Raw genomic sequence first — 288,358 nt, 5'->3', positions numbered from 1 at the left:
TCTAAACCATGAAGTCACTTCAGTGGTAACTATTGGAGATGATGTTGCTTTCAGTGCAGTCATTTTGTGTGCATTTAAGTGCAGTAAAAAGAGAAGAGATGTGACATGAACTGGTGCAGCTAATGTTACAGGTCTTCAGCTATTGAATAATCTTCCATATTTATCTGGCCCTACTACATTAGTGATATCACAACACATGATCTTGTTCACATCAGTACTTTGTATTGGGTCATCAGGAAATGTAGTTTCTCTTAAACGAATGGTTATACGTAGACCTCATACTACTTTCTCACCCATCGCTTGTGTTCCTTGCCATTTATCTAGGACTGCACATTTTTTACCTTGAACAGTATGAGTGACTCTGAGTGCAGGGACCAGCCACAATGATCTCTCACAGGGACTAGCTGCTTGAATGGGGAAAGGTACAGAGTTGAGGACAAAGCCATTTTCCCGCACAGCTCTCTACCAGGTTATCTCAGCGAGCACAGCATGCTGCCTTCCTGCCATGAAGTGTGTGCTGCCTGGTCATATACTTGATTTTCATTTTAAAAAAATGTAAATGGCTGTATCTGCAAAATTAATTGGAGTGGTAAGAAAACAATGAAATAAGTCCTGGACAATTAATCTTAAATGGTCATTTAAATATGACAGCCTTTAAATCTGTCTCCAATTCATTCAGTAAATGGGAATTTTAATATTTCTGGGTATTTAATATTCTTCTTCCACTTAATATAGTAACATTCACTATCAAAACACCAAAGCTGGTCTTACAGTGTTACTTATACTGATCACAAGGTTGGAACCCATGGGAAACTCTGCAAATGGGACAGCAGAACGGGAAGGACATAATTTCAAGAAATCTACTGTCAGAGATTTTCAATACAAGTTCCCTGTGTCATTGTCTCAGTAGGTGAAGGCAGGAGAGAAAGTATTAATTAGCTATACCATATAGTAGTTAATCACAGCGTCTCTTTAACACAGCAATACTAGGGGCCAGATTCTGTACCTCTGAGTACCTTACTCCTGTTTTCTTCCTTCTTGATTTCTTCACTACTTGTGTAGTAAGACTTTACTCAATGTGAGTAAATATGGCAGAATGTGGCCCTAAAACTTTCAGGTAACATTCTGCCATGTTTACTCATGTTGAGTACTGCCTTACTACTTGAGTAGTCCCATTTAAATGAAAGAAACTGCGGAACCACCTGATCAACATCCTCTACAGCAAACAGGGAAAGATTAAGAATGAGCTCACAAAACTGGATACTCTCATAAGGAACCAACCTTCCACACAAACTTCCTCGTGGCTGGACTTTACAAAAACTAGACAAGCCATTTACAAAACACACTTTGCTTCTCTACAAAAGAAAAAGGACACTAAGCTATCTAACCTACTATATGCCACAAGGGGCCACAACAATGGTTCCCGTAACCCACCCAGCAATATTGTTAATCTATCCAACTATACTCTTAGGACAGATTCTTCTGCTGGGCTATCTCAGGGCCTCTCCTTTTGCCCCTCCACCCCCACGAACATGATACAGTTCTGTGGTGACCTAGAATCCTATTTTCGACATCTTAGACTCAAGGAATATTTCCAACACACCTCTGACCAACATATTAACCCACAGAGACCTTCCTACCAACACTACTTAAAGAAGGATTCTGGGTGGACTCCTCCTGAAGGTCAAAACAGCAGCCTGGATTTCTACATAGAGTGCTTCCGCCGACGTGCACGAGCTGAAATTGTGGAAAAGCAGCATCACTTACCCCATAACCTCAGCCATGCAGAACACCGTGCCATCCACAGCCTCAGAAACAACTCTGACATCATAATCAAAAAGGCTGACAAAGGAGGTGCTGTCGTCATCATGAATAGATCGGAGTATGAACAAGAGGCTACTAGGCAGCTCTCCAACACCACTTTCTACAAGCCATTACCCTCTGATCCCACTGAGAGTTACCAAAAGAAACTACAGCATTTGCTCAAGAAACTCCCTGAAAAAGCACAAGAACAAATCCGCACAGACACACCCCTAGAACCCCGACCTGGGGTATTCTGTCTGCTACCCAAGATCCATAAACCTGGAAATCCTGGACGCCCCATCATCTCGGGCATTGGCACCCTGACAGCAGGATTGTCTGGCTATGTAGACTCCCTCCTCAGGCCCTTCGTTACCAGCACTCCCAGCTATCTTCGAGACACCACTGACTTCCTGAGGAAACTACAGTCCATTGGTGATCTTCCTAAAAACACCATCCTAGCCACTATGGATGTAGAAGCCCTCTACACCAACATTCCACACAAAGATGGACTACAAGCTGTCAGGAACAGTATCCCCGATAATGTCATGGCTAACCTGGTGGCTGAACTTTATGACTTTGTCCTCACCCATAACTATTTCACATTTGGGGACAATGTATACCTTCAAATCAGCGGCACTGCAATGGGTACCCGCACGGCCCCACAGTATGCCAACATTTTTATGGCTGACTTAGAACAATGCTTCCTCAGCTCTCGTCCCCTAATGCCCCTACTCTACTTGCGCTACATTGATGACATCTTCATCATCTGGACCCATGGAAAAGAAGCTCTTGAATTCCACCATGATTTCAACAATTTCCATCCCACCATCAACCTCAGCCTGGACCAATCCACACAAGAGATCCACTTCCTGGACACTACGGTGCTAATAAGCGATGGTCACATAAACACCACCCTATATCGGAAACCTACTGACCGCTATTCCTACCTACATGCCTCTAGCTTTCATCCAGATCATACCACTCGATCCATTGTCTACAGCCAAGTGCTACGATATAACCGCATTTGCTCCAACCCCTCAGACAGAGACAAACACCTACAAGATCTCTATCATGCATTCCTACAACTACAATACCCACCTGCTGAAGTGAAGAAACAGATTGACAGAGCCAGAAGAGTACCCAGAAGTCACCTACTACAGGACAGGCCCAACAAAGAAAACAACAGAACGCCACTAGCCATCACCTTCAGCCCCCAACTAAAACCTCTCCAACACATCATCAAGGATCTACAACCTATCTTGAAGGACGACCCATCACTCTCACAGATCTTGGGAGACAGACCAGTCCTTGCTTACAGACAGCCCCCCAATCTGAAGCAAATACTCACCAGCAACCACACACCAGAACCACTAACCCAGGAACCTATCCTTGCAACAAAGCCCGTTGCCAACTCTGTCCACATATCTATTCAGGGGATACCATCATAGGGCCTAATCACATCAGCCACACTATCAGAAGTTCGTTCACCTGCGCATCTACCAATGTGATATATGCCAGCAATGCCCCTCTGCCATGTACATTGGCCAAACTGGACAGTCTCTACGTAAAAGAATGAATGGACACAAATCAGACGTCAAGAATTATAACATTCAAAAACCAGTTGGCGAACACTTCAATCTCTCTGGTCACTCGATCACAGACCTAAGAGTGGCTATCCTTCAACAAAAAAGCTTCAAAAACAGACTCCAACGAGAGACTGCCGAATTGGAATTAATTTGCAAACTGGATACAATTAACTTAGGCTTGAATAGAGACTGGGAATGGATGAGTCATTACACAAAGTAAAACTATTTCCCCATGGTATTTCTCCCTCCCACCCCACCTCCCACTGTTCCTCTGATATTCTTGTTAACTGCTGGAATTAGCCTACCTGCTTGTCACCATGAAAGGTTTTCCTCCTTCCCCCCCCTGCTGTTGGTGATGGCTTATCTTAAGTGATCACTCTCCTTACAGTGTGTATGATAAACCCATTGTTTCATGTTCTCTCTGTGTGTGTGTGTGTGTGTGTGTGTGTGTGTATATAAATCTCTCCTCTGTTTTTTCCACCAAATGCATCCGATGAAGTGAGCTATAGCTCACGAAAGCTTATGCTCTAATAAATTTGTTAGTCTCTAAGGTGCCACAAGTACTCCTTCTCTTTTTGCGAATACAGACTAACACGGCTGCTACTCTGAAACCATTTAAATGAATGTATCTCTTCCCAGAATAAGACCTTACCCAGCAAGAATAAAGGTGCCAGAATCTGACTCTGGGTATATCTTCACTACAGCAAAAGACCCATGGCATGGCTGAAGCAGGTCTAGGTCAGTGACTCAAGCTTTGGGGCTATAAAATATCAGTGTAGATCTTCAGGCTTGGGCTGGAAGGCTCTGAAGCCCCATGAAGGAGGATGGTCTCAGAGCCTGGGCTCCAGCCCAAGCCCAAAGGTCTACACTGCTAGCTTTAGCCCTGAGAGACTGAGTGACGAAGGGGCTATCGCAGTGTAGACATACCATTAGAATAGTACCTTCATGAAGTACTGAGATGCAAGACCAAAAGAAATCCGGTATTTGCCTATTGAGATTCTGTAACACATTCTCTAGCAGTTCCAGCAGTACACTTACCCTTCCTTTCTAAGGAGCTATCCATATGTACAGACATGTATCTACCAAATGTTCTTATTTTTCAAAATCTTTTTTTCATTGACCTACATGATGATGATCCTGAAGTTGTATGAAAGGCCATAGAGAAAGGGAGCAGCGCTTGATCCAATGACCTAGGTATTTTTGTGGATGGCTTAGTGGAAACCTCAGATCAGTGTGCAGTGATAGCCAAGGAAAGTGAACAAAATGTTTGTATATTAAAAAAGACAGATCTTAGGGTGCTATAGAGTATGAGTGACCCTGGCCTCAGTAAGGGGAGGGTGTCAGGGACCAGGGCATCCCTATGCCTTGGTAATTCCTGACATTCACAATAGGCCTCTAAGGCCAAGGATAGCTGGCTGAGAATTAAGCGGCCTCATTCTGCTCTAATACCAGGGACTAGTAAAGGGAGCAGAAAGGTGGCTTAAAGCTGCTTTTGTCCCTGGCCCCAGTCTTGTGACAAGTATAGCTTGGCCTGGCTGGTGAATCTGGCCCTATAAATATAACATTTTTTCTTCACTTATTTTTCTTTATGTAAGGTATAGTCTAAATATATCTGGTAGCACTTAATGTTTCCAAGGATAAAAAGGGAATCCCCAGGAGCATATTTAAAAAGTGTAATTTCTGTGACCCAACTCTTCAGCAGGGAGACTTGCTTACATCATCCATGTGCCTGCACATCACTTTTTCATATCTGACTTGTCCGTTCATATCAAACTACCTTATAACAAGGAGATCCTGATCCATAGTATCTAGGTTTGTTCATACACTTGGATTATGATGTCTGGAACTTGACACCACTTTGTACTGTGATGTTTAGTTCAGGGTCAGTGCAAAACCTAATAAAAACCAATTCCTATTCAGCCTCACTTTAGCCTCCCTGAGGTATCTGTTCTCATTAAACAAACACAATAGAATGTTGCCATCTTATGAAGGTAGATATTAAAATTGTTTCTAAGACTATTCTTGTTAGATTACATTAATTGTGGGCCAGATCCTCAGCTTCTCTTCTGCCCATGGGGTAGATCGATGACCCGTGACAGCTCCATTTCAGCCCTACTAGTTCTATTAATAGGACCACAGAAAAGGCTTGTGTGAAATGCAACAGGTGAAAGAATTCTGTGAGATGTCTCCAGTAAGACAAGAAATATGAATGTATAAATATTGGGTCCAATATACCACTGGCTCCATAGATGTTCTACACTGGTAATGAATTTGGCTCCCCCAAGTTCACCTGGTCAAACATACTGGCAGATTTCTGTATTGCTAATGTTTAATATAACATTTTTAGTACCATGTGAATATCACATTTCTTTATATAATAATTCATACAGTATTTGCTTGAAGGGGAGAGCTTGGATGCATCTGTGTGCTGAGGAATCCATTTGGATGTCTTACATGATCTATAGTCCCTGAATTGATCATGCAAACCATTTCTAGGTGTTTAACAACATTTTATGGATCATCCAGGCTCTTTCTTTTGGCATCAACTCTTGTGCTGTTGGGGCTTGAATATATCTTACAATTTAATTTCACAGTACTCTGAAAATCTATTGCTCCCTCCTTGGCTTCTGGGCTCCTCCAGATCAAAACATTCTCTGGACTTTTAACTGAATTAACAAATGTCCTTCCAATTTAGTTTATACAAACCCAACACACAGTGTATGCTGATGTAACAATTCACTATTCAGGAAGTGTTTTCTACAAATAAAATAATTCTGGCTAAATTATAGCACATAGCCACATCCATTGTAGGGATCAGTACAAGTATGTACCACCAAGAGGGAGCTTTGAGGGCATTGACCCTCCCATAGCTCTCCAGGTACACTGGGTGGAAGGGAGTGTAATTTGATTTAACCCTTTAAAGGGAACACAATACTCCATCCAACAGAGCTGGCCAGCCATGTTGGGGAGTGTGTTGTGATGGGAAAGCCATGGCTCTGCCTATTTTCCATCCTCTTTTCAGTCAGTTCCCTGCAAGTCTGTAACAGTCTCTGCATTCCCAGGGATTATGATTAGGGCTCTGCATCTGTCATGGGGGTCACAGAAGTCATGGATTCTGTGACTTTCTGAGACCTCGGTGACTTCTGCGGGGCCAGTGTGATTGACCCCAGGGCTGCCCAAGCAGCTGGCTCTGAGGCCAGTTTCTCAGGTGGCCCCAGGGACAGCCACACAAGCCACTGCTGCAGGCCCCAGGCAGGGATCCCTGGCTAGCCGGAGCGAGCAGCCGCAGTCCACAGCCCCCAGCAGCTGGAGCCGCTGGCCCCAGATGCCCACTCCCAACAGCGCCCCTCCCTGACCCTCTTCCCCCACCCCCCAACAGCAGCGCGCGCACACACACGATTTAAACACAGGTGTTTTTAGTAAAAGTCATGGACAGGTCACGAGCCATGAATTTTTGTTTATTGCCCGTGACCTGTCCATGACTTTTACTAAAAATACCAGTGACTAAATCATAGCCCTTAATTATGATTTGGCTCATCCATTAAAAGGGGCTTGTGATGTGCTTTACAAACCCAGCACTAGGCAAGAAGGGGTTAAAAACCAACTGTGGGCTCAGGCACCCCAACTTGCCACACCCATGAAACATGCCAGATTTGGAGGAGGAGCTTTAAAAGGGAAAAGTCCAGATCAGAGCATGTCAACCCTGGGAGGTAGGTAGACATCGTCTCCTTTCTCAGAGGTGCAAAGCCCAGAGACAAGTTGCCTTAAGTCTCCTGTGAGCAGTAGTATGGATGGTTGGAGGCTGCCTTGCTGAACAGAAAGTCTGATGCTGCTTTGTTTTTGTTTGGTTTTCATTCCTTTGCCACATGGGGAACTGGGAGCAGGGACCTGGGCTCAGGGCTGACCTCTGCCGACAATGTGAGCCCCCTAAGAAAAAGGCAGGCGACAGATAGGAAGTAGTCCAGGAAGAAGCAAGAGATCTGATGAGATAGTGAGCCTCTAGAGAGAACCCAGTCCCTCCCTCTATCCTGGGTTCCACCCCAGGAATCCTGGAGCAAGTAGTTAAGGTCTGGGAAGGCCCCTGATACAAGGGCCAGAAGGACTACCAGGCCTGCATTCGGGCCAAAGACCTGCTCTGAGGTTGTGGGATTCTTGTTTACCTTAGAAGGGATGGGACTAAATGTGACCATGCTGGAGAGGTAAGTCACAAAAGAAAGTGGATTGCCAGCTGAATGGCCACACAGGTTCAGGGGGTGTAACTGAGAGTATGACTCTGCTGCATCATGCCCAGCCAAAAGGGTGTACATGGGCTGGTGTAGTTTCTGTCACAAGTCCATGCAAGAGAAGGAGAGGAAAAGGCTCCTTACTCTTTCCCACAAGTACATAGCCAAATTCCACAAATGTGGTAGTTAGTTATTTCTTATCATTAGAAGGCAGATCAATATTGAATGAGGTGGTCATTTATGTAGGGCTTGATTCTGCCACCCTTATGCATGTCACCTACCCTAGCTAGCAAGTAGTTTCATTCATTTCAGTAAACCAGAGTTTGCTCCAGTCACTAATAACCCTTCAGAGAGATCTTTATATGGATGTGGAAAGCAGAACGCAAATAGCTTCATCATAGTATACAGAGATTCCAAAAACCCACATAGCATTTGAAAATAATCTCTCAGGGCTGGATTCAAAGTCCACTCAAGTTAATAGACTTCCATTGACTTAAGTAGGCCTTGAATCAGACCCATAATGTGAGGAAAAATAAATGCAGCCAATGAAGTGAGCTGTAGCTCACGAAAGCTTATGCTCAAATAAATTTGTTAATCTCTAAGGTGCCACAAGTACTCCTTTTCTTTTTGCAGATACAGACTAACATGGCTGCTACTCTGAAATGTTTTTGACACTTTAGAAAGAGTGACAGAATCAGTCTCTTATTTCAGACAGAACTGGAATATTTCCTTAGACTTTCACAGTCATGATATATAGCAACACATCAACTTGATCCAGTGAAACTTATCAAACCATTAAAGTTAATTATCCAATCCATTAAGGAATTGAACGAATGAATAAACACCTGGTTTAACTCTTCCCAGAATTCTTTATCTACACCTCAAGCCCCCATCTACATCTACTATCTAGTCAAGAAAAGTCTTCTGTTCGTGCGTTAAATCACATACACAAATCTTCATGTCAGGTACTTGATGATGATGATGATGATGAATTTATCTTGCATAGTCCACTAATGTGGGTACAGAATTTCCTCAAAATCACAGGACTCTATCAATCTTATCTCACTTTGGAAACATGAAAGCACAAGCCTTGTTGAAAATGTATTCTGCATCCATTATCAGCAGTCAGTTAAGTGAGCTGCAGTTGAGCAGCCTTCAGTGCAAGACGTGTAGGCAGGGAAGCACTTATTTTTCTCTGTAATGTCTCCAACAGAGTGTAGAATCCATCGTATCATGTTCCAATCTGCAGCTCATAAACTGACTAGAGATAACGAAGATACAATATTTTGGCAAAGATTCAGTACATCCAAACTTCGAGCAATGAGACCTACTACAGGTATCACTTCTGGAACAGATGTGGCAGCACTAGAAACCAGCATATTCAGGCCTGTATCAATTATTGTCAGAAGAATCTTTGTTTAAGTGGAACAGAGAATATCAAGTAGGAATGCAGTAAGTGCACAAGTATTTTAGAGGCTCCATAGGTATCCCTTTGGTATCAGAGAATAAATATACCTGAACATCTCTAGCAAAAACTAGAAAATAAACAGGTTGGCAGAAAAACAACTATCTTAGCTCTGGAGCAACAGAGGGGGAAAAAAGGGGGTTAAATACTCAAGGGTTTGGGCTATCCTTAAATAATTAATTCTGTCCTTTCAGCAGTTTTCTGATCCATTAAATATTCACTAATGCTTTGAAGGCTGGAATGGGTGTTAGATCTCAAATTAGAAAATTTCCTTTTAATGTCACCATTCCCTTAATTTCTGTCACATTGTTTGTTTCAGTTTATTTGCAGCATATCAAGCTGGAGGATATTAATAGCACAGAGAGGGTGTGCTGTTTGTTAGCATGTTAGCAATCCAACCTGAGTAAAATAAGTAATTCTTCTCTCTGCAATACCAATGATGCAGCCCTGTTGACCCCAAGATTGGGAAATAAGCACAGAGGTTAAATGACTTGTCCAAAGATAGGGAATGGATCAGAGGCAGAACCAAGTTTAGAGGTCAGGAGTCTCTGACACCTGACTTCAACAGAGTTGCACAGGAGCTCAATTTGGTCCATTATTTAATTGGTGGTGATATAGCACATTGGTCTATTTAAAATGCATCCTATTACCCTGGCTGAAGGCAAAAATGAACTCAATTATCTTTGATAATATGAAGAGCAGATGAAAAGTGACAAGTCATAACTCTATATTGTTAGCGGTAAAAAGACCTGAATCCAGTGCTGCCAGCTTTCGAAATTGGATAATTGAACTGGGACATTCCTTCCAGTTTTGGTATGTCATAATATAAGATAATGCTGTGATACGGTCGCCCAGAAGTGCTAAATTTAAACAGATGAAAATAGCTACATGCTCCCAACACAGAAACAAGTGCCTGTGCACAGTTGGGGAATAGGAACTTCATGAGAAGAACAAAGTTCTGCTTGAAGTATGTTACATTCTGCTTCCTCCACAATCCTAAAAGCAATTAAGCATTAGCATCAGACTGGTCACTTAAATCGCCTGGTGTTTCTACTGGAAGAACTAACATTTATAAACAGTAGTAATGTTTTAGTAACTTTGACTTTGGACACTGCATTCAAGATGTAACTGCAGCATATGTATATGTACCCAACATGGCTCTGATCTAGCATTATTCATAGATCTGTGGGTACAGTACACCTTCCACACCCACATTAAAAAGAGACCAAGAGTATAGTGAATGTTTTGTTCCGTTTGTGTGTTCAGTGCAGGGCAGGGTGAGAAGAGAAAAGACAAATTTAGGGAGAGGTGTATGCACACACTGGTCCCCTGTCATGGATAATGCAGTCCAAGTAGACTGAGGCGAGATCCTGGGGGAATTAGTTATATTAGCTCATTGTACTAATGAGGAGAGATATGGTGAGAGTTTGGCTCTAATTCCCCAGCTAGCCACCAATATACTGCATTGTGAGTAATAATGACAGAAGGGGATACAGGGATAAATATTGAGTCTGTTTGTGAGGAAACTACCACGGTGTATCTGGGCATGCTCCTGAAGAAAACTTGAGAACTTAAATTTGTCAGTGAAGGTTTGGAAACAGTGAGTACTGGAGACTCTATTGGTAATACTGGAGTGCAATTATTAGGGCTCAGAAGAGAAGACCACCAAACATCAAGGAGCAATGTGCCAAGAAAACAAACCCAAAATCATAAGCATTAGTAGAAGGAATAAACTGTTACACAGAAGCAGAGGGAGATTTCAGCAAGTAGTAGGATGGTCAATAAGGTCTGGAATCCCCTAACCACATAAAACCATGTGGAGAAAAGGAACATGGTTCTCGAAAGTCACAGAGCTTGAAAAGAGACACAAATTTGTTGCATCATCCCCCTAGCCTCTGGCAGCTGTGTAGAGGAAAAGGAGACATCTCCAGGCTATGAGCAAATGCCTGGCTCTGTGGGAATATACAAGCAAGACCCCATAAGTCTCAGGCCATAGAGAGGTGCCCCTTTGCCTTCAGGCTTCTCACTGTGACCATCAATGGCAGCATATCTTGTGCAAAGATCATATTGCCCCTGACTTAATCCCAAATCCTCACTCTGGAAGTCACAGCGTCATGATTCCTCAGAACACCAGTAACCTGCAATGCATTTTGCAACCTAATTCATGCTGCCAAGAGAAGACTATGGTGCAAAAATCATGTGTTCTCCAGACTCCTCCTACCACAAAGCCCTAATCCTTCATGCAGGACAGATCTCCCCTGTAGCAGTCACATAGGGAAGAGAGGTAACTAAACAAAGGAGCTGAGAGCGGACACTTACTTTCCCATCTTTGAGCTCTGCCCACCAGGCAATAGAACGCTTGTGCTCCCCTTTGTGCTGGGAGAGCCTAAAATGTCAAAGGGATCTTTGAGACTATTCCTCAGTTTAGTTCTGAGTTTCAAATTACTTGAGTTGTAGAGATGGAGGGCAATTTAAGCAGTAATGACCATACCACATATCTCCTGTGCCAGTTACTGGATTTCTGACCAAACAGGTATGGAGATGAGTTAATAACACAATTCCATACTCATGAAGTATCCATCTGCTGTTTCCTAATAGTCAAAGAGAAAGTAAATGACGGAGTCTAATCATTTGCCAAAATTCCAAGAGTGGAACACTCTTTCATGAAGTTGAACACTAATTCAGTTGGGTACCCAGATGCTTAAGCCCCACACTGCTGCTGTGTTCTATACAGAATTACAATAAGGATTAACATTTTTCCCATTAACTCTGCACAAAACAAAGCAAATTTAAATTCAAGGATTGAAGACACTCTATCCAGCACCTATTTAGGCCATCAAGCATTTCCTACCAGTGAGATCGTCCTGCTCCATTACTGTTTTAATTGATGGTGTAAATTATATATATATATATATATACACACAATCTCATCAGGGTGGGGGGGAGAAGGCTTCTATTTACAAGGCTTTTAAATCAAAAGGGTGTCTTAACTGTCATTCAGAAGCTTCACAAACAGCCCCTCTCCTCTATTCCCACCAGCATTGCATCTTGGCTGCTGCTACCAACAAAATGAGAGAGCTGTCTCTGGGGACTCTTAATCATGATGCTGTTAAAAATTCAGTTCTATGCCATGAAAGCCTCTTGAAGAGTAGCCCCAGTCACCTCCCTTTTCATTTCTGTATCTCAGCTTCTATTCTATCATCAGCACCCTAAACCGTGATACCAGTGTCTGATTTTTCAAATTGTGTGCACAACTGAATGCCCAACTTACTAAAAGAAACTGAATTGTGTGCACAACACAATTGTGTGCACTTACTGTGCTTGGGCATTCTGATCAAATGTCTGAACACACAAATGGCCTGTTCAGCCAGCTGAACACTTGTGTGTGCAAATGCCCAGTTTGCATACACACTGTAAACTGGATGTGCAATTGCATTCTCAGTTTTGTATACACAATGCCACAAACAATTCTGAAAGTTAGGTCTTCAATGATCCACTGGTTAGCAACCAGTTACTATCATTTACAATGCCAGTAGGAACTGGGAACCATTATAAAGCTCACCCCCTCCTGCTCCAAGTGGAAGTTGCACTTCTTTGACCTTATCTTCTCGAACATAAACACTTAACAGTATGGGAGGGGGGGTTAAATAAAACCTATCAAAATAAAATACTCCATTGCAAACACAGTTCTCACCAGGGAAGGAGGATGGGAGAGAACAAACTACACATGACATGTCACTTAAAGAACTACTGGAAGGTGCTCAGATACTATGGCAGTGAGGGTGACATACAAACCTAGAATACAATAATACCCACTAACCTCAATTTTCTTGTTTTGGGTTTTAAAACATTGGGTTGATTTTGGAGAAGCCAGCAGAAGACTTTTTTGATTAAGTTATTTGGTCCCTCCAGATTGGAAACAGATACAGTAAAGTCATGATATATTTCACTGATGGTATTTTCAAATCTTTCCTTAAATCTCATTCCCTTTATTGGCTGGCTGTCAACCACTATTCCCTATTGAGTAAATTTTATTCCTGCTCAACCACAGGACCACAAAAAAAAAGAGAACCAAATAAATATGCCCTATTGTGACAAACAAGAAGTACACATAGGAGTTGACAGTAACTGACGCATTCTGCATTCTGTGCAGAATAATCTTCTTCTCCCTAGAGCCAATTCCTTGATTTCTCCCTCTCACGTGCACCTTACCTTCAATGGTCTCTGTCATTTGTTGAGCATAATGTTTTTCTTTGCTTGAGTGGGTATGACCTTTAGGTGGCATCGACACTGAAGCAATGATTCAAAGAGAGAGACTAAGTCACGACATATTTTCCTGGTGCATTGCTGAATGTCTTAAAAATAGCAGAGTAACTCACAGTAAGCATTTCTTTCACTCCTGCACAGATGTAGTTCGCTAATGTAGATTATAAACTCTTCAGGTCAGGTAGCTTGACTCTAATCATACTCAGGATCACAGGTGTAAATCTAGAGAATGTCAATGAATTTGGCGCTTGGGTAAAATTCTTAAAAACATCTGTGACTATCTCCCATTTACAATAGGTGTCTAAATTCCACTGATTTTTTTTTTCCAGTGGGAATTAGGATCTGGACTTTAGGACCCTGGAGCAGGGTGGTCACCTGCTCCTGTCTGGAGGGACTTAAAACAGCCCAGAAGAGGGCTGTGGCTGGGGGGGGGGGCAAGTGCCTCCCAGGCTGATTGGGGGAAGTAGGCACAGCTGGCCATGCCTCAAACAGACCACAGCTGGCCCTTATAAAAGGGCTGTGAACCAGACACTCAGTCTCCTCTAGCTGTGGAAAGAGATGGGCCTGGCTGCTGGGGAACATACCAGGGTACCTGAGGTGAAGCAGGGCTGGGAAGGCTAGAGGAGCTAGGAGGCTGCAGGCCTGGCAGTCAGCATAAGACAGGGTACTGGGGTTGCAACAGGGCAGCTCAAGGGTAGGTGGAGGCAGCCCCTCCCCCCCTTGCCGGTGATGAGTGGTTTGTACACTGCAGTCTGCCCCAGTGAAGGGGGGCTAGGTGGTGACTGGCAGTAGCCATATATTGAAGTGGGGGTTGGAGGTTCCCTGGAGAGTAGAGACCCAGAGACTGTGGGGATACTGCCAGGAAGCAGGACACAAGGGAAAGGGGCACTGGGGTCCAAGAGGGACATGAGACACTGGCTGACAGAGGGTGCTCTGGAGGCTGGCAAGCTAATTCCCTGAATGACAAGCAGGAGACCCTGCAGGGGTGAGTATTGTTTTGCTACTGACCTTCTAAGGTATTTAGATATAACTGATTTCAGTGAGAGTTGGGTACCTAAATATCTTTGAGGATCAGGATCCAAGTCACTTTTTTGAAAATGAGACTTAGGCTCCTAAATCACTTAAGTGCTCTTATCTTTAGGTATTTTTGTTATCTTATTTGTCTACATAGCACCAATCATGCTAGAGAATCTGTACAGAGAGGCTTGATCCTTGGGTATTGCTAAACCCTGAATTGAGACTTTCTGATAGAGGGCAAAAGTGTCTCTTCAGTAGCTTTCTACCACAAAGATACTGAGGCCTGTTTAGTCCCAGTGCAACTTCAGGGCTTTTCCCCTACACTGAAGGATGAGAGATGGTTGTTGTAGATCCCCATTACTGGGGGGATTCCTTCACACCAATGAATCCTCAGATGGCTGACAACACTGAATTGGTACAAAGGAGCAATAGTCAGAGCCATGATATAAATAATAATAAATTGCTTGAAGCCCTCATTAAAGATAATGATCCATCAGCTACAGAGCTGATGTATAAGGCTTTCCAGATAATGTGACTGCAGTTTAATTTTCAGTCAGAGGTTAAATGTTCAATTATTCTACTGCCTGCCATTCTCCTCTTTAAATAAGACTGTGCTAACACATCAAAAGCCTGAGACTCAGCTTTTATTTCCTAAGGATGTTTTATCCTCCCAAATAGAAGTATGTCCTTTAGTTTACCAGAAATTACAAAGCATGCCATAGAGTTTGTGAGGGGAACAGTTACTGACATTCTCATACCAGGGTAAATATCAAACAATGAGCATAAACATTCAGCTGTATTGATTTGGGGGGCAGTGGTGGTAATCTGTACAAGAGCAAAAATGGCTTGATAAGAGGGTTAGTGAGCTACTCAATATGCAGCACATGCTGCCTAAATTTCCATCATGACTTTGTGCTCAATTGACAAGTCAAAAGGAATTTTGCTCCCCTCATCTATGTAGAGTCAATTCCACTTATGAAAATCAAGTCCTTTATGTCCCCTCCTAGCCCAGTAGATAATGCTATAACTGCTTTTTCCACCTGTTAGCAACAATCTATGACTATTTTAAAAAAAAAATCCACATATATAATATGCACACTGGAGTGAGATTTTTTTTTTTTTTCAAAAGCTCTCAACATCACCTATCTCTGCTTCCCCTGAAATCCTGAAGTTGGGCCAGCACCAAGTGTAGATCCCAGGGAAAATTCTTGGGAGATCAGACTACATAATCATAAGGGTCCCTCTAGCCTTAAAATCTACAAAAAAGGAAACTTGAAAAAAACCCACTTTTTTTTTTAATCCATTTAGGGGATTTTGGCAGTAAACATGTGCTGGGATACCCTATCAAAGTGATTGGGAAGAGCAAAAGCATTTATTTGTTTACATGCTAAAGCTGGTCAAAAAAACTTCCATTGTCTTTTCCAGTCTAAATGTTTTTTGTGAACTCAAAACACTTCTAAGAAAATTCAACAAAACTGAAAAAATATTAATTTTCATATGAAATGTTTTCTAACTTCTGACAAGCTCTAATATATGTTTAATTAGAATTTTGGTCAGATCCTCAGCTGGTACACACCTGTATCACTGACTTACATCAGCTGAGGATCTGGCTCTGTTTTCTATTCCCATAAATATGCAATGGAAGGAAGTGAGATCTTGCTAACCAGACACCAAATGGCAAGCAGTGGGAGGAAATGGTGGATTTCATTACCATCTGCTTCTTTTGAAGTAGTGTTCCTAGTTTCAGTGACAAAAGAAGTTGACCAAAGGGCAATATCTGTTTGTTTGCAACCACTAACTAGATTGGGCTGTACCATAATCTCATCAACCAGGGTGGATGAAGTGGTGGTATGGTGCCTAGATACTGCAATGATGGACGCTTTATAAATAGACTGATATTATTTTCTTAAGTGTCAATGGTCTCTAAGATCTCGGCACGGTAAGAGACACACATGAAGATACTCTCTGTCCCCAAGTAGATAAAATAGCTTCATCTGAATATCAAGAGGAATAATCATTCTGGTTAAGCACCTATAAACACAGATGTGGCTCTTGCACAGAACACGCTATGGCCAGTGCTTAATTTGTAACAAAAGAGGTAAAGGACTCAAGTAATTTATTTATATTTATAACTGATGCAACAAGCCCAGAGGTGCTGGGGCTCAACCCTGACAAGCCCTTGCACAAATTGAGCACTGACTATGGCACACACAAACTTGAAAATATATTACACGCTCCTAAATTCTATTCCTATATACAATTCACTGGTGTGTATGTAGCCTTAGGCCCTTCCAAAACGCACTTTCCACTTTTTTACAAAACTAGAGTAGGGCACAAAAAAAAATGAAGAAACTGTTTGTCTTTAGTGCAATTTCCAAGCAAGACCCAGAAAATAATAAACCCTTTTGTTGGAATTCCCTCCAAGACCTTTCCACTTAGCTTTTCCAGAACACCTGTTTTGGAAGAACACTTTATCCAGTTCTCTGAGTATGAAGAGGTATTCACTCCACAGTGGCTGTGAAAGGGTTAATTAACCCAACATGCCACAGGAGAGGAATCGGGTGGCTAAGCAACTCTCCCCCCCTCACTCAGTGATCGAGCCCAGCTGGGGAGGAAGGAGCTGGGAAAGTCTAGTCACTCCTTGGGGGGGAAAAAGGATGAGTGTTTAGAGACTGCAGAGATGGGTAGCTGATAGTTATTCCTTGGGAGTTGAAATGCTGGCAAACCTGGAGAGGGGGAAGTGCCAGCTAGTAAGGAAAGGGCTCAGGGAAAGGCAGTAATGTCTAGACAGGAATAGATCTTGGCTGTTGACCAGAGGGCCCCTGGAGTAGAGGGTGAGCCCAGGTTCTGCTGCCAAACACTGAGGATGTGGCACTATGGGGTAGTGAGTGGGAAGAACAGCTTCAATACCCCAGAAGGGGAAACATGTATAGTGAACTGGCCAGAGGGCCAAGTCACAAAAAGGTAACAGCAACTCCTGGAGTGAGAGGGACCGAGATGGCATGCAACTGTGGGAAGCTAATCCCTAGAATGGCCAGGAGGGGGCACATCCTAGCAGTGAGTAGAACACTGAGTAGAACTCAGTTTGACTCAGCTCATCACTCAGGTTACTTTATTAGTCATGTAACAGCTGTATGCCCATGCAAATTAGGCCCAGATGTAGAGGGTTTAAGTACTGGGTGACATTTTTTTTGTTAGTTGTTTTTGTTTGAGGGTGGGGGAAGTCCCTTCAGATTTCTGTCTGTTCCCCTCTCACTCTCTTTTTGGGGGGGAAAGGGGAGGGCTATTTACACTGTAAGCATTTGGGGGCAGGGACTGTCTCTCAGTATGTGTTTGTCCAATATTTCTACAATTTCAGTTGGGGTTTCTAGGTGCTAGTGTAATACAAATAATAAACATATATGTATAATAAAGATGTATACACAGAGAACATGAGAAAATGGATGTTCTTATACACACTATATTGAGTGATCAATGTTCTGTGTAGATATCATCCTACTGTATTTTCCACTTCATGCATCTGATGAAGTGGGTTTTAGTCCATGAAAGCTTATACTCAAATAAATTTGTTAGTCTCCAAGGTGCCACAAGTACTCCTCCATTCTTTTTGCTGATACAGACTAACATGGCTATCACTCTAAGTAAACAATGTAAATGCAGTTGGAGAGCTAGGCATTGCTGCTTGATCTGTGATGCATGTACTTGCTTTCTGGCAGTAACTGTTGCCTAGGTACTATTATCTCGGGGCTCTGATTCATGAGGGTAACTTTATTCTTTGCAGCACCCCACAATGAAGATGCCCCTTCCCCAAGCCTTTGCTGCCACAATGGTACATTTGGCTAAGGATACAAGTGACAATATTGGGTGAACACTCTTCCATGATTAGTTTTAAATAAAAGCTGTAAAGTATGTGGAAAACAGATAATCCTGCACGCTTAGCATTTATGATGGCTATGTAATTAGTTTCTGAAACACTACTGCAAACAGTTCACACTAGCACTTAAACCACTTTCAGTACCAGTTTGGGGGGGGGAGGAGAACCAGGGCTGAAAATGGATCTTGACAACTGCCCAGTTTCCCAGCATAGACCAGGCTTTAGAGCTTGGTGTTCTATTCCAGCACTTGGAGGGAGACCTGTACATTTTTCTTCATTTGATGATAAAAGACAGTACTGATGCATAATTGCTGGATGGTCTTTGCTTCAGTAATATAGCAAGAACGCCACTAGATGGCACTATACCACTTCTAAAAGGAAATACACTAAGGGTTAGACTATTCCTAGTCCTACTGTTTTTATATTCAAAGGGTATTCAATATTCATTGCAAACCATTCAGAAATAACTGAGATTCAGAAATACTAATGCTAATCCTCACAACCTTTAACACTCTGAAAAACCATGGTGGGAACAAGAAATGCAATTGCAATGAAAAGCTATGCTTCCTTCTCTTTTAAATCAATGAAAATCTTCAGAGAAGGGGAGTGAGGAAAAAGCAGTTCTGATAAACTGTTGTGCTGCCAATGAGTTGTGTATCAGCAGGTTTAGGCTAGCTATGACTTGGGGTTTGTCTTCATTGTAGTGTTAATGTGAGAGAACTCAAGTTTGGCCCCTAACCTAGCTCCTGTAGAGACACAAGTCTCTAGCTCAAGTTAATGCTTTAAACTTGTGCTAGCAGGCGCATTGGGGGTATAGGCTGAAACTTGTCTCACTGATGCTCAGGCTAGTATTGCAGTGTGTACTCAACTCCCCAGTGCTGCTAATACACACACTGTGCTGCTAATCCAATCACTCTGTGCAGCTTTTCAGTGTGGCCACACACACTGGTGCTAAACTAACTCCAGAGGAATTAACTGAAGTGTAAATAACTTGAGCTAACTCTGTAATGAAGACATAGCCCTATGAGATCTCAGAGGCATGTAGCAAATGAGCAGCTCATAGGGCACAGGCACCAAAGCAATAACTTCTCAGGGGCTTTGGCACTAGAGCAATCCAGGATGCAGCCAGGGGCTAAGGCAGTGACCTCAGAAGCCTGTAGCAGCTGCAGAGATTGGGGCAGTGGCTTCACAGAGGCTGTGGCAGGTCATCTGGGCAAGTAGAAACAGGCATCAGGCTATAGATAGGTTCAGTCTGTCTCATGCATTTATCAACTGTCCCCCACAGCTGAAACTAGACAATAGAATTTCAAAGCTGTCCCTTGTTTTTGTGACTTATTTTTTTCTTCATGTATGAAAGTGAGACATCAAATTCAGCTGTGCAGCCTGGATTAAACTGCCAGTAGCAGGCAAACCAGGACCCAATTTAATGCAGTCCAACAAACAGCACCAAAACATACTGGTTAATCCAATCTAACTCCTTCCCAAAGAGCATGTAGGAGATGTCTCAGTGGAAATAGTCACAGGAACTTCTGTTTCTCTTAAAAGATAGGTTTCAGAGTAGCAGCCGTGTTAGTCTATATTCGCAAAAAGAAAAGGAGTACTTGTGGCACCTTAGAGACTAACAAATTTGTTAGTCTCTAAGGTGCCACAAGTACTCCTTTTCTTTTTTCTTAAAAGATAGTTCATTTGAAGCATTTAGGCCTAATCAAAACCCATTGGAGTCAATTGAAAGACTCCTACTGACTTAGTACAACTGGAAGGGACCTTGACAGGTCATCTAGTTCAATCCCCTGCACTTGTGGCAGGACTAATTATCTAGACCATTCCTGACAGGTGTTTGTCTAACTTGCTTTTAAAAATCTCCAATGTGAAGATTCTAGAACCTCCCTAGGCAATTTATTCTAGTGCTTAACCACCCTGACTGTTAGGAAGCTTTTCCTAATGTCAAACCTAAACCTCCCTTGCTGCAATTTAAGCCCATTGCTTCTTGTCCTATCCTCAGAGTTTAAGAAACATTTTTTTTCTTCCTCTTCCTTGTAACAACCTTTTACATACTTGAAGACTGTTCTCATGTCCTGTCTCTTTTTTTTTTTTTTCCAGACTAAACCAACCCAATTTTTTCAATCTTCCCTCATAGGTCATTTTCTAGACCTTCAATCATTTTTGTTGCTCTTCTCTGGACTCTCTCCAATTTGTCCACATCCTTCCTGAAATATGGTGCCCGAACTAGACACAATACTCCAATTGAGGCCTAATCAGAGCTGAGTAGAGCAGAAGAATTACTTCTCGTGTCAATGGGCGTTGGCCCCAAGTGAGCAAGACCTTTGTCCCCTTAAGGCTCTTAGCGGATTAACATGCCCTCTGCTTACTCATCCCATGTGAATGTTTCAACTTTTATGATCCTCAAAGGAGAAAATATGCTTGTATGATCAGAAGCATGACCATTTTAAAGGGAAACTGTTACTACAGGGTTAAATGCATTCACACAACTCAGTCCTTAAGAATCCCAGAACATTTCCATGGTATTTGGGCAGATCCTAATTTCGTGGACTGGCACCACTATGTCACAGATTCCACTTCAGATCCTGGTGGAGGACTCAATCTGTTGGTGCTTGGCTGACTGAGGCCACCACTGCGGCGAAGTGACAACATTCCAAAAAAAAGTACTGAGAATTCTGTGAAAATGCCCAGGCTCTGGGGACTCTTAGAGTTGGGGGGAATTGGAGAGGCAAGAGGGGGAGTCACTAGGTTGGCTGAACTAAGAAGGCAGGATGTCTGATGGGGACATGAGGGAGGGAGGAGAGGAGCTTTTTGGGTGGGAGGCATGGGGGAATCAAGAGGGAACTTGCTAGTTTAGAAGTTTGGATTGGGTGGATTGTGGGAAGGGAGTTGATGGGTTTGTAGGGAAGGCAGGACTCCCCATCCCTGTCAGGAAAATTACTAGTGGCTCAAGGAGGAATGGAAGGGAGGCTTTTTAATTTTTTTTAAAAAAAATCTATCCCAATTTTACAGCTTGGGCACTGTGAGGGAGTTTATACACCCCCACTGGCCAGGAGACAGTTAACAAGCTGCTGTGGGCTCAATAAGCCCCACCTTGCCATAGCTGCATAGATCTCAGGTTTAGGGGGAGGGTTAAGAGGGGAGAGACAGCTCAGCAGGGAGCCATCTGAGCAGGAGAGCAGACACTAGTTCTAACTGGGGGTCTGTGGCCTGGCTGAGGTCAGAAAGACAGCTGCCAGTCAGCTTCCATGAGGGAATGTAGGCCTGAGTCAGAAAACAGTTTTTTGTTGTTTTACTACTGGTGCCTTGTCTGTGGTTGCAGAGGCAGCGGGTGCCCTACCTAAAAGGGATGAAAACCCAATAAAAACCCTTTTTGTTTCTTTACTCCTGACTGAGGACTTAGCAGTGGTTTGTCCTGAGCCCCGGGGTGAGCACAGTCACTGGCCTATTTCTAGTAATAACGCACTAAGCGGTCTGAAGTTGCCCACTCCAGCTTAATTATTCTGCCATCTAAATCCAATTTGAATAGACCATCTTCTCTTCTAAGAACATGGAAATACAATGAAATTAAAATGAATGCATACGGCTGGGTTCATCTTGCAAGTGGTCTTGCCTTTTGTATGAAACACAAGACCCAAGATGAGAGAACTACACAGAATGATTGAGCCGCACAGCTCCATGAAATACTTAGTGAAGTGTGCTATACATTTTGAAGATGTGTAGGATTTCTTATAATTCTGTGTATTAAGGGGAAGACATGAAGACTCTCATTGGTTCAAAGGGCTTTGCATCAGGCCCAAATTCTTAAGGGTAGAGTCTCATCTTAATTCTAGAGGTATGAAACTGGAGTAATTCCACTGTAGTCAGTAGAAGTTATTCTAAATTTACACCTGTGTAACTGGGCTTAGAACTATAGTCCCTTGTGAACTATAAAGACTGATAATGCCATGGAACAAAAAGTCAAAATATGGCAGGGTACATTAAATACAGAAGATGCCCTATCTGTAGCATTTGTCTTTCTATTAACCAGCACAAACAGCCATGAATATTTACTGTGAATGATGATCATAAAGAATCAAATGAAAATTTTAGACTGTGCTTTAGAGCAAAAAGCTGCCAAGATGAAATCATTAGCATCAAGATAACCTTTAAAGGTGCAGTTACAATCAGAAAAGTGACTAGGTAAAATGGCATCTTCCCACTACATTTCCCCATCTGTGTGCCTGTGAACAAAATCTGCTTCAACTGACAAACACCATTTCACTGCTTCAACAGTGCAGAGCCAACAAAGCTATGGGAGGGTGAGCTAGAGTCTTCAACACCTTACACATCAACAAAACTGTTAGGTTTTTTCCTGATTGCAGAATCATGATATGTGATGTCAGAGGTAAAGAACACAGTTGGATTCTCCTCTCCTATGTTGAATTTCCAAATATGACAATTACAGAATTATCTTTTGACTTGTAAACAGTAAATTTGTCTTGAATCACTAAGACAACATCATGGGTTTCTTAATTTGTTTTTTACAAATGTACTCTTCAGAGTAAGGGAAATTTTCATACTACAGCAATCTTAGAACAGCAAATATTTATACAAAATTAAATGTATTGGGACAGTGTTGCCTGTTTCCTTTGAAATTACACATCTGTTTGCACAAGGAATTTTCCCCCCTGCTCCCAAGGGTGCTGGAACAATTTATATAGTGTGGATGCTGAGAGCCATTGGACCAAACTGTAAACTCTGTATATGACAGAAACCACTTCAAGTGAGGGGGGTGCAGCAGCACCCCCAATACCACTAGTTCCAGAACCTATGCCTGCTCCTATCCAACTAGGGGTTCCTGTATGATGAAGCAGACGAGAACATCATTGTCTGCAGTGGAAGCAGGACTAAGTCCATAACCATGTGTTTAACAGTCAGTTGCTCTAGAAATGATTGATATATAAATCCCAGCCTTATAATGAACATACATGATTCCATAGGAGGAGGAAACCCCTCCTTTAAAATAAAAATATTGTAAATCTGTGGCTAACTAAACCCTCATGGGTGTCATTACAATGCACGCTAGGGCCACTCAGAACTTCATAGTGGCAAACCTATTTGAGACACTATGAAAGCCACTTATCTTCTAGAGGCTTTAGAGTTTTAGTCAAATCTGTTTGAAACTTTCTCTTGCTGTAAAGGTTTGTCTTGATTAACATGCAAGCTGAAGAGTCATAATATATTTATTGTAATTTTGAGCATGCGATATCTTCCCTAGAAAAAGGGATATAAAAATGAAACCAATACATCACTTGGACCATGCAAGTGACCATATCTGATAGATCTAGAGCCTGATCCTCCACTGCCTTACACCTCTGTAGAGAGACAAGTTGGGTGAGGTAATATCTTTTATTGGACCAACTTCTGTTGGTGAGAGAAACAAGCTTTTGACCTTACACAGAGCTCTTCAGATCTGAACAGAAGTTGCTGCAATAAAAAATATTATCTTACCCACCTTTTCTCTCTAGTATCCTGGGACCAACATATTACAACAACACTGCTTCCACCTGTGTAGTTATTTACAGTGAGATTGAATGTTAACTAAAAGAATTAAGGGCTTAGTGCAAGAATTACTAGGTGGAATTCTATGGCCTGTGTTATGTAGAAGGTCAGACTAGATGATGATGCCCCTTCTGAACTTACAATCCATGAACATATTTACACATGTGAAAAGAGGATGTAAAATATTCCAATACAACCTGTTTGTTCACTAAGAACCTGCTGACCTCAGTGGCAATCTTTCCACTTGCTTCAACAGCCATTTGGATTGGGCTCTTATGAAACAGATAGTGTTTTACACCCCTTTGCATTTATTTTCCACGGGTGTAAGTGACTATTCAAGGGGCAAGAGAGGGGAGAATCAGGCCCACATTATTATACTCTAGAATGGCTACACAATGTGCTGACATTTCTCTCCATTTAACAACATAAATGAGAGGATATTACTTCTCTCCTGTACTTGACATTAAAATGAGTGATTGGGAACATAATGGGAAGGGTAATTATAAAGGTACGACAACATATAATTAGCAGTGCAAGGCTGGTAAATTTTCCAAAGTATTTTAGCTCTAGCATTCAGGTTGAAAAACCCAACCCGACAAGATTAGTAATTAGTGCTGAAACACTAGATTGCAGAGTCAATCTATCTAATGTCCTGCTTTCAGTTTCTCTCTTTCTCCTACTTTCTAATTTATCTCAGATTTATCTGAATCAAAGTAATTTGCCTATTGAATAAATAGCCACCCTTGGCCTTGGCTGCCCTGAATGTAGCATATCTGTAATTGGCTTCTATATTACAGCATTAACTTGATTCTTTTTTAATCTGCTATATTTGTTTTGCCTTCTTGTTATGAAGACTATTGAAATATTTTTACTACATAAAGGTTGTAATAATCCCAATGATTTTAGCAGTTGTTCATGCTGCAAAATCCAAACTCCTGTCAAAGATATTTAGTCAAAATCGATTAAAGTAAAACATAATAGGTTTATTCAACTTTAAAGTATTTGATTCTGAATTTAAATTCAGATTCGGCTGTCGTGCAGATTGGCTGCTTTTCACCCTAAAAACCAGAACTAGAGGTGGCAGTAAAGATCTAGACAAAACATTTCTTGAATATGCTCAGGATTAGCTAGAAACTAGTAAACAGATTTTTTTTTTCAATTGTAGGCTCAGTATCTGCCTATAAACACACACAAATTTGCACAATTAAACCCTTAATCCTCACAACACCTATCGGAGCTACCGTGGGCTAGTAAGAGTCATCCACATTTTTATAAAGGGGGGGAAATAAGGCAGAGAGGGTATAAGACTTGCACAAGACCATTCGGGAAGTAAGAATCAACATTAGAGTCAAGTTAAGAACTCAGGAATTCCTGACTCCATGTTCTAATAATAAAAAATAAACCCTGCTCACAGACCACCAGGGCCTATACCTCTCAGTGAATGTTTTAACATGGGGAGAGAAGATCTGAGGCAGATGCCAAGGAGGTGTGAGCTCCACATTTGAGGCCTAAATATGGCAAAGGCTTGGCAAAGTGGTGATGTAAAGATAGTGGTGAAGTGCTTGTGGGAATTTTGGCTGGGGCCAGAGCGCACACATTTTTCATGTGTCAAGTGTGGTTGGGGAGATATTGAATTTATTTGTACATTAGATCTCATTTTCAATCTCTTGACAATATATTTCATCATGTGTTAACGCTTATCTAACAACTTCTGTGATTATTTTTAAATAGATATTACCAAGATTATTAGATCTAAACTGACCCATATGGCAGAAAATCAGATAGGCAAACTGTACATAATAGAGAAACCAACAGCTTAGGGATCCTAAACCTCCTTATAAACCCCTAATGTCACATCAAAAACAACTCACAAGAACCTGACATGCTGATCAGTGTTGCAGTACAAACCGGAACTTGTGTGCAGCCACCTCCCATTGCAGTATGGCTACACTGGTTTGTTTTCTGTCAATCACACAGTAAATCTGAAATCTATCATGCAAATACACAGCTCATGCTTACGTTTTTGAGATAGCACATCAAATTTTGGGATGTCACTGACAAGAACTGAGACAAAGAAATGAAGTGCCCACTTCTTAGGACAGAGAAGGAAATTGCTTTCTGTCCTCAATAGACAGCCAAGGTCAAGAATGCTGTTCTGTTTGCTGTATTGTAAACAAAATGACAATTTACAATGGGAAAAGCTGCAATCACCAGGATTGTGGTTTACAAATCCAATTTGTACATAGGCACATAATCAAGATTTGTTGCCCCACATTGTACATGCAGAGGGCCAAGGCCCATGCACTGCCTAAATTTCTCTTTAAGCCCTTTGGTGAGTGGTGCAGACCACTTGTGCTAGTTCTCTGTACAGGGGGGAATTTTATGCTCCCTGCTCAGACATTTAATTTGCTGCTTCTCTTAAAGTTCTTGAAATCTTTTCTGGTCATCCCTTGTACTAAAATTGCACTGACTAGATATGTATGCTGAATAAGAGACCAAGACCCTCGCTACATGTGATCAGTAGTGGACCCATTGCATTTTCTACAAAGTTAGAGGGATTTTACCTAAGTTGATATCAAAAAAGAAATCATTATTCTCTTCCTGACCATTGCATAGGGTTGCTGTGAACTGTTGAAGAGCTGTTCCATTCTACCCCAGAGGAGACATGTCATTGATGGATGAAGTGTTATTGATAAGTATGGTTTGTAAAGCATTTTATAATCCTTCTATATGAAAGCTGCTATTACAACAGACTGTAACGGATATAGTTACAGATGTATTTCAGTTTTCATTTGAACCCCACCTCCACTTTTTCTTGAAAGTCAGTATTCTTCTTGATTAGTCTCAGGACTGAAAGATTGCAAGTTTTGTTCTTGGTTTTGTCTTTGTTCTGTTCTTTGGAGGCAGGTTGGGGAAAATTTACATGTATCTTAACTTTTAGAATTTCCTAGTTTTTGTGTGTTTTGATATTTCAAAATTAACATGGCATGGAATCAATATTTGCATTTATACAAGAAGGCTGTGGAAAGGCTTAATAAAGTCCATGGACTCATCTTTAATCAGAAGGGTGTTTTTTAATGGCCTTTTTATTTGTGGTTATTTTAATGCATTATTTAAGCCCTCATGCTTCAGTGCATAAGCCAAACTGCAAATTATGGGGGTTAGGAAGAATCTTTCCCCATAGACAGGCTAGCCCAAAACTGCCTGCTGCTCATTTTCTTGCTCCCTTTGAAGCAGTACATACTGCCCGCTCTCCAAGAGAAGATACAGGATTCGATGGAATACTGGTCTACTGTGGTATTGTAATTGCTAAATTCCTAGTTATTGGTGTGCACTGTGCTCTGCCAAACATATAGGAAAGCATGGTTGCTGTCCCCAGTGTTAGTTGTGAAATGAATGCCAATGAATGTGAAGTGGATGGGTGCATATTGGACTCTGTGTGTCTGTCTGGCTTCTCAGAGCTCAAACACACAAGTTCCTTGTTATATCTCAACTCCCTCCATTTAAGAAGCCAGAGTCCATTGACTGCTTCTGAATCCATGTTTCCCATTTAGCGCCATATTGTGACAATACCAAGACAAAGGACTGGACCATGAATGATTTGCAGTACTTTACCTAGATTTTTTTTCCTAGATTTTTTTTCCTTTCACTTCTTCCTTTTCCCTTCTTGCCTTTCTCCCCTTCTGTCTCCTCAGCCCTTTACAGCCCTGTCACTTTTCTTTCCCAGCCTTTCCATTGCTTCTCTCAATGCACTCTCTACCCATCCTGACCTCTTAGCTCTCATTCTGTCCCTAATGCTGCTGCTTCAACCCTAGCTTTCTGCTTCTTTTTCTCCACACTCTCGACTCTTTTTTTTTTTTTTTTTTTGTCCTTTGTCATCTATGCCTTTGACTTCCTTTTTGACAAACATTTTTCCCTAACACTGCATCTGTTCTAGCTCCCCGGGGCTATGTAGGCTCTTTGCAGAGCTCAAAGATTTCCTGTAGGACTGATTTGTTTTAATATATCTGTTTTATAGAGCATCAGCCTATTTGTGTGCTTCTGCCAAAAAAAAAATCCATTCAAAGGTTATTAGATACTGAGGCGATTTTTAGACAGGATGTAATCACTGAGCGATAAGTTCAGTGCCATAACATACATGGAGTACATCGCATATACAACTGCACTTTTCTATGCCATTTCTACTTATCAGATGCAGAGCTTGCCAGGCCAATCTGCAGCAGCCTCATCAGTGATGTGCAGAGCCCTCAGACCACCATCAGATCTGGTCAGAGGGCAGTTGGCAGTGATGTGCTCTATGCCACTGACTGTAACATAAGACAGTCTCTCTCCACTGAGGCTGGGCATTACTTTAGGAGCAACGATGGATAGAAAGACAGACAAAAGCCCTAACTCCTCAAAGGTGAAATCACCCCTCCTGCAACCTAATATAAAATTTGTTTCCCAGTCCTATTTTCCTTCTAGTCACCCTTTTGTGATGCTTTCTGTAATCACAAATTCAGTGCTAAGATAGGAAACCAAGCTAAAGACAAACTGTTAAATATAATCCTAACCGATCAAAATCTGACATCCCTACAAAACTAAGTATGTAGCATATCTCTCAATACTTATCCTATCCAAAATATATTACATGGTGACCGCATTTTGTTGCAGGTAAACTGCTGGATAAATCAGTCCTCTCTCCCCATGCTTCCAGCAAACAGCCAACTGAAGAATGAAACATTGTTCCCATGAGGTAACTTGTTTCACATGAACACTCAACAAAGCATACTTGGGCTTCTGTGTATTTCAGTGGCTTATGGTTCTGCACACAGCAAGACTGCCAAATAAAAATACAGCTATTTCCAGGGATCTTTATCTATAAATCTCTGGAAATGTGTGTATCGGAAGATACCCTCCCAAGGGAAAGCAGCATGATGTCATTGCAGGCTCCCAAACTGAGAAACCAGTCATTCAAGATGTATTTCAACCTCAATGCCAGATCCAGACTCCTTAAAACTTTGAAGAAATCTAGATTCAACTCCACATACAAAATGTGCAGCTTTCAATTGTCTCTGATACCACTGGCTATCATGCTGACCAATATTGTCTCATTGTTTCCTTATACTCCCCCATCTGTCTTCCTGTCTATCCACCTGTTGTCACTTGTTTTATACTTGGATTGTAAACTCTTTGGGGCAAGGAGTAACTTTTTGTTCTGTTTGTACAATGCCTAGCACAATGAGGTACTGGTACATGATGATAAATGTTAATAGATACAGGGGTTATTTACAGCAATCTACATTTGCAAAGTTCTATATAAATATTAGTAATGGGACAATCATTTTGGGGAGAAATTCCTTCAACTGAAATATGCACTCTAATTTATTTATTGGATTATCATCAAGGCAGGTTCTCTAAAACCTACTCACTTGCAAACATTGGGATAGTATGTATTTTCAGAAGCCCAAAGAAATTAGGTATGGTATTTAATATCCAAACACTATCTAAATGTTGGCATTACTGTAGCTTGTATTTATATTGTGTTGCATTCCAGTTCTTCCAAAAAATTGAGCTATGATTTCATGTATTAAATTCTAAAGATGTAGGGTGAAATCCTGGCTCTGCTGAAGTCAAATGGCAAAATTCCCATTTCCTTCAATAGAACAAGGATGTAATCTGTATCTCACTTTATCAGAAAGTGAGTCTATTTTTCCATACTATTCTAGGGAGCAGTAATCTAGTTCCATAGTGGACAAATCACAAGGCCAAAAGGAGAAAATGGATTCTGGCATGTTTGTTGCTCTAGATAATTCAAGGTGCTTGCTTTTAAAGAAATGGTTAAAAAATGAATATCAGGGCAAAAATTGTGAAAAGATGTCAACATCAAAGACTGTTCCTCCTCACACATCCTGTAGGGCCACCAGAGAGGCCATTATAATCACCAGAAGGCTGTATAAAATAAATGGGATGTGATTTGGTTTCCAGTTTCTAATGGGTAGGCATCCACATTCCAAAAAATCACTATACCACTCTGCACTAATTGGAACCCTTGTCGGTAGTCTGATCCTACAGGAGACTTTACTATTAGATGTTGTCCCTCCAGAACAGAGTGTGGGGTGAAATCCTTGCCCTCCATTAAAGTCAGTGGATCCAGGAATCCACTTATAGTAAGGTATATTGATGAAATGGGGATGTTTCAAATGCAGAGGCAGTCAGTGTGTGCTATGATTGTTTTAAAGTTAATTGCAGGAATGAGTCCCTAGAAATCATGTAAGCTGGCATTGTTAATCAGAACTAAACTTAATTTTAAAACAAAACTGTAAAATCTAGCTTCATTACCAGTTTCTGTTCGTGAGAGGCTTGCAACCAGAAGAGCAAGGTATGCTGCAAATACCTATAAGTTATGTGGGGAAGAGTGTACACCAGCTTGCCTGCATTATATCTTGGCTCAAGCCATTGGTATTAGTCTTGCATAGACCTGAACAGTACATTCCACCCCTAAATTATAATCTAAAATCATTTAAAAATTAATATGAAGCTATTAAACTTGTAACTCACAGGTGTGAATTTCTAGCTCTGCTAATAATATACTATTGCAGCACAAAAGAATAGATTTTTCTAAAGTAGCCTGGACTTAAGTTCTTTTTGATCTTACAACTGTATTGAATATCTTTCAAAGAGGCAAGTTTCACCGTCAGACCAGGGAATTGCTTCATTGTTAAGATGGATGTTTGAAGTTAGTTATTTACATATATAATGTATGTAAATAACTATCTGAACTAAGTTCTGGGTTAAAAAGTGCCATTCATTTCAGTGAATAATGATCTCGTATGGAAGAAACCAAACTGCTCTTTCAATTTTTTTAAACTGCCACTCACTGGCACTGATAGTTTATCAATCTAGGTCTTTATATGGCCACCACCACCTTAGTATATTATAGCAGACCTCCAGGTTAAACCAGCTTTCTGTTTGAAGCATGATTCTAAGTGCTCTGGCTTCAAGAAAGCACACATAACTAGGCGTGATCTTTTGAAGGAGGCTACAGACCCAGCATAGCCTCTTCCCAGTTTCCACCACAAAACAAGGAAATTCTGGGAGGAATCTTAGGAACTATGGTCTGCAGCAAGGCATTCTGGGAACAAGTGCCAGAGAATATTAGGAGCAGACTTCTCTCAGAATATTGTAAGATCTGGGAAGAGGTTAGATCACATGTGGGTTACTCCCCTAGTGAGAATGAAAAACTAGCAATAGGATTCACAGCAGAAAGAGCACCAGGTTAGGAGGCTGAGAGCTCCATGGAAAGAAGCCTGTTGGAATGGTCCAGGGAGAAGACCTAGAGGCAGGAAAGGTGATAAAAATGTGTTTGGGTAAAGATCCACATGGAATCAGTGTGGTGAGGGTGAGCCCTGTTCTGAGGTATGAAAATTTTTGAACCAATTTGATTAATACAGGTGAAGGAAAGGGCTTCAAGCAAATTAAGCAGTATGAGCTTGAGATGAGAGTAGGCCCTGGCTTGTTGTAGGATGGGGGATTCCACAGAGGGTGGAAAGAAGCCACCACGGCTTTGCTTTGAATCTAGGGGAAAATGTTGTATGTGTGATGGTGGACCTCCAGAGCTGAAAGCTTGAGCCTTGCTACAGATTGAGCTAAAGGGACTCTCCCACTGAGAGTTGTACCAGGCCCATATCTTCTGTGGACTGGGCAATATGGGGATGTGTAACATACACAGATCTACAGATTGCAGATGATGCCTCTGGTCTGGGGAGGGTGAATAATTTGTATTTCTCATTTGAATTATTGCTTGCTCTGGAAGAAGTTTACAGCTTTGCTAGAGGGCTAAACAAATTAGCTTCCTATCTGCAATAGGGAAACTGAAGCATCGCTGGAGCAAGTAAAGCAGTCCGGCAATGGGGAGAAAGATTCATATCTCTGTAACAAATACCAACAGTTCTTTAAGAATTCTCTCTGGGATTTATTTGCCATAAAGAAATGAAAGGAACAAGTCACTACTGGAAATGAATCATTGAGCATGATGCAAAGCAGAAACATCTTGTCCCATCCAAAACAGCTCTTGTGATTTTTTTTTTATCAAAAGTCTTACAATATTCAATGTTTTTTCTTAAAGTTTTAGCTACAGGAGTAAGATAATTACACGAGAATCTTACCTTCATTTTTTTTTTTAAGGTTTCTGTCCTTACAGTTGCAGAAAAAACCCTGTGATTTAAGTTCACCCTAATGGCTCAAACCAAAAGGCAAATAAAGAACCCAACATTATTTTATTTTAAGCCAATTGCAGATGTTTTGAGTCCCGACTCGTGACTTTTGAAGGCTTGGGGTTGGTAGGAGTGTATGTGGTAGCATTTCTTTTCAGTGTAAACACAATATGAGTCTATCCAAAGTCAGAAGTGAACGGGATCCGCAGGAAGTGCTTTCATGGTTATCACTTACATTTTGTGACACTACTCCATATACTCATTTGGTACGTTTAGCATGATACATCAGCCACTGCCTGAGTTTCTCAGAACATGCCTGAAGCACTCCATAGTGAGTGCACAAACCACTTGTAAATGCCTCAGAGGGTATAATGAAACAATATTATAGAATATGGTAATCTATAAGAACAGCTAAATTTCAAGTTTGATTTCCTGAGGCAAACCACACATAGATTTTCCCCCTTGTTACTATTTTTATGCTGATGGGCCAGGTAATGAAAAATAGGGTCTGATTTTTTTAAGACAATCAGTTATGGAAGCATGGGGGGAAAGGACCAGGTCACCAGTCCGGTGTCTATTAAAGGGACAGCGTCAAATTGTATTTAACCAAACTTTGATTTTTTTAATTAGAGAATTACTTACAAAATATGCAGTAACTTTATTGTGTTTTTAAACCTTTAATGTCATGTTAACATCTGACCCAGACAATCTAAATCTGCTTTTACATGTTAAAGACTATTTACCAGTGGCTAGATCAGCTGGCTTTATAACACTGCAGTGTAAGGCAACTGTAATGTGGTGGATAATTTGGCCTTACTTCTTAAGGCTGAACTTTTTTCTTTGCTTTTACTTCTGTTGCTTTATTTCCTGACTTCGGTGTGCTAATGCTTTCAAATACTAAATGTACAGATTATACCGTACTAAGTAAAAGAAGAAAAGCAGACTACCTAGCACAGGAACATAACGTATTGGTTATGGGCCATCAAAACAAATAAAATGTTCCAGTGGAACATTCTTACACTTAAAATGACACACTAGTAAATATTCTCCTTAGAGATGTAAGGAAATTAATGACCTAGGTCATAGCCTCCTAATGCTAGAGGAAGAATCAAGTGGGAGTGGGGAGAGACATGGGGAGGGGGGAAGGAACAAGTGAAGAGAGGAGATAATTGAAATTAGAACTTGTAGCATCCGCTCAGCATAATAGATCTTCCCCATTGTGGATCCAGATTTCATTCCCTAAAGTCACTCTGCCATTCATATTGAATGATCTTTGTAACAAGATGTAACCAAATACTACCCTAATTTGCTATGTCTTGCTTTTGTATGGGATAAGTTCAAAAGCCACCTTTCAGCCTTGCAGGTATCTCAATCTATGATGTATTTTTAAAAAGGCCTGAAAGGATTTCAGGGCTCTTTCCCCCAAAAAAAATTTTTTCTGCTTGCTTTCTAGTCTTTTTTAAATATGAGGAATATCATATGTACAGCTGGGCAGAGTATTGTTTTGTTTTTATTTTTCAGCCAGGAAACCAAAATATCAGAAAAAATAGTTTGGTTCAGAATTTGTCAGCAAAATCCATTTTGGTTCATATGAAAGTGCAAGAGAGAGGGTATGTCCCTCATAACCCTGGAGTAGGAGACTTGCTGGGGTGGGGGGGGTTGGAGACCAACGATCTGAATCCTTACCCTGATTCAAGGACTTGAACTTAGATCTACCTCCTACCAGATGAGTACCCTAACCACTAGGCTATTCTAGGGTGAGTTGCTCTCCATCTCTCCTGGTGAACCTGTTCATCTTAGTTTCAATATTTATTGAGCCATAGAGAGAGAGTGAGAATTACTCTGGGTACATCTATCCTGCATTTAAAATCGTCAGCTAGCCTGAGCCAGCTGACTTGGGCTCACAGGGCACAGGCTAAGAAGCTGTTTAATTTCAGTGCACACATTTGTGCTCAGGCTCTATGACCCTGCAAGCTGGGAAGGTCCCAGAACTCAGGAGCCACGCCACAATTAAGTAGTTCCTGAACCTCAAGAGCCCAACTCATAAAGCTCTCTTTCCCAGCACCTAGGCAGACAATAGGTCAACTGCACTTGGGGTGTGGGGGGTCCTCTTTTTCTCCCAGATGTGTTTGTAGGCATTCAAGTGAAACTGGGGCTAATGAGAACTTGAACAAAGAATCTGAATGATACTCACTCCCCCTCTCAATTAATCATACTTAATTGCCCGATGTCTAGGATGTCATCATCTTTCTTGTTCTCAAGTCACGAAATAAAGCAAAGACAAGGAAGGCAGAGAAAAGTCCAGCTTCATGAAGTTGTAGGCCCAAAATAGCGTAGGAAGATGTGAATTTGTAATTTGAACAAAAGACCTTTCAGCACATGACATAAAGCATAAATGGGCATGAGTCCAACATTTTTTATTGAAGGTCATCTTTAATGAAATTATTTATGAATGACCTTAGATGTATGTGTGTTTGTCATAATGCTATTATTATTTATTTATATAGCACCCAAAATGTCCTTTTCTAAGCATATATATACTTGGATTAAGTTAAATCCATAATCAAAGCTATTCCTGTCACTTATAAAGTACTGTGTGACATTCCTGTGTTAGACTGATTTACTGTAAATTGGCTTGTGCCAGCATAATAAGTAGTAGTTTGGCTTTGACACCCTAAAGTAAATCAATCAAGCAATCTCAGGCTGAAATTTCACACCACGCTTTTTAGGTCTTGTGCAGAACTTAAATTAACAATTACAAACATAATTTATCACAGGTATTGTTGTTTAGCTTTCAAAAGGACAAAGAAAGGCAGAGTGTAAAAATTCAAGGAGAGATTTCTAGATTGAAGGGCTTTTAAATAATGTTACCTGGCATAATGTATAACAGTGTTGTTTTAGCTTTCAAAAGTTAAAAACCACATAAATTTAAAATAAGACTATTCACACTAGTACCCGCTAACATCATTTATAGACAAACGATTGTGCTATTCTCTCTCCAGATACATACTGATGCATGAAATCCAGGGGCAAATGAAGTGTGGTCAGCTCACTCTGATTTGTCACAAAGCTGTAAAACTGCTGGACAATGCAACTGTCTCCTACAGTTAAGACAAAGTCACTCTGTGTTGTGGAAGAGAAGGCATATAAATAAAACCTGATATTAGTAAAGGTTTTTGTGGAACAACTGCCTCATGTTTCTATAAGATTCAGAAGCTACCATGGTGATTCTCACAACTGCAGTTTACTGGTAAGTTTGGTAGGATCATTATTCTATAGTTAATCATGGACTGGAAGGGCAGAGCCCTGTGTACCCTGCAATAACACAGCTGTGGAATTTGGGATAGAACTGAATCCCTACTGCAGAACACCATTGCAAAATCTAAGGTTTCAAATAATTTTTTAAGAAATAAGGGTCAAATTTTCTGATTTGTGCAACTTTGTACAGCTTCCTTGAAATTTGAGCTGTTATTTACTCTATCAGAGAATGTGGATTTAAATTTCTAACCTTTATGATCGCAAATAAAACCTAAATGTGAACCAAGTGCAAACTAATTCAGCAAAAACTGTGTTAATATGCAGAGACTATGAAATTTAGCTCAGAGAGCTGTGAACTCTCTCATTCATACAAATGCAATTGTTAATTCTGAAATCTTGTGCTGGCAATTTCAATGTCAAGAAACATCCAGCTAATGTGCTATTCTCAAACTATCTTCTGCATCTTTCCAGGTGCTAACAGTCCCAAATGTTTCCTTCCTGGCTGTCAAAATCTCCAGAACAGGTCTCTCAGCACATTGACAACCAAGGCCATGTCTATATGCAGTGCTTCTGGTGAAGATGCTCTGTGCTGATGAGAGAGCTCTCCTGTCAGCATAAAAAAACACCTCCGGAAGCGGCATAAACTATGTCAGTGGGAGAAGCTCTCCCGCCAACAGCGCTATGCACGCAAGCGCTTATGTCACTGTAAGTTATGTCACTTGGGTGGTAGAATATTCACACCTCTGAGCGACATAAGCTTTGCCAACTGTCATAAATATAAAGGGAAGGCTAACCACCTTTAAATCCCTCCTGGCCAGAGGAAAAACCCTTTCACCTGTAAAGGGTTAAGAAGCTAAAGATAACCTCACTGGCAAATGACCAATGAGGAGAAAAGATGCTTTCAAAGCTGGGGGGGGGGGGAACAAAGGGTTTGGTCTGTCTGTCGGCTTTTGCTGAGACCAGAACAGGAATACAGGTCAGAACTCCTGTAAAGGGTTAAAAAGCAATCTAGTTAGATATGCATTAGATTCTGTTTTGTTTAAATGGCTGATAAAATAAGTTGTGCTGAATGGAATGTATATTTTTGTAACTTAAGGTTTTGCCTAGAGGGATTCTCTGTTTTGAATCTGATTACCCTCTAAGGTATTTACCATCCTGATTTTACAGAGGTGATTCTTTTATTTTTTCTTCAATTAAAATTCTTCTTTGAAGAACCTGATTGCTTTTTCATTGTTCTTAAGATCCAAGGATTTGGGTCTGTGTTCACCTATGCAAATTGGTGAGCATTATTATCAAGCCTTCCCCAGGAAAGGGGGTATAGGGTTTGGGGGGATTTGGGTGGGGGGAAAGACATTTTCAAGTGGACTCTTTCCCAGTTATATTTGTTAGACGCTTGGTGGTGGCAGCAATAAAGTCCAGGGACAAAAAGAAAAATAGTTTGTACCTTGAGGAAGTTTTAGCCTAAGCTGATAAAAATAAGCTTAGGGGGTTTTCATACAGGTCCCCACATCTTCTACCCTAGAGTTCAGAGTGGGGAAGGAACCTTGACACCAACATAGGCTGTAGTGTAGACATAGATGTATAGGGCCAAATTCTTCCATTCTTAATTACAGAGTAGTACCTTATTCCATTAAAGTCCTTGAGTACAGGTGGCAGAATTGGGCCATTAGGAGCAGTGTAAAATTAATTAAATTGATATTAAATGAAGAAACCAAAGGCCTGTCTCCACAAACATTTGTGGCAAGCTGGTGTGTGAATCTACCCTACACTAGCCTGCAGTGGAGGATTTGTCCCTTTTCACATTGTTGATGCACATTAACAGTTTAATGCACTTTGATCTACTCCTGTTTCAGAAGGCTAGTTCCAAATTCCTTAATGAAGTGTTGATTCTCAATAGCAGCATGCACACACAGTTGGTCTGCAGCAGGTTGGTGAAAGGTAAAGTAACACCCCAGCTTGCTGCAAACTAAGGGCTTGTCTTCACGTACAGTGGCACAGCTGAACTGCTGTAGCACTTGAGTGAAGATGCTACTACACCAACAGGAGAGCTTCTCCCATTAGCGTAGTTAATCCACCTTCCCCAAGAGGCTTACACAAGTATGGGGTAGGTCAATATAACTATGTTGCTTAGGGTGTGGATTTTTCACACTCCAGAGCTGCATAGTTATACTAATATAGGCCTGTAGTGTAGCCCTGGCCTAAATATTTGCTAGAAGAGCCCCAATGACCTATCGAAGTCAATACGTTTTGGATCAGCTGCAAAAAGAATGTTTCCACTGTATTACTCATTTTCATATTGTGACAGCATCAGGCCAGATGGCTACAGGAGAATGATAGAAGTCAGATATATTAGCCCCAGGTTAAGCAGGTCCCTTTTCCCTGGGTAAGGTAACAGGTGTAGTTCCAGAACAATCAGGAACTTGCTGGAACCAATTAAGGCTGACAGGTTAATTAGGACACTGGGAGCCAATTAAGAAGCTGCTAGAATCAATTAAGACAAGCAGGCCAATCAGGGCACCTGGTTTAAAAAGGACCTCACTTCAGTCAGTGAGGAGTGCGCAAGGAGCTGAGAGGGAGAGGGTGTCCTGCTGGAGGATTGAGGAGTACAAACGCCATCTGGCATCAGGAGGAAGTCCTGTGGGAGGAGGCCATGGGGAAATAGCCCAGGGAGTTGTAGCTGTCACCCAGGTGTTAAACAAAACACTGTAGACAGCTGTGATCCACAGGGCCCTGGGCTGGAACCCGGAGTAGAGGGTGGGCCCAGGTTCCCCCCATCCCCCCAACTCCCTATTGGATACAGGAGACGTTGACCTGGACTGTGGGTCCCACCAGAGAAGAAGGTCCCTGGCCTGTCCCCCCCGACCCACTAGGTGGACCAGCAGAGACTGCGGGGATTGTTCTCCTTCCTTTTCCCCATGCGGGCCAGTAATGAGGTTAGCTGAGTGAACGGCAGGTTTGAGCCACTAGCAAAAGTGGCCAAACTATGGGCCACCGTGAATCTCTGAGGTGAGCAAATCCGCCAATAAGCGCAGGACCCACCAAGGCAAAGGCGGAACTTTGTCGCAATATTTAATTCAATAAATCTTTAAAAAGTAGATTTTTATCTGAAGGAACCACAGAATTGTACTCTATTGCACTGGGGTGCTGCAGAAATTAGACCAAGGCTGGCATGGAGTGCACAGGGCTCTGTATAAGATAATAGTATAAGCTGAATTAACATAATGAATAATTCTTGAACAAATAATTCTTGTGCCCAACAGTAAAAATGAAAATGTGTGAAGGAAACAGATTGTGGCACCTCTGATTTCTTGCTAATGAGGAAGTAAAATTCCAGTCATTTGTGTTTTGTTTCCAAAAGGATTTGCTTATATTATGAGTTTTATCAGGGGGCATGTTCCTCGAAGATTGAGTAACCTTCAAAGTACTGTCCTACAAACTGAGATACTCTAAAGGGAGAGAAGCCACCATCAGGGAAGACCAGTATGGCCATTACTCTGGACCCTTGACTGAGTGTCCCACTTCTTCTGCTGCTGTTGCCTGATCTTTGGTGACTGATTTAAATGGTCTGACATCATTCTTATGCTGGCACACCTTGTGTAAAGGACCTATAGGGCAACCATGAATCAGCACCTGAACCAATAAGGTACATATCTCCAGCTCCTATCTGCTAGAAGAACCCTCATCTCAGACCATCTATAGCTACCCACCTAGCGTGATGTATTGAACAGGAAGCTGAGCTCCTTGCTTTAGATTTTCAGTCTATTTTTGATCATTTAAGGGCAGATATTCCCTTCCTCAGATGGGAGACAGCATGGGAAGGGAAATGGGAGGGAAGGAACAGAAGGAAAATAGGCAGATCACTTGGATGTAAATCAGAACAATATTTTTTTGTTTTCCTGGTTTTGTTTGGGGACAAAATAAATTTGCTGGTCTTTGCACCATCTAGCTTTCCTTAATCCAGATTTAGCTGAGATATTCTATGATTAAAGGCCCCATCCTGAATTCCTGGGATACCCCAAACTCGTATTAAAGTAAACGGGCAATATGCATTACTGGAACTATTGACTGTGCAAAGAATGCAGGATCAGAACCTAAATTATTTGGTTCTACTCTAGGAAGACTACAGTCAAAACAGGATTATAAAAAAATAAAAATGAATTCTCATGGTTCCCGTGTCAGAAATATGCAAGATCACTTTAAAGAAGAAGGAGCAGACTAAGTCTGTGGAAAATTGGTGCAAGCTGAGGTGCAGTTGTCAAAGCAAAATGCTATTAGCATTTTATGCTAGAATGAGAAACAGAGCAGGCAGGAAGATGCTGCACAGATTCTACACGTCGATGTTTCAAAGCATGTTCTCTTCAGCCCTGAAGCAAAGAACATCGTATAGCACGAGTATGACGTGCCTGTTCCCACATCATCTCTGAAGCTTCTCAAACAAGACGTGCAAATTTGAAGCAGCAGCCAAATCCTGCTCAGTGCAGAAAGAAGAAAGACATCAGTGAGTAGACAGCATGTTCCAGGTAATAAATTTGTAAAGGATATTAAGAAATCAGGCCAGAAAGGGCAGACAATTCCCATGGCGACTTCTCAAAGTTAGATGCCAGCAAGGCAGATGATTACCACTGAAACTGTTGAAATAGCAACAGAGAGAATCTGTTTAAAAAAGACAGTTACTGTACATTTGACAAACCAGATATTTATGTATTTATCCTAGAAATGGGTCAAAAGATCAAGAGCAGGGAACCTGGTTCAGCCCTGCAGCACAGGAGCCACTGCTGCCAGGTGAATGTGGGGCACTCCCACTCTCCAGCCCCATGTGAAAAGGCACTATGCACAAACCTAAAGCACCTGGGCGTGGGGCTGTCACTCTTCCCCTGAGTCTCCTGTTAGCTCTGACCCTGATCACAAATGCAGAGCACTGAAAATGAAGTGGCAGATTATGCTAAAGAAACTAAGCACATCATGTTGAGGCTTCCTTCATGGTTCTTTTTCTTCATCATCCTTATAGATAAATATCCTCCAATGCACCTCAGGATCCCTCCCTGGAAACCTTTGATCCTAAGTCTAATTAATGTTCAAGTACAGTAGGTGAATACTTGTCAATAAGTATTTACTCAAAGTGGAATATTTTAATTTCCTTATAGACCACAGTACCTTGCTCTGGGCCAATCTGAGGTTATTACATTAATCCAGAGTATATAGAATAAGGTATTGTATAAATCCATACTACAGGGCTCTTGACGTGTTTATGAGAAGTTTCAGAACGCACAATAGGAAACCAACTTTAAAATGTTCTATCTCAGCTGTTTTACCTTTTTCAGAAACAAAGTGGGTTATTTCACTTTTTGGGATCATAGCCTAAAAACTTTAACTTCCAAAAGGAGAATGAGCTATGGAAGTACCAAAACAAAAACTGGTAAATAAACTGGTAACTCTCTTCTTATGGGGTCAGGAAAACTTCTAATTTATCAGTAACCACACACATTGCACTTTAAAGGGATACTATCAACTTGAAAAATATTTTTCTGAAAATGTGTACCTAGGATTAGAAAACTAAAAAGTTGGTGGATACTTTCTTATTTTTTCAATTAATTTACTTTGTGCATTTGACAGTACCTTATGTATAGTCAGTTTCACTGCTCCTCTGCATTGACAGAGGAGGAGGGCTCAAAAGCCCATTGAAATCGATGAGAGCTTTTCCACTGAGTTCAAGGATCATTAGATCAGGCCTTTAGTACCCAAATCTGCATCAGGATCTGATAGTGCCGACTACTGTGCATGTGTAGGGTACAAAATTGATGGATCTTAGTGCAGGAGTTTGGGGCTTTAGACAAGTTCAACCTTGTTGTAAAGACCTTTGTATATATCAACCGGGAACCAAAAAACCCTCGAAATACCACTTATTTAAAGGATTTTTTTTTAATAATCTGAAACATACACGCTTGATGGTGATTTCCCGTTTACATTTTGAAACCATTCATTTATCCAATTTTTAATTTATTTAATGCTAATTTTACTGTTCTAGTTTTTTAATCCAAATGTCATCCAGTACTTAGTCAAATGCCCATACAGAAGTCTACACATATTACATCAGTGCTATTGCCTTATCAACAAAACCTGTAATCTCATCAAAATAGGCATTAATTTATATAACTAATTGCTCTAATTGTTTATTTCTTGAGTCCTGTATCAATTGTTCAATTATTTTGCCTGGGATGGATGCCAGGCTTATAACCTGGTGGTCCAGTTAGCTTTCTCCCAGTCTTCTGGAATATCCCCAGTGTTCCAAGGGTTCCTGAAAATCAACATTAACAAGCTCCTCAGCCAGATATTTTCAAACTCTTGGATAAAAGTGACTTGGACCTACTAATAAAAAAAAGTCTAAATCTTGTAGCTATTGTTGAACATACTCTTGAGTTATAGTTGTAATGGAAGTGATTCGTCATCACCATATGATTACATCAGCTGTTTTTTTCCAAATACAGAACAGAAATATTTATTGAAAACCTCTACCTTTCTTCCATTATTATTTATAGTTCTACCTTTCATCTAGTAATGGATCAATGTCATTATTAAGATCATTGTTTTTTCTTAATATATTTTTTAAAAACCTCCCTATTGCCCAAAACATTGCTGGCCATAGAGTTCTCTTTATGTCCTTTTGCTTCCTTTATCAATTTTCTACAATTCCTAATGATTATAAATCATTACTATCAATTTCCCCTCTTTTTTCAATTTAGTATATATTATTTTTTTAAAGCTGCCTTCACTTCCCTTGTAAACCAGGCTGTGGGGTTTTTTTTTAATATACTATTAATAGCAACTTGAGGCTCTCACAGTGCTTTGCAAGCATTCCTTAAGGGCAAATCTGTCATTGTCTTTTATACTGCATGATCAGGGCCACAGAAAGCTGCAAAAAAGGCAATGACGGTGATAAGCCTTTCTTTACTGAGTGATGTGACCTATGATGAAATGTGTGAAATTAATGAATGAGAATAATTCATGAGGTAAAAAAGTCAGTAGAACAAATGCTTTATTTATTATATCCAATCTTAAAGATGGGGGAAAACTGAAGGATGGACTGGTTAAATGATTTGCTCAATGCCACCAGAAACTAATCAGAATTGAACTCATGTAAACTGACTATCCCATGTTCCCATCACTAGACTAATTTGAAAATACTTTAGGTGCCCACTCATTACTTTGTAGCACCTGCTTTAATACAACAGTTTTAAAGCTTGGACATATAGGAAATATGGCTGTGAATAAACCTGCATTGGGAGAGAAATAGATTGGATGATGTAAGTCGCCATCCTGTACTACTGACAACTGGAATGGGACCTTACGCATCATTCATCTTTAATCTTGATAATCCTTTTACTCTAGAACTGAAGGGTCTTCCTCGCTATGGACCAGATTCTTATTTCATTTACACAAGTGTAAAGCTAGTGTGATCAGCTAAAGCCAATCTAGATTCACTGAAGATGGATTTACTCTGGATTGACAGTGTAAATGAAATCAGGATCTGGCCTGATAGTATCAGCCTTACTGATAGACACTAGCTTTAAAAAAATACCCAGACTTGAGTGCTCTCCCTTGATATTTAATATACACTGATGTCACAACCTGTATCAGGAAAATTTCACCTCATGAATTATTCTCCTTCATTAATTTCACACATTTCATCCCAAGCCTTCCTCCACTGAGTGGTATTGCCTATTACCTTTCTTGACTGATAGCACTTTACAGTTTCTCTGTCAGTCCTGGGAAATGTATGACTTAAGCAATATAAATTGACTTTAGAATGGTTTTCTATTAATAGTTAGATGGGGAAATGGCAAATGTAGTAGTCTAAGTCCAGTATCTGACACATTAAGAGCTATGCAATTTATTTTGGTGCTTTAGAATCCTGTCTGAATATCTTCTGCCATAAGTGTAAATTCCCTTTCTCACCTTTTTTAAAATATTTTATATATTTTTATGTAGAACCATTTAACCCCTTCTACAACACTCTGACAAAGAGTTCAAAGAAAGGGCATCATGACTAAATCCTTACATATTAAAGGGATACAGTCAATGTAAAAATCACATTTGTATGAATTTTTTACCTATTACTATAAGTTATACCAAAGGTTACTGGAAATTACAGATTAGCTGGAAAACATCTTCTGTTTTTTTCAGTTTGTTTACTTTGTGCATTTGACAGCACTTGTGTATAGTCAGCTTTAGTTTTTCCTTTTTGTTTGTGTGGAGAGAAAAATATTAAAAAAAATAGGAAAACATGAATATAAAGACACAAATTTGCTGGAGTGCTCAATTGTAACACCTGAAACTAACTTTTAATTCTGTTTTTAAACTGGCTATATATATATAAACTGTATGCTGTCCGTTAAGGCCAAAATACTCCACTCAGACTTGTAAAGGGGCTCTCTGCTCCAGTAATCTGCTCCAGCTACAAGCTGTCAGGTATGCTTCTGCCAGAACCATGCATGAAAGCTGTTTATAGCACTGTTTTATGTAGCTGGTTCTGCTCCCATTGTTGGCTTGTCCCTAATGATACAAGGAACCAAGACAGGCTTCCATCACAATCTCTTTCATACTCTTCTAACTCATGTCCACATTGAGTCCTCATACCATGATTGCTGATGAAAGTGATGGCATTGTTAATATATGTAGAATGTGAATGAGGTGTCATCTGTTACCATATTATCCACCAGCTGTGTTTTGCCTGAGGTCATAGGCATGATGTTATTCACTACCCTGTTACCAAAATTAGTTTGATTGGGTCACTAAAATGACTTTTTAGGTTCACATTGATGGCTTGCTGTATTTGCTCTGACTAAAATTTACCTTTTTAGAAAGATACTAGTACCTTATAGATACTAAGGTCAGAAGGGACCATTATGATCATCTAGTCTGATCTCCTGCACAACTCAGGCCAGAGAATCTCACCCACCCACTCCTGCGAAAAACCTCACCTACGTCTGAGCTATTGAAGTCCTCAAATCATGGTTTAAAGACTTCAAGGAGCAGAGAATCCTACAGCAAGTGTCCCGTGCCCCATGCTACAGAGGAAGGCAAAAAACCTCCAGGGCCTCTTCCAATCTGCCCTGGAGGAAAATTCCTTCCCGTCCCCAAATATGGCAATCAGCTAAACCCTGAGCATATGGGCAAGATTCACCAGCCAGATACTACAGAAAATTCTTTCCTGGGTAACTCAGAGCCTACCCATCTAATATCCCATCACAGGCCATTAGGCCTATTTACCATGAATATTTAAAGAGCAATTAATTACCAAAATCACGTTATCCCATCATACCATCTCCTCCTGCTTAGAATCTGCTGAAAATAACAGATATTCAGCTACTAAATGCTGGGCAAAATGGGACTGGGAGGCTCTGCAATCACATAGATGTCTTATTTTGTTCATGCTGTTATTGGCTTCCTGTGTACTGTGGGGAACGATTCTGAATTGTCAGGGAAATAATCGTATAAGTCTCTTCCATTTCTTAGGTCTATGATTTTATAAAATGCATAGCGCTGTGCAGCATGATAGCAAAGCAGGTTAAGGGGAACAGGTCATTACAGAACAAGGGCACATGCCACATATAATTATAATCAGTGCTATGTTGATAAGGCCTCAGCTGGAGTATTGTGTCCAGTTCTGGGCACCACATTTCAGGAAAGATATGAACAAATTGGAGAAAATCCCGAGGAGAGCAACAAAAATGATTAAAGGTCTAGAAAACTTGACCTATGAGAGAAGATTGAAAAACTGGGTTTGTTTAGTCTGGGGAAGAGAAGACTGAAGGGGGACATAACAGTTTTCAGGTACATAAAAGGTTATTACAAGGAAGAGGGCAAAAAATTGTCCTCGTTCTTCTCTGAGAATAGGACAAGAAGCAATGGACAAGATAGGTTTAGGTTGGACATTAAGAAAAACTTCCTACCTGTCAGGGAAATTAAGAACTGGAACAAATTGACTAGAGAGTTCGTGGAACCTCCGTCACTGGAAGTTTTTAAGAACAGGTTAGACAAACACCTGTCAGGGATGGTCTAGTTCAGTAGTTCCCAAACTTGTTCCGCCGCTTGTGCAGGGAAAGCCACTGCCCCGTCCACGGGTTTGGCCAATCCCGGTTCCCAGTGGCCGCGGTTTCGCTGCTCCAGGCCAATGGGAGGTGCTGGAAGCGGCGTGGGCTGAGGGACATACTGGCCACCGCTTCCAGCAGCCCCCATTGGTCTGGAGCAGCGAACCGCGGCCACTGGGAGCCACGATCAGCCGAACCTGTGGACGCAGCAGGTAAACAAACCGGCCTGGCCCGCCAAGGGCTTTCCCTGCACGAGCGGTGGAACAAGTTTTGGGAATCCCTAGTCTAGTTATTACATAGTCTTGCTTTGAGTGCAGGGAACCAGACTAGATGACCTCTCAGGGTCCCTTCCAGTCCTATTCTTCTTTAATTAGAAAGCTAGACGTGCATTGCCTCTGACTGGACAGAAATGTCACCAATGGAAAACTATCCATTTCTGCTTAAATATATGGCATTACTATCAAAGGCATCCATTAAAACATGTATGCTGTACTTACTTATTAATTATTATTATATTATTATTGCACCATTGATGTGCATGATGCTTTGCAGACATGTAGGACTACACCATCTGCATAAACATAGCTGGAATTGCATAGCATCTCTCAGGATCAGACCAATGGTCTCTCCCCCAAAGATATTACAATTTTAAAAGACAAACAACAGGCAACAATTAAGACTCACAAAACGTTAGGTGACCTGGAGGTGGTTTCATCACAAATAGTGAAGCATGTAGCAGATTTTCTGGACTTTTTTAGAATAAATAATACTTCAATACGTGGTGGATTACTGCTAGCCTTCAGGGAAGAAATGTGCTTTGAGGAGGTATTTGAAAGAGAACAAATTTAGGCTGCTTGCCTAAAATTGTCCTAGTTTAATAACAGTGAAAGTCTTCATAATTTGAATTATATGGAATCTACAACTCCATTGTTAATTTTTTTAAACAGCAACCTGAATTTCTGAAAAACCTACAAAAAAAGTTTAGCATGCCCTCTTCTGGCTCTATTGCATCACTGCGCCCACAGTTGGTAGCTATAACTGACCATGCTGACACACACAGCTGTGAGAAACTCTGCAGTTTCAGTTCACAGAAGTTCACCTGCACATGAACTTTATTTTTCAGTTATGGTTACTGTGGGTTTGCACAGATTGAGGGTATGTCTACACTTAAACTACAGTAGCACAGCTGCAGCACTGCAGCTGTGCTGCTACAATACTTCAGTATAGACACTCACTAGTGATGGGAGGAGTTCTCCCTTTGCTGTAGTTAATCCACATCCGAGTGGCAATAACTAGATTGACCTAACGCTGCCTACACTGGGGGTTAAATCAGCATAGCGACATCTCTCAGAGGTGTGGATTTTTCATACTTTTGAGAAACGTAGCTACGCTGCTATATGTTCCAAGTGTAGACCAGTCCTGAGTTTCACTTTGGGATTTGGTTTCATTTTAAAATTTTAGCCAATTTTTGTGCACTATGAGCCAAATAGAAACATGGGGCTTCCAGGGCCCTCAGTGCAGTACAGTATGTGTAACTGAGAGTATGTCTACACTACAGTGACACAGCAGCAGCTATGCTGCTGTAGTGTAGACGCTACAAAGATGGAAGAGGTTTTCCGTAGCTATAGTAAATCCATTCCCTCGAGATGCAGTAGCTAGGTCCAGTGATCCAGCAATTTCTACACCCAGTGCTTAGGTCATCTTAACTACATTTTTTTTTTTTTACATGCAGACCAGGCTTCAAAGTGGAATTCACATCACATTTGACCATTTAGCTTTCACAAAAAATCTGTGTATGGCTTTGGATGCAGAAAGGACTAGAAGATCCAGTGAGAAAGACAAGCTTTCAAGCCACACACAGCTCTTCTTCAGGTCTCAGTGGCTTGAAAGCCTATCTCCCTCACCAACAGAAGTTAGTCCAATAAAAGATATTACCTCACCTACCTTGTCTCTCTAGTATCCTGAGACCGACACGACTACTACACTATACATAAAAGATCCCATGTCTGTAAAACCTGTCGTTTTTAATGCATACTGATTGTGATCCTGGCAGGCCAGATGTTAGCTCATGCCAGAGCCCTAGGCTAATTCACTTGTGTATTAGGAAAGATCAAAGTGATTGTTAAATATATGAGAGTGTGTTTGGTGTTTAAACTTCATGAAAACTAGTGGGATGTTACTTGCATTGATTTCACTTATCTGTATCCCATTATAATGTTGTAGCAAACATTTATATTGTGCATACCCCTGTAACTAAATAACTCATCAAACAAGAAAGAAGCCTTGTGGAATGCAAATGAAGAACTTTAAGAAAAAAGTGCTAATTTCAAAGTGAGTGGTCATTGTGTGTGATGATCAGAGGTCAAAGACTCAAAGTGCATTCTTTACTTTCCATCATCAAAGGAAAAGGCCATGTGGGTAGTGACACTGTCATCTTATTTTCTGTAAGAAGCTATAAATATAGATTCAATGAAAGATCCTGCATTCTGGACTGTTTGGACACATACAGGGAAGCATAGCAGATGCAAAGCAGAAATCCCCAGAGACAATCTGAGTACCCTGAAAAGACGTTTGGGAATTGGTAGTTTATTATATCACTGCCACCATTTGGAGTTACAAACTGTGACCTACCTGTGAATATATTTTACCTGCTTTAACCTCTCAAAAACTGTCATTTCCCTTTCTTAGCTAACAGAACTTTTAGTTAGTTTACTATAGACTTGGCTACCAGCATTGTCTTTGGTGTAAGATCTAGAGTACCAATTGAACTGGGGTAAATGACTGGTCTCTTGGGACTGGGAAGAACCTGATGTGATGTCATTTTTGGTGTAAGTGACCATTTTATCACACAGTCCAGTTTGTCTGGATGGCAAGATAGACTGGAGAGTCTAAAGGGGATTGTCTATGACTCCATGGTAAGACTGGTATAATGATCCAGTTCACATTTGTCACTGGCCTAGAGCAATATAATTATAGAACACACTACCAGTTTGCGGTGTCTGCCCTGTTTTCTTACAGTCTGCCCTGAGGTTGGCACTCCAGACAGCATGACACCTATGTACTTAAGTGGGTCTCTGCTCTGTTTTGGGCCAGATGCTTTACTTAAGATTTACATGTGTAAAACTCCCATAGAAGGCAATGGGACAAATCCTGAATCCTTTTTATAATTTGTATTTGGTAATTATTCAGGCAAACCTTCCATTGAAATGAATGGGAGTAAAATGCAGTAAAAACCTGCATAAAGAATTAACGATTGGCCAGGTTATTTTACGTTTTGTATTATAGAGTTAATCATTTTGCCTGAGCTAGTCACAAGTAAGGATGGCAGTATTTTGCTTTTGTGTCTCCCATGTGGTTTGTTCCCACTGATAGGCTAGTACGGGATACCTAATCCTATCTTTATTTGACATGGCACAGATAGACATACAGTTGTAACCATAATAGGAATAAACCCTCTTCAAATTAGCCTCATTTGTTGATGCAAGAGCTTGACTGGCTTAAACTGGAGTGCAATTACTATAAGGTTCCTGATTAAAAATGCATGTTTAGTCCTTTTTTAAAATTTCTTTTGGATACAATTTACCCCTACAAACCTAAAGGTGGAGTTTAAAATTTCACAGGAAGACCCATACATTGACCAATCCCAGTACTACCATCTGATTGTAATTTAAACAAACAGGCTGGTGTCAGCTCCTCAGCTGTTTAACTTGTCACATCATTCAGGACTTAACTGTGCAGAAATAAAAGCTGAGTTTGACCCTAAACCTATCTTGAAAGATTTTCAGACCTCGCCAAATGAAATCAACAGCCACCAACAAAACAGCAACAACTACTTAAAAGATTCTAACGGTCTCTACTGCAACTTCCTATTCCCATAGGACAAAGTTATGGCATTTCAATGTTGTAATGTTTATTTCATGACAGTGTATGAACACATTGCATTGATTCCCCAAAATGTTTCATGGCTGTAATTGTGCCCATGAGCCAACCACCCTACATTCTAGATGACTGAAGGGGAAAAAGGAAAAGCTGACAACTAGAACTGTGCAAAATTGTAAACAAGCAAAACTTGCATGGCTTCATTATAGAGTGGGTCAAAAACTTTCCAATGGAGCATTTTTCCATTGAAAAAAATCTGTGGGAACTGGGAATGTGACTCAGTGTTGCCATTGGAGGAGAGGGGGAATCTGAATAAAGCATTTTGTTTGATAAGGCTAAAACAATCTGGGAAACAGACAATGTACTTGCACCTTATTGTGGAAACAAACAGAGAGACAAGATGGGTAAGGTAACACCAAAACATCACAGTGTCATAAGGTCATGATTTTGTCCTAGGGGACTGCTCCATTTTGAAACACTGTGGAGTGACCTTACTGGAATGGAATGTTTTGTTTCATTTCAAAATGACTCTCCACAAGTTTATTTTTTATATTTTATTCATTTTTATATCCAGTCTAGGGAAAAATTTATATAAATTTTGGACTCTTCAGATTTGGAATCAAACATTTTTCAGAAGGGTGGATTTCTGTAAAACAGAAATATCAACTTTCAACCAGCTCTTTCAACAGAGTATTGGTCAGTGGGGTGGATGCTACCCTGGGGTTTCTGAGCCTCACCCTTACCATTTCCTACCTCTACATCTATTGTTCTCCTTTCACACTGCTGGAGAAGTAAGAAGAGTGGCTCAGTTCGCAGCTCTGGGCTGGGCACTAGTATTTCTGGCGGGCTGTAGGTCCACGCTGCTGCACGGGATGCGCGGGGAAAGCTTCAGGATGCCAGCTAGGCTTGAATGCCCTGGTCTGCCACACGCTTCCTGCACCACCCTGGGCGAGTCCCGACGCCCTCGGTGCAGGCCTGGCACAGCTCTGGGGGCAGGGCCGGATGTGGGTCGCGGGCCGCGCCGGCACAAGAGTTAGGGAGGGCAGACGAGCGCCGCAGCTGTTCGCCGAACTTCTCCAAGCCGCCGGTTCTGCTCTGCTGCGGAATTGCCAATGCAGCCCCGGCCTCCGCCTGGGAACCGGGGCCAGCAGCTGCCCCCCCGTCTCCCGCGCGCCGCGCAGCCACGAGCCCCCGAACGGTCCCTCCAGCCCGGCCCCTCGCGCTGGCTTGGGCGGACAGGGCGGGACTCTCCATCGGAGAGCCGCAGCCCGAGCCCCGCCCCCTGAGTGCCCGCGTGCCCGGCCAGCAAGCAATGCGCATGCGCAGCCTCGCTCGCGCGGCAGGTTGGTCACGAGGGCGTGGCCACCCGCCTCTCTCTGGTCGCGGTGCGGGTCGCGCACCGAAAGGCAGCGGCGCTCTAGCCTTCCCGGCGGCCTCGGCACTCTGTGGTGCGCGGCGAGGTTTAATGGCGGCCACGAGTACCGCGGCTCTGGTGGGGGGCATTCGGGAGTCGGGTTCCGGGGTGGCGGCACAAGGGCGGAAGAAAACCTACGGCAAGGTACGGGGCGGCGGGGGAGGGGTTTGGTGGAGGGAGGGCCTGGCGGCAGCCTCGCGGGAGCGCGGAGTCGGAGCCGAGGGAGGGCCCAGTGCGGCTGCCTCGAGCTGTGTCTACACCCGGGCTAGGCCGGGGTGGCTGGACTCGGGGAGGGGGTAGATTTCTTCATTGCCCTGAGCTCCGTAGCTGGGTCGATCTGAGTTTTCAGGGTAGACCAGGCCTCAGTGTCTGCCCCGCTCCGTTCTGCAGCAGGCTGCGCGCAGGGGTATTTCCTCTTCTTTTTAAATGAGCTTGCTCTTAACCTTGGTCTCTTGGTCTTGTATTATGGAATTGCCTACAATGTATCTCTTTGTCATCAGCAGTGCTTGTGTGAGTTTGTCTCTAATAAACCTTGCTTTGCTCCAAGTTTTGTCTTTGTATACAATTTACTCTAAAACACTGATTGTTCCCCAACCCTGCACCCAAGTGATTAAATAAGAGTCAAATGCAATGTAAAACCTACTTAGAATATCAGGGTTGGAAGGGACCTCAGGAGGTCATCTAGTCCAACCTCCTGCTCAAAGCAGGACCAATCCCCAATTTGTGCCCAGATCCTTAAAGGGCCCCCTCAAACTACTGAGCTATCCCTCCCCCCCCCAGTAGTACAATACTGTGATAGTTTAGGTAGATAGGCTGGAGCTTTCATTTAAGTAGCATTTGCCAAAAGCAGTGGCTGATGCAGTCTCAACAATAAAGCACATAAAGCTTCAAACATCCAAAAAAGCTGGCTCTAACCAGTACCGCTGTTTGGATATATATGAGCAGCATACTCTTCTACTATAAATAAAAAGCCTCAATTTGCTATGCCTGGTCTCTGTCCATTTGGGAATGGAGAGACCTGAAGTTGCAGCTTCTGGCTGTTCTCCTGTTTTCTCCTCATACTACACTGCTATCAATCAGTCTAGTTTTATTTCATTTCTTGCCACCTTTGCTTCAGTTTTCAGCACTTGTTCCCTGCTTTCCCATTGTACTACTCCTTGAAGCGTTCTCAGCTTAGCTTACACAAGTGCTTCATTGTGCCCTGAGCATCTGCGTCACACATCACTTTGATCTGTTTCAGTTTGCACTGTTCAAGCAGTAAGTGCCAATTAGGAAATCCTGGTGAATACAAGTTTTACTAAAAAATAAAATAAAAACACCTCTTCTATTATTGTGTGAAATTTTGTTCTGTTCCATTTTGCACTGAGAGCTATTCTAAATTAAAAAGAACTGTATATACTTCTTTCTTTTTCTAATTTGGAAGTCCATCGGTTTTTATGTGTGTGCCAGCAATTCACATATAAATCAAAGGAACGAGAACTGAACTTATTGTCCTATAAACTTGGTATTATTGTTGAAGGTACAGTTGTGTCCCATTTAAAAGGTGCCTTGTCAAAGCAGAGTACAGTTGGAGCTTCAGGTAGTGCAATCCTCCGTTAGTGTGGAAGCCTGCCAAGAATAGCAATCAGAAAACTGGATTGAAGTTTCATTTTAAGGAAAATAGATGCAGGTGAACAGAAAATACTTTTAGTAATCTACTTTATTATTTCAAATTCAGCTTCCAAGTATTCAACTTTTGAATGTATCTGCAAAATTGGGAACCTGTTTAATTTATATATTGGCTATGTAATATGTGTAGCAGGGGCCAGGAATCATTCAGAAATACACACATAGTGAAGGATCAAACAAACAAAAGCTTTTTTTTTTTCTCCAGCACATAGTGAAACCTAGACTACCAGTATGCAACTTACACCACTGCCAGAATTATTCATTGTCTATTACATATAACCCAAAACACATTTTTGGTAAAGGCCATAGAAGTAAATGTTTTATATTTTATATAAATATTTGATTTTATGGTTGTCTGTTCTGGTTCACTCTAAAATGTAATCCGTAAAGTGTAAGATAAAAATATCCAAAAGAACTGCTAGATAAGTATCCTTTATAAGTGATAAGCTTAAAGCTCAAAAAAGATTGGAAATCTTAACATACTTAAGAAAATGACCAGTGCAGCATGTACCAAAGTAAACCCTGACAAATATCTGAGTTGTTATATTCTCAGCTGATGAGTTCTGAAAACAAAGTCAACAGTTTATGTGCCAGCCATAAGACTTACAGCTTTAAAGGCACACTGTCAAAGATCAGTTCTGTGTGGGGAAGAAATCACTTTCTGTTGCTCAAAGTAAACACTAAAATTCTTTTCAGAGTAGCAGCCGTGTTAGTCTGTATTCGCAAAAAGAAAAGGAGTACTTGTGGCACCTTAGAGACTAACAAATTTATTAGAGCATAAGCTTTTGTGAGTAAAATGCATCCGATGAAGTGAGCTGTAGCTCACGAAAGCTTATGCTTTAATAAATTCGTTAGTCTCTAAGGTGCCACAAGTACTCCTTTTCTTTTTACTAAAATTCTTATCAGTCAAAAATATTGGAGGGGGAAGTATTATCTAGTTTGTTTACTTTGTTCACTTGATAGTTCTTCATTTATAGCCAGTTTTGTTCTTTTGCTTAATGTAGTCAGTCATTTTAGCCAGTTTCTGTGGCTCTCTTAAAAAGCAAGGGCAGGGAGAAAAATATGTTAAATAAAAATAATTAGGAAGTTGTTGCAGTAAAGCCACAAAAATTGATGGGGTCCTGGATCTAACTTTAATTGGCTGGATTTTGGTTTGACAATGAATGAAGCAATAATGAAAAAATACAGATAATCTTCCTATGCCACTAACGGTGAAGACAAGTGTAAGCTAATATGTAGAGCAGCGTTTCCCAAACATTTTTGGCCACAGAACACTTTTTAGCCTATTACGGAACGCTTATTATATTATTTTGTAGTCGTTTGGATTTCAAATAAAATATTGCGTTATTTATGCTCAAATATATTTTATTTTATAAAACAAAGCAAAAATACAAATTTAAAATAACTTGAACTAATAATTTTTAACTGGAAAGTGTGTACAAAGTGGTACAAAAATCAAGTGCAATAGTCAAAATTAAATTCTAGATTCTTTCACGGAACACCTATTCACATCGTGTGGAACACCGTTTGGGAAATGATGATGTAGAGAAATGGGAGTCTCTGGTGTCATGCCTCTACTCCAGCTATATAAATATTTTCAAATAAACATACAGGTTATACTATAAGAGCTTATAAATTCTATGAAAGTGAGCTGCATAAGAATTTCGAATACATTTTTTCAAAGCTCATAAGTCCCCATTGGTTTCTAAATTTTAGGCAATTGTAGAAACCGAGGGTAATTGCATGCATTTCAGTCATGCAGACCTTAGGAGCTCTTCAAGGCCAGAACGTCAATCAGTTCTCACAGAGTTAACTTGATTTTTCAGATAACCAAGAATTTTGGTTAAGCAGAGTTTAGATAATCTATCTTTGACTGTAAATACATTCCTTAAAATACAGGATAAAACCAAACTTGCTGCTTTTAAAATGAAAACCACATATATTTCTCAACCACTTGAGTAGTGTCAGGTTTGTTTGTTTTTTTTACTGTTGCCATAGCATCGAATGCTATTGCTGAGGGTCCTGGTATGTCTCATGAAATTTTTTTAAAAACTCAGAAAATTAACAGAGCACCGCTTAATTGCAAAGCCTGCGATAATACACAAACCAAGGCACAAAAATGTTCAGGAAAAATGAATATAGTAAAAACTGTTATTCTGTAGTATGTTATTACTTCTGTCTTCAAACTACTGTAGAATTGTGCACTGGAAACTGGTTCGATGCTCACTGAAAATAGTGCCCTAGAAAATCATTTGGTTTTGGATTTTTACTTTTAGAAATGACTATCTCATGCAAGACACCTGTGAACTGTGTTTGCAGTGAATAAACGGTAACGTTCTGATGTGTTCCTCATTTATTCGTATTTATATTTTAACTAATTAAATTTTTAATATACATTTTGAACATATAGGTAACATTGATGTTAGGTTTAGGAAAACTCTGAAGCATTACAATCAAGGGGATTTCTGCTGCAAAAATGCTGCATGCAATTGATTTTAATGGTCTCTGTTTTTAAAAGATATATTATCTAGTCATTGTCCTGTGTCAAGAAACCTTTCTAAGCTTTAGACACTTAAAAATTATGCTACCAGCTTCAGTATATTGGTTATGTCTGAAACACTTTTTCATTAAATATTAGTTTTTATTGTTGCTAGAATATTACATTTTGTGTGCTGAGTATCTTGCTTTTATTTTGTTGGCAGCGATAAGTAGTTCTAAAATACCTTTTTCCAGTGTACAGCTGGCTTTTGATATATATCTATAAATACAAGATTGATAGTAGTGTCTTCATATTTAGCAAAATATGTATACTTTATTCTTGTTAATGTTTCCCAATTTATATATTTGCCTAATTCTTTATACCAAAAAAATCATGTGGTTGAATTTATAACTCCAAGTTAAGTTTATGTTCTTAGTTCAAGATTACTTGTGGGTGGCCTTGGCATTTTGAAAAGCAAATTAACTCAATATGAACGCTTCTTAACCTTTTGGCTTCAAGCACATGCAACTTGCACCATTGTGTTGCAAATCTCACAAAGCTTTTATCAGACTCTTCTACACTTTTAAGGGCTAATGTTGGGATGGCAACTAGCTTTGATGTATGTATCATACCAAACGACAGTATATCTAAGATAGTACACTTGGAATTTGTACTTTTCCATAGATGAGTTTAGATATTTAAAGTAGGTCAACATTTACCATAGATTTGAATACAAGCCTCCCCCTCTCCCCTGCAAAAAAGAAATATAAATATATACTATGGCTTAATTTCTGAATAAAATCCAACATATCCTCAGCCTTATCAACTATAATAAAAGGAAATAGTACACTAATATTTCTTAAAACTTAATTTTAGGGTTTTTTAACACTTGAACCTAATCTCTCAAGCTCACAGATAAAGGTTTGCAGCACAAATCTGATTGATTTTAATGCTTTCTCCAGGGTGATCCTCATAGAAACCACTAAAGACTGCAAAGAATTGATTCTAGGCAAAGTAACAGTGAAATAGATTATACTGATCAAGTAAGATGGATCCATGTTCAGTTGGAATTCAGCTCCAAACTGCTAATGAATGTCATAAGATATACTATACCCGTCACGCTGGCTTCAAGACTAAGCAAGATCTATCTTCGTCAGATCTGCTACTACTTCAGCTTAGGACTGGAGTGACTCTTTCTGAGAACAATACAATCTGCTTCCATCATGCAAAAATTTACATTGACAGATTTGAAGATCTGCAAAAATCATGTTGTGACCCATTTAACATACACAGGAAAATATCAAAGAAAAACTTACGTGCAATCGACTTAGATGATGCAGCTTTTCTAAGTGCCAAGTTTGGAAGACAGTTTGTACCTGGTTGGAAGCTTTGTCCAAAGTGTACACAGATAATCAATGGAAGTGTGGATGTTGACCCTGAAGATCGCCAAAGAAGGAAACTTGATTCAGACGTATGTATATGGGTCGATTTTTCACCCCTCTAAACTCTACAAGTTAATGGGGTGGGGCTTGATTTGAGTCCTACATAAAGAAAGCTCATAACTTGTTTCCTTAAAATGTGAAAGTGTTAATTTTTTTAATGTATGAGAGATATTTATAAACCTTCTTTTGGAAAACTCACCAATTTAATGGGTATGTGCTTTAAAGGGAGACCATCAATCTCTTTTATTTTTATACTAACTTTTTTAAAAAAATCTACTTTCTTATAGGACAGTCATTAAATAGTATGTGTCTTGACATTTTAGAAAAAAGAAAGGGGCTTTTCTGCTCCTCTGTAGATGGGTATAAAGGTCTTTTCTTGGGCTATTAGCTAACACATTCTAACATGTTACTAAAATCTAATGTAGAAAAGGCTGAATGTACTTTTGATGTACTAACTGATCCTGTTAAAAGACCACACTTTTCCCTGGGCTTTAATGCAGATAGCTTAGCATGTGTTAAAATGCCTGTCTACAGTAGATATTTAGAACATGTTAGCTAACCTGTGCTAAAATGTTTGTAAGTCCTAGATTAAGGCTATGTGTACACCGGCAAATGAAAGACAAAACTTTTGTCATTCCGAGATGTTAAAAAAAACAAAACACTCTCCCGAAAGAAAAAAGTTTTGTCGACGACAAGTGCCAGTGTGAACAGCACTTTGTTGGGAAGAGAGCCAAAAAAACAGCAGCTACACTGCATGTCTTTTAGCAGCCCGGCTGCGTCACTAAAAGCTGCGTAGTGTAGACATAGCCCAAGTCTTAGTGCTGCTAAATGTACAAAAAAAAATTTACAAACTGAAAAATGCTGGCTTTTTTGTCATAATAAAGTATTGTCTAATCCAGCAGTTCTCAAACTTCATTGCACCATGACCCCCCTTCTGACAACAAAAATTACTACATGAGCCCAGGAGGGGGGACCGAAGACTGAGCTCTGCCACCGCGGGCAGGGGCAGGGCCAAAGCTGAAGCCCAAGAGCTTCTGCTCTGAGCAGGGGGGGGGGTGTAACCGTAGCCCTGGGCAGTGGGGCTTGGGCTTCGGCTTTAGACTTCCTGGGGCCCAGGGCCAACACCAGCCTCGGTGACCCCATTCAAATGGGGGTGCGGCCTACTTTGGGTCTCGACCCACAGTTTGAGAACCCATGATTAATCAAACAAAATCTGAATGACATATTAATTGCAGACTTTTTCTGAAGTATTGCATACTGCACAGAAATAATTCTTACCACAAAAAATTTACTGGAATTGCTTATGGTGGACTGAGTCCATGATGTTGTGGTGTCAGTCCTACAAGGTTACTGTACTAAATTTGGCATATTTGTACTGCCAAACTTGACAAAATGACTTATTGTGTTATTTATCTAGAAGGTAAACAAGACAAACTCATTTTTAGTAGGGATGAATCCTCCCTTTGTGTACATATGTTATTTCAGAAACATGGCACAAAGTTTATTTTTATTAGTTTTACTGTATATCCTCAAATGTCCAATATAATTGGTTTAGGAATCTCTGCATTTTGACTTGTCAATATCTAAGGCACTATCCAGAACACGTCCAATCTCTTTTCATTATAAAAATTCTCATAAAAAGTTTAGTGGCATCATGGGAAAGTTTTTTTTTTTTTTAAATTTTGTTAATCATCTGATGTAAATATTTAACACATTTAAAATTACAAGCCATTTTCCTGTACATATTAACTCTTTTGGAGAGAATTACTTCTTGATCCAGTGATGTGAGGAAATGGAGTTGGAAATTTTTTTGTCTTATGTATGCAGAGGTTATAAGAGAAGAAATAGAAAACAAAGGACTTAATGGGAATAAAATCAATATGTTAATTTACCATTTTGATCATGTTAAATGTTAGCTCGATTTAAAGAAACTAAGTTTAGTGCTATGGGAGGGAAGATTGACTGCTTTAGAAGGATTGTAGGTTAAGCGTCTAAGAGAAGATAGCCTTTGAAATTTAGAAGCAGCTGCCCATGTAGCTGTAGAGCGGAGGTGGGCAAACAATGGCCCACGGGTCACATCCGGCCCGCACAACCCTCCTGCCTGGTCCCTGAGCTCCTGGCCGGGAGGCGAGCTCCTGGCCCCTCCCCTGCTGTTCCTCCTCCCCCGCAGCCATGCCTCCAGTGTAATGCTCTGGGCGGCCGGGCAGCGCAGCTGCAGAGCCATGGCCTGACCCGGTGCTCTGGGCGGCACAGCTGTAGCGCTGCCAGCCACCCGTGCTGCAGGCAACGCGGTAAGGGGGCAGGGAGTTGGGGGGTTGGATAGTGCGGCAGGGGAGTTTGGGGTGGTGGTGAGGGGGCAGGGGTGTGGAGGGGGTGGAGTGGTCAGAGGGCAGGGAACGGGGATGAATGGGGGCAGGGGTACGGGGGAGGTCATGGGACAGGGAGAAGGGGTGTTTGGATGGGACAGGGGTCCTGAGGGGGGGCAGTCTGGAAGGAGAGGGGAGGTTGGATGGGGCAGGAGTTCTGGGGGGGGCAGTCCGGAAGGAGAGGGGAGGTTGGATGGGGCAGGGGTCCCGGGGGGGCCAGTCCGGAAGGAGAGGGGAGGTTGGATGGGGCAGGGGTCCCGGGGGGGCCAGTCCAGAAGGAGAGGGGAGGTTGGATGGGGCAGGGGTCCCGAGTGGGGGGGCGCAGTCAGGAAGGAGAGGGGTGGTTGGATGGGGCGGGGGTCCTGAGTGGGGGGGCGCAGTCAGGAAGGAGAGGGGTGGTTGGATGGGGCGGGGGTCCCGAGCGGGGGGGCGCAGTCAGGAAGGAGAGGGGTGGTTGGATGGGGCGGGGGTCCCGAGCGGGGGGGCGCAGTCAGGAAGGAGAGGGGTGGTTGGATGGGGCGGGGGTCCCGAGCGGGGGGGCGCAGTCAGGAAGGAGAGGGGTGGTTGGATGGGCAGCGGGGAGTCCGGGGGCAGTCAGGGGACAGGGAGCAGGGGGTGGTGGATGGGGCAGGAGTCCCAGGGACAAGAACCATCAAGGAACCGGAGGGGATGGGTTAGATGGGGTAGGAGTCCCGGGGGGCCGTTGCGGGAACATGCCAGCCTCCTCTAACTGGCCCTCCATACAATTTTGGAAACCCGATGTGGCCCTCAGGTCAAAAAGTTTGCCCACCCCAGCTATAGAGCATTCCCCAAAACTATATATTAACAATACATCAGAGCCTTATTAGGAAAGGGTTAGAGGTCAGAGTGAGTGAGAACCAGAAAATAAGAACCCTTACAATTATTAAAGTAAGGCTTATATTACTATTTATTCGTATAACTTGCATCACTAAGTGTGGGACACTAACTTCGTGTAATTGTTTTCTTTTAAGATTCAGATTGTCCTCTGCTGATAGATGCAGCACTTGGCCTCAGCTTTGGGTTTAACAATTTACTTGAGGCTTCACAACATCCCAGCTTGATTGTCAACTCTCCAATATTTGGTTTGGTATTAATATTTAAAATGAAAATTTCTATCTTTGTTCAGGGGCGAACAGCTAAAGCTTTGAAGTCCTTGCAGTTTGCTAATCCAGGACGACAGACTGAATTTGCTCCAGAAAGCAGTAAAAGGGAAAAGAGAAGGCTACAAACAAAAAGCACATCGGTTAATTCTGACAGGTGGGCTGTTTACTATGTTAATTCATATTTAAAATTTGGGATGTTTGGATTCTCTTTTTTTTTTTTTTTTAAAGCTTGGAGGTGTGATGACAAAACTAAGCCTTTATTATTTAGCCCAATCTTATTTTTGAGGTAACCTATTAATTTTGTTCAATGTATATAGAATATTACAATAAAATATTTTTGTCAAACCATGCTTTGAGATTATAATAGAATAAAATATTAGTTAAAACATGGCAGTGCTAACCGACTGAATTTAGACATAGCAACTAATTCCATGTATTATTATGCAAAGTAAAAGCCTGACAGTAGGCAAAACAAACTAAGCCAAATAATGCACGCCTTATGAGAGGGAAATATTCATGCAACTAGTCACCTTTCATTATACTAAATTCAATATAATTCTTGTCACACTGCTAAAGCATAAAAAAATGGATATATAAAAATAAAATCTGCCAAGTTAGAAAAAGGTCACCCATCAATTTGGGCAAGACCCCACAACTTCAACTTTTTTGAATGTGATTTTCCCACAGGCACACTTTAGCTTTTTTTCTTTTCTCCTTTTTCTAAAACCACACTTTTTGGATTGACTAGAATTAACTAGGACATAAGCTCTGAGTAAAGTGTAAAAAGAATATTTCCTCAGCTGTCAAAAGTACTTCATGTATTGTTGTGTACAGTCTCTTGAAATGCAGCTATACCTGTAGCAAAAGATTATTTTACTGTGTATTCGTAAAGTGAATTGCAAGTGGCTTAATATAGAATGATGGTAAGGAAGAGATTGAGAACCTTTTTGTTAACAACATCTGTTCAAAAGAGCTACAAAAAATATGGCTCCAGTTTTCGGAGGTCAAATTTTAATGTACGTGGTTGACAATAAGCAGTGGAGTATGTGTAACTTTTAGAATGGTTTGGTGTTAAACCTTTCAGCACAAGAAAATTGCTGACAAAGTTTAATTTCTCTCTTCATCCATTGCTAACTATTTGTAATCAAGTAAACTGGAAGGTCTTCTGTTATGCATGCTGGAAGTAACAACTGTTTTTCATTATACAGGCAAGTAATCCCAGCAAAGAGTAAAGTCTATGATAGCCAGGGACTTCTGCTTTATAGTGGGATGGACCTCTGTGACTGTCTTGATGAAGATTGCCTGGGATGCTTCTATGCTTGTCCCAAGTGTGGTTCCAACAAATGTGGAGCTGAATGCCGCTGTGATCGCAAGTGGTTATATGAACAAATTGAGATAGAAGGAGGAGAAATTATTCGCAATAAGCATGTGGGTTAATTTATAAGTATTTGTGTTGCATTCCAATACAGAATTTGATGGTCTAATGAAAATCAGTGGAACCTATCATAACGCACATGAACAGTCTGTTCAGACTTACAAATTCATTGTTTGATACGGTTTAGAAAGGTTATTACTCATACTAATTGTGTATTGTCACACTTCATTCCACCTTGTACTCATCCATACAAACCAGCAAAAAGGCTGGAACAATGCAGTGCTTGACTGTTGAGTGAGAGTTTGAAACTGAGTGGCTGGTTAAGTGTTAAAAGAAAGTTGGGATTAGATGCTGCATATGCCCTGCTCTGTAGAGAAGGCTCTTTCTCCATGCATCTCTCCTTTCTCACCTCTTCCCTTAAAGACTTGGTGTTCGTGTTTGTTTTTACTATCTTTTAAAAATAAATGTAATCTCTTTAAGTTTAAAATGTAAGCAGTGGCAATCATGACCAGTATTAGCAGGTGTATAACAAATAGTAAATGCTGTATTTTCTAAAATGAGTTTTGGGACTGTTATAGCACAGTTAAACATCTAACAATATAGGGGCTAAATCAACATGTTCATTGCACTGATTTGCTATAAATATACTTTTAAAAATATAAATAAGCTCTGTCCTAATTATTTTAACAGTATTTACCACTTAGGGGGTGCTCTCTCACAGATGGCAGTTGATAGTTTCTGCTAATTGCACCATTCGAAAAGAACCTATATTTCAGGATGGGGAAAATTCTGATTTTAACGCCAAAGGTATAAAAACTGTCAGCACTGCTTTTACAAACCCATTGCTTTGGAGCTTGATAACTGGGATGTTTGTTTAAAACAAAAAACCCTTTCCTGAATGAAACTTGGCATATACTGTGTCTATTCGGTTTTGGAATAAAACTCAGTAACTATCTGATTCCTAATGACAGGAGCACAGTTATGGAGGCAGGACTCTGCAACACATTGTTTAAACAAATCTTTCCCAGGTAACCTAGATGTGGTTTATCTTCTGTTTGTTTATGTATTTGTTTTGTTCATTGGGGTGGGGGAAGGATGCCTTTCTTTTGAAGATACCTTAGTATTACAGCACATTTGCTGAGAATATTTTTGATAGAAGTTGAGAAGGCTAGATCATCTTCCCTGCTATAGCTAGTCTGTGCATCCAGCTTAAACAGTCACTTGCCGATTCTCCCTAAATAGATGAATCAGAGCGGCTTAGAATCATATAGTGCTCTTATAGCTGCTAACTCCCTGTCCCCAGCCAAGTTACTACGTATGGCCAGTTGCTGATGCTGCCCCTTAAAACTATGGATAGCTGATAAAATGGAGAACAACTTGAAGGCTGCTCACTTACACTGGGGAACTGGATCAGCAGTGGGCAAGAGCAAAGCCATCTTTGCCACCTACTTCCTAAACTGAACTGGTTGAGCAAAAACTGAATCTGGCATACAGTTTACGTTTGTGGTCATATGCATGTGTGGCATCTGGATTGTAGTGGCTTCCATAACATTTGTTATCACAAGCCTATGATAGAATTGCTTCTCACTGTTTCGTTTCTCTCTTCAGCTACTGTAGGGGATCATAGCATAAAGAGACTACTTCATGATATATTTCTGTAACCATCTGCCAGATTAAATATCTAGTTTTACACACAAACTTTTTTTTTCATGTTCTTTGGAATTGTCACTGCATTGACATAATTTGATGTACTGCTTTATTGTAAAGTCTTACTTGGGTTCTAAATAGCATTATTTAAATCATTTAGACTTGCAGTTAATTCTGTAGTAAACAAAAATTCAACATGGCTAATCCACAGTAGACTGAACTGCATACTTTAATGGCTTTTTTAGGTAAAGGTTTACAGTTGCAACTGAAAATAGTCCAGATGTCTTTCCTCTATTGTTTAGACTAAAAATAGCCAAACTGCTGTGCAAACCAATTGAGTTTAAATAATTTCAACCAAAGAGTAAATTTAGTATACGTAGCTTCAGACAGAATTAAGATTTCACATCCGAGTTTTACAAAGCTCCTGGAAATTAAAATTTTATAGTAGAAATGCTGATAAATTCTTAACAAGTTAGACCTAGCAGCTATACAGTTGAACATAGCATTGTGTTTGAATAAGAGAAATATAGGAAAATCTTGAACAATCTTACTGTAGCTTCAGACTTATTTTGTCAAACTTGCATATTTTGATTTTCATATTTGATATTCTGATTTGCATAAATTTTGCTCAAGGATGCTCATTATAACTATTGCCTTTTGAAGGATTTTCTTGGTAAAATTTTGTAATCATGTAATTTTGCTGTTTAGTACAGGGATTCTCAGGACAAATTTTTTGGTGGCCTCAGAGTGTGGCCACTAACTCTTCCTGGTGGCTGCTGTCACACTTTTCCCTAAAATACTTAATTACTTTTAGAAAAAATAAATATACACATATACATGTCCAAATCATTGTAATTTATTACTAGCTAATAAGCATGTTGTGAAAAGTGATCTTAACAAACATACAAGTATCACTTTTCAGAGCAGACATACTCAGCCCCAGCAAGCCTGGGGACAAATTAAGCAATTGATGTGGGAGAAGAGGGCCGAGGGAGGCAGCAGGGGGCTGCAGCCTGAATATCCGTGGCCGGAGGACCGTAGCCCAGGGCTGGAATCTGAAGCCCTGTGGCAGGAGCCTCCCCCTACCACCACCTCAGGCCTGAAGTCCAAACTTGTCTTGGGAAGGTGAGGAACTCACTGGCTGCCTGCTTCTCCAGTGTTGTGTTCCAGGTGTCTCCAGGGGGAGGGCAACCCTGCAGGGGCCCCAGTAACCAACACCAAGGTTGTGCATCCAGGAACACCAGGGAGGGGCTGCTGCTTTGCCCCCCGCCCCCCCCCCCAAACAATCCAGGAGGCTGTGGCCACATTTGAGAAACGCTGGTTTAGTATAGGTATTTTTATTTCCAATAAATGATGTTAAACTCAGGAGGTTTGTAGCTGTAGAACTAAGATTCAGATTTCTGGTTGGTTGGATGTAAAATTACTGTTGCTAACTTCATGGGGTTATGCTGACATCTGCTGGTACTCATGAAATATTAAACTCCAAATCAGACTCCTGCTGCATTTTAATCTGCTTACTTTTAAGATAATGTTGGACGTTCTTTTGTTTTATCATTGGATTTTTGATTCATGCAATACTAACGATGAAATAATTCACTGAAATGGAATGTAAAAAAATCTCTTGGCCTTTCAAGTTCTGGTAAACTTTCTGGAGCATTACAACATTAAAGCACAATCTTACTCCTTACACTATCAACTTTATAAGAAGTCTTGTAATTTTTCTTAATCAAATGCAAATAAATATAAATGACAGTAACTTTTAACTTGGTCAAATGTACTTAACTTGGTCAAATGTACTTAGTCTTTCCACTTCAATAGTAGTGTTATATAAATTTTTAAAGTTAAATGAAGGGTTAAAAATTGTCTTCAATTACCTTGCAACTAAAAATAATATGGCTAGTGTTAGAACAATTCACTAGAAACACTGGGTACTTTGAGTGGTCGCTTTAGACAGGAGGGCCTAACTGAAGGCTGTCCTTAACGCAGATTTCACTGTAACCTTCTAGGAGGTAGCCTCATGGGATTTTGTTTCTCTATTCAGTTTCATTCCTATCCTTATTGAAGTTTAAAGATTATATACTGTCTGATCATGAAGGGTCATTCTCAGATTTCTCCAGCTTCAGAAATCAGAAAATATTTGTGTGGTTACAGCACTGTTTGTGGGATAAAGATTAAATTAAATGCTCAAAGTATAATAATAATTTAAAATGCAAGCCTTAATCATTGATTTGCTGGTCTCAAAAGATTCACAGTGGGTAGTGAGTCTAATTTCTGAAAACCTGCCATTTTGCCACAACATGAAGAAGTGCAGACCAGTTGGAAGAGAAGTGAGGACCCTGTGATCCCCAATCTATGCTGTTCTCTTGGGACTGGGGATTCCATGAGATGCACTTAAATTCACTTTTTTAATTCTTCTATCAGGACTAGGGTTTGTCTTCCTTTCCTTTTTTTTCTTTTCTTTCTTTCCCTTGGACGTTTGGGGGATCTGCTGGAACTAAAGGGTAAACCTATTTGGATTGGAGATGAGGCGTGCATTCATACAGAAGAAATGCTGTCAGGGACTTCCTATTGTGATGTTACAAAGTGCAGAGTGAGAAGGCAGGTAAGCAAATGCTAAAGGGCCATTCTTGCTCTTTGGTCTGCCGTACTCCACGGTTGTGGAGTCAAAATGAATGGTGTCTGCTGTTAATTGAATAATGCTGCTGAGATGACAATTTACATTCCTTCTTTCTGTGAAGAAGAAACCATCCTTCCCCCATTTTTGCCTTAAAACATGTCTGCCCAATAGCTTTTCTTCATCACTCATAACCTTCCAATCAGACATTTAATAAGTAATTTCATCTCTAATTCTGTACCAACCTTCTCTCCTCATAGTGCATTATAAAAATGAGAATCCTTGCTTGTTCCTTTAGTCTTTCATGCTTGTAGTGGGAAGAGCGAAGACCAGTGAGGGTGTAAATAAGGTGGCGTGCAACATCAATCTCCTATCTCTGCAAAGGCAAATGGAAAAATGTAGTCTGTGTTATGTCAGAAGCACTTAGCAATAGTTAATTGTGGGGAAAAAAATTTCAGGCGGGCTCAGTTGTATGAATCTTATAATCTTTTACCTTTATCAGTGATCGTTTAAAAATTTTCAGTCTGCTCCTCTTCTAGTTTATGCAGCAGCGTCACGAGCAGAGCATATTTCTTTAATGAAACTCTGTACAATACCCAGGCTCTATAAGCTTGTTTTGTAACTGCACTTATTATTCTATATCCTTTAACGCACAGTGGTCCAATATCCTGGAAGTAGATGAGCTCTATAACATGAGGTAACAGTTGACTGCTTGCTTAAGCAGCCTGTAAAATAATTTCTTCCCTGCTGCCTATACTGTGTTAGTAGAGCTGAAATCAGATACCTCAATCAATTGTGACTCTTAAAAGATGATTTACCATTGTCCTGAGGCCTTCAGTATGTGCTATGAGAAGTACCAGGCCTGACACTAGTGTCATGTAATGGAATGAACAGCGTGCTAAAGAGAAGTGTCTGAAAGTTTGTACATTATAAAAAGAAAGGGTATGGTTATGGTACAAGGTAGGAAAGCAATGGCTCTCACATCACCTAAAGAAAGTAGCCTGCTGTCTCTAGATTGTGGTAACATACATGCAGGCCATAGTGGAAAGGTGGAGGAAGAGGTTAAGAAAAAGACAACAGGCTAGAGTGAAGCAGTGTTGGCAACAGAAGAAATGGACACAACAGTTTGAAACATGCCCATATGATGACCGGGAAGATGTTGGCATAGGAGGTGATTGTTGCATTCAAGCCCCATCTCCTCCACAATATGCAGTGCTAATGGGAATGGTTCCTTAATACCTGTCTTTCCAAACAGATACCTTCCATGGGGAAGACTACAGTACAAAACGTTTTCCATTGTGGACTTCCCTGTGTCAAACTATATCCAGGGGAAGGCAAACTACAGCCCGTGGGCCAGATAGGGCTTTCAATCCAGCCTGCGGAATTGCCAGCCCTGTGGCGCAGTGGGGCTAAGGCAGGGTCTCTGCCTACCCTTGCCTTGTGCCACTCCCAGAAGCGGCCGGCACCACATCCCTGCGGCCCCTGGGAGAAGGGGGGGCAGGGGGCTCTGCGCTGCCCTCACCTGCAGGTACCACCCCACACAACTCCCATTGGCCGGGAACAGGGAACCATGGCCAATGGGAGCTTCAGGGGTGATACCCACAGGCGAGGGCAGCGTGCAGTGGAGCCGCCTGCTACACCCCACCCCCAGCAGCCACTGCTGGACATGCTGGCCACTTCTGGGAGTGGCGCAGGGCCAAGGCAGGCAGGGAGTCTGCCTTAGCACCAGTGTTTGCCACTGCCACCCCGGAGCCACTCGAGGTAAGCAGCGCTGGGCCAGAGCCCACACCCCAAACCCATCCCGCACCCTGCCCCAAGCCCCCTAACCCCCTGCCTTAAGCTCCCTGCTGCACTCCATGCCCCTCCTACACTCCAACCCCTTGTCCTGAGCCCCTTCCTGCACACTGCACTCCCTCCCACACCCCAGCCCCCTACCCCAGCTCTACATGCATGGCCCTGCATACAGTTTCCCCACCCAGATGTGGCCCTCAGGCCGAAAAGTTTGTCCACCCCTGCTATAATCTGTTTGCACTCCACTGTGCAATTGCATCTACAGAGACAGATATGGAGGATTTAGCTCCACCCCTTGAAAGTCAAAGATGGACTTCGTTTTCTGTAGATATCTCGAACACTGAATCTGTCCAGACAGTCGTAATGTTGTCCCATCAGTGGATGTACCAGCCCCAGCTCTAATCTGCCCTTGCAGTTCACTTGTTGGTGTTGCTAGACCCGAACCTCTTCATTACCTCTATCTTGTAGTCATTTTACCATCTCAGAAGGCTCTGAATACTGTTTTAATTTCTCCCCTCATATGCATCCAGGTTGTCAAACAGCAAACTCCAGAAGCTTTAGGATACAACAGTCTAAACTGATGACAGATGTACATGCTGGGAAATCGTCAGTATGAACACTGAGGCAGTGGATTCTGGGATTTACATAAGAAATCCCATAATCCTATGGAGAAAGGGTGAGAAGCCCTTACAAAAAGAACCCCTATTTTAGGTGATGGCAGCTATGAGGCTCTATGCAATAGCTGCCAAGAATGCACTGAGACAAGCATAAGAAAAAGTGGTTGATGCAAAACACCATTATAACGGCATATCTAGCTGTTGTGTGGATATAAACCAAATTGTGTACTTGTAAATGGTTAATCTGAGGATGCTTCTAAGAAATATCACAGGTGCGTTTGCTACCACAGCTGTATTGCAATGTGGATGAACCTTTTACCTGCATTTCATTGGAAGTCTTGATAGAGCAAGCACTTAGAAAAGACTCCTATGCATTTTTATCCGCTGCCAACATCCTACAGTAACTACAGCCTAAATACCATTTAAAAAGCAGCATTGGCAAATTACCACCATCTGGTGTCTGAGATATCAGTCTTTCCATATGCTTAAAGTACTGGTGAGCTACATGGACATTTTTAGTGCAATTGTTAGTGCTTTTTTCAAAAAATCTGACAACATTGGTCAAACAAATGGTGGTTGGGAAGATTATTTAAAGAGATCTCTAGATTCAAACAGGAGCCTATCCTTGCAACAAAGCCCATTGACAACTCTGTCCACATATCTATTCAGGGGACACCATCATAAAACCTAATCACATCAGCCACACTATCAGAGGCTCGTTCACCTGCACATCTACCAATGTGATATATGCTGTCATGTGTCAGCAATGCCCCTCTACAATGTACATTGGCCAAACCGGACAGTCTCTATGTAAAAGAATAAATGGACACAAATCAGACATCAAGAATTAACATTCAAAAACCAGTCTGAGAACACTTCAGTCTCCCTGGTCACTTGATTACAGACCTAAAAGTCGCAATATTACAACAAAAAAACTTCAAAAACAGACTCCAATGAGAGACTGCTGAATTGGAATTAATTTGCAATCTGGACACCATTAAATTAGGCTTGAATAAAGACTGGGAGTGGATGGGTCATTACACAAAGTAAAACTATTTCCCCATGCTTATTGCCCCCCACTGTTACTCACCTTCTTGTCAACTGTTGGAAATGGGCCATTCTGATTATCACTACAAAAGGTTTTTTTCCCCCATGCAGATAATAGCTCACCTTAATTGATCATTCTCATTATAGTGTGTGTGGCAACACCCATTTTTTCATGTTCTGGGGGGGGTGTTTGTATGTGTGTATATACTCTTCCTACTGTATTTTCCACTGCATGCGGCCAATGAAGTGGGTTTTAGCCCACAAAAGCTTATGTTCAAATAAATGTGTTAGTCTCTAAGGTGCTACAAGTACTCCTGTTCTTTTTACTGATACAGACTAACATGGCTACCACTCTGAAATCTATGCCCTGTGATTCTGTAAATGAATCAATACAACTTATTAAATTGATGAAGTTAACAATATAGAACATACTTCCTTAACTTGGCTAAGTTATACTGCATTATTAAACTGAATAATATGAGCATATAAACTTCCAAATCATCGGCTTTATGTCCTCATTTCAAAAATTCTTCATTTTGTTCCAAGTCAGACTTTATTACTAATCCTGCTAGATTAAAACATGGTTATATCTTAGAATTTCTCAGTCTTGCTTCATCTATAAATCTCTCAAACAACTAACAGCATGCATAAGCTTTCCCCCCCATCATACATTTACAGTAATGAAAGATTATTTCTTCCCATCCTCACTTGAATCTAATTGTGTGTTGTTAAGGTGCAATCCCCAATTTTTCTGATCTACTATATGGCTATGATTTAAAATTATGTCCTTTATAGCATAGTCCAAAACAACCCACTTTTGTTACTCTTATAAAGAACAGAAAATTAAAACTTTTTATAAACCAAGTTTTACAACCTTGAATTCCTCATGCATTAAAAATATAAGGCATAATGACAAATACATGTAAGTTGTGTTTAAAATTTGTCATTAGAAAAAGTTTGCAAAACCAAAATTAGCATAACATTTACACAGGTGCCATCTAGACAGAGTTGATGTACTCAAGGAATTAATCACAATGAAAGAAGAAAAGGAGTACTTGTGGCACCTTAGAGACTAACAAATTTATCAGAGCATAAGCTTTCATGAGCTACAGCTCACTTCAAAGTGCCACAAGTACTTCTTTTTGCGAATACAGACTAACACGGCTGCTACTCTGAAACCTGTCACAATGAAAGAGCAAATCATTTCATGTATGAATAACACATGCAATACACATCAATTGAGCTATGCAATGGTTAGATGGTCCTAATTCATGATACTTTCTCTGAATACAGTAAGTTGCATACTTTTTTTTTTAATCTCTCACCTGTACAATATTCTGAGTTTGTTGACATGAATACTACTTTAGGACTGATCTAACTTCTGAAATCAATGAGTGTCGTCAATTTAAATAAGTTAGATTAGGCCCTGGTAGCTCACATGTGATGTGCCCTATTTTTCCTGGTGGAGTTGATGTTTTTACCTAGTGATAAAACATTTCCTGGAATGCTGTCTGTTTAATTGATTCAGCAACTAATGCCTCTACCATGGGTATAGCAGGTTCAGGTAATTAATTACTGAGAGAAGGGATTCTCTTAATGTCTGCCAACACCTATGCTACTGAAAGGCATAACATAAATAATGCATGAATATATCTCAGGGAAATGAGTTGGGGGTGAAAGTGAATGATACCTCCAGCAACTAAAGAAAAAAAGTTCCCTCTGCATAAATGCTCTTTTTTCCATGAAGGGATTATATGAACTCCTTTTACAAATACAAAATATTAACTGCCACCTGTCAGCTTTTTATAATGTTGCCCCCCCTTCCTTCATAAGATGGTCTTGGTCAAATTTTAAAACATTATGGATGCTTTTTTCATTAATTGACTTTTCAGGCTCATGAAATAAGACTGCATAACACTGTCGAGCTGGGCATTTGAGCTGGGCAAGATGAACAGGCTTCTACCTGTAATGATCTACAAATATGTCACAAGCCTGACCTTGAGCCTCCTTTTTGGCAGGAGAATCCTGAGACTGGAAAAAACATTGACTTAGCGTTGAGCTGAAGTTTGGGCATTAATAATGTGGATAAATACCCCGGTGCAGACTGAAGCTATCAAAATCATTTCCCCTATGGCCTGAGCACACTTTTTGAATCCAAGTTTCCTGATGTGAAAGGTCCTCTGATGCCTTCCCTCATGGAATAAATTGAGAGGTACTTTCTTCAGCAAAAACTAACTCCAGCATGGGCACTGAGTGACGGAAAAACCTTTGAAGAAAATAATTAGGGGAAGACTTAAGGTTGTGCAGGAAACCTTAACTTCAGTATTTCAAACTTCAGTTTGAAACCTGAATTTTTTTTTTTACTTTTTTTTGCTTGGTTGTTTTGGATTGTGTTTATAGACTCCTATAAATATTTTACAGTACAGAACTGAAGCACAGAGATTAAGGGCCAGGTTACAAAAGAACAGAAGAGTTGGGGCACATAAAGCAGCCACAACGGTATGCCTGGATTGGGTACACAGTTATAGTTACACAGATTATGTGGGCAATTGTACATTTTGATTTTGTTTGTGTATGCCATTTTGAAAATCTGTCCCTAAGGGACATGAACACTTTACACATGGATGAAACCAGAATGAGAGAGCATGAATTCCACTCTTAATCCTGTGCTCAAAGCAAAGAGAGAGAGAGAGATGTGCATACACACACACACACACACACACACACACACACACAATCATTTCATTCCTCTCACCTGATTTTGGAGGGTTTTGTTTTTTTTTTTTTTTAAAGGAAGATGTCTTTCCAGGTTCTGGGTTATTTTTCATGTTTTTATAGTTGTCAGGTGTAAGATATTTTCCAGTTGCTTTCTCAGTTGCATTTAATAAATTATAGACATTAGAAATCTCACTCAGGCAAATTTTCTATTGCATTCAGAGGGGACTTAATCCAAGATTTGCCATAATCTAAGTCAGTAACTTTCCCCAATAATTCTTCTTTATGAGATGCTCTAAAAGTTTTGACTCGCCTTCCAAACTGACTGATCATGTTGGGAAATGAAATTGATTAGGATAACATGAATAACTTTATTTCAACACAAGCCTACAATTGGATCAAGGGTTAAAAGCATCTATAATTTTTAAGTATTAACATTAATAGGATAGCCAATTTAAAAGTCACAATTTGCTGAAGTGTGTTTTTTGCCTTTTATTGTTACAAGTGACACGTAAAATTACTGTAATAGAAAAAGAAACTAGTTACAAATGTTTCTCTTATTTAGGTTTATTTACTTCTTGTATTTGATGGCAATTTGTGCCTAGTCAACAACATTGATTCCCAATAGAGAGCTATTCAGCCAGTCAGTCAGTTTAAATGATTACTGATGTAGTTGTTTCACTCACAGCAATAGGGAAGAGAGAAACCATTTTAAAACCAAAAAATATAATAGTAACACCACAAAACTTTGTCGGGAAACTGACACCAAGGGCACTTGAAACTACTTTTACTCATTTCATAAACTGGCTAGATTTCAAGTTGCAGTGTCCTTTCATGCGCAAACTATAGTAGGAATGTAATACAAATAAGTACCCACTATAATGAAGCTTCATGTCACTAATTATTTTTAGTTGTTTTAACCTCACCAATATCCTTTTTAAATGGACTAGTTCTTATGTTTTGCTATAGAGTGGCAGGGCTTCTCTTAAATCCAGCAGAGGGCATTGTTTTACTACAAACATGAATAGTTACATTCCTAGGGTTAGCATAACACTACATGCTTGGAAGCACAGTGTACAATGAGACTCCACATGGGTTCAGGGGTCCACAATAGTGGAGCAATTCAGGATTGAAACCAAAGGCAGGAAATGGGCTTGTCATGTGAATACGGTTGCAGGATCAAGCCCTGCAGATTGGTGCAGTTTTAAGTATGAGGTTAATGTTAAAATCATAGAGAAGTCAAAATGTTTTATGACAGGTTTCAGAGTAGCAGCCGTGTTAGTCTGTATTCGCAAAAAGAAAAGGAGTACTTGTGGCACCTTAGAGACTAACAAATTTATTAGAGCATAAGCTTTCGTGAGCTACAGCTCACTTCATCGGATGCATTTGCAAAATGTTTTATGTTTGCTTTGTGTACTTTGATTTATTGTCTCTGTTTTTCTAACTTGCTGATGGACCTTTAGCCTTTCAAGGCAATATCGATGTAGGTCTCCTTTTAAACACAATAGATTTGCAGTGTCTCTTAACTTCACTGTGAAATAATGGTCATAAACCTTTAATTTAGTCATGCTTCCCTCCCCCCCCCCCCGACCCCCAAGTCACCAGCTTACCTTATATTTCTTCTAGATTGCCTGATGTTCCCTGGCTCAGTCCTGCAGACCTTGCTGCAGCAAAACACTTGTCAATGTCCACACTATTGTAGTGGTGCCATGCATGCTTTTACAGTTAAGAACATTAGTTTTTCCAAGTGCCTCTCTTGTGAGGTGTTTAACTCAGCCATAATATTTGACTGGCAAGCTGAAGGGGCCTTTAAAAAAAACGAAAACCAAAAATAACTTGCAGAGCCACTTGCCATAGACTCTCTGCAGACTGCATGGTGAACATTCTGCAGCAACCTCTCAAGGCTGCAGCAGAGACAACCCCTTTCGGACCCCACAGAAAGACCCAAATACGGTCCATTGTTTGGACTGTACATTGATGTCACTGGTTTATAAATATGATCTGTATGTCTGCTTCTTTTTCTGTCTTACGGTTTTTTATAGTGCCCCTCATTATACATGGTAAGTGCTGGATAGGCACATGAGAGCTACATAACGAGGACTCCACGGAGTATTCTGCTGTTTGCTCTTAAAAGGTTCAAGGGACCTCTGTTTGACATAGCACTTTTCTAACTGATGGATGGACTGTAATGAACTCACATCTCTCCTTTACAGGTGATGGCACTGTCTGCCCATTCTTATGGAAAAATAGCCAAAGGATCACATTGTGACATTTTTCAGAGTGGTATCCGTGTAGTCTGTATCAGCAAAAAGAACGAGGAGTACTTGTGGCACCTTAGAGACTAACACATTTATTTGCGCATATTCTTTCATGGGCTAAAGCCCACTTCATCAAATGCATGCAGTGGCAAATACAGTAGGAAGATTTTATAGATATATACACACACACCCAACGAGAACATGAAAAAATGGGTGTTGTCATACCAACTCTAACGAGACTAATCAATTAAGGTGGGCTATAATCAGCAGGAGAAAAAAAACTTTTGTAGTGATAATCAGGATGGCCCATTTTAAACAGTCGACAAGAAGGTGTGAGTAATAGTAGAGGAAAAATTAGCATGGGGAAATAGTTTTTACTTTGTGTAATGACCCATACACTCCCAGTCTTTGTTCAAGCCTAATTTAATGGTGTCCAGTTTGCAAATTAATTCCAGTTCTGCTGTTAGTTTTTTTTTCTCCTGCTGATAATAGCCCACCGTAATTGATTAGTCTCGTTAGAGTATAGCAACCCCCTATTTTTCATGTTCTCTGTATATAAATCTTCCTATTGTGACATTGCTGCATGTTAAACTGGGAGGGAGGGGAAAAAACTCTTCAATCTTGTCTTCTAGTCTTGCATATGTATTTGTTTTCTTGGGGATTTTGGTTGGTATCTTGAAACCCTTCATTTTTGTCACTGAAGAAGTGAGAGCTGAGAATATGCCACTGTCACCTTATCCCATTTGTTCACCTGCTGAAAAAGAAAATCCCTAGCCAAAAGAGGAAACCAAAATATCAGGCTGTTCAATCAAAAACCATGTTTTATCCAGTTTTTTCCCTGGCAAAACCATGGGCTCTTTTCATGCTGCTGAGTTCTTATCCCTGTAGTCCCACTGACTTCAGTGGAAGTACTCATGTGAATATGGGCCAATGTTTACTGTAACAAAGCTCTGTTCTTGTCTCAGTGGGTCCCGCGTTTCCTGGCAGATTTCACTCACTTCAGAGGCTCACTGTGACCCTCCATGTAACCCTTCTCTCTCTCTACAGACAAGGGTCACATTTTCATCATAAGCCAGCGAGGGCAGTGAGGAGAAGTTATCCTCCCTTGCACAGTCTCTGTTGCCTCAGTGATTAATCGGGGGGTGTGGGTGGGGGAGGAAAAGGATGGAGCCCTACTCCAGGCTCCAGCCCAGGGACCCTAACAGTAACAGCTATGGTAGCTGACCTTTTAGAAACATGACACGTACAATTTCCTGGGCTATTTCCCCACAGCAGTCCTCACTTCATCAGGCTCCACTTCACCTTTATCTCAGGGCCTCCTTCCTTGTGCCTGATATGGTGTGTACTACTCAGTCTCTCCAACAGCGCAACTTCTTCCCACAGCTCCTGACATGCACACCCACCTGACTAACTGGGAGGCTTTTAACTAGTTTCAGCCAGTCCCTGATTGGCTTCAGGTGTCCCAATCAATCTAGCCTTCTCCCTGCCTTCTGGAAAGTTCTTAATTGGCCCCAGGTGTCCTAATTGACCTGGAGCAGCTGCCATTTAACTTATCCTAGTACCAGGGATTTGTTTAGCCTGGAGCTAATATATCTATCTCCCACTACTTTTCTATAGCCATCTGGCCTTGCCCCGTCACATATCCCCCCACTCTGCTCAACACCATAGAGTTGGGCAACTTGGGAAGCCAGGCAATATGCTCGTGACAGACCAACAGCGTTGCCATGGTGGCATCCAGCCCCGTGCCGTACGCGGAACTGGAATGGTTGGAGGGATAAGAACCGTCTGGTGACCCTTGCATTCTTTTCCTTATTCCTCTGCACCCACTGGAGGGGTGCATGGTTGGTCACAAGAATAAATTCCGGCCTAAGAGATAATAATGCAGTGTCTCCATAGCCCATTTGACAGCAAGGCATTCTCTCTTGACTACTGTGTATTTCTGTTCTCTTGGGAGAAGCTTTCTGCTTAGGTAGAGGATCGGGTGTTCCTCTTCTCCCACCATTTGCATCAGAACCACCCGCAACCCCACCTCAGAAGTATCTGTTTGTAAAATAAATTCCTTGTTAAAGACTGGGGCTATGAGTGCGGAGTCATTACAGAGGGCCGTCCGAAGGTCTGTGAAAGCCCCCTCTGCTGCGTTGGTCCACTTCAGTATGTCGGGATCTCGGGCCTTTACCAGTCCGTTAGGGGACTTGCCCTAATGGTGAAGTGGGGAATAAAACGTCGGTAGTAGCCTACCACGCCTAAGAACATGCAGACCTGCTTCTTTCAGGTCAGCCGGGGCCAGTTTTGAATTGCCTCTAGCTTATTCATTTGGGGGCTTCACTATGCCCCTTCCCACAATATATCCCAGGTACCTAGCCTCTGCTAGCCCTATGGCGCATTTAGCGGGATTAGCAGTGTGGCCAGCCCGCCTTAAGGTGCGCAGTAATGCCTCAACTTTCTCTAAGTGGGTCCCCCAGTCTGATGTATGGATGATGACATCATCTAGGTATGCGGCTTCATAACCAGTATGGGGGCACCGGAGCTTATCCATGAGATGCTGGAATGTAGCCAGGACCCCAAGTAGCCCAAAAGAGAGGACAATGTACTGGAATAGCCCATCCAGGGTGGAGAACGCTGTCTTTTCTTTAGCTTCTTTGGTCAGAGGAATCTGCCAGTACCCTTCGTAAGATCCAGTGTAGTCAAGAATCGGGCACTACCCAGTCGGTCAACCAGTTCATTGATGCGTGGTATGGGGTATGAATCAAACTGGGATATTTCATTCAGTCAGCAAAAGTCACTACAGAATCTCATGGTACCATCAGGTTTAGGCACTAGAACAGTTGGACTGGACCACTGACTGTAAGATTCTTCAATAACCCCTAATTCTAACATTTTCTTTACTTTGGCCTTGATTTCTTCTCTTTTGGCTGCTGGGATTCGGTAGGGTCCCAATATTATCTTGGCTCTGGGGATCGTGCGGATATGGTGATAGGTCTCAGTCATCCACCCTGGTTTTGTAGGGAACACATCTTGGTTGCGATTAATCATGTCGGCTGCCTCAATCTTTTGGATCGGCATCAAGTCAGATGATATCCTCACTTGCTCATGTAAGTTATCCTCTTGGGGGACTAAGCAAGCCTCTCGATCGTGCCAAGGTTTTAGAAGATTGATGTGGTAAATTTGCTCCAGTTTCCGGCGGCCTAGCTGCTGCACTTTATAGTTCATCTCTCTCACAGCTTCGATTACGTCGTAGGGTCCCTGCTACTGGGCCAACAGTTTATTTCTACTGTGGGCACCAGTACCATCACCCGATCCCCTGGTTGGAACCGTCGAAGCTTTGCTTGGTGGTTATAATGAGTTCATTGCGTCTCCTGTGCTCTCTCCAAGTGTTCCCGTACAATAGGCGTAACTCGGGCTATCTGATCTCTCATCTGCAGTACATGCTCAACTATGTTCCTTCTGGGATTTGGCTCCTCTTCCCAGGCTTCTCTGGCTATATCCAATATGCCCCGGGATGGCACCCATATAGTAGTTCGAATGGAGAGACACTCCTGGAGGTTTGCGGAACCTCCCGGATGGCGAACATGAGGTAAGGCAATAGGGTATCCCAATCTTTCCCATCCGGGCTCACCACTTTCCTGATCGTGGCCTTGAGGGTCCTATTGAACCTTTCCACAAGGCCATCTGTTTGCGGGTGGTATACAGAGGTCTGTAGGGCTTGTACATGGAGCAACGAACAGAGATCTTTCATCAACTTGGACACTGTCCCTTGATCAGTCAATATCTCCTTGGGTAGCCCAACTTGGGCAAAGATCTGTACTAGCTCCTTAGCTATTGTCTTGGAAGCTGTATTGCGTAGGGAAACAGCTTCCGGGTACCAGGTTGCATAGTCCAGTACAACAAGCACATGTTGGTGGCCCCAAGCTGTCTTCTCTAGGGGCCCTACTAGATCCATGGCTATCCATTTGAAAGGAACCTCTATTATTGGAAGAGATATCAAAGGAGCCCGCAAGTGTGGGCAAGGGCTATGTAACTGACACTCCGGACAAGAGGTGCAGTGTCATCAGACATCTTCATGTACTCCTGGCCAGAACAACCTTCGCAAGATCCCTGCCTCAGTTTTCTCTACCCCTAGGTGTCCTCCAAACAGGTGACTGTGGGCGAGACTCAATATGGCTTTTTGATGTTTTCATGGCACCAGAATTTGTATCTCTTGCTCCTGCATTTGCATCACGTGGTACAAATGCTTTCTTCACTATAAACTAAGGTCCGGGACCCTGGACCTTCAAATCCATGGGTATCCCATCGATCTCTGCCACCTCTTTCCTGGCGTTATCATATCTGGGGTCCTCCGCCTGGTCCCGCCTGAAAATCTCTCTCCCGGGACTAACCTGCCAAAGCTCCCAGGGGCCAGTTTCTGCTTCTTCCAATGGCTCGCCGCCATCATGGCTGGGGGCAGCTTCTGGCTCACCTTCCATGGTGGAAGTTTCTCTATTGTCTGCTCGCATCCATCTGCCTACTAGGGAGGTCTTCTGGCCCTGGGTCAAGATCCAGGTTCCCAAGGCCTTCACGGCCTTCCTCTCTTTTTTTGTCTTCTGGGTCTTTGGGGGCCTGAGAACAGATCCTAAGAAATCTCAGCGAACTATCGGGGTTACATTCCCCCGGTGACAAGTCACTGTCTTCAGGGTCCCCGCCTCCCTCCAGCCTCTCCGGGGGGAGTAAATTATCAAATCCTGCATAGTCCCTCCCAATGTCTACAGGATATGGGAGTTTAGGAACTACGCCCACGGTCACATCAATGGAGGTCCCCTGAACCTCTATCTCCACCGGAATGGTGGGGTAATGGCTCATGGCCCCATGCACGCACGTCACTGCTACACGTTTGGCTTGTAGCAGCTGACTACTTTTTACCAGCTTTCCCCATATGAGGGTGATAGCATTCCCAGAGTCCACAAGCATTGTAGTCGCTGCTCCATTTATCCTCACTGGCCTGGTGTAAGTATGTGGTGCTAATGCAACCCTCGCAAGGTGGATAAGGGAGCATGGGACTTCCCAATCCTCCAAGTTACATTGCATTGGCTCCTCAGTGCTGGGACACTGTGCTGCTATGTGTCCCCACTCCCCACATGCATAACATCTATAATTGCTTTTAATTCTCCCCTATTCCTGGAGTTAGGGGGTTTAGTCCCAGGGTTCTCCCCCCCCCCACTTCCCTCTGGGGCCCCCACTGGTCCAAAACCCCAGTGCACTTTTTTAAACCTCTTTCTTCCACCACTCTGTGAATGAAATCCAACCTGACACCAGTTGTGACAAAGCTCTGTCCTTGTCTCCATGGGTTTCACGTTTCCTAGCAGATTTCACTCAACTCAGAGGCTCATTGTGACCTTCCATGTAACCCTTCTCTCTAGAGACAAGGGTCACAGTCTACTGAGCCATTTTCATCATAAGCCAGCAAGGGCAGTGAGGAGAAGCTATCCTCCCTTACACAGTCTCTGTTGTCTCCCTGTCTCAGTGATTAATCAGAGAAGGGGGCAAAGGGGAGAGCCCACGCCCACCTTCTACTCCAGGCTCCAGCCCAGGGACCCTAATAGTATCAGCTATGGTACCTGACCTTTTAGAAACATGACACATACAATTCCCTGGGCTACTTCCCCACAGTAGTCCCCACTTCCTCAGGCTCCACTTCACCCTTACCTCAGGGCCTCCTTCCTTGTGCCTGATATGGTGTGTACTACTCAGCCTCTCCAACCGCGCAACTTCTTCCCACAGCTCCTGACATGCACACCCACCTGACTGACTGGGAGGCTTTTAACTAAATTCAGCCAGTCCCTGATTGTCTTCAGGTGTCCCAATCAACCTAGCCTTCTCTCTGCCTTCTGGAAAGTTCTTGATTGGCCCCAGGTGTCTTAATTGACCTGGAGCAGCTGCCATTTAACTTATCCTGGTCCTTTTGGGATTTGTTTAGCCTGGAGCTAACATATCTATCTCTCACTACTTTTCTATAGGCAGCTGGCCTTGCCCCGTCACATTACATACTGTGGAGCAGACAGTTCGAACCTGGTAGTTCAGACCTACAAAAGGACAATAGGCAAGTTTAAAGTGTCAGCTAATGATGACAATGGACCAAAAGTCTTTCTCTTGCTATCTCCATGTTACAGCCAGCACAGACACAGTTCACCTTCAGCTGCCATATATGTTTTAGATCAGCAGAGACTATACCTGCAGGTAACCATGATTCTGAGGCCAATAAGCCACTTAGCTTCCCCCTTCCCCCCCAGGTTCAGCTGTAACATTTTATTGCAAGGCCCAGGGAGCAGCCCTAGGGAGTGAGTGGGGGCAGGGCCAGGAATGTCTTCGTTTCAAACCTTCTTCATCAGGACATGTATGAGAACTTTCCCTGGGCAGACCTGAGACACAGCACAGGTGGCTGCTGGCTACAGCAAGGCCTCCTGCAGGCACAGGGTGACGGGGTGTGATGCTTAAGCCAGCCCCATGGGACATGTGCAGGGTGTCTGGGAGCAGAACAAGGTCCTGGGGTGGGTGCTATTCCACCCCCAAGGTGAGATGGCAGCTCCAGCGCAGGAGCCAAAGGCCACAGCAGGAGCTCCATGGTGGGCAGCTACTCAGACATGAGCATAGTTCTGGCATGCTGAAAAAATTAAAACTTTAGGCCAACCTTTGCAGTGATGGTCACTAGCTATCTTGGCTGCTCCTTTCATTAGCTGTTCTAAAAGATTTTTTACTTGTGCAGGGGATATGGGCAGGGATAAAACAAACAAAAAAGCCTTTGGAAATATGGAAACTTAAGAATTTATTTTTAATTTCCTTGGTGTTGGATACAGTCATACTAATACTAACTGGGCAGAAACCCACTGGTAATGCATTGACAGCAATGAAAACTGGTGGGTGACATCTGAAAGCAGGTAGGCAAACCCATTCATATGATTTTTCTGGTGCAGGCGTTCTTTTTTTCTTTCTTTCTGTTTTCTACTGTTTTCTTTTTTGTCTCCACTTATTAAAAAAAAAACAGAAAAAGACAGCTCATCCTGCCTGCTCTGTGCTAGATACCTCTGGTTTATAGCCCCCACTTTCTGAGTGCTGCTGATTTTTTAAGTTACAACACTGAGCCAGATCCACTCCGGATTATATCTGCTTCAGCTGGAGTAAAGCAGAGTCCCTGACCAGGGAAAATTCAGCAAGTGCAATAGTGTGGTAATGGGAGATGGTTGCTATTTCTTCTCCTTGGGGAGGGGAGGCTTGAAACTCTGTTCTCCACCCAAATTGGTTGATTCTGTCCAAGGATGGTGGAATACATTTATTCAGCAAGTTCCTCATGCACCACTAAGGGGTGGGGCTCCTGTCTAGTCCACAGAAGAAAGTTGCCTGTTGTGAGATTATTCAACATCAGTGAGGTTGAATGTAGCCCACTAACTTTGTATTTTTAATAGGTTAAATTAAAAATCCCCAACTTTAAGAGAAGGATTCAGATGTTGGCCCCAATCCTGTAACTTATGCTTCTTTTGAATCTTAATAAAGTTACTAATGTGTAAGTGTTTACATGGCTGGGCCTTATGAGGCTTGTCTGACCCTGATTTCTGAGGATCACCCAAATACAAGACTCAAGTTACATGGTACAAACTGGCAATAATTAGAGTAGGTTTGTTTACTCCTAAGAGACAGGCTCCCTGGATGCCTGGAATTGATAGAGAAGATGCAGAGACATTTTTTTACATATGTACATGTTCTATAAGGTAGGGTATGACAAAAGGGAATCATGTTTAGTTGGTTTTTACTGACCCTAACGATTATTCAAGACCTAACTATTAAGTCAAGATATTTTGCTGTTGGAAAATTATCCTTCTATGTTTTTCCCCCCTTCAATGTTAATCTGAAAGGCTCATTCATCACACAATTACAGCTGGTAGCTTGTTTGATATTTTGATACCACGGTATGAAATGGACATTTATCCCTAAGGAATAGAGCTGCAATTCTTTTCTACCTTGCATCTCTCCCTTTCGTCTGACTATGCCAATTTCAGTTTGATTTTTTTTTTAACTGAACTGAAAGCCTTGCCTACCATCCAGCACCAGTTGGTTATGCTCCCTATGTGTCAGAAATTGCTACTGGCATTTCAATTTTGCTTTATTTTTTCTCTTTCTTTGATAGTATTATAGAGAAAATTTACATTTGAATAAAAAGCAAATAGTGCATGTCAGAATAAGCATGGGGGGATGTCAAATTGTTTTTTTCCAATTACAACTCTATTTTAAATAGGGTAATGCAATTAAAGGATAATTACTAAAAGTGTAAAGCAAGGTTATGATCAGAAATGGTTACCCTTTCACTTAAATCCTGTCTTGCTAAATAAAATATTCCTATGGGGCAAGTTACTGTGCTAGCAAATACAAGACATATATGCAGAAGCAACCAAATGTTTGGCACGGCCAGAAGAAGTGCAGATTTGTAATATAAATGATCATATTTAGAGAAGGTGAAAGACTGTAGGTGAGCTGAGATTTATTGCTCTGATTAATAATATGATAAATTAGCTTTAGGACATAATATTAATTAACAGTATATTAGTTACATTTTATTGCCAGTAACATAACAAGCTTTGATATAGTAGTCCTTCTAAGGTGCTGACATGTTTTTCTATATTCTGAGCTTTAGTTTCATTTTTCCTATGTCCAGATAAGGCATGAGCAACAAAATACTGAGGAAAAACCAATTATTATAGACTCCACAAAGCTACCTACAACAGTTTGTGTATGCTTAGCCAAATGCTATTATTAAACTAGAATCTAGTCAAAAGTAGTAGTAAAAGGAGGTTGTCCTACCTGTGAAAGTGAATTAACATGGCAGCCTGGCTGAAAAACAGAATATGTCACTAACTGGAAAATGCACATCACTTCATGTTTATGTACAGTCAACCTGATTCTGATCTCAGCTACTGCATCACTGGCAATCCAAATAATTCTACTGAAGTCAGAGTTACTCCAGGTTTACATTAATGTGACTGGGATCAGAATCTGGCTCATGGGTCTATCCTGGAAACAAATGGATTTCAGAAAGGGAGGAATTTCTCTCCCCAGCCTCTAGACCTATTAGATAAGAATCACTATTATAAGTCAAGTTTTCAAAGCTTTAGTTTGCCTTTCCCAGGGCTGCTTTAGGATTTGTGGAGAGCAACGTGACGTAGGTATGCACTGTGCATCGTGAGGGGGTTAGTGGCATAGGCGGTCAAGATAGCCATTTTTCACTAAAAGCAGGAAGTTTGGGCAACTGGTGAAGAGGGTTTAGCATGCTTGTCACTTCTGGCAGGGCGTAGGCGGTCCAGAGGGGCCTTTGGCAGTGGGAGTTGAAATGGTTTTCCTTATAGGAGGAGTTGGGGGCAGGGGATGAATATACATCATTAAGTGGGCTAAGCAGTGTTTGGATGCTGTGCAGGCAGAGGCAGAGTTATGAGTACTGTCATTAAAGAAATACTACCATAATCCATGTTAGCATTGTTGTGTTGCCTAGCCCTACTTCGCTCACTGTCTGGCTTCCCTAGCTGCTTCTCCTATCTGCAGATATACCTGTGGCCAGGCTGCTTGTCCGATAGGCCTTAGTCCGCCCCATAATGCTGGTGGTCTTCAGCGATGGACTCTCTAGAATGCTTTTTCTTGTGACCAATTGGCCCTCTGCAACAATTGCATCTTCTGAGGGATAGAGCTCCTCAGGGCAGAGTCCTAAACACCATGGGTGCCTGTGCAACTGCGCATGCATACTGGGTCTAGAATTGTGTTTTTTCCTAATGAAAGATTCTGCAGAAACCATGGCTCCCATAATCCTCCACAAGTATTCCCTGATTGAGTGTTAAAGAAATAAGTCATAATAGTGTGGTTCTTAAAATTCCTCCATCAAGTGTATTAAGCAAATATCACTAAAATTAGGGGTGAGCTGATAGGTGCAGATGCGGAGTTGGATCTGAACTTACCCAGAGAGTGGAGTTATTGAAATTCTGCTTTTTGGTTTGGGCTCATAAAGAGGACTGTAACAGTGTTTGAATGGAGCAAGATTCAAATTCAGAGCTCCCTTTTCTAATCAGTTTTATTGATGTTCATAAAATAAAACAACAGTCCTTACAATTATTATTATTTATTTATTTTTATTGTGATAACACCTAGAAACCGCACTCAGGGATCAGGACCTCACTGTGCTAGGTGCTGTACAAATATACAGTAAAAAGACAGTCCCTGCCCCAATGAATTTACAGTCTAATTAATGATTCAGTTTTCTCCTGCCTCTTCATCTATAGTGGGCTAAATGAGAGGCTGGCAGGAAGTGTGGACCAAATATTAAAAAAGGGGAGCAGGACACATTATAAAATGTAAATCAGAATTTTTTAGTAAACTGAGTAAAATGGGTAGAGATTTTTTTATATATATTTTTAATCTGACTCTGCCGCTTTAAATTAGCATGTTAAACAAAGTTATATGAGGACACAAATATTATCACACACAGACAACATGTATAATAGGATAATGACTAACGTTGGCATCACCCAAAGGCAGCCCCCACTACTTTAAAATAACATCTCACTGCAATTGATAATAGTATATGGGATCTCCATCAATCAAACATAGGCCCCACACCCTAGCACCCTGCCCACCTGTCACCTTAAGACCCGCCTCCTGGGGCTATTACTTCCGGGGTCAAGATGGACACGTGACTGGAAGCAAAGGGTGTCATGTGACCCCTCTAACAACTCCTCCCACAGCCCTCTACCAATCAGGATGGGCTTTGCCCCCATAGAACTTCCCCAAGTGGAGATTTGACCAATCACAGGGTGTTACAGGGTGGGCCGACCCACCCAGAAGAGGGTCGTGTGACCCCTCTAAGAGCTCCCCTACCACCCTCTACCAATAAGACCACCAGCACCACCCCCAGCAGTCCCAGCGCCATGCGGAAGAGGCCATTCCTTCCAAGAACACATGTTTTAGAAATCGTGGGAAACAGAGAGAGGAAGCATAGACTCCTTCACCACCCCTGTAAGAAACTTCGCACTTTGTTTTACCTCCAAGGGCCTTTGTGGAGGAACACTACATCAGCGACACTTCCGAGGAGGAGGAGGAGGGAATAGCCATGGGAAGCTTGGCCTAGCTGTTGATGGATACGCTATAACCTGATCCTGAAACCCAAGCACTCGTGAGGGAGCCCAACGAGCATGATGGCCCCTCATTGTCCACTCCTATGGAGCAAGGTGACCACGGCTCATGGAAGTCACCAGTGGACAAAGTGAACACAAAAGATGTCGCTCAGGTAAATGAACGATTAAGAAGTGACGGTCAAGGATGGGGTGTAATGGGGTTAGGAACTGACTTGAGGTTGCATAAGTTTAAAAACAAGCAGTGGAGGGCTTATACTGTTTCTTTTCTGAAATATCTTGCCAGCTCAACCATGCCTTTCTAGACGCTTTTAAGAACTTACACATAGATTTACTCTCACAGGGCTACGATAATGCATCAGCTGTTTTTGCTTGTGTCTGAGAGACAGATCTCAAGAGGAAAATCCAGAAAAGGACAAATAAAGAATGAACCAGATCAGACTCCCTAATTATAGGGGTCATGGCGTCCATTTTCACAGGTGGCTGTAAAAGGACATGTTAAACCAGGCAATTTAAAAAACTTGTTTAAATTTGTCAATATGAATGTGTTCCCTCCTTGTGTTAGTAAAAGATGGTACAAGTAACAGTCATGTCTACACAGACAGCTCTGTTAAAGAAAATACATTACACCCCTGGGGAAGGTGGGAGCTTTGGCAAGGTGAACCCTCATTTTCAAGCGGCCAAAAAGCATAGTAAATCTTTGAATGGAAAACAGGTAACAGCTTGGCTTTCAGACCAGGATGCTTACACTTTACACAAACTAGCTCAAATATATTTTAAAAGAACCAAGACCATTGTTTCAGATGTGGATGTGCAATGGCAGGCAGATTTGGTGGATATGCACCAGTTTCCAAACACAACAGTGGTTTTAAGTCCATTTTAACAGTGATAGACATTCTATCCAAATATGCCTGGACCTTAGGCCTAAAAGAAACGAGACAGGATTTACAGGATTGAAAAAGTTCTAGTGGAGAAAGGAAAAGGCAGAAAAAAGCAGCTACTGGTGAAATGGTTGGGATGGCCCGAGAAGTTTAACAGCTGGATGGAAGCTTCTCAACTCTGTGAAGTTTAGACATGAACGAAAACGATTTCTCCTGAAAAGAGAGAGAGAGAGAGATGAGCGATGGCGGGTTTTTACATCACTTTGCCCAGTAACGCCAGCTCTGGGGTTTTTCCCCAAAACACCAGCTCGAAATTTTCAATATGGCTAATTAAGCCCTTGGATCTCCCGGGTGCCTGGAAGGTGGGGTTAATGGAAATACAGTACTCGCACAGCTGGAACACTATCAATGAAGACACCCCTTTCAAAATCACCTTTGGAAATGTGGCATGGAATTTCATCCTACGATGAGGTTATTACTCATCCTTACCCAAATTACTGGATCATATGAACACTACTGTAGCTCATCATCCCCAACTGCCTGACGTGGTCATGAACTATGACCCCGTGGGTAGAAAAGTTGTACTTAAATCCACCGATTTTACTTACATATTTTCCATTGGCAGGGAGCTAGTGGACATTCTGGGTTTGGGCCCCAAGCGCAGAGTCCAAAAAATTCGGAGGAATTTTCCGTTCCTCTGTTATGCTGTGTTCCTGTCCGAGGAAGGATCAATGAGTTTGTCACCATCACCTACGATAAACCTCATTATGTCCTTGTCAGTAAATACCACATTGACATCATCACCATTGAAATAAAGACATCAGAAAAGACACCTCTCATTTTGCTTCAGCAAGATGATCGTCAAGCTGCACCTGCGTTTCTGGAGCAAGCGAGGTTTCTAAAAAGCAAAGCGCTATGATGACCGTAAAATATTGTGGTGACCCCACCATCTACAGCAACTAATTACAAAGCCCAGGCTGGATACACCCTTTCTGGATATGATGGGGACCCCGTGATTGACAGGGCTGGCATGGGCAGAATATTCCATAGCCTCTTTCAAAAAACTGTACCGCTTTTGAGGAAGAGGCTAGAGATTATTAAAGCCCACATAAAAACCGCTGTCAAAACATAGCTGTTCTGGAGAAGGTGAGGAATCCAGCTGCCCAGAAGGGATCAGGGCTGATGTACATTAAAAGAAGAAAGAGAAATGTGTCATACCCGGGATGCATGGGTCCCCCGAAACCCTTTAAAATAAGGGCTTTGATGCGCAGGGCCGGCCATAAGCAAAACTCCAAGAAGAAGCCTGGGCAAAAGAGGAGACGTTCTCTACCTGGTTAAAGAGAGATATTTTAATCAATATGATTTTGTTTATTGTGGGTCTGAAGAGTGCACCAAATCCAAACTAGACTTGTTCCAAATAGCCCCTACACAGACCAACATTGAGAAAAGCATCTACATCGAGGTGTTGCCTCTATTGGCCATTATGGAGGCTGCTCCCTTCAATTTTATATAGCAGCGAATGGTATAGATTATATGGATTTAAACAACATGCTGCTATACCTTTGTTACAAGACTGTAAAAGGAGATGGAACTGAACTTACCGAGGACTTTGAGGTGGGCCTGGTGAATTACCCCAGGGCATCTATTTTCTGTCACTTGGATTTCAGGCTGGGAGACTGCCTCGTAAGCCAAAGCAACATCTATAACCCTTACAGGGCCTTTATAGAATCGGTGATCAATTACAGCGACGACACCCTTGCCACACAATATTTTGCCAGCCTGTTATACAAAGACGCTCCTGGACCACACAAAAAAATGGAGCTGGATGGTGGGTTTGTGAGGCGGGCAAAGCTGACAGCCCAGAGCAGGACGATAGAGCTGTTGGGTCATCTACACAGCGACCTGTTTTTTCAAGAAAAACTTTTGTTGAACAGAGTGGATGTGAAAATTAAACTGACATGCAGTAAAGACGCCTTCTGTTTAACGGGCAGTGCGGCCGAAGTCTTTAAACTGTGCATTGTATCAGTATTCCATTTTGTGAAATAAGTACGGGTGGCCCCAGGCGTCCATCTTCAGCATGTGCAGACCCTGCTTATCACTAATGCTAAATATCCCATGGACCATGTGGGAATGAAAGTGTTTAGCACCCCTGCGAGCAGCAGGATCAGTAACCAGGAAAACCTGTTCTTGAGACAGTTATCAAAATGCTTGTCCTAGGGTTTGTGTATAATGATGCCTTTAGCGGAAGTTACACTAAAAATCCTTTTCATTTTAAACATTACAATATTAGTTTTGTGGCCTTGTATGTGGATGGTGAACAGATACCAACCAAGCCTCTGCAACCCAGACTTTGAGGTCGGACGCTGCGTGAGAGAGTACATGAGTCTGGTCCAGACAGCTGGTAAACACATAAAAGATCGTTCTCTGTTAATCAACTGTGAGGAGTTTGCACAGGGTTACACCTTGTTTGCCCTTGACCTGTCTCCCAACCAGGAATGCACCGATCACTATTCCCTGATTAAAACTGGGAACCTAAGAGCAGAAATATGTTTTGGGAAGGCTTTGACAGTCACCATCAATATCGTCATGTATGGGGTTTTTGACAATGTCATAGAGATAAATCAGAGGAGAAACGTTCTACTTGACTACATGTGAATATGGACACCATGCAGCTCTCACGTGACTTATCAGTGGACCCTTACACAAAAAATAATTTCTTAGATGTGTTCCCTTGCGATTGGCTCCCTGGTGGCAAGCTGTCACAGAGATCCCTAGGTTTGGTGGTCAACACGCTTCCGCACAGCCAACCGGGTGAACACTGGCTTGCCTTGTGTCTGGCGGAACATAACCGTGGAGAGTTTTTTGACTCATACAGGCAACCCCGAACAGTGTGTTGTTTCCTAGAAGCATTATGAAATTTTTAAACAAAAATGTCCCCGACATTGCGTTTCACACCAGACAATTACAAAATCCCTGCTCCATTGCCTGCGGCTCTCACTGCGTGTTTTTGTTACATCACCATAGCAAGGGTTTATCTTTTGACCAGATTTTAAAATTGTATTCTAATGACTTAGTTCAAAATGACTGGATGGTGATGAATTTTGTGAAAAAATATAAAATGTAAATTCTCATGGATGCCTAGCCTTGCTCAAAACATGTTTCCACAAACCAGTTGGTTATGCTCCCTATGTGTCCACAAAAAGTACACATGGATATTAATTTTTTTGAAAAGTATAGAAATGTTTTATTTAAAGCAAAACATTACTAGTTTTAAAATTTTTTTTATTTTATTTTAGAATCTTGATCACCCCTGGTGTAGGCGGTTGAGGCCTTCAGGCATTCCAAAAGATCTCTGTTGGTTGCATTGCCAATGACGGAAGATGGTCCATTCAGTTCCGCCATGGCATTCATAAACACATACGATCCTTTAGGTATGTGTCCGCTAGGAACAGCGCACGTCTGAGTGATGGCCCTAAGTCGAGCATGTTAGAACCATTAACCACTGAGCCTTTGTACACAAAAGCCCCTTTATCATTCCACAAAGACAGATTTTTATCCTGGCCCAGGTTATTTAGCAATACTAATGCATTTTTCTTATAACGCTTATTCACATTATCCAACACCTTCTGAGCAACAGAGTCTGAGGTCTTTGGTGTTTCTGGGGGTTTGGCAGTCACACTCTGTTCCTATTCCGGTAGAAACAGACTTATTTTCCCTTTATCCACATCACTCGCTTCACGTATGTTAGGTACCTTTGAAGCATGACGCTGTAAACTTTTCGTATTCGGCTAAGTCAGTCCTTTGAAGAACTGACTTCATTTCAGCATCCAGCATCCAAACAAGTTGCGGTCGTTCTGGTACATTTTTTCTGCATACTCCATTATTAATTACTCAAAAGCCCCGTTATAAGAGGGATAGCAAAACTTAGCAGAGATCCGATAAACTCCCCTGACTGCTTCACCAGATGCTTCTTTCTTTTAAGTGAAACCCTTTTATTACACAAAGTTTTTATAAGCGTGCATCTCTTTTTCAGTATGCGCACTTGATTTTGTTTCAAAGGTACATTTCCTTTTAAGGTATTGAGTGCTATTTCTGAGATGGCTACTAAATTGTCAGAGGCTGAACCCAGTATAACCTTCCTTTGCTGTGGGGACAATTTGCTGAATAATTTTAAAAGGACCAGATTTCTCTTCATGCAGCTAGACATGTTTTTGGTCAGCAACCCTGGCTGTTAAAAAGGGCCTGCCGATAATTCATTTCTTTTTATACATCTCCTGTGTGCATTGAAAATAGTAAAAAATATACTTTTCCGATGATTCGGGCTTTCTAATACTATCCATAAAGCACAGGTGGCTGCCTACATCACCGGTGATCAAACCCTAACACTGCTTGCAACACCTCCCTTTACACCAGTGCCCCTTGTCCACGGAAGACTGACACCGATCACAAAGTTTTAGACAGGCATTTGACTTGTTTTTTTTAATGCACAGTCGATGTTTCTATCTAAACACTCTTTGGAGTGATAATACAGTCTACAGCTAGGACACCTCAGCTGCATAGCCACACTGTCTGAGCATGTCACACTCAAGTAGAGGCAGCAACGATACCTGCAACAGTCGTCATGACTGTACACCATATGGCAAAACTCACAATTTTTCGCACCGAACTTTTTCACATGCAGAACCCCATAATAATGCTCATCATGCAACAGAAGGAAAAAAAGTCTTGGGGTACACTGGGCCTCCTGTTTTAAAAAAACCCCACCCGCCTTTTGCCACATAAAGTACCACCTGTATGTTGACTCTGAAATGCTGGTCAAATGCTCCTACATTGCTGAGCATAATCTTTTTTTGATCTGACCACCTCAGTTTCTCATGCAACTTTCTCACCCTGTCTAACTATTCCGCATCTGTGGGTTTACAGTTGGACATGATAGCCAAGGGCCCACTCGCAAAACACAGATTGATACCGAAGTCAGTCAGGTCTACTAAACTCTGTCTCTTTTTATGGATGATTTAACTACTAAGGATAGAATTTAAAACTCTATGGCCACCCCCGCCCATGTTTTTTTACAACTGTCACAATGAGGTGCAATGTCCCATCGACACGCATCTCTCTATTACTCTGCAACCGCTTTGAGGTCTGATGTAAGAAGTCTTCAGCAGACAGCCCATCCCTAGTTCTTCTTACCAAAAACAAAGGATTGGTTAAATTAAGACTCTCCAAACGTAACTGAACGTAATCATCAGGGGCTTACCCTACTGTTAACATCATCCAGAACTAACTGTATCCCCCTGTGTATGGCTTCAACAACCTGCTGAGCTGAATTTATTCACTCAAGATTGACCAAACAAAATTCTTCACAGTACACCAACCCCCCCCAAATCTAGGTAATTCCCGTTGCCAGCTTCTAATTCGCTCCATATACACATCTGTTTGGAAAAAAGAAAAAGAATACTTGTGGCACCTTAGAGACTAACAAATTTATTTGAGCATAAGCTTTCGTGATCTACAGCTCACTTCATCGGATGCATTAACTTAGGCTAAGTTAATGCATCCGATGAAATGAGCTGTAGCTCACGAAAGTTTATGCTCAAATAAATTTGTTAGTCTCGAAGGTGCCACAAGTACTCCTTTTCTTTTTTGCAAATACAGACTAACACGGCTGCTACTTTGACATCTGTTTGGGGGTCTGAATCTGCATTTTCAGGGTTACTTGGGGGTTCCTCTATGGGACCATCATCTGCGTCTTCTATGTCAGATACTATTTGAGAGTCAGACACAGAGGGACCACCACGAGGATCATCAGGAGTAGACTTGGACCCGCCTAGAGAATCTTCAGTGGATTTTCTAAATCAGACTGTGTGTGGAGGTGTCCCTGTAGCTCTGACTACAGCATTGTCAAGAGAGCTGCCCATGCCTGATTAAGAAAAATAGAGATGTTCCAATTTAGCATCAAATAAACATTTACAAAACTTAACTTTACCACCTTTCTCAGCCACACCTATGTATTTGCATAAAATACAAAACCTCATAAAATAACCAAACCAATAAGCAAAATATATTTACTGGGCTTCATCCATCCATCAGCCATTGATGCTGGTGAATTTTCCTTTTCAGATATCTCTTTCCTTTTTCTTTTGAGCTTGTTTACCCTCTGGTCTAAGGATCTCTCATGTTTTGACCATATTGCGGAGCAGACAACATTATTATTATTATAAAACATATGAAACTGTCTTGTAAATTTAAAAAATAAAGTACTCATTAGGGTATTTTTCTATTTAAAAAGTCATAGCTGTAAAACAATCCATTTTAGACTGTACAACAAACACAGGTTTTGGTTTATTTCTACCACTAGTTTTTCTCTAAAACCTAGACCTTTTTTTTGACAAGCACATGTTTCCACCACGCACCAAAAACAAAGTGTGCAATAAAATAATTTTTAAATCCCCCACCATAACTATGTCTTGCTTAGGCCCCCTAAATCACCAACAACAATTTAAACATTAAAACAACCCATTTTAAAAAACACATCACATTTTGCAGAGTAAAAAAACCCCATTTGAAACACACCAAACAAACAGTTTGCAACCATATACTTTAAAAAAACCAAACACTATGTCTTGCACAAACCCCTAATTCAATTTAAACATTAAAACTAATTTAAAAACATTTTAAAATACATACTTTTAAAAGCCAATTGCAGAAAGTTACCTTCCACCACAGAGTGAAGGGATGCTGGCACATGGTTATTCTGTTTCCCCCATATGTATTTGGGCCTTTGGATTAAACTACAAGCAAAAATTTTTGTTAGTATTGTTCCCCAACTGGATTAAAGTCCCTATGCAATCTGTAAAAAGAAAAGGAGTAGTTGTGGCACCTTAGCGGCTAACAAATTTATTTGAGCATAAGCTTTCGTGTACTACAACATCTGATGAAGTGAGCTGTAGCTCATGAAAGCTTATGCTCAAATAAATTTGTTAGTCTCTAAGGTGCCACAAGTACTCCTTTTCCTTTTGCAGATACAGATTAAACACGGCTGCTACTCTGAAACCTGTGCAATCTGTGTTATACCTGGTGTTTTTTAATTTAACAGTATTAACCACAACTATAGTTAAAAATGGGGTTTTACCTGGCTTTAGGGAAAAGCAGCTTGAAGTTGCTATTTCCATGCTAAAAGATCACACTGCAATAAAGATAGGTACTGTTATTTAGTAAGGACAGCATGGACAAAGAGTGACATTATATAATATATATTTTCAGAGTTAAAAACAAGCAGCATACCTAGTCTTGCAGTCCAACAGCTATTCTGTTCAAGATAGATTCTGTTGAAAGAGAACAATCTCAAAAAACCTGAGTTTTTATACCATCCTAACTCTTTGTTTCAGAGTCTGTAGTTAGCAGGTTGACTCGATCACTTACAACTCTGAATTAATAGATACTTAAGGAAATTAGACATCCCTCCCCAAAGTTCCCTTTTGTGATCTGAGGGGTGTGGGAATTAAGTTGTCTGCACAACTGGGCTGCTTTTGTTTTTTTGTTTTTTTAGTTAAAATACATTTTTCTGTTTCAATGAAAAAAAGAGTATCGTAGGGCCTTCTTACAGTATTAAACAGTAATTCACCATACACAACAATCCTTAATGTTACTGATATCAATGAATGTCTTGGTTTTGTTTTAAACATGTTTCTTTCATGCTTAAAGTTTTGGGTCGTTTTGAAAAAAAATGGATGTATCACAACCATAGTAAACACCCTACAAATACTCATAGCTTTTAAATGTTTTTACAGCATATGCTTGTTCTGTAAAAGTATGGTGGAGGTTTATGAACCCTTGAAACATTTCAGTTTTGGGTATAGATTCTTGTTTAATTTTGTAAATATATTATTTAATGAGTTTGAGTTGCTAGAAAGAGTGGCCAGAAAGAGTTCTACCAACTCCTGAGGTTTTATTTAAACTGTCCAATAGTGTTCTACAAACTCCTGGGGTTATATTTCAGTTACTATTAATCCAAGCTCACCATCCCCACCCACCCATCTCTCTTACAATGGGTGTACACCCATCAAACTTAATTACTGATCACTAATACATTTAACCCTGATGGCAACAAAGGTGGGTAATCACATCTAGACCTACAGACTCAATAGATTCACCCTTGCTATTCGGTGGGGCTGTGTTTAAACCATCAGCTCAACAGGATGAGTGAGTGCTATTGTATTCAAACGTGTCCCTGTTTTCATAGAAGCATATTTTTTTTGCTTTTTTTAAACATATTTTGGGGAAGGGGGTTTCTCCTCAAGATTCTATTACACACATTTCAGCTTTTTGCTGTAAATGGGTCTCTTTTACCCAAAGACACGAGCTAGTTTCTCACAAACTTCTTTTTATTTAAAAGACATACAGCCCCTTGAAAACAAACCAAGATGTTCCATCAAAATTTTTATCTGACTTAAGGGCCACACAGACCTTCTAACGGAAACACAGATTGTCACAAAGCCCTTTTCAATAGATTTTTATTTACAGCTACCAAGTTTTATATATTTCTGTGGACCAGACGGTCAATATAACGTTGTAAGCAGGCATCTTACGGTTTGTAAGATTTTCTTTAAATCTTTCTATCATTTTCTTTAAAACACTATCAGGGTCTCGTCCGAATTGCATAGCGTTTACTAAGGTCATCACTTGTGCTAAATTTTCTTGGGTTAGGCACAGACATTGCAAAGCATAACCAATGGCAATAACAGAGTTTAATAAGCTTTCCAAACACAGGTCAGCGCACAGGTCCTGGAGCCTGCAGTTTATATCCTCCTAAGTCCAGCTCACACAGTCATGGTACCACTGGCTGGCATGTCTATGACAAGGCCCTCACACCTTTTCCCTAAGGCAGTGATTAAGGACAGCATAACCAGCAACATGTACAATAGAACGCATTACTTTTTTACCCTCACAACGTGGCACTGGCTCAGTTAATTCCATGCCAAGCCTCCTCCTTAAATCCATATAGCCGTCATCCTCAGCATCCTCGTCAATGATTTGTTCTGGCATTGAGCAAAAACAAGATGGGCCCGGTTCATCTTCGTTGTCAAATGCAATGCTGTCCAGGACCTCCAGGGCCTCTAGAAAGGCAATGTTGAGTTGTCAAGAGATTTTCAGAAAAGAACTATAAGCCCCCACTGCTTATTTTTAAATGTATGCAACCCTGGGTCAGTTCCGAAACCCACTACATCCCATCCTCAACCGTCACTTCTTAATTGTTCATTTACCTGAGTGATGTCTTTTCTGTTTACCTTGTCCACCGGTGACTCCCACAAGCCACAGTCGCCTTCCTCCTCTAGGGGGGTGGACAACGAGAGGCTGTCTTGCTCATTGGTCTTCCTCACAAGCAGCTGAGTTTCAGGGTTGGGTTCCGGCATATCCATCAACGGCTCCCCTTGGCTGCTCCCTTTTCCTTCTCTGAACTGTTGCTGATGTAGCACTTTCTCCACGGGCGGTCGAAGGCCCTCGGAGCTAAAACAAAGTCTGAAGTTCTCATGGGGGTGGTGAAGGAGTCTATGTTTCCTTTCAGCATTTCCACAGTTTCTAAAACATGCGTTCTTGGAATGAAATCATAGAATCATAGAATCATAGAATATCAGGGTTGGAAGGGACCCCAGAAGGTCATCTAGTCCAACCCCCTGCTCAAAGCAGGACCAAGTCCCAGTTAAATCATCCCAGCCAGGGCTTTGTCAAGCCTGACCTTAAAAACCTCTAAGGAAGGAGATTCTACCACCTCCCTAGGTAACGCATTCCAGTGTTTCACCACCTCTTAGTGAAAAAGTTTTTCCTAATATCCAATCTAAACCTCCCCCATTGCACTTGAGACCATTACTCCTCGTTCTGTCATCTGCTACCATTGAGACAGTCTAGAGCCATCCTCTTTGAAACCCCCTTTCAGGTAGTTGAAAGCAGCTATTCAAATCCCCCCTCATTCTTCTCTTCTGCAGACTAAACAATCCCAGCTCCCTCAGCCTCTCCTCATAAGTCATGTGCTCTAGACCCCTAATCATTTTCGTTGCCCTTCGTTGCACTCTTTCCAATTTATCCACATCCTTCCTGTAGTGTGGGGCCCAAAACTGGACACAGTACTCCAGATGAGGCCTCACCAGTGTCGAATAGAGGGGAACGATCACGTCCCTCGATCTGCTCGCTATGCCCCTACTTATACATCCCAAAATGCCATTGGCCTTCTTGGCAACAAGGGCACACTGCTGACTCATATCCAGCTTCTCGTCCACTGTCACCCCTAGGTCCTTTTCCGCAGAACTGCTGCCGAGCCATTCGGTCCCTAGTCTGTAGCGGTGCATTGGATTCTTCCATCCTAAGTGCAGGACCCTGCATTTATCCTTATTGAACCTCATTAGATTTCTTTTGGCCCAATCCTCCAATTTGTCTAGGTCCTTCTGTATCCTATCCCTCCCCTCCAGCGTATCTACCACTCCTCCCAGTTTAGTATCATCCGCAAATTTGCTGAGAGTGCAATCCACACCATCCTCCAGATCATTTATGAAGATATTGAACAAAACGGGCCCCAGGACCGACCCCTGGGGCACTCCACTTGACACCGGCTGCCAACTAGACATGGAGCCATTGATCACTACCCGTTGAGCCCGACAATCTAGCCAGCTTTCTACCCACCTTATAGTGCATTCATCCAGCCCATACTTCCTTAACTTGCTGACAAGAATGCTGTGGGAGACCGTGTCAAAAGCTTTGCTAAAGTCAAGAAACAATACATCCACTGCTTTCCCTTCATCCACAGAACCAGTAATCTCATCATAAAAGGCGATTAGATTAGTCAGGCATGACCTTCCCTTGGTGAATCCATGTTGACTGTTCCTGATCACTTTCCTCTCCTCTAAGTGCTTCAGGATTGATTCTTTGAGGACCTGCTCCATGATTTTTCCAGGGACTGAGGTGAGGCTGACCGGCCTGTAGTTCCCAGGATCCTCCTTCTTCCCTTTTTAAAGATGGGCACTACATTAGCCTTTTTCCAGTCATCCGGGACTTCCCCCGTTCGCCACGGTGTTTTTCAAAGATAAATAATAATAATAATAATAAATAATAAATAAATATATAAATAATAATAATAATAATAAATAATAATTAATAATAATAATAATAATAAATAAATATATAAATAAATAATAATAATAATAATAAATAAATGACCTCTTCCATGCAGTGCTGGGACTTCCAAGGGCAGTGCTACACTCTGATTGGTAGGGAGAGCTCTTAGAGTGGTCACATTATCCTGTTCTGGGCAGGTCACCCTGCCCTGGAACTCCCTCTGGTTGGTCAGATCTGCTCTCTGGGCAGTTCTCTGTGGCTGAAACCTATCCTGATTTGTAAAGGATGGTGGGATGAGTTCTTAGAGGGACACATGACACCCTTTGCTGTCATGTGCCTGTCTTGACCCCAGAAGTAATGACCCTGGGGGCAGATCTTAGGGTGACAGGGGTGGCAAGACCTGAGGGGTCAGGGGTTGGGGCCTATGTTGATTGATGGTAGGCCCCTTATATTACTGAGGAGCACACAGTGTTCCTGCCTGTTTAAAATGGAAGGACAAAACTCTGCATTTGGGAATAATGATCCCTAAGGAACAATGGAAGGAGAGCTACTCTGTGTTGGAGAACTTCCCTCTCTTTTCTTTGGAAAAAGTCTTTATCCTTCTAATTGGATGAATTACATTTAAAACAAGAAAGTTAAAATATCTCATTGTTGTTAGACTCCTTTGACCATAATGAGTTACAGAAAAGCTTCAGGATTGATCTGGAGTACACAGGACCCATTTTCTATTAAAGTGTATTAATGCCAGGGTCTGTGCAATTAGTGAAAAGTCAATTCCCATTACTAGTTAACACTATTGAATATCTGCTTTCTTTAATAAAAAGCCATGTCCAGTATAAAGAGTGTAAATCAATAAGCAGCTACATTTAAATCTATTCTGCCTTCTCGTAAAATACACAGAGACACACTACACTCTTAAAGCCTAAATGTCTGCCAAAAATGCTGTGTTCTCATGTGCTTCTGAATAATGCTCTGGTTGCTTCTGTGTTTAAGTTCTTCATCAGAAAATAGTTACTCATTTCTAAAAGATTTTTTGTAAAGCTGCCAATTTTGGTAGAATGTTTTTGTTATTTTAGTACCTGTCAAAGTGCTTGAATGGCTGAAATCTTGTATAGAGCTGAATTCTCTACTTATTTAGAAATGGGTACAAACCCAGGCACTGGAAATACAGGCTTGCCTGCATTGTACCACCAATTTGCCTCCACCCTGACCTGAATTGTCCATACCAATTCAGTCCTTGGTGCCTCTGATTAGACTGCTTACATATTTGTTAATTAGTGCTAATTGTAGTTTTTATGATGGAGAAAATTGTCTAGGAACAGGATTAAGGGCCTCATGCAAAACCATTAAATCAAGGGGAATCTTTCCCTTGAGGTCTGTCTTTTGGATCAGAGTCTCATACCACCAATCATTTCGGAGAGGCTACCATAAACACTGGTGTGTGTATGGTAACACACGAGTGTTAGAGTTGAACTAGCTGATCTAGTGGTGACCTTTGTATTTTATTTGATAGATATTCCCCCACCCCATGACTGAATTGGAAAGCTACAATGTATTATATTGAGCTGTAATATAAACTGAATGCAAACCATTATCTTTTGTCATCATGTTCTCAGATTTTCCTGAGATGAATTCCAATGATGAGAAAAATGTATTTGATTTTATAAGTATTTGATCTTTAGCATTAAACAGTAGTGTGCAGATCTCAGTAACTATTCAGCTGGAACCATATGTCATTATCCACTTAACAGAATTTGATGCCCAATTGAAAACACACACTCTGTGTCAGTAACTTCCCCATATGAGGCACTGCTCTGGAGATTTATTTAAGCACTTCAAATTAGGATTATGTCATCTGATCCCCCCAACCATGTGGGCTGGAAAGGAAGCATCATGCTCCTGGAGTCGTAGTTAGATCCCAGGAGCAAAGTCTCATCCCAACCTGTGCCGCAGCATGGGGTACAAGGGAATGAGGCCCACCTGAGACTTCCTCTGGACTGAGACCCATTAGAGGACCCCTCACCTTTGGAGGTCTAGGCCAGCTCCCTGTTCCCAGACACATCTGTTGGAGAGAAATGCAGTAGGCCATTTCCCAGGAGTAGAGGCCACACCTGTTTTTGTTTTCACTGAAATGTTTTCTTTGACAGTTTTATTCCAATAAAAACTGAAAAATATCCAGGAAATGAAAAATGAGGATTTTTGGGAGGGGGAGTTATTTGATAAAAACCAAACATTTAAGCAAAAACAGACTTTTTTTTCCCCATGAAAATCTCCATTACACCAAAAAAGCATTTTTTTTAAATTAAACTGATGAAAATGTTCAGCCAGGTCTAGTCCCATCCCTCCCTCTGGTCACAAGCTTTCCTGTGCTCCCCTTTTCTCATCCTCCCCACTCTTCTCCAAACTTTCTTTCCTTACTACTCCCTTGCTCACTCTTACCCACCCTCTCCTGCTATTTCCCCTTACTCACCTCATCTATATAAAGACAATGAGGTGAAACTGACATTTGCCAACCACTGTTGATCACTCTGCATATCGGATGCATCTTCCCCCCCCCATTTATCATAGGCTTGTCTATTCAGACAGTAAGCATATGTACTCCACAACCTGCATTGCAGCACTTAGCAGTGTAGATAAGTGAAGGAATAGTGGGGTGCATACAAAGATTTTTGTTTTGGGGGCTCTGTACCCCTGCAGTCTTTACTCTTACCAGAGCTGGGTGTGGTAACTCCAGGTGGGTTGGGCTGGGCTAGAGTACCAGTAATAGGGTGTGTTCTGTACCAAGCATGCTCATTAGCTGTTTGAAGCTACTTAGATGACTTCCATTATAGGCAACCAGCCAGGCAGGACACGCCCAGAATCACTCTCTGTGAGTGGAATTAAGGGGTGCTCAACAGGAGGGGGAGGAGTTTATAAATAGGAGAAGTAGGAGCTAGCTCCAAGGACTCCTGGTGGAGTGGTGTAAGGTCCTGAAGGGTCAACCGTGAGGATTGTGTCCAGGGGTTATGCCTGTTTTTTGTTGGATTAGACTACAGGCACCCTCAGCCCACTGGAGAAGAAGAAGAAGAAGAAACTAGAATTTGCTGTGGCCTGTGCAAATTTCAGATTGTTGTTGCAGAAACTTGAGGGAGACTCTGAAACTATAATTGGTTTTCCAGCTTTTAGAACCAAGCATGTGCCCTACAGGGAGTTTAGACACCATTCCACAGAGACTTAGAAGGGTAAGTCCAGAGAGGAATGCTAGGGGAGTGTATGTTTGTTTGTGTGTGTGTCCATAATGATATTTTTGCATTTGAACTTGTGATAATAAGTGCTAAAACTTTGGGGACCTCCCACTCCTCAAGTGTTATCTATAAATGATTTGTCATTGACAATATTCACAGTTGTTTCAAGAATTAAGTAAATTGCGGGTGGGCGTACTAGGTGAATTATTTTCCTGTAGAAATTGTGTTATTCTCCTTCTATCAGAGATTTAACTCTGTATAATAGCTGTCAAAGTCCTGAAAAGGCTAAACTCTGTCTATGGCACAGCTGAGAAGTAAGATGAGATTCAGGAAAGGGGAGGAAACATTACACCTAATATTAGCACAGTGCTTCCCCAAGTCTGTTAAGCAAGGAATATCTTTTGTAAATCAGCTAGCAGGATAGCAACCTGATCCTAATTGGCCTCTGGGTGCTTTTGTAACACAAATAATTAAAATGAATTAAAAGCAAAGTGAAGAGTAATGACAGTTTGCCTATTCATGTTGCCAGAGTCTTTTAATTTCCAGTGATTTTATTGTTTGAATAAATACAGTAAATCAGTGTGAATTATATTATTATGGTAACCACACCAGAGTTTTGTGGGTACTTTTTCCCTATCTATTGGCTGGACTAGATGTTTAAACGGTCTGCTTCAGTTTGCAATCTGAAGGGCTAGTCCTTAGCTCTCCTGACTAAGCTTTTGCTTTAGGCAGTGGAGGTCTCTAGCTCAAGGCTCCTTTTCTGGCTTGTCCCAACTGATATTCTATATTTGGTATAGTAACTCCACATGTGATAAAATTTACTATTCAATTAAACTGTATTTCCTGTTGCTGCTCTCACAGTGCATCTACTGGATCGACAGCTGCCAGTGTGATGTGCATGTACAATTCCTATGTTTAACAGAATAGTTTGCAAATTTTCTACACCGTTTGATCATGTTAAGTGATGACTGCTGTACTAGACAGCTGAAATTCCTACTATCAGAATGTAGGAATGGAAGACAGAGCTCTCTCTCATTTTAAGTAGCCACTTGTAATGCTGTATCCTGCTGAAGCTTTTATCCCTGTACATACCTTTTCTTAACTGATGGTATAGATTTTCAGCTAGAATGTCCAGTGGATAGCTATGAAATTCCTAAATATACTGTGGAGCACTAGCACTATAAGATTTATTCCAATAATTCCGATGTGCCTATCAGGGGCTAACTTGGAGCAGCAGTAGACTTAGCTGGGGCAGCAGTACATTTAGCTCTCTGAGCAAAAGCTTGTCTAGGATCCCAGACAAATAAAGGTTGCTAAGTACATTGATCCAGACAGGGGTTTGACTGACTTTATTTTTTGAAGGAATGGACAATGCCATTCTGGGATTCACTAGATTATTCACAGTGAGAAAGTTTAATTATTTTTTGCAGCTGTATTAAGAGACTGGTTAAGTGTTCTACACATTTAACATTTGTCAAGTCTGTGGCCCTGATTCTTGGGTCCACTCAGTGCAGGCCTGAGGAGCAGGGTAAAGGTGGCTTTTCACCACTTGTGCATTCTTTGAGCCTGGGGCTGATCAGAGGCTGGTTTAGTCCATTGCACAATTAGAACAGGATCAGGACTGCTCTAAATTGCACTCACCTGCCAAGAGGTTGTTCCAGCTGCTTGCCAGAGCTGGAGCTCCCTTTTGTTTGACTCCACTCTTACACAACCCCTGGTGGCCGCGAAAGGTGAATGGTACAAAGATGGTGAAAGAGACTGTAGCAGGGCCAGGAGTTTTGGTATTGTATCCTGAGACAGCAGTAGGTAAGGAATTTTTTCCCTTTGTTACAAATGGATTCTAATTAAACTGTTGGAATGAGGAGGGAAAACAAACTCAACATTTGAGGGGGAAAATTCTGCCTCTCCATTTTATTCTGCTCAGTTAAAGGGCCACTGTCTGATCAAATTTGGCTCACCATTTATGTTGAGAAGCAATGAGCTTCTACTAACCCTGTGACCAATAGAAATATTTGCATGGCATGTCTTTTCCAGTTACAGTGGAAACAGAATTTGCAACCTGAACATTATGGTGGAGGCTTTTGGAAGTGCAAAGGACAGCTAAGCACTCAACTCCCATTGAAAATCAATGGAAACTGGGGAACCTAACTCCTATTTGTGCCTTTAAAAATTGCCACCTACAGTGTTATGTCAATATACAAGAACCTGAAGGTGAAATTAGTTACTAATCAATGGTGTAAAAATGAGAGAGGAAAAGTAGATCTTAAATATTTTTACAATTTTAATCTAAATTTGTTTCTTTCTAGATGATGGCAATGCCACTATTATTTCTGCAAAAAATTGTTCTACATTTGAAAGCAATTTGCTTTGGCTATGCTTACACTCTGTGCAATTTTTTGAGCCAACTGAGTTTTATTAGTATGAATGATCCTAGATACAAAGTTCAAAGTCATGTACATCAGTATTTGTGGAAACTAGATATTAAATTCACATTGGCAAGTATTTCCCATGGAACTGTTTGCATGTTGATCCAGCCATGGGACAGAAACAATATCATTTGATTTAATTAATCATCACAAATTAACTAGCACAGTTTAATTTCAATACTGAGCACTGAATACTTGAAGCAAAGTGCAAACCATACATTAGCCAAACTTTTAAAAATTTAATGATTTCAAATAATGAATAAATCTGAGGAAATTCCAGTGTGTGTGTGGATATCCCACAAGCAGAAAAAGAGAATTAAGCCATCAGGTAAAATGCTAATGATGATTAATTAGCTCAGTGCTAGTAACTTGTAACATAAGAAATGTTTTTTTCCTAAGTGTAATATTTTAAATAATAAGTCTGTAGCCAGCTCAGATCTAAAACGATATGAGACACTGAAGTGTAGATCTCATTTCACAGAAGAATTTTTAACATAACAGTTAAAGCCATATGGCAAAATATTTTGTCTCAGAAGAAAAGGCTTAAACAGTTCCAGAGACACCAAGGACAGTAGATTTTAGACCCTCAGTTTTCTTACTCTGTGATATGTGAGAGAGACTGGGAAGTTGCTCAGTAAGAGGATAAAGAAATGTGCTTTCACCTTTGAGTTCAAGTGCATGGCTGTGATCTTATCTGAAATTAGTTTGATTAGTATCAGCTTGAACTGCATAAACAAAAATAAAAATACATCATGAGCCTTGACACAGCTGGGTACAGCTGACAGTATCTGAGCCTGAAAGAAGAGTTACTGACTGAAAGTTAATATCATTGGTGAGGCACTGTAGGGAAGTCTGTGGTTCAGCATGAATATTACACAAGCTGTTTTCCATTTCCAGCAGTTGCTTTTTGTTCACAAGCCAAAATCTATAAATATCCATTTTTACACTATAAATATGTTCATAGACAGCTAATTTGGGGAACAAACTTATATTAGAAAGGCAACTGAAATTATACCTATATTTTAGAGCTGAGTTTAATTTTGCCTCATCTTTCCCTTAAATCCATATGTATTTAGTGCTCACAAATGGCACCAGATTGATAGCCCTGGGTTCTGAAGCCTTGTATCTATCCACAGAACAGATGCAGAACCAGCAGTAATAGTTCAGGCTTCTCTTCTCTGCCCTACCAATATGCCGCTGCCCAGACCTAGAAGGACAATCTCTGGGAGTGAAAAGATTGTTCAGAGTTTCAAGCTTTTATAAGGATTGATCCAAAGCCAGTTAAAGTTAAAGGGAATCTGTCCATTGAGTTTGAGCTTTGAATGAGGCCCTCCTTCCCAGGGGCCACTGCTGAGATTGTAATGAGTATGCCAGTACCGGTACTGGCGGAGTGGATGTCCGCCCAATAGTTTATTTTGCACAGGCTGCTGAAGAGATATTAGAATATTATTATGTATTTATAATTTGTATTGTGGCAGCATCCAAAGGCCTCAATCAAGAGGTACTTGCTGCTGTACTAACATAAAAAAACCACAGTCCCAGCGCCAAGGGTCTTGGTATTAACTTTCCAAACTGAGTTTGTTTAAAATTTCCAAACTGTGGTGTATGGGACACCAGAGCTCTGAGAAGAGCGAGCAGATCTTGTGATGCTGGCTCTGCGGCCTGCCTCCTTTTTTTCTACATGCCAACTTGCTTCCCGTTCTTTCCTAATAGTAATTTTCTACATAAACAATTAATTGACTGAAGTTGTCACAGGGATAGGAGGGGAGGAAGCAGAGACTTGGCCTGGCAGAGCTGGCCTGATACTGAGAGGAGCACAAGATGCAAATTTTGAAAGGGTAGCAGAGCTGCTACTGCAGGTTTGTTCCTTGGTAGCATCAGGAGCAATTCTGAATGGCTCAGAATTCCTACTGGGTCTATCCCTGCTATAAGTTCCTATGTACACCCCACCACAGAGCTTGTCCCTCTAAGGCTTTAACATCATGGCTTTCTATGTACTTGGAGAGTGTAGCATAAGTGTACTCCTTGTCTTGTGTTAGTTCCTTTTGTAATTGCTTCCTCTCCACCTCTTGAACTAGCGGTTTTTAGCTTTTTTTTTTTTTGTACAACAGTTAGCATGTTGTAAGAACTACAGACAAGTAAGAATTAATACTACAAAATGCTTCTATTTTAAATAAATGTGCACACCCACATTTTGAAAATAAGAAGATTGGGTAAACTACAGTGTGCTGTATATAAACACAACAAAGGTCTAGTCCTGCGAACCCTTCCTACCAGGCATAGAGCTTGCTACTATAAGTAGTGCCATCAGATGCAATGCTGTTACTCCCAGTATTAAGCCTTATTAATGGTTGGTACTAAATGTTTGCAGGTTCGGATCCTACAAGTTTTAACACCACAGACCTGCACGTTCTGTTAACCACTTACAGTGGTATTGTTTTGGGAGTGAAATGTAAAGAATCTGCTTTAAAAATCTGCTCTCGCTCAGTCAGACACATGCAACAGCCATGAGAGTAGAGTTTAATCCTTTTGTCTGTGCCTTACTAAGGGCTGATCCGAGACCCAGTTAAGTCAATAGAAAGACACAGGTCGACTTAGTTCAGTAGGAATGGTACAGGACTGTAAGGCAAAAGTCTGCTCTGACTAACACTCCATGAAATGCCATTGACTTTAATGGGGTTATACCTAGGTGTAACAACCTCTGGATCAGGTTCTAACTCACTGCATTATTTGGTTTGGTGTCTTTCCCGTATACAACTCTGACTTTGTTGTGGATCTCTATTTTCTCACTGTCTCACTAAGATCTTGATCTGGGTTTCTGTTGTTGGATGGCTTTTTTGAACAGAGAGCGGGATTATTCCAGTTTCTTCAAAGATTAGAAAATTTCCCTTCTACCTATCTTCCACTGACTGACTCTCTATTCCCAAGTGGCTCTTTGTGCCTACAGACCATAGCCAAAAATGTTTTAAAACAAAAATAAAATAACATCAAGAAGATACCTATAGTAGTTCTCACTGTATATTCTTAGTGTCCCCTACTGACAGTGTCATGTGGAAGGAAAATTGTTCTATCAGTGACTGTTAGATTCATGACCCCACCACAACCTTGAATTGGCCTTTAGTTGTCGCTGATGGGAACTGAAGAACAGTTCCTGTCGACATGATTGCTGCTCTCCAATGAATCAGAACATGCAGGGCACAGAGCAGCACATTAAACTAGCAACAGAAATATATCACTGTACTTTTATATAGATGTATTGCTTTTGCCCAGCATATAAATGATTGGGCTATCCACTTATTTTTTTCCAAGGATTATAAATTAAAAATAAGCTGAGGGTTTTGAAATTATGGTCCTTTTTAAAAAAAAACTGGGTAGCTATTTTAAGTCTACAGTAAAACATTTAAAGGTAATCTGAAAGTGTGTCTACTTCACCATCCTCTGTAAAGAAATCTGTTTCTGCAGTTCTGACTTGGCTAATTAACATATGCTTTAAGTATTACATTTGATTATATTCTGTTAATTTTATGCTAACCAACAGCTACTAGTTTTCTTTAATAAAAAAAAGCTATTTAATTATAAATAATTTGGGATTTTTCTCTCTCTGTATGTGTGGGGGTAAGTAGTTCTTCTGAGAATCATGCTATATCCCAATGGGGGACTAAAGTTAAGACTCTGGCATTTTTTTAAAAATTGCAGAATCTGTGCTTTACATATGTAACTTTAAGGGTGTAACAATATTTCATAAAATCAGACTGTGTAGTTCCAGTTTACCTTAACCAAAGGTCACTTTGACATAAAAGTTAGTTTGATGTACAGCTACATAATTTAACATGGTGCCTCAGAATTGAAATGTTCCATCATTAAATTGTATTCAGTTTTTACAGCCTTCTCTGATTAAATTATCTGTTTAATTCTGTGATTTCATTCAGTTTAAATGTCTGGAATGAACTACACTATGTGTTGTCAGTTTCATACCCCTTGTATCTTTAAAACAATGTGTAGTGCACATGGTGTGGTATTAGTGTGGTCTGTTTTGTGTGTGTGTGTGTACGTGTACTAAGCCAAGTGGCCTGCTAAGCTAGGCTGAAAGCCTACTGTCCATTGATCTCTAACCCCTTGACCTGATGATCTTTGATCCCTAGCCTGATTGCTTGACAAGGGGGTGGGACTAACTCGGGGAGAAAAGACCTTTAAAAACAGTCTCCCAAGCGACCGGAGGAGCTAGCCAACAGGGAGGGAGTTTAGAGAGGGAGTGTGAGGAAACAGATGCACCTAGCAAGCATATGCTAAACTTAGGCAATAACTCCCCCCTCCCCCAAAACAAACAAAACTCTTCAACAGTAAAAATGATGCAGGCAGAAGTCCAGTTGGAGAGTGGGAGCTATCCAGTTTATTGCACTGAATGCAGCATGTATGATTGCCTGCCTTGTGGACAGGGGACCTGTTGTACAGTGCAAGCAGCCCATGGCCCTCAGAGAGACAGTGTGGGTCCTTGAGATCAGAATGGCTGAACTGGAGGAGCTAAGGGAGACAGAGGTAAATAGTGGAGACTTTCAGGGACACAATAATGCAGTCCCTCCCCCAGTCTGAGAACCCCTTGGCTTCTAAGAGGGATGTAAGTCTTCAGCAAGGAAAGCATCAAACTGGGTAGGAGGGAAACAATCCCATAGCTGGGACCTTCCTTCCAGATGATGTCATGGTATCCTCTCAGGATTTGTGATGACTGGGAGAACCACATGGTAAATTGCCTGCTGTGAGCGAAGGTTGTGGATTTCACAAGACATCTAGACAGACTTATGTGCAGTGCTGGTGTGGAGCTGTGGTCATGTACCATGTAAGTACCAGTGACATAGGGAAAAGTAGGACAGAGGTCCTCAAGGCCAGATTTAGTCTAATAGGTAAGAGATTAAAGCCCAGGACCTCCAAGGTAGCATTCTCTAAAAGCCTTCCAGTTCCATGTGCAGGGGCAGTTAGACAGGCAGAACTTAAGGGTCTCAATGTGTGGATGAAACAATGGTGATGGAAGGAAGGTTTTAGGTTTATTAGGAACTGAGGAACTTTTTGGGAAAGGAGGAGGCTATAGAGGAAGGATGGGCTCCGCCTAAACTGAAACAGAACCAGATTGCTGACATGTAAAATTAAAAAGCATAGAGGATTTTTTTTAAACTAAGGACTGGGGTAAAGCCAACAGGAGCAGAGGAGCACACAGTTGGGGCAGATGCATCTCTTAGGGATGAATTTATTAAAGGGGGAAATCTATATCCTGCTATAGAGTACAGGAAAGAAGTTGGTAAAGTACAGGTAGGAGCTTTTCCAGAACAATCAAATGTAACAGTCCCATTTTAAATATAACATATAAAGACCACCAACTGAATATTGACAAAATGTACACCTGCTTATATATTTTTGCTTGAACTAAAGTGGCATGGAATTAAATGAGGATATTGATATGATAGGCATTGTAGAAACTTGGTGGAATGAGTATAATCAGTGCGACATTGTATACCTGGGTACAAAATATATAGGAATGACACAGTTCATGTTAGAAGGAGAGTGGCACTATGTGTGAAAGAAAATCTTAAATGAATCCAACTACCAAAGAATCTCTATGGATAGAAATTCTGTCCTTCACCAATAAGATTAAGCAGTAGGAATACACTCCTAACCACCTGACCAGGATGATGACTGTGAGTGATGGTGAGATGCTCAGGGAGATTAGAGACACTAGGAAGGCAGAAAATGCAATAATAATGGGTGATTTCAGTTATCTCCATGTTGACTAGGTATTTGTCACCTCAGGAAGGGATGCAGAGAAAATTTCTAGATATCCTAAATGATGGTTTCGTGGAACAGTTTGTGCTGAAACCCCCAAGGAGGGGGGGGGGGGCATTTCTTGATTTAGTCCTCAGTGGAGCACAAGATTTTGTCCAAGAGGTGAACATAGCTGACTAGAGACCATAATGTAACTAAATTTAACATCCTTGTAGGGGGAAAACGCCAAAGAAACCCACCACTGTAGCATTTAACTTGAAGGGGAAAAAAAAGGAAACCACACAAAAATGAGGAAGCTAGTTAATCAGAAATTAAAAGGAACAGTACCAACAGTGAAATACCAGCTAACTGCTGGGAGACTATTTAAAAACACCATAATAAAGGCTCAAAGTAAATGTATAAGCCAGCTCTGTAGCTTGGTGCTCAGGACACTCACACTGGAGATCCAGGTTCCTGATGAGTGCAGGACTTCGTACAAAGGGAAACAACTTCAGCAAGAAAAAGTGAGACCCATCCTAGAATACCCCATAACTCAGTGATGAGGGCACTTATTTAGGATGTGGGAGACCTGGGTTCAAGTCCCTGCTCCAAATTAGGCACAGAATGGGGTTTTCAACTGGGGTCCCACACATCCTGGATGAGTGCCCTAGCTTTTCCTCCTGATCTGCTGTAGGCTTAACTCCAGAAGAGGGTTTGTGACTGTGAATCCAAAGCAGAGGGAGGAACCTAACTCCCTTTGAAGGGTGGGACTTAAAACCCACTCCTCTCCTCAGCACTTCCTACTGGCTAGTGTAGGTGACTCCCTGCTCAGTGTGTTGGCTTTTGTGAATCCCATTCTTAGGCACCTAACTCTCCCCATGCATTGTATCAGGGAGCCTGGGTACCTAACTCAGGATTGTATATCCACTAGGCAGCAGGGTATGTAAAGAATTAGGTATTGCAATACTGAGTCTAATGCCCTCTTTTTGGATCAAGTCCTAAGGGCTCAATCATGAGCTGCCTTACGCAGCTGCATGGGGGACGCAAGTCTGCATTCTACAGAGTGACTGTATGGGTAGAGAGCGCACTTCTCTTCCCAAACAGATAGGCAGGTAGGGATGGGGATTGGGCAGAACTAAGGTTACATCCCCAGAATGCACTAGCTAGCATAGACAGGAAATACTCTGCACCAGGTATAGGGCTGGCATTGGCTCCTTTCCCCTGGAGCAAGAGGGAAGTCGGGACTGAATTGTCAGTTCAATCTCTGGTCTGTTCCTGGGGAAGCGCAGCTATATGCTGCCCATTAGTCAGTGCTCATAGTAACTCCATGATCTCGATCTAAGAGATGAAGGAAAGCTCCTGGGAGGATCCACAGAACTGAAATGAAGTTAGTATCCTGGTTCTTCATGTAATACTTTCAAAGAAAAAATGTCAACAATTTAGGCTCTTGAGATGGGGCAAGCACAGATATTCAAAAAGTCATTGTTACTAATTATTCTGCATTGTGCCTAGAACTATTTATATTGAATCACAACCCAAATAAATCGTACTATTGATCTTAGCATGATCAAATTTATGTGCATCTTGTAACCACATAGACAAATTCACTAAACTTCAACAAAAATCAGTATATCTGAAGTATATTAAGTTTAACTGGTACTTGAAGGACACATGGAAAGTAATTATGGAAAGGTACTAACTTTTCTGATGATAAATTAGTTTCCTCAAACACTGTCAGCCCAGATAGTTGATTGTTTTTATAGTGCAAGTCTGGCATGCTGTTGGCTTACTGATATTATGAATGTCTATGATTTTATTTAGGGTTTAGGTTATCATAAGATGTTGAGATTTTGTGGGGGGGAGGGGAGGAAATCTTGAAATGTCCTAGCCTGATCCACTCAACCATTCATTCAGCAGCTTACATGAAGGGGAAGGTTGAAAAATTTTTGATATCAAACCCAGCTGTCAGAACAACACAGGGTAATAGCTGTCCTTGTCAAATGTACCAATTAATTCACCTGACTGTCAATGTTGGTATAATTGATAGACTCCACAATCTGGCTGAGTAATGAAAGTCAAAAGTATTACTAAGACCATTTCATCTCCTAGCGGATTTCCTAATATAACCTGAGCTGTCAGCGCATCAGAAAAAAAAAACCTAAAAATTTCCACAAAGTTAAATAAAGGTTTTAGGTTGGTATTTTTTTTGGGGTGGAGTGGATTTGAGGGAAAATAACACAGAAACTGAACAATCCTCTAGAGCAGCATTTCTCAAATGTAGCCACAGCCTACTGGACTGTTGGGGGTGGAGGAGAGAGCAAAGCAGCAGCCCCGCCCTGGTGCTCCTGGATTCACCACCTCAGCGTTGGTTACTGGGGCCACCAGCAGGATTCCTGCCCTCCCCCCAAAGACACCTGGGACACAATGCTGGAAAAGCAGGCAGCCAGTGAGGTCCTCACTTTCCCAGAAGAAGTGGGGCTTAGGCTTTGGACTTCAGCCCTGAGGTTGCAGGGCAGGGGAGGCAGGCTCTGGGCACAGGGTTTCAGGTTCCAGCCCTGGGCTCCCGGCTGCACAGCTTTGGGCTACATCCTCCGGCCACGGGGCTTTAGGCTGCAGCCCCCTGCTGCCTCCCTCGGCCCTCCTCTCCCCCCCGTCCCCCCTCATCAGGGGTTTAATTTGTCCCCAGGCTTGTTGGGGCTGAGTAAGTCTGCTATGAAAAGTAATACTTGTATGTTTGTTAATATCACTTTCACAGCTAGTAATAAATAAATTATAATGATTTGGACGTGTATATATGTATATTTATTTTTTCCTAAAGGTAATTAAGTATTTTAGGGAAACGTGTGAGAGCAGCCACCAACAAGAGTTGGTGGCCGTACTCTGAAGCCACCAAAAAAATTGTCCTGAGAACCCCTGCTCTAGAGAGAGAACTTTACACAAATTTCTATTAAAGTGGAATAGAAAATTTAAAAGAAGAATTTAACAAACATATCTTTTGCAATGAAATGTTTAAGGTCCTCATTTTAATGAGGCGAGACATTAGTAGAAGGAAGCATGGCTATAGACCTTGGGCTATAGCTCGTGGATGACAGTCTCAATTAAACACCCCATTAGCATTATCTTTGATCTGATTCAGAAATATATTTGATTGGAACTTGTCTGTTTTTTAACAAGTGCAAAAATTTCTTGAAGCATAGTTTTATTTTGCTACATTTGCCTTGATTGCTGTGCCATCCAATCCATTCTCAACACAGCCCTATTTATGAACAAATATAGTAATCTTTCATGATTCAGAGTTTTGGTTTGTCCTGTTCCTAGGAGGTGACTTAATAAAGGCCCATATAAACAGGAAACCAAGTTGTCTTTTCTATTTCTGTAAAGTGTGGAGCATCTTCTGTGGTTGCAAAGGGGCATGGTCAAGATAGTTAGACATAAAATTAGACCTATATTTGTTTTGGTTCACAGATGTATGTGCATGCTTCCATTCCATCTGCCCTGCCTTTTGGAAAGGCAGTGTTGGCTTGATTTCAGGTTCTTGTAAATTTCAGTAGGCACATTCTTAGCAAATCCACCACCCAGGTAGTTGTAGAAAAAATGAGGTGTAGAAATCTTTCCCCCAAGCTCATGGGGCAGATCTAATGCTTCTCCATGGAAGCTACTTCTGCACCACACCTGAAATAGCCTTGTGCATTCCCAGTGTGGCCCTGCTGGGTGAGGTGGAGGAGGCAATGGGAAGATCTGACCCTATAGTCTTCCCCACTATATAACCAAACGGCACCACTTGGAGTTGCTGTGAATCTAAGCTCTGTATCATGCAGAGGGTTTGCATGCCTGCCTGACTGCCTGGAATTCAGGTCCCTTCATTCCTCAGCAAACTGCTGCTTCTGCAGGACTCTTAGAGCTGGGGGATGCAGATGAACTTGCCTCTCAGTGTATCTTGAATCATCTGTGGCATTTAAACAAATGGATTCGAGATACCTGTTCATTATAAAGACCAGCAGGTAAAATTCAACCCTGCTGTAGTTCCTTTCACTTGAGTAGCGTTTGAGCAAGGCTGCGTATGGCCCAGATGATCTAATTCTAAGCCAGACAGTGTCCTAGCAAGGAATTCTACACATGCTGTATGAAAGGTTCAAAAACAGGGAAACTGAACTTAAAAAAAGATTTAAGCCAGTATTTCACAAAGAGGAGCAATAATAATATTGGTGCCTCACTGAGTTCAAGAGATAATTGGAGGACACTACAACTACTGACAGTGCTGAGTGAGGCAAGTAAAAAGGGCTCTCTATGTAATGCGTAGCTCTGCTTTCCCACTTCTTAGGATTTATGTACTTATGGGTGCTTTTAATACTTTGTGATCAAAAGGGTACAAATAGTGGTTGTATTAATGATTTCAGCATAACCTCTCAATCCCAGGAGAGCACTAGAAATTTTCAACTTGAACTTAATCTTCTAACACTTTTTATTAAGAGCTAAATTAAGTTCTGTTGATTTATGATAAAAAAGTCGACAGGAGTGTGAATTTTAACTCTGATATAAATTTCTGGCGATAATTGTTAGGTCCTCCTATGGTGGTTCTTGGGGTGCGCAGGCCTGAGAGTCACCTTGTTACCCCCTGCCTGCAGCAAGAGGGAGAATTGCTTGTGCTTAATTCGGTGCCAGCTCCCTGATACCTACAGCCTGTTAGCTACCCAAGTACTCTCTCTTCTGGGATATACCAGCCTTTCCTTTGCTTTGCAGGTTAACAAACGTGCACCCCAATCCCTATGCCCCTTTGAAGTGTTATCCACTGAACATGCACAGAAATACCAGGCTTGCTATCCCCCGGGGGACTGTATACCCCCAAGTTTTGATTCAACTAGGGATCAGCTCCTTGTATACCACCATACCACTGAGATATATTTATAGTGAAGACAATCATGTTTATTATCAAAGATCATGCATGATTTGAAGAGATAGCAAGGATAATGGGAACATAAGGATTAAGTACAAAACAAAATCAGTACACGCTTTCTTGAGAGTAAACTTAACTTGACAGGCTAACCTCTGGTCTAGAGCAGTCTTATCTCACCCAAAGCCTTTTGCAGCATTTCCAGCCAAGGCTGGTTGGGATCCCTTTTTCATTAATGTAAATGTTCTGTCCGTTTACTTGCTAAGTGCAGAATAACAGGGTGCTTTCCTAGTTCCCTATTAAAACTTTGAAGTGAAACTGGGAAAAGGTTCTTTTCCCCCTGCTGTTGTATTCTTCCTGTTAAATCTCTCAAGCCTTCATCTGCATCTAGCTCAGATTAATGGCTATGAACAAAACGGTACTCGCGTTACCTTACAACAGGAAGATGGATAAATACCTCTGGTCGGCAGGAAACCAGTTTTTAACCTCTGCTGGCAATTAACACCTTAATATAAATTATAAGAACATATTTCCAGTATATATACATAATGCACATAATAGCAGTACATTTTTGACAATATTCATAACCAGTTACACTGGCTTTCCTTTGATACCTTGCATGACATTCTTTGGTGAATCAGGATGTACATGCCAGAATCAAACGATACCTGTATCTTCTATGCATCCCCTCTGTGCCCTTTGGCCAGCTGGCATTAAGAGGTTCTTGGTGCTCCTGATGCTGAATTTCTAAAGAACTAGTCTCATTTTGACATTCTTGCCTTTTTTAGTTATCTAAGTCTTAATACTATAGTACCTATTACTTTGCATGATGCTTTTCACTTGTAGATTAAAGAGTTTTCGGGGGGGGGGGATGTTTGTTATAGGTGAGGAAACTGAGGCAGAGAGAGGGTCAGTGATAATTGCCTTATATTACACAAGAAGTATACAAGTACTCCTTGGTGGTTGTTGTTGTTGTGTTTTTTTTTTTTTGCTGATACAGACTTAACACAGCTACCACTCTGAAATGTATATTAAACAGCAAATCAATGCCAGAGCTGGGGATTGAACTCTGTTCTCCTAATCTGGTTCACAGGATGCTGGATCACACTGCGTTTCTCAAGGAGCACTATTATCTATCCTCATGCAGTGGTCTGCTACTGGACAATAGACGTTCTGTGTCTGCTAAAGATGTTTTTGAGATTCCAGAGTGAAAAGGGTATTGTGAATTTTGCCAGCTTGAAGCTGTCATCTTCTGGATCTCAGCTGTTTGTCTTGCATGGACATCTATCAACTGACATTTCTCTCTTCTGAGTAAAAGGAAATACCATGTCCAAGTTCATCTTGATGAATTTCTCCTTAGGTTACCCATGCTGAATCAAAAAGTCTTTTCATGTATAGTGGCCAGTCAAATTAAAGTAGTTGTACACATCTTAGTTTTCTGAATGCTCTCATAAATCAGCCATCGTGAGGGCTGGCAGTTAGAAAAAATAACTAATAATTTTTCTTGTAAATTAAGTGGATTTGATCTGGGGTCATAGAGAGGCCATAAATATGGTTCCTCACAATGTCATTGTTGTAAAGTCACTTTTCAAGGTGTAACAAGACTTGAAGACTCAGAACTGGAACTCATGAAATTTGGGTCCCATTCCTAGCTCTGCCGTAGTTGATTTTTGAGATAAGGGAAGTGCAGTAGATCTAACATGCTTGGACTTGGGTAAAGCATTTGACATGGTACCTCTTGGGAAATTATTAGTTAAATTAGGGATCAGCATAAGAACTGTAAGGTGGAGAAGGCAACAGGTTGTGCAGAAAGTTGAATTGAGACTTGAGGGAGATTGATCCTGGAGGAACTCCACTAGTAATCTTACTTAATATTTGTATTAATAGTCTGGGCACAAAAAGTAAGAGTGTGCTAATGTAATTTGCTGATGATACAGAGTTGGTAGTCATCGTGAATACATAGAAGGATCTGAATATTATGCAAGAAGATCTTGGTAACCTTGAAGATTGTAGAGACAGAAATAGGATGAAATTCAGTAGTACAAACTACAAGTTCATGCACCTAGGGTCTAATAATAATTTCTACCTCAAGATGGGGGCTCATGAGTTGGAAAGAACAGAAAAGGAGAGAGACTTGCATGTGTGGGTAGATCACAGGATGACTGTGAGTAAGGCTACATTTTAGTCATGGGTATTTTTAGTAAAAGTCATGGACAGATCACGGGCAGTAAACAAAAATTCACGGCCCATGACCTGTCCATGACTTTTACTTATACCTCTGACTAAAACTTGAGGGGCGGAGGGCGGGCTTGCGAGGGTGGCCCTGGGGGAGCTGGGGAGGGTGGTGTGGCCTGAGGAGGGTGTCACAGGTGCTGGTGGGGAGGGGCAGCCTCCCTACCAAGCTCCTGGGAAGTGGCGACTCCAGCTCCTAGCTCCATGGGCTGCCTCCACTCTACCCCAGCCCTAGTTCTGCAGCTCCCATTGGCTGGGAATCGCAGCCAATGGGAGCTGCGGGGGCGGGGCCTGTGGGCAGAGGCAGCATGTGGAGCTGGGAGCTGAGGGAGGGGAGTTCCTGTCGCCCTTCTGCGGAGCCCCCCAGGTAAGCACTGCCCGCACCCCAGCCCTGAGCGCCCCCCCACACACACCCAAACTCCTACTGCTGGGGAATGTGGGGGGAGGGGGCGAGATTGCCCCAGCAGTGGCCAATGTGCCTGGCCCAGGGGCTGCCTGAGCTGCTCAGGTGGCCCCTGGGTTAGGCGCACTGGCCGCTGCAGGAGTCACAGAGGTCATGGAATCCGTGACAAACATGGAGGCTTAACTATGAGCCACCCATGTACTTTGGCTGTAAAAAAGGCAAATGTGATCCTAGGATGTATCAAGGAAAGAATTTCCAGTAGAGAGAGAGAGAGAGAGAGAAAAGTATTAATGCCATTGTACAAGGCACTTACAAGACCTCATCTGGAATATTGACTACAATTCTGGTCACCCATATTCAAGAAAGATACATTTAAAGTGTAACAGGTGCAGAGAAAAGATATTAGGATGATCAAGGGAATGGAGGGCCTATCTTATGAGAGAAGACTGGAAGATCTTGGCTTGTTTAGTCTAGCAAAGAGAACGCTGGAAGGGGATATGATAAAGGGTAAATACAAGGAAGGGTGAAGAACTAGTTAAGCTAATGAACAGTGCTGGCACAAGAACAAATGGATATAGACTGGCCATGAACAAATTCAGACTGCAATCAGAAAGTGGTTTCTAACCATCAGAGGGGTGAGATTCTGGGACAGCCTCCCAATAGGAGTTGTGGGAGGAAATAATTTAGTTTTAAGGGAGCTGGACAAATCTGACTTCAACCGTAAGATGGAGTTGCTTGCGATCATAGGACTCAGGGCTCATTTCAGTTTGCCTTATATTCCGAAAAAATTCATGTGTCAAGGCTTCACCTGGTCATCTGCAGGGGCCAGGAAGGGAATTTCCCCAAATGTACTCTAGGAGGTTTTTTCTCATTCTTCTGAAGTATTAGGGATGGCCATGGCTGGAGATGGGATGCTGGATGGAGAGGGTCATGGCTCTGAGATTGCACCAAGCATTCTCCCCCTCTCAAGCACAGATGCAGAGTTCCTGGGGGGGGTGCTCAACTCCCGCTCTGCCCCCACTCCATACCATCCCCAAGCTTTTCCACCCCCTGCCGCTTCTGGTCCCCACTCTGCCCCCACCTGACCCCATTCTGCCCCCAACCCTGCCTCCCCCCGAGCACCTCCTGTATGCTCCTGAACAGCTGATCGCAACAGGTGAGAGGTGGTGGGAGAGATGGGGAGGTGCTGATCAGCGGGGCCCGCCAGCGAGTGGGAGGGCTGGGGAGAAGGAGATAATCTGGGGGACTGCCAGTGGGTGCTAAGCACCCACTATTTTTTTTCTCCATTGGGGGTTGGGGGCAGAATGGGGTAAGGTGGGGTCAGGAAGAGGTGCGGAGCAGGGACCAGAAGAGGCAGGGGGCGGGAAGGCTTGGGGATGGTGTGGAGTGGGGGAAGAGCGGGGGTTGAGCACCCCCCAGGAATTCTGCATCTGTGCTTGAGAGGGGGAGAATGGAGTCAGCACCTTTGTTCTCAAGTACTTGGTTGGCTGGTTCCTGTTCACATACTCAGGGTCTAATTGAACACCATATATCGGATCAGGAAGCCATTTCCCCCAAAATTAGGATTGGCAGTGACCTTGTGGGGTGGGGGGTTGCTATTCTCTGCAGCGTGAGTGCAGGTCAGTTGTCAGATAATGTAGGTATATATCATTCAGTCATTTCATTGCAGGAGTCATGAGCACTGGTGTACTTCAGTCCTTCCTGTTCTCCATCATTGGCACATAATAATCTAGTTTCCTGTGGGCTGTATGGTCTAATTTCAGTTGTTGGGTTCAGTGTGCAGGTGCTGAGTGGTGTTGGTGGCCTGTGGTATACAGGAGGTGAGACTAGAAGATAATCTCATGGTCCTTTTGGGCCTAGAACTCTGACTCAATTGGTTTTCCATGTGACCTTGAGCAAGCCACTCGGGCTTAAGCTATGAAAAGTGTCCATTCAAATCCCACATAGAAGGGGAATCCTGTTTCCTTCTTTTTCTTTTTCTTTTTTTTTTTTCCTCCGGTAGGGTGCACAATGTCGTGTATGGTTAGAAAAGGATGTGGGCAAGGTTGTCAGGCCTAAAATTAGACCTACCTTTGTTTCGGTTCATGCACGCAAGGGCACATTGCTATACCTCTGCTCTGCCTTGTGAATAGGCACAGTGCTGGATTCCAGGATTCCTGTAAATGTCTATAGGTAACAGATGCAGCACATGTTTTTTAAAGGGCAAATTCTTAAATTCAGTATGGGGGGCAACGCAAGGATCCCCTAGTCCACCCAACCCTTGCATTCCCAACCCTCTCCTAGTCTTGCATATGGAGGCTCTGAGCTTTCTCCCTGTGCAAAGGCACTAGAATTCAGTCACCTCCCTTCCTCAGCAAATTGAACTGGTTCATCTGCTTGGGGGATCTTCAAGTGGTGAGGATGGAGGTTGATTTTTCCCTTAAGTGCACATGGGATCTGACTTCGAGTTGTTGAACACCACCTTAAATGGGAGTTGAATGCTCAGCACCTCTAGAAAACAGGTCTAAGTGTCTGAACTATGCCACCCCCCCCCCCTCAAATTTGAGATCCTTCTAGGAAAATTTGGGACTTAATTCTGTGCTTCAGTTTTCTTTTCTGTAAAATGATGGTGTTATGAGGCCATATTAATCTATATTTGTTGAGATCTTTCACGCCCTTGGATTGACGATGCTATGGAAATTCAAAGTAGTATTATATGCCCAAAGTACTCTTGTATTGCTACCTGGAAAGCAGAATGTAAACTGATCTTATTTCTTACAACAAATCTAGGGTATTTCATAGATAGAAACATAGATGGGAAATAGATGATATCCTTACACTTCACTGATGTTAGCCAGTTCCCTGTTTATGCTAAGATGTGTGGCTATAATATCTTAATGTGGTGGCCATCAGAGAATACAAGGTTTAAGAGCATCCTGAGGAGAACAGATCCATAAATTCTCATGGTGATGAATCATAGGCAGTTTCATTTGAGTATTTCCTGCTACAGAAATTAAATACCTTTTCAAGGACATACGTCAGAGAAGAAACTGTGAAAGGACTTTATCACATTAGCAGTTACATCTCTACTATTAAACAGACATTCATTGTGGGCAGTTGCAATCAAAGCATTAAATGATGCTCCCAGGTCACAGAAAGGAGGCGTGGAGAGAGACTGGGCTATGTTCTTGGCAGAAGCCTGAGAATAATGTGATGTGCTTTGTTGAGCAAGGGAGAAGAGGTGACTTCCCTGCTGGAGGCTGACTGTAACGATGATATGATACCCCCGGCTGGCAGCCAAGGTCTGCCACTTCTACATGTGGCTCCTTTATACAAAGGGAAGGAGCAGGAATAAAGCAGCTGGTCTATTAGAAGATGAGCGTTATGGCAAATAGCACAAGCACCCAGAATCCCCTTAATCTTAAACTTTATTGCTCTAGATAACAGGTCTTGGTAGCATCAACAGTCAGTTGAAGTACAGAATTGTTTCCACTCAAGTGGCAACTGCCATGTCAGTCACTCAAAGCCATGTCTTCTACCACATAAAATAGTGGCTACTTTAAACATTCACACTAATGCTGGTATTAAGGCAAAAGCAAGTCAGGGTGTCCTCTTTACAGATTTGAGAGTGCTCTCTGAGCTTACTTGTGGAAAGAGGCTGAAATGGCATAAAAAAGTTCTGTAGCTCATAAAATAATGATTCTGTTGTGTGACACCACCAGCTTGAAAGAGTTGAGGCCTGTTACTCCAGTTCTGAAATCATGCTCTTGATCTCCTAATATTAACGCAGTGAAGGGAAAGGGAAATAATTGGTGGTTCTTTTAATATATCCTCCATCTACATGACTTACTGCTTCTCCACCTTAAAATTAGCTTATGATTATCTCAGGCACAGTTCAGCTAAAGGTGGCCAATAGCATCTGATGCATCTGCTACAGGGAAATATTGGCCTGATGTTGCAAGTCTTGCTTGTGTGAGTGATCCTAACACTTGTGAATAGTTAGAGCTGGTGGAGATTTTTCCAAACAAAAAGGAGTTTAGCTGAAAAATGGCCCTTTTTTCAAAAGGAACTTTTTGGTGTGAAAAATTATCAATATTTTTTTAAAAAAGTGAAATTTTTCACAATGTTTATATTACAAATGTTATCAAAATGATTATCAACAATTTATTTACTTGGTTTTGGGGTAAATATTTCAATAACCCAGTCAGTAAAAATATTCTAATAAATAAAGGGTCCATTTTGAACAGAGTAAAACAAAAACATCAACATTTTTAATTTTGGGGTGAAATTTTTCATTTTTTTGACCAGCTTCATTGGTATTCTCAATGCCTACAATAGTGTAAGTTTATAGAGAAAGCTCCATCAGGCAGTCAATGGGACTGTTTGTGTGAATAAGGATTACTCATGCAGGACGAGGGTCTGTATCAATGATCCAATAGAGCTTTTTCATCTTGAACTGTTATGATCCTAAAGTTAAACACATGCACCCACTAAGTGAAATCCTGGCCCCATTGAAATCAATGGGAGTTTGCCATTGACTTCATAAAGGCCAGGATTTCACCCTTTGAAATTAGATCTTCAGTAGTATTGGAGTTTCTTCTTAAAAGAAAAAGCATATTTTGACTTGCAAAGTTATAAGAGTTTTGCTGAGGGGGAAAAAAAGCAGAAGGTGTCGTTAAGTTTCCTTTGTTGTATCTCACTCTAATGATGGAAGAAGTTCAATCTGAAGCTGGAAAGTAGCACTAGTCAAGCTTTTTATGCAGCCGCATAGCTGCTGCACACAGCGAGAAGTGAAAAAGTATCAGGATGGCAGACTAGACGACGACATGCAAAACTAGCCAGATAAAAACAATTAAGAAACAGGAGGAAACCTAAAACAGGAGCTTAATGCAATCACAATAGGACTTGTACTTGAAACAGGGTTTCTTCATGATTTAATCTTGTCTGACTTGCCTCTAAAAATTCTGTTCCTAGTAGTTCCAGAGCTTTTGATTAGAAGGTTTTGTTTTTAACTAGCTTTATCAGCATTTTGTTTCACTGTGACTGATTGTCTCCTTCTCGAGACAGTTCTACTTCCTTTGGTAGACACGACACCTTCTGTTTTTTTTTCCCCCCTCAGCAAAACCTCAGCTTCCTTTGCTATGGCATATTGACTTTTTTTTTTGTGTCTGTTTCCCTAAGGAATCGATTGCACGAGAAATTAAGAACAATCCAAGCTTTTAATAAGCTTCTCCAATACAATGAAGTTTGGTTGTTTTATGTTGAAGTTCATGATCATTATTTACTCTGACAGCACCCTTGCAGGCAATAAAGATTGACCCTTTTCTGAAAGCACCAATCACCATTACAGAACAGATTTGATTCTGATGCCCTTATATCACAGTATACATTTCTTATAATTAAATGTGCAGATTTGTGTGATCGTGTGACCAAATACATTTTGTGCTGTTTTCCAAAATTTGATTTAAAAGCTTTTTGAGAGTTTAACATTCTATTCTTCAGCAAATAAAACAATGCTGTCTGAATAAGATTGGTAGTATGCAGTGGTGGTGGAGCCATGTTGGTTCCAGGGATATTAAAGAGAAAAGATGGGTGACGTAATATCTTTTATTGGACCAACTTCTGTTTGGTGAGAGACACCTCAGAGCTCTGTGTAAACTCAAAACCTTGTCTTGCCAAACAGAAGCTGGTCCAATAAAAAGATATTACCAACTCACTGTGTCTCTCTAGAATTGATAGTATTTCTTTATCTCAGTTAAAAATCTGCTTCTGCTCCTTCAGAAATGAATGGCAAAACTCCCATTGACTTAGATGGATGCAGGATCATGACCTTAATTGTTATATTCTAGGTCCAAGAGTACTCAAACATCTGTAATCTACTCCGTGTCTTTTCAGTGTGTTCTAAGATCGTGCATGGAGAATTACATATTAATTTAATTTCCTTATCACAACATCGTAGTTATGTCGTTTTATAATTAAACTATCCAGCTATTAGAAGACATGTAAATATAAATAAAATTTTGTACCTTCAGGTTTGATGTGGAACATCCTTCTTTGTAGTTTATTGTAAAACGAGGCTTCACAACGAGGCTGAAAAGTCTTCCTAAAACCATGTGGGATTTACATTCTGTGGGTGCCATTGTGTCAATGAGAAAAATATTAGTTTTTTCCAATTTTCTAAAATTTGTTGACCCAGATCCTCAGCTGGTGTAAATCAATGTAGCTCCTTTGACTTACATGTTTTGAGATTCTTGGATGAAAGGTGCTTATGGAAATGCAAAGTATAAATGCAAATACAAAGAAAATAGCATGAATAGACACAGTGACCGCTCCTTAAATGAACCCACTATTTGCCAACAGTTACTACACAGTGGTAAGGAAGTTTTTTTCCTATACTAAGAATAGGAAATTACTGAGGTAACCATGTGCTAGGATATCTGCTGAAAAACGTTGAGGTTGGACTGTTACATTATATGATGCATTTTCAAGACAGCTTAATTTCTCCCGCAGAGGAGCAACCCCATAAGTCTTGTTTTTCTGAAATGCCGTTGTGAGAGCAAAGAACTATTCTGGAAAAGATGTAGCCTAGAATGCTCTTAAATCTGGGTGTGGCTTTGAGAGAGAGTGTCTTTTGGAATGGAAAAGTTGGGGGGCATGTACTACTTACACATCACAGCTGTTTTCCTTAAGAAGAATGTAAGGCTATATTGCTGCACCACACATACAATAATTTAATTCTCAGTCCTTCCTTCATATAAAGTGTCCAGTGAGAAATTCTGCCAGGGCTGACAGGCTTTTTGTTGCCTGCTGCAGGCTACTCTCTATGTAGTAGTTTTCAGACTTTGTGTATTATTGCCTTAAAATGTAGGAACAGCTGCCTTGCATTACCCTCCCTCGGTAATCCTCAATCAGAGATCTGGGAAGAGAAACTAGTTTCCTCACTTGCCTAAAAGAAAAAATGAAAATGAAGTTTCTTAAAATTAAGACTTTGTAAATCCAGTTGGGGAAAATCTGATATTAAAAATAAAACTGTATGCAAACAGTAAAAACTTTCATAATGATGCAACTGCACTTCACAGAGGAGTGACGTGCAATAAAGTAATCTAATTTCATACCTTGATTTGCTAATTTGGTCAGAGAGGAATGGAATTCTTTGACATTGGCAGCTGGTCAAGTGGTGGAAGAGGTTTCTAATGGTTTCAGCATGAGATTGGGGCTCAGTTATTTCTAGGTTTTGCCCAGGCTTGCTATGATTTTGGATGAGCCGTTTAACTTTTCCTTGCCTCAGTTTACCCATCTTTAGGCTTGATATAATAAAACTTGCCTGCCTCAGAGGGGTTCTGTGAGGCTTATATTTTGTTTATAAATACCTCTGAGATCCATGGGGTGAGGGTGGAAGCAGGAGAAATGCCAAGTAGTGCTATTATCTTAGTAATATTTCCTTGCAGTGTGACTTGGCATAATTAACAACAATGAATTAAACCTACTTAAAAAAAATAGAAATATTTGCATATGAAATGCTGTTCTGTCTCTTTAAGACTCTGTCCAGGCTGCAAAGCAGTTCATGCCATTAATACCAAATGCTGTATGTTTCTCAGTCATACTGAACTCTTGGTGACCCTCGCAGACAATAATTGTTTAGCATAGGTTTGACAATAACAGCAAAAAAACCTCTAAAAATAAGCACAAGCTTTAAAAACATTTTAACGTTGGAGACTTACATTATATTCTTCATGTGTGTATCTCCAGTGGTGTTCTTTGATTATTAACACAGTCCCGGGCAGTTGGAAAAATGAGTTTTCAAAAAAAATTTAAATGTCTCGTGCTCCAGTTTCTAAATTGGCAGGGAGACAGCCACCAAAAGTGGCTTGCCCTTAAAGGGACCTAACTTGAAAATGTCTTGGCCAGATCCCACTCTCATTTACACCAGTGTAAATCAAAAATATCTCCATTGAAGTCAGTGGAATAAATCCAGTTTTTGTCTAGTGAGAGGATCAAATTCAACCTACTTTATGGGTTGAGAGCAATTAATTTAATATGCATGAATAGTACAGTAATTCACATTTACAGAGCACAAAAGGATAACAGTGTTTCAAAAAGTGTATTCACACATGCTACAAAAGACAGTCACATCTGGGTTGAAAGAATGAACCACTCATTGCACAGCAATTGGAGGGGGAAACTTTGGCCATGGGTATTGGGGAAATCTCTGCCATTATAAAAAGTGCTATAGATAGGGCCCTGCCAAATTCAGGGTACATTTTGGTCAATTTCATGATTTCATATGTTTAAATCTGAAATTTCACAGTGTTGTAGCTGTGGGGGGGTCCCAACCCAAAAGGGGATTGTGGAGAGATCGCAAAGCTGTTGTAGAGGGCTCACTGGATTGCCACCTTCACTTCTGGGCTGCAGAGCTTCCTGCAGCTGGAGGAGGCTCCTTGAGGTGCTGCTGGGAGCACCCCAGCCAGGGGCTCCTAGCTGCTAGTCCCAGCTGCCTGGGGAGGTACAGGACTTGTTCTTCCCCTGCATGGCCCATCCAGTGGGGAAATCGGACCCAACTCTGGGTACCTCCCCAGCTGCAGGAAGCTCCAGAGTCATGGAGCTTCCTGCAGCTGGAGGAGATTCCTGGAAGTGGGTCCAATCTCCGTGCTGCTGGGAGCGCCCTTGGAAAAACGGGCATTCCTAGCCCCGGCAGAAGCCCTGGCAGGAGCCATTGGATGGAAACCTTGAGCCCCAGCAGGAGCACACCCTCACTTATGCACTGCCTCTGGAGGTGGGTCTGATTTCCCCACTGAGAGTTGCTGTGCAGGGGAAGGGAAGGACAAGTCCTGTCCCTCCCCAGCCTGGATTAGCAGCTAGGAGATTGGATTTCACAGGGAAGGGCTTATATCAGTCAGTGACACGTTTTTCATGGCTGTGAAAATTGGTAGGGTCCTAGCTATAGGATATGTGCAGAGCAGCAGGACCTCAATTTTTCAAGATCTCATCTGGAAGATTCCCGTATATAGTGAATGGTATGGAATGGATGAGGGCTGTTAGGGTTTGAACCTGTGCTGCCAAGACCTCCAGATCTTCACTAATCTTGGTTAAAAGAAACCTCACTATTAATAGAGCAGGGTTAAGTGTTTTACTTTACTCACAGAAAACAGAGCTCAGTTATAGGTTTTCCTACCTCATTCAATGCTGGCATACGAGGCAGTCCTTTACAAATGCCATGTAATCTAATCCTTCAAGCCAAAAACTGTCATTATACAGTTATGCTGTCACTGTACGTTAAATGGAGCATAGGATGAATTTTGAGATGCTGAATAATAGCAATATAGAGCAACCCAAATCATTTTATTTTGCCTATATTCTAATGACTATATATGGGTGGTTGTCAGTGCCCTACTTGAACACCATTCAGCATCAAATCCTTCAAGGAAACTACCTCAGTGTATGAAGTGTATGATCTAAAATTTACTTGGGCCTGTTGCCTACTCTCCTCTTGTCAATGCGCTAACTCCATTTTAGAGAATCTGATGCTTCCAGCACTATCAATCAAAGGAGACCAAGATATTGACTTGCTATTTGAAGGATTTCAGTGAGCAGTCCAGGTCCCAAGTTAACCAACCTGGCATATTTTATTTTAGCATGGCCATTTGTACAGGTTTTTTGAAGTATTACTTTGGTGCCAAAGCATTTGCATTTAAATTCACTTTGCGTTTAAATTTCTGCAGAAAATAAAAATTCTTCTAGTTTTAAACCTTGGCTTCCATAATGTAGTAGTGTGGAACTAGTTTTCCAGAGAGAAGGGGTCACCCCTTACATTCTTTAAACGAAACTCTTTTCCTATTAGTTAAAAACTATTTTGCAAGCTGGGGGCCAGTGCTGTAGTATTCACTTAGCAGCTTATTTAGATGTTATATGAAACTATAATACAGCACTTCCTCTGGCTCCAGATCAGAGATAGCTAAGGGCCAAGAAATGTAAATATCCTGAAGTTTACGTTCTCATATTACTTTTTAATTAAAAAATCTCTGTTCTACCATCCCTGGAGAATTCATCCTTGTCCATTGACCATCTAATGAGTTGGACCCATTTAAAAAAAAAAGGCACACAAACTGTCCAAAAACAGAGCATCTGTTCCTCAGCCTCCATGAATGGATTCCCATTCCCCTCCGAGTATCTTTTAGGTGAGAGTAGAACACGGCTGCAGAAATGCTGTTCCTCAAGTCACTGACACGATAGGCATCCATAGGTTTTCCAGCCACTCCCTCAGAGAATGGAGCCATCTGGGGCATTGTTTTGCTAAAGACCATACACTAAAGGCTGATTTTAACGAAACGGACATCTGGATATCTGGACTTTGACTTTTTAATATTTACAGATCTATTGCAAGCTAATACCATTAAACTCATTGTTCTTACATGTAAATGAGAAGACCTGACTTCAAAGCACACTGAGTTAAAGAGTAATGGTCATGAGCAATCAGTTTTGTTTAGTTCTTCACGGTGCATCCATTTTCCTGGTCTTGCACTAACCATTTCTTGTATCAGCACCAGGACTTCTGAATGAACAAGGTCACAGCTGTGGAACATCTTCAGCAGAGAATTCCTGTTCCCTCACTGGGGGCTGGGACTCTGCTGAAATCCTGTTGTTTTTTTCATATCCTTAAATGTGTATCAAATACAGTAGTTGGTCTTTGCTACACTGGCAGATATTATCCAGAGCAGAATAAAATGTACTGGTCTCAGTGTTACTAAAGTCACTTTTTGTATTAGTCTTCAGTATTCTTCTATCATCATAGGAACAGGTTAACATATTTGCTCATGTGTAAATGGACAATGGTTGAAGATTAGATAGGCTTCATTTGCTATGAAGAACTACTATTCTGTCTCAGGAAAAAAGAACCAATTGACCTAGATGAAGGATTATATACTTACTGTGGATGTACCAAATTATCACCACAGTGTCAGCATACAGATATTATATCTAGTAAAAGTAATGCAACCACCGACTGATTTCTTGGGGTCAGAAAATGCTAGAGGCTGTTTAAATGATCTGGTCTGCAGACTAGGCACATGTAATGTTTCATAGTCTTGCATATAATGTTTTACTTCCATTTCTAAATCATACTAGTGGTCTACCTGCATATGCCCAATTTCCTCCTCTACATGAGACATTCAACCAAATTGTCATTTACTTGTTGTGTAGTGTTGGAGGAGAATGTAAATTTTTCAAAATATTTTTCAGCAACGTTCAGGTCACTTGGGACACTTTCAGTATTTCTGGTCTCAGTGTGGCTGCTGGGTGTCAAGATAGAAGTGTCTTCTTTTTATTATCCATCAGGCTTTGTGATTTATTCACCAAAGCCACGTTTCATTGGTGCTTGTATCACAGGGACCTGTCCTACAACCCTAACTCACATGAGCAGTCTGATTGACTTCTTAATTCGCTAGTTTGTCTGAAATCCCTAGTTTATGCAATCCTAGAAGCCCAGTGGATGGCATTTTCAGTAAATATTACTTTAAAAACTGAAGTTTGCCTTAGTATTATGAAAGCATGACAAATAGCCATTCAGAAACAGAGATTCTAAAATAACCAAGCTCTCATTTGCAAATAACACTGGTATTGTTATAAATACTCATATTTGTAAACACAATATTGCTGAATCAACACCTACAGCTGCGGTTGCCCGCATATTGCTACTATGCATTAGATACATAATCCATTCCTCTGGAAAAGTCTGCTTTGTAACTGTTACTATTAAAACTATTTTAAACTATTTTTTCCACCAAATGCATCCGATGAAGTGAGCTGTAGCTCACGAAAGCTTATGCTCTAATAAATTTGTTAGTCTCTAAGGTGCCACAAGTACTCCTTTTCTTTTTACTATTAAAACAGTCAGAGAAGTGCCACTGTGATGTGCTTTCCCAACACAGACAGATTGTAATGACTGCTTACACCAGTCCAGCTTTCCCCTTGTTCCATATAAAAGCCAGCTAATCCTAAATCATCAGTGCAACCCTACTGCTTTCCTGTCCCTTTCGTTCGAGCATGTCTTTGTTAGGGAACTAAATCCATCAAAACATAGTTTGAGAGAAATTTATTACACTGTGTATCAAAGCCCTATTCACTGATTGAAAAATTAAAAGTTAGGATTGGGCTTTCAACACACAAGAATTTCCATCCCAAAGAAATATGACTATGAATACTCAGCAAAAATGTTTAGAGATGTGAAGCTCTTTATACTCTATCTACACCTGGTATTTCAGCGCACACGCATCCCAAGGCCTTTGTACTCCATCAACAAACCAACACATACCACATCCCCTACCTCATGCAGGTGGATGTTACTCAGATAAAAATGTCAAGAAACAACTGCATCTACCAGCATCCTTAGGGCCTGAACATCGTTAGTGGTTGGTTTGTTTTGTTTTAAATTTCAACTGGCAACCTAGTGATGTGCTTGAAATATTATTGCAACAGAGTTACAATGTATGTACTTGAGCATAGAAATCAAGAGTGCCATTAGAATGCCCTTTCGAATATCTACATAACAGATTTTAAGATTTTTTTGTGTGTATGAGTGTGAGCGAGAAACAATTTAAAAATGTGCAAGTCTGAGACAAGCATTCGAAAGACAGCTAATAGTTTCAGATTCTTAGAAATGAAGAGTTGGGGGAGTTCAAGACAATACTAATAATCAGGAACTATAGTATTTGGAGAGGAAGAACGGTCTTATGGTTACAGCAGAGATTGGGAGGAGAGTTCAGGTCCTGGGTCTGCCACAGACTTCTTCTGTGACCACGGGCATATTGCTTAATTTCTCTGTGCCTCAGTTCCTTCATGCATAAAATTGGGAGCTCTAGTTTTCTTGGGACAGAATAGTTGTATAGCACATATACAAATAATCATTTGGGATATCCTAATGTTACACTAGGAAAGTTAGAGGTAAATTTTAATGTGCAAGTATCCCCAGTATTTTGTAAGTAAACCCATGAATCCCCGAACAGGAGCTCCAAAAAGAACTTAAGTACAGCAGAGAGTGCTAGATGACTTTCTACATAGGACAAATCCATGACAGACCAAGGACTCGAGACAGATTTTTAAAGTATTTAAGTGCCTAAAGATGCAGACAGAAGCCTGGTGGGATTTTCAGAAGTGCCTTGATGCCTAGCCCATGGGAGTTAGGAGTCTAGGCACTTTTGAAAATCCTCTTAGGTGCCTATCTGCATATTTAGGCACCAAAGTACCTTTAAAAATCTGCCCCTAACTAGAAACCTGCCAATGACAAAATGGTAGAAGTTCTTACTACATGAGAGATGCAATGGTTAAACCAGACTGTCCTTGGGCCCTCTCTAAGGCTCTTTCTATGCTGGTGAAAGTTACATCAAGCATTCCCCTTCAGTTGACTGAACAGCACTTTACCTTCACACTCAAAAGTCTATTGATTGTTTGAGGTATCAATCAGTGCAACTTACCTGGGAATTTGTCTGGGTAAACCCCAAGTCCAATGTGCTGACTGGTACAGTGGAACTCATTGAAGCAAGCCCCAGAGGAGGTATCCACCAGGAGGAGTTCTACTATTTACATACATGATGTGTGCTGAGTAATGTGAAGCCAGTAATGACACTGCATTGCTGCAAAAGGGTGATGAAGCTACTACTCTCTCTCTGGCTCCTAGTCAGTAATCTTATGAAAATGCTTGGTACCCACTTCTGATCTTTTAAAGAATCCACCCAAGTGAGTGTCTGCAATGAAGCTGAAGTTAAATCATCTCACATTTGCCTGCTGGAGAAAAATGTGTGGTATATTTGAACACTGAGGTGACTAGTGATGGTCCTGTGCATTTACTAGGCAACATGTCCTGATAAATAAAAGATCCCAGAGTCCTTATTCAAGCAACACTCCCAATGGCTTTATTGTAGCAGGAGTAAGAACTGCAGGATTTGTCAATCTTAGTGTTCAAAATGTGGCCTTCTAGTTAAGACAGTGGACTGGGGCTCGGGAGCTGTGGGTTCAATTCCTAGCTCTGTCACAGGCTTCCTAGGTGATCTTGGGCAAATCACTTAACCTCTCTGTGCCTCAGTTTCCATCTGTGAAATGGGGAGAACAGTATTTTTTCTCCCTTTCCTCTTCTGTCCTGTGTATTTAGATTGTCAGCTCTACAGCGTATGGACTCCCTCTTACTATGTGCATATACAGCTCCCAAAATAACTTTAGGCACTACTGTAATACAAATAGTGAACTAAAAAGGGGGTAAAGAAAGGTCTCTTCACCAGAACTGCAGAGCAGTTGGCTGTATTGGGGGTATCAGGCATATTACTAATTATGAGATTACCTGTACAAGGCATAATGATAAATCTCTGGAGTATTTTTTAAATTGAACCTCTTTTTCTAATGGTAAAGAATGATACAAAATTAAAGACTCATTTTTACAGTCCATCGTAAACATCCATATTTCATCAGTGGGAGCTCTTGTCTATTGACTGACATAAGTTTGACATTGAATTAGTAGCACTTTCTGTTGGCAATAGCTGTATGAGAACTTTGAAATGATGTACATCGTAAGTGCTTGTAAAGAACACCACAATTTTTGTAGTTTACGGAAGGGTCTCCCCTAAGATCTTTCAGTACCCCTTGGAGTTCCCTGCCCACAACTGTGCTAGTTAGCTAATGGAATTTATTAGTACCACTGTGCCACTTACCTAGGTGATACTCACAAGGCCTAAGAAGGGAGAGACGCATACAGAACACACGCAATGACACTTGTCTTCATTGCAACCGTTGGCTTGAATCAGAGCCACACTGCAAAACAGTGCTGGAGTGAGACAGTGACTTGGTTAGCAGCACAGTAATTGGATTAGCTCATAATGAGTTGGCAGCACACTTCAGAGATCCATTGGAACAAAACTGGTTGGCTGACTAGAGGGATGCAAGCTCAAAGTGAGACCTAGCTTGGGGGGAAAAAAACCAAAACAAGCCTCAGATTCAGTGCAATGGAACGCTTTCTGACTTCTCCTGCAGAGAAAACCGCCACCAAAAGGACTAATATGATCTACAGAAACACAATTAAAAGGACTCATCAGGAATGTGCAAGAAAGCAAGTAGACAATGTGCAACGAGGACTCCAAGTGTGTGCTAACATTTTCAGCTGTTTTATCAACCTAAGCAAATAAGTAAACCTACACATACAGGGTGTAAGATAGGGGCTAATGGCTGCAGCAGTTGTCTGAGATTGAATCATAATGGGATGCTTAATAGGATTTTAATTGAGTAGCAGGAGAACGTACATAAGCAGAAGAGATTGTGCACAAAAGAGGGGTTTATTGAAGATGAAGGAGCTGTGTGAATGCTGAGATCTGTACCTCCAAGTAAAAAGACAATCAAATTGCTGCACTCTTTGTTACACAGAGAATTGGGAATGCATGCGTCTTTTTCAGTGCAAAAAGCCAATAATGCCCAGCAGAGGAGAGGAGGGCCCTAGCATATTGGGATGGGGAGGGAGGGACCATTCATAAAATGGTACAAACCTTGGTAAAAAGTAAGCCAGACCTCCTAGGTAGCAGGCTGTGCCATTAGTGGAAGATGCAAAGTTGTTCAACTAGAATGACAGAATCATGAAGAGAAAGCAGAAATGTTAAAAACCCTAATCAGCCAAGTATGGTCGGTCCCAGGAAAAGTTCTCAGGTCTATTTCTATCAATCTGGAAGGGCTGCAAGGCTTGGTGGCGGTCTCCCTGTGACATTAAGTTAACATTCTCTTTGAATACTGGAGCTCTGCTATGGGGAAAATATCTGTCAATAGGGCAAAAAAAAGTCTGAGTCACAGAAAATGAAAAACAAGCAGCTAGAACAGGAGTTAGTCCATCAATCTCCTTCTTAGACACAGTCTTGGCAAAATCCATTCTCCTAGTAGAATTTTCCTGGAGTAGACTAGATTGATTTGAGAATCTCTTAACCTAATACAGGCTTGACCTCAAGGTCTGCTGAATTCACTATTCACTATGCACGGAGAATTGGGAACCAGTCACCTCTGGGGAACATCCTGTTCAGCAGCCCTTCCTTGATAAAGGCCTTGAGTGCTTTCAGCCTTATCAGGATGCCTAGATGAAAGCTTCTCTCAAAAGAGGAAAGGTTAATCGATTTCAGTGCTGTTAATCAATCACTTGGAAAGATTCAGCACTTACAATAGGTAGGTCCCTCTTCCTGCCAAAAGGTTCTTGCATGTTAACCAGGGACTTCTCTTCCAGCTTGAAAGGTGAATAATAGACAGAAACTTGTTCCAGTTAGATGCCTGGTGCCTGATCTGGAGCCATTTGAAGTCAAAGACTCCGCTGAGGTCAGTGGACTTTGGAGCAGGATCCAGAGGAAGAATTTTTACCAGGGGCTTATTCTATATGTTAATATGGAACCCTGTAAGAGTGAGGCACTCTTGAAAAGGAGCACACTTATCACAGATGTTTACCCTCATGAAAGCATAGTTCTTCAACAGAGATGTTATCCCAGATATACACTGCTTGTCAAATATGCCTAACATCTAGCAAAGGAAAATTACCTGTCTGTGACAGAAAACAGTCTCTGCAAAGCACAGAAATAAAAGATGCTAAACTCTGTTTCTACTAATGCTCCTTGTCCTCATGCAGTTTCCATTAGCCAGGTGTTTGGCTTTCACGGGGAAGAGAAAAGAACTAGACTGACTTCTGGAATCTCCTGGAAAAGGAGGAAAAGAACTAGGAAAGTTTCTAAAGGAGAGGAGACAAGCTCAATAAAGCAGATTGCTGAAACTGAAGGTGGTGCCTGTCAAGGAAAGAGAACCATACAAACTACCTGATCATTTTTGGGGAAAATAAAATTCACTAGGGTAATATACAGTCAATTTATATTAATAGGTGGTGAAGGGTCCCAAAGACCCATTAGCTTACATAGGAGTTGAGAGAATCCTCAGTGCCCTACACGAACAAGCCCTCATACTTTTCAATGCAGAAAGAATGATATGATTGTAGGAACTGTACTAGTCTTCTGACCAGTTATGATGTGCCTTAATCTCCTGGTGCTGGTTCTAGTACTTTGAAGTTTTGAGACTGGTACTTGGTCTCACCTATCCTAGTCAAGGCTCAGCTTTGTACTTTGTCTTGGAGCATCAGTAAAGGCTCCTAATCAGCTGGATCTGTGCTTTTAACCCACTGTAGGCTCAAGCTCCCCTAAACCTCAACTTCATCTGCTCTGGGATTTGGAGCAGTGAACTCTTTACCGGAGGGACACAACTGCATTGGAGTTGCAGACTATGCCTAAGCCTTAGGCAATGGGCAAGAGGGCATAAGGAAACATCTCCATTTTGCAGAGCTCACTTAAGGTCCAGCCACTATTGAAGTCCCTCTTCTTTGCCTGCTCCCTTAAATGCACAGCACCCCAAAGGATTCAAGGCTGTGGACCCATGCACAAATTAGCAACAGACAGACCCATGAAGGGGTGTAGCTGGAGGTGCACTGCCTGTTTGTGCCTGGGAGTGCCAAGAAAGATTCTGCTTATGCAAGGAAGAGTGCTTCCCCTGGGGAGGTGGTGTTCAGCACTATCTCCAATGCACAGCTGTCTTACAGGCACGCTTGAACTCTTGGGGCCACTTCTGCCACTTGTTGAATACCACCTTACTCTTTGGTTTCATTGGAGAATTGGATCCTAAAGTATGAAGGGTGGGAGGGGCTGGCTGCAGAAGGAGGAGAGGGACAAGGGTCACTGACTGGTCCAGCTGAGCTGCTGTTGGTCTAATAAATGGGTGCAGTTGCCTAAAACAATTCTGAATCTCTGCATTAGACTTTCCTAAAAGGAAAACCCCTCTAGGAAGGATTATAAATATAAGACAGAAAAGAGGGTTTGATATGAGTGGACACATGTCGATTTAAGGGACCAAATTCAGCCCTGGTGTAAGCAAAGCTGGCAGACAGCTTTTTCTCTAAAGGCAATCAAACTGTGTTCACTTTGTTGAATGTCTGTTCTATAAAGAAAACAAACCATCAGATAAAAAACAAGAGACAGGCTTAATCTGTGGGAGTCTGAAGTAGGAACTTCCTATCAAAGCCACATAAGCCTACGGCTGGAAAAATATTGAGGCTGAGATTTTTCAAATCTGTCTAAGGGGTTTGGATGCATCATTCCCCTTAACTTTAACATACAATATACACCTATGTAAAGTCAAGGCCTCTTAGTTTCTGCAACACTCTGCTGTAGCAGACTGGAGACCTGATGTCAGCTTTAGCTAAATTCAGAAATGGACAGAATTAACTCTGCAAGCAGAATATTATCACAACAGCATCCTGGTTTAGGTTGAAATACATCATTTTAAAGATGCCTCCTGCTTTTTTCAGCATTAGGCATGTCAGATTTATACAATGGAAAGGAAAAGCCGGGAGGAAGAGGTTGGAAACTGGATATGGGACGATTTGGGCTCAGGGAAGTTCTGTGGTACCATTTGAGGCTTGAATAAGCACACTGAAAATCAGTGGGACTGGGGGGAGATTTTTAAAAAGGAACAAAAGCCGTTTGGCACCAGTTATCTAGATGTTTCTACTAAAAATTCTCAGTAGTGAAACAGCTGATGATGTTTCCAGAATCATTGGTAGGTTTAAAGGTTAATCTGCTGAGGTGACCGGGTGCAGTTCATGGCTCTCCTGAGCTATTGTTTTAGGTTGTAGCAGGTTCATGAAGACAGTTCTATACCCATTGCCAGTTGGACATTTATCTTCATAAGAGCTTAAAGTAATTTATAAAATACTTTTGTTTTACCTATACATTGTGGTAGCTCTAGAGACCAAGCAGGGTTGGGCCCCATGGTGCTAGGGCCTTGTACAGCCATACAGTAAATTACAGTCACTGCCTTAAGGCGCTCACACTCTTGTACAATTCTCCTGAAAGGGGTGCGTTCTGCTGAAAATTCTGTGACCCTAGACTTGCAGAATAGGTCAAAACAAAATAAATATGCACTATATTTCATCTAGGACTATTAATTTTTTAACTTATGGTGGATGAACAACATAAAACACCCAGAGCAGTTAAAGTACTTATGAATAACTGAGGAGGTACAAAGGTTATTACATAATCAATTTTTCCATATACTCTCTGAAATACTGTCCTATGAGCCTTAAACTGCACATAAACTCAGTTCACACTGAATTACACCTGAATACAAAATCTCCATGTAAAAGCTGTGGAAAGATGGATGGCAGAGGAACGGAAGGAAAAGTCCACTGAGTGCTTTATCGACCCAACTGCCATCCCATGAACGGTGAGCAATAAAAATTTATGAAAAATGAGAATTTTTTACTTCTTCTAATCAAGGCCCATGGGACTATTAATTCAAAGACTCTTTAATACCAAGTATTTAAAAATCTTGCAATTTTATTTGCATATAAAGGCCGCTAGATATATAATATCACAATAAATTTAAAGAAACTGCTTTTCTAAATTCCATTAACAAGGTAACATAAAACAGAACAAAGCTCAATAGCATTTACAGTGGTAGAACAGAAATAACTATCTGCAACAATATTTTGTGCTAGCAAGATTGCATTTACACACAGTGCAAAATAAAGAAAAAAAGAAATAAAAAGACAATTCAAGAATATTTAAATATAAAGGACAACTAAGCCTTATTTTAGTTAGGCTTGATTGTATCCATTTGATTCTATACATGCCTGAAACTGCACAAAGATTTAACTCAAGCTCTTGAAGGCCTTGAGCACTTGGAAAATGTCACATCCTTCATAATTTTGATGTGCTGTACAGCATAATTTTTCAGATGCTATACTTGCAATATTAAATTCCTTGTTATAATGCACAAAAAATACATATATATATAAATTCATATTTAAAAGGAGTCCGCATTTACATGGTTTTTACTGCATGAAACACCTGCTCTTTGCAGCTTTCGTTCCCATATTTTTAAAGCTAAAATAATTTAAAAAAAAAACCCAAATAATAAAAAGGTAGATAATCACATATAGAATGCAGCTATCTATATTTAAAGTAAGCAGAGACAAACAACTGTAAAGTCTGTTCTCCCCTTGCTGCACATTACTGGTAATAGGAGGGAACTACAGTACATGCACACTCATCAAGGGGCAAACAGACCCCTAAATCATGTTTGTTACTAAAAAAAAAGTTTAATACAACTGCGGGGGGAGATAGGGGAAGGTGACATCTTAACTAGGAAAAAACTACATTTAAAAACTTTCGAACAATAATAGTTGTGCAAATTTGGTGTTTGTTAAATGCTGCCTTTTTAGCTTATAATATAATATTAAAATAAGGTCTCTGACTTGTTAAAAGAAAGCTTGGCTGTCCTTTTGAGAATACTATAACAATTTTACAATGGCAAGTTTGAGAAAACAAAAAAAAGGTCATTTTACAAATTCACAATGCTGTATCAATTTAAAATGGATGCTGCATTTCCAAAAAGCACAACCTCTTTTTCTTTTTTCTTTTTCTTTTTGTACCAGCAATTTACCAAAAAACTCACATAATTTTGGAAATAAACATGTAAGAGAATGTAAGTTTTATAATTAGAAAATGGCAGTTTATAGACCTTCCCCATTTAACTGTGCAGTAGTGCTTCATGATCCTTGAGGGGTTGGAAGGTCAAATATAATTGGAGGATTGGTTGGTTGAAAGCTGACTGTACATGTTGAGGCATTGATGTACGTTGTGTAACCGTCTGTCATAATGCCATAACCTGTAGGGAGAATGTGTCACACACAGTATAATATAAATAAACGAACGATGCTGACCTTATGCGGTGCCTATAGGCAGACACATAAAAACCTGTTATGAAAGCAGGGCTTTGGAATAAAATTCAACAAATCCTGTCAAAATGTTATGAGCTTTTGAAAGTACCACAAAGTTACAGTGCATTGAATTTATTTATTTTTTAATTGTATCTGGAACAAGAACAGGGTGTTTTTAAATTGCAGTTTTCTGACCAGAAAGGCCTTTTATTGTACTGCAACTGAAAAAGGCAAAAAAACCCCACCTTTTCTTTGAGCTAATTGGTTTTCTGTGGTTTGGCATGCTTCTAGTGTCAGGTTGTGAAGGACCAATCAGGAGCAAGAGCTAAAAACTCCTCTCCTTTTAGGCACTTGGTCTGCAGACATCCACTCAATGAGTTCAAACAAACTTGGTTGGCCTATCCTGCATTGACCATATTGTCCAGTTTGTCAGCTCAAGGGTTGTGGGGACAGGTGTTCACACTGGCTTGCTAAACCTCAGAAATCAATTAGAAGGAAAGAATAGGCGTTTTTTGTAGCTTAGCTTCCCAGCCTGGGCAATGGATCTGACCAGAAATTCCAGCCCAAGGCACAGAAAATGAAGGGCTAGCTAGAAGAGCTGAAGTTGCTTGAGGACTGGGCAAAGAGGGAGGGGAAAAATGGCACACTAGCTCCCACAAACCTTAACGCTGTGGCTGAACAATTATTTGGAGAATTCTACTATCTGACCATCACAACTGCTGACAGAGAGAGACTGAATGGTAGCACGAAGTGTAAGTGTGGGTGTAGCTCTAGTGGCTGCTATGCGGTGTCCACAGAGGCTGGACTCTTCCCTCTCTTGACCCAAGAGGGGTCCATCCTAATGAAAGAATGGGCTTTGAGCTAGTTCAAGCAGGGGAGGCTCACTGAGGTATAGGTGAGCCAGATGTAGGAATGCATATAAGGGGGGAGGGCAGTCCAAGAGCCTTTGAGCTCCTTGCAGGGGATCCTCAATGAAGAGGGAAAGGGGCTTTCTGATCTCCTATAGAACCAATAAGACATCACAGGCTTATGGATGTCCAAGGAAAGCTCACAGGATTCCCCACCATCCTTAAGGTTAAGGCAGAAGTGGGATAAAAAGGTGAAGAAAGAAGACGGGTTAGGGATCTGGAACAAATGCGAAACACGATGTTTTCTTAATGAAAAATAAAGAAGGGATGATCACCTGGCCACCTGGAGACCACAAGCTCTTCCTAACCTGTCCAGGAGTGATTATGGACTTCTACCTTTGGTGGACACAGCCTTTAGGAATATAAGGCTAGATTCTCAACCTTGCTCATCCTCAACACCATTCAAAGGATCTGGACACCTTGCTTGGGGTTCTCCTGGCACAGGAGGTGAGGTAAAGCATATGTAGCTAGTTCTATGCTTCTTGTTCCTGGCCCTCTTGTAGGGGCATGAGGGGAAGTGACGAGAGTGCCTTGCACTCCTGTAATGGTGGGCAGGCAGGCTCTGAGTCACATTCCTCCTTCTCTCTCAAAGATGTTTATAGGGTGCTGGGGAGGGGGAATGAAAACTAGTAACAGTCTCCAGAGATTACTGAGGGTAGAGCAGGAAATGGGGGGAACCTTCGAGGAACAGCCTGCTCAGGGAGCTTCTTTTGCGGAGAGCAGAGAGTTATGATAAATTCTGTTGAAATAAATGTTGGCCCCCAAAAATGTGTCTGCTTCTCCCTCAAAAAAAGTGTGCGGGGGGGGGGAGTCTGAATGGACTCCTTTGCTTTAACCTCTTCCTCTCTGCTCTCCTCAGATACCTATTCAGATCTGACTCCCACTGTGGGGGCAGCTGACTTTTCAGGCACACTGGCCCGTTGAAGGACTGGATGGGACGGACAGACGGCACTGTCAGCACTTTTTCTGTGCTGAGGGCAAAAGCAAGCTTCACCTTTTTTGTCTGTCACGATACTGTGTCTGGCCCTGAAAGATGGTGCCCCAGGATGACACTTCCTACTTTCCTCATGGAGAGGCAGGAAAAGACACAGGAGACAAGACAGACTAGGAAGGGCTTGGCACCAAATTTCTTGCTTGTGACGGGTCCTTCAGAGGAGAGGAACTTCCCACTGTTAGTACAAGCAGGCCAAACCTCAGGGAAAATATTTTTCCTTTTGCAATATGATATAGTACAGATCACTGCTGCATGAAAGTTAACACAAAGTGTGTGCTACCAAAATGTCCATCAGAAACTAATCATTTCACAATTGCTGTGTGGTCTGCCTGTATTGTTTTGTTTGTTTAAATTAGCAATTTTGAGTTAGGTCACTTTGCACTGTAAAAATACTGGTTTAAAAAAATTAATCAACTCACTGCAAAATTCTGCCCCAAATACTTGTGTGCAACTCCTATGGACTTCAATAAAATATGGGTGCATGTGGTCTGGGAGCAGAATTTGGTCCTGAATTAATTATGTCTTAATTCTTAAACTCTCAGAAAAATTCAGGAGAAATTTTACTCACTTTACTGTAGTAGGCAGTTCCTTTACCTTCAGCCTTAATCAACTGAGCACGATTTGGATCTTTGTTTAGTGCCCTTGAATGCTCAAATAAGACTCCTTTTATTCTTGTTGAGTGTGCCATCTTACTTCCAAGGTTTAAATGTAAGGTGCACATGATTCCACAGTATTTTTTCATGATGATCTTGCATGCTAAGAGGCCTTTGCTTTCCCTCAGCTTAACATTATTACTGCGGGAAGTTTGATTACTTTCAGCTTACCATGCACCTACAAAAGGCTACAGGCAATTTGCATGTTCTAGTTGGAAGTCTTCTTGTATTCACTTATCATTAATATCTGAGCATTAATATTTATAGAAAACGTCCAATCCTTTCCTGGTTTGCATTAGAGTACTGCTGTTCATACCACTATAGTTAAGGTCATATCAACGTTTCTGTTATAAACTCCTTATTTACAGGACTTTATAACCCAAGCATAAAAATTCATTGTGTAAAGTCATGAGGGCTTCGGAAAATCAACAATAGCAGGCGAGTATGCTGTCTTTTCTTTTATAAAGTTCTCCAACTCTGTGAGCCTATGGAGAGCTTAATTAGTCATTGGCGAAATCTCCGGGGCGGGGGGACTATAAAGCACTTAGTGTGTAACTTTTAGTCCTAGGGTCACACAGTCTCACTATCTCTCCCAGGCTGGACTCCTAGTATTTTTCTCATTGGAACATGAAAGCCACAAAGTGTATTAAATATTTAAAAACCTCCAGATGTATTTATTTAATCTCTCATTCCCTCCCATCCCCACAAAATGAGCTTATTGTTCTGAAGCTTCACACTCAGTCTGCCCGGTGTGAGATTAAAAATGGGGCAATGTATCTTCTGAAAAAGCTTTTCTGAGGTTCACATACCTTGAAAGATTACACCTCATGAAATGTATTGCAGAATGACTTCAGAAGTAGATTTCAAAGGAATTGTGGTGATTACCTTCTCTCCCCTCCTGACAAGCTTCCCTCCTTTCTACTGCACTCTCCCCCATATACCGAGTGAGGTATCTTGATGGAGCAAGCTTTCTCCCTGTCTTTTCTACTTCCTTTGCTGGCTCCTGTACTTGGAGTAACTGGGACTTTCTGGTGGTTTGGTAAGACAAATTTCAATTTGCCTTTATTCTTCTGCATATGAGAGAACTCTTTCTCCCCTCCCCCCCAAAGCTTTGAAAGCAAATAAACTGGCACAGCACAATTATTGCAAGTTGCAGGTATGGATATCATGTATGTGGTCAATATTTTAAAATGAGAGTTCCTCAAGTTGGACTACTAAGTCTTTTTTGGACACTAAGAAGTAAGTTTTCAAAGTGCTGAGCACCCAGCAGATCTGAATGTTTTCCCATTTTATTCTACTGTGGGCTTGTCTACAGTACCACGTGGGTTCGATTTAAGATATGCAACTTCAGCTATGTGAATAGTGTAGCTGAAGTCGACATACTTAGATCTACTTACCCTGGTGTCCTCACTGCGGTCATCGACAGCAGACACTCTCCCATCGACTCCGCTTGCACTTCTCGTTCTGGTGGAGTACTGGAGTCGACGGGAGAGCGCTCAGCGGTCGATTTATCATGGCTATACTGGACGTGATAAATTGACCCCTCTTGGATCAATTAATGCCTGCTGATCCGGCGAGTAGTGTAGACAAGTCCTTAGTCATAATAAAGCCCCACATCTGGAATAAAGTACCAGAGAGATCTACTTGTTTCCCCCATGAGGATTCTCATACAGACCTAGGGAGCCCTACTATTTCTTACCTTCATGAATTCCACCAAAGACATGGAGTTTGGGCCTTACTCGCCTTTGCACAGTGTTCAACAGTTCCACACAGCCAACTCTCTGCAGCTCCTTTGGAACCCAGTCTCGAAAACCTGAGGGCAAAATGCAATCAATACTCTTAATTTTCTCTATTCAGGTAAGGTTTCGTTTAGACTTTCAGGAAGCCATAATTCACTAAAGGTTTATTACATTATCTGTAATCCTAGCCTCTCCATTAAAGCATACAATGGCTTTTAAGAAACTTCTCGCTCTGTCTTCCTTAGGTTCTGAGGTTTTTTCCTTTTTCCTTCCCCCCCACTCCTGCCTAATTAACATTTTCTGTATGTGATTTGATTTATTAAACGAGAGTTTTTAGACTCTTCTTCATGAGTGGAAGCTTTGTGACTCTTATTCCTGGCAGTGCTGCAATTTTTTCCCCTTCTTGATCCCCTCCCTCCCCTACTGCACACCCCCATCTTATTTCCTCCCTTCTGCTGCTGCTGTAGCAGTCTACTTCCCAAGCTAGTCAGGTAAAAAGTGCTGGTCACAGTTATTCCAGAGCCAGGCCACGGGAAGGATCTGTTCTCACACCTGGCACCTCTGCCACTCCAGAAATTTAAAATATATCATCTTCAGCAACTTCCAGAGGCCCAGGGTCTGAGAGTGTTGGATTACTTTGGAGCCCTGGGTCACTGAAAATAGGCAGCACAGAGCAACAGGGAAACAGCTACAAGCAATCTAGTGACTACTTTTAAAGTGAAAACCACTTAGTTCTATAACTAATACGGAAAATCCATAAAATTTGACATCAATTAGTATAAATGTGGGCTGTCTGGACTCTTACAGCCTAGACTAACATTCAAAAGGGTGTGAAGGATTGTGAGAGGCAAAAGATAAACCATAGCTAAAAGAAGGAGCAAACTCACTCTTGGTGTTACTCTACTGACTTCAAAGTAGTTATACCAGAGATAAATTTGGCCCAAGCTGATTAAAAATGGTGGGACATAAACTGGACTATGTTTCAGAGTAGCAGCCGTGTTAGTCTGTATTCGCAAAAAGAAAAGGAGTACTTGTGGCACCTTAGAGACTAACAAATTTATTAGAGCATAAGCTTTCGTGAGCTACAGCTCACTTCATCGGATGCATCTGGACTATATGTACTCTTCAAAACCAATCAAACAGCTAAGGTCGGTAATGACATAATTTTACCTAAATTAATATGTAGCCACTTTAAAAGGCAATATTTGGGGTATATTTTCAGGCATGTTGAGGCCCAATATCACTATTTGCATTTCTAATGCCCTGATCTATGCTCACAATTAAAATCAGTGTAAACTGTATCTACAAAATGGAGGCTATACTTTTGCTTTGATTTTTTTTTTTAAAGGAGTGGAGTAAAATTTCAGAAGGGATGTTTCAAAAAATTCAGCTAAGAAATATTGTGATGCTGCTGAGACTAAAGTACGCTATGGGAAACCAATTTACAATATGCAGATTGGCAGCCCACTGAAATCTAGCAACCAGGAAAAATTATAAACATGCTTGTGCTATTTTTTGTTTCTGGGAAAGAAGTAAATAGATAAAATATAAGAAATTAATCACTACAACAGAAGGGTGGCTTTCAAAGTACAGGGCATTACACTGAAAAGGAGTCCTAGATCATAGCTCTGTTGAAGACGCATATTGGCTCTGGAGGATTTAAAGGTGACCTGCACATTTTTACAATATTCCCTTGGTAGCATTATATGCTGAATGCCCCTAATAACCAGGCTAAAGATAAGCACTGAGTATATTATTAGTGTAAAATTTTCTTCTGTTCTTCTTAAGTCTCACTACGTCCAGCTCTGCTAGGATTGCTGACTCCTAACTCAGGCTTGGTCTATATCTAAAACTTAGGTCAGCCTACCTGTATCATTCACAGGTATAAACAATTCATCCCCTGATAAATGTAGTTAAGACATCCAAGTCCCACTCTAGATGGAAGAATTCTTCGGAGGTGGGGGGAGGGAGGCGTGGATTAACTACAGTGTTGGAAAACCTCCTTCCATCACTGTAGCAAGCAAGGGCTTATACGCAACTGCTATAGCTGTGCTGCTATAGTGTAGACAAGCCCTTAGCTGTGATGCCCTACCGTGCATTAAGTTCCTCACACTCCATCCACCAAGAAACCCTGCTGGACCATTCAGCTGGTCTCTGGCATTTAAATGCCATTTTCAAAACATATCATACACACAGTTTAAAATAGCATTTTGTAATGGCTGGCTCAGATGCTAAGCTGGTGCAAACTTGTATAGCTCTGCTGAAGTCAGTGGAAGTTCTTTAATTTACATAAGATGAGGATCTGGGTAAAACTTAGCAAAACCACATAATCTACTAATTAATGCGTGCATGCACCTGATCTCCTCACCCTTACAGGACATTTTTATACAGGTAGATCCTCAGCTGATGTAAGTTATCACAGCTCTACTGACTTAAACAGAGCTATGACAATTGACACTAGCTAAGGTTGTGACCCTAGATTTATATCTGTGTCTTACAGAGCAGGAACCAGAAATGTGTGACTTGGTGGAAAACAACATGAAAAAGGGTTATGGTAGCATTTTCTGAAAGGCTCAGTGTTGGCCTAACTCTTCTTCTGCTGAAATCAATGGGAATTTTGCCCTTCAATGGGATCAGACTTAGGCCAAAACCAAGTACTTTAGAAAATCCCACCCTCTATTTAAAATCACGTGTGCTGAATACTCCTTTTACCTGCTTTCTGAGGCAATCGGGGGACAACTATATAGATGCCTCTTATCACAGCATAACTCTGGATCAATGGGGTACTCATGTGAGTAAAGGAAAAGGGATTTAGCTCAAGACTCCATTCACGAAAACTCAGATTTTGACTCAGATATGTGTACTCATCTCTCATTGAAATAAATGGGTATAGTTTGAATGAATAGGTGGTGACAGAATTTTGGTCCATCAATGTAATCCAATTTTAATATTTAACCATAATTGTGAACTTTTGGTAAATTGGTTTAACAAAGCAAATTCTTTTTTAAGAGAAAAGAAGAGTAGATAGATAACCACTATATAAGTATAGTATAGAGATAACCACTATATATAATCTTGACCCAATAAAAAGCTTAAATAAACATTATGTTCTAATGCTGGTGGTGGTAGTTGCGAGGGAGGACCAATCTTTCAAAATGTTTTTAGTCAGTCCTGGAGAATCCTAGGCCCTTGTGATTGGGAGCTTTGTTTGTCCGACGAATAGAATACTATCCTTAAAATAAAGAATCCAATTCAAATGGCTGTGCAGCTAGATACGCCTTTGATTTTCCTTGGCTTCACTAAATCAAAAAATTTAATTTAAAAAAATACCTAGAAGCCAAGCATAATTGCTAAGTTTAATTATCGTACTAGGCTTCATTTTAATTTTTTTTTTAAAATTCATAGTTTTGCGTTAGGGTAAAATTATGTCACTTAAAGCATTAATAGTTTTGCTTGCACTAAAAGTGCATTCTATATACAAAACCACACATAGTTTTTCCTTCACTTACCAAGAGGAGGTCCATGTGTCATTAGTATATCAATGCCCTCAGGAATAAGGTTCCACTTGTCCAGCAAAGACTGACCTCTGGGTAGGTTAAAGCCCCATCCATTAAACCATGGTGTCCTTTCGGGGAAAATAAGACAAACTGTCTCAGTCTGATACAGCAATCTCTTCTTTCTTTGGAATTTCTAAATTGAAAATTTTTCTGTACTGTTTTGACCATCTCTCCTGTCTTTTTAAGATCACTCACAGAACAAAGCGCATTCGTCTTTGGAAGGGACTGTTCCCAAAACAAAGGGTTTTTTTTTTTTTTAAACTTAGTGCCCTAGCTGTAAATTTGGATCTAGATCAGGATCCCATCTTTCCTTCAGTTTCAAGGGTATTCGACTCTGGGGCTTGGGTTTACCCATCATAAAGAAAGGACACAGTCAATGTGTTCAGATCTAGATCTTTGGGGGATGTCTATTCCAGGATTTGGGCTTGGGCTCCTCTCTTACTTTAAGGTAAGCACCTACACCGGGGTGGGCAAACTACGGTCCAGGGGCCGTATCCGGCCCTCCAGATGTTTTAATCCAGCCCTTGAGCTCCAGCCAGGGAGCGGGATCCAGGGCTTGCCCCACTCTGCGTGGCTCCTGGAAGCAGCAGCATATCCCCTCTCCAGCTCCTACATGTAGGGGCAGCCAGGGGGCTCCACACGCTGCCCCCTCAGCTCCCATTGACCGGGAACTGTGGCCAATGGGAGTTGCAGGGGCGACGCCTGCGGACAGGGCAGTGTGCAGAACCGCCTGGCCGCGTCTTCGCTGCTTGAGGTAAGTGCCGCCCAGAGCCTGCACCCCAGACCCCCTCCCGTGCCCCAACCCTGATCTCCCTCCTGCCCTCCGAATCCCTCAATCCCAGCTCAGAGCACCCTGAATTCCTCATTTCTGGCCCCACCCCAGAGCCCCCACCCCCCAGCTGGAGTCCTCACCCCCTCCCGTAGGGAGTAGGGAAAAAGAAAACCACCTACAGTGTAGGGTACCCTAATAGAAGATGGGAACACAGAAAAGTTGTACCTTCTTTGTGGCAATGGTCACAGGCCCTGTATAATCTATCATGGCTGTATCATGGTAAATTTCTCATAGGCTAATCGCACCTTAACACCACTGTATCTTACTCGTCATGTTTATTATCTCTAACATTAGAGCACTGTGAAATGATACAACATAACTATAAGTGATAATCTTAAAAAGATATTACACTCTTTAAAATACCTTAATACATATTTAATTCTGGGGATAAATGGGCCCTTGAGTTTTCTCCACCATAACAGTTATGAGGGTCTATTATAGAAGCCATCTGATTGAGAGAGACAGTCTTTTTATGGGGATGAAAGGAACTACAATATTTGACACACATGTTTTTTCCTGGAAAGTTTTGCTATAAAATATGAAAGCAAAATTGAATAGTTCTGATGTTGAAATATAAAAGCTGTTATCAGATGTGAAATGCATATCGTCAAGATAAAAATTATATCCTTACCTCTATTACCAACAACATTTTAAGTTATTACAAGCAAAGGAATTTCAAAATCCTCACTTGCTTTTCACCGTTTGTGCAGTTTTGCATTTCATGTGGCTTGGGCACTTAAACTAGTCAGTTTTACATTCTATTAGAGATGCTCTCAGACTAAAATCTGGGATCCAAGCAGCAAGCAAAGCAGGTCTAGATAGTGGGCCTTCTCTAGATTTTTAGCTCCTCTTCTCTCAAGTTATGTACTACCATAGAGGTGATGTCTTTCTGAATCAGTACTCTGGAAAGGAACATTTTAAATAGATGAAATCTGTTCTCATTAAAAATGTAAAAAACCCTCAAGGAAATATTTATTTAAATGTTCACAGTTTACAGTGAATTCAGCAAGACTTGCATGTCTCCACTTTGTAAATCACCCCTCCCCCCCGACATTTCATATCAGACACACACCTATATTTGGGACTACATTAAACTGGCAATTTCCCTTTGAGATTATAAATCTACTTTTCATTTTCATAATTCAAATGTTTTGTTTTTATCAGAAGTTGATCTGAGGAGGATCAGTATTTAACCAGGGATTGGTATTCTGAACACCTGTTCAATCTACTGTATGTGAAATGGAAGGTTCTTTTATCCTATAAAGATGACTCTGGTATAAGAGTTATGGGAACCTTTGCAGATACCAGATTCATTGAAAGGAACAATTTATAGCATACAATAGACAGACCATCCTTCAAGTAGTCCCATACATAATAATGCATGTACGTCAGGATTACTGGCCTTAGTAAAAGTTTGCAAGATTGCAGCCTCCGAGTTTACATATGGAAAGAAAACTTCTAGTTCCATTTAGGACTTAATCCTGCACTCGTTGAGGTCAATGACAAAACTCCCATTAATTTCAGCAGGGTTCAGTAGGTGAAGGCTGAATTTGGACTGGATTTTGTGTCCCTGGACTCTGCTGTGTCAGAACTTTGTTTTTGCTATTCTTTTCCACTGCAATTACGTTCAGTTTCTTGCTCACAGGTGTCTGAAACGAACAGCTAAATTAGCTAACAATCTTACCTTTATTGTAATACTAACATATGCAGATGATTACATTTCTCAGAGTTCCATTTTAAAATTAAAACATAATTTGGCTATTTTTTCAACTATTTAACAAACCATCGTCAAACTCTACTATGACAAAACACACACACAGTGGAGGGGGTTGAATTTGTCACTATCAGTTAATGATTCTTTACCCATTTCTTATGTTTCTCATGCAAAGAGTACTGTAGTAATGCCCCAGTTAAACCTGAAATGTAAAACCATAGCTGTTATCTTACTGGAGCTCTTTGGAGAATTATATATGCAATAAACCTAGATTGCATGCAGTGTTTTTTGTTCTTTAGCAGTGGGGGGAGAGGAGAAAGGGAATCAGAGTTCCAATGTAGTCTGCATTCACCAAAGACTTAATAATTAGCTGTGACTAACAGACACCACATGGGAACTAACTTGTAAGACAACTTCTCGCAAACCTCCCGAGTAGTGCCATGTGTGCATAGTATAAAGTGTAAAACATTCTCTTGAACACACTAAACATTTTCATAAGCAATTAATAAATATTGTATATGGGTGACAGAAAGAACCCCTGGGATGACAGATTTAAACTGCAAATCCTGGTGGAGCTATTTCAGCTTGAGTTTACTAACGCTTGTGCATATTCAATGAGAATATTGTGCCCTCACTCAGCAGAGTTATTCACTTGCCCTTTAGGCTGCCTCAAGTTTCTAGAGAGACCGAAGCTTGTTAGAAGCACATACAGGAGAACTTGTTCAGAACAATGTTAATAAAAATGGGTTTCCGACACAGATTCAGGTTTAGCCGAGATCACAAGAAAGATCATCCCGTTTTTGTACTGTGCTGTGTTGTGGTTCAGCCAAAACAAAGTTGATGTACTGTGAATCCTTTGAGTGGACCAATGAATAGCTGTTTATCCCCAACAATCTTGAAACGTGTATAGTGAGTAAGAGACAAAGACTGGACTGGGGTAATATAAGTGCCTCTATTCGATTCCCTATTGCAAATAGTTACAGTTTATTGCATGACTTATCTATTGCATGATATATTTTTTGCATGCCTAAACACCAAGATCTAGTCATAACTGTTATACTTTTAAATGATTTCACAAAGAAGAAAATTAACTTGTATCGGTAGTTACCACAATTCCGCACAATTTTCCTGGGCTGATTACTTGTTAAAAGAAACTTCCGTAGCTGGGGGTGGAAGATACTTTTTTGGGGTTTGTTTTTTAAAGATTTCAATCAGTTTTCCTTATACAAGCCTTTGGTATGCTGAAGCACAGGACAAAATTGATTCTCAAGGTTGCTTAGTCAGTAGTACACATGATTAGACTCTTGACAAATTTGCAAGATTGGGGACCAAGTGAAAGTGACTAGTTGGCTCCTGGAAATAATGATGGTATACTTGATTTTTATGACATTTTCAAGAAAAGAAAGTAATTAGACTGCTGAGTAATACCATCCCTGGAGCCCAGAGCCAGAGTAAAACATGGGATTGGTAATCAGACATTACAAGTGATTTTGTCTGTGCATTTGGTGGGCCTGAACAAACCCTAACTTCCTCCTACACAATGCATGGAATGATATTATCCTGCACATCAGACTAAGTCCAAGAGAACCTAATTTAACCACCGCTGGCTAGAATCATAGTGCACTTCACAGCATATTTCATATGCCATGAAACTGTCATGATAATTCCTGATCTCTGGCTCACCTGACAGCTCAACCCTCCTATGACTGCAAAACTTCCTTATCATTTAGAAATAGCAGTTATACTAGCACCAGATGTGTCACATTGAATATCCAGATGAAAGGCAGACACCTGGCCAATTTTTCTCTCCTCAGCTCTTGACTTCTGTGCAGAAGGCCAGCACTCTCCCCACAGATTCCTCTCCACTTGGCAATTTGGAAGCTACTTCTTCTGCAATTAAAAAGATGCTTTGCACGAGGCCACAAAACTTCTTCACACCCTGTACTGCAAGAGACGCACGCATAACTTGAAATAAAAGCCAGAGGGAGGGGAATTTTAATGATGAGACTTGCATCCCCTTGCGGGTGTATGTGAAATCTGCCTAACAAGGAAAACAATTCCTTCTGCTACCAAAGGCAGCGCAGGATATGTTTCTCACCAGATTTCCTTTTCCCAAAATGATTCCACTGGGGGGCTATGAGGAAGTTGGGAGCCTCTGGGCAGTATCAGCATTCCCCAGAGGGAACCTCCAGGCAGCGGCGCAACTGGAAGCCTCTGGGCAACAGGTGGGTGGGAAACCAGCGGACAGCAGCTGGACTGTGGCTGGAGCCCCCTACCTACCCTGGTGACAGCCTGGCTTTCTTGCATGCTGGAGCCGTAAAACTGACAAGAAAGAGAGCTAACAGCCAATGTAAGTAATGCAGTGTCTACACAGACACTGCATCACCCTGACTACACAGCCATAAGCCCTCTCGTGGTGGTGGAGTTATTATGTTTGTGTAGTAGGGCACTTACGTTGGCAGAAGCAAGGCTGTAGTGTGTACACTGACATAATCAGGTTGATGTAAGCGGCCGTACATCGACTTAATTGTGTAGTGTATGCCAAGCCTATGTCTGTTTTCTTTCCACAGGCCAATAGTGGGGGAAATGCCTAAAATCCATCTCTAAAGGAAACAGTTACACACAAGTAGTGATGATGATGATGGGCTCTTTATTTTGGTCAGCACTTAGAGCAAACGCACAAATGTGTGAGATTGCTAGGGAAGAAGATAGTAGTTCCATTTGTAGAACAAAAATGACAGAACAGCGCAGTAATAGGCATTCCCAGAATTGTTCAATTACAGAACTGCCCTATAAACACATCCTGAAAGTATCTATTTCAGTTTTACATTTTGGGTCTAATAGCGGAGAGTGTCCTAAACTGAACAAACTGTAAAGGGAAGATATGACCTTTATGCACAATAAAGAAGAGCCTTTCAATAAAAAACATACAGCTCATAAATGTCTGCTAAGGAGGAAAAGCACATGCGACTTTCTCCATTTAATGAAACAGAGAGTGCCTCGTGGGAAGATAGAAAATTGTCGTAGAGGGGTGTGTATGTAGTGTAAGTAAAAACAAAATAAGTGGAAAAAAAATAGTGTAAAATGGATTAAGTAAGTGCATTTTTAAAAGCCATCTATGAATTACAAGATAAGAGCTGTATTTAAATTTTTATTTAAATTTATTTATTATTATTTAAATTAAATATTTAAATTTAAAGACTTTTAACCCTGGAACTCAACTCCATGGACCCTAATTTTGATTAAGCCCTTTTTTATAGCAAACATTGGGATATTATTTCATAATAGATACTGAAACAGGCAATAAATAAGTGAAAATTTATTTAATGAATGAATATAGTGTATTTCTCGCAGCTGTTTGTCATGAGGATAGTCTTGTGACATAAACACAAGTCTGAGAGTCAGGTGACTGGTTCTAGTCCCAGATCTGCTACAGAGCTCCTGTGTGATCCTGGAGAGTTGCTTAATCTCTGTGCCTCATGTCCCTAAAATGAGGAATTACGTACAATGAGGCTAATAAGGTCTAACCCAACAAAGATTGTGAGGTTTAATTCTTTAGGACTGCAATATTTTTTGTTTGTAAAGCACTTAGAGTACTTCATGTGGACACCGCTATGCTGGTGCACAATATTAGGATTATTTTAGTCATGTTACTTTTGTAGACCTCTAGAATGAGCAGATGCATGAAAATCTCTAATGCAGTCTAAGGCAAAGAGTGATGGCATGTAAAATATAGAGGTACTTTGGCAGTCCTATTCAGCCAGTGTAATACTGCCTTTCAATCAATTGACCCGAATTCTCTCCTCCCTGGCTCTCTCACCCTATAAGGCAGAGTGAAAATGCCCTGGGATCTACACAAGCTATCAGCCTCTAGTTGAACTGTTCTTATTGAAGTAATATGAGAAAGCAGACTCTGAGGTGCCACAAGGACGCCTCGTTGTTTTTGCTGATACAGACTAACACGGCTACCACTCTGCAACCAGTTCAGCCGAGTTACTTTAGTTTTGTTTTTGTGGGGGACAAGGTGAAATGGGGATGGAGTCGGCCATCTTTTTTTGAAGAGATGCTGATAACTCCAGAAAAGCTTTGGCCCACATCCTCTGGCCCAGCTGAGCTGTGCAATTCTAGACAAGGGATGGGAAGCAAAGATGTCAGTAAGTCCCTTTGCAGTTCCTGATCCTGTGGCAGACAGGCACTGGTCCTAGTTCCCAGAGACAGATAATGCAGCCTATTTCGAGCCATGCCCCTTCATCGGGGACAGGGAGGGGAGATTTGTGTAGGAGTCACTATACTGGCCCAATACCACCTGCGGATTCCCTTCTGACAGGAAATCCTCAATTGGCAAACTAAACCAGATTTAATTCTCCTTTGCACTGCCAGAGGGAGACATGGCTGACTTAATGGGGCTGAGGATCTGGGCCAAGATTTTGCAGTGGCTTCTCACAGTTTTTCAATTTTTAGATTGCTGTAACGAGACATGGCTTATTTAATTTTGAAAGCATATAGAGTACATGTGGTAGCTATTTTCTCCAATGCCTGACATCAGCATTTTACACTTTGCTTTATGCCCCATTTTTCAAAACTGGATGCATGCAATGCACACACAAAAATGTGTGTACATAATTTGTGTGCATTTACATGTGGAATCACAGGGAGTTAGATGACCTCCCAATGGAGTGATTTGCTGCACATCAGTGGTTCTCAGACTATGTATGGTCAGTGGAGTCCTTGGTTGTGATCCTAAGAATGAAACATCTAGAGATGCAATCAGTGAGTAACTGTGGTGTCTGAGAGGGAAATAGCCCACAACAGCATCTTTCTCTTACAAAGGAACTTGCGTTTAAAAAAAAATAGCAAATGAGTGCACTACACAATTATATTTGCCACCATTAATCCAAGTATGAACTATGCTTCTTGCTTCAAATTGTTCTTGCTTCCATCCTCAGAACAGTATGAATTATTAAATGGATGTTTCAGGTTAGGTTCATTTCAGGTGGAACTCTATACATGAATTTGCAGCCCCACAGTCGAAAAAGAGAGGGCCAGATCCTCGTCTGCTGTAAATTGGCATAGTTCCATTGAAGCCATTTGCTGATTTACAGCAGCTGAGCATCTGGCCTAGACTGTCTGTGGAGACAGAGCTTGGATTTAAGGATAGACATAGAAATGGATACACCTTTCAGTCCTTCGTATGAAAGGAAAAAGGTTTATTTCATGGGGAACTTCTCACACATCCTCAAACAGGTTCCTTCTCCCTATCTCCCAACAGACTTCTGACTTGCTCCCCTCTTGGAGTCCCATCTTTCACTAACATGCTTCAAAGGGCATTTGCTTCCAGTTCTGAATATCTGTTTCGGGCTATGTTTCCTCTGTGATGGGGCCCCAAACTATTTGCTCTACCATTCTCAGTCCTACTATATATCAGGGATGGGCAATCCGGCCCTTTAGATATTTTAATCAGGCCCGTGAGCTCCTGCCTGGGAACAGGGTCAGGGACTTGCCCCACTCCGCTCCGCACGGCTCCCGCAGCTCCCAACTGCAGCGCTACCTGGCCGCACTTCCGCATAGGAGCTGGAGAGGGACATGCTGCTGCTTCCGGATGCTGCTTGAGGTAAGCGCCGCCTAGAGCCTGCACACTGACCCCTTCCTGTGCTCCAGCCCTGATCCCCATCCCATCCTTCAAAACCCTCAGTCCCACCCCAGAGCCTCTTCCTGCACCCCCAGCTGGAGTCCTCACCCCTCAACCCTCTGCCCCAGCCCAGAGCCCCCTCCCAGACCCTGAACTTCAAATTTCTGGCCCCTCCCAGTACCCAAAACCCCCAGCCAGAGCCCTCACCCCTTCCCACACCCCAACCCCCAATTTCGTGAGCATTCATGGCCCACTGTAAAATTTCCATACCCAGATGTGGCCCTCGGGCCATAAAGTTTGCCCACCCCTGCTATATATGGTATGCATCTCACTGGAGAACCACCACAGGGTAACAAAACTTGCATTTTTTTCACATTACCAGTGCCAGAGGCCAGCAGACAAGTATCTAGATACCACAACTGGACTTCAGTGGTATGGACTAAAAGTGTGCAAGAAGAGAATAGAAGGAGGTTGTGTGGAGGAACATATAGTGGACTATCTGTGTTAGGGAGACTTTGAGGAACAGGGCCAGAAAGGCAGGAGACCAAGATGCTAACAATATCCTGGGGGATTACAGGGGGGAAAAAAAAGTGTAAAGTGGGAAGTAAAGAACACAGGGTCTGTTGAGGGTAGGAATTGTGTAGGAGGGGAATACTGAATGAGATGGGGATATAAGGGGACCCCACTGAGAAGGAGATGGGGGAGGAGAGAGGAGTAGCTTTAATAAGCATCTGAACACTTCATTGCTCATCTGAAAAGAAAATACTCTTGAAACCTTTTGAGGTTCCCTAAACTCTAATTATATTGCAATTTTATTTAGGGCTTTAGATAATGAGCTCTGGGAAGTATTTTAGTATCCCAAAATTATGAACATAATTTCAAATTTGACTCTAGGGCTAATTTTACTCTACTTTAGAAAAGACTGTAGACTTAGAAAGAACGTCCAAATTTTGAATTCTACAACTCTACATTTTCTATGTTGAATACAATTGCAATGCTCAGCAGTGCTACAATATTTGAGGGCCTAAGTGTTACCATTTTAAATACAGATCTTTTCGTGGCCCTTTCTAAAAGATTGGGGCTGGAACCCTACCCCAGAGGTTGAATGCAAAATAAAATGAACATCCATGTTAGGAAGACACATCTGCCCAAACGTACAAGTATGCACATGTGACTGCACACGAATGATCTTCTAGCATCCATGCAAGACCAAACATTTTGTGTGTGACTTATAAAACGGGTCTGAGCTCCCCCAGCTGGATCTGAAGCAGTAGTTTCACCTTGGTAACCTTTTCCTAGCTCTGTAATAACATCACTAAAGTAAAAAACAAAAAAAACCCAACCAACTTTATTTGTTTTGGCTCTGCTGAAAATACAATGGTTTGCACAGATAATATCGTGAGAAGTGCAGTATAAAAATCTTGATTAAACTAAGATAGAGCTCATTATGTAGATAGAAAGACCCTAGGAAAAGGGGTGGAGAAAGAGAAGAATCAATCTTTGACATCTGAAAAGGTCAAAATCTGCAAGGAGATGTATCTAATAAATTCTAAAAGCATAGTACAAACAGAAAACAATAACGTTTATAAAATACATTTAAAAGGCAGCTAACCTTTTAACTTTATTTCACTTTGTTACAAAACAAATTTGGCCAAAATCTGAACTGGTGTAACAGATACAACTCCACTAAAGGAAAGTAAAGGAGTTGTGCCTGTTTGCACCAGTAGTGAATTTGAACCAGTGTTTCCAAGGAGCAGTCTCTGGAAACTTGTGCTTTTCAATGCTGTTTAAAATGTTTCTTTAGCAACGTAGAGTGTCTAATATCCCTGCGTTATTGAGAGCCTGAACTGGCCAGAAAACAATGGGATTGTTTATTCAATATTAAATGCTGAAGGTCACAAACAAGATGAATGCCAGGTGCATATTTTTTATACACTGCTCCAGTTCTTTCACACGTAACTGTACACATATGCATGCACATTCCTACTAATCTATGTAACTTAATACATCAACGTGATGGATTAACATTTTCCCAAAGGAGTAATTTAGGACCTGATCCCTCAGCCCCTCCATACATGTAACACCAGCTGACTTTAATGGAAGTGCTGAATGAGGGCGGGCTTTCATGATCCAGCCAGACCTTATTTACTCTTTGAGTGAAATTCACTCCTGTGCCTAGGGATGAATTTCACCCTCTTGGTGTGGCCCACTGGAAGACTAGACATTGGAGGGAAGTGGGAGGCCCTGGAGGCATTGTATAATTGTGTGAGAAAGGAGGAGACAACTGGGGGGATATTAGGGAGGTATGCTGGTTTCTTCACTCTGAGGATCACTGATGTTCCTTTTATTATATGTAATGGTGCCTAGATAAATTGGTCATTGTGCCTTACGTGCAAATACTGAAAAAAAGAAGCAAAAAAAATTATAAGATGTTCGTGGTGAAGAAATGGGACTATTGATGGGCCAGAGGGAACTGGGGGTGTATTGAAGATATGGAAAGACTACGGAGGTAGCCTCAGATAGCTCTGATAGTTCATAAGAATTAGAAATTGCTATACTGAAGCAGCTCAATGGTCCATGTAGTCCAGTATCCTGTCTCTGATTGAAGCAGCTGGTACAACCTACTAAGAAAGATATAAGAAACTCTGCATGAGGTAGGTGAAGTTTCCAAAAGCTGGAGGTCGGTTTATGCCCTGAAGTATGCATCCAAAACCCTTGTTCATGTTTTAATATGTATTACAACAACTCTGAAGATTCTTATCGTATATACATCCAGTCTTTCTGTGAATCCTTTTATGCTCTTGACTTTAATCACATCTTGTGGCAATGAGTTCCACGGGCTAGAAAGAGTGTTCCTTTCATCCATTTTGAATCTGCCACCTTTTGGTTTCATTGAATGTTTCTGTATTATGAGATGGAATGAACAGAGATCACCAACCAGATCAGCATCAGAAGCCCTGACCATGGGAGGTGTTTTGTAACCGGAGTTGAGCGCACTGTGCACCACACAGGATTTCTGGATTTTTCACTTCTCTGTCAACCTTTTGAGGCAATGCCCAACTCTGTTGCAGAGCAGTCTAGGGTCAAGAGTCTCAAATTCTTTTTCCTATAAGTGACTGCAATGTCAGCAGTATCTCTGCAGATGCAAAAGATAATACATTGCGCTCTCTCTCTCTCTCGCTACACACGCGCACACATCCTCCTGAACACAGTCAGCTCTACAAAGGCAATCATAAATCTGTTTATATCCTCACTAACAAATAAGGAATAGCATTCCTGACAGGAATTTCAGTGATATCACAATATAAGACAGGGTGCAAAGTCAAGTCCAGCATGCTGGCCAGGGAAGAGAGACAATAGCTGGGTTATGAAGAGGGAATAGCACTTTTTTCAATTTGCTGTTACTCTAAAGAAAACCTTCTGAAAAGGGAATGGACTTTCCACTTAGTGTACTTAAAGTCACGACTATTATCTACCTCACATGCAACATGACTCAAGGCACGCTGGCAATAAAACTCAACAGGAATTTTAGTCTCCTAGAGCAGTTTCTCAAATGTTTTGTGCTGGTGACCCCATTTGGACTTAAAAAAAAATTGCCATCCCCAGTAGAAAAAACTGCAACCTCCTACCTTCAGCCCCATAAGGCTCAGGGCAGGGGCTCCAGCACCCTTTGGGGCACAGAGCTCCAGCTCTGCTGACCCCATCGAAACTGAGTCGCAGCCCACAGTTTGAGAACTGCTATCCTAGAATAAAACTGGAGTGAGTGGAGAGAGCAGAAAGTTAAAGTGAAATAACAAAGCTTCTACAATGTAACTTCAGAGCAGGGTTAAAACTTAGTGCTGGGGAAAATCTTTTAATATTTAAAATAAATTAACAATTAAAATATTTGTGTTTTGTTTTAATGAAGACTGTTAGTAACACTCCTCCTTCTCAACTGCTATCTCTAAATACAACAACTTTCAAGATTGTGCCCTAATTTTTCCTATCATGGTACTGATCCTACGCCCACTGACTTCGGTGGAGGACAATGAAGCTCCGTAGCAGTGCAAAATGCAGATGAAATGAGAATAGCTATCCTTCTGCATTTTGTATTTCTGTATTTTAACAAAGTTATATTTAATAAGAGAAAAAGTTTGTGACCTCCCATGCCAAGTTTCAGCTTAGAGTAAGTTTTTACAGACAAGCTATAAACTAGAGCCCTGCATGGGACTTTTAAAATCCTGCTCCCACTATTATGGCAGAGGGTTCTGTGGGATCCCAGGCCTGCTGCAGGGCTCTACTATAAGTCCCCGAATTAGGAGTTCATAATAGAAAGGCAAACTGACATTTAACTAGAGTGGTGCTTATAACAACAGCTTTTACATTCGTGTTTTCTGGGAGGCTGAATGACCATAAAGTTAACATGCTGTATTTTCTGGTAATAAAAACCTGTTGAAAACAAAAGGTCATTTTATTTTATAACATAAAAAGGAATTAGATTTGTATTGTATGGCCACGACAGTATAAGGACAGGATAATTCTTAGAGAAGTTGATATGTCAGGTGCCTGGGATTTTTTGTTTTCAACTCTTTAACCATGTTGTAAAGGTTTGTAGGTCATAACTTGTAGTCACCTATTGCTATACACTATAGATTTTAATACAGGTTCCCAACGTCAAACAATCTGATGTGATAAAAATCTGAAACTTACAGTAGCCCATTATATGGGCAAACTATTCATTTTATATTCACCTCCTTGTTGTGTCAGTGCAGAGGTCGTCTAAAGAGGGGGGGTCTAATTAATCAAGCTGTCAGAGCCAATGAGGAGGAGCATGCTAATAGGACTTTTATTTCACCCAGGAAAGCAGCGGTCTGACAAGAACTAGAAAATATAGCCTTGGGTGTTGCTGTTTATTAGCAATGCTGAGATCAGTGGTAATGGGAACCAAGCAGCTTATGTCTGATAAAGCGCTGGTTGTCAAGAACCAGCAGCAATCAGAAATTAGACTGACAAGGGCAAGACTCGCACAATATTAGTAGTTGATAAATACAAAACGAGGTTTGGCGAGGGACACAAATGAAAACATATTGTGAACTACTCTGGGCACATGCATGTTCAGATAGAAGGAAAATGAGTCAAAAAACTGCCCAAGACTGGTCTCCCCCCACCCCATCGATTACTTACAAAAGTGGATTTCTTCCATAGACTTCAGTGCAGAGGGCTGGACAAAGTGACCTCTTGAGGTTGCTTCCAGCCTGACATTTCTATGATTTTTGACACACACACCTGCACCCACCATAGTAAGGGGCCTGACCCAGGGAAAAGTAGTGTAGGCAGTGCTCTACTGCAATCAATGGTACAAGTCTCATTGACTTCGGGAAGGGGGGGGCAGGATTTCACCCCTTCTCTACTGCCCTCATTTAAAAAAGCTGTTTTTAAAAAAAAACAAAACCTAAATCATATGGCCACATCAAAAAGGAATATTAGCATATCTAAAAGTGCATAGATGTGAGGCACAAGAGATGTTCACAGATATTAGGCGGGCACTGGAGTCAAGTTAGCAGCAGCAGCATTTGCTGTGTGTGTGATATGCAAAGTTTGACATTAATTATTTTAGTAATGCACCCCTATGTGAGTCCTCAATCCGCAGTGTATTTTATACTTCAGGCCAGGGTAGGTTTTTTTTATAATTAACTACTTTCTCAAGACTTTTTAATTAATTTTTTTTTTACAAGACCATTATTTTCAAATGGAGAGAGAGAGCATTAAATAGCCTTCTCAACAGAGAGGCACATGGATTCACAATTGTGTTGGATAATGTAATCAAAATCCTGCCCATAGTAACATCCTTTGGCAAGGTTTAAGCCAAATGCCTAGCACCAGAAAATGATATGTGCTGCAGAGGACAAACATGAGACATTGTTGGGATATAAAACTCGATTGAGAAAGGGAGGCAGACTGAAACTTTTGTGTTGAGGGAATAAGGCTCTAATGTTTATGGCTTCTAGTGTGGATCCAATTATCTTCATCCTGAATTGTCTCTTCCCCCCCTGAGAATACTCTGTTGTCTGGATCTTCCTTTTGGAGCCAGCCATAAATATGTCATCCGAGGTTGCAGAATCAAGTTCTGTAACCTCTAACTGATGTGACCCAGCTGAAGGCAGCTGAGCACAACCTCTGTGAACAAGGGTACAAGTTAGTTCCCACTCTAATAGTGGCTGCTGTGATGTGGACACCTGTCCAGTATTAAATGGATTGAAACAATAAAACTTCTACATAAGCCAAAGCCGTCATCAGATAGTAACAGCTTTTGTGCAGGACTCATCTGGGCTAGATTTGAACTGGTGACCTAGAAATAAAGTATTAAGTCATACTTAAATGAAGCATTTTTAGTAATAAACAAATCTGAAGGATCTTCCACTGTTCATGATGTCCTTTTGGAAATGTTAAAATAAAATTTACCTCTTATACCCTTATCAGTTTTATACTACTTATTTTAACATACATTACACTCATCGCTTTTATCTTATGGCACACTAGCCAATTTGGCTTTCCTGTTTTTACCTCTGATTTTCTTGAATACCACAACTGATGCCAGAGCAATTCTGGGAATGGGTTTTGAAAATTACCACATGCATCTTTTGCAAGCAACCTCTGCAGCGGTTTAAAAAAACAAACAAAAAACACAACCTAAATATTGCTGGGTCAGACATTGAGTGGCTGTGGGGTTCATTTTTACATTGCTCAGTGGCAGAAATGTGGTAAAAAAAATATGTATTTTAACTCCAAACAGTGTTCTTCACTAGATTATTACAACTGTAAAGTAGGTCAAAAATTTGAAACTATTTTAACCAACACTGTCCTTTTAGAGTGCATTTAAGAGTTTTTTCCCTTGTTCTTGAAAGCTTAGTGATCTTATCACTCTGCCGCATCATTCAATGAATATGAACTAACCAGTCTATTATTAAATTATAACTCTAATGGGCCAAATTTTGCCCTTACAAAATCCCTAGGAATATACTGAGCCAGAGCTTCAACTGGTGTAAATTGGTGTAGTGCCGTATAGACTTCACGTATATAGCCTACAATTTGTGACTGGCTAATCAAACTAAGGCATAATTTAACTCTACAAAGTAAAGAACCCATGGCAGTATATGAAAAGAATAGAGGATGTCTTTGCCAACATCCCTACCCCCGAACGAAAGGCTCTGGTGTCCAAGACTATATGTAAATTATTGCGGAGTACATAATGGCTGCCCATTTTGCTGCCCTCTTGCCTGACTAAAGATGCCATGAACCAAAGTAACAGAGAATTCCATCCCTTGAAAAATATTCATTTCCTGCCTGGGTTTTTTATAATGCCACTTTGTTTACTATATTTGTTTAGTCTGAGTGTGACCAAACCAATCGTTTCTTCAAAGGCTTCATAAAAATGCCTTCTTCAGATTGCCTGCTTACCTTTCCAGGGCTATTGTGGTTTTAAAAGGAAAAAGGAATCTTCACCTTAATCCCAATGACATTGCTATAGGAACCTTATTTACAGTATGAGAAAAAAATTCCTTTCTTACAGCCTCATTAAATCTAAGCCTCATTTAACTAGTGGGACATTTTTACAATGGGCTTACTGACATACTGTGATAAATGGGTGTATAACATCCTTCAACAATAGCCATGGCCTTACCCATAACCACAATGTGTATAAACACTGCATCGGTTTTAACAATGCACAGTCCTGAATAGTAGGAAGTAAAGTAAAACAGAACACAAACATTTTTACTAATCCTCCCTCCCCCTCTTTTTGGTGGGAAAAGGAACATCCACCAAAAAATTATGAGAATTAAGAAGTTGAAGTTTCTAAATAGTACAGGAGCCTTTGAAATCCTGACCCAGGCAGGAAGCTTTCCTGAAATTTGATTCTTTTAAGATAAGAGTTGGCAGCAAGATGAAAGCAGCCCTACCCTTCTTCTTCTCCTTCTCTTCCCCCCCCCCCCCCACGTCATAGAAATGAATGGAACTGGCTTATGAATACACGCAACTCACCCACCATTCATGAGCCACACAGGTGCCTATTTGTCCTGAAATATCAGTATTAGGTTACTGTGCAAATCAAAATAACTGTTAGCCAGCATGAACTTGATCCAAGAAAACAATGAGAGCCAGAGTAAGGTTTTTAGAGAGTTTTAGCAAACTTTAGTGTAATGCATGGAATTAGAGGACTTCTCTGTGGAGACTGCGCTTTCAAAACACTGGGCATCTTTGCAATGCATTTATCACTTGCTGTGGAAAGGGAAGGCGGCCAGGGGTGCCATAATTATACTATGAACTAAAGTTTATTTATCCATCTCAATTGCTTTCCTGCTCACAGCTGGCCTCTTATTTAATTTAATATAAAATATCACAATGCTGGACATGGTGAAGCTACAGTGTTTACATGGAAGACTACACTCTGACATTCTGTCTAAATGAAATTTCCCAGTTGTCCCAAACACTTTTTATCTTGCTTCCATGCTAGCAGTTTGAAATGTCACTACATAGTGCCACAATGACAAATGAGCAAAGGACTAGAAAACCATCTTGCTGGTTCCCCCAGTGAAGCCAGCCTGGGAAATGTGAAAACATATTTTGCATGCTGGCTTTTGGTCCACCCCCAAACTTTAAATGTAACTGAGACAAGTATTAGGACTTGGCTTCATTCAAAAATCTGGTTAGGAAAACACCAGAAAATATGAATACACTAAGGGCTCAATCCTGTAAATTATTTCTACCTTACTGCCTTGAGTAGTCTCATTATTGCAGTAAAAACAATGCATCGGTACTTAGAGTTCAAATGATTGATCCATAAGTGACCTTATTAGGTACTGTAAATTACTTAGACTGAGTCTTGGGTAATCAGATATAAATGAAAAATTGAAGAAAGCCCCTTCTACGAAACTTCTGTTTCAGGAACAAATGCACTGTGGCTAGATTCTGCTTCCACTGAAATCCATGGAAGATATGCTGGCAGAGAGGAAGGATGGGGATTTCATGTGACCCATACACAACCTTTATTTTACCCTGGCTATAGCATGGGCTATACTGATTGTGGACTTGAAAGCAACAATATTGAATATTTTATGAGAAGTCTGTCAAGGGCCCTAACAGCAATATAATGGCTGCTTTCTTATAAGCACTGCACAAGTTCAGTAGAAAATAATCTGAAAGGTCTGCAGAATTTCCAGGTATTGATACGTAATTTTGTTTTAGGTGTCAGATTTTATATATATCTACCATACTAGTTACCATTCTGAACTGGGATGAGGTCAGACTGCATCATGAAGATCGGGATCCAAGTTTTCTGACATTCTGAACTAGAATTCTTCAGTAGAAGTTGCGCTACTTTTTAAGAAAACTGTTTCAGAAGGGTTTCTCATGGAGTTAACTATTTCAAGCAGCTATCTCTATTGCTCTTACATTGACAGCATTCAAGTGAAAAAGGTAAATAACTGATTTAGTTTGTCTTTTTGAGATCAAACTTTGTTGGTCTTCATTCCTATTTGGAAGGATTTAATCTTTAGGGGAAAAGAAAAAAAGAAAGACTTTTAAGGTGAAATCCTGGCCCCACGCAGTTAAGGAGAGCTCTGTCCTTGACTTCAGTGGGGTCTGGATTTCACCTCTGGAATGTTTTCCACAATCAACGTGTGAAGTTGAACTCCTATTTTCCCCATGCAAAGGCAATCAGCACTTTAAAAAACAAATCACTGATCCACTGTCATTGGCTTCAGTCCTGCAAACACTTATGCATAACTTTACTCACATGTGCAGTTGCTTTGAAGCCAAAGGGACTATGTGCACGTATAAAGTTAATCATGGGTGTAAGTCCAAGCAGGATTGGGGCCTTAAATAGTGAAACTGGTCTAAACCTTTTATGTATCGCATTCCAGCTGTAGTCAAGAAAATAAATAGCTGAACTTGACTGAAATATCTCAGGACCGAAACCTGCAGCCCTTAATCAGGGCAGAGCTCCAGCTAACTTAATAAACTAGTCCTGTTTTCTTTGAGTTCTGCCTGACTAAGGTTTTTAGGTGAGGGACTAATTCTAAAGCCCACTGACATCAACGGGCTTTGGATCAGGCCCTAGTGGCCAGATATACAAAAGTACTTAGGCAGCTAGCTGCCAAATGGGATTTTCAGGGGTTCTCAAACATCACTGCACAGCAAAAATTACTACATGACCCCGGGGGGGGGGAAGCCGAAGCCCAAGGGCTTCAGCCATGGGCGGGGAGTCTGTAACCTGAGGGCTTTGGCCCTGGGGGCCCAGCAAGTCTAACGCTGCCCTGGCGACCCCATTAAAACAACCCACTTTGGGATCCTGACTCACACTTTAAGAACCACATTCTAACCTGCTTAGGCACTTTTGAAAATCCCAGGAGGCACCTGTCTGCATCTTTAGGTGCCTGTACACCTTAGTAAATCTGGCCCTGGGTCATCAACAAAGACTCTGGACCAGATTCCCAGCTGAGTTATGCCAATTTACACAAGCTGAGAATCACAACCATCTTGGTTATTTTTCAGTCAGCTTAGTTTCCCCCTTTCCTTGACCCTATTTCTGACCCCAAAGCATACCAGCCTGACATTTTGTTAGACACCCTTCATTTTGTCAGGCTTTGGCCCTTTCTTCCCCCCCCCCCCCCCTCTCTCTCTCTCTCTCTCTCTCTCAAACATTTGGGAGTTCTCTACGTAGCAGTGACAGTAGACTAGCAGTAGACATCCATGATAAAACACAGAACACCCCCCCGCCCACCACCTCTACTGATGTTACATGCATGTTTTAATTTTGATGGAACTGAGCTCAAGCTGTAGGAAATGGTGATTCCAAACCGGAGTTGCTACATAATATGACCACAGTAGCATTTCTTTTAAAAACTATAGACAGAAATACTGTTCTTCCTAAAGGGGAATGGACCAAATTATCAGAGGCTTTCACTTACCGTGCTCAACCAATGATACTTTTCTATTGCAAATGATACTCTCAGTGGTATTCATTTAAGAAGGAATTGTTGCTATAGGTTAACTATGACAGATAACGATAACAGATAATATGGTTTATACTAGCACAATATCTTTATAGCAGACTGATGACAGAATTCTTTTTTAAAAAATAGAGTGTTTTTAAGATCTGGTAAAAAGAAAATGTGCACAGATTCTTCTTGACTGACGGAACATTAAAATGGCTATACTGCGTCAGGACAGTGGTCCATCTACTTCAGTATCCTGTCTTACAACAGTGGCCAGTGCCAGATGCTTCAGAGGAAACAAACAGAACATGGTAATTTATTGAGTGATCCATCCCCTGTCATCCAGGAAGATCTCCGTTGATGCTGGCAGGTTAAAAATCATTCTCAACTTCTGGAAGTTTGGTCCTAGAGATGTGTTGTCTTTCATAAAACAATACATCACTATTACTACGCTTACTGAACTTCATCTGAAGCCGATGGGAATCTCTCCACTGACTTCACTCCACTGGGTTTTGGATTAGACCCATCATGTATATTTGTATATAATGTAAATGTAATCTGCTTTTTGTATTCTTTATGGCCTAGCTTTCATTTATTCTTCAAAAATTAAAAATCTTAAATAATATTCATTCCAGTTCAATATCCTATGTTAATTAGGAACTATTAAGCATATAGTTTAAAGTGGGTATCTGTAATAACTCTTACTGGGCCACCATATCAGAACAGTGGGGAGTGATGTCGTATGTTGGGCACAAAGCACCGAGAGTCAAGACTTCCAGGTTCTGGTCCCAGTTCTGACTAATTACTGGGATGAAACCTTGGCCCCACTGAGGTCAATAGGAGTTTTGCTGTTGATTTCAATGGGATTGGATTTCACCCTAGCTGACTACTGGCAAGGCACTTCACATTTTTGTGCTTTTGTTTATACATGTATAAACTAGGCATAACAACACCTACCTGCCTCTGAGTTGTTATGAGGTTTAATTCATTAACCTTGGTAAAATGCTTTGAGTTCCTAAAAGAGGCAATACAAGGGCTACATCCAATGCACATTGAAATCAATGAAAAGATTCCCAAGAACTTCAGTGAACTCTGTACCAGCTCTTGAGTGTAAAGCAGCAGCTTCTATAAACCAGCAAAATTTTACATGACCCCCCTATAATTATGTTAACTGATTATCACTGTAGAACATAATAAAATGAGAAATGGAAATGCATAACAGAGTGCATATACAGAATGCATAACAGAGAAGCAGGGACATGCAAATCCTCTGCTGTTTTAGCAATAAAGTGAACACAACTGGAAAACACAAAATAACTGAGTCCTGGTATTTTGATGTCCTCCCTGGAGAGTCTTGACTCCACTACCACAGGAAACGGGGACACCATCTCCTATACAGCTGGGCTCTGCAAACTCACTGCATGTTGGGCTCCCAAACTGGGAAGACATGGTCCTTGAAATACCAAGTATATGAACTTGTGCAAGTTTAAATAGCAACTCTTTATTCTGAACAGTGAAGAGCTGAGTGTATCCAGCGGGAGCCATGGAATAATAAGATTAGATTTACTGCTCACATCTGAAGGACAATTCTAAGGTTCTCAGCAATCCTAAGGGCTGGTGTTTTGAAGAAGCATCATGTTAACTCAAAAACTCAGACCCTAGAATGCAACATCAAGAATCAACAGTCTCTATAAATTGGAGATTACCCTTTCTAGCCAGTATTTGCAGTTATGTATTAAAATCTAATCTTCTAAAATGTTACCATCTGGAAAAGGACACCCTCAATATATTTACATACAAAAGCTATGTTGTATTACCTGAAAGTTGTGATGTGAAACTGACAAAAGCAAAGAACAATTAAACTTCATCACAACCAGAATAATGTTAACTGTCCAGACTTTTATTACCAGTTGCCACTTAGAGACATAGGCTTTGCCAACAAGGATCAGACTGACTGTCTAATGAGTTGGGTATATGCCTCCATTGGTGATCAATACATCAGCACATCAAAAGATGGTGTGGGGGAAAAAACCAGCATTCATTGCAATGGAACTTATTGCCCCTGGCCAATGGGGCAATCCAAGTGACCCCTGAAGCATGATATTTGGTTAATCTGAATATGAATGATTAAAAGTATTACAGGTCATAAAATCGTCCAGCCTTTTTTTAAAAATCAGCATAATGTCCGTGGCTGAAATCCCACCCTGTTTCGTGAAGGTGCATTGAAAGAGAATGTAAAGCCTCTTCCAGAGAGTACCAAGGTAAAACAGCTATCAAGACGTAGCTACTGTGCTTGCCAGCATTCCACAGCCATATAGGATTGTGTTCTGCCAGCTGAGCGCGTGACCTCCCTCCCCACTCCAGAGCTATTATTCAGTAAATGGCATGAGCTTATTAAAGTGTATGCCCCTGCAGGCCTCAACCCTTCTTGTGCTAAAGTTGGTTTGAAAAGCATCATACCAGCCAGCATTTCTCTTGCCACACCATCAGCAACTTAATTCCAGCAAGGAAAAGCAGGGTGTAGCTTGCTATGGAATTGTCCTTTTTAATCTGTTGCGTTTTCTGTATATTCCTATCATTTCACGATTCATGACTGAAGAATGCTGATGCTTTCACTGCTTTATCAGCCTCAAAAGAATTCCCGGCTTTACCAGCTGGTCACGTGTGCATGCGTGTGTGTGTGTGATTCCATTTATTTTTAAATAATTTTTAATGTGGTAGAATGTTTTTTTAATGTGTAGCTTTAAATAATTAAGAACTAAAATTAAAAAGAAACATAGTGAAATATGGGCCATATGATCTGCAGGCAACCATTAGCATAACAAAGCTTTTTCATGTTTCTCTGATGTAACTAAACCAAACTCTATTTACTCTCTAAGCAGCTCAGAGCACAGGGTTCAGAGAAGGGAGCAGATACAAGAGACACAGATCAGGGGTTTGCAGACTTTTTTTTACTGGTGACCCCTTTCACACTGCAGTGCAATTCCCCCCCCCCCCTCGCCCATACATTAAAAACACATTTTTAAATAGTTAACACCATTATAAATGCTGGAGGCAAAGTGTGGTTTGGGGTGGAGGCTGATAGCTCGCAACCTTACATGTAATAACCTCGTGACCCCCTGAGGGATCCCGACCCCCCCAGTTTTAGAACCCCTGACACAGATGGACAGGGAGGTTGTGTGCATGTTTATTTGTTAGTTGTCCAAACTCATCAGTAAGTTTACCACAAACAGGGCTTCACCAGAAAGTGCTAGAGTTACTGTAATCAAACAATTTTACTGTCAGTGTGTTAATTTGCAAATATTAGTGTATTTCCCCTCTGCTCTCAGTGCTTTTCCATACCAGATTCAGTCCACTTAATCTCTGGTTTCTATAATGCATTTATAGTACCACCCCATGCTCCAAACTGTACTGCATGCTCTCTTTCTACACCTTGCTGCTGCTTATCTACCTTATCCGCTCAGGAAGAAATTTCAGCAAAACTCTTCCTCTGGTCACTGATATCTCTGGGAACCAAATCCATTAAGATATTTCTGACCCCCTACTCGTGCTATTTTAACCGTCTGCTGTACAGGAAGCAACTGATAAAAATAGGATTACAATGCCCTTACAGATGAACTAGCAAGAGGCTTGATTGTGATTGATGCTTGAATAAATATACACTAGCAGACTCTACATTTCAACACAGCTTTTGATAGAAGGTGAAAAGGAGTGTAAGGTTTTCACTGCCTAGACGGCAGTATTCTTTTCTCAAAGAAACCTTTGGAAAGAACCACTATGGAAGCTCCTGGGGTATTTAGTTTGTTTTAGCCTCTTGTTCTTTCATTTTAAAGTACCAGGTTGTTCGTTTTTTTAATTATAAATTATTCTGTAGTGGGTCAGGGTGTGTTTGTGTCTTCTCTAGATTCACTCGAGCATTTGAATGCAGCTCTAAATTCTGTCAACGTTTTGGAATTGTTCCGTTCTGAGGCTTATCAGAGAGAGAAGGAACAGCCAAAGAGTTCAGAACTGGATCCAAACTTTCATGGAGTTTGCGATCTAGAGTTATGGTTCAGGGTTTTTGGCCAGTGTGTGTGTGGTTCATAACTAAATTGCATGGATGAACTCCCTGGGAATGATGGAAGTCACTGAGAGACAATGTATAGACTTCTTTCTGGGCAACCATTTTAAAATAATGTAACTTTTCCCTTTTTTTCAGTAGCCAGCAACTTTGTACCTTACTATCAGTGGGAATGTAATGTGTCCTTCCTTCCTTCCTCCCTCCTAGGACAGAAAATCAGCTGTTTTAAGTTCTGCTCTTTTTTAAAGCAAAAATTCTAGAAGTATTTAAGGTGAAGTAGAAATAAAAATACATCGAGTTTGCTGCTTCCTTTTGATAACAGCAAGAGGGCACAATGTTTCCATCAAAATATTTGGGATATTTTTACTAGCAATGTTCCCTTAAATATTTCAATATAGATTCAAGTTGACGTGCAAGCATTGTTTTAATGAACTAATTATCAAGTAATGTGCTTCTTGCCTCAAATAGCAATTGCAAGAGGTCAACTCAACACAGGGCTCATATTTATATTTCAGTTTTGGAGAGGGTTGTGTGATTTAGGACACTTTCATTATCAATTCCAAATAGCAAAAGCACTCCAACAGTCCCTATAAAATGCCATTTTTTTCATTCTGTAAAAACAGACACCTGTTTAGCTCGCCAGTGCCAGGATGGAGGCAAAGCACTTCAGCAGGTATGTAACTTCAATAACATAAAGAGTCCCATTAACTTCAACGGAACCGTTCACTTGTTCAGAGTTAAGCACACATTAAATCAGGAGTTCTCAAACTGGGAATTGGGACCCCTCAGGGATTCATGAGGTTATTACATCGGGGGGTTGTGAGCTGTCAACCTCCACCCCAAACCCCACTTGCCTCCAGTATTTATAATGGTGTTAAATATATTAAAAAGTGTGTTTAATTTATTTGTAGGGTCACACTCAGAGTTTTGCTGTGTGAAAGGGGTCGCCAGTAAAAAATGTTTGAGACCCACTGCATTAAATGCTTTGTTGAAATGGGATCCAAATCACCTTACTGAAAATAAAGTAATAGTAATTCTTAGCACTTTACCTGTCTTAAGCACTCCACAAGCATTGATTAGTTAATCCATCCCTCACAATACCCCTGTGAAGTAAGCATGTAAGTATTGTTAGCCTGTTTTGCAGACACGGAAACTGAGGCAAAGTTTTTCCGCAAGGCCTGCAAGCCAGTATCAAAACCAGAGATTTGAACTCATGACTTCCTAACCTCTTAACCATGTGCTGAGTCCTCCAGACACCCAAACAGCATTAGACTGGAGCACAGGCGACATATGGCAGATGACTAGTAAGTGGGATTTTTTTTTATACTATTTGCAGCAGTTTTGCAAACAGCAGCAAAAAAAAATTACAATTTCACTGACTACTGCCATCTGGTACTGTTAATTTAGCCCCAATCAAAATAGACAGGCAGATAGATAGGCTAGTTCAGTTTTATCTCACTGTAAAGTCTAGATTATAGTAGGCCCACAAGCAGTATGTCCATACACCTTCTTTTAATGACTCAGCTGTGGACTGCATTGTACTGCCTTCCAACCTACCTCTTCCAAATAAACGCTCCAGTTTTATAATATAAAATAAAATTTTGCATTGTGCACGTAAAAATCAAACTGCAAATATATAAAATTTCCCAGGACATCTTTTATCCATCTGCTGACAATATAGATGGTTATCCAAGTCTGTTCTCTAATCAGATTTTTGCCATATAATGAACGAAGCAAAAGATTTGTGGTGTTGCAATTTAAAATCTGTGAATTTGAATGAAATATAAACTCAAAGCACTAATGGTCAAATTATTTTCTGAGGCCCCAATTTAGAAAAGCACTTAAGCCATGCTAATGTTAAGCATGTGCTTAAATCCTGGAGATTTCAATGAGACTTAAAGGTATGCTTAAAATTAAGGCATGTGCTTAAGTGTTTTGCTAATAAGAATGGATTTAAGCAGATGGTTAAGTGCTTTGCTTAATCAGGGACTCACAATTGCATGCAGTGCTCAGTGACTTCAATGGGAGCTGTGTGCAAATGTCTGAGAACACAATTTGGCTTTTAATCACCTAATTACTACAAGAATTTTAGCCAAGAACTGGTTCATATAGATTGCTTGATAAGTTATGCAGTAAAGGTGAGACTGTCAGAAGTGCCTTTAGCATTTGCCTAACTCTACTCACAATCCACAGAAAACTTTGCATTGACTTCAATGGGAGCAGAAAGAGTATTTTTGAAAATCCCACCCTATCAGGACCTGCATTGAAGTAAAATACAAAACTCTCACTGACCCAGTGCTGCTGGCTCAATCTAAATGAGAAATAAAAGATCAGCACAGATGGCTGAGTTATGGAGCTGCTTCTCCAAATCGGTGAATAAAGACAGTGGGTATGTACAATTAGTAACAAAGCTTGCCATGTTAACGAACAGCTATGGGAATGCTTGGGGAGAGTGAAGATCTCTGGCTTGGTGATATACATCTCAAAATTCTATAAATTTGTTACAAATACACTGTATCAATCAGAGCAGTTGTTCTGAAGTTACAGAGAAATGGAAAACCAGAGGACTGAAAAAAACCAAAACAAATGCAGTACTGATCTCCAAATAAAAATTAAGGAATGAATCTGAAAATTACCAACTAGTTTGTCTAAATTCAGTGCTGAAAAAAAGGTGCAATCATATTCTAAAAGATAATAGAACCATGTGCGTTAAACAGCTTAGGTTTACAAAGGACACATGGATCACAGCTAAATTTATTTTTTTAAATAAATAATGGAATTGGATGAAGACTGGACTTTAGTGAAACATCAGATACAGTACTCTCAAAAAATGAACTCCAAGTGATTTAGATATGAGGACTATCACATGGATTGAACTGTGGCTTTAGGGCCATAAACAAAGGGATTGAAGTGATGTGGGAGAGGTGCTCAGTGATTAATGTGGGGACTGGTATTGGGATCAGTTTTACTTAACATCTTTTTTAATGATCGGGAAGAAGGGATAAACAGCACATTAATTAAATTCACAGATTGTAATACATTAGGAGGTGTTACAAGCACAACAAAGCAGAGAGAAATCATGCAAAAGGACCTAGAGGTTAAAAATATGGGTAGGAAACAACAAAATGGGATTATTCCTGGAGAAAGACAACCTGATACATCTGAGGAAAAACAATCCAAAATATCGAAATTTGGTGGGAGAAACCTGGAAAGCAGTTAAGCCAAAAAAGACTGAGGTGAAATAGATTTCAGAGTAGCAGCAGTGTTAGTCTGTATCCGCAAAAAGAAAAGGAGGACTTGTGGCACCTTAGAGACTAACAAATTTATTTGAGCATAAGATTTCGTCAGCTACAGCTCACTTCATTGGATGCATTTGGTGGAAAATACAGAGGGGAGATTTTAGATACACAGAGAACATGAAACAATAGTGTAACTGTAATGAGTGTGATCAGGTAAGGTGAGCTATTACCAGCAGGAGAGAAAAAAATCCTTTTGTAGTGATAATCAAGGTGGGCCATTTCCAGCAGTTGACAAGAACGTCTGAGGAACGGGGGGGGGGGGCATGGGGAAATAGTTTTACTTTGTGTAATCACACATCCACTCCCAGTCTTTATTCAAGCTAAGTTAATTGTATCCAGTTTTCAAATTAATTCCAATTCAGCAGTCTCTCGTTGGAGTCTGTTTCTGAAGTTTTTTTGTTGAAGAATTGCCACTTTTAGGTCTGTAATCGAGTGACCAAAGAAATTGAAGTGTTCTCCGACTGGTTTTTAAATGTTATAATTCTTGACGTCTGATTTGTGTCCATTTATTCTTTTACGTAGAGACTGTCCAGTTTGGCCAATGTACATGGCAGAGGGGCAGTGCTGACACATGATGGCATATATCACATTGGTAGATGCGCAGGTGAACGAGCCTCTGATAGTGTGGCTGATATGATTAGGCCCTACGATAGTGTCCCCTGAATAGATATGTGGACACAGTTGGCAATGGGCTTTGTTGCAAGGATAGGTTCCTGGGTTAGTATTTTTGGTGTGTGGTTGCTGGTGAGTATTTGTTTCAGGTTAGGGGGCTGTCTGTAAGCAAGGACTGGCCTGTCTCCCAAGATCTGTGAGAGTGATGGGTCGTCCTTCAGGATAGGTTGTAGATCCTTGATGATGTGTTGGAGAGGTTTTAGTTGGGGGCTGAAGGTGATGGCTAGTGGCGTTCTGTTATTTTCTTTGTTGGGCCTGTCCTGTAGTAGGTAACTTCTGGGTACTTTTCTGGCTCTGTCAATCTGTTTCTTCACTTCAGCAGGTGGGTATTTTAGTTGTAAGAATGCTTGATAGAGATCTTGTAGGTGTTTGTCTCTGAGGGGTTGGAGCAAATGCGGTTGTATCGTAGAGCTTGGCTGTAGACAATGGATTGTGTGATGTGGTCTGGATGAAAGAGGAGGCATGTAGGTAAGTATAGAGGTCAGTAGGTTTCCGGTATAAGGTGGTATTTATGTGACCATCGCTTATTAGCACTGTAGTGTCCAGGAAGTGGATCTCTTGTGTGGACTGGTCCAGGCTGAGGTTGATGGTGGGATGGAAATTGTTGAAATCATGGTGAAATTCCTCAAGGGCTTCTTTTCCATGGATCCAGATGATGAAGATGTCATCAATGTAGCGCAAGTAGAGTAGGGGCATTAGGGGACAAGAGCTGAGGAAGCATTGTTCTAAGTCAGCCATAAAAATGTTGGCATACTGTGGGGCCATGCAGGTACCCATAGCATGTTCCCCATGTTTATTTTCTCCCCTCACTGTTCCTCACACGTTCTTGTCAACTGCTGAAAATGGCCCACCTTGATTATCACTACAAAAGGTTTTTTTCCTCTCCTGCTGGTAATAGCTTACCTTACCTGATCATGCTCATTACAGTGTGTATGGTAACATCCATTGTTTCATGTTCTCTGTGTATCTAAAATCTCCCCACTGTATTTTCCACTGCATGCATCCAATGAAGTGAGCTGTAGCTCACGAAAGCTAAAATAAATTTGTGAGTCTCTAAAGTGCCACAAGTACTCCTTTTCTTTTTGAGGTGAAACAGTTGCAGCAAAATATGTATGAGCTTGCACTACGACAAGCTAAAGTGATTTGGAGCTGCAGAGGCATCACAGCAGAGAGTAGCGAGATCCTAGGTTGCTCCTCTCTATAGGAGTACTGAAACATACGCATTGCTACACCACATCAAACCAGCAGTCCATCTAGCTACATATCTCTTTCAACATACTGTATGTTACACTGGCAAAACTGCACCTGGAATACTGTGTTTTGGTTCTGAGCCTCTCAATAAAAGATTATTAAAAATGAGGGAATATACAGAAGAGCAACCGAAACAAAGAGAGGAGGATTTACCCTCTTCAAGTACTTATATATAACCTGTCTATACATATTTAATTCTTGAAAATAACACATGTATAAACGAGGTCTGATAAGTACTTGAAGAGTAAACACACCACAAGGAAAAGGAATTGTTTAGGGGGACCAATGTGGGTATAAAACTTGGAGTAAAAGAATGAAAAGTATGGTTGAATATCAAATACAATTTCCAATCAGTAACATCTAATAAACTGAGGAACAGTCTCCATGAGGAAATGGTTAAAGATCCAGTGCTTGAGTTATTTAAAATGGACACAGCACTCAAGAATAGTCCAGGGAACAATCCTGCACTAGCAGGATGACTTAATAGGGCTCTTCCAGCTATAATTTCTATGATTCCACGATATGAGCACCAAAGACAATAAGCGGAGAGACAAACCTCCGCAAAATTAAATCACTGAGAATCAACTAGAGAATGGAAATTAAATCATGGGAAAGTATTTTCTTCTTTGTAAGCATTAGCATTAATCACATGCAAAAATAAAATATTAGTTAATTTGATTCTCTCTGCCTTCCAGACATGGGTCGAAATGAATCAATGTAGGAAGAGCGATTTCTCTGATAGCTGGGGAAATGATCAAATAAAAACTGCAGATAAAGCTAGTGAAAATGAAATGACCAAAAAGAAAGATACAAAACCATGTTTTGGAGTTTGTTTCTTCTGAATTCCTAATAAGTATAATAAATGAAAATCTGCACATCAGCGGCTTCCTAACAGTTTGATTGGAAGGTGGCTACACTTAGTATTTAATGGCTTGGGTATTTTTCTATTAATAATTTTTTCTTTTTTTGTTGTTAAATTATTATTATTGTTTTGCAAGCCCATAACACTTTACCCAGGCTTCCAGATTTTAAGTATTGCTAATATACTTCTAATTCACACCAGGAAAAAACAACAACAATGTAACTAGTGGAGAAACCCACTAACTGCTCCTTAACCAACAGGACAAAAGTAAATAATGTGAAAGATGTGTTTAAAGAACAGTACACTTTGGAACCCATTCCCCTTAATTGCTATGAAGCAGGCTACTTGGTGCACATAGGCCACTCAACTATTCATCTCAGTAGCAGATCCTGATAAGATATGCACTGAAGGAATTATGTCTGGACTGTGTCAAATAGAGGGTGTTGGTATTTAATAGTGTTCTGTAGGCCATGAAAGGTCAAACCGGACAAAGCAGAGCCTAATGAAGCAGCTAGTATCTGGGGGTGAGGAGACACAAAGCCTTTCAAATTAGCGGTTGAATCATGATGCAAAGTGATGATTGGCCCAATCATGCCCCCTGTTATCATACAGCCAATGGGAGCTCAGCCACTGACTTGAATGGGAACAGGATCGGGTCCATTTTGTGTGAGGAGTGAAAAATTCAAGCTTGTGTACAATGAAAATGGATCAAGAGTTCTGCCTGCAGTCCATGAAAATTAAGGAAAAACTAGATATATACACAGCGAGAGATCAGCAACTCAGCTGATGCAAACCCTGTTGTATCACTTTACAGACAGCAATCCAGCTGTATCAGCCTCATAATTTTGTTCAATGACAGAATTTAAATTAAACAAACAAATACATCATAAAACCAGAAAGGTAAAACTTTAAAAAATCAACAACAAATGGCTGATTAACAGGAGTTCTGGCATGCTCTTTCTGATATGTATTTTAAAACATATTTTCATTTTGCATGGATTAAATCCCGTATTGAATTGGACAAATAATTCCTTAGTTTAAATTGAGAAAGACCTTTCCTGAAATAAAAATTGTTCTTTTAAAAATATCCTTAAATGACATTGTCATGATAAATATCAGATCATACTTATTACATTTTTCGGTACAGTTAGTAATACTTTAGAAACTGAAATTAATCTAAATAGCTAATTTATTTTTCACCATTTATGTTGCTGGTTTATTATTTAAATCCCTTAGGGTTGAACTTACTAAAGGGGAAACTCTATATCCTAATGAAGAGGACAGCGAAGAAGTTGGTCAAGTACAGGTAAGAGCTAATGAGGCACAGTCAATTGTGAATGAGTCCCATTTAAATATAAACACATGAAGGCAAACAACTGAATACTGACAAAATATACAATTCTCATAAATAAATGGTAGAGTCTAAGTACTAAGATGGGTGAACTAGAGTGGCTTGGCATTAAATGAGGATATTGTCATTTGAGGATAACAGGCATTGTCGGAACTTGGTGGTACGATGATAATAAATAGGACACAGTAATACCAAGGATATAAAATATATAGGAATGACAGAGTAGGTCATGCTCGTGAGGGAGTGGCACTGTATGTGAAAGAAAGGAGAGTCAAATATAGTAAAAAATCTTAAATGAATCAAACTATAATAAAGAATCTCTATGGAAAGAAATTCTATGCTTGAATAATAATGGGTGGAATATACTACCAATCACCTCACCAGGATGGTGTCGGTGAAATTCTCAAGGAGATTAGAGCAGCTACAAAGGCACAAAATGCAATAATGGGGGATTTCAACTATCCTCATATTGACTGGGTATTTGTCACCTCAGGTAGGAATGCAGAGATAAAATTTCTAGACACCATAAATGGTTGCTTCTGAGAGCAGCTACTTCCGGAACCCTTTAGGGGAGAAGTAATTCTTGATTTAGTCCTAAGTAGGACCCAGGATCTAGTCCCAGAGATGCCTATAGCTGAACTGCTTGGTAATAGTGACCATAATGTAATTAAGTTCAAACATCCTTGTAGGGCAAAAAATGCCAAAGAAACCCATCACAACCTCTACAAAAAATGAGGAAGCTAGTTGAATGGAAATGAAAAGGAACAGTTACAAGGGCAAAATGGCTGCAAACTATATGAAGACTATTTAAAAAAACCATAATGATACTAAAATTAAATATATACCCCAATTACAAAAGAAACAGTAAGAGGACCAAAACAATGCCACCACAGCTAAACAGCAGAGTAAAAGAGGCAGTTAAAAATGCCTTTTTGCCTCTTAGAAATTGGAAGTCAAACCCTGATGAGGAAAAGAGAAAGGGGCATAAACTCTGGCAATTTAAATGTAAAAGTGTAGTAAGGTAAGCCAAGAAAGAATTTGAAGAGCAACTAGCTAAGGACATGTACACACATGAAATTGTTGCGGATAGTCTTTTAAGTACATCAGAAACAGGAAGCCAAACAGTCAATGGAACAACTGGATAACAGAGGGGGCTAAAAGAACACTCAAGGAAGACAAGGATGTTGTGGAGAAGCTAAATGAATTCTTCCCTGCAGAGGATGCTGGGGATATCCCCACTGGAACCATTCTTTTTAGGTTACAAAGCTGAGGAGCTGTTCCAGATTGAGGAGTTAATAGAGGTGCTTTTGGAATAAAACTGATAAATTAAACAGTAATAAGTCACCAGGACCAGAGTTCTGAAGGAACTCAAATATGAAATTGCAGAACTACTAACTGTGATATGTAATGTCACTTAAATCAGTTTCTGTACCAGGTGACTGGAGATAGGTAATGAAATGCCAATTTTAAAAACAGGCTTCAGAAGTGATCCGGGCAATTACAGGTCGGTAAACCTAACTTCAGTACCAGGCATATTGGCTGAAACTATAGTAAAGAACAGAATTATCAGGTGCATAGATACACATAATACATTGGGGAAGAAATCTTGTGAAGGGAAATCATACCTCACCAATCTATTAGAATTCTTCAAGAATGTCAACATGCACGTGGACAAGGGTGACATAGTCAATACAGCATAATTGGACTTTAAGAAAGCCTTTGATAAGGTCCCTCACCAAAGGCTCTTAAGCAAAGTAAGCAGTCATGGAATAAGAGGAAAGGTCCTCTCATGGATCTGTAGCTGGTTACAAAATGGGAAACAAAGGGTAGGAATAAATAGTTTTCACAATGGAGAGAGGTGAACAGTGGTGCCCCCCTAAGGATCTGTACTGGGACCTGTACTATTCAACATATTCATGAATGACTGGAAAAAGGAGTTAACAGTGAGGTGACAGGTGAAATTCAATGTTGATAAGTGCAAAGTAATGCACCTTGGAAAAAATAATCTCAACTACACATACAAAATGAGGGAGTTTTCATTAGCTGTTACCACTCAAGAAACAGATCTGATAGTCATTGTGGATAGTTCTCTGAAAACATTTGCTGAATATGCAGTGGCAGTCCAGAAAAGCTAACAATGTTAAGAACCATTAGGAAAGGGATAGATAATCAAACAGAAAATATCATAATGCTACTTTCTATATAAATCCACGGTACACCCAGACCTTGAATACTGCATGCAGTTCTAGTGGCCCCATCTCAAAAAAGATATATTAGAATTGGAAAAGGTGCAGAGAAGGGCAACAAAAATGATAAGGAGTATGGAAGTTTCCCTATGAAGAGAGATTAAAAAGATGGACTGTTCTGCTTAGAAAAGAGACAACTAAAGAAGAACATGATAGAGGTCTATAAGATCGTGAATGGTGTGGAGAGTGAATTGGGAAGTATTACTTGCCCTTCACATAACACAAGAACTAAGGGTCACCCAATGAAATTAATAGGCAGCAAGTTAAAAACAAACAAAAGGAAGAACTTCTCCACAAAACACACAGTCAACCTGGGGAATTCATTGTCAGGGGATACTGTGAAGGCCAAAAGTATAACAGTTATTAGCCAAGATGGTCAGGGATGCAACCCTATTCTCTGGGTGTCCCTGAACCTCCAATTGTCAGAAGCTGGAAGTGGATGACAGAGGACAATGGATCACTTGAAATTGCCCTGTTCTGTTCATTCCTTCTGAAGCATCTTGCAGTGGCCACTATCAGACACAGGACAGTGGGTTAGATGGACAATTGGTCTGAAGTAGTATGACCGTTCTTATGTTTGCATTTCACTCACATTTAATAGTGAAATTACTACTGGTCAGTTTTGCTTTTTGTTTATAATCCATTTGACTTCCTTGTTTTTAGATAATAGCAGGAATCTGTTGTTTGGCTTTCCACCAATGTAGGAGAATGTCTGCATTTTTAAACAACCACTAGCCTTTTATGGAAAAAAAAATTAGGTTTTAAAATTTACCTGTTGTGTTTTATAAAAACCTGAATTCTGATCCTTGCATTTTGGAATGTGAGCGCATCCTTTTTACCCAAAATAGATTAACAAATCAATTTGTGGTGACAGGACACTGCTCCAGAAGTTTTCTACTAGCATGTAGTCACTTAAACATTCCTTAAGCAACTTAAAATTCTTCTGACTTTTCAAGTGATTTTTTCCCCACTAGTATTCCACAGCAATAAAAATCAAAATGTAAAAACAAAGAAATTGCAACAGATATCACAGATTTTAGTCCCATTTAACACAACCAATCCCTAGCAGCTCTGTGTACAGACTGATGAAGAGAGCATGTTAAGCACTTACACCAAATCATTCAAGTAGACTTGTTTTGCAGACTGATTAATAGAAACAAGCTCTAAGGACTAATCACAAGTCGAGCCCTGTTTGGTAGATTAATAGAACAAAGGCACAAGAGAATAAGGAAGGTTACAGTACTGGAATCTGAATAAGGAAAGGTGAACACTGTGTAGTTTGATTGTTAGTACTTATCAACCAAAGACAAATCTTCAGGGCCAAATCTCAGTATTTCACTTGTATACATGAATCACTATTCTGTGCTGAAGAGGCTCAGTTCTAATAGGCTGATCAGTCTACATATCTCAGGATGATCAATCTATGCTTTAACTCCAAGATTAAAAACACAAAAACAAAATCTTTCAAGAGAATGATGCATTACTCTAGTTTTACTGTAGGAATATCTCTACTTCATTTGGCATTTGCTGATTTCAACAGAAACTTCCAAACTCCAAACTTTTTTTCAGTTACAACCATAGACAGAAGAGCACATGTGACAGCTCAGACAGTGCATGTGTGTTTGCAGGATGTGTGTGTGTCTCATTGAGCTGTGGTTTGGAATGAATGAATATTACTCAAAATGTTACTGTACTATGGCGACACATGCTAAGATCCTCTGCCAATTCATTTTGACGACAGGTTTGGGAACCCTGCATAAAGATGCAAGATATTTACCACCGTGTCATTTTGGTACATTCATTTTGCTGACTCCAGTCAGGATACAAGAGGAGCTAAGACAGGGAGGGAAGGAAATAGCAACTGGGACAGATAAAGTTCTAAAGGTAAAACCTTATGATACAGCTGAGCGTGGGGAGAAAGCTTAGGCTTTCAGTGTCAGTTTTTTTGTTATATTATTTTCAGATCAAACCAAACTTCAGTTAGGAGGTAAATTTGGCCTATATGCAATGTGTCTACAAATGTAATGGCTATATAACAAATGTATCTCTCTGTTCTATTTAAATTCGTTTGTTGTGTTTTTGTTTGTTTTAACATGAAATTTAGTGGTCCAGGTTAATAAGGAAAATGAAAGTTTGTGGCTGGTTTAGGATGTTGGAGAGTGGGAGCACACTGGAAAATGTTACATTGCACACAACATTAGAGGTGTACAATCTGTGTGTGAAAACCTCATTTCGCTGAAGTCAATGGCAAAACTCCTTTTGACTTGAACAGGGCCAGGACTTCACCCCTTTCTCTTTTATTCATTTAACCACTGAAAGATTAAACAGTTTGTGGTGAATTATATTGTGGAGATTTATATATATGAGTTTTACATTATTTCTTATTTACATTATTTCCAACTCTTTCCACAAGCCTGAACCTTTTCAAAGTTAGGCATATGAAAGGACCAGAAAATGTCTTTCATAAACATGACATAGCTAGCTGAAAAGTGTATTGAACAGGGTGTTTAGCTTGGGAAAAGGGAAAATTTGTTCTCCAGAGTAAATTTGCATTAAAATGAATTATAGGGTTATATCAGCAACCAGCAGAGGAAGACAAAAACTGCTACAAAACTAAAATAAAACTGCAGGCGCACATAATTCTGGTTTACCATATAGTGGGGCAAACCATAGAACTAGAGTTTTCAGGGTTAACGTGCATTTTGCCTATCTACTGCATTCTTCCACAGTTCAGAATATTGGATCCATCCCCAAGCAGCCCCAGATGGAATACCAAGAAAAAAGAAAAAGACGACTGCTTTCTTGTGACTTTTTTCCTTATGTGCCCAATTGTCTTTTGTTGGGTATGGAAACAAGATGTATTAAAAACTGTGCCAGGAGAAGGAGAACGAAAGGCTCACACCGCCTCCTCCTCCCCATATAAATCCTGCATTTGATGAGGTGCACAGCCCAGTGCCATAAACACTTGCCTCAAAATGGTAGCAAGGATAAGTATCTGCTTAAGTGTGTTGCTGGATTGGGGCTTTTGCTTGCAAGTTTTTCTTCTCTGACATTCCTACTACGCAGGCCCTGGCCACCTCCTGATTAGGTATCAAATGAATACTTTCTCCAGATGGTTTCCAGATAGAGCTGATTTTTTTGAAAAAAAAACTAAATGGAATTTTTTTAAAATAGAAAATGCCTTTTTGATTAAATAGCAATTTTCATGAAAGATTCTGTTTTGGTCAAAAAAATTCAGGTCTTAACCAAAGAAGTTTTGTTTGTGAGTTTTGGATTTAAACCCAAAAACTTCCAGAGAAAAATTCAACAAAAATGAATATGTTTTCATTGTGATGGAGATTTTTTGTGGGACGGGAAAAAATTCATTGACCAGTTCTATTTCTAGCTACCTAAGAGGCTTGGAAAACTACTTGCATATCAGTTTCCTCCACTAAATCTGTCTGAAGAACTGCAATTGAAAAAAACCCTTTAATAGCCATCTTTTCATTGAAAGTAGATCTGAAGCAGGTAATTCCATCTCAGAGAAGACTCTTGAAGGGGTCCATCTACAGGGATTCAACTTAGGATATCTGGATCTAAAAGCATGAGCCTTTCCTACCCATAAACCTTAGTAAGTAGTCTAGCAGCCACACTTCATTATCATGGATACAACAACTGGCTTGATTTTGAGAGACTCTCACAAATTCCCAGAAACAATCCCAAGCATCAATTTAATTTCAGATCACACTTTTAAAATCATTTCCTGTTCTACAAGATCTGAAATTATTGGTAGCCTAACTTCTATTCTGTAACTAAAAGAGCATTTTTTTTAAATGACCAATTTTTGACCTAATTGGCTTGTAGGATCTTTCTCTTCTCGTGGCTGAGCTGAAGCACAACAGAAGATTAATTGAAACTTTTGCCTCCATTCGCACTGTACCACACTTTGTCAGCTCTGCAAGCAGCCATAGTTCTGACAGAGCTTTCATGCTTGTCTCGTTCTCCTCCCTTTCAATGGTCAGGGCCTGTTGCTCTTCACACTGACTGTGACCCCAAGCGCTCAGCTGCTCCCTAGCTCTCTCGTGGTATGTCTCCACTGTGATCAAGAACCTGTGGTACCAAGTTTCAGAGCCTGGGTCAGCTGACTTGGGCTCATGGGGCTTGGGCTGTAGTTTAAAAATGTCAGTGTAGACGTTCAGGTTCGGGCTGGAGCCTGACCCCTCTGAGCCCGAGTCAGCTGACATGGCTTACTGCAGTGTAAATATACTCTTAATAACCTCTTTCCTGGGACTGGAAGAGCCACCTAATGTGGCAACTCCTGTTCTGTTCAAGTAAGCCACTCAGACCCACATGCCCCACCTAATTTCCCCTTTCCCTGGATGAGCTGGCGACTGGATTTTTAGGGCTCCTGCCCTAGGTATTATAGTTTCTCAGTACGTCACCAGCACAATCTCTTTTTTCCCCTCTACTCCAGAATGAATGAATGAATGAATGGGTTAATCAACAGGAACTGCCCTAGTAGATAGAAAGAAGATAGGAAAGGAGAAAAATAAGGCTCATGAGTGCTGAAGCTGTATGGAAAGAAATGTTAAACCAAGCGCTGCCCTCCATCATAGAGTTTAATCCTATGAGGAACTGAGTTCCTCTGGATAGGTGCTACGGGCCCTCAGCTCCCATTGAAGTTGATATGCTCCTCTCAGGATCAGATCCTTATAGAGGTGGTGTGGAAATATCAGAATCTGTAGTAATCTAAGCAGTGCTTGCTCCTCTTGAACATCTTGCTAGGTGCAAATGCTCTGAGCTGCTCAATGAGATACTGCTTTGTACCACTGCATACAAATGCCACATGAACCCCTGTGCTGCTGCAGCACTTGGCAAGAGGAAAAGGAACTTTTCTGGACAGCTGCCAAGTGGAAGAAAAGCAAGCGCGCGCGCACACACACAGAGAGCGTGTGGTTTTTGTAAGTAGAATTGAAAGTAGTCATTTTATAATGACTTTGTTCTTGATCAGATCATACACACACTTACGAACAGCAGTCTCCCTTAATCTATTAACCCCTGGAGCACCACAGCTGATGCACATTCTGTCTCCACTAATTGTTGTGGAATACCTACTGTGCTTCATGAAAACGTTTAAGGAATCTGAGACGTACGGCATGTTACCTTTGTTGCTTGGTTGACCACTCACTGACACTCATGGAGCAGTGAAGAGATTAATAATTAGTCCAAACCTGTCCCCACACCAACACAAACGGAGAGGTGTAATGAATATTGTTAATGGTTTTTCATTTCAGCAACATGTCATCTGCAAGCAGACATGGTTTGTAAATTACACTAGTATTGAATTCTCTGCAAGTACTTACTCACTCCTTAGTCTGGCAACATTCCCACTGAAGTAAAGTCCTAGTGTAAACAGAATAAGCACTACAGTATTTGGTCAAATGTTTAGAGGTAGAGCTTTTTGAAAATGGGTAGTTTGCTGCTGGCTGGAATCTTAGTAAAAGCGGTTAGGACACAATGCATTTGAAAATGATCTGCATTACAGTCTTTTTTAATTTGTTGTTGTTGTTGTTAAAAATAAAAATGGAGGCTAAGTTAGAAGTGAATCTGATCTCAGGGAGACTGATCAGAAATCTGTGACATTCCCAAAGAGGCAAAAATATAAACAAACCCCCCTGTAATTCTAGACCTGGGGAAATACATTTCTTTGATCTTATAATGAGAGAGCTGAAGGACAAATGCCAAGAAAAATGAAATAGGAGCCTGTGCCTTTAAACACAACCACGTTATAGCATTGTGTCTATTTGTTTAACACACACACAGAAGACCTTATTCTTTGCCAACACTATTCTCAACTGCTGACTTCTACTGAATAAATGCTGGAATTCCTGAAAGACTGCTGCACCAATATAATTTTCCAATCTCCCTTTCTATTCCCCAGTGCTAATAGCAAGGAGGAACTTTATTGCTGAGCATGGCAATTTCTGTTCCTTTTTCACTTTTTTTTTAGGCCCAAGTTAATTACCAAGACTATGAAAAGAAAAAAATGAGACCCATTCTACCCATCAGTATATCTGAATCCTATCATGTGAGTTGCCAATTGGTTTTCTAATCCTCACACTCAATATCTGCTGTTAATTTGCTCGCTATTTCAAGAACTCGAAGACTGTCAGCAAAATCCACGATGCATTACAAAACTTGTAATTGGAAAAAAATCTGATGCTTTTTTGACAGGGTAAACACAAAGTATTAAAGCACTGATCAGAACAAGGAAGCTGTAACAACCCAATAGCTATTTGTACTAAAATATAATTGTAAATGCAGTGGAGAAATAAACATGTTCCATTTCAACTCTTATTACTGAAATACGTGCAGAATTAGGCCAAATAATGGTGTGAATCCAGCAATTTTACACCAAATTTAAACACACACACGCACAAAAAATATTGTATTTTAAAGGAGCTGACTGAACTGTGTGGTGTTGTTTTTCAACCTCTCTTGGCCTTTTCAAGGTCACATTATCTATGCCAATTAAAATTTTGCTTCTGAAAAAAAAATTAAGGCACTTCCTCCAGAGTTACTAAAAAAAGCAAATGAAAGCCTTTGCATCTCAGAGGTGAGCTATAGTGAGCTGTTTGTTCCTGACCTCTGGATCACCCTATAGATCAAATTCCTGGACATAGGAAAAACCCACTAACATTCATTAAAAGCAACTGGGAGGCCAGCTTTGTGTTTCTGTTCTTGAGACCTGACCAAGCTACAACTTGACAAAGGTGCAGGATATTGCTGAACAATGCAGCTGTTCCTGTTGGGAGTGGAAAGGATTTTCCCAGCTCAGATGCTGGAGATCCACACACAAAAAAACAGATTTACATGCTGCACTCTTTACTGGACACCTCGGTGTCTGTGGCCTATGACTGTGAAATTAAAGAGTTTTGAGAGTGAAATCATTAAATATCAATTATAAACTTCAAAGAGATTTATTTATTTATTTTGTATTGGCTAGCTCAGGGGTTCTCAAACTGGGAGTCAGGGCCCTTCAGGGAGTCACAAGGTTATTACATGGGGGGTAGGGAGGTCACGAGCTGTCAGCCTCCACCCCAAATCCCACCTTGCCTCCAGCATTTATAATGGTGTTAAATATATAAAAAAGTGTTTTTAATGTATAAGGGGGGTTGTACTCAGAGGCTTGCTGTGTGAAAGGGGTCACCAGTACAAAAGTCTGAGAACCCCTGGGCTAGCTATTAAGACCAACTCATACTCCTGAAACAGGTAATATTCCTGTTGAAATCGTTAGGAGTTTTGCCTGCACAAGGAGCTATACAATCAGATATTTCTCCACTAACTAAACCAGGTCCAGAGGGCAAAGACAGTAGGAAGTGAAAGGAGGCAGACTGTAGAAGTAGATTGTTATCTACAAACTAAATGGAAAATCTTCACCCATGTTATTTCTTCAAGGTGCATCAACCAGCCTCCTAGTTAGGGTATGAAAACGGCAGTTATATGCCCAGTCTCTGAAAGTAGGAGTTCAGCGAGCAACTTTAGCATGTCCTACCCTTACTCAGGAGGAGTCTTTCACTTTTCAGGGGCTGGTGCTCCACTTTCAACATCTCTGCAGCTAATGCCATTTAATACTCTCAGACCCATTAGGCTACATTCAGATTTTCTGCACCTCCAAGACTGTTGATATGCTCCACTGTACTCTCCAATTGCAAATACACATGAATGCTCCTGTGTGATGTAAGTTATTTTCTACATACAATTTCTACTAAATTGTAAGTTAGGAGGCACTACTTGAATTCTCTTAGGTCTTTAGAAAGCTTTCAGATGTACCATGAGTAATAACATGTAATGAATATGGATTGATATTCCTTTCCCATAGCTACATTGAGTTGGCAATTTACATTTTCTAAAATAGATAGATGGATTATAGCCAGTTTTCCCAGTCTGATGGCAATTACTTCTTAGAAACCTCTGACGGGCTGAAACCCTCAGAATTGCAGATGTTATTCTTAGTTTGATTTCCTCTTCTTAAATTAAAACCACTAGCTGTATCAGCAAACATGGATTTTTCCCTCTGGAAATATCATCTAAAATGCATATAAATTGAACTTGCCAATTTAGCTCAATTTAGGGTTGGAGTGTCTTTTGGTTTAATGCACTTGTGTTCCACCTCTGAAACAGAATTGTGTATGTGTGTGTATTTTTATATATGTAGATAAAAACCCTAACTGAGGTAAGCAGACATATAAAAAACCCCAGTGGTTTCTTCCTTTTGGGGTAATCTGTATTTGAAGATTATGATAGTAGCTCATGGTAAGTATGGAGGGTGGGGGAAATGCGGTATACAAGAAGAGCACAAAAGCTAAAAAAGGTCTTTTCACCTCGTTATGGAGCAGTCTCCTCTCTGTAAAATTTTGAACAACAGACTTCGTGCATCTGATGCACCTTTTCCCACCTCTGAAGGACCCACGCAAAATGCAGACATCTAATTGGATTTCATGCTTTCCCAGTAGCTGACACAAGAGAAGGGATGAAAGCTGCCATTTCAGCATCAGCAGTCAGCATCCTCCAAACCAAGATAAGTAGACTCCCTAACCTAAAGAGCTACATGAATTTAAAATAGTGGTCTCATCTCAATTTCCCCATTCCCACTTGCTCTACACACATATTTACCACAGTTTGACACAAATTACAGATTTTGTTCAAGAGAGATTAGAGAAGTGTCCTAGGATGGATGGAGCTCAGCTTTCCTTTCTGGCAATGTATCCATTGACATCCATATGTTCTGCACAAGGAAATCCCAGGATCAATAGGCTAAGGAGTTAGGTCATTATGAAATAAAAAGTGAGTGTTCAATGGCTTGTGCTGCACGCAGAATGTCATCTATACCACTCAGAGCCTCTGGTTAAGAGAATCTTTGTTCCTTGATCAGTTGTCCCTTAATATTTCATAATAAACTTCTTACCTTCACACGTATAATATGCAAAATTTAAAGACTTAAAAGTAGGCCTTGGGTCACCGTTATGAGTTCAGGAAACAAAGGCAAAAATCAGTACATCTATTCACATGTGCTGGAAGTGTATCATAGAGTCCTCTATTGTAAAACAGCAAGTCACATACTGACCTAAGTTTTTACAAGTGTAAATGACTACACAACACACAAGGCAGTGGAGACTCAGGTTGTAGGGGCTGAATTCTGCCCTCGCTGGCACCTATGCTAGCCCACTGAATTAATGGGAACTACATGGATACAGAGAAGAGCAGAATTTATCCACAAGTTTCCACTAATCAAACAACAGGCAGAATAGATATAGATCACAGCTCTTCTTTTCTTGCTCTACTCACTCTCTCACTCACACAAACAAATAATTATGTTTATCTTGATGCATAAAATCTTTACCACTACAATTAAAACAACATTGTCTGTGTTTTCATAGCTGTTCACAATGCAAGGTTTACTTAAAGATACAGTACGGTTCTGCACAGCAGCACAACAAAATGGGACTCATTGCATTTTCAGTGGCAGTAACTCTTGCTGTTGTTGAAAAAACAAATATAAACACAGAAAGTTTAAATGGAGACTTACCATGGGGCACCGTATATTCTGAATCCTTTAACTGTTACCTCTGAATCTTGCAAGTAAATACTGTTTGTCAGGAGTGACTGAACATTGTCAAAGTCCTCTGGTTTCAATTTGGACACAGAGGGAAAGCGGTAGTAATCCTGTTTAACAAGGTCTGCCATGAATTCCTTATCAAATGTCAGTTCATGATTCCCAGCAATCACTATTTTATATTCATATGGCAGGCTTCCTGAAATAACAAAAAGAGCACTTAATTAGCACATTTGCTTCCCACACCAGCAGAGCCAGCAAAATAAGTAGACAGCTAACACTGACAGAATGAAATACACAGGATCTATGTGTATCTCCATGGGCAGTGAACATTATTAATGCTGCTGCTTTTTCTTTGAATGAAATTTTGTTAAAATGTAAAGTAATGTCACACAAAGAAATGTCATAACCAAAGGCATGTTCTGCAGAATGAAACAAAACAAGCTGGCAGGCATGCAGACAGATCCTCAGCTGGTGTAAATCAGCTCAGCTCCACAGGCTTGAATGGAGATACAACAGCTCTGAAGATCTGGCATACTGTATGTTAGTACATGGGATGGGCTGGAAGTCAGCAATCCTGGGTTCCAGTCTAGTATGCAGTGAGCATAATGAATGAATGTTTGTAAAGTGCTCAAAGGAAAGGCTCTATACTGTGTATATATTAGGTATGATTACTTATCAAAGGTATACTTTACGAGAGTTTAAGGATGCCGAAATACCCATTAAGCAATTTTATTCCCACACTCTACCCTGTACACAGTACCAGTCCACTTATGATGGACTCTCTCTTATTCCTATTATTTGTGTTATGGTAGCGCCTAATTGAGATCAGGACTCCACCCTGAGATAGATGCTGTATAAGCATATGGTAAGAGACAGTCATTACCCACAAGGGCTTACAAGCTAAATGGACAAGACAGATAAGGAGAAAGGAACTGAGGCACAGAGAGCCTATCTGTAAAATGGGGATAATAGTATTTCCTAAGGGCCTAATCCAAAACTCACTGAAGTCAATGGGACTGGCCTATAGGGACAGATTTTCAAGGTCTCAGTACCCCCAGTTGGTGCTAGATTTTAAACAAACAAACGCAAAAAAAAATGTTGAAAATAGTCATTTATTTCAGTGCCTTAACAAAAGCTGAGTTCTTTTAAAAAAATCTGATCCAAAGTGGCTTGCCAAAAATCATGCAGAAAACTGTCAGAGCTTGGAATTGGCCTTTGATCTCCTCAGTCCAAATGCAGTGCCTTAACCACAAGCCATCTTTCTTCTCTTATAGAAACTCATTTAGTTTAGAGCATGTTCCTAATGATCACTAAATAAGGGAATGATTTCACAAAGGTAATCGGTTCCTTTACAAATACCATGGATTAGGTAGACCAATAGATAGCCACCTCTTCTTACTGTTCTTGGCCCTACTTGGTTGTACAAACTGTGAAGGAAAGACTAATATTCTATACTTATGAATACTATTCTAATAAGGACATTACAGCCCCAATTCTTTAGTCTTTGCACTCCTGAAACTCGCCCTGAAGGACTACAGGATTGGGCTCTATGTTTTCTTGCCAGCATTATCCCCCATAAACACACACAACTTTCCTATTTCAAAATCTGATTTGCAAATAAAATCAAAAAGCTTACTTGAAAAAATAATTAGAGAAATGTTTGTGATAGTCAGACTAACTACCCCACTGGGGCTTATGGGGAAAAAGTGAGAATTCTCTCCTTTTCAATATTTATGGCAAGGAAATGGGAGTTCAGCAGGATTTTATGCGAACATTTCCTGATCAAAATTCATTAACTCTGGGTAGAAAAATAAAATGCCATACCCCCCACCCCAAAACACTAGACATCTTCATAGATTCCTAATGTCTGAACAAAATGCAGATCATACATATTAATAACTCTCTGTAGTGCTGCATTAGACTAAAAGCTGGAAGAAATACTACTGAGCATTTGTCACTCCTCTGCAGTTTATGCCCCATTCCCTCCTCCCTCTTTCCCATCTCTGTCACTTGCTGCTCTGCAATTCATTTTATTTAAAAACTAGGAATGATAGGTACCTACAATTCCTGCTCTCTGTGACTCCTGGCCACAAGACAAAATTACTATTTTCTTCTCTCTCAGGAAACAGAAACGATACCACTGGCATGAAATTTGATAAACTTGTCATAACTATCAATCCCCACAAACAAAGCTAGATTTGGTGAAATTCTTAAGAGAAGCTGGATGGCGAGGTTAAAACCAGGTTTCTGCCAAGTATCAATATTTGCCAACTTCAGTGGCGAAAACTTTCAGCCACATTCTGGATAAATGACCAGGTTTTACCATTTAGTTTAATGAGATACTTCAAAATTAGCATACCACTGAGCTCATGCCCAATGAAAAGCTGTACAATTTATCTCCAGACAATTTTTTCTTGAGCCAAAAGTCCCAAGCTGGAGAGTTCACTTTGGAGTCATGCCGAACACACCAGACAAACTGCAAGTGAGTCACTCTTATTTGAGTTTACAAATGGAATGACATACATGTGCATAAGCCCAAAAGAACGAGGGGAAACTAACAAGGGACTTGATCCTGTAGTTAATGGCCAAATCACAAACTAATGACTAGAAGGGACATGTTCGATCATGGAGTCCTGTCCCCTGCTGCCACAAGTAACCCCCTCATATAATCCCTTTCTTAAATGTATCAAGCTCCAACTTCAATCTAGTTAGGATGTTTGCCCCTGCTACTACTGGGAGATTGTTCCAGAACCTTGCTCCTGTGATGGTTAGAACCTTCTTCTAATTTCCAGCATGAATTTGTTCATGCCCATTGTACCAACACTGTCCTTTAAATAGCACTTCTCCCTCCCCGGTGTTTACCACTTCCTGTCCCCAATGTAGATATAGATAGCAATCATATCCCTGCTCAGTCTTCATTTTTCATACCTATTTTTTATGTAGTGCTTTTCATCAGTAGACCACAAAGTGCTTCACAATCTTTAATGTATTTATCCTCATAACACACCTTTGAGGGAGAGAAGTAGTATTATCCCTATTTTACAGATGGGGAACTGAACCACAGAGAGGCTAAGGTTTGAATCTACAAAGGTACGTAGGTGCCTAGCCCCCTCAGATTCAGGTGCCTAAGTCCCATTTTTAGGCTCCACTGCGATCCACAAAACTCCTGCTCAGATGCCGTCTAACTCGGCACCTAAATTCACTCAGAGCCTACATTTTTGCAGTAGAAGTTCCCTAGGCAACTATGTTTCTGCCTCTGGGCATTTGTGATACATGCACCTCTTGATCCAACTGGCAGAGGGCACAGGTGTACACAGTTTTACAGGGATCCCCTGGGTCAGTTATATGCAAAATAATTCAACAAAGGCATATGAAGTCTCTGCTGAGACCCAGTAACACACTGGTTGGCATAACACGGATGATACTAAACTGGGAGGAGTGGTAGATACGCTAGAGGGGAGGGATAGGATACAGAAGGACCTAGACAAATTGGAAGATTGGGCCAAAAGAAATCTAATGAGGTTCAATAAGGATAAGTGCAGGGTCCTGCACTTAGGATGGAAGAATCCAATGCACCGCTACAGACTAGGGACCGAATGGATCGGCAGCAGTTCTGCGGAAAAGGACCTAGGGGTGACAGTGGACGAGAAGCTGGATATGAGTCAGCAGTGTGCCCTTGTTGCCAAGAAGGCCAATGGCATTTTGGGATGTATAAGTAGGGGCATAGCGAGCAGATCGAGGGACGTGATCGTTCCCCTCTATTCGACACTGGTGAGGCCTCATCTGGAGTACTGTGTCCAGTTTTGGGCCCCACACTACAGGAAGGATGTGGATAAATTGGAAAGAGTACAACGAAGGGCAACGAAAATGATTAGGGGTCTAGAGCACATGACTTATGAGGAGAGGCTGAGGGAGCTGGGATTGTTTAGTCTGCAGAAGAGAAGAATGAGGGGGGATTTGATAGCTGCTTTCAACTACCTGAAAGGGGGTTTCAAAGAGGATGGCTCTAGACTGTTCTCAATGGTAGCAGATGACAGAACGAGGAGTAATGGTCTCAAGTTGCAATGGGGGAGGTTTAGATTGGATATTAGGAAAAACTTTTTCACTAAGAGGGTGGTGAAACACTGGAATGCGTTACCTAGGGAGGTGGTAGAATCTCCTTCCTTAGAGGTTTTTAAGGTCAGGCTTGACAAAGCCCTGGCTAGGATGATTTAACTGGGACTTGGTCCTGCTTTGAGCAGGGGGTTGGACTAGATGACCTTCTGGGGTCCCTTCCAACCCTGATATTCTATGATTCTATGATTCTAACACTGCAACATGAATATAAGGATAATATTAAAGGAGGTACTTGCCTACACTGGAAAATAAGTTCTATAGGTCTGAAAGTTAAAGCAGGTCACCAGAAGGTGAAAAACAAAACATGTTCCTTTCTGATAAGACGTTTATCTGTCTGGTTATATCAAACTGAGTATTGTATACCTCACAATAGATACCTATTTACATACTAAGCCCCCCAGCTAATCACCATTGAGAAATTGACAAGAGATTGCTAAAGTTATAGGAAGGACACAGCAGGACAATGTCTGGTTTATGAATAAAGATCAAAGGACCATTTTGCTATCTCTAGGGTTGCAAAGAGACACCCTGATATCTTTCACTTAGGAAATAAGCTGACAGTGGGCTTGCTTCATGAGTGGAAGATCACAGCCAACCCTGGCTGTAGTAGGCTGGAAGGATTTTGGGTGAGCTTTTGCTCTTCTGACAGAACAGTGTCCTATTAGTTAAGTTTAGGCTCTAGAACACATGTAATGATTTCATTTCATATGTAACCCTTCGTTGCCAGTATTTCAGCTTGCTATCATTTGAATCCCCGTTCTTTGTTAAATAAACTTTCTTTCTCTAAAAACAAATCTTGGTGCTTTGTGTTCAGCAGTACTGTGTTCTGTCCTGTAACTGGTAAGCTGTGGTGTACTGTTCCTTTGTGAACAGAGGACCTAGGAATTTTGTGACCATCCAGTGGATCAGGAACTGGGAGACGTTTAGAGCACTTGGGGATTGAAGTGGGCCTACAGCTAACCTGTAAAGAAAGAATGGGGCCTGTGCTGGCCTAGAGGGGCGTGCTTGTGTTGCCAGAGGCTGGTGGAGTTGGGGAGCTTACCCATAGTAAGCACAGAAAGGCTTCCTCACACTAAGAGCAAGTACAAGTGGGGTGCGTCACAACTCTGAGTATTCCCAGAAAGCATCATAGCATGCATACTGTTACTTTACTTTAGGTGTCTGGACACCTATCTCCTGCCTCAACCCCAGTGCAATCCATGTTCCTCTTCTTAACTTGCCTGTGAAGCCTGATCCAGGAAGCACTTTCAGAGGTTGCCTAACTCCATGCAAAATAGGAGGAGGAGAAGCTCCCTTTAGCTCAGTTTTTAGGATACTCAACCAGGACGTAAGAGACTAGTAGTTCAACTACCCGCTCTCCCTGATGAAAAGGGATCTGAACAGGGATCTGTCAGGTCAGTGCCCTAAGCCCTTAGCTACAGTCTCATTCTCCATAGCCCAATTATTTAATTAAAGAGGAACAACTTCAAGAGGCGAGATTGAGGGGATTGACCGCAGTATACTCCTTACGCCCAGTCTGTTTTGTGCGAAGGTAAGCTTCCTCTGAGAAAGCCTTAAACTGCAGAGTGCCTGTCTTCTCCTGGGTTTATGGATTTCTAGCAGAGATAGGCACCTATCTCCATGAGAGGGGGCAGGGCTTACTTAGTTACTTACTTACTTACACATCCTTCTCATTGGCATCTCCATTGGCTGATTTAGGTGGCTCCTCCCCTCACTGTGCTGGCTTTGTGGATTACATTCTAAGGCACCTATTTCTCCCCAGGCATTGTGTAGGGTGCTTAGGCACCTAACTTAGGCATCGTGTATTGCAGTGTTGTTTCTAGTGTTCAAAAGTCAGGGATTGTGACACTGAACATCCCAATGCCTAAGTGTAGTATACTAAGACAGTATTGTGATAGCATGGACACTGAAATGTTCATCCACATCTGCCAGTGAAGCAAGCATGCCATGATAGATTGTATAGCATACCCTCAAGATGTTAGCTTGATTAGTAATCAGTTATGGGCACGGTTGTATTTGCTTGCAGTCTTTAAATGGCATACACTTCTTTTTTTTAATGCATCAGAATGAATGTGCTTCATTCTATCTTTAATCATTCATGGGATAGTACTTGCGTTAAGTACATTTAAATGCTTAAATACTTTCATTATGTACCACAGACCTGACTTTGCTCCACGGTTTCTTGACTTTAGATTCTGCCAGATTTCTTTTTCCTTTTCTGGGTGGTAGGGGCATAGAAGGAGGCTCAGGACATGAGGGGGGGGTGGGTAATTTTGCTCTAAAAAAAAAAAAAACCTCCTGCCCCCAACATGTATATAACTAAATCTGTCAAAAGCCAGCACAGGCCCGTGAAAAGCAGAGGAGGTCCATGTATTGCTTTCCCCTTCCCCTAGGAAAGTGTATATGGTACTAATCAGAGTAATAAATTACCGCCAATCAGATTATGTATTTGTACATCTCATTCAGGTTATCTCCTCCTGAAAGGGCCCCGATAATGCAAAAGATTCATTCATTCTCTGTGATACAACTTATGAAATGTTTTCTTTCTTTCTTTCTTTCTGGCATGTTTTCTTTTGGCAACGGTGCCCTTCGTGTATAATCTGCTGACCTTTTATGTTTTATATGGAAGCATAAGCACAGTCATACACAAATCTCCTACTCAATGGTATCTCTTGCCTAGATTAATCTTTATGTATCCACATTCAAGTTGTTTGGTAGCTCACTGCAGAGAGGTGCAGGGTAGCACAGTGCAGGCTTTGATTGGCATTTCCCCATTTTTTCTTTATATCACACATACTATCTTAAAAGAGTAGTTCAGGAAAACAGTAATTCTACTTATTCTAAATTATTCCATGAGACTGCTGGGTAGGGAGGGATCCATTCCCAAGCTGGTGAAGATGCCTGATACATTTGTTGGAGTGAGCACTCCAAAAACCACAGTCACAGATCACAAAGTGACATCTGGGGTAGTGGCACACTTTGCTATTTGTTGTTATTTCTTTTGATTGACAATATGGAAATGGGGCTTTACTGCTGTCTATAGCTGTAGTACATAACATTGTAAATGTATTTCAATCACAGATATTTGACTGCTGTCTTCTCATTTTTACAACTCCTTCAGTGCCTTTCATCTAAGGATCTCAACATGTATTACAAGCATTAATTAACTAAACCACCATCACCTCCATGAGGTAGATAAGTATTATCATGCCCACTTTACAGGTGGGCAAACGGCAGCATAGACTGGTTAAGGGAGTTGCCTGTGGTCATATAGCGAGTCTGAGTCTGAGACCCTCAATTCCCTGTTCTAACTACTACCAAATGTACAGGGCTTGCAAATATGTAGAAGCAGCACGGAACATTCTCCTGTAACTACAAAGAAGCTCAGAGATCAGCAGAGAAATCAGCAGATCACAGACAACCTTATAGACAGCCAGTTGTTTCTCCATGCTATTCCTTGCTATCGGAGGCAGAGCTCACACAGCAGAAGGGCTTCCAATTGGTGGCCTAGCTGCGGCTGTACACAATCCCCCTCAACGAGGTGATGGCAACAAATGCTGTGGAAATGGAAGTGGAAATGTTGTTCTGAGCAGCCGTAATTCCTGGTAGATTGTCAGGTGGAAACGCCACTGGTTTTGGAGGTCAGGGTGAACAGCAGCTTCACCTCTAGTTCTTCCCTGCATGTGGCCATCCCTACCTCCCAAACTCACGATGCCCCAACTACACAGTGGGGCCTTCTCTATTTTGAGAGAAGGCGGGACAATGCCTCAAGAGCTCTGCTCCCTCCTTCCACATGGAATGGACAGATCGAACTGGTATCTGTGCCAGTTTTTATAATACATGCTAGATTCCCCACACTGCAGGGAACAATAGTCCTCTGTAAAAATTAGAATCAAAGCAGGATAGAAGGAGCGAACATCTTTCCCTGGATTATATCAGCAATGAAAAAGCTCTGGCTGCTCTCAGAATAAATATCCCTCCCACTATCCCCTGCCCTGCAAAATTAAAAATCCTTTAATCAAATAATTAAAAAAAGAAAATTACAACTATATTGGCCAAACAAGCTAACAGCTTAATACACATTTCTAGCCATTCACACACACATCCTGATGACATAAAAAGAATGAAATAACTCACAACAATAAAATAGTTCAAACAAAACACATATGAAAAACAGAAACACAAGGTTCGGGCATAGCTCCAGGCCACTGAAGACAACCCAAGTCTCAGAACTCTGCAAATCTTCCAGCTGCAAAATATTCCACCAGGTTTTTTAAACCATCAGTTCACAAATGCCTTTTTAAAGGAACACTTCGTTTTGGAAGTGGGTGAAGGGAAAGATAAAAAACACATGGAAAATATATCAAAAGAGTAAAAGTTTAACTGTTTTGCTGTATGCAAAGAAAACATCGGACCACAGTATAGAGAAAAGTGAAGGCGGAGATCCTTCAATCCCTGTGATAAATCTAAAGCTTGTACATAAAAGCTCCCCTTTGTTGAAAAGGTTGTTAGACACCACAGAAAAGAAATGTTATGTAAGTGCAAGCTCTGCCTCTGACCTTTCGCTCTGTAACAGTCAGGCTTCATTCACTTTCACAAGGCCTGACAGCTCTAGCGTTAATACTCACACTTGCTGATCGAGCCACACAGCAGGTTCAGACTGCTACCTTCTCCTCTGAAACTCATGCATTAGGGTTTCTTCCATGCTGGTAATGGAAAACCAAGTCTAAGAAACATTAAACACAAAAAACTACGTTACAATAATGCCAAGGTTGAGCCATAAACCCACAAAAGCAAGGAAATGCGTAGTGAATCTTTGTCTCATCACCCGTAACTCAGTCCTCGACAGCTGAAGCACTGTAGCACATAAGGCCTTCCACTGAGTCCATGCACTAGGAGATGTTACTTGACCTGTGTGGTCCCTGACCAGCAGTCTTATGCTGCAGAACCAGTGGTGCTCAACAGCAAATATTTCTATCCACAGATCTGGCCCATACAGAAGTAAAATATATTGTATGACAGTGACATGTAACATCACCAAGTGGAGTAGGACCCCTGAAACAGGGCCATATACACTGCGGTATCTAGTTACAAAGGGGCTGATTTAAGGATGCAGTGACAACAGTAACTTGGAAATTCCTTGCTTTTATGCATTTATGTCTCAACCGTAACATTATTCTAATGTAACTGTTTGTGATTTATATCTGGGGTTATTTTTGTTCAAAGAAAAAAAATGTTAGTATGACAGTAAGATACAATCTTTTTTTTCACCATTGATGCCACAGCCTATTTACAGCTGCACTGACATCAGTTATTTTTAACTCTCAAGTTAGTTTGGAAGTTTGTTGGGATAATGTTACTGAAACTGTCTCTCTAGTGGAGTCTAGTACGAGAAGGTTTTCACTAGATCTTATTGACTGGTCCACAATATTTATTTGTCCTGAAGTTGGAATAGAAATTAGGCATTCTTTGAAAGCCGCAGCATAATTTTGTAGCTCAAAGTATTGCCAATCCGAGTGTTCAAAAACCATGAGCCAGCCCTACAAAATCATGAGATTGGCTTAAAAATTATTGGATTTTTAAAAATACATTTGGAACTCTTTTTATTGGCCTGTTGGTGAGTGAGCCTTTATGGTTAATGTTTTCAAGCTTTCCTCCAAAATGAGGAGAGCTAGAAAATTACTTTAAAAAAGCCAAGATTCTCATATAATAACACCAGGAGATGGGGCTTTAAGGAAATAACAAATATCATAAAAGTCACATGAAGTGTCAAGAGTTATGTTTCAGAGTAGCAGCCGTGTTAGTCTGTATTCGCAAAAAGAAAAGGAGTACTTGTGGCACCTTAGAGACTAACAAATTTATTTGAGCATAAGCTTTCGTGTGAGCTGTAGCTCACGAAAGCTTATGCTCAAATAAATTTATTTGTCAAGAGTTAGCAACACTGTCCTTAAAGTTGACCTTTATATTTAACAAAGTCTGAAGGGCAATATGGTCATTGCATCATGCAATAGCTTTATTTTGGGGGGGGGGTTCATTCATTTTTAAAATCAATCCTTGTAAAAAAAAATGTAAATGTGCCAATCACTCTAGGACTTCATTATAAACAAAACAGGGCACAAAGAGTAGGCCTAAAATGATTGCTGAGTACTGTATGTTTACTTTTAAAAGGATCCACTGAAATGAAATAGCACTAATTTGGGATAATATAAGGGTTATAGGCCAGATTTAGCCTTCATTTCATCTGGTGAATTGGAGTGGCGGTCCACTGAATTAGGCAGAATCATTCCAGATTTACATCAGTGTAAATAAGATCAGTCTAGCCCCATATAATTTAAATGGAGGAGGGGGAGTTCCTAAAGAACTTAACATTATCCCTTTGAACCATGGACATAAAATACTAAATATATAGGATATAACACATTAGAGCTGATAAATTCCAGACAAATTTTGGCTCAATGTTGTTTCAAATGGCTGAGATACTGAACTTTGGATACAGAGCTGACAGTGGAAACAAAAACTCAGCCTTCATTGTACCAGTGAAGTGAAATGGAAATACTCTTCTAGAACTTGATTAAAGCTAAATTGAAAAAGAACATTTTTGGTTAATATTACATTAGGCTAAAATACAGAAATGAATTATAATACTATCTAAATCTAATAAGAAAAAGCCATCTCAATTTCAAAACTTTCAAAGCATTCTCTATAAATGCATCACAGATCAATTTACATGGTACTTTTGCCAATAAGCAAAACCAAATCACAGGTTCCAATTGGCTTAACTCATATTGGAAAGTGCAAAAGCAAATGCTAGAAAATGCAATTACTGCAAACAAACTCCATTTTCTCCACTCGGGAGGGAATTTCAGGGAACATTTTATTGCCATCAAATAATATTTCTAAAGGCATAAATACACAATTCTATTTTCTTTTTGGAGTCTCCATTCACTATATAACCTAATCCTCTATAAAGAAAACCTCTAGATTTTGAACTAATTCATCAGAATTGGATATTACCTTGTGCACATCGACAGGGTGTCAATTTTAATAATATGCTCTTTGCATCTTAAGAACACCAAAACCAATCATCGGTGCCTGAAACAAATAGCTAACACTTCTAATAACATCCTCTTTCATTTCTGTAATTTACAATTCCAATTAAGCTTTTTTTTTTATGAAAAAAAAAGCGATCAGAAAAGGAGGTCATCTTCAGAAACAATTATACTGACTGTAATTAAACTAATCATCATTATCATGGAGGAAAGCCTTGGTATTTTCCTGTATATATATTTCCACACTTCAAAAGGCCAACAAATGCTACTATTTAGAATTTCACATTAAAAGACAATCTTTGTTTTAAAGAAAGACCTAAGACGACTGGAACCTGATACTTCACCGCTTACTCAGGCTAAAAAAATGCCATGAAATCAATGGAAGATTTTTTTTTAATAAAGATTGCAGTACCCACATCCAGATGTGGGCCAAAAATCTTTACTAGTTTTGTATGATAATTGGATCCAATTCCCACTGATATCAATGGAGAGACTCTCACTGTTGTCAATGGAGGTGAGATCTGGATCTATACCTGAACACCTCTTATTGAGAGTCACATCCAAATACCAAAATTCTCCCTTTTGTCTTTTTTTCCAGCTCATGAATTTGTTCTATTTATTTTGTTTTAAGTTCTAAAACCAGAGACCCACATTCTTCAAGGTCTACAGTTCATATGCAACAGTGTTTACACACATTTATATGTATCACACCTTACTATTATGTCCATTTAGTATTTTTTGAAAAACAAAATCTCTCTATAAAAATCCTAAAAATTGCCTTGATTGTTCTGTATCCTACAAAGACAGTCACAATCACATATACAGAGAAGCCTTGTAAGGAGTTTTTATTATTAAGAATAGTTGCCATCATTTTTGCAAATTTTCAAATTTATATTTAGAAATAATAAATTTTGTTTTTCAAGAAATAAGAAGTTCTTTGGAGCAGCAACTGTCATTGTTTATGTACTGCCTGGAATTATGGGGCCTGGACCTGTCTGGCTACTAGGCAGTGTTGCAATACAAATGTTAAACACAATTGAATAAAGTACTAATGAGAATCATTAATAAGCATAACAATACTAAGGAACAATAAATACAAGTAAAAACACAAACATAAGAAGAAAAAGATACAGGGTAAAATTTGTGAAAGCATCTAAGTGACTTAAGTGCATACATCTCTGACTTTCACTGGAACTTTGGCTCCTAAATCACTTCTGAAAATGGGACTTTGGGCTTGTCTACACAGGAACAGTTAGGAAAGTTCATCCAAATTAATAAAAAGTGTGACTTTAAAGTGGCTTAGTTGTACAGCACTAAACTCCTGTCTGAACACTCTTAAGTTATGTCTACACTAGTACTTTTGTCAGTAAACTTTTGTCGATCAAGCATGTGAAAAAATACACCCCTTACTGACACAAGTTTCACCAACAAAAGCGCTGGTGTGGATAGCGCTACGTTGGCGGGAGACACTCTCTCACTGAGATAGCGACTGCTGCTTGGTGGGGTGGTTTAATTATGCTGATGGGAGAGCTCCAATCAGCATAGAGCAGCTACATAGGAGACCTTACAGCGGCGCAGCTGCAACTGTACAGCTGTGCCGTTGTAAGATCTGTAGTGTAGATGTAGCCTTATTGAGAATTAAGGTGGATTTAATTCAGTTTAATTTACTTCCAAAGTGAATTATGATAAAGTAAACTGAATTAAGGCCACTTTAATTCTGAGTATGAGCATCCACACAGGAGTTTAATGCAGTTTAACTAATCCACTTTAAAAGTTAATTCAGATTAACACCCTTAAACTGTGTCTATACTGCGCTGCAGTGTGGGCTACAAGGATGTGACCTGCAGAGCACAGCAAAGTGTTGCGCGCTAACTGCTCTGTGTGGACTAAAGGGTAACCAGTGCACATAGTCCTCTTTCAAACGCAACTAATATTAACATGAAGTAGGTAGGCACCTTTTAGTTTGTGTCAGCAGCATCCACAGAGAGCAGTTAGCATTCAACACTTCGCTGCGCTCTGCCATTCACAACCCCACAACCCACATTGCAGAACAGTGCAGATAAGCCCTTAATGTCCCCATGTAGACAAGCCCTTAGGCTCCTAAGCCATTTAAGTGCTTTACAAATTTTTACCCCAATATCTTGTGTGTGCGTGTGTTACTTGTTAACATTTGTGCAATACGCACATTTGTAAAAGAAAATATATATTTTTTTAAATCTTTCTTGAATTTAGTTCAGTTTATTGGTTTTTGTTTCTTTGTTCTCTGAAAAGGAGAAAACAAAAAGCTGAATCAACCCCACTTCCAGCAGCTGATCAATACCAACCTGACGGCATTCCCTGATAGCCCTTCTTAATGTATCTGATCTCACAATAAACCTGATGGTTCTTTTCCTGATTTTTCTACAGGGGATGAAAACAAATGACTTGTTGCAGGAAAGATGCTATCAGCGGCTACAGTCAATGTAAAAAATATATTCAGGTGCCAGGTGCCTGTGAGCTATTGTTATCCATCATTTATAGCCTCTTTCTATTGCCCAGGTACAAATTTATTATTTTAAATAAATCTAAACATTCCAGTACAGTCTCTCGTACGGAATTCAGTCTCTCTTGTACGGAAATTCCTTTTAATAATCCAACCCACTGAGAGGTTTTTTAGCTACTAACATAAGACAACCAAATCATTCCAGCTGCTCCTCATTATTTCAAGCAATCAAGTTTGTTTGTTTTTTTATCCTTATTTTTATTTATTTATTTTTCTAGCCATCTACAGATGCCTGTGGAGAGTAACACCTCCCCACAGACATTTTCCATGAAAATATAGGGTCACGTAGCAACCGTAACCCTCTATAAACTCCCCACTTGACATCCACAAGGAGATCTGTACAAAGAGAGGACTGTAGCAGGATGGTCTAAAGGAATAACCATGGTACTGGGATCCAGGGACTCCTGAGCTCCAATCTTCGCACTGTCACTTCATTCTTGTTGCTGCCTCTCCGTGTATGGCATTGAGCAAGCCATTGCACTTATTTATTTAATGGCAGTTTCTAGAGGCACCAACTGAGCTCAGGGCTCCACTGTGCTAGACACTATACATACATATGATTATAGACTGCCCCTGTCTTGAAGAACTTAAAACCTAAAGCCTTGATACTGCTGCAAATGACTCTCTCAGGGCAGGGTCCTATGCCTGCATGGCACCTCAATAAAGTCACTTTCCATACAGAGTCAACCGCAGGATAGGTGCATAGACAGACAAAGGGTGGTAGATAGTAAATATTATAATCTCCATTTTACGATGGTTAACCAAGGCACAGCGAGATTCAGAGATTTGCCCAAGACCTAGAATTACCCAGGAAATATTTGGCAGAGTCAAGATAAAACCTAGATCTCTTCTGTTACAGACTATTACCTTAACTACAAGACCATCTTACCCATCCATTTCTCTCACCTTCCTCATTATTAAAATGGGGATAATACTAGTTACCTCACTCACAGGGCTGTTGTGTTAATTAATGTTCACACAGAACACTGAAGTGGTAAAATGCTACGTACTGTGACTATTTCTGTGCATCTGAATTCACCGTTTATTTTAATGAGGTTCTGAAGTAGTTGAGTTCTGCTGCAAATGCCATTTTCCATCCTGTATGAAGATTTCTTACACATTCAAAGCCTTGCTGAAAAAATATACTCCTGCACCTAAATGCCATTTGTAATCATGTGTTGGGCAGGCAGCATTTTGAATTTCTAACCTACTGTGTCTTATTCAATTATTCTTAACTGACCCTATTCACTTATCCTTTTCAATTCTAGTGTTTTGTTAAATAAAAAATCAACCTCTATTGAAAGGTGTGATTTGCACACCTTTAAACACTACAGAATAGATTAGTACACTTAATCAGAACTAGCAATTAATAATGCAAGCTAATATAATCACTATTCCACCCATTTAAGAAATGGTAACAATTTTTTTCTTATTTATATTCCTTTCCGCCAAGGTTTTCGCCCCTTCACCTAAAAAGTAGCCATCACTGTTTTTACAGCTGGCCTCACGGAAACACTTGTTTATGAATGGCTCTATTGCTTCCATTATAACTTTATGCATGTCCTCCAAAGTCATTTGGTCAAATGCCAGACTCATTTTAACATCCACAGGCAGAGTCAGCCAGTCATGAAAGCACGGTCTCTTCCTTCCACTCAGCCCCAGTGCTACTCCAATGGAGCAGTCCTGGTGACTAGACAGTATTATATCTCCCACACCATCACTGTCTTTTCCTTCTCTTCAGACTCTGGCTATCAGCATAGTACTGTAATATACTTCCAGGTGAACAGCCTTCTCTACAGCAGATAGCACTGAGATTTGAGGAGTTACAGATTTGTGGTTATTAAGGGTTTTGAGGCTGGTAAAAATCATTTAGTTTTAGGGCTAAGAGCATCGCCAAAGCAAATATACTTTATTCCCACCAGCACCAAAAGCTTCACTGGGGACAGGAGAGAGGAGGAAGAAGAATGAATCTCCTTCACTACAATTCCAAGAGAGAACTCAATGGAACTTTCATGTACAAAACTTCATCATTTCCCTGTAGCTCTTCTGCTGTCCCTCAGCTGTAAGCCTTTGAGCTCCAACACCATGTGGTCTTCAAGGATAGTGAGGTTTACTAAGAGGCAGCAAACTCCAGGAACATGATGTAATACATAGGGAGGGAATAGACAGCTCAGATAAATAACCAAGCTGACCCTGTATAGAGGTCTGACAAAATGCGGACAACTTTTGTGGCTATTTTTTCTATTAGAATTTCCATTTTTGCCTGGTTATGAACAGCACCATAAGAGAAAATGCCAAGATGCCAGGAGCTGCTCTAGTCCTATTTCCATTCCAATTTTGAAAATTCAAGAAACTCAGCTATGTTAGAAAGATGTAACTAAACATTTCTGGAGGCTTATCCAAAACAAGTGAGGGTTCACTTGTCACTAGTAATATGCAATTCACAGGGAACAGAGGGTTTCCAAGTCCAAATGAATTTATTAAGATGGATCCAAGCGAGCCTTGGGAAAAGTAGGAACATCTCCCATTTGACTATTTTTGAATCCCGCTGTTGTCTTGTGTGTCTCTCTGTTCTTTGTAGTCTCTCTTCATGCCCTTTCCCAGTCTGATGTTCTCTTGTCATCATTTTGTGTTCACTTTGCATCACCTCACCTCTTTCCTTACATTACTATCTCCTGCTGTGCGGCTTTGTTCCTGCTTTACTCCATGTGCCATCAGTAGTGAGGTTTTAATAACGTTTGCCTCATAGCTAGCATACAGAGTGGGAACAGAAAGCCCAGCACAGCTGAGGACAGCACGATAAGAAGGTTTTGAATAAAGCATTTGAGTGACCTGAGCTTCTGAAAATGGAACATCCTGACTGAGCAACATGAGAAACTTCAAGTTCTTAATTGTTTTGGACATGGGCAACGTGAGTCCCAAGGTCCCTCACAAACCTAAGAAGCCCACTGGGCAGTACAATAGTCACTGTGGATCAAATTCTGCTCAAATTCACTAATTTAATTTCTTCACCTTCAATAGCATTATTTCAGATTTATACAACTGAGAGCAGAAGTTGTCTGTGGGCCTCCAGCCCAGCTCATCTAGAAGTCTTTCAGAACAGCTATCATTATTTACACCATCATTCTCAGAGGGACACTGCAGGATATTAAAAAGCAAATTTCTTCTTTTAAAAAAGTAAACTGTGGCATCTTCTTTCTCACTACAACGAGCACCATGGATAAATGACCAAACTGGTATTACTATACCTTCCCTAGAAACACTGCTGGAAATCAGGCTTTACTTTTCTAGATCTTCCAGTAAAGAATTTCAAATAAATATTCTACATCAGTCTTCTATACACTCTCAACACAACCCCAGAATTAATTACATGGGTTTTCTTTTCTGATCCTTTATTCCTGATATAAAAACACAACGCAAAATTTGTCAGGGCTCAGATCCTGGCCTCTGGCCCACTGTAACAAGAGGGTTAATTAACAAGTCACATAGGCTGGTAATATCCAGTAGGAAGCATGGCTCAGAAAGCTGTCCATTTTTCTTGCAATAAAGCAAATAAAGACAGTAATTCTTGGAACATTAATTAAACCCCCAGTATTGGTAATTACCATAAGATGAGAGTCTGCCAGCCTTGCATTAATATAAGTTGTTGCAAGTTGCTTTTGAATGGTACAGTCATGCCCATGATACTGTGAATAAATGACAGCATTAGAGTTTTAGGACTCAAGCCCTATATCCATCAAATGCTTTTAACAGACCTTCACTATCACTGGTTGCTTGACTGGAAGAAATTCATTCATACAAACAAAAAAGCCAAGAAAGCATTCCATTGAGCAAGCACTTTCTTTACTCATCTTACAAGTAATCTCCTGTATTCACCAACAATTTCCTATATGAGTAGAACTGAAAGGAGAATTAAAAAACCTGAAGAATTAAAAAACACTAAGAGCCCTTGTACTCTTTGCTACCTAAGCTGGAATAACAGAATGGTGATAAAAAAACAACAACAACCCAACTCTGTAATAGATAGGACACTGTCGACCAATTTTAAATTGAATTACACAGACTGCTAATTTTTATGATGAGATAAAATTTCTTTGGACAGTACACATACTAAAATCTACATGGTGCTTTCTCCCCCACAGCCCTAACCCCTCCCTCTGTTCCAAGCAACTCCTCATCCCCTGAAACCATCGTTTTTACGAAGCAGGAATGTAATGCTCTACTAACCGAAAGACTTTTTTTAAAAATTAGGTACTGTTAATATGGTGCAGTGAAAGATTCAGTAGTGAGGTATACATATATGTAGTTTGTAGTTTGTTTATTTTTGAGGCAATGCTTAATTTGGAAGCTATATATAAATCAGTGGTATACAAAGGGTATATGCTCTAGGACTGCTTTTCAGTGAAATCATTCCCAGACTGAGTTTTGTAGCAGTACCAGCAACGCTTGAAAAACCTGACATCAGTGTTTGTGGAACTTATCTTTCTGTTTGAGTGGCTTGGGTTTTTCTTATGGCTGTTTGCTGCAATGCTCTTACGTTGTTATATATTAAAAGGAGTTTTGGGGGATGGGGGAGTGACTTATGATTATTTAGTGTATTTGTTTTGGTTGTAGTTTGATTAACTATCCCAGCTTTAAGTAAAGGCAGCCCTAGCAAACAGATCCAAGAAATGACAGAGCAATTACTGAGATGAAAAGTCACAACCACAAATTGTGGAATACTTTCTAGTGCTCCCCGCTCCTTTCTTTCAATGAAAATTACCAATTTAACTTATTGAAGTGGTTTCTTTATATTAAGTCTCTCTGGAGATCTTGTCCTCTTTGAAAATAAGATTAACCTCAGCCAAGTATTCTAGTGTCTTCAGATATCATCCTAAAATTTACATTGATTTGTTTTAAGATGAATTTCCATACTAATGCTTGGTAGTATATGAGTTGTACAGGTGGCATTACAGTATATTTCCAATAAGTTACTCTGATTGCAGAGGTGACAGACAAAAAGGAACAAGGTTCCTTCAACAGACAATAAAAAAATACATGCAGTTCATTGAGACTTTTTTTTAAGTTGCCAAGGGAAATAAAAAGATCAGATACATATAAAAGTTTAACACACTTACATTTATCCACATGGAGAATTTCCACTGAAGTCAATGGAATTTTTGCATACAAATCAATGGCAGGAAAATGGTCCCTTCTACTGTATCTACGAAGTTATACTTTCAGGGTACGGTTTTCTACATAGCATATAGCAAGAATTTCAGCTCACAAACAAAGTAGTGAAATAAAATATCAGGAAAAAACTAGAATGAATATAGCATGGAGAAAGAGTTCTACATTTGTTCTTTGAATTTCTTTATAAATTGCTAGGAGAGGGGGGAAAATATAGTTCCTTATTTTATGATGCCAGATGTTTACTGTTATATTTACCATATTTTATAAACATATTAAGATGCAACATTCACACTTGTTTTGTATTCTCCTGAGAAAGAAAGAAAGACTTTTATTCCAGAGAAATTGTGTAAATAAAAACTGAACATAGATTAATTTGGGGATTTAAAAAAATTAATGCCACAGTTTAAAAGTGATGTTAAACATATTACAAGTTAGGACACAATTAAAGATGAGATTGGACTCTCCTACAAAGTTACAAATATTTTTACAAAAAGCAAAACAGGATAATCCTTTTAAAAGAAGTTTAATAAATACCCAAGAGAATTTAAAAAAGAATGAATTTAGATTACATTTTGTTAATTGCACTAATGAATTTCACGCTTCTGAAACTGAGCAACTAACAGCAGGTGCTGGTGGGCATGCAGGCAGACACTGTGCAAGTTTGCCTCTACAGCTCTGTCAATGCATCTCAAGCCCCCTACTTACCATCTCACTTCTGAACTATGCTGCAGCAATATGCTAATTTGACTAGATCCTGAAATCCTTGCTTAAGCAAAGGGATCACAGAAAGCCTTCTCTGGCTCCCACTGAGCTCAAGAGAGCAGAACTTGTCCCAATGCGTAAAGGAAGAGCCCTACAGTATTAGAAATCAGTCACTGAAGACATAGCTTTTTCTAAAATGAGACTAACAAACTTTTCTGGAGCTTTCTTCCCTCCTTCCAGAGCTGCAGAGCAGAACTCAAACACCCTTCAGAGGATTTAAACCAGAACAACATTTTCTTTCAATCGCAACTATTGAATGCATTCAAAATTTGTTACAAGAGCTAAGTGCAGCAATATGGTATTTTATAGTTAGTCACTTAATTATTCATTCTGGATGTAATGAATGGAGCAGGTTTAAAACAAGTTCCAGATGGTAAGAGCAGAAAGTAGAAATAAATCAAAATTTATAAAAATAAAAAAGATTTGTTTTCTGTTGCCATAATTTTACTCTATAATATTTTGAAACTGTCTTTAGATTTTAAATTAACTCAGAGCATTTTGCATTAATATCCTTCTGAGTTTTTGGCAATTTGGAGTTTATTGGGTTGTTTTTTGATAAATATTCAAACATGTTTATATTAGTTACATACCAAACACTGACAGAATACTTATTACAATAGATAATATTTAAAAAGGAATATAATGAAACGAAGTCCTGAAAGGTCAAATATTTGATCAGAGTGAATTTATTATCTTAAATGTACCTAAATATGTGAGATTAATGCTCAGCGCTGCACGCCTTTCTCAGAAAAAATTCCCATTTACTATTCCTAAGTAGGTAGAGGATTGGGTTCAGAGAAGAGCCAAGCGTGCAACTATAATGAGAAAAGAATGAAGGAGGAACCTAACCAAAAAAGAATAAAGAGATGGTTGGGAATAAGAGAAAAATTCCCAGATCTCATTATATTGTTTTGTTACATTTGTCTGCTTCAGAATAAGTTTGGTTTTTAAGAAGCTAACCCTATACCAGACATCTAACCTACAACCATAGGATACACCTTTAGATATCGACAAGGGCTCATGTGGACAAGCTAAGGGTGTCATCTGTTCATACTTCCTACAGCAACACCACATTATCATAGCTCTTCCAGCTTTATCATCTATTCTACATTACAGTCAACAGTTTCAATTTGAAGCTGCTACTTTCATTAACTTAATCAAATGTCACATACCAACATGACCACAGTAACTTTTCTGCTCAGCATAAAACAAGCCTTAACAGAACTACCATCAATACACAAATAAGTACAACGTAACCAGCCAACCACCAAATTTAAATATATACGTACTCTGCTTTTATTTCTTTTGCTAACACATTGGACAAACTAAATATACTGCATATAAAGGCAAAATTCTTCTTTCATTTACACCAGTGCGTTTCTACTGAAGTCAACAAAGATCACACTGGTGTAACTAGAAGAATTTGATACTAATCCAAAAATCAGACTTGCCTCACTATGTCACATTATTCACGTTTCCTCATCTTACCTATCACATTCAGCAGTAATAAAGAGAAAACACTAAGGGTACATCTACACTGCACACCCCTTACGTCAACGTGTAGAGTACACTTGCTGCATGCCCCCCAGCATGGGTATAAATAGAAGCATAGATGGTGAGGCTCTTCTTAGGTGAGTAAAGACACACCTGATCTCTGTGGGTATGTACCCTATGCTGCCCTCTACACACCCAAGCCGTGCCTCCCCCATCTACACAGCTAAAAACAACTATGTACGGTCTTACTGTCTCCCCGCTGCCAGAGCCTTTCCCTGTTGCCTCTCTCCTGCCAAATCCTTTCACTGATGCATGTAGCTACATGCCTCAGTGTTGATGCAGTTGCTTTCCATTGCAGCATGTAGCTACACATACCCTACACATTGCCACCAGCAGTGTGCAGTGTAGATGTACCCTAATGTATTGGCAATGTACATAAAAGATGAAAGGAGAGCATGAAAGAATCACTTTGCCCTTCCCAAACATTTCAGAAACAATGAGTCAAATTTTCTATTTTCAGTTATGGTGATGTATTTTTGTGGTAACTCCATCAACTTCACAGGAGCTATTCCAGATTGAAATCACTGGTTGCCACAGAGCATAAAACAGCCCAACTCATCGAATCCTACACTCCCCATGGGGGAGTTTTGCCTAAGTAAGAACAGAACAAGCATTTCAGGCAATAAATAGTAGTAGCAATTTAAAAAAAATGTGGTTGAAGAACTTCAGCTGGTGTAGAAACAGTTCCTGTAAACAGTACCTCAGTCATGAAAAGTACTACTGAAATTGATGCAGACTACTCACGTGAGCAAGGGTTTGCAAGATCAGGTCCTATCTGACACTATAAATATACCTTCAAGTCATTACAGATATATATTATGTAATTCAGCTTTGCTTTCCCTTTGCATTTGTGACTTATTCAGTCACTTCCCAGTACATGGACATACTATATATCGCCAACTATGCTATAATTACATATTCTTCTTTTTAATTTTCCATATATGACTCAGTGTCATGGGAAGGGGAAAATATGCATTGTGATATAATAATACACTAAGTATATTTGGAAAGAAGTATATTAGCCATAGCATAATATCTTAATTCTTCCCCAGCATATAATGCTGTTTACTGCAAGGTTAGTTAAGTTCCTATAAGGGATTTTTAATGAAAACAATTATAAATTTAAAATAACTGTGTTTAAAGCATTTAACAGCCACTAAGGTCAAGTGATTACAGCAGTTACAAGACCCATGGGACATGTTCACACCAAAACAAAGTGAATAAATTACCTCAGTTGGCATGTGTAATCACTAAGTGACCACAGAGGCTATTCAGTGCACAAGCCCAGAAGAGTTTCATGCAAAACCAATAATGAAAATGTATCAGTCAAGGGAAAAAAGCATAAGAATTAGCAAAAGTTATGCTTAAGACCACCTAACTATAGGGAGGAGAAGACATGATGTGGAAGACAGGGTTGGAGGAATGGTGTACCAAGGCTGAAAAACACAACAGGTACAGGAAGAAGAGCTGACATTAATGAAACAAGGTGGAAGAGATCGTATCTTCTATTGCAGTGTTTCTCAACCTTTTTGATACCAGGGACTAGCTTGCTGCCTTCCTAAACTGTGTCAGGGAGATCTCAGGGACCGGCATTGGTCCATGGACCAGTCATTGAGAAACACTGTTATATTGGACCAATTACGGTTGGTGAGAGAACCTGAAGAAGAGCTCTCTGTAGGCTTGAAAGCTTCTCTCACTCTCACCAACAGAAACTGGTCAAATAAAAGATACTACCTCACCCAACTTGTCTCTCTAATATCCTGGGAACAACACAGCAACAACACCACTGCATATATGAATGATGCAGATAGACAGGACCCAAACCTAAATATTTTACGCAGCCAAAACCCCCACTAAGTTCAGCTGGCATTTCAGGTGTACAAAGAATTAAGAGTCATAAGGCAAAATGAAGGACTCAGTCCTGAATACAAAACTCTTAATCAAGAAAAAGAGGGGTAGGATATTAATTTCTTGGCTTTGGCTTTGTCTTTTCTGCCAAAAGGGGGTGTTTTTACAATGGGATAACCAATGTACATTAGCAATCCCTCTAAAATCCTAGTGGAACAAGGCCCTGTAGTTTTACTGCAAGGTAAATTAGACCAGGTCATCCACAGATGGGAGTATAGTATTGACCTGATCTAGCTACCTTGCAGTGAAAACTACAGGTGGCTGGTTTCACACCAGGATTTTACAGCAGAATCACTAACCTGCGTTAGCTATCCTGCTGTACAAAACCCCACCTTTTCTGCGATACACCTATAGCCCTTGTTGGGAATTCTGTGTGCAGAAAGGTTTTGGGAAAAGATCCTAACCAACAGGATGGGATGAACAGCTAAGACAGAATGAGAGAGAAAAGGAATACCAGTGTGCAGAAGTGAGAACAAATCTTAAGAATAGGAAACAGAAGATGATTTGCTCATCTCTAACATATGTAGAAATTTCTATGCCCCCATTACTACACTATCTGAGCATCTCACTATTTTAAATATATTTCTCCTTACGACGCTCTTATGAGATACGGCAGTGTTATTATCCCCATTTTACAGCTAGCGAACTGAGGCTCAGATCAACTAAAGAAGTTAGATGCCTAACTCCCACTAAAGCCATTCAGAGTTAAGTGCTTAAATGCCTTTAAAGTTCTGGCCCCAAGTGACTTGCCTAAAGTCACAAAGATCTAATTTCAGGAGAGGAGAAGAGCAATTAGCAACAGATCCACACAGGCAGGGCATGTAATGGAGGAGTGCCACCTATATGCTATACACCCCTCCTACCCCCATCACCATCTCACGCTATACAAGCACCTTCGTGCATGCTCTCTATAGAGATGGAGAGGGGCAGGCTGGGCAGTGCTCAGAGCATGGCCTTTCTCCATGGTTTCACGGTGATGACATTTTTCACAGTAGCCACAGAGGGGAGAGATGGCTACACACTAGACAGGAGAGATGTGGTCATCATGCAGCAGCAGCTGAGAGAAAGTGCAATGACTGGGGCACAATAGGCAGGAAAATCCATTCTCCTGAGCATAACCTACTTGCTGCAACCTTGCCCCATTCTTGCGGAGCTGCTGTCATCCTCTTAATGACCCACCACTAGGACACATCTGGCAAATTCACCAGTGCAATAGGTGCTTCCATCTGGGAGATTCCAGAGCATAGCAGAAGTCAGCAGTCAAAGGGTTAAAATGCCAGCCCTCCTTTATCTAAAAGGTGCACTCCATTCAGTAACCACAACCACATAATACCCAGTACAACCCCATTGAAGCTGCCCCTCCCAATGGTGGGAAAAGGGGTTTTTTGGTTGCAGACCCAGAGCTACAGAAATGCCAGCTACCAGTGGGACATACTGTGTGCACACATCCGGTCTCACCATAACAGTGTACTCTCAGAGCTCCTGCATAGCTCCTGTACCCTTGCCTTGGAATGACAGAGGTCTCTAACCCAAGATAATGCAGTGATAAAGCAAAATATCTCAATTCATCTTTAATTAACACAATCATATTAGAAGGAGCACATCACACAAGAACAACTGAAGCAGGGGTTGTGGAGGTGGGGTCTCCAAGTGCTTTAATTCAATTAGAAAGCAGTGAGTGACACTTGGACAGAAAAGGTTAATTGGGGTCACCAAAATGCAATAATTCCTTACCTAACCAGTCATTAAACTTCTTAACCTCGGAGGGCAGTCCCAGCTCGGTGAAATCGCCTGTGTGGAGAAGGATGTCCCCATAAGGCATCTGGATGCCATCTGTTCTGGAGTGTGTGTCTGAGACGCAGACAAATCGCGTGTGGCCCGTTGGTTTTGGAGTGTCATATGGGATAGGGTCGACCCTAAAGCAGATACATAACAGAGCCCATAACAGTTACATGGGTTACAACCCTCACATGCATTACTTTAAATACGAACATAAATCTATATACACAAAGTGCTTAGGAAGAAAACTGTGGAATAAATGTCAGAAATGTCCTGTTGTTTAAGACTCCATAATGCAGCAGCATGAACAATCCAAAAGGTAAACACTTTCCTGACAGGAAAACAAGACGGTCAAAAATTATATATGATATGGCAGGCCCAGCTCCAAGTCCTGATATTAATATCAATAAAGAAATCAGAGAACATGGATTCTAGAGATGTATAATCCAATCAGACCTTTTCCACCCAACCAATAGCTACTACCACATATCTTATTAAATGACCAAGTGCATGGGCCATTAAATAACATCCCTGCCAGCTGGGCCAGAATAGTCTCCTACTAGGCTTGATCCTGCAAGAGACTGAGCAACAGGATTTCAGTCAAGCTAAGCACTAAGCTACATGCTTAATGTTAAACACATGAATAGCTCCATTGACCTCAGTGGGACCAGCCACATGCATACAGATAAACACACCTTAAGTGCTTTGCTGATGCTCAGCATCTTGAAGGATGGAACTGAATAAAAGGAAAAAAAGTGAAAAGCCAGCATAAGAATAAAATTGATTTGATTTTAAAAAATGCCTTCAGTTTTAGTAATGTGATGTGTTATCTGTAAGAAAAATAAGACAATTCATAAGAAAACATAAAGTGCAGCAGTGTTCCTTTATTTTTTTTTTAAATAGGCATATAAACCTATTTATGTCCTGAGCTGTGTGGTGGCCTCCACACATAAGTCCAAATTCTTTGCTGGTGTAAATTGGCAGAGCATCATTGAAGTCTATGGGGTGCTGCCAGTTTATGCAGGCTGAGAATTTGGACCACACAATGAAAATGTCACAAGAAGAGCCGACAAACAACAGAACTGTGTAATATAAAACAAGATACATGGAGCAATATCCCAGAAGATCATATCCAGAAATTGTGTAACGGAACATTCTATTGAGTCCCATACTATATGGAGCCAAAGGATCTTGTACAAAACTCTGAAGATTTTTAGATCTTTATTCTCATTACTGCTTCCTAATCCAGACTCAGATGACGTGTGTGTGTAAAGTGTGGGTTTATGTGTTCATTAGCTGTCCCACCCCATCTACAGTGAAATCTAAGATCAGTGTAAACTAGGGAAAGTTGCAGCAGTGTAACTATGCTGCTATAAATCCTTATCTTTGATACTTAAATATTAACAATAACTGAGTGCACTTAGCCTCACAACAACCCTGTGAGTTAGGGAAGTGCTATTACCCTCTTTACAGGTAGGGAACTGATTCACAGTGATTAAGTGACTTTCCTACTGTCACACAGGAAGTCTTTGACAGATTAAGGTTTTGAACGTGTGTCTTTCAAGTCCTGGAGTATTACCCCAACCACTGGACAGACCATATCCTTCCTTTCCTAAGAGCGACAAACCATCTCAGTACAAAACAGGGCACTTACAAGTGTAACTTACCCTGATAACCTATTGGGGTAAACTTCAGTACTGCAAACCTAATTTTAAACTGGTGCAGCCTATCAACACTTGGGGTTTGCACTGGCGTAAATACGTTAGTTCAAAAGACGAACTGCTTGTATAGACAGGGCCTTAATGGAAGAATACTCTAGCTAGTATTTTTTTTTTTTTACTACCAAGAATCTATTTACTTTATCACATATACTACAAAACATTTCCTGAATAGTGCCCCCAAGTGTTACAAGGGTGGGTGTGCTAGGAATGGATAGATCACATTGCTACATACTAGTATCCTATGAAGCACAATCATAAATAACTAGGCCTAAACCACAGTTCACTTGTCAAAGAAATGAATCGAGTTTTTGTTGCATTTGTTCACTGACTTGTTAATTTGTAAAGTTCAGTCATTCATAAAGTACCTCCTAGGTACTGGTGCAAATCAGTGAGGTTCAATTGTATTTAGTTGAGTGTATTTGCCTGGCCTTTATTTTGCAAGTTGGGTGAGGTGGGAAGAAACTGTTTGGTATGTAACTTGCACAGGTTCCTGTATTTTTTTTTAGTACTTGAAAGATTTTTTCCCCAAAAAAATAAAATAATGAGCAGATTGTATGATTATATGGCCCATATAACTGGTTATCACTGTGGGTTTAATTGGAAACCCAAAAAGAAATCCTAACTCCAACACACAATTAATTGGTTTTTCGCCACAAGGGTTAGAAATTAATAAGGCTGTTACCACAGAGAAAATTCACTAATCCCCTGAGATCACACTGACAACGTGGGCAGAACTGTGATTATAAGCAATAGTGCTTTTTTATTTGGCATCTTCCTTCCTATTACTGAGGCTAAATTGAAAACTTTGAGATATATATTTCCAAGTAAATACATGGGTCTCTGCAGCTACGGTCTTATCAACATCTCTTCTTCTAGGAATGTTTCCCCCAGACAATACATTAAAATGAACGTCTGCTTTCATTGCTGTAGCATACTTTGTTCGGGTAGGTCTGCATTAGGGATGAATATCATCATCGGATCTTGTGGCACTCACTTTTGCTTGTAAACATTTTTCCCTGCTCCCTCCAGGTCATTCTCAAACACGCTGGTTGTTTCAAGATCTGCTCTGCTAAAGGTAATCCCATCAAAGCATATGATTGGAGACTGGTTTAGGATTATTTTCTATGCATGCAATAACTAACCTAAAGAACATAACAAAATCCAAATTCATTAACAGCTTTTCTTCTCTTTGTCAGTGCTATGATGTTGCTGCATAGCTTTTCCTCTGGATTCGAGCTTAATTTCCTCTGTCATTAAGCAATGCTAGTTTACTAAATATCTGAAACTAAACTATTGCAGGTTCTTATACCCAGCCCATCAGATCACCTGACAAGCTGAATATTTCAACAACCTTTTCCTCCAACAGAGGCCTAGGAAAGACAGTGTATTGCTAGCCCTAGCAATTTAATGTATTACTGAAAATGAAAATAAATACTGCAATCATTGCAACATCCCCTGTGTAATGATTTTTATATCAAATTTCATTTATTTTGCATTGTTTCCATATTTTCAGTTTGGGATATGTCACAAATATTTTAGTGACAATGCACAACTGCGCTGCAGAAATTATCAAGGGGGAAAGCTAGAGGTTTTGGCAGCTAGGTGAGAGACGATTGGAGCCTTTGGGACATGGGAAGGTATGAGACATTGAACAGTGGGATAAGTACATTAGCTGGATGTTTCTACGCAGTAGTGAAATAGTTAATGTTGACATGTAATCATCTCTCGATTTCAGACTAACATCTCACTGAGATGAATGGGGCAGTACAGATTTCTCACAGCTACTGTTTCAGGCTCTCTGCAGAATGAGGCAGATAGAACTGCATCACTTAACTTTGAAAACAGAACCAAATGTATCTTCACAACCAGGAAGGCTGCCTTTCCTCCCCCTCCCTCCTCTTTTGGTGTGTGGAAAAGCCAAACCCCAAATCCCCTCCCCACCAATTACAGAAGACTTCCAGAGATGCTGAAACTTCTGTCTGGCAGAACTTCCAGTTCCTCACTGGGAATATCCTGCATAGAAAATCATGCAGGTAGGTCAAACATTACACATATTATACCACACACACACAAATTTTATTTGTCCTCAGACATCTTTTAACACAAATTTTAGCAGCAATATTATTGTGTACAGTCAACTGTTCTTAAACCGCCTCTGTTGATTTTGCTACAGGAGATCAACTTTGGGGCCACCATAAAGGATCTTGAAATTTTACTCTTTTCCAGATCTGCTAGCTGTGGGAATGGATATTGGCCAGGCCTTTATTATATGTACTTTGTCACCTAACAATGTTTTTTTTCTAGATGAGTTTCTCCATTGGAGTATGTTTACATTTGCATTTTTAGTTGTGCTTTAATCACGTTAATTAGTGTATGTTAACGAATGCAATTATAAATTCTGGTGTAGACAGTACAAAACCATTTGTTACTAGTCAATCTTAACTGTAGTCTACAGCAACAAAAATTTGTGCCGAGCAATCAGCAACACACATTTGTCTACTGGTACAAACATTTGTGTAGTATCTATACTAGAATTTACAACAGTGTTAGTTAATATATGCTAATCATTTGTTAAAAGACAACTAAAAAATTCAAGTGTCTCCTTCGTTTGCAAAAGTAACGTCCACCCATGTTGTTTCTGTGGGTCATTTAAGGGAACAATAAGTTAAATATCATATATTAAAACACAGCTGTGTTATTAATATTACCTAAAAGTTTTAATCATTTACTTTTCACCATTCATACTTTTCACCACCAGAGGCGATGAATTGGGTTTGGTTTCATACTTTATCACCCTCTTACAGAGCCCCTATTACCCCTATTTCAAATTTTGTAAATTAAACACTCTGCAATAAAATCAGTATGCTCAGAATCTCCCCCCCCCGGGGGGGGGGGAGCAAAGTACAAATAGTTCCAGCAAATGCACTTAAAAGAAGTTTCGTTCTAAGTGCTGATACTTCTCCTCCTCGGCTATGGTTTTAAGAAAACATATTTGTACTTTAAATGGATATAAAAAAAGAATAGATTTCCCAGAACATCACCCCTTTCTCTCTGTGGGTATGAGATTGCACACACATGTGCACATATACGGCGTTTATGGAAAATTAAGGGAGGACATTGCTGTGAAAGTGCCTTCTTAAAATATTGACTACATATCATCAGGGTTTCCAACTCTTCTGATTTTATCATGAGTCTCGTGATATTTGTTAATTTTCTAAAAGCCCCAGCACTGGAGTCACATAATTATGTGAAAATTGCAGCTTGTTTCTAGCTCTCCTGGTGCAGAGAAATACATCAAAATATGACTTGAGTGTTCCCTAAAGGCTCAGAAATCAAAAAGCAAATAAAAAATACCAATGTTTTTAATATATTTTAAATTGCATAATTAAGCCAATTTTGTGATGTGGGGAGGCCTGATTTTGGAATGCTTTGCGTTGGCAATACTGCATTATGGTCAAATGCTGAGTAAATACCTCCTCTGGGTATTTCCTTATTTTGGAAGCAACACTTCAGCATCTGCCTTTAAAAACTGAATCCAAAATATTACAGCCATTTTTCAAATGAATGTAATTGTAAATTGACGTGTTACTAAGAACAGTGTGACGGGTGTACTGAAGGAAACACATCAGTAAATGGCACATATCCAATTTTTAGTTTTGGAGGGAAGGGTATGAACATTTTTTGGTGGTTGTGAATACTGAGGGAAAAACAGCTTAAATGACATAGATTCCAATCCCCCAGTTACCAAATCTGTGGACAGGTAGAAAAGGTTAGCAACATGTACAGCTAGTTCTTATTAAAAAGGAGTTTGATCCAATGGTATGCTCCGAAAACCTTACGTTAATCATACAGGACACCTGCTTCCAAAATTATCTGAATAATACTGCTGAGTAAGACTTTGGGGTCCAGAATTCATTCTGCTGACCTCAGTGATTTTGTCATTTCACCAAGTTAAATAAGAATTTCCTAAGAAACCTTCTGCAGAGATTTTTTTTAAAAAATTATCTTAATATAATAAAAAAATTGGACAATGGATTAACTTTTCAATATTTATAATTGTTGCTCCCAACTTTGCAATGGGAACTACAAGCACTTTGGTAAATGGACAGGCAAGTTGACTGGTAACTTCTCTAAACATATCCATTACTGAAAGGAAGACTAGTTAGTAAGCAACTTCTTACAGCATTAACTTTCAGTGTATCACAACCGATAGATATCCTGACATCTCCAGCAAGAGAATATACTAAGGGCTGACAGTGAAAATATACATATACTATTTTTCTCACCCCATATAAATAGTCATTTATATCACCTGACGTCTTCATCCCACAACACCCCTGTCAAGGTTCCTTCCCCACTCTGAACTCTAGGGTATAGATGTGGGGACCTGCATGAAAAACCCCCTAAGCTAATTTTTACCAGCTTAGGTTAAAACTTTCCCAAGGTACAAACTATCGTTCCTTTTGTCCCTGGACTTTATTGCTGCCACCACCAAGCGTCTAATAAATATAACAGGGAAAAAGTACACTTGGAAACGTCTTTCCTCCCCAAAATCCCCCCAAGCTCTACACCCCCTTTCCTGGGGAAGGCTTGATAAAAATCCTCACTAATTTGCATAGGTGAACACAGACCCAAACCCTTGGATCTTAAGAACAATGAAAAAGCAATCAGGTTCTTCAAAGAAGAATTTTAATTAAAGAAAAGTAAAAGAATCACCTCTGTAAAATCAGGATGGTAAATACCTTACAGGGTAATCAAATTTAAAACATAGAGAATCCCTCTAGGCTAAACCTTAAGTTACAAAAGACACAAAAACAGGAATATACATTCCATTCAGTACAACTTATTTTATCAGCCATTGAAACAAAACAGAATCTAACGCATATCTAACTAGATTGCTTATTAGCCCTTTACAGGAGTTCTGACCTGCATTCCTGCTCTGGTCCCGGCAAAAGCAACAACACAGACAGAGAGAACCGTTTGTTTCCCCCCCCCCGCCTCCAGCTTTGAAAGTATCTTGTCTCCTCATTGGTCATTTTGGTCAGGTGCCAGCGAGGTTATCTTTAGCGTCTTAACCCTTTAGAGGTGAAAGGGTTTTTCCTCTGGCCAGGAGGAATTTAAAGGTGGTTAGCCTTCCCTTTACATTTATGACGCGCCCCCCAAATCACAGATAGGGTGAAACGCTATTTAAGAAACGTGATTTCTTCCTGGAGCTCCAGAGAAAACAGAGTTAATAAGTCACATGCACCTCTAAATATACTACCAAGTATATAAAGACTAACAATATTTTCCACATCTCAAGGACGATTTTAACCAGTTGATTCTGGGAAACTTTCATGGGAGAATGCATCAGCCACTTTATTAGAAGCTTCTGAGATGTGTTGTATGTCGAAATCAAAATCTTGGAGAGCTAAACTCCACCAAATAAGTTTTTTGTTATTTCCCGTGGCGGTATGAAGCCATTGTAGTGCAGCATGGTCGGTTTGAAGGTGGAAACGCCATCCCCAAACGCATGGGCGTAGCTTTTCCAGAGTGTAGACAATGGCGTAACATTCTTTTTCACTGACTGACCAGTTGCTTTCCCTCTCAGACAGCCTTTTGCTGAGAAACAGTACAGGATGGAATTCTTGATCTGGTCCTTCCTGCATTAAAACTGCTCCCACACCACGCTCAGATACATCTGTAGTTTGTAGGAACCGTTTGTCAAAGTCTGGGGCCCTTAGCACAGGGTCAGACATGAGTGTTGCTTTAAGCTGGTTAAAGGCCTTCTGACACTTTTCGGTCCACTGAACAACATTGGGCTGTTTCTTTTTGGTTAGGTCTGTCACTGGGGCAGCGATTTGGCTGTATTGCGGTACAAATCGTCTGTAATATCCGGCCAAGCCTAAGAAGGATTGGACCTATTTCTTTGACTTTGGGACAGGCCACTTTTGGATGGCGTCCACTTTGGCCTGTAGGGGGTTGATAGTTCCTTGACCCACCTGGTCTCCAAAGTAAGTCACTCTGTTTAGGCCTATTTAACAGTTAGTCCGGCCTCCCGTATGCACTCAAAGACTTTTTGTAGATGTTCCAGGTGTTCTGCCCAGGAATCCAAAAATATGGCCACATTGTCAAGGTAGGCGACTGCATATTCTCCTAATCCCGCTAGGAGACCATCTACAAGTCTTTGGAAGGTGGCGGGTGCATTCCGCAGCCCGAAAGGGAGTACATTAAATTCATACAGCCTGACATGGTTGGTGAAGGCTGACCTTTCCTTGGCGGATTCATCTAGCGGTACCTGCCAGTACCCCTTGGTTAAGTCCAAGGTAGAGATGAACTGGGCCCATCCCAGTTTCTCTAATAGTTCATCTGTGTGTGGCACTGGATAGTTGTCTGGGCGAGTTACAGCATTTAGCTAATGGTAGTTCACAAAAAAACTTATCTCCTCCATCTGATTTGGGAACTAGAACCACTGGAGATGCCCATGCACTGCCAGAGGAGCGGATTATCCCCATCTGTAGCATATCCTGGATCTCCCATTCTATAGCAGTTTTAGCTTGAGGAGACACCCAGTAAGGTTGGGCTTTAATTGGGTGAGCATTACCTATGTCAATGGAGTGATATGCCCGTTCAGTCAGTCCTGGGGTGGCTGAGAACGTCGGCGCATAGCTAGTGCATAGCTCCTTGATCTGCTGTCGCTGCATACGCCCAAGGGTCAGGGAGAGGTTCACCTCTTCCACGCCACCAACACTTTTCCCTTTATAGTAGACACCTTCAGGCCACTCAGCGTCATCTCCTCCCTGGGCTGTAAACTCACAAACTTTAATTCTCTGGAATAAAAGGGCTTTAGAGAATTAATATGTACACCTTAGGCTTTCAGTTGGAGGTGGGGAATGCTATGAGATAATTAACAGCTCCCAGGCGCTCCTGGACCATGAATGGCCCTTCCCATGACACTTCCATTTTATGCGCCTGGAGCGCCTTTAAGACCATGATCAGGTCACCTACTTTAAAGGAACGCTCTCTGGCATGTTTATCATACCAGGCTTTTTGCTTTTTCTGAGAATATTTTAGGTTCTTTAGCAAGGGCTAAAGAGGTTCGGAGGGTATTTTGTAGGTTGGTTACAAAGTCCAGAATGTTAGGTCCTGGGGAAGGTGTAAATCCCTCCCATTGCTGCTTCACCAACTGTAATGGCCCCTTAACCTCGCAGCCATATACAAGTTCAAATGGTGAAAACCCTAAACTGGGATGTGGTACAGCTCTGTAGGCAAAAAGCAACTGCTGCAACACTAGGTCCCAATCATTGCAGTGCTCATTTATGAATTTACGTATCATTGCCCCAAAGTCCCATTAAATTTTTGCACCAGGCCATTTGTTTGATGATGGTAAGGGGTGGCAACCAAGTGATTCACCCCATGAGCTTCCCAAAGGCTTTCCATAGTTCCTGCTAGGACCTTAGTTCCTGCATCTGTGAGGATGTCGGAGGGCCAACCTACCCTGGCAAAAATGTCTGCTAGTGCCTGGCACACACTTTTGGCCCTGGTGTTGCTTAGAGCTACTGCTTCCAGCCATCAGGTGGCAAAATCCATGAAAGTCAGTATGTACTGCTTTCCTCTGGGTGTCTTTTTCAGAAAAGGACCCAGAATATCCACAGCTACTCACTGAAATGGAACTTCAATGATGGGGAGTGGCTGGAGAGGGGCTTTGACCTGGTCTTGAGGTTTTCCCACTCTTTGGCACCTCACAAGACCGGACATAGGTAGAAACATCCTTGCCCAGTCCCTCCCAGTGGAATGACTTCCCCAAATGGTCTTTGGTCCTGTTCACCCCAGCATGGCCACTAGGATGATCGTGGGCAAAGCTCAAGAGCTTGACCCGGTACTTAGTTGGAACTACCAACTGTCTCTGAGGATGCCAGTCTTCCGGGTGTCCACCAGAGTTTCCTTGTACAAAATTCCTCTTTCTACAACAAACCTGGATCGATTAGAAGAGCTGAGAGGCGGTGGGTTGCTCCGTGCCGCCGTCCAAGCTCTCTGGAGGCATTCATCTGCTTCCTGTTGGGTCTGGAACTGTTCCCTTGATGCTGGAGACATCAGTTCCTCATTCGATTGTGGACCTATGCTTGGTCCCTCTGGAAGCGATGTAGGGGATGGGGCTGTTTCCATTGACTGTGAACCGCTCTCCGCTGGTGCACGATGTTGGGGTTCAGGCTCCGGCTGAGCCTCTTCTGTAGGGTTATCGGCTGCTGCCCGTTCCGGTTCTGGGACTGGCTCTGTCTGGGTCTCTGGGACTGGATCTACTACTGCTGTTGCAGACTTTGGCATGGGGTCTGGGTCCATCACCTCTGACCAGGTCCTGATAGAAGTTTCCGGAACAGAGCTAGGCGTGACGGCTTGCTTAGCCTGTCTGCGGGTGACCAGTCCCACCCTCTTGGCTAGCTTCACATGATTGGCCAAGTCTTCCCCCCAACAGCATGGGGATGGGATAATCATCATAGACTGCAAAAGTCCTCGTTCCTGACCAGCCCTTGTACTGGACAGGCAACTTGGCTGTAGGCAAATTGAAAGAGTTGGACTTGAAGGGTTGAATTGTCACTTGGATCTCTGGGTCGATTAAATTGGGGTCCACCAAGGAAGCATGGATAGCCGACACTTGCGCTCCGGTGTCCTTCCACACGGTGACCTTCTTCCTGCCCACACTCACAGTTTCCCTCCACTCCAAGGATATCTGGGAGGTACCCGGGCCTTAGGACCTCTGGTGTGATTCTGGTGCAATGAACTGTAATCTGTTGGGGTTCTTGGGGCAGTTGGCCTTCACGTGCCCCGGCTCGTTACATTTAAAACATTGTCCAGCTGACAAGTCACTGGGGCAAGGTGGATTGCTAAAATACATTGTGGTAGGACAATAAGGTGTCTGGAGTATTTCTTGGTGTGTAGTTGGGGCCTTGAGCTGCCCCCGGTAGTAGGGTGTGGTCTGAGAGTGTCCCTTCCGGTATCCACTCCAACTGGGACCAGGGGTGTTCCTTTCTCCTCCCGTTTTGTTCCGGCTTGCCCCGCCTCTTTGGCAGTCTGGGACTGCTCGTATCGATCAGCATAAGAAGCAAGACTTTCTGCTGAGTCCATTTCCTTATCCCATAAACACTGTTTTATTTCCTCCTTGGACATATTCAGGAATTGCTCCTGAGCTATCAAATCACACATTCCGTTAAAGCTAGTGACACCCCTCCCTTGGACCCATTTATCTAACAGATCCTTCATCTGGTTTAGATAAGCCACATTACTTAGTGCAGGCCCTCTCTTAAGGGTTCAAAATTTTACTCTGTATGTTTCAGATGTAATTTGAAATTGCTTTAAAAGCAAATCCTTGAACTTTTTATAGTCAGAAGCCTCATCAATAGGCATCTTATCGAATATGTCCAGAGCTCTTCCAGTCAAATTTGCGACCAATGTGGTCATCTTGTGAGCTTCAGGAGTTTTATGGAGAGTGCATAGTCTCTCAAAGATGAGAAAATATTCAGCAATATCCCTGGATTTACCATTCTGTGGACATAGTCGCTCCCATTTGTGGATTGTTGGGGAAGGATTGTTAGGGTTATCCAGTAGATTCCGCTCAGCCCTTACCTTCTCCATCTCCAGTGCATGCTTCCTCTCTTTTTCCTTCTCCTTCAGTTCTTTTTCCCTTGCCTCCATAGCTCTCCTGTGGGCAGCCTCTAGGGCTGCCTCTTTCACTGCCTCCATTTCTTTGTCCTTTGCCTCCATAGCTCTCCTGTGGACAGCCTCTAGGGCTTTTTCTGCCTCTTTTGCTGCCTCCTGTCTGGTTAACTCCAATTCATGTTGTGCCTTGGTTTCTGTCATGTTAGCCTCTCTGTTTTTAAACTAACTTTACACCCGAGAGTTAGAAAGAAAACAACAAAACAAAAACGAACAAACAAACAAAAAACTTGGCTTGTCAAAAGAAACAGGTTGTGCTGTAACCAGATACCTAGGTTCTCTCATACTGATTGTCAGCCTACAGAAAAATCTTTTTAAAAAAACAAACAAACTAACACCTTCAGGCAAATAGACAGAAAACCCCTCTAGTTGCTCTTAAATTAAAAAAACAACAACAACAACTTCAGGTCTGTGAAGACTTGTGAATTTCTCTGCAGGAGGTTAACTACCCTGCCTTTAGATAGAGAAAACTCCAGCTCACAAAAGACAATTCCCTTTTGTCTCTGCTCTGGCCCCCAATCAGAGACAAAAAAAAACCTCTAACTGCTTTCAGCTTAAAACCTGCTTTCCAGCAGCCCAAAGGAAAAAAAAATTCCTTTTAAAATCTGTGCTTCTGGTTCAAAAAAATCTCAAAATGATTTCAAATTAATCCCACCGCTCTGCCATGTCAAGGTTCCTTCCCCACTCTGAACTCTAGGGTACAGATGTGGGGACCTGCATGAAAATCCCCCTAAGCTAATTTTTACCAGCTTAGGTTAAAACTTCCCCAAGGTACAAACTATCTTTCCTTTTGTCCTGGACTTTATTGCTGCCACCACCAAGCGTCTAATAAATATAACAGGGAAAAAGTACACTTGGAAACATCTTTCCTCCCCAAAATCCCCCCAAGCTCTACACCCCCTTTCCTGGGGAAGGCTTGATAAAAATCCTCACCAATTTGCATAGGTGAACACAGACCCAAACCCTTGGATCTTAAGAACAATGAAAAAGCAATCAGGTTCTTCAAAGAAGAATTTTAATTAAAGAAAAGTAAAAGAATCACCTCTGTAAAATCAGGATGGTAAATACCTTACAGGGTAATCAAATTCAAAACATAGAGAATCCCTCTAGGCTAAACCTTAAGTTACAAAAGACACAAAAACAGGAATATACATTCCATTCAGCACAATTTATTTTATTAGCCATTGAAACAAAACAGAATCTAACGCATATCTAACTAGATTGCTTATTAGCCCTTTACAGGAGTTCTGACCTGCATTCCTGCTCTAGTCCTGGCAAAAGCAACAACACAGACAGAGAGAACCCTTTGTTTCCCCCCCACCTCCAGCTTTGAAAATATCTTGTCTCCTCATTGGTCATTTTGGTCAGGTGCCAGCGAGGTTATCTTTAGCTTCTTAACCCTTTAGAGGTGAAAGGGTTTTTCCTGCTTCTCCACGTGGGCACCAATGATACTGCCAAGAATGACCTTGAGCGGATCACTGCGGACTATGTGGCTCTGGGAAGAAGGATAAAGGAGTTGGAGGCGCAAGTGGTGTTCTCGTCCATCCTCCCCGTGGAAGGAAAAGGCCTGGGTAGGGACCGTCGAATCGTGGAGGTCAACGAATGGCTACGCAGGTGGTGTCGGAGAGAAGGCTTTGGATTCTTTGACCATGGGATGGTGTTCCATGAAGGAGGAGTGCTGGGCAGAGACGGGCTCCATCTTACGAAGAGAGGGAAGAACATCTTTGCCAGCAGGCTGGCTAACCTAGTGAGGAGGGCTTTAAACTAGGTTCACCGGGGGAAGGAGACCAAAGCCCTGAGGTAAGTGGGAAAGCGGGATACCGGGAGGAAGCACAGGCAGGAAGGTCTGTGAGGGGAGGGCTCCTGCCTCATACTGGGAATGAGGGGCGATCAACAGGTTATCTCAAGTGCTTATATACAAATGCACAAAGCCTTGGAAACAAGCAGGGAGAACCGGAGGTCCTGGTGATGTCAAGGAATTATGACGTGATTGGAATAACAGAGACTTGGTGGGATAACTCACATGACTGGAGTACAGTCATGGATGGTTATAAACTGTTCAGGAAGGACAGGCAGGGCAGAAAAGGTGGGGGAGTAGCACTGTATGTAAGGGAGCAGTATGACTGCTCAGAGCTCCGGTACGAAACTGTGGAAAAACCTGAGTGTCTCTGGATTAAGTTTAGAAGTGTGTGCAACAAGAGTGATGTCATGGTGGGAGTCTGCTATAGACCACCGGACCAGGGGGATGAGGTGGATGAGGCTTTCTTCCGGCAACTCACGGAAGCTACTAGATCGCATGCCCTGATTCTCATGGGTGACTTTAATTTTCCTGATATCTGCTGGGAGAGCAATACAGCGGTGCATAGACAATCCAGGAAGTTTTTGGAAAGCGTAGGGGACAATTTCCTGGTGCAAGTGCTAGGGGAGCCAACTAGGGGAGCGCTTTCCTTGACCTGCTGCTCACAAACCGGGTAGAATTAGTGGGGGAAGCAAAAGTGGATGGGAATCTGGGAGGCAGTGACCATGAGTTGGTTGAGTTCAGGATCCTGACGCAGGGAAGAAAGGTAAGCAGCAGGATACGGACCCTGGACTTCAGGAAAGCAGACTTTGACTCCCTCAGGGAACAGATGGCCAGGATCCCCTGGGGGACTAACATGAAAGGGAAGGTAGTCCAGGAGAGCTGGCTGTATTTCAAGGAATCCCTGTTGAGGTTACAGGGACAAACCATCCCGATGAGTCGAAAGAATAGTAAATATGGCAGGCGACCAGCTTGGCTTAATGGTGAAATCCTAGCGGATCTTAAACATAAAAAAGAAGCTTACAAGAAGTGGAAGCTTGGACATATGACCAGGGAAGAGTATAAAAATATTGCTCGGGCATGTAGGAAAGATATCAGGAGGGCCAAATCGCACCTGGAGCTGCAGCTAGCAAGAGATGTCAAGAGTAACAAGAAGGGTTTCTTCAGGTATGTTGGCAACAAGAAGAAAGCCAAGGAAAGTGTGGGCCCCTTACTGAATGAGGGAGGCAAGCTAGTGACAGAGGATGTGGAAAAAGCTAATGTACTCAATGCTTTTTTTGCCTCTGTTTTCACTAACAAGGTCAGCTCCCAGACTGCTGTGCTGGGCAACACAAAATGGGGAAGAGATGGCCAGCCCTCTGTAGAGATAGAGGTGGTTAGGGACTATTTAGAAAAGCTGGACGTGCACAAGTCCATGGGGCCGGACGAATTGCATCCGAGAGTGCTGAAGGAATTGGCGGCTGTGATTGCAGAGCCCTTGGCCATTATCTTTGAAAACTCGTGGCGAACGGGGGAAGTCCCGGATGACTGGAAAAAGGCTAATGTAGTGCCCATCTTTAAAAAAGGGAAGAAGGAGGATCCTGGGAACTACAGGCCGGTCAGCCTCACCTCAGTCCCTGGAAAAATCATGGAGCAGGTCCTCAAAGAATCAATCCTGAAGCACTTAGAGGAGAGGAAAGTGATCAGGAACAGTCAGCATGGATTCACCAAGGGAAGGTCATGCCTGACTAATCTAATCGCCTTTTATGATGAGATTACTGGTTCTGTGGATGAAGGGAAAGCAGTGGATGTATTGTTTCTTGACTTTAGCAAAGCTTTTGACACGGTCTCCCACAGCATTCTTGTCAGCAAGTTAAGGAAGTATGGGCTGGATGAATGCACTATAAGGTGGGTAGAAAGCTGGCTAGATTGTCGGGCTCAACGGGTAGTGATCAATGGCTCCATGTCTAGTTGGCAGCCGGTGTCAAGTGGAGTGCCCCAGGGGTCGGTCCTGGGGCCCGTTTTGTTCAATATCTTCATAAATGATCTGGAGGATGGTGTGGATTGCACTCTCAGCAAATTTGCGGATGATACTAAACTGGGAGGAGTGGTAGATACGCTGGAGGGGAGGGATAGGATACAGAAGGACCTAGACAAATTGGAGGATTGGGCCAAAAGAAATCTAATGAGGTTCAATAAGGATAAATGCAGGGTCCTGCACTTAGGATGGAAGAATCCAATGCACCGCTACAGACTAGGGACCGAATGGCTCGGCAGCAGTTCTGCGGAAAAGGACCTAGGGGTGACAGTGGACGAGAAGCTGGATATGAGTCAGCAGTGTGCCCTTGTTGCCAAGAAGGCCAATGGCATTTTGGGTTGTATAAGTAGGGGCATAGCGAGCAGATCGAGGGACGTGATCGTTCCCCTCTATTCGACACTGGTGAGGCCTCATCTGGAGTACTGTGTCCAGTTTTGGGCCCCACACTACAGGAAGGATGTGGATAAATTGGAAAGAGTACAACGAAGGGCAACGAAAATGATTAGGGGTCTAGAGCACATGACTTATGAGGAGAGGCTGAGGGAGCTGGGATTGTTTAGTCTGCAGAAGAGAAGAATGAGGGGGGATTTGATAGCTGCTTTCAACTACCTGAAAGGGGGTTTCAAAGAGGATGGCTCTAGACTGTTCTCAATGGTAGCAGATGACAGAACGAGGAGTAATGGTCTCAAGTTGCAATGGGGGAGGTTTAGATTGGATATTAGGAAAAACTTTTTCACTAAGAGGGTGGTGAAACACTGGAATGCGTTACCTAGGGAGGTGGTAGAATCTCCTTCCTTAGAGGTTTTTAAGGTCAGGCTTGACAAAGCCCTAGCTGGGATGATTTAACTGGGACTTGGTCCTGCTTTGAGCAGGGGGTTGGACTAGATGACCTTCTGGGGTCCCTTCCAACCCTGATATTCTATGATTCTATGATTCTACGATTCCACTGGCCAGGAGGGATTTAAAGGTGGTTAGCCTTCCCTTTATATTTATGACAAACCCAAATATCACACACTGGCACCTCTGACCATGACCAGACTCTCTGGCAGTCCTCCTCTGTCCTTGTTCCCAGACAGCCACACCAGCCCTTCTTACTGTAACCCTGCTCTTCCCAGCAACTACCCCCACAGCCTGTCTGCTGGGAGATAATCTTTAGCAGGAGAGTATCCCTTACTCTTCCTGGCTCTCTCATGATTCTTTTGGGTCCAGCTCTCTGGTCCTGGAGATCTTTGCAGGTAAGCTCCTCTCCTACTCCCCTACCTTCAGCCTTCTCTGGGCCTCGGCTCTCTCTCTGCCACACCTGACTTCCACTCTTTCCAGCCCTGGCTCTCTGGTTTGAGGACGCCAGTGGCAAACCCCTTTTGCTGTTCTCCTGCCTTCAGTTTTCTCCCAGGTACCAAATATACAGTCTTTGGTAGCTCTCATCTGCCAGTCAGGCAGCTCTGATTCATGAGGTCTCTCCAACTGACTGGGTCCTCTCCCTGTCTCTGATTCTTCCTGGTCCCTTATAGACCTAGGTGCTGCCACACCCTCTTAATTGGCCAAACAGGAATACCTGTTCTGGCACAGGGGCACTGGACCTACTTCCTTCACAAGGGCCAACCTGCACTGTGACATAGCAAAAGCACATTTGCTGGTATAAACGGTGTCTCCACTAGGAGGGTTTGTCAGTATAGCTATACCAGAAAGCCCTTTCTAGGGTAGACACGTCCTTAGTCCCCTGCTATAACCAGTAGGAACACTGCCTCCCTAAATCTATTTTGGTCAGATGTCCTGGAATCCTAAATTCACATCTTTGCAGATCATTCAGATGCCTATTTAAGGGCACTGAAAGTTGAGACAGCCATGTTTTTAACCCTTTAGAAGGAGGATGCCAAATTCATCCCTGGTGTAGCTCTAATTATTTCAGCTGAATGCCTGAGAGTTATACAAGGGATGAATATACTCCCAGAGTAGTTAATACTCCAGCCCAAGCAGAAATGTCTACCCTGCTATTTTTAGACCTGTGGTGAGAGCCCAGGTCAGTTGTTCTGGGCTCTGAGACTCACTGACATGGGTTTGTTTGTTTGTTTTTGCAGTGTAGACATACCCAGTGACTGCTAATTATGTGAATGCATGCTGCTATGCTTTATGACTGAGACTACTTTCATGGGAGATTGAGCTGGAGCCACAAAACCTGTTCAAAGAAAGGGCAAACTTATCCTAGGCAAACCCAGTGATTTCCATTTGTATTAAGGGACATATATTCCCATCAACATGCATGCAGAATTCCAACTGATGCTAGCAGAAGGATCCATGAGCAGACAGAGCAGAGGAGAGTAAACAAAATTTCCTAGTATTGTACTCATACAGCATGTGATATTACTTTAAGGAACTAAATGGGCTTAAACTGTCCATTATCAACAGATTCAATCTGTCTGACTCGGAACCAGTACACAATGCATTAGGAAGCTACGTGTTCAAAACACAACTTATCTTCTTGGTCAGATTTGGTGGTGTAGGATGTGGCATCTAGTGGAACCCTATCTTGACTGGGATACAAGGTTTCTCCTAACCCTACATTCTGATCTGGGATTTTCAAGTAAAAAAAGTGTTTCAGATCCGACCCTGGGCACCGGAAATCTCGCTATGCTTCTGACAAATAAAATATGTTTAAAGTAATGAAGCACTTTTAAAAAACTTGCATCTTCTAAAATTTTGCCACTCTGTTTCATATTTCACATATACTTCAGCCACAGTCATATGGTTTCTGACCCACTCTTCTGAGTGAACAAGAAGTTTTCTGCAGAGAGAGAGAGAGAGAGAGATGTTTAATATACCGTTCTATATAGAGCAACCCAGCTCCTTTTTCACAGATGTGTCCTCTTCTCTTAATATCACGTCTGTTCACCCACACATACTGATTTCTACTAATTTCCATGCTACACTAAAATAAAGCTTTCTATTCAGTGTCCTGATCACCAAACAAGCTGAAATCACTAAAGTTGTTGGCTGACACCATAAAAACTTTTACATGCTCTGCAATAACACAACTGGCCTAACCTTACCTACACTAATTCTATACTACTACTAATTCTATTGGGTCTGTTTCTAATGCCATTTACACCAGCATAACCTTGGAATAACTTCACGATAGCCAATGCAGTTATTCTAGATTTAGACCGGTGTGAGATCAGAATCGGACTCATAATTTCAGTAAAAATATGTATATTGTTCTATATAACATATTTTAAAGTAGGAAGAAAAGGTTAGAGCCAAATTCTGCTCGTTTGTGCCACCCTACAATGACCTCAATAGGGCCACATAAATGCAGTTGTAGAATTTGGCTTTAAGTTTTAACAGGCCTAATTTCGATGCTGCCCTTACCTTTTTAGAGGTCTATTGTAGTGGCCCTCTTAAGGCTCATACCTGGTCTTAGATGTACAAGATTACCACTGAAGCAAATCCTAGGACAGAATTAGTTCCCAAGTACAATAAAATATAATGGCTCGATGACTGGATTTGAGGGGTGTTCTAATGTCCTCTGGATATGCAGAGCAGAATCCTAAAACTAGATTTCCTCACATTTTAAAAAACATCTCCATATTTCTAAAAGATCATGTCAAAAACAGGGAAAGCTATCAATTAAAAAGTGGTTATCAGATATGATCAGATGCATCTCTCTTTCTATGGAACTTAAATAGATTATGGCAAAAAAAACCTACAAGACAATTGCTGTGCAACCTACACACCCCTCAAGAAAGTTACTCATCTTGTGCAGAAGAACGATGGTTCTTCAAGAGCTATTGATACTCCATTGTAGGTACATGTGCATCCCTGTGCTTCTCATCCGAGATCTTTGGTAGCAGTGTCTGTTCGGCCTGCACATGCACTCTCCTGTCCTAGTGCTCTGCCTTGAGGCTAATTACTGCTATGTGGGCAAACCATCCTGAGTTCCTTCTCTACTGCAGAGTCCATATCAAGAACTCAGAAGTAGAAGGGAGGAGGGCAGCTTGTGGAGCACCCATAGAAAAACACTTCTTGAAGAACCATCGTTACTGGACAAGGTGAGTAACTTCCTCTTCTTCCTCAAGTAGAATCCCTATTGGTGCTGCACTGTAGGTGACTCCCAAGCAGTATCCTTAATGGGAGGTTGGGGCTTCAGAGTCAAGACTGTTACGGATGGTAATACTGCGGAGCTGAAGCTAGCGTCGGAAGCAGAGTCCCAGTAATCGCATAGTTTTCTGCAAAGGTCTATAGAGACGCCCAGGTGGCTGTTCTGCAGATTTGCGAGATAGGAACATTCTTGAAGAAGGTGACAGAGGAGGAAACCACCCGCATGGAGTGTGTGAGAATTCCAGATGGAGGTTCTATATTGTGAAAGAGGCTGAGTGAATGGGACCTCTGTACACACATTTACAGGGTCTTTCCACCAATTCAGGGAGTGTTTGATCCTGGAAGGCATCAAGAGAGGTTTGTCTAGCCTGTCTTTCTTTAGCCTGTAAACCAAGCTGAACCACATCTGCAAACACCTCATGTGTGGCCTGGCGTGAGATATGACGAACATACCGGCCACTATGTGCCCCTGAAGCTGATGGCAATGTCTGGCTGAAGTTTGAGAGCTGGTTTGAACATCTCTAGGCATGGATAGGCTGTGAAATCTTTGTTGTGGAAGGAGCACCCTCGCTTATAGTGAGTCCAGGTTGGCTCCTATAAACTCCAAACGTGGTACTGGATTTAAGCTCAATTTTGATGTTGAGTTGCAGGTCTAGGTTCATGAATACATGCATAGTTCTGTGGGTAACCTTCAAAGGAGCAGGCCCTCAGGAGACAGTTGTCTAAGTATGGGCAGATCATGATCCCCCGGGTACATAGGTGAGCCACTACTATGGAAAGGACCTTGGAGAATACTCTGGGAGCCGAAAAGAGGCCAAAGGGGAATACTCTGTACTTGTAATGTCCTGATCCAGAGTAAATATGGGAACTTGTCTGTGGGATGGTAGGATCAATGTGTGGAAATACACATCTTGGAGGTTGAGGGCTGAGAACCAATTTCTCTGTTCCAGAGATGAAATAATCGCTGCTAGTGTGACCATCATGAATTTTCATATTTGTTCAGTGCCCTGAGATCCAGTATGGGTCTCCAACCTCCCTTTTTCTTGGGGATCAGGAAATACTGAGTGTACAAATCTTTGCCGCGGAGATACAGAGGGATGGAGGAGGTGATCTATCTCCTGTCGCAACAATCTCTTGTGACAAGGGTCCCTGAACAGTGATGGAGAAGTGGGGTGGGAAGGAAGGGAAGTGAAATGGATAAAATACCCATTGGCGATAACCTCCAAAGCCCATCTGTCAAATGTTATGTGTTCCCAATTGTGGCAGAATGGAGAAAGTCGGCATCCAAAGGGATGCAATAGGTCGAGAAGTTGCAGCTAATGTCTAAGAGAGTGGTCCCTCAGGACCTTGATCTCTCAGATTGCAATGTTAAAGATTATGGACCTGATGGTTTGAACCTCTGGAATTTAAATTTTGTCTCTGTGGCTCATAGTAGCATTGTGGTGGAAACTGCGGTGTATGCGGTCTGAGAAGACTGAGAACTGAATTTTCTCTCTTGTCCGGGCATACAGATCCCCAGTGACTGAAATGTGGCTCTGGGGTCCTTAAGTATGTGGAGTGATGCAACTGTCTTTTCAGCAAACAACTTAAGAGCCTTTGAAGGAGAGGTCATAGACAGTTGTTTTCACCTCCTTTGGGAAGCCTGAAAGATACAACCACAACACTTGCCGCATCACGACTGCTGTTAAGATGGACCAGGCCACTCTTTCAGCTGCATCACGTGCCTTCTGGAGTGCTATTTTGGCCACTAACTGCCCTTTGTTGATAATGGTGCAAAATTGTTCCTGTTGTGATTCCGGAAGATGGTCAATAAAGATGTTAAATTTGGTATAGTTAATACAATCATGTTTTGCAATTGTAAATTGCAGAGTAGCAGATGCACAGGCCTTTCATCCAATTAGGTCAAGGAGCTTCCAGCCCCTATCATAAGAGGTGGGCTTGGAAGGATGTTCCTGGCCACTGGAGTTCACTGTACTTATCACGACGGAAACAGGCGGATGGTGGGAAAAAAAGAAATTCAGTATTCCTGGAAGGTATGTAATATTTTTTTTATCGGTCCATTTGCATGTCAGTATGGCCATTGCTGGCATTTTCCATATAAGTTTAGCTGGGTCCAAAAGCACCTCTTTGATGGGGAGTGCTATCCTGGAGGAGGACAAGGATGTATGCAGAATATCCAGCAGCTTATGGTGAGTGTCTTTTACCTCCTCAAGAAGTATCTTTAATGTGTCCGACACACTCTTAGTCAGGTCTTGGAAGAGTTTAAAATAATGTGCCATAGATGGTGAAGGAGGCATTATTGCCTCATCTGGAGAGGAAGAGATGTTAGTATGTGGTGTAAACTCCTCCTCTAGTCCAACTTCCTGCTCCTCTAGGATCTCCTAAGGAGGTTCTGAGGCTCTAGACAGAGACAGTGGCTGATGGTGAATGCCTCAAAGTCTCTCTGTGTATAACACTAGATGCCCAGGAGGCATGGTGCCTATAGGCTTCCCAGGGATCCCAATAGGGCCACTGGGGCAGTGAAAAGGCATGGGTTGCTGAGTCCATGGTTGGTCAGATCACGGGGGTTGAGGTCCAGACCTAGGGCATGACTGGGAAGATCCTGGTTGGTAGCAGGAGGAAGTATAGTGAGAGTGACAAAAAGGGCCTCTTCTTGGTCACTATCTGATTCTCCACTGGAAAATGGTGGAGCCAATGCAGAGATGGAAGGTGCATGGCTCAATGCTGGTAGTGACTCTTGGGCTCGAGATGTGCCCGGTACTGGGACCCCGGTATCGAATAGAGGAGGTTCTGGTACCTCAGATATCGTAAAGTCTTTAGAGAATCTAAATTCCTGCAGGGCCGCAGTAACAGGTACCGTCAGTGGTTGCTGGTACTGAGTTGGCAGTACCGAGGCAACCGGTGAGCTTGGCTGCACCGAATGGTCCGGTGAGGGCTGCCTCTCAGTTGTCGGTACCGAGGGCGTCTGTCTTCTTGGAGGCGATATGGTCTCCACTCCTGTCCTGACCAGTGGTACTGCTGCTTCGGTGCCTGTGCCTATGGGGTCCTTAAGCGAGCCAACTGTATCTGTCATTCCAAATCCACGCGATCTATGGTACTGTGCTTAGACACTGTTGGTACCAAGACCAAACATGCCAGGGATCTCCTCTGGCTGGTTCAGGGCTCACTATGAGGGCTCAAAGCTTTCTTTTTGGAGGTCTTACATGGGGAGTCTGAGGATTTCTTCCTTGATTCACTGGCCTTGGAGGCGGAAGGCTGCTGAGAAGACTCATGTTGCCTGGGAAACCTCTGGGTGCAGGTCAGATGCAGGCTGAAGAGCTCCCTATATGAGGAGCTGCTATAGTTTCGGTTCTTTTTTTTTTGGGTGGGGGGTGGGGGAAGGGGTTGGGTCTGGTCTTTTAACTTCTGGCAGAAAGTATACTTCTGTGGAACGCAGCGCTCCCCGAGGCAACGGATAAAGTGGAAACGTCCATCCGTTACTGGAATGGACTTCTTTCAAGAGAGGCATCTCTTAAAACCAGGTGAACCGGGCATACCCCTTACTGGGGTCAGTCCCCAGTATGGGTGGGTTGGGGGGGTGTAAAGCAAAAAAAAAAAAATTTTTTTTAATAGGAAGAGAAAAAACTAAAGGAAATTCTATGAGACTAAGGAAAAAACACAAACTAGCTAAGAATGAATTTCTAAAAAGTAAAAGTATTCATGAACAGACAGCTAATTGCTGCTCCATCTCTGGTTTCAGAGTAGCAGCCGTGTTAGTCTGTATTCGGAAAAAAAAAGGAGTACTTGTGGCACCTTAGAGACTAACAAATTTATTTGAGCATAAGCTTTCGTGAGCTACACGGACATCGGACTTCCTCTTTAATAAAGCACGGCATAGTGCAACTCCAGAAAGAGTAACAGGACCTCCCCACTTTGAAACTGCACACCCCAGACATTTTAACCTTTGTTGCTGTTATTTAAACTTTCCTTCTTCCTTGATGCAGTCATGCATTTTCTCCAATGACTATTTTTTATGCCAGAAGGCACTGAACCCCTTTCATGCCAATAGCACCATAAGAACTATTTTCTGTATTAATTTAAGACAGACACCAATTCATGTTTTTGTTTCATCACTATCATAACTTGTCATCGAGTTTATTTGAAACACACATTGCATTTAGGCAAACCACACTATAAGAAGCACTGCGGTATGCAACATTATGAGGTTTTATCAATAATGTAGTTAATAAGCAGAGGTTTTGTGGGCAACCCCACTATGTTATAGGTTATCTCAGAACATTTAGTTTTGCTTATCTTATTTTCCATCTTAAAAATTAATGAATTAAGAAATCCCCAGAGGGACTATCTGGGAGATCCGCATTTATCACAAATGTTTCTGACTTCTGTTGTCAACAATTATTCTTACTGTGCTAAATAATTTATTTTCAAAAAGAGGTAACAAAAAAAATACATTCTAAAATGAATTATGGTCAAGATAAAGATCTGCCTTAGGAACACTTCTAGAAAACTCAATATGAAAATACATTTACCTTCACTTTTATGCCTGTAACAAAAATTAGAAAAACCACAGACTGGATGATAATGTTTGCAGTTCTATTACACAAGTTAATTCTGCAGTCAAACATGCTGAAAAACCACAATATGTTACGTTTATATGCCCATGAATGTGAATAGTTTTAGGCATTACTACTGTAGTAAGCAGAAGTCATCACTAATGATGCAAACCTGATTAGCAATCACTTGCTATGTGGTAGAATATGAGACCTTGAAAACTTGGAAATCCAAATGCTCTCCAAATCAACCCTTTTTTCCAGAATTGAAATCTTGGTTTGCATAGCAGATGTTGCCACACATTGGAGAACAGCTATTTCCATGCTTAACAAAGAAAGCGGATGCATTCTAGCTTTAAAATGCGGAAAAAGAATGCCACCACAAGAAGCTCTAGGGGGGTAGGGAAACAAGCTGCATCCCATAACATTTTATGATACAAAATGAGATGCAGGCAATGTAATTTCGCTTATGTGATTCAGTTACAAGCAGTGCAAATGGTATCTCGCTGGTTATGCTTTAAAACAAATGACTGAAATCTGCTTGTTTAGCAACCAGTGCAACAGACATATAAAAATCACGACACAACCTACCTGCAGTAGAACAAATAGGCACCACTGGTCTGACCTTTTAGATACATTTTGTAATAATCTCAATGGGTGAAATTCATCCCATTACAGTGGATGCAGGCAAGGAACAAATTAAATCCTACTTAAACCTTTAACCCAGGTTGTAAATGGTGCATTGGAGTGAATTTTACCCAACAGAAATATTACCAACCCCAAGTGTTTAAAACTCATGTGTCAGGCCCCCAAAATCACAAAATTAGCTTAAAAACATGAGACCTTTAAGAAGAAGAATGTTTTGGTTCTTTTTATTTGCTTTCTGGTTTTCTACAGTTGTCAACACAGGGAAGTTATTCTGGAATAAACTGAGGTGTGAATTTAAAGCACTACAGCTATTCCAGAATAGTTTATTCCGTAATAGTCATTCCAGTCCATTTCCCCAGGCAGATAAGCCTGGACACTTGGGTCACATTTTTAAGCTTTTCTTTGCAACCAAGAAAGTTAGAAACTTATTTTTTTTTCTTTTTTTCCCCTCAAAGCTGAAATTCTCATGCAACCAGTTGTCCTTAAAGCCCCAGCTACGAAAGGTAACATCAGTTATTGTGAGACACTTAATAAAATCACAAGATTTGGCAACACTGAGATGCAAACATATGTTAGTGATATTTGGATTCAACCCTATTAGATTGTATCAACATAAGCAAATTTGGGGGTGGAGGGAGTTGCTTTTAACAATAAAATAATTGAAAAATTCTATCCACTCAGTCATACAGGATAATTAAGCTTTTTTGACATGGAAATAAGGTATCAGTTTTTTTCATTATCATCATTGTGGCAAGAGCAGGAAAGCATTTTGTGCATGGGCTGCTAAAGTTTCATAACAGCTTTGCAAGGTTGTGGTATCTTTTTTTTAAATTCTCTATGACCTTCCAGCAAAATGATCATAAAGCATTTTGAAAACACTGAATAACTAAGCTTCCTAATGTCCCTGAGAGGCACGCAGTACTATTTTGCAGATGAGGAGACACAAATTAAGTGACCTGCCCAAGGAGACACAAAGTCCAGTCTGTTAAAGAGCTGGGAACAGCTGTCCTTTAACCACTCTTTCCTTTAAACATGGAACCATTTCTCTCAGGAATTCTATTCTTTTGTAGTGTTCTTTACATTTCTGCAAGCAATTGTAATCTGGCAATGTGACCAATGTTGCTACTAGCACATCATTAAGGCCAGGATCCTACGCTAATTGAAGTCAATGGCAACAATCCCACTGACTTTAATGGTGCAGGATCAGGGCCTAAGTGACAACATTTTGTTCACCTCAATGCACCAGCAGTTGTTTAACTGAAACTGTTGTAACCTTTGTGAGGTAGGGACAATTTTTTTGTTCTGTGTTTCTATAGTTTGGTCCTGGTTCTTGATTAGAATAATACAAATAATAAATAGAATAAGAATAATTGCAAAATGAGTTGAAGTTGAATTTTCAGTTCTGTTCATTATCATTAAAATCGACCAGTTTCTTTCACAAATTTTCACATTCCACATATCTTCAGCACCAAAAACAACACATCTAAACAAAAGCTAGGTGAAGTCTCTAGACCTGGTCAAAAAAACACAAGCAGTGATTCACAAATATTTTCATGTCTAGAAAAAGCAAAGCTGGCTTGCTGTTATTGGTGCTGTTATATTATCCATTATCCATGAGAACATACAGTAAGTACCAGCAGAGATGTTCAACTATTTTAGGTCAAATGATTAGTACTGGAAGTTATTTGTTATCCATTATTCTCCTCTTTGAAAAATTTCAGTCATCTAATCATGGAACAAAACCAGTACCATGTGACTTACGTGTCCAACCACACACCTTGACAAACAACCTCACAAAACAACCAATAGGCTAACATTTTTCACACAAACTATTAAGCAAATACAAACAATAAATAGACCCAAATTGATAGGATGTTTCTGAGCCAACCTTCAGAAGAAAGGGCTAAACTGGCAAGAAATGTTATTTGCAAAGAATAATTCACCCAGCTCTAGAAATTGATTCAGAACTTGATCATTCATTAATTTAAACTAAGGTTCTACTAAAAAAAGAAAAGGATTACTTGTGGCACCTTAGAGACTAACAAATTTATTTGAGCATAAGCTTTCGTGAGCTACAGCTCACTTCATCGGATGCATTTGGTGGAAAGGTTCTACTGTCACTGTTTGCAGCAGACCCTGGGAAGTACTCTCACCATCTGCTGACTTCCCAGCATGTTTAAGGGGCCTACCTCCTCAAAGGACATGTTGAGCAACTTGCAGGATTGGGCCCATTCTCCTTAAACTTCCAGGAACGGTTAGAAGGTTCAAGCAAATCTGCCTCATAATATTGCTATTGTACTAAATTTCTGGTCAAAAATGGAATTTGTCTAAAGGTGCCATTGCAAGGGGAGGGGACATTGCAACTGGCTCTCTGGCAGCTGCTGCAATCACATAAGGACATGAATTTAATGCCTTACACTTTTCAGATGCATTCTCCACAAAGGGGGGGAAGGGTATTACACATTCTCCTGGATCATGAAACCCTTTTTCCATTGTGACAAAGTTTCTCAGATCTCATGCATTCAACAGTCCTTCCTGGTGAAGTGATTAACGTGCAGTTCCTAGTTCTGAGGAACTGCTCCGATTTTCTCTGCAATGTTAGAGCCTCTTTGTACTCCACTTTGTACTAATCATCACCAATCAATGACCACGGTGAATTTCTCAGAGGTACATGTGTCACCGCTGTAATGATTCCATGGCTGTACACCGTTCATGGTTGCCATCCAGGATAGCTCCAAACACAAATTAGCTAAATAAGCATCTGTGTAGCCAGTTTGTACACCAACTAACTAAAGTGTGATATAACAGTTACCAGTAGATCCAATAATCTCTCCTGTAGAGGGCAGTGCTATATAAACAAATCTATATAAAACCATATGAGCCAGTACATTGCTTTGCTCTTGACCTTTGATAAATAACCATGACCATAGCATAGCACGCATGAGTCACAGACTTGACATCTAGTTATTCCTCAGTCTGAGGAGACTTGCCATTTGTATCATCAGTCTTTAGTGAATCTAGGTTTGTGTAGCCACACTCAGCTTCAAGCCAACTGTTTAGATGGCATGTAACCTCATTGGAATTTAACATGTCATCCTACTTGGGGCATGTGCCACTCAATTTTCAGCTCTCAACCTGATGGTAAAAATGTAATTCCAATCCAGGCATGATGGGTACATGCACATCTTTGGGAGGACAACTGTAGTATGATACAAACAAAATTCTGCCTTTGCACGATCTCCCACCAGCTAACCAAATGTTAAAGTTATGCAGTAAGGTGAGTACAAAGTTGTACCATTTTTGCATTTGAAATTAACCACGGTAAATCACTATTCACTGCACAAACAAACAGTCCAGACGGGCAGGGCAAAGGGAAGACTCTTATGATGGCCTGATTGCTACTTCCTGGATTTACCCCAGTGGTTCCCAAACTGTGATTCCATGTACCAACAATGGTTTACAGAGTGCTTGCTGATGATCCATGTAGAGTCAGCTGGTCACATGGTCCTGGCTCTCCCTTGTTTCCAGCTGCTAAATCACATTAAGGGAAGCTAAATATACAATAAATAGTACCCTTAATATTACTCTTCCATGTGAGCAATTGGCCCATTTTTGCCATACAGATGCTATACAGCCACCAATGGTAGGTTAAGTAGTCAGTGTAATCAAGAATAGTAGTGGAGGTACTTACAAGATCAACTCTCTATTAAGATGTGGTCCACACCATAAAAAAGTTGAATACACTCCCTGCTCCCCACTGCAACCTCAGTATTTTTATTTTGCTGTTATGTACAAGGACAAAGCACAAAGTTTACATTGGTTTGTCCAGCTCATTAGGCTAAATTCTCTTTTAATTCCAAAGGTAGTTTGAACTTGCATCACAGCTTTTAACCCTTCAAAGATCCATTTTGTTAGGGATGGAGTTAAGATTTGGGTCTCATAGACTTCCCAACCAAACAGACTCAAAAATATTTTCCCCATAATTTACTTTTATTCTTCCCCTCCCCAGGCTGCTGCCCAACCCCGCAAAAAGGAGAAAATTTAGCACTTGTGAGACTGAGGTAAATAGCCGCATTGATTTGTGCCAGCATTATTTATTGTTCTTGGGCACCAAGTTTTGCAACTTTCCTCACCATCTCTCCCAATGCCTCTCAGTCCTTACCTACTCTGCTTTTCCAATCCTGTGCCTTTTAGAGGACAGACCGAGACTACTACACCACCCAACTCCCCCCCCACACACACACACATTTTTTCTTTAAAATAACTATACAACTACATTGTAAATGAAAACTGAAGTTCGTTTTGCAGCCTTTGTTCACAGGATTTTTCTCACAATCCCTTGATTTTTTCCCCAAGGGACACAGTGATATGAATGCCACTTGAACTGCCAAACCTGGGAAAGGAACATTTCAATCAACGTCTACAACTAAGGCCTTGTCTACACTGCCACTTTATAGCGCTGCAACTTTTGCGCTCAGGGGTGTGAAAAAACTGCTGTAAAGTGCCAGTGTAGACAGCGCACCTGTGCTGGGAGCAGTGCTCCCAGCACTGGGAGCTACTCCCCTCGTGGAGGTGGTTTTTTTCTCTCCCAGCGCTGGTGCCCCAATTCCACAGCCAAGTGTGGACATCCCCTATGAATCAGTCCAATGTCCAAATGTTACTTCATGCCTTGCTAGTAATCCTATAGCATGATTATCACTGTTGCTTCTTATCTTATGGCCAGTTCAAAGGTCATCTGCCATGGTCAGATCAAACTCAGGCTTGAACTATTATGTTAAGTGAACACTTCTTCCCATCTCATTCTCACTAAACTCCAAATGAAACTGATCACTCTAGGTTCAGATAATGCAGAGATTGTTGGGATTCTGTTGAACTAAAAAGAAAGTTACAGCTTAAAAAATGGCATAAAGATGCAGGTTTTCAACAATCACAAAGGCATTTCTGGGTGTAACCATCTTCCGCAGGCAACAGGTAAGTATTACCTATAACACACCCAATAACCTTTTGAAACCTTCTTTTTAGTCACAAAAATAAAGACAACAGACCAAACTATGTGCTCAGTTACACCTGGATAAGTAGGAGGGAGTGATCAGGCAACTGTATTTTAACACCACTGAAGTCATTGGGAGTTTGTCTGAATAAAGAACTCTGGATTTATCTGTTAGGGAGGTAATTTTGAGACTTCAGACAGCATAGCAGTGTTGGTGAGGAGTGTCTTTTTTTTTTTTTTGGCCACATTTTTATACCGCAAAGGCTCTAGCATAGATGCAGTGATACAGGCATAAAAGCACTTTGTTGGTATTGTTTATTTCACTCACCAAACCAGTATAAACAATTTTTGGTATCAACTACGTCTATCCTAGGAAGGTTTCCTGCTATGGTTACACCAGTATAGCTATACCAGCCAACCTTTTCTCGTAGATCTACTTCAGTCTGATCATCCCATCCCACAGGAAAACTGGAGGACACAGCTAAACAGCAGGATATCACTGTATGGTTCTCAAGGGAAACAGAGAGGGAGGTCAGGGCATGTGTTTCAAGGCTCCTTTCCCCCACCATGTTCTGCCAGCACAGCTCCAATGGAACCATGTTGACAGGCATCTGGCAGCTTGCAGCTCAGCTCTGCTATGGACCCTGTGGATCCCCACCTCAGAGGAAGCCCAGTGGAAAGTTATTATAGTCTGGGCTGCCTTATCTCTCCATCCTGATCTCTGCAGAGTGCTTAATGTTTGAAACCTGACATGTAAGTTTGCTTGAGCAGAGGCAGATGATTTAGTCTCCTGGTTCTGAAAAATTCGTAGATGTCCTGGTTTCTCTGACAGTGAGTGACACCACAACTGCCACATGTAAAATGAATGAGAACAGGCATTTAGAATGGGATGTTTCTTTTTAACATTTGTCTCGGATGCTTGTGATTTCACTTACTCTGGCAAAGAAACCAGAGGGTATGAAGCTCAGATCTCTCTCTGCCTTAGGGGCCTGTCCTGTTCCCAGGAAAGTCAGCGTTAAAATGCCCACTCTGATCTCAACAGGTGCAGAATCAGGCCTTCAAGAATGTGGTAATTGTCTTGCATGACAGAGTCCTGATTCCTGCAGCTTTGGACAATAGTGGGAAATCGTTTCCCCTTGTTCTGTAATTTTACTAGCACACTGAATGTTGACCCCTTTGAGCCACCCATCACCATCGCAAACCACATAAACCCATAACCTAGACATAATTTGCAAAAGCATCTTGTTTGATACCTGTAAAGCTAGCTGTAAACTATACACTAGTGAACAACTGACAGTTATGAAATTACCAGTTAAGGGCTCAATCCAGCTCTCAAAGGAAGTGAATGGAAAGGATCCCTCTGACTTTATTGGGAGTTGGATCAGGCCCCAAGTGACCAAACACTATAAAAAGTTACGACACCACATCACAAAATGCACTTCATTCTTTTTAGAAATGTAGTACAATATTCCATGGCGTATTAGTAACTATTATGAGGTGTATTCGAAAGGATAGTGAAGTCTTGGGCCAAATCCTGGTCCCACCAAAGTGAATGGCAAAACTCCATAGTATACAGAGGCTGTTTTACATTTAAATCTCTCCTAATTAGTGGTAAGAGACTGCCCTTTTGGTATTATGTGTATTATGGGGTGTGTGGGTTAGCTACAGTACAAGTTAATGAGGGTCGAATGTATTTTTTATATTCACAAATATTTAGATCAAGTGCCTCAGTGCAGTATCCCAAGAAGCATTTCTAGATTCACTTGAAACACACGGTCACTTAAGCACATTTGCTACCTTCAAAATGACTGTACCCATGATTGGGGAAGCAGTGGAATGAGAAAGCAGGTGAAGCTGTCAATAAAACAGAGTGAGCTGTATGACTTATTCCTTTTAACCTCTGTAGAACCTTATTAGTCCTTTCTAGACATTGTGTCACTATTAACAGCAAATGTATTGGAAATTATAAGTCAAATAATATATTAGCCAAAATAACATCAATAAATTGCTATGCTGCAAGGCTTAGCATATAAATGAAAAACACTAATGGAACATAGTGCAGTTTGTACAAACCATGTGCAGTCTAGAATCATGCATAATGTAACAGTGCAACTGCTAACAGCAGGCTCACACAAGATAATTTACACTTGTTTTTATGGACATGAGGAACTGATCTTTGAAGTTGTCCCTAATGAGATTCTGCGTGGCCCTAACAGCATCCTGAGAGAGTGTGCTGGTTTTCTCTGCTGCATCTGGTGTATATTTATAATGTAGACTACAGACTCATTTAAATTATTTGCAGAATTGTTGTAGCTGTGTTAGTCCCAGGATATTACAGAGACAAGCTGGGTGAGGTAATATCTTTTATTGGATCAACTTCTGTGTAAACTCGAAAGCTTGTCTCTTTCACCAACATAAGGTCTTCTTCACCAACAGGAGTTGGTCCAATCAAAGCTACTACCTCCCCACCTTGTCTCTCATTTAAATGGGACCTGGATATTGGTGTCTTTCTCTTCACCCCATTTTAAAAAGGGATTCTCACACTGGGGGAATCCTCACTAATATATCAAACTTTCTACCTTTCAAGTGTTTTTTTAATATTGCCTCTGCCTCTTTCTCTTATCATCAAAAGATATATTGGGATGGTTAATAAAGTTTCTCTCTCTTACAGCCCATATGAACTTTCAACTTGATTCTGCTGTGATGTCTAAATACTGACTCTGTGACATCCCAGTTATATCTTTAACAAGTGATTCATCTCTAAAACACAACATTGTTTTGTAACTCACAGGATCCAGGAGAGGTGAAGCTGGATAATGAAGCAGAAAACTTTCATTCAAACACAAATAATAAAAGAAGGAACACAAAACTAGTGGAAAAGTCATTTTTTGTAAACTATAAATAATCTTCTTTAAAATTTTCCAGTATTTTGATGGTTCTTAAAATTATGACCTTGCCTGGAGACCATTTAGTGAATGCTATTTACAAAATATCACCTTTGTCAACCCCTGCAGTAACTGCAACACCTTTCACTTCTTAGGGGATATTGTGGTTGGTACCCACAACCACGAAAGAGTGGCAAATGTTGAGTTTTTAATGGCACTTGTAAGCTTTCAAATGTGCAAAGAGCTAAGCTCCTTATACATGTCTTAGACTCTGAACGACACTAGCTCAACCCTAAAGATACTAAAGTGTCCTATTGTATCTGATGATAACATAACTTTCATACGAGAAAGTGGTCACCCATAAACAGCTGCTTCAGTTAACTAAGTAATATTAGCACTGTATTTGCTCTATTTTATGTATTCTCTTAGTAGATTAGGGAACAGTACATATACTATTTATCCATCAATCTAAGGCAAAAGTAGCAAACTTTTAAAGGTGACCACTTTATGTGACAAGTGCCACAATAAGATCTTGTTTGTTTTGGGGAAAAGGGGAAATTAATCACCATATGAGTCATAGTAACTCTTAAACAGGCTATGTTTCATGCTGGAAAATAAACAAATGAAATCCATAAATTAATTGGAAATATCCTGTTGGTCCAGCTGAGATACTCTTATGTCCTAGGGATATAGAGTATATTGCACAGAAGTATATGGCTTGGGGAATCGGTAATGGGTTATGTGGTGGTTCACTTAGATCACCGTTTCTAATCTGACTTTAAACAAACAAACTTTAACTGGCTTAAAAAAAAGAGGAGTACTTGTGGCATCTTGGAGACTAACAAATTTATTGGGGCATAAGCTTTCATGGGCTAAAACCCACTTCATCAGATGCATGCAGTGGAAAATACAGTAGGAAGATATATATCCACAGAGAACATGTCAGTCTACCTCCTCATGGACCAGTGTCTGCTTTGCAAATGCAACCACTACATTAATACATTAATTAACAAATACATTTGTTAGTCTCTACGGTGCCACAAGTACTCCTCGTTTTTTCACTACATTTGGCTTTCTCTGAAGAAATGCCTAGGGCTCAGTGGGCTTGAGGACGAATCTACGCTTTCAATCCTGAAAGAAGTAAGAGATGAGGGTCATTTGTTGGACACTATGAAGGAAGCTTTAATCGCAACTACAATAGCTCTGTAAAGAGTGGGTTTTTCTCCCAGTACAGTCAGCCTGGCACCTTTCACAAGCACACTAAGCTTAATAGAAGAAAAATTGTAAAGAATAAAATAATAATAATAATAATGTGTGTCTTTAAAGTGGTTAGGCTCTGGGAATGGCACTGAAAGGTTAAAATGACCTTGCACGAGTATGTGAACATACAAGCCCTTGTTCAGCACTGAGAAATTCCCTTGTGAGCAACTACAAAACACAAGACTAGAGGCTTAAGAGCTGAAAAAAGCTTTTGTTAAGGAAATAATAAAACACAAACAACTTCAGATTGACTCTGGTATTAAAGCTTCAGTAATAATGTGTGCCATATGCAATCGCTATATTTCATGCTAGAGCAGGAATGCCTTCAAACTCATATGCAGACAGTAAAATCCTAACACACAAAGCACAGCTGCAGGACATGGAAAGAGAGCTATACTTAATTCCAATATTTTTTCCTCTGGTTGCTTGCTGGTTATTTCAAATCATTTGCTCATCTTTCATTTTCCATTTATTCTGTTCCCTGCCTAACATCATTGTGTTTTTCACTTGCTATTTTCCTGCATTCCTTCTGTATTTTATTACACAGGAGGTGTAGTGGCCCTCCATACTGTGCCTAACAAAACTGCATTATTTCTTTATAGTGTGACTCAAGGTAAAATCTTCCCAGCAAATTGTTATTTCTTGCATGAAATCTGCTAATGGTTCCTTGTTCATTTAAGGCCTGACCACAAGCTCATTTATGTCACTTGAAAAACTTCCACTGCCTTTCATTGGATCAAACCATTTAATTCTATATTGGACAAAATAAACACATCATAAAAGATGGGCAGCTAAAGCCTCTTGCCATTCTATACATGTTGTCTTAAGCTTCTAAAGAAAGAGGTGGCTGGAAACAATGTTTCTTCACATACAATTCATAATTACAGCATGAACAGACCATCAGGAAAACAACATAATACAAAGTTCATTTTTCACTTAAATTGGGATTTCTCGTTAATCTAGACCATAGCTGAATTGCAAAGGTTCTTTACAGTAAAATCCTCTCAGTATTAATGAGATCTAGCTGAATCAGACTGAAAAAAACCCAGAGCATTTAATTTACTTGAGAGCAATACCATTAGGACTCCCTTTTCCTTTTTGCCCAGAGAAACTGAATGCTCGACTTACATACACATTTCAAAACACACCCTTTTCTCCAAGGCATTGAATTTACGATATCGGATAATTAACAACAAATGATGAAAACTCCAAGAGTTAAAGGTCTTAGTTTTGTTGCCAAAATGGTGTCTCAGATTCCGAAATAAACAAAGCTTGTGCCTCCTTCCATTAATAGTGGGGGACTGTCAAGATGTGGCAACACAAAAAAGTCTGGCAAAAATACCATCAAAGGTCACAGTGGAAAAAAAAAAGAAAAGAAAAAACCTTATAAATAATACCCTTAGTGGATTATTATTTTCTCTCTTTTTTTTTTTTAATTCTCACAGGGTATCTAAAAACTTGTATTGCTGTATTTGATCTGTACTGCCTCATTATAACGATAACATTCCTAGTAGACAAAATAGTCTAGAAACTTAGCACAAGCAAGTAAAATAATCTTCAAAGGATCCAGGAGGTTGCAATATGGATCAGACCTCAACATGTCAAAATGTTCTTCTTCTCAAGCTATATATAGAGAGAGATCCTCTCACTATATAGGTTCTGCATATAAAATGTCATCCTTTTCAAAACTACAAACAGCTCTTCTTCATATGCAAAGAGGAAGGAGAATCAAGGTAGTATCTAAAGGGACACCATTTATTTGAAATCTAGTCTTTTTTTAAAATGAGTTTAAAAGTAGTTGACACATATCTGTGGGTTTCCCACCGAATTTTTGTGGTTTTACAGTCACATTAATTTTTTAAAATGTATTTTCTCTCCTCTTTGTGCAAGTTTGCCACACAGCAACAGAGGAAACCAAAAACTGGCTGACTACATTGGGGAAAAAACATGGCCCTGTTTACACCCAAAGTTGTACAACTTCAATTATATATATATATGTTAAAGCAGTACACCCCCCTTGTATGGATGCAGTTATATTAGTATAAAGATGCTTATATCAGTATAGTTTAATCCCCTGTGGGAAAGGGAATAAACTATACTAGTATATAACATCTTTATGTTCTTTTAGTTTACTCCATACTAGCTAGGTGTTGTTCAGTAAGAAAAACCACACCCTAAACCAACATAGTTATACTGATACAAAAACTGTGTGCAGTCCAGGTTTGAAACGTCCCATACATTAAAACAGATAAAAAAAATCCCAAAATGTTGATGTTTTCTGCAAAATTTTGAACTCAAAACAAATTGCAAAAATAGTTTCATTTTTTGACCAACTGTGCTATACAATTGCCATCAAATGCACAAAGAAAACAAACTCAAAATGTGGACTCCACTGCATTCCACCCCAAATATTTGCTAGTTATGGCAAACTATAACCTAGTTTCAGAGTAGCAGCCCTGTTAGTCTGTATTCGCAAAAAGAAAAGGAGTACTTGTGGCATCTTAGAGACTAACAAATTTATTAGAGCATAAGCTTTCGTGAGCTACAGCTCACTTCATCGGATGCAAACTGTTCAGGAGGACAGGCAGGGCAGAAAAAGTAGGGGAGTGGCATTGTGTGCAAGAGCACAGTATGACTGCTCAGAGCTCGGTATGAAACTGCAGAAAAACCTGAGAGTCTCTGGATTAAGTTTAGAAGCGTGAGCAACAAGGGTGATGTCGTGGTGGGAGTCTGTTATAGACCACCGGACCAGGGGGATGAGGTGGACGAGGCTTTCTTCCGGCAACTAACAGAAGTTACTAGATCGCAGGCCCTAGTTCTCATGGGAGACTTCAATCACCCTAATATCTGCTGGGAGAGCAATACAGCAATGCACAGACAATCCAGGAAGTTTTTGGAAAATGTAGGGGACAATTTCCTGGTGCAAGTGCTGGAGGAACCAACTAGGGGCAGAGCTCTTCTTGACCGGCTGCTTACAAACCGGGAAGAATTAGTAGGGGAAGCAAAAGTGGATGGGAACCTAGGAGGCAGTGACCATGAGATGGTCGAGTTCAGGATCCTGACACAAGGAAGAAAGGAGAGCAGCAGAATTCGGACCCTGGACTTCAGAAAAGCAGACTCTGACAACCTCAGAGAACTGATGGGCAGGATCCCCGAGAGAATAACATGAGGGGGAAAGGAGTCCAGGAGAGCTGGCTCTATTTTAAAGAATCCTTATTGAGGTTACAGGGACAAACCATCCTGAAGTGTAGAAAGAATAGTAAATATGGCAGGCGACCAGCTTGGCTTCACAGTGAAATCCTTGCTGATCTTAAACACAAAAAAAAGCTTGCAAGAAGTGGAAGATTGGACAAATGACCAGGAAAGAGTATAAAAATATTGCTCGGGCATATAGGAGTGAAATCAGGAAGGCCAAATCACACCTGGAGTTGCAGCTAGCAAGAGATGTTAAGAGTAACAAGAAGGGTTTCTTCAGGTACGTTAGCAACAAGAAGAAAGTCAAGGAAAGTGTGGGCCCCTTACTGAATGAGGGAGGCAACCTAGTGACAGAGGATGTGGAAAAAGCTAATGTACTCAATGCTTTTTTTGCCTCTGTCTTCACGAACAAGGTCAGCTCCCAAACTACTGCACTGGGCAGCACAGCATGGGAAGGAGGTGACCAGCCCTCTGTGGAGAAAGAAGTGGTCCGGGACTATTTAGAAAAGCTGGACGAGCACAAGTCCATGGGGCCGGATGCACTGCATCTGAGAGTGCTAAAGGAGTTGGCGGATGTGATTGCAGAGCCAATGGCCATTATCTTTGAAAACTCATGGCGATAAGGAGAGATCCCGAATGAGCGGAAAAAGGCTATTGTAGTGCCCATCTTTAAAAGAGGGAAGAGGAGGATCCTGGGAACTACAGGCCAGTCAGCCTCACCTCAGTCCCTGGAAAAATCATGGAGCAGGTCCTCAAGGAATCAATTCTGAAACACTTAGAGGAGAGGAAAGTGATCAGGAACAGTCAGCATGGATTCACCAAGGGCAAGTCATGCCTGACTAATCTAACTGCCTTCTATGACGAGATAACTGGCTCTCTGGATGAGGGGAAAGCAGTGGACATGTTGTTCCTTGACTTTAGCAAAGCTTTTGACATGGTCTCCCACAGTATTCTTGCCAGCAAGTTAAAGAAGTATGGGCTGGATGAATGGATGATAAGGTGGATAGAAAGCTGACTAGACTGTCGGGCTCAACGGGTAGTGATCAATGGCTCCATGTCTAGTTGGTAGCTGGCATCAAGTGGAGTGCCCCAAGGGTCGGTCCTCGGGCCGGTTTTGTTCAGTATCTTCATCAATGATCTGGAGGAATTGTGTGGATCGCACCCTCAGCAAGTTTGCAGATGACACTAAACTGGGAGGAGAGGTGGATACACTGGAGGGTAGGGATAGGATACAGAGGGCCCTAGACAAATCAGAGAATTGGGCCAAAAGAAATCTGATGAGGTTCAACAAGGACAAGTGCAGAGTCTTACACTTAGGACGGAAGAATCCCATGCACCGCTACAGACTAGGGACCGAATGGCTAGGCAGCAGTTCTGCAGAAAAGGACCTAGGGGTTACAGTGGACGAGAAGCTGGATATGAATCAACAGTGTGCCATTGTTGCCAAGAAGGCCAATGGCATTTTGGGATGTATAAGTAGGGGCATTGCCAGCAGATCGTTCTCCTCTATTCGACATTGGTTAGGCCTCATCTAGAGTACTGTGTCCAGTTTTGGGCCCCACACTACAAGAAGGATGTGGAAAAATTGGAAAACATCCAGCGGAGGGCAACAAAAATGATTAGGGGACTGGAACACATGACTTATGAGGAGTGACTGAGGGAACTGGGATTGTTTAGTCTGCGGAAGAGAAGAATGAGAGGAGATTTGATAGCTGCTTTCAACTAGAAGGATGTGGATAAATTGGAAAGAGTACAGCGAAGGGCAACAAAAATGATTAGGGGTCTAGAGCACATGACTTATGAGGAGAGGCTGAGGGAGCTGGGATTGTTTAGTCTGCAGAAGAGAAGAATGAGGGGGGATTTGATAGCTGCTTTCAACTACCTGAAAGGGGGTTTCAAAGAGGATGGCTCTAGACTGTTCTCAATGGTAGCAGATGACAGAACGAGGAGTAATGGTCTCAAGTTGCAATGGGGGAGGTTTAGATTGGATATTAGGAAAAACTTTTTCACTAAGAGGGTGGTGAAACACTGGAATGCGTTACCTAGGGAGGTGGTAGAATCTCCTTCCTTAGAGGTTTTTAAGGTCAGGCTTGACAAAGCCCTGGCTAGGATGATTTAACTGGGACTTGGTCCTGCTTTGAGCAGGGGTTTGGACTAGATGACCTTCTGGGGTCCCTTCCAACCCTGATATTCTATGATTCTATGAACTACCTGAAAGGGGGTTCCAAAGAGGATGGATCTAGACTGTTCTCAGTGGTAGCAGATGACAGAACGAGGAGTAATGGTCTCAAGTTGCAGTGGGGGAGGTTTAGGTTGGATATTAGGAAAAACTTTTTCTAAAGGAGGGTGCTGAAACACTGGAATGCGTTACCTAGGCTGGTGGTGGAATCTCCTTCCTTTGAAGTCTTTAAGGTCAGGCTTGACAAAGCCCTGGCTGGGATGATTTAGTTGGGGATTGGTCCTGCTTTGAGCAGGGGGTTGGACTAGATGACCTCCTGAGGTCCCTTCCAACCCTGATATTCTATGATTCTATGATCATAGGTGTTGTTTTTAACAATCACAGGTGAAAGAATTCCACAAAAAAGTGTGACTGATAAGTTGATGAGTCCCTTTAAACTACTAATGTTGCTATAGCCTCTTAGAGGGTGGTTCTGCTCCAGTGAAACCAATGAGAGTGTTACCACTGACTTTAACGGGATGGGAGGAGGACCGAGTCCTGAGTTACAACAAACTCTGAATTACATGAAATTTGAATTTCAAGTACAGTACTGTTTCTCCCAAAATTCACAGCCATTTATTGCCTTGCTGCATTTGGGGATTCAGAGGAGGGTTCTTTGTTTTCCAACTGTTGGTCAAAAGCAAACATGACATTCAAAAGATGTATATTCTAATATAACTGAAATCTGGTGGGTTTTTGCTTTGTGTCCTCTAACATGGGTATCAGGGAAAATGTACAATAGTTGTACCATTGCCTCCCTGCAAACTGATACAGTAGCTAAACATTTAGGAATAATGTACTGACCCTGCTGCTTTCAGGCACTACACTGAATTCCTTATTCCACAGAAACTGTAAATGTGGTATCTAACAAGTTCCTGGCTTATAAATGCATCAGATAAGGTCCCTCTCTCAAACACATTCTCTCCAACACCTCCCCAGCAGCTATCCTCCTAAGAAGGGACAGAACTAGTCTACTAAGATGAGTGGCTGTGTGCTTTTAAATCCAATGTACTGGACATAAGGTAATGCCCAGTACAATAAGTCAGGGCTCTGCTGTGAAGGAGCCTCCAGTACCATCTCTTCTTCTCAACATCTGTTTGGGTCTTTGTAGCTCTAATGTCAAGCAGCATATAGAGAAGAAAGGGATTGGAATAATGACAGGTTTCAGAGTAGCAGCTGTGTTAGTCTGTATCCACAAAAAGAAAAGGAGTACTTGTGGCCCTTTAAAGACTAACAAATTTATCTGAGCATAAGCTTTCGTGAGCTACAGCTCATTTCATCCACGGTTTGGAATAAGAAATCCAAAAATTGAGATAAATAAATCTTACAAGATACCATGGTATAATAGTTCAAAAGGGAAGAATAATCTCTTGGTAAAAACAGGGTAGGGTTTTGGTTTTCTTGTTGTTACTTATTTTGTCTACATACATAATGATACATAATGAGATAGGGTGGTATCATCCTAACTTTAGACATGAGAATAGGAAGAACAGACAGGATGTTTGATACAAGACTATCTATGTGTTAACAGGTAAATGGAAGAACCAGGAAAAGATGGTACGATCCTGATTCTCAGGTCCAGCTGAGCTTCACAAAGCATAAAGAGGGCTACCTATATTCTGGGGCAGGCTAAAGGCTGGTTAGGTCCCCAAGTGACTCAACATTCCAGTGACCAAGAATAGTCAGAACACGTCCACATGCATCTTGCTCAACCCATGCTCCCCTGCCCTAGCAGCTACAAAAGAGATAGATCTACTATGCAAGGATAGTCCCCATTGGACGGATCTGTTGGTTTATGGCCCCTACACTGTTGGACTGCATAAAGGGACTCTTAACACAATGAAAACTCAGGTCCCCAGGACTTTCAGTGTCCTGCTTTAAACATTGGGGAAGTACATCCTGCATGCTGGACCTCTATTGTATTAGATTCTATAATCTTGTTTTGCAATGTCCATTGAAATAAAATCCTAAAAGGTCTAGTTGTGTTTATTACACAGCACTTCCTGTTACAATGTTTTTAACTTATAGGTATTTTCCCTTTTGGTCACTACCTCTCCTGAGGATTAGTACAAAATTCCACAATGCTGCACAATAAATAAGGTTACTGTATTGGGTATGTCTTTGCCTCATAAATAGAAGCAACAAAAACACAGCAGACTATCTCTATACTGTTTATTTGAATCAGACAAACCTTAAGAACTCAGGCCTTGTCTGCTCTGCATCAAAATTAAAAAAATTCTGACAAGAATAGGGTACCCAGTGTCCTTAGCCAAAATGTCCCCTCTTTATCTGTTGAGCAGTGAGCTATGTTCAAGTTGGTTGCTGCGCTCCACCTCACAGGTGGCTGCATTTCAGTGGTGTAATATGTATATAGTTAGTGAAGCATTTTAGGATCTTTTGGAATGAATGCTGCCAAATACATTTAAAATATCCTTAGTCTATGCATTTTGTACAGCTCTGCACATAACAAATGAGAAACAAAAGAAAATCAAAATCACGTATGGTAAAGCAGAAACAACATCTCTGATATAAATGGGATTACCCCTTCTTATATCTCATTTGTATTTGTCCCACAGATTATATATGCCAATGTTTCAAGGATTAGTACATACTGGAATCCTTTCTAGGGACTCGGAAAAAACTGGTCTGAGAATTACAGGTGAATTAATTCACCTTATGACACTCAGGGGATTCTCTGCCTGACTCTGGTGCTGACTTTTTCAGCTAGCACTTGTCATTTGTGACAACACAGGTAGCCCCTAGGCCAAATTTTTTGATGTCTCAGAATAGGTAACTTTGCAGCATTCTGAAAAGGTACATGCTTTGAAGACATTCCACTTCCCTATGATTTTTCTATCATATCTGAGAAGCTCTATTACCTAGGGTCAACGTATGCTGAGAAAGACATTGTACAGAATTCAGAAATAAGCAAAACCATGCAGGCACCATTTGAGGAGAGGGAAAATCTGCTGCCCTGAATTTCGAGGACCCTACAACAGAGTTCCTGCTCCACAGCTGACTCAGCAGTGAGTTGTTTGTTTTAATCTCAGTAAATGTTGGTAGCTCAAGATTTGAAATCCAAACTTGAGGTTCATTGTGTAAAATAGTATTTGAAACTGACATTTGCACTAATGTTTTTATATTTCTGAAACAGTCAGATAGGAAACAAGCATGAAGGCTATGTGCAGTTACATTACAAACACACACTCATTTGCAGGGCTTTCCTTTAGTCTCTCATTTTAGTTTGCTTTTCTAATGGAGAAATTCAAACAAGGACACACAAAATAAGAGGCTAGGAATCACTGCTGAAGTACAGAGCCTCTGCCAAACTTGGAAGATCCAAAGGGTGCAAGAGTCAAACTCCCTTGTCAATATCACAATGAGTGCCATCTCCTCCCTACCCCTCTGAGGAAACAATCAGGCAGTTACTCTAAACATTCAGATAACAAAAAGGTCAGATTGTACCTGCCTGATCCCACTCTTCATGCATGAATGGAGGGGAGGGTCTGCTGCCTCCCCAGCAACATCGCTACCTTCCTTGTATTTCTGGGTTCTATGCTGGGGAGGGGCTTGGAAATGCCACATTCAGTGGGAATGAGAACATACATCATTCCCCTACTAGTCCCATGAGGCAGTCAACTTTTCTGTTGAGCCCTTTCACAATGACAAACCCCTTTTAATGAGCTGTTACTATATTGGGACTACCAACAATCTGGATGGTGACACCAGCTGGTCCATAGCACATATCTGGCTAGCTCTTGTCTCTTAGAGATATTAATGGATCAGCAAAATCTGCGGGTCAGACTAATGGTTCCTTTCATTGGAGTCAAACCAGATGATACAATATACAGGGAATTCCATAATGATTCCTAGGGTCTGATTCTCATTTGCAGTAAGGCCCTTTTACACAGCTATGACAGTCCACAGAGGCCTGAAAGTGGTGTAAAACTGTAACTTACCCCCTATCATAAAGGCCTCTTTATGCTGCTAGAGCATTGTCAAAGGGCCTTAATGTAAATGATAATTACACCCACAGAATTTTCTTCCATCCAATGCCAATTGAAGTGAGTGGAAGTTTTAGCATGGATATCAATAGGTACTGGATGAGGCTCTAACAGCCTGTTCCTGCTAAAGCTGAAGTTAAAGGGAGTTTTGTCATTGGAGTCAATGAAAACACATTCAGACCCTTTAAATTAGAATGTCTTTCGAGATAACACTGGGAAAACATTATTTGTATAAATATGTCCTGTATTTATAACAATAATACATTGGACTTTTATAGCACTTTTCATTCAAGGGCCTCAAAGCACTTCTGAAAAGGTGAGTCAACATCATTCTCACTCTTTTACAGATGACAAAACAGAAGTATAGAGAGGTAAGTGACGTATAGAAGGTCAACTAACTCTGCACTAACTTTTCCAAATGAATGAGAAACTGGATAGCATTTAAAAATTAAATAAAGGAATGTTTATATTAATGTAGAGTTTGTTAGACTCACAGACTTTAAGGTCAGAAGAGACCATTGTGATCATCTTGTCTGACTTCCTGCACATCGCAGGCCAGAGAATCTCACCCACCCACTCCTGAAATAGACCCCTAACCTCTGGCTGAGTTACTGAAGTCCTCAAATCATGGTTTAAAGACTTCAATTTAAAGAAAATCCACCATTTACACTAGTTTAAACCTGCAAGTAACCCAGGCCCTATGCTGCACAGAAAGGCAAAACCCCCGCAGGGTCTCTGCCAATCTGACCTGGGGGAAAATTCCTTTCTGATCCCAAATATGGCGAACAGTTAGATGTTGAGCATGTGGGCAAAACCCACTAGGCAGATACCTGGGAAAGAATTCTCTGAAGAAACTCAGAGCCCTCCCCCCATTTAGTGTCTCATCTCCAGCCGTTGGGGATTTTTGCTACTGACAGTCCCCGATGCACCACATGCCATCGCAGGCAGTCTCTTTATAAAGCTGTAATGTTAAAATTGATGTGAAGTGCCTTACAAACAGAAAGCAGAAGGAATTTTTTTTTTTTAAAGAGAGTTTTGCGCAATATACTAAATGTAACAAAGGGTGCAATCCTGGCCCCACTGAAGTCAATGGCAAAATTCCCACTGATTTCAACGGTGCCAGGATTTCACCCTTAGGCGCCAGTCCTGCAAACACTTATCTCCATGCTTAGCTTTAAGCATCTGAATAGTGTGAATGACTACATATGTTTTTAAACTTCTCCACATGTATAAGTGTTTACAGGACTGGGACCCTAATTTGAACTTTAATAATGAAATTAAAATCTCTGAGCTATAAATAATAATAATATGAATACTTTTCACTTCTATGGCACATCCCATTTAAGGATCTTAAAGTGCTTTACATACAATGAATTAAACATAACAATGTCCTTGTGAGGCAGATAAGCACTGTTATTCTCACTTTACAGATGAAGAATTTTAGGAACAATGAAATTAAAGGAATACTGGCAGGTCCCAAACTTTGATTTTAAAATAAGTAGTAGCAATGCTTCCATGACTTTTTTTAAAAAAAAACCCAGTGGAACAGATCTTTTACAAACAAGTAAAAATTATCATATTTGCAGTTCAAATTCCATTGTTCTACGATATATGAGCACCAGAAAATGAAACTAACACTGACTAAATAAAACTGACTAGCCTGTTTTCACTGCCCTGATTTTGCAAACACGTTCAGGTGTGCAAGGCCTGGTCTACACTACAAACTTACGTCAGTATATCTATGTTGCTCAGGGATGTGAAAAATCTGAACTATACCAAACTAACTCCCGGTGTAGACAGCATTATGTCTACTGCCTCTCAGGGAGGTGGAGTACCTATGCTAACAGAAGCCACAGATCTGTAAATGTAGACAAGCCCTAAGTTTTTGCAGGATTGGGCCCTAAGTGTAGTGTGTTTGCTTTTTTATTACTTTGTATTGTTTGTTCAGCATGAATACTGAAAAGTAAATACTAAAAGGTAAATCCAAGCAACATACATGTTGACTTCAATAGGAGCTCCAAGCACTAGTGATTGTTGGATCAGCTCCCTATAAGAAGAAAAATGTAAAAGATCCTACTTTCCAAGGTTAACACTCTCAAAATGATTGTGGGTTTAACAATGTAGCATCCCTGTGCAAATAAAAATTTTCCACCATAATTACATTGCCACTATTATAACTTTCCATGTGGACACCCTTATTCCAGAATAAAAGTGCCTTTTTTTCAGTTTACCTTGTGTCGCTTTGGAAGGAGTATATGCTAAACTGGAAAAAGGTACTCTTATTCCGGAATAAGAGTGTCCACAAGGGGTGTTATACCAGTATAATGATAGCAATATAATTATACTAGTAAATTTTCCCATGTAGACAAGCCCTTAGGCAAGTTTCCATCGATTGCTGTGTACTGAGATTGCCACCTTCCTTAATCTCAAGTGGTGCATTGTCCTTAAACCATACCATATTTTTAACATAATAATCCTTAATGCTTAATAGCACTAATCATCTTCAAAGCACCTTAAAAACAATGACCCCATTCCTGCAAGCTATTTTGCATTGGTGGACCTTTATATCTGGGTAGATCCCAAAAAATGTAAATGAGGATCGGTCTACATGGACTAGTTTCCATTAAAGTATTTTCCATTAAAAAAAATTAAAATAAAAGAATACATTGACTTTTTCCCCCCAAAAAAAGTTTTCCTGGAAATTTGTGATCTTTTTGTCAAAACTAAACAAAAAAAATGTATTTTTATCAGGCACTAATAGAACACTTTTCAGTTTGGGGTTTTTTTCCCCCTTCCCATTTTCACATTCATTTAGTCTCTTTTCAAGATGAAAATAAAGGAGGAGTGGAGTGGGAGGTCTGAACCCAGAAAATTGAAAAATTTTCAGTTGACTTAAAATAATAACCATTTTTTTTGTTTCAAATCAAAACATTTTTGATTCATTTCAATGAAAAATTTAAAAAATGAACATTTCTGTGAAAGTTTTCATATAGTTGGACAATTATTATTTGTTAATCAAAAAGACCACCCACTTCCTCTATAGCTTCTCTAAAATCCAGCATTTGCTCTCCATTCCTAATGCCAAAATTTGTCTCAACTTCTGCAATCTTTGGCTTTCTGTACTTCGTAACTCACCTCATTCATTCATTCTCTTCCAGCTTAGTCAAGATTTTGGTGCAAAAATCATTTCCTTCTCCCATCACTCCATCTCTTTATCATGTCACACCCTTTTTTTATTCTTAAGTGTTGAAATCAAAGCAGCAACACTGTAGTTAAGAGTCTGTTTTCATTTTCATTATGTTATAAATTATAACCTCAGATTTTTAATTCAGACTAGGGAGTTTTTCAAATCCAATGAAACTATCAGCCCAAACTACTTCTGGTTTAGAGATGCATAAAAATATTGAAATTAGAGATTATCATTATTATTATTGCCTATTTCTAGAACAAATCAGAGATGCATTTTGAAAAGTAAATTTTTTTTAGTCTTTCAGCCATTTTCAGGACCTTCTGAAATCCACAATAATTTCCTGTTGCATTCAATAGGAGTTAGAAGGGGGCCCTTCAAGAACAAAAATTCTCTCCAATCTACAGTCTGGATCTTATGGGTTATTCTGAACTCATTCTGTACATAGAAATTCTACTGATATTGATGTGAGTCAGCAGGGCAGCCTGGATTGCAGAATGTGCAATGGAGATCTGCACTGCTGATAAGAGATCCACACTGCGGAGCAGAGGGGAGAGTTTTGCCCTGAAAGCAGAGTAATATGATCTTTTCAGCTACAATAAAATGTAATTAAGGTAAACACTTCCAAGTTTGGGAAGTGACTACTATTCTGAACTTATCCTTTTAGAAGCTCCACTGATGGTTTATGATTTTATGAATATTGTTACTACAGGAGAAGTCCCAGGAGAAGGTGCTCAACTGTTGGACTGTCAGCCTCTTGACAGGATTCTGCATAGCAAAAATGCTATGAAGTGGCATGCTACTTTAGCACTTTGACTATGCAAAGGACCTATCAAATGCAATAGCGTGACAATGTGCAAAATCCTGGTTAACACAGGGGGCCCCTCTGAGGTCCAAAGCCATCCCTTTTGTTTTATAGTTTAACATACATTTGAGACTATTAAGAAAAAAAGAACTTAAACAGAAATAGCTGATAAGGATCTGACTTAGCCAAACAATGGGAAGGAAATTCAGAGTTAAAGCTAGCACTTAGTTCTTAGCACTCCCCATTGTGCCTAGATACTATACTGTAGAATGATTTTACAAGACATACAATACTAAGGCATAACACCGTGAGGTAAGGAGCCTTAGATCTGAATTTCCCATGCTTTTGTTAGTTTAAGTTCAGGCCATGAACATTATTTTAACTTGGTATTTGTATTTCTTGGGACTAATTGTTCCACAATCTCTGAATCCTTGTTGTGAGTGGAATACAGCATGCGGCACAGGTTCCACTCACAACAAGGAGGACAAAGGATTCAGTGATCAGAGGACAATTAGTCCCAATTAGGCTTATTTCGCAGCTCAGTGTAAAGGGCGGGGGAAGGGTGCTAAAATTTTTAAAAAGAAAAGGGGTACTTGTGGCACCTTAGAGACTAAAAGATTTATTAATAAATTTAATTTATTAACTAATAAATTTGTTAGTCTCTAAGGTGCCACAAGTACTCCTTTTCTTTTTACAGATACAGACTAACACGGCTGCTACTCTGAAACCTAATTTTTTTAAGAAACAGGTCCCTCCGGCAAGTTACAGTGAGATCACTAAAGTTACAAGTGAACTTCAGAACCTGGCACCTCATACACAATACTACATTCTGATGAGTTTCACTAAGGGTATGTCTACAGTAAAAATGCTACAGTGACACAGCTTCGCTGCTGCAGTGCTTCAGTGTAGATGCTACCTACCCCAACAGCAGGGATTCTCTTGTTGGTGTAGGTAATTCACCTCCCCAAGAGGCAGTAGCTAAATTGACGGAAGAATTATTCTGTTGACCTAGCACTGTCTATACTGGGAGTTAAGTCACCTTAACTATGCCACTCAGGGGTGCAGATTGTTCACACCTCTGAGCAAGGTCGTTAACCCAACTTAATTTTCTAGTGTAGACCAGGCCTAAGTCTGTGCCATTGGAGGGCAAAGTCATTAGCATCTAGAGGTGATGGAACACTATTTGTAAAATATGTAATGTAACAAATGTTGGCAGTTTTCGTCAAGTAGTTTATTCGTCAAATCACTTGTTCTAGCTTTCAACCAACTGTCCTATTGACACACCTCATTTTAAATTAGCTTCAAAAATCAAGGTTAAAAATACTTACATATGTACATGTGGAGGCTGGAACCTGCTCTGGTTGATGTTGTAGTGTGTAAATGCCTGGGTTGGATTTGAGCTGTATTCATCCACTGTTATGGTAACTTTGCCTTGTGAAGGAATTCCATGAGCCATCCTTCCTCCTTATAGACATGAGCAATTTACAACTTTCCAGAGCCAAGAATGGCGGTGGGCATTGTGTTCCAGCCAAGTTCTGAACCCAAGGATCTCCTCATCAACACAACAGAGTTCTACAAAAGGAAGAAAAATAACACAGACACAGTGTTTAAAGTCCTGAGATTCCAAAAAGATCAAATTATGGCTGTATTTCAATCTAGTCCTATGCTGATATTCTTTGGAAATTTCTATCTACGTATTTCTAATGTACCCATTTATTTTAGTATCTGGCCACTAAATGTTAAGTATACCTGCATCTTTTTTTTAAAGCTTCTTCACTTTGCACTGTTTTAAGTACCTTTGTAGTATGGATTGTTTAAAATAAGACTTTGTTTACACTACAAAATAATCTGTGTGGAAAGCCCCAGCTAAGTGCCCCATGTTTACTATTCCTCTTAATTTTAAATAAACATCTAGTGCTAATTACAGCTGTGAAAGTTAATAACTGGGCCTAACTTCATGAAGGTCAATTGGCTCGTCAAATGCCTGGACCCTCTTCGAAGCACAGTTAGCTTTACAAAATTGGTTACATTTCGTCAGATCTTTTGCCAGCTGAATATAAGACAGACCATCTTACAAAGCTATAACAAAAGGTAAACTCAAACCAGTTTGGTTCAAAGTATTTATTTCTTTCAGAAGGATAACTGGTATTTGAGCAGCATTACCGATATACTCATTCTACCTGCAACAAAACTAAGCTTTCTACACACTTTACATAATCAAATAGTTGTGATTTATTTGCTACTATTACCAGCCTTCTCTCAGTGCACATATAAAATTCTATTAATGAGAATTCTACATATATATATATATATATACACAAAATAAAAGTAAAACATGCTCCTCTGCCTATACACACACGCCTGAGTTACTCACAATGTGCCAGTCACTAAAGTACCAACACCTTTTCTAGTGCACCAGACATCACCAAATTTCAGTACATGTACACGTACGCGCGCACACACACACACACACACACACACACACACAGAGCCATCATAAAGAATATTAGCATTCAGAGCGGAGAAGCCCGGTGATCTAGCAGTGTGAGCACAGGCCTAAGAGCCAGGAACGCCCAACTTCTAATCTCAGTTCTGACTCCTTCATAAACTCATTCCGCCCCCTCTCATCTGTAAAATGAGGATACCAAGACGACCCTACTTTACAAGGGTATTGTGAAAATTGATCAGTTAATGTCCATAAAGCGGTTTCAAGCTCTGTGTAAGTACTATTTATGGGCCAGATCCTCAGCTGGAGGATCTGGCCTTAAATTACTAGATGCAAGGAGTAGGTTCTTGTATTTATGTGTAAATTACAAGAGTAAATCTCCATTTGCTGAAATGAGAACATACAAAATAGGAGGGAGGAGACTGATCTGAACCTCAGGCATCAAACTATGCAATATTTTTCCTACAGTGATGCTCTTGGACTATTCTTAGCTCCCAAACAGAAGTATGTTTACCACATGCAACATTAAAATTTTGAAATCTTTGCTTTGTAATAAAAATATATTTAGATTACAAGACTAGTTTCCAGTTTGGCATAAAATATTACAAAAACGCCAGGCAAATGGCATTTGGCCTGCCATAGGCCATTTATTTTATTATTTTACAACCTCAGGCCTACCTCCGCTTCCATATGTTAGTTGGGCAAAGAAATTTCACAATCTTCATTCCAGGAATAGGATTCTCTCATCCATTTCCAATATCAGTAAAAAGCAGACAAAATTAAACAAAACCTTAAAATTCTTACCGAGAGAGAGAGAGCTACTTGTGATTTTGTATGTTTCAGTGAAATCACTGTTTGGTCTTTATACTAATTTGCCTTCACAAGAATAGTACTAAGGGTCTGAGGGATAAAATCAACAAGGCAAGATTTACTAAATCAAATCTTTGCCCTGTTAATTGTGATGCAAGATACATGTAATAACTGCTCACGAATCATAATGTGGTGGTTTTCATACCAAGTTTGCAGCTGTTTCCTTAATTTCCCTCACAATTATATTTTACTGTTATTTTGCATAACAGTAAAACACAACACCTGCTTCAAATTGCAGTCCTGTTCTAAGTACTGTAATTCTTTTGAGATACAAACTATTAAGAGTGTGCAGCGTAAAAACTGCATAATTGCACTGCACTCAAAAGTAAATACAAATGAAAACATCTTCCCGTTAGAGAAATGACTACCATTAAAAAGAATGCTAGCCATCAAGGCTTGAAGGAGAAAAAATACACATTTTTATACAAGAACTTTAGGGTTTACATAAATTAGGGAGTAGTGTGGAAATTACATGCCCAATCTTATTTTTTTTGCAATCAAAATCTACTGTGTAAAACAGAGAAAATTAAAAGCAACCACAACCAAATTTTTGCTCAGACTTTTAGAAAGGCTATGTACTTCCACTAACAGTATAAGCAAAAGTCAGAACATTACATTTCCTATTACGAGTAACTCAGAAGAAAATTTAATTTGCTCATTAGAGTGAATTATACACAAAGATAATATTAATCATTTTACAATGTTCATAAAACTATTACAAAAATATAAATTTCAGCTAACTAGCATAAAACAGAAGTACTAAGAGGATATTGGATAGTCATATATAAAATACTTTTAAGTTGTTCCATTGTATTATTTAAAGTAAAAACTTCCCATAATATTTAATTCTAAATATATACCTTTATGCTTAAATAAGACTAAGTTAAACAAAGCATCAAATTAAATTGAAAGGTAACAATGAAAATCCAAAGTGGAAAAAAGTCAAATATATGACGGGGAGGCTGATTTTAATTTCATTTTCCTAATTTCCCTTGAATGTTTTATATACCAATACAGCTCACCTATCAGAGGTGTCAGATTATTATCTTTTTTAATATGGCGTTCTTTGAAGAGAATGTCAAACAGAAGCAGAGTATTTCAGAACTTTCATAAACAATAAGGAAAAAAAGGCTTATTTTTCAGCACTATTGTTCTTCTCACCCCCCTGACAGTAAGCACTCACTGAGATGATGAGCACAAAAGAATAGCTGCATGTTTTTTTCATAGCTGTCAAGTGCAACCTAGTATGCAATATTCTCCACTTCTTACCTGATAATTTTTAAGCAAGAAATCTAACTATAAAAAGGATATGCAATCCACTTTATTATATCATGTTTTACTAATGATATGCCAGAGGTTATTCTGGGAATGCCAATAGTTATCTTTCAGTGTGTATTTATGATTTAAAATGTTATAAAGAAATACCTTAGTGCATGGGTCTGTTTGTTCAGTTTTAAATCTATAAAATGTACAAGGCTGGCACTTTTTAAAACAAAAGGCAGACATTAATTTTATACTACAGCTTACTTTTCTAAGGAGTATTCATGTTGAGCATCTTTTACAGTTTTATTTTAATTCTACCTGTAATTAAAACATTATACATAATAGCTCTTTGGACTTATTAAAAAAAATCCCCCTCAAATTTAAGCACTTGTGTGTCCTCAATTTGATCAATCAATGCTTTTTCTCTTCTGACTGGTATTAGTTGGAGAAAATTTCAGTCTGTCAAGACTGAAAAGGGGTTAAATTAGATGTTAACGTTTTCTTTTCAAGTAGGCTTCCAATATCTGTTATATCAACGTTGATAGAGCAACAACATATTTAAAAAATACTAACGCAAGCCCACCACAACAAATAAGGTAGTTATTTGGTCTCTCATAGGTTACTACAGCATGTGCTTGTGATTATTTAACAATTTGCCCGAAATCGCTGCAATGTGGAACAGTACTATACTTTTCATGCAACTCCAACTTCATCCTATCCATCAAGAGTGGTGCATATATCAGAGTGACACCCCATATAAAGAAAAGGAGTACTTGTGGCACCTTAGAGACTAACAAATTTATTAGTCTCTAAGGTGCCACAAGTCCTCCTTTTCTTTTTGCGAATACAGACTAACACGGCTGCTACTCTGAAACACCCCATATACTAAGTGTAGACGTGCGTTTTAAAATTTCATTCAGGACAACACATTACCCACTCTGCACACACTTCTAGATAAGCGCTCGCAGACTTCAAGAGAGAGCAGGAGGCATGAAAAGTTAAATGACACTAGTGATGCCCACAGAAAGCTTATCCAAAAACCATTCACACACACCTTGAGTCGCACAGAGAAACAAACGCGACGCTGTGCATTCATAAATACCACCACCCTCCCCCCCCTTCACACACACACCGACTTCCTCTCCCTTCATGTGTCTGTGGAATAAAACCTCATGGCAAGCCGATCCCGCGGGATAAATGATCCAGATGCCAAAATGGTTATCTCTGTCGCACTCAGTACTAGGCGGAAAAGGCAGAAGTGGTACCAGTCTCCACACGCTACCTCCTCTATCAGTCAGTCCATGCCCGGCGGCCGCCTCGTACTCTCTGGGCACCCTCCGTGCGGCTGGTGTGAGTCCGCTGGGCGCCTGGCTCACTCCCTCTCACCCCCTTTGCCCCCCAGGCTCGGATCGATTGATCACAATCAGTGGCCAATGGCTCCGACACCGCACCATCCGGCCTTTTGTACAGCATCCCCCTTTCCCAACGTCATTCATCCCATCCGATCTTCCCCTTCCACTAGACGAGCTGGCATTATAGCCCAGATCAAACCCGCACACACCACACAGCCACAGCCCCCAGGAAGCACAAACCCGCCCTGCAAGCTCCTGAATTTGCAATTGCTCTTGTGTTTATTATTTCCTCGAGGAAGGGGGGGGCATTTCTGCTTTTTTTTTTTTAATATATAAAGTTGCCATCCTCCTTTTCCCTGCCCGCTCTCTGAAATTAATGCACGTTATTTTTCCACGCCCACATTTGCACTAAAACTGATTTTTGGGGGGGGGTTACGAGAGACATATTCAACCAACCAGAGAATAAATGCTTTTTATTGCAGCTGTGTCATTTCCACTATCCCCCCCCCCAAAAAAAATATCCTTCCTCTCTAAAGGTTCCCAAGTGCCCTAGGCCTCTGGGATCAGGATTTCAAAGCATGTTGTAAAATGTAGTTCTCTCGCATATAAAATAGACACAGAAACTCCAGCTCTGAATATAAAAGAAACCGGTTTGCAATCGGTACTTTTCTTGGAGTCTCGCTTCCCCCGCCCCTCCGGTTGCCCGCTTTGGTGGGGGTGGGGGGAAGGAGGAGAAAAAGCCCCCTTCAAATGCACAAAAAAATCGGAGCAAACGCTACATTTCAGTTTGAATGTAACTGTACTTTGCATTTCGCCCGCTTGATCTGCGTTTCCTTGGTCTCTCCAGCAAGCAAAATGCTCCCTGGCCTACCCTCCCCCTGTCGTGCTCTAACATTATAACCCCGATCACCCGAGACTTTCTAGTAAACAGCCAGGAAAATTCATCCCATTTCTCTCACTCTCTCTCTCTCCTGCCAAATCACTTCATCACTACCTCCCCCCCCCCCCGACAAGAAATAACGCAGTGGGGGATGGGGGGGGCTTGCATGGGGTGGAGGGAGGGAGACAAGACACTCAGCTCAACAAAATAATTAGCTTTTCAAGCTGCAAAAAATAAGCCCCAAACAAATGAAAACCAAACCATCCAGCTAAATGACCATTCTGGTGAACGGAAATAAGCAGCCAGTTTTATTCTGATTCTTGTTTAAAGCAGCCTGGCTCAGGCGCTGCTGCGCTAGACCCTGCCTGATCCCCTTCTACTTGTACATGACAAGGCACCTCTAACCCGAGCCTTTGTGTTTTCTTATTTTGCCATTTGATTTCTCTCCCCTTCTCTCTAATCGGGGTTGATTACCTTTCTTTTTCTGGCTGCTGCGGTGTGTCCTAGGGATGCCTTCAGTGCTGGGAGAGGAACCGATCCAGGGGGGAGTTGAGAGAGCTGGTTAAGAGAAAGGCTGGAAGGTGGAGGTTGGTGTAAGCAGGGCAAAACCTTCGACCCTGAGGGTCCCCCGGCTGGCTGGAGAGTGGAAATGAGAGACACCGAGAGAAAGAATGAGAGCGGAGCCTCGATCTGGGAGAGAGAGCGAGCGAGAGAGACAGAGGGGAGAGCGAGCGAGAGCAAAGAAGGGGGAGAGCAGAGCCGTGCAGTGAGAAGGGGCTGCCACTGGGGTCAGGGAGCAGAGCACCAGGAAACAGGGCGGCCAAGGAGCTCTGCACACACACATACAGCCAGCCAGCTCCTCCTGCTGCCTGTGACTTCACTGCCCAAGCGGCGCGGGGCGGGGGGGGCAGCTCTTCTGCCAAACTGCTGCAATTCCCCCTCCCGTGGAGCCTGGAAGCGAAAGAAAGGAGAAGCGCTGTGTTAGTTGGGTCAAAGGAGGAAGACAGACTGAGCATCGCGTGTGAAATAAGTAATAATAAAAGGCAGGAAATTCAGGAGACTTTTCTGACAAGGAAGCCCACAAACCAACCTGCACTGTAAGACCTGCCCACTGTAAGAAAGCCCTCAGCTGGGGCTAGGTGAGAACAAAGTAGGCATACTTTAGGACCAGAAGCCCCCAAAACCTTGTCTCCCCCAGATTTCTGCACTTCTGCTTTCCCTTGTGAAAAGCACATTTTCTGTAATGCAGGAGGTACGATGGCTGGTTGAAATGTGTTAATTGTTCTAGAACAAGAATTAACCTCAGTGCCCAGGAGAACGGGTAATAAACATGGTTTTTTAAAAAGAAAGGGAGTACTTGTGGCACCTTAGAGGGTGCCACAAGTACTCCTTTTCTTTTTTGCGGATGCAGACTAACACGGCTGCTACTCTGAAACCCATGGTTTTTTTAGTAGGGTTTGTTGGGATTTTTCTTTTTTTCCCCCCCTTTCCTCCTAAGAAGCCTATAGTAATTGTCTCAACAGTCACACCAGAAGCAAAGTAAACACTGGAACTGTTTGTTCTTTTTCTCTGAAGACAACAAGTGGAAGAAAAGACTTCTAAAACCATATAAGTATGGGCAAAAAGGGGAGAGAAATGTCAAAGAAACCCCAGAAAATCATGTTGATAAAACTGTTTTTATCTGACCTTGAAGAATGATGTCCAGTAGGGTCCTATGCATTTAAAAGTTCTGCTGGCTTTGGCCAGCCTTAGGATATGCATGGCAACTAGACCTAAATTTCTTGTTGAAGACAGCCTCACAGATCTAGACTTTCATCAGATAGAAATCCAGTAGGAGAGCAAAGGCAGCAGCAGACATATGCAACAAATTAACCGTTATCCAGCTAAGCAGCCTAAAATATATTAAGTCACAAGGAGTTTTTTCAAGGCTGGTCATAAGGCTTTTCTGGGCTTATTTTAGGGTGATCATTGTAAGGCCCCAAAGAGATTTCATTTGTTTCGGCTAAAATGGTCCTCAAACAAGTGAGTCTTCCTTCTCACCAAATAAAGGCCACATTTAAAGTACTGAACTGGAGTCTGAACTTCAGAGAAACACATTCCACCACTGGAAAAAATATTGGTCTGAGATACTTGGATAGGGCACAGGACTGAGAATCAGAAGAGACAGGTGCTATCTACTGGCTCTCTCACTGATTTGCTTTACCTTGGGCACTTCTTTGTTCCTCTGTTTCCTCATCTGTAAATTGGGGCATATATTTACTACAACTTGCAGATCACTTTGCTTCCACCCACACATTTCAGTATATAAGTGCTAAATCATTACACAGGCAATGTGTCTGAGAAATGCAACATTTCCAGTGAAATGGGGACCCATTGGACCCCAAATTCTTTGAATAAATTAAATAAGTTCTGACAATTCTGGGCCTCCTAGGCAATTCTCTTATATGCACAGAGGAGTGGCAAGAATTTTTGAGTAATCATTAGTCAAGTTGACAGTGCAAGGAAGGAGGAAGGAATTTGGGCCGAAATGTTCTTAAGTGATCACTGGTTAAAAATGAGGGCACCAGAGACCAGTGGCTACTCTGGAAGGATGTGAAACAGGAATAGATGTGGTCCTGAGGTTGTCCCAGCAGAGCAAATCTTCTTAGATTGATTAAAGTGGTTTTTGGAATACAACTTCCTATTTTGTTTTCCTACCTTTCTTCTTTAATTGATAAATAAGTGTTAAGTTCCTGAAAACATTAAACACAAGAATGCAAGATAAGCAAGAATAGAAAAATTATGGTAAGTCTGTCTTTATTTTGACTGGGGATTTTGATTTATTAATACAAATTTTGATGAGATTATCTAAGGGTATACATTTGGGAATAGAAAAAGTAAACAAGTGGTTTGGTATGAATGCCACAGGTTTGATTTTCTGGTTCAATGAAATTAAAAATGTTCTTCAAGTTCTAACAAACAGCTTTTTTTTTTTTACATAAATGCTTCCTAGTTCTAATGGGAAAAAAGATCTACGTAAACATGTTTTTAGAGCCTAGACAATTTTTTTACACTTATATTAATTCAAAATGAACTACAAGAAATACACGGACTAGGCTGATGTCTACTAAAAGTTTCATTACAGATTTCATTGTTTTGTAAAATAAATAGGTGCTATAGAAGCTCCCCTTGTCATTCCATCGCAGTCCCACTAACTAATACCATTGTATTTTATCTCTGACAAACAGAAGAAAGGAGGGTAGGATTTTCAGAAGTGCACAAGGAAGTTAGGGATACAATCCCCAATGAAAGTCAATGGACTTGTGCACCTACCTCCATCAGCCACTTTGGAAAGTTTCTCCAAATCATCTGTGAAACTGTACAAGAAAAGCATTTTTAAAGTCTTTCTTTAAGGATGGGTTCTCTAAACAAAGAAAAGTTTTGCACATCTTCCAAAGGGAAAGAAAGAAATGAGCTCTCAGACTCTGACTTAAATCATAGTACTGGTATGTGTTTGCAGTACTGGATAGATGTACAAGACTAAACAATTCCTGCCCCAAAGAGCATACAATCTATGGGTCAGATTATGCCATCCTTACTCATGTTGAGTAGTGCCTTACTCCATGAACAGCGCCATTTATTTCAATGGGACTACTTCTGCAGTAAAGTGCTACCCAGTGTGACTGAAAGTTTCTTCTGGTTTGAATACAACACTAAAGAGATACTCCGTACAATCTGTATCGCTTTAGTGTTTACAACGTTCTGACATTTTAAGGTTAGAGAGTTAAGGATTCTTGTTTGAAGAAAGGTATGAACTGGGAATCTGGTTGTCCCCAAGTGATCATTAATTAGTAGCATCATATTCAAGTAAGAACTCTACAAGTAGAACTCTACAACAAAGAACAATGGTCTGATCACATTCACACGGTGGCATTTTGCAATGGATTACAGTGGACGCAGGCCCACACCTGCGGTAAAAAGGATATATTTTTAAGTAACTGGAGAAGAGAAGACAATTAAAGCAAACACTAACACATTGGATCAGTCATCACACCCAAAAGAGAAGATCTAATGTTAGAGCTATGAAGATCTCAACTTGGTTTTGTTTTTTCCGCATTTTATAGCCTGAAAATGTGCATATTCGATAGGCAGTTTGGTTGACTATATTAATACAATTTTAGTACATACAGAATAAGGTCAGAAAGTCAGAAGGGTCAGACTACCAGCTATCCAGACTACCTAGAGCAGGGGTGGGCAAACCTTTTGGCCTGAGGGTCACATCGAGTTTCCGAAATTGTACGGAGGGCCGGTTACGGGAGGCTGTGCCCCCCCAGACAGCCAGGCGTGGCCCAACCCCCATCCAACCCCCCCTGCTTCTCACCCCCTGACTCCCCCGTCAGAGTCCTGCCCCATCCAAACCCCCTGTTTCCTGACAGCCCCCGCTGGGGACTCCTGCCCCATCCACCACCACCCCCGCTCCCTGTCCCTTGACCGCCCCCGGACCCTCCCCACTGCCCCCCGCCACTCCATCCAACCCCTCCTCTCATTCCTGATTGCCCCCCCGGGACCCCTGCCCCATCCAACCACCACATCTCCCTGTCCCTGACCGCCCCCAGAAACCTTGCCCCTGACTGCCCCCTGCCACCCCATCCAACCCCTCCTCTCCTTCCTGACTGCCCCCCCGCCGGGACCCTGCCCCCATTCAACCCCCCTGTTCTCCGCCATCTAATCACCCCGTCCACTATCCACACCCCTGTCCCTTGAACACCACCCCGAACTCCCCTACCCTCTATCCAACACCTGCCCCCTGCTCCCTGCCCCCTTACAGCACTGCCTGGAGCCCCGGTACCTGGCAGCACTACAGCTGCGCCACCCAGAGCACCAGGATAGGCAGCCATGCCACCCAGCTGGAGACATAGGCAGCCATGCCACCCAGCTGGAGACATAGGCAGCCATGCCACCCAGCTGGAGACAGCCACGCCACCACACAGCACAGAGCACCAGGTCAGGCCGCGGCTCTGCAGCTGCACTGCCTGGCAGGAGCTTGCAGCCCCTCCACCCAGAGCATTGTGGCGGCAGCACAGTGAGCTGAGGCTGCGGGAGAGGGGGAACAGCAGGGAAGGGGCCAGAAGCTCAGGGGCCAGGCATGAGGGTCCCGCGGGCTGTAGTTTGCCCATCTCTGAACTAGAGAGTTCTTCTTATAGCTCTTAAAAGTGCTTTCAACTAAGAAAATAAATAGAACAAGAAGAAACAGCAGCTAACTGAACCCTGAAAAAATGAATGCTACCTTGTGTCCAAGGTTTAGGGTTTTGAAATCTCAACCTCTATCGTTTCTTCTGGTTTGCAGTTATATTTTATTCCCCCCACCCTGCAAAAAAACAAAACAAGCTCCAGAAACTAAGCAGTTGAACATTCCAGCAAACACTGCATCTTAGGAAAGGACCCAAGGTCCATCTTCCTCCCTGCCTATTTAAGCAGTCTAGGACTGTGAGAAGGAGACAATTCTCACAGGGATGTCACTCTCATATGTGCTGTCAGCATCCTCAGTCAGGGAGGGATACATCATTGTAATGCTAATAGAGCATCCAGTAAGGCTACTGAAGGAAATATCACCAGTTTCCTCTGGGCATTCTTTTTACATTCAGTGGCCCAGAACTTTGTCACCGGATAGCAGTTACCTGCTGCCTTGCTCCTATTAAATTAAATTAGTTGATTGGAATATTTCCACTTCTTCTCTGTAAAAATAATAAAGCAATGTAAAAATCTGTGGATTAATCACTTACATTTGAATTTTCAGAAGTGTATCTACCTGTAAATTCACCCAGATAAGAAACTATTGCAGCTAATGTTTGTTCTTCTGAACATTCTGCTGAGTACTATTTTTAAAAATACAAAGGAAATCAGAGTGATTTATAACTCCTTGGTAAAATGGGTATATAGTTACTTCAGTTTTATATACACATGTACTGTAAAAATGTTATTGTTGATTCATACATGGTAGTTATTACACAGACATTACATCAGGAGCACTTAGGGTCCACAGACAGTGAAACCTAGTGAAATGTGGGAAAACTGGACATGACTGGAGGAAAGATGTTTGGAGATTGCCTTCTGGTCAACAATCTGTGGCAGTTCACTTTCAGGTCTTGAACACAAAAGGCAAAAGAATCCTGCTTAAAAGTAACGTTGGGTGTCCAAACTTTCTGCTTGTTCTGTATCAGTTATCTGTTAAGTAGATGACAGACGCATACACTGTTCACTAAATCATTTCTTTCAAATGACCACTTATTTACCAATGTAAAGTGGGAGGATTAAGGTTGCTCAAAAGGGTTGACTTTGCTGCGATATAGACAACAGAGCCAATATATCACAACAGTGATTTCAGCTTTTTGTGGCTGCCGCCCAGCCCTCTCATAGCTAACATACATACCTACTGTAGGAAAAGTTCCAGTACTCTACGTTTTGAAATCAAGTACACATTCATACAACATTTTCATGAACATCAATGCGGCTTGACCTTTGATCTATGCAACAGTCCCCTCCCTCGTAATCATGTAGATTATTCAACCCAGAAACAACATTGAACAGGGGGTTCTGAGCCAGTGCGGAGAGGAATACTGTCTAAACCCCTCTAATCACATTACATTTCCACTCAAAAACTATCTGAGTCTTGGGGAGCCACAACCAACTCAGAGAGCTTTTGTCTCATGCGCCTTCTCTGGCTAAGTCTTTCTGATTTTAGTAAGGGAAGTCAAGCATAGATGAAGACAGTTCATATTACGCTATGTGCACTAAGTAAAAAAAAGACTTACTGAACCAACTTTCCTATTGTTTGAGTACAATTCTCCTCTCGGTATGGCTCTCCATTGTACATATTGCACTCATTTCATATATGAAACTTCCCTTGATATCAGTGGGAGTTCCACATATGGAACAACAGCAAAATCTGCCATAGAGATTCACTCACAGTGCTCTTGTTTTGTAACAGTCCTGAAGATTATTTTAAGGGATATCCCCTTTCAGATTTAAGTCCAGGCTACACTAGAAAAACAACCTATTGATGACAATCATTGTCAACCGATAGTCAGATTAACCACTGTTACATTCAGATATGTGGGCATCATTGCTTCATTTTATGCTTTGCATAATTAACTTCATGTTTTTGATGGATGCATGACTAACAGTCTCCAGCATTTTTACATTCAGTTCTAGTTTATGGGACAAATTCTGCTCATGTGCAGGGCTCCCTTTATAGAAAATGAAATTGCAGAGTGAATAGCATGCAAAGTTTTCTAAGGGAGTAAGTATCAGAATGTGAAAATGTCTCCCAATTGATCTCCATACAGTTATTGGTCTTAATTTTAGCCATAAACAAAATGAACAAGCTCTAATGAAGAGAAAAAGAAAAAGAAGTTTTTCCATGGTCATTTTCTACAGTTCCACAATTCTTGGCTCTTGGTGTTCCTGAATTTTGCCAGTAGCACCAATGATCTGAAGTTTCAAATAGCTTAGATCCTGAAGGCAGAAATCATAATCATTATACATATGAGATATCATACTTACTATAATAATACATGCAATAAACATTTCAATTGTTATATAGAAAATATAATGTAGGCTGCTCATGATGCTTCTATCCTGTGGCGAGAGAACTAAAGTTTAATTCACATGAAGTGAACCTTCTGGAAGATAGGCTCCTGTGAAGAATTGGGAAAGGTTCCCACACCATAGGAAGATTAATCTCTGCCTAGTGTTCATTTTTACACTTTGATTTGACACTAAAATGAATATTCTCTAGCAGTTATCTGTGTCTCGATTTTGGGCACACAGAAGCAGAAACTGCCTGCTAAAAGGAAGAATTGTGGAGTTCTAAGCTCTTTGTTTTAAGCATTCTATAAGGAAACTATTCTAATCTAGTTATTGTCTAGCATTTGAGTTTAGTGTTGGCAAACTGGTCCCTACATGTCTTTGAGGCATATGGAAATTGATGATGAAAGTGTCTAGTGTAACTAGAAGTATAATTTGATGAAAACTGAAGCAGTGAACTGTGAGAAACTGCTAAATCAGTGTCATCAAACAGTGCTTGAAAAATAATGAAACAGAAATACTACCAGTACATGAGAAACACAGGGCAAGAGCTGTGCAACCACATAGTAAACTAAAAAATTAAGGAAATGTAGCTGATCTTTTTTTTTTTTGTTATTTTTGAAACCAACACCTAAAAATACAACAAAAATACTGTCCAAATTCACATTAGGTAGACTGTGACATCATGTCTCCTCTAAACTGTTGAGACCTACAGCTTGGCACAGGCTTTTTACAAGGAATGTCGTGTTTGGTCCTGGCGCTGTAGCCTGTCTATGCTAGCCATGTGCCTACTCAGAACACTTTGCAGTGGCCAGTATAAATCCTGGCTATAGCTCAAGCCCTCTCGGGAACAGAAAGACCAAAATAGAACATATATTACATGATTTAAAGTAATAATTTACTAAGAGAAAAAGAATGTAACCTCAGAGTAAGATGGCACAAATTGCCTAAAAGTTAGCAATTCATGAAGAAGTTAATGGACTTCATACAGATAACTTGAAGACTACGCTGAGGAGATCCTGAATTCCTACATCTGAATGAAATCAAAACAGATCTAAACTATATATAAAATTGAAAAAAAAGACATTCTGATTTTTTTGTTTCTTTTTCTGTTTTTTTTTAAGTGCTCAACTATGTCACTAAGCTCATTACAATTACTGATGTTCAAAATAGTCAATGATTCTGTTCAGATTTATCCATGTTTTGAGCTGGGAACATGCCTAGGTACAATCCAGGGGTGTAAGCCTTTATTTTCAAAGACATGCCAGAAAATTTATACCAAATGATCACAGGGAGACAGAGACAGCTGGAAAAATTGGAGCTGGGGCTCTGATTTTCATGCCAGCGTTACACCTAATGCAAAGGGAATGCAGATGATATACTGCGAGCTATGTATGTTATTCCTGCTGCCATTTAGCAGCATGCTCTCAGAGCTGAACAATAGTCAGGAAGTAATGGGGTGGGGGGAGAAAACGCTAGAGTAGGTTAAAAATTAATATCCAGAGTTTGATTAAAACTGCACCAAGATTTTATTCATGTACGAAAGAAAAATACTAATATTGAAGTAATCATTTACAATACTTAGTATTCTTTTTTTTTCATTACAATTTTAAAGCACTGTATAAACATTTATTAGTCCCCGCAATACCAATGTGAGGTGTAGATAGACAGTATGAATTAAAGAAGATTTGTAAGTGGTTAAACAACAAATGCCACAAGCAAGTTTAGTACTGTGTTTTAAAGTTCCACTTGAGAAATTTCATCACACAGTTTTATATAAAATAATTGTCAATGGGCCTGAGTACAACTTGTGTTAATAAACAGCTTGAAGATTTCTTTCTACAAAAGGATGGAAAGATAGGAGGCGTATTAGAAAAAAGAATGAGTGGAATCTTGAGAGGATTTCCAGGCAATACATACAGGCTTCTAAAAGCAATCCAGGCATGAACTCCTGGCCTTTTGATGTCATCTTTACAAGGGAGGAAATCTCAAAACCAAGGTGTTAAAAGTCATTTTTTCTCTGCCAATTCATTGTTCAGACCGAACTCTGAATTTCAGGAACCTTTCTGTATAATTTTGTTTTTCAGGCATATTGACCCCATAGGTCATATTTAATAGTTATTACTGAGAATTCAAATCAATGCTCTCATTGTAAAATCTGCCATCCAAAGCAGAAGCACTCTATAAAAATCAAGATCATTCAGAATTTTACCAAGGTATGTTGGAGTTTGTCTAGCATTCATGTTGATTCCAGTTTTGCTTTCAGACTTGCACATGCCATAGTCTCAAGACAGTGGCTGAGAGAAGCAGAACCACACTGTCTCTTTGTAACACCCCAGCAGTCACAAGGAACTGTCCATTGAGATGTCTGTCACTGAACACAGTGGTCTGGAAAGCCTCTCACCTATGGAAAAAAGAGAAGAGAGTGAGAATAAAATAAAGAGAGTAGACAAAAATGAGAGTGAAAACGGTAAGGAAGGAGGCAAAGAAAAAAAATTAGAGCTGGGCTGAAGAGCAATGATAGGATCCAGATTCAGATCACAACTTTCCACATATGTAGAGGTGTTTGCATTTTGAGATTCAGTTTGGGCCCACTTTACACACAGGCCAAATCTGTAATGTTTGGAGCCAAATCCAGATCCAAATTGTCCCAGAGTTTGAGGTGGAGACTGGTATCCAGGCTCCAACTGGAGCCTATCTTTAGAGGTAAGAGTGGAAAATAGATGCCAGATATGTCTGTGGCTTGACAATCATTTTCTTCACCACTATGAACTAAGTGCTGACCTTTGAAAGCTTGTCTCTCTCACCAACAGAAGTTGCCCCAATAAAAGATATTACCTCACCCATCTGGTCTCTTTAGAAAAAAGTAACAATGTCAAATTAGGAAAAAATCTTTGAGTGTATGTGTACCTTTGTCTCTTTGACCAGGGCCATATTTTACATTGTAGGGAGAGATGAGTCCCCTTCATCCCTCTTAACTCTGCAAGCAATATCTGTGCATTCTTCATGGCATTCCTTAGGACCTAAGATCCAGTTGTCACTGATATCACTGGAACTTGCAGATGCTGTGGATTTCCCATGATCAGACCTTTTATTTGTGACTTCTCATCAGATGTAGAAATGTCTGTACTGCACTGTATGTTGGGAACTTTTTCTTAAGCACACATTATTCTTAGCCAGGTGCTAAGCTAACCAACAAATACATTTAAACCTACTATATTTTCCATCCTGTTTGAATTAAATATTTTTTTTTCCAGTTTATTAACATACAAAGTAAATTGTAAGCTGAAACTTCTCAGTACTATAAGAAAATACATCATTTAGTACGGCGGGGCAGGTTATCTCTTCATACTTGGGGTTTCTCTATCCCAAGTCAACAATCAGAACAAAAGAGAAATGAAGGATAAGATCACCACTATCAATCTAATATACTCTTTGCTAATTTTGATTCAGAATTTGGGAAGCTCTCTAGTAGGCCAAATACGTTAGACATACTGTAAGACATTCTAAAACATGCATCTATCCTCTGTACTTTTGTATCACTTTCTTTTACACTAGGCTTGACAGTTCATAACACTAATGTTGCATCAGCTTAATATTACCAAACCCAAGAATTAAAAAATCATGAGACAGGCTCCCCAGAATCATGAGCTTGGCTTAAAAATCATGACATTTTAAAAATAAAAATGTTTACATTATTTTTATTTGCCTTCTGGTCTCAGAGCCAAGGACTTAACACACTAGGCCCCAGCCCATCAATCAGATCTACACAGAAGGACCTCTGCACCTATGTTCCACTGACTTAGATTCAACTGCAGCATTAGAACTATTGATAGAGAAGAACCCCTCCTGTTTTGGACTGTAATTCTTCTACACTTGTTAGTAATTTGAGTTCACAACTTTACTTTTGCATGTGGCTCACAGAAAAAAATGTCATACATGAGTGCATAAATACAATCTGGATTCAAACACAGAACTCATGGGAAAATATATTCCTGTCCTGTACAAGGAATGATCACATAGTCAACATCTGGAATTACACCCACCCTTATTTATATCAACATTACATCCCATCATTTTTTAAAAAAAATTGTTTATTCATTTATTGTTGGCAGTCTCTGAGAGCAATCAAATGACATTTGCCAGATGTGGTATTCTATCTGGTTTGTCAGAACCGTTATGTTGTTTTAAAGGAAAAACCTTTTAAATACAGAAACGAGAAAAGGAGACAGTGTAATCCAAAAAGGTATAGTATATCTGGTGAAGAGTATAAGAACCTAAACATAATGCTGTTTAGATTAATAGGTGTTTTGCTTTAAGCTTTCGCTGTTCACATGGTGTTGATATCTCACGTTCTTTACACACACAGGGCTCTATTCAGCCCTGGCAAAAGTGTCACTTCTTCCAGTTGACTTCAATAGGACTGAAACCCTGTTATGCCAAGGATGAATTTGCTCCATGCTTTGTACTTTAGGAGCATCCTTTGTATTAAGTGATGCTGATTTTGCCAAGATAAGCAGTTAGAGATCAATCCTAGATTTTTTTTCCTCATTCCAAACTCCATTGACTTCAAATGCAATTTGGAGTGTGCAAGGAATGCAGGATCTGCTTCCCATATTTCAATGAATAAGATAGTAAGCAAGTGCCAGACCCTGCTCCCAGCAGGAATTTTAACATAGAGTTAAATGGATGTAGGATTGAGCCTTAGGTTTACAAACCTACACCTATTATATTCTTTGGGCTGGACCTGGATGGATTTTCATTTACACTACAGTCCCTTTCCACTGACTTAAAGGGGACATAAATGTAACTTGCTCCCAGTTTAGGACTTCTTTACACTGCCAAATTGTTGTACAGAGGCAATCAGTCCCTTTCTGGCTTAATTATTGTTTCACCTGGGCTGCAATATTCTGTACAAATTCTCTTTTTAAACATTTGTTGATGCTAAATTAAATGTTCACATCTGTGTGTTGAGGACACACTGCACAAGCATCCTCGTGACTTATCCTGCCACTTTTGGAAGTAGTGCTGCTCTAGGTATTTTTGAAAGTCACTTTCACTTACCAATTTGGATGCCCAATCCTGTTTCATTTGATATCAAGGGAACCAGGACTGGATTCTCAGGGGAGGGCCTCCTTTACTAAGGAAAGCTCATTGTTTTCTGTATGGAGAAAAAGACGACAACATAGAAATAGTCCCAAACATGTTATAAGGCCTTCATTTTCAATAGCCATTTCTCAGTGTTCTTAATATTGTCTCTCATAGTATTTATTTGGCATACATGTGTGACACATGCTACATTTTAAATATCCCTGCTAAAAATGAATATTAGAACATTCTATATTGCATTTTACCTGTCAGATGTCATCAGAAACTATATTTCAAGAAAACTGAAAGCAATAGATGTAGTTTGCCCAGTAGATTAATACTGAGCCATGAACTTTCATCCTCTGCAGCAAGATTTCCATCCAGCTGACATAGAACTGACAGGCAGTAACACTCACAACCAGGGGAATCCAATTTAGACGGAGTTCAAATGGTTTCAAGCTACTCATAGGTCACAGAGGTAAAGTATGCATAAGAGAGCTGGCTTTAATCAGAAGGTTTTCAGTAATGTCATACTAGAATGATGGACCACATTGAAAATGAGCTGGGTGTTAGACTTGAGAATTAAACCAAATATATTTAAATGTTCTCTGAATATACTCTAAGCATTTGCAGAGATTTCTACCGGATCATAGATTGCACTTTTCAGGACAATGGAGCAAGATACAGAACTCAGCCCTGAAATAATTGAGTGCACTTCCCACTGAAATCAGTGCAGATTGTCACTGTTTATGCCAGTTTGGCCCCATATCTGTAATTGCATGGAAGCTGTTTTAGCAGATGAAAACAAAACAAAAACCAAGCACACACAACAAAGCTCCACCTCCATCGTGGCGGACAGTTTAAAAAAAAAAACAGAGGAGACTCAAAATTCTTCTCCGAAATGGAATGTGCACGCTAAGGAAAATTGGGAGAGATGGTAAGCACAATCGTAAAGGAGAGCAAGAGAGGATTCTAGCAAAAACTAATTCTAATACATACAGTTATCAAATACTGACCTACTTCTGAAACTGACAGATGGAATCTCAGTTTAACATTTTAAACTAAAGAATAACACGTCCTTCGGTAAAAATGAGAGGACTCAGTTCAATGAAAGACAAAGTGTTAGTCTCTAGAGAGTCTTTTAAAGGTTAGATTCCAACAGGAAACCCCCAAATCTGTCAACTCTTTTCTTTCAAACCTCTCAGATCACTGTGGTTCCATCCAAATCAGGCACGTGCTCCCATTTTCATTTGGATGGTCTAAGAGCTCTCTGAGCAAAGTTAAGGGAGGCAGTCCAGACAAAGGAGTACTTTAGATCTGAAACTCAAGAACCACTAGTATAAGTCTGAGTTTTCCTAAAGGACAGCCTCATCTTTGTGCTACCAGCAGCACTAAAAAGGAAACTGAAAAACAGTTCAATAATATGTTAGATGCCATTATAGACTTTGTATTAAAGTACAGTACTTCCACTTGTAAGTTTCAAGATTTGCATTGTTCTCAAGGGGATGTGCCTTTTAAAATGCTCAGTAAGACAGTCATTTTTTGTGCCTTTATTCAGATCCTCATCTGTTGTGTAAGTAGGGCTTCTCAGTAGAAGCAAAACAACAAATACTGAATAAAGCCCAGTATATTAGGTATGTTGAGTTTTTCCAGGATTTCAATGAGTTTGGTTTTGTAGAAGACATGAATTAAACTAAAGAACTAGTTTTCTGAAAAACTACACCATCTTCTCCACAAAAAAGATAATTAAATTCCCCATCCTTGAGAGACAGTAGAAACATTGACAGAACTCTAATTGCTTTGGGAGTTCTCTATGCAGGCAAGGGAGAGACCTGGGGCAAGAGGTAGGTTGTTGGACTTCATGCCACATCCATGGCAAGTTTCTCTCCAGTAGGCTTAGATGAGAAACAAGGAATGGGATAGGGATGGACCCAGTATTTGGTTATAAATAGGGCTGTCAATTAATCGCAGTTAACTCACACGATTAACTAAAAAAATGAATCGTGATTTTTAAAAATTAATTGCGACTAATCGTAGTTGTAATCGCACTGTTAAACAATAGAATGCCAATACCAATAGAATACCAATTGAAATGTATTAAATATTTTGGATGTTTTTCTACATTTTCTTATATATTATATTCTGTGCTGTAATTGAAATCAAAGTGTATATTATTTTATTACAAATATTTGCACTATAAAATGATAAACAAAAGAAATAGTATTTTTAAATTCACCTCATACAAATACTGTAGTGCAATCTCTTTATTGCGAAAGTGAAACTTAAAAAGGTACACTTTTTTGTTACATAACTGCACTCAAAAACAAAACAATGTAAAATTTCAGAACCTACAAATCCACTCAGTCCTACTTCTTGTTCAGCCAATTGCTAAGACAAACGAGTTTGCTTACATTTACAGGAGATAATGCTGCCCGCTTCCTATTTACATTACCAGAAAGTGAAAACAGGCATTTGCTTGGCACTGTTGTAGGTATTTAGGTATTTACATGTGAGATATGCTAAACATTCATATGCCCCTTCATGCTTTGGCACTATTCCATAGGACATGCTTCCATACTGATGAGTCTTGTTAAAAAAATGCATTAATTAAATTTGTGACTGATCTCCTTGGGGGACAATTTTATGTCCCCTGCTCTATTTTACCCGCATTCTGCCATATATTTCATGTTATAGCAGTCTCAGATGATGACCCAGCACATGTTCGTTTTAAGAACACTTTCACTGCAGATTTGACGAAATGCAAAGAAGGTACCAATGTGAGATTTCTAAAGATTGCTAAAAGAAAAGGAGTACTTGTGGCACCTTAGAGACTAACAAATTTATTAGAGCATAAGCTTTCGTGAGCTACAGCTCACTTCATCGGATGCATTCCGATTGCTAACGATTGCTATCGCACTCGACCCAAGGTTTAAGAATCTGAAAGTGCCTTCCCAAAATCTGAGAGGGATGAGGTGTGGAGCATGCTTTCAGAAGTCTTAAAAGAGCAACACTCTGATGCAGAAACTACAGAACCCGAACCACCAAAAAAGAAAATCAACCTTCTGCTGGTGGCATCTGACTCAGATAATGAAAATGAACATGCATCGGTCCGCTCTGCTTTGGATTGTTATCGAGCAGAACCCATCATCAGCATGGACACATGTGGAATGGTGGTTGAAGCATGAAGGGACATGTGAATCTTTAGCGCATCTGGCAAATAAACATCTTGCAACGCTGGCTACAACAGTGCCATGAGAATGCCTGTTCTCACTTTCAGGTGACATTGTAAACAATAAGGCAGCATTATCTCCTGCAAATGTAAACAAACTTGTTTGGCTGAACAAGAAGTAGAATTGAGTGGACTTGCAGGCTCCTAAATTTTACATTGTTTTATTTTTGAATGCAGTTTTTTTTGTACATAAGTCTACATTTGTAAGTTCAACTTTCATGATAAAGAGATTGCATTACAGTACTTGTGTAAGCAGAGTCAGGATGAGCTCTACCCTGACATCTGGTGGTGAGTCATGGTGGTTGTGGAAAAGAACTTCAGGGGCTGATCTCATTTGCATAGGCACACCCACCCTGCCTAGATGGTCACTTTGGCTGCTTTAGGAGCCCCAGTTTCTCTGTTATTGGGGCAGGAATAAACTTGGTCACATCAGGTGTAGAGATGGAAATAACCTTGAGAAGGTTATCATGGCAGGAATGGTGGCAGGTCGGCCAGTGAGGAGATGGATGTGTGGCTGAGCGCTGCGAGGTCTGCTGCTGAGTAACTCAAAGCTAGCGATGGATCAAGAAGTCTTCTGGGAATTCTGGTATATTACCAATATTCATGTATGAATAAATATATTTTACGTAGCAGAAATGGAACACTAAAAACAGGAGGAATTCTAGTGTTACATGCAGTTCATAGCCTGTAAGTTGCTCTTAGTTTCTTTCACAGACAGAGAGAGATCACAGAATTTATAGCAAAACATCCTAGTTAAACATTGGACTAGCCAAGATGCCCATACTAGGGACAGTAAAATAAATATTTCTATGCTTGAAAATCCTGAGAACATTGAGGCTTTTAGTGTCCTATGAAGCATCATTTTATTGCTTGGCATAAATGTTTTCTTCTCGTGTTGGACCTATATTCAAGATTTGCATTGTCTCATTCAATAATTTTTTCAGTTTTTAAAGAGTTCTCTTCCAATTCTTACTCTAACTCACTATCCAGGTAAAATAGTTAAATTGCTAAAGAGCTAAATCATAGTTTACTCATAATTAGTTTGCATAGCTTTCCTCCCCCTCCCCCCCTTACACAGGGCTCTCAGCTTTGCAGGATAAATAATCAAGTTAATCTTGTACTACTACCTACTCCTAGAAAGTCAGTTTTAAAGAAATGTTCTTCTTTCATCCCATTTACTAGGTCAGCAAAGTGTATATTCTTATGTTCTGAGGAAACAAAAAATCCTTTTTATGGTTCACAGGCTTCAAAGCCAGTTTTTAATAAAATAAGTCTATAAAGAGTAATGATAGTGGGCACATTTCCAAGTTGCTCCAAATCTTTCATATCATCCTATCAACTCCTGATTATTATTATTTTTTATCATAATGTAATTCTAAAGACTTTTTCAGTCTGTGTTTCCATTTCTATAAGTATGTTCAGGGCTTCAAGCCAAAAGGATGACCCTGTGAATAAGGCACAGGGACTGTGTGAGGCTCCATAGGGCTAGAATATGGGGCTGCAGGACTCTGAAAGACTGCCACATCCACAACACTACCTGACAACTCTGGCAAAGTAGCAATCTGTGTGGTCATCCACAGAGGGCGTGATTGGCAGTGCTCCTGAGATCCCTGATTAGTCCAGGTGCATTCCTTAAGATAGGAGGGGCATCAGGAAGTTGTCTGTGTAACTACGTGGATCTTCTGCCAGCTACTGTGACAGACCCTGTTCTTTTGCCTTATTTGAGTTTCTGGCTCTGACCCTTGGCTCTAGTTCCTGGCTTCCGACCCCGGCTTGGTCCTGGCTTCTGATTCTGGCTCTGACCCTTTGCTCTGGCCTTACCAAGGAGGTCTGACTCTGGCTATACCCACTAGGCTTGACTGCCCATGCCCTGGCCGTGACACTATACATTAGTTGATCAGGAGTCTGTTCCTAACCTAAAATAATTTAAGCAAATTTACAATTAATTGCTTTGTGGCCTTCCTCCTCCTCCATGCCTGCTGGACACTCCAAATAATGCAGTTTGTTGCTTTTAACACATTCTAATAGCATATGATATTTAAAGTGGAGTATTTCCATTAATTACAGCTGCTATATACCTTCCTTCATGTCCTAGCTAATCTTCCTCATAAGCTTCCAACAATTTCAGCCTTTCTTCTATGACTTTTCGTTTTATTTTCCAGAGCTCCATGAAATGTAGGTTGACAGAATCAATCTTTAAGCTCATTACTGGAAGTTTACCTCTACTCCACCCAATATCATCTTCTGAGATTTTGAAAGCCCTCAGTATCCATCTAATGGATCCCTATTGAAAAGCTGGCCATGGACTAATATCAAATTCTAGCCTCTTGCATGATTGAATAACCCCTAAAGCAACTCCATTATTAAAGTGCTGTCCAAAGTTCTATCCTCTTGCTGGGGTGGTGAGTTTTATTAGTTCTCTTTTTGGGGAGATGCCATCATAATACAAAAATGTAAAGACAAAAATCTCAGAAAACACCAAAGCAGGAGATCAGTCTTAGGGAATGTCTAGATTGCAATTACGGAGAATGACTGCAGCTCGCACAGACACACCTGTGCTAGCTTTAATCTAGCTAGTTCGGCTACTGGAGCAATGAAACCAAGGCAGCATGGGCTTCCGAACAGGCTAGCCGCAGGAGTAATTACCCACGATTCCAGACAAGTTTGTACAGCTTGCACTGAAGTGTGCTGCTGCTCTGGTACCTGAGCTATATTAAAGCTCACTCAGGTATGTATACACAAGCTGCAATCACACTCTGTTACTGCAGCGTAGACAAACCCTTACTGTCAGACTAGAAGTGATACCTCTGCTCTACCCACTCCCACTCACAGCATTACACTGATTTTAAAAAAGGCAAAGCTGGAAAAAGATTAACATATAGGTTATGATACATGATAGGTCAGTTTAAGTACAAAAAAGGGAAGGAGGCCAGTGAAAGATGGCTGGGGTAAATAATTAACAGAAAAAGATATTACTAGAGAGAGAGAAAAAAATATCAATTCCACTAAGAGTGAGGGATAAATGTACAAAGTGTTTCCATTTCCCAGGGGAGTGAGTAAAATACTAAAGAAAAGTATATCAGAACAGGCAATCAGGGGATTAAAATCTGAGACTCCTACGATCCCTCCCAGAATACTGATGACAGTGGCAACAAACAGATGTGGCCACCCTGGAAATAAAGGTTGCAAAATTCAGTGTGTTAAGTAGGTATTATTTATTATCCTCATTTTACAGATTGGAAAACTGACAGAAACTTGCTTTGACTTGCCCAGTTACACAGTGAATCAGTGACAGATCTGGAACTAGAATTGAGGCGTTCCAGACTCCCAGCCTTCAGTTTAATCCTTAGATGACTCTAAATGTCCCTAAGGGAGGAGCATAATGGGGAAGCCCCATGACATACATGATGTAAATTGGTCATTTGATGTCTGCTCAGCAGAGGGACTAGAAACCTGCTGGGCCCTGCATGCAGTGAAGTTTTCAACACGGTATGTCATGCATGTGTGCATTTAAGGTGACAAAAACTGTGTGTTGTACAGAGTTGCAGTGGCGGTGATGACTGTGAGGATACAGAAAAGGAACAGGCTTGAGGTAAGAATAGCAGGCCTGTTGGAGGTTATGAAACAAGAAAGGATCTTGCTGAAGGTTATGGAAGGAGAGAAGAAAGAAAGGCTTACAGTCTGGCTGGTGCTACATGGGAGTTTCATCAGTGATCATCAGAGATGCACTAATCCAGTGTATTTCCTGGCTGGCTTGAGCTGGGACCACCCATCAGAGGAATTACAACAGCTATAACAACATTAGGTGATCACAGCCTAGGCATAAGATCAAATATAGTCTGATAAATAAAACTCTAAACATTACACCACAAATTGTAATTACGGCTTTAAAAAATGCTCTAAATGTTGTGATGTAGAAATCTGGATATAAAATATACTGGGAATCAAAATAAATGTTTTTAGCCCTTTTGAAGGCCTGGTATGCAAATAGTGTGAGATGTGTAACTGTATGGTCCTCACAGGGCAGTAATTGCATTGCAGAAAAAAAGATGACAGAAAGGGAGCAGCTTTGCTGTAACATCAACGTTCTATCCTCGCTGGGGATGCTGATCTCTCTTTACATGCATTCCCTGCCCATCCTAATCGGAGCCACACTTTCTCAAGTGAACTGTTCAAGTTTCCGGTGTGAGCTGAGTAACCCACGTGTTGATGGAGAATGATGTTTTGTCAGTTATATAGGAACGGAATACTGTGCAATTTTTCTATGTTACTAACACTGAATATCAATCTTATGTGGAGCTCAAGATATCTAATTATATTCAAAACCCCAAATTTTCAAGCTTTTAGACATCAAAATCCATATTGAGACATCCAAATAAAGGTGGCTTGGTTTTCAGAAGTATTGGGCATCCACACATCCAATTGTCTTTCTGGGGGGCTCAGCACCTTTGAAAATCAGGCCATTTTTGGGGGGTGCCTAAAAATGGATTTGGGTGCTTAATCTTAGGAATGCACGTTTCAACCTGCCCAACACATCTTAAGCACTGGAACATCTCATAACATGTATGTCCAGTAGCAACATGCACTATCCACTTTACTACAGCAACACTGTTTGTAGATTTCCATGCTCTGGCCAGCTGACTCACAAGGATCAAAGCTCTTTGTCAGCCTAGGAAATAATGGGAACCAAAGAGGTTAACTCCTGCACTATCTCAAACCACATTTGTGTTCTTTTGTGATGACACACAGAACTTAGTAGGCATCATATAATGGCTGCATGATCTGAAGTTCGGAAAAATCTAGACGCATCCAATTTTTTTTTTTTACTAATGAGATCAGCAGTTATTTGGCATGACCACCTTTATCTCAATCTCCAAATAATTAACCTGCAACCAATGTGTATGACATTGCCGCAATAAGCTCATGGTCCATGACTGTTTGCAGTTAAAGTAGTAGATTAAATAATTTACACCAAAAAAGTGTGCACAAAGATCGTGCCAATAAACCTGATAGAACCTGTTCATTATTTGTAAGAAAACTGGATGAAACACAATTCCCTGAGTGCAAGCCACCCTGTGGAGTAAAAGGGGTGTTAGTGCTATTGTAGCATATAAGGAATAGATGAGAATCTCAGGATTCTTGGTTTAGAGCACTCTCTCTCCATTAGTCCATTCTCTAGAGTTAAGGTATGTGGAGTGAACTGTACATGATCTATACATTAGAATTTAAAAGGGGGGGATTTGTATGTATGTAATATATAATACACAAATGTTTCTTAAAAACAAAAAACTTACAAGAATAATGTGGATTTTTCCCTTCAAATTACTCTAGCTTTCAGTACTCAGTCCTGGCTGAGTGAGGAGTTCAAGGTATAAAATCTCACATTGAAATGGCAGCTGGGTATCATTTTCAAAAGCCAGGAATCCTCCTTTCCTGAAGTATAAGGCTATTGTTTCTAGCACAGATTACAAGGTACCAGAGTTTAAATCTGCCACTTTATTTTGTACAGAAAATCCATTTTAGGTCATTTTTAGATATTTCTAAAATATATTATTGATAGTTTTTCTCTGTCTGCATTCGGTTGGGCTTATATAGCCTGACCCATTGATTCTGTGGGTGTTGGATCAGGCCTACAGTGAGTAAGGCGGCCTTGGAGTTACAGGCAGAGAGATAGAAACATGGTATTAGTATCTTGCTAAAACTCCCTAAAATATTTCTAAAATAGTTTTCCTGTTGAATGGGTTGTACAGAATTCTCAAATCAAACCTCAAGTAAAGTAACCGAGTTACTTACTGAAACTAGAGTTAGGCTTGAGACAAAACCTTTGGAGCCAGAACAGAACTTCCCCACAGTTCAGAATTTTGACTTGGACCCACCCCTAATTGGGATCCCACAGTTCGCACATCCCTGCACCAGCAAGGCTTGCCATGCTTCAGCATGTATTCCTCAGGAGAGGGCAAGAAGAATTTCCAACCTGACTCAGGGGTTTTGCTAGGGAACAACAGCTTCACTTTCCTACAGCATTCAAAAAGTGCCATTGCTGAGGGGGATGGGCTATACCAGAGAATCCCACGGCCAAAATGGCAACATTCTCACTAACACGCACCACCCACTTTTCAGACTGTGTTTGTCCTCTAAAATTAGTGGATTTCAACCTTTTTTCACGTGTGGACCCCTAAACATTTTCAAATGGAGGCACAGACCCCTTTGGACATAGTCCACGGACCACAGGTTTAAAACCACTGCTCTCTAGCACTGGGGAGATTGCAGCCATCTTCTTCTGTTACCACATGCCACTGACAGACTTACCAGGCACTGCATCTTGTGTGTGCAGCAGAAACTGACATAAACCCAAGCTGAATCTGGCGCTCTGTTTGTTTAAGTTTGAGTTAAATGCTGGGTCCTGACCTAGTGTGTTGTTGATTTGTCCTGGTTTGTTGATTTTTATGGTCTAATAATGCATCTCCTGGGACACTTTTCATGACCTTGTTCTCTATTCACACAAAACACACAATCAAATTGTTTTAAAAAAAAAGGAAAAAAAAGAAAAGAAAACATTTCTCATCAGGTTGTGAATCATTTAGTTCCATGAACTGGAACCCAGAGCTTCCCTCAATCTGTCGTGTGTGAATATGCTCAATACTGAAAGAATCCAGAGAAGCGAATCACAAGTGAACTGTCTATTTAGAAAGCAATGCAGAGGATGCCAATTTCACTCATCTTTTCCTAGAAGAACAAAAGAAAATCTTAACCCTGTGTAGTATAAGGTGCCCCAGAGTCACTGTCGGATGTAGGGATCAGATAGGCACCTGGTTTGTTCTGTCTGTGAAGACA

General features: G+C 40.8%; 2 protein-coding genes and 2 long non-coding RNA genes across 9 annotated transcripts; 2 read left to right on the top strand and 2 right to left on the bottom strand.

Annotated features, from left to right (window-relative positions):
- Positions 1-49,221: 49,221 nt before the first annotated feature.
- On the top strand, positions 49,222-95,371 carry LOC119857686 (ADP ribosylation factor like GTPase 14 effector protein). Of its 5 annotated transcripts, XM_038406938.2 has the most exons (5): positions 50,645-50,756; positions 54,557-54,609; positions 55,722-56,230; positions 59,715-59,845; positions 60,900-64,469. In XM_038406938.2, the coding sequence occupies exons 3-5, from the start codon at positions 55,808-55,810 to the stop codon at positions 61,126-61,128; spliced, it is 783 nt and encodes a 260-aa protein (XP_038262866.1). In that variant the 5' UTR covers positions 50,645-50,756; positions 54,557-54,609; positions 55,722-55,807; the 3' UTR covers positions 61,129-64,469. The 5 variants fall into 5 exon arrangements, 4 of the variants coding, with proteins under 4 accessions (XP_043373573.1, XP_043373572.1, XP_038262864.1 ...); XR_006282374.1 differs by lacking the exons at positions 54,557-54,609; positions 55,722-56,230; positions 60,900-64,469 and adding exons at positions 89,068-89,202; positions 95,259-95,371 and having other exon boundaries at positions 49,222-50,756; XM_038406936.2 differs by lacking the exon at positions 54,557-54,609 and having other exon boundaries at positions 50,619-50,756.
- A 15,668-nt stretch (positions 95,372-111,039) lies between these two features.
- LOC122460831 lies at positions 111,040-127,053 on the bottom strand. The gene is made up of 4 exons (XR_006282375.1): positions 127,043-127,053; positions 124,458-124,465; positions 119,630-119,632; positions 111,040-111,196 (listed from the first exon to the last, which is right to left on the bottom strand). It is a non-coding gene; the product is annotated as an uncharacterized LOC122460831 (long non-coding RNA).
- A 9,206-nt stretch (positions 127,054-136,259) lies between these two features.
- Positions 136,260-266,548, bottom strand: MPPED2 (metallophosphoesterase domain containing 2). Of its 2 annotated transcripts, none has more exons than XM_038407706.2 (7): positions 266,116-266,548; positions 260,159-260,402; positions 211,723-211,904; positions 186,856-187,081; positions 144,351-144,466; positions 140,802-140,915; positions 136,260-136,495 (listed from the first exon to the last, which is right to left on the bottom strand). In XM_038407706.2, exons 2-7 carry the CDS (start codon positions 260,284-260,286, stop codon positions 136,377-136,379), a joined length of 885 nt encoding a protein of 294 aa, XP_038263634.1. In that variant the 5' UTR covers positions 260,287-260,402; positions 266,116-266,548; the 3' UTR covers positions 136,260-136,376. The 2 variants fall into 2 exon arrangements, with proteins under 2 accessions (XP_038263634.1, XP_038263635.1); XM_038407707.2 differs by lacking the exon at positions 266,116-266,548 and adding an exon at positions 264,692-264,863.
- On the top strand, positions 168,225-184,182 carry LOC122460830. The gene is made up of 4 exons (XR_006282373.1): positions 168,225-169,995; positions 174,927-174,996; positions 179,029-179,171; positions 180,017-184,182. It is a non-coding gene; the product is annotated as an uncharacterized LOC122460830 (long non-coding RNA).
- Positions 266,549-288,358: the final 21,810 nt, after the last annotated feature.

Source organism: Dermochelys coriacea, chromosome 6 (genome assembly GCF_009764565.3).
Source record: "Dermochelys coriacea isolate rDerCor1 chromosome 6, rDerCor1.pri.v4, whole genome shotgun sequence".
Lineage (NCBI taxonomy): Eukaryota > Metazoa > Chordata > Testudines > Dermochelyidae > Dermochelys > Dermochelys coriacea.
This window is presented reverse-complemented; position numbering and strand designations above follow the sequence as displayed.

Coding starts and splice junctions, on each gene's coding strand:
- MPPED2 (XM_038407706.2), bottom strand. CDS start 260,286: ATGGCTCATGGAATTCCTTCACAAGGCAAAGTTACCATAACAGTGGAT. Junction 144,467..186,855: donor AGAATATACGGTGCCCCATG/GTAAGTCTCCAT, acceptor TTTCCCCGAAAG/GACACCATGGTTTAATGGAT. Junction 136,496..140,801: donor CTTTGGTGGAATTCATGAAG/GTAAGAAATAGT, acceptor TTCTCCCTACAG/GTTATGGCATTATGACAGAC.
- LOC119857686 (XM_043517637.1), top strand. CDS start 50,109: ATGCCCTGGTCTGCCACACGCTTCCTGCACCACCCTGGGCGAGTCCCG. Junction 50,757..59,714: donor GGAAGAAAACCTACGGCAAG/GTACGGGGCGGC, acceptor ATCTTTGTTCAG/GGGCGAACAGCTAAAGCTTT. Junction 59,846..60,899: donor ACATCGGTTAATTCTGACAG/GTGGGCTGTTTA, acceptor TTCATTATACAG/GCAAGTAATCCCAGCAAAGA.